The 288,358-nt window shown below is 40.6% G+C and overlaps 1 protein-coding gene and 1 long non-coding RNA gene across 9 annotated transcripts; one reads left to right on the forward strand and one right to left on the reverse strand.

The window, feature by feature from the left end:
* Positions 1 to 30,654: 30,654 nt before the first annotated feature.
* On the forward strand, positions 30,655 to 59,111 carry LOC309978174. Its single transcript, XR_014327115.1, has 3 exons — positions 30,655 to 30,809; positions 31,439 to 31,597; positions 58,940 to 59,111. It is a non-coding gene; the product is annotated as an uncharacterized lncRNA (long non-coding RNA).
* A 401-nt stretch (positions 59,112 to 59,512) lies between these two features.
* On the reverse strand, positions 59,513 to 202,760 carry HUWE1 (HECT, UBA and WWE domain containing E3 ubiquitin protein ligase 1). 8 transcript variants are annotated; one of them, XM_082864981.1, is made up of 85 exons: positions 202,677 to 202,760; positions 202,377 to 202,477; positions 196,429 to 196,565; positions 175,577 to 175,645; positions 171,361 to 171,459; positions 170,452 to 170,658; positions 168,633 to 168,785; positions 155,415 to 155,477; positions 153,261 to 153,338; positions 152,332 to 152,379; positions 152,183 to 152,251; positions 151,638 to 151,737; positions 150,249 to 150,349; positions 149,803 to 149,953; positions 149,536 to 149,663; positions 148,836 to 148,976; positions 148,516 to 148,621; positions 147,134 to 147,259; positions 146,511 to 146,612; positions 145,972 to 146,052; positions 136,415 to 136,521; positions 135,697 to 135,874; positions 134,749 to 134,840; positions 133,917 to 134,128; positions 128,218 to 128,275; positions 127,027 to 127,203; positions 123,268 to 123,513; positions 121,946 to 122,079; positions 121,087 to 121,181; positions 115,205 to 115,396; positions 112,438 to 112,654; positions 111,723 to 111,845; positions 110,714 to 110,951; positions 110,089 to 110,319; positions 108,684 to 108,806; positions 108,127 to 108,222; positions 107,289 to 107,558; positions 105,909 to 106,061; positions 104,282 to 104,409; positions 103,975 to 104,056; positions 103,118 to 103,294; positions 102,489 to 102,648; positions 101,860 to 102,218; positions 98,814 to 99,009; positions 97,222 to 97,389; positions 95,866 to 96,011; positions 95,386 to 95,452; positions 92,887 to 93,101; positions 89,411 to 89,622; positions 88,765 to 88,947; positions 86,229 to 86,401; positions 85,731 to 85,879; positions 84,892 to 84,967; positions 83,913 to 84,011; positions 83,191 to 83,324; positions 82,835 to 83,003; positions 81,271 to 81,499; positions 80,462 to 80,640; positions 80,089 to 80,178; positions 79,774 to 79,928; positions 78,537 to 78,582; positions 76,740 to 77,027; positions 75,488 to 75,743; positions 75,163 to 75,293; positions 74,424 to 74,638; positions 74,058 to 74,346; positions 73,815 to 73,917; positions 72,463 to 73,009; positions 71,138 to 71,741; positions 70,315 to 70,433; positions 70,045 to 70,201; positions 68,686 to 68,818; positions 68,219 to 68,421; positions 67,490 to 67,617; positions 66,098 to 66,194; positions 65,072 to 65,227; positions 64,418 to 64,663; positions 63,978 to 64,095; positions 63,204 to 63,344; positions 62,624 to 62,911; positions 62,395 to 62,500; positions 61,649 to 61,766; positions 61,169 to 61,350; positions 60,691 to 60,881; positions 59,513 to 60,142 (listed from the first exon to the last, which is right to left on the reverse strand). In XM_082864981.1, exons 4-85 carry the CDS (start codon positions 175,619 to 175,621, stop codon positions 60,040 to 60,042), a joined length of 13,251 nt encoding a protein of 4,416 aa, XP_082721107.1. In that variant the 5' UTR covers positions 175,622 to 175,645; positions 196,429 to 196,565; positions 202,377 to 202,477; positions 202,677 to 202,760; the 3' UTR covers positions 59,513 to 60,039. The 8 variants fall into 8 exon arrangements, with proteins under 8 accessions (XP_082721107.1, XP_082721106.1, XP_082721108.1 ...); XM_082864980.1 differs by having other exon boundaries at positions 95,866 to 96,008; positions 150,249 to 150,370; XM_082864982.1 differs by having other exon boundaries at positions 67,535 to 67,617; positions 150,249 to 150,370.
* Between the last annotated feature and the right edge of the window lie 85,598 nt (positions 202,761 to 288,358).

Below are 288,358 nucleotides of genomic sequence, written 5' to 3' on the forward strand. Positions count from 1 at the left end.
GGTTCATGCCTTACGAGAGGGAAGTTGGAAAAAGTTCAATTGGAAAAAGAGATAATTACAGTACAGACACACGAAGGAAGGGACAAAGAACCAGATTCTAGAACCCAGACATGGATATCCAAAGATGGAGATTCTGAGAGCCATGTACAGAGAAACATGTCGAGGAAGAGATTGAGAGGAACAGAGATGACCGACAGATTCTCAGAGATATGGATGTGGGGAGCCATTAAGAGAGAAGCTAGGAGACAGACATTCTGAGACAGCTGCTGAGAAGCACAAACCCAAAGAGGCATAAACAGAGAAGCCAAAAACATCTTTCATCAGGTCAGCCTTTGCTACTGTCTTTTTTGTCTAACCTATTTTAAACCCCAAAGCCCAGATGAGATTGGAAACATTTCAGATTGGACCTCAACGAGAGACTGTCATTTAAGACCCAGAACATCCTAGAACATCTTTTAACCAGTATCCCAATTAGAATCCTGAGCCCACCTAATCTATCTAATCTGATTTCTTTCTATGGAAGTATACTTCTCCCCAAACCAAGGTCTTCAGACCATAACCTTAGTCCACATTTTCAGCCTCATTCGGTTGTATGTTTAATCTATCTGAAATATCTCCCTTTGTGTTTTCCCATCCAGGAAGACTTCCCTCTGGGCCTCCTAAATGTTGACCACCGCCACACTCATGGTCACTACACCATATTCATCAAAGGATTTAATACCAGATTCACAATCTTTCTAACAACATGAAGCCCCCCAGCAGTCTATAGCACTCTTCACTGAGCCCAGTATGCTCCAACCACAGTGCCCTCTTTGTGTTCTTCTTTGTTTTGTTTTTTAATTTTTATTGGAATATAGTTGATTTACAATGTTGCGTTAGTTTCAGGTGTACAGCAAAGTGAATCAGTTACACATATACATATATCCACTGTTTTTTTAGATTCTTTTCTCATATTGGCCATTACAGAGTATTGAGTAGAGTTCCCTGTGCTGTACAGTAGGTTCTTATTATTTATCTATTTTATATATAGTAAGTAGTGTGTATATGTTAATCCCAATCTCCCAATTTATCCCTCCCCGCTGTGTTATCTTTGAATTAGCTATTCCCTCTGTTTGGAATGCTCTCCCCTGATCTTTGCATGACTGTATTTGTTGTTGTTGTTGTTGTTGTTGTTTAGTCATTCAGAGCTAAGCTTAAATGTCACCTCCCCTCCCGGAACTCTCAAGCTGTAAACCACCTAGTTACTATCCCATTGGCTTGGAAGATGTCATCAAGAGGACGTGACCTGGGCTTCCCTGGTGGCGCAGTGGTTGAGAGTCTGCCTGCCGATGCAGTGGATGCGGGTTCGTGCCCTGGTCTGGGAGGATCCCACATGCCGCGGAGCGGCTGGGCCCGTGAGCCATGGCCGCTGAGCCTGTGCGTCCGGAGCCTGTGCTCCTCAACGGGAGGGGCCGCAACGGTGAGAGGCCCGCGTACCGCAAAAAAAAAAAAAAAAAAAAAAAAAAAAAAAAGACTTATTTAATAAAGAGATCTGCATTCCTTAGGACTTATGCTTGGACATATTAAAAAGAGGACGTGACCTCTGGTTGACCACAGAGCTGGACCCAGGCATTGGGAGACTCCTTACCCCCTCCTCTGTCCTTGGAATAGATCCACCATTCCCACAGGTGGAACTGTTTTAAGGACGCAGTCTTGAAAGAGTAAGGTGTTGAGACCATCTGGACTGAATACATGACTGAACCCCCTTAACGCCTCTATATAAACTTTTAAGATTCTGGCAGGTGGGTGTGGAGATCTACTCGCCTTTCGGCCACCCAAAACAAACCTTGGAAGTTCCCTTGCTCATTAAATCTGCCACCTACCAATGCGGAGTGGTCTGCCTCTTTCTTCAGTTTCTCCTTGCCCTCCCTGTTCAGGGGCCAGTTTTTGAATCAACACATTGCATGTTTGAATTCTCTGCATAGCAGTTACAGGCCCATCATCTTTTTTCCAAACTTGGGGCCAGATATGCTTTGGAATTCAGAATTTTTTCAATTTTAGAAAGGAAGACATGTACCCTATATTACATAACTCTATATACCGCATATAGTCTATATTACATAACTACTTAGAAAGGTCTGGAGCATCACTTATAATTGAACATTAATTTCTAGAGTCAAAAGTATGAAAATTCACACTGAGTGACTCAAGACTACAAATAACGTCATGCTACTTCAGATCAGGTTTTGTCACCTAACGAGTTTGGGCTCCAAAATATGAAAAAACAACCTATACTTTTCAGAACTTTTGGCATTGTGGAATTGTGCCTCAGAGGCTTTTGAGTCTTGTCTAACCTGGCCTCGTCTGTGTGTGTATTTGTGTTGTTCTCCCTGTGCTGGAAGGTAAACCCCATGGCAGCAGGGTCTTGTCCTGCTGGTTTACCTCTTGGCTACCTAATGCCAAGAACACTGCCTAGCGTGTACTAGACACTCAATACGAATGAAGGAATGAATCAATCAATCGATCAGCCAATCTTGGAAGAATTTGCTGGCCCAACTTCATGATTCTTTCATCTGCTCAGCTCCAGGGACTTTCACCTCCTCTCTACTTTAACCACCTCTGTCTAAACCGCATTATTAACCTTGTCATGCCCTGGAATGACTCCCCCACATCTACACACCACTGTCTCTCACTCGGACCGTGTTCTCCCTGTCACCTCAGGTCTCCTCCTCTCCACCACTTCTTTTATCTCCTTGAACCCTGTTGATCTGTGGGCCTTTCTATTTTCTCCAGCCCAGCAGCCTCTTCCTACTTTTCTTCTGGACAGTGTAGACCCTCTCTCATTCCTCCTCTCTCTTTACCATTCTCACCAGTGCCCTCAACCCATTTACCCCTTGGCATTCTACCAATTCACCTCCTTGACTTTTCAACAAAGGCTCTGAAGCCAGAGGTCTGGGTTTGAATCTCAGCTTCATCATTTACTAGCTGGATGACCTTGGGCAAGCTACTTTACTGTTGTGCCTCATTATCCTCTTCCATAAAATGAGTGTAATCAAAGCACCTCCCTCGTAGGGTTGTTAGGAATAAATGAGTTAACAACTACATAAGGAAAAGAAAAAGGTACTTAAAACAGTACAGGGTACTGTTAAAAAGGTACTTAAAACAGTACTTAAAACAAAACAGTACAGCTCTTCCTTTAGGAAGAGCTATGTAAATGTTAGCTACTGTTACTCTTCAGAGCAGTGTCTCTTAGCCTTTTTTATGCTAAGAACACTTCTGGCAATCTGGTGAAGTCTAAGGAACCCCTTCCCAGAATAATGCATGCATGAGATAAATAAAGATTACAAAAGAAATACTATTACCAAAATAAGAAAGACATCTGTAATGTAGTTATATAAGTGCTTCTTTATTAACACATTAAATACCAAACTCTATCAACAGGTCTAGTGACTACCATGATTTCAAATAGTGATGTAATTTTGAGAGATCTGCAACAGCCATGATATGCTATGAAAATCTGATTTCTATTGGTTACAAAGCCACGGGTACTGCTAATACTACTGTAGTTCGTTACCCACATGCCCTAGAAGGACATGCTATATATCTGTTGGTGATAGTGAAAATAAAGATGCAATTCCCACTCCCACCTCCAAGTCCATGGGCTCCTTGAATTCTCTCTACAGACACTGAAAGGGCTGTGGACCCTGGGTTAAGAACTACTGCATTTAAAGCAAACAGAGGCTATTGGGTGAACACTTCCTCTCTTTTCACCTCCAACCTTGTCTCTACCCACACTCTTCTTTCCTTGGGTCTCAGAGAAGAGAGGTCCTGTCTGAGGCTTGCCCTTCCCACTGGGCTCTGGATCCCAACCCCTCCCACTTCCTTGGGGATTTGTGCCATTGAGCATCCCCTCTCTTATTGTTCGCGCCTCTGTCTGAAGATAATTAGAAAATAGGGAACAGGACTTCCCTGGTGGTCCAGTGGTTAAGACTCCACGCTTCCACTGCAGGGGCATGGGTTCGATCCCTGGTCGGGGAGCTAAGATCCCACGTGCTGCACCACATGGCGCCGCCAAAAAAAAAAAAAAACGGAAACAGCGCAAACTCAACTTTTGCACACACTCATCAGTTAGGGTGCATGAGGGCCAGAGGTGAGCAAAGAGTCATGTCAGGGACACCAGAACCAGCAACATCCAGCATTACCCAGGGGGTATTAGCTCTACCAGGAGGTGAGCGAAGAACAACAGTGGTCTTCACTCCTGGGAGATAAAAACCACAGGATAACCCATTTAACCCTCGTGGGTGCCTGCAGTTATCCCTGCAAAGGCAGAGCTGCACTAGCTCCGACTCTGAGGTGACATTGGCAAATATAAAGGCCCCCAGCTGATGAGTATGGAGAGCATCTGAAGGTGTGCCTGTAATTTCCGAGTGAGTTGGGGCACAATTCAAATGAATGGCTTAAATTCTGAAGGAGTGTGTGGGATGTGAGAATGACTGTGATGTTTATCTGAGAGCATGCTGAGGACGCATGCTAGCTGAGTGTTTATCATTTGAAGAAATGGGTCTGATGTCTAAATGAGCCTGTTTGATGCCAGCCTAAGGTCATGATGACTTTACCTGTGCCCAAATCAATGGTCATTGTTCAGCCTTTGTGTAATCAGGACTTTCTGGCTGCATCTGACATGGTCGATCACTTCCCTCTCCTAGAAACCACCCCTTGGCTTCCATGACACCTCACTTTCCTGGTTCCTCCTGCTTCTTCTTGGCCTTCTGCCTGAGTTCCTTTTCTGGGGAGCTCATCCATCTCCTGGTTTCAATATCGCCTCTCTGCTGAAGACTTCCTAATCTCCAGGCTTACCTTTTCCACCGAATTTCAGAATGAGATAGCCAATTATTTGCTGGCCCCCTACACCAGATGTCCCTTAGGCACCTCCAACACATGTCCTAAACTAAACTCAGTCCTTGCCTCCAACATTTGTTCTATCTCAGTTGGTAGCAATACCATCTTTCCAGACTCCAAAGCTGGACGCTGGGAATGATGCCCTCTTCACTCCATCTAATCAATTGCCAAATCCTGTTGATCTAACTCCTACATACATCTTAAATCTGGCACTTCCTCTCTCCCATCTTCCTACTATCACTGTCCAAAATCTCTTGCCTGTACTATTATAACTAGTGAGATCCCACTGTTGTCACTCTTAAAAGGATCCTCCAAGAAGCCAGAAGAAACCTCTTCCTAAAACTAAAATTTTATTATGTTACCCCCTCCTTGCTTTAAACCCTTTGAGTGGTTCTCCCCCACTTTTAGGGCTCTCCATAAGTTGCTGCATTCTGACTGTCTGACTTCAGCCTGTATAACACTGTACTTTCCAGCAATGACGAGTGACTTGATAACCCCCACAGTAGTGCTGCCAGATGAGATACAAGATGCTCAGTAATGAAATTTGAATTTCACATAAACAAAAAATAATTTTTAGCATAAGTATCTCCCATGCAATATTTGAGACATACGTATACTAATATTATTTGTTAATAATTAAAATTATTTGTTATTTATCTGAAATTCATATCTGAGTGGGAATCCTCTATTTTTAGTTGCTAAATATGGCACCCCTACCCCACAGATAACCTCCAGGATGGTGAGATATTCCTCTTCAGGCTCCCACGGCTCTCTATGCCCACCTCTGAACCAATACAATACTTACACTCCTGAGAGATCAGGGATGTATTCTTATCTCTTTATCCTTCATTTGCCATACAGGGCCTGGCGCAGAACAGACGGCAGTTTGCTGAGTGAATGAATGCATATGTGTGACATCCCAATAAACCTGCATCATTTGGTGGAATCGATGTGTTGTGATCAGTATACAGCATCAGTTCCACTTGTAGCTACCTTCCCTTCACAGACTTGGAAGAATTACCTCATGGTTTACATATCCACCCAGCAGGCGAGCTAAAAAGCTGGGAGTCATCTGCAGGCTTAGTGAAGCCATCACATGACCAGTTGGGTTTGTTTTTTGTTTGTTTGGAGGGGAGGAGTGGGAGGGAGACAACAGTATTCTGGCAATATGGAGGTCGAGGAAGGCAAAGAGGACGGGAGCAAGGGAGAAAGTGGGGAAGGAAGGGAAAGGGATGTGGACAGCCGGTGGGAAGGCAGGAAAGCGAGCAAGTACGCATGAAGAACCAGGAGAACCAGGAGCCAGCTGGCGCCGGAGCGAGCAGTGACAGCCGCCGCCCGCAGGGGGCGGGAGCCGGGAGGAGGGAGGCTCCGGCAATGCGGGTGGAAGCTTTCTTCTCCCTCCGGGCTCCTCATCATCTCTCCTCCAGGCGGCGCGGAACACCCCCGCCCCACTCCTGGTCAGAGGCGAACACAGGGGCTGGCCCTCACAGGGGCTGGCCCTCTCAGGGCCTCCCAGCTCTCCAGCTAAGGACTTAGACTAGTTTCTCCAACAACTCTGCCGGCCCCCAAATCCCCTCCGCGCCCGCCCGGGTCGTTAGGAAAGACTCGGAACAGAATAAAGGGTGTGAGGGAGATGAGTCAGCCCGGGCGGGGCGGCAGTGCCAGTGAAACCCCCGCCAGTGTGACTGGGCGACACCCAGAAGTGGGGGGCCCGCGGGGGCAGGGGTGCCCATTCTGGGTGCGAGACTTTAGAGGCCCTATCTGTGATAAGTCTTGACCATGCACCCACTGAAGGGGCGGCTGGAGGCTGTGGGATCTGGGTCGAGTCTTCTTCGTCTTCCGGCCTCAGTTTCCTCCGCAATCAAGTGGGAATACGAATACTCGCTTTATCCTAGTGTATCATGTCTGGTATAAAAGGTGTCAGTCAGTAGTAACTGTCGTGCTTAGTGCTTGTGCCCTCCACCCTAGGCCACCTGCGCCATGTGAGACTGTCCCATTGGCGGGGATATGGGACACAATGGGGGAGACCCTGATCCGTCGGCACAGGTAGCCCAAAGGTGGCTCAGGCCCCCAAAGAGACTGGCGAAGGGGCTCGTTAGGAGGGAACCCAAAGAGTCCAGCGAAGGGGATCGGCAGGGGACAAGTTCCCCTTTTATTTCTGCCACTCCCAGGTGGGGAAGAAGAGTCGCCTGCTCTGGAACCAAGTACTGGATGGCGATGTACAGGCTGCACCCACTCTAAGCAAGTGAACAGATTCAATATGCTTGTTACTCATTCTTTTTCTTTATTAGAGGGGCTGCTAGCTAAACGGAAGGATTCACACTAAGATTCCAATACGGGGCTGTCCTATAGTCCTGACTGAGTGTGGGAAGACCGGACCCAGGGAGAGGAAGGAGGGCGGCAGGGGGCTCGGAGATGGACAAGTATAGTTTCGCCACCACCCACTCAGCCCATCTTCCCTTCTGGAGCGGTGCACAGCATCTGCGCATGCGCCATCCCCCCCCCGCCCTCCAGCGGGGTCGAGCTGGCCTCCGTGGAGGTGCTGTCCGCGCATGCGCGGCCCCCTCAGGAGCTCCCAGTGGGGTCGGAGAGTCCCTTGAGGAGCTGGAGGTGCGATTGAGGGGAGGATTGCGGCCCAACTCATAGGGGGTGGCTGTTAGGAGATGTGGACAAAGCGGCGTGTGACAGCGACAGGTCACAGAGAGAGGAGGAGGAGAAGTGCGGCCGCTCGGGGCGGTTTAGGCAGGCGCAGAGCCCTCAGAGGTAGACAGGCACTAGTGGTTGCTCCTTTCTCCCGGATTGCAATTTGCGGGCCCCTGGGGAGGCAGAAAACCAGAAGACGGAAGGGGGTGGGTGTATTAGACCCGGAGGAAAGCCCTCTCGATCCCGTCCTCACATCTCCATGCCCTAGAAGGGACTCAATCTTAGGTCCAGTGGACCCCAGATCATCCCCCCGAAGAAAAGCTAAATTTGGACAGTAACCGCGCCGGACCCCACCCCCAGTCTTTCGGTCAGTTCCAGGCGCTCACACCACCCTCTGGGGGACTTTGAGTCGAAAAGGGGGTCCCTGGGGCAGGGCAGGGTTGAAAATTGCTGTGGAGTCGTCTCTGTGGCCTAGGAAAACCGCTGCTTCCTCACTGGCCACTGAGGTCGAGGAAGATCCCAGACACGACCAGCCAGCGCCTAGAAGAGTGACTTCAGACCACCGATCAGGCAGTGAAGACTGAAGGAGATTCAAATGGCCCAGTGGGAGACTGGGTTAATGACTCTGACCTCTGACCCCCAGACCCCTGTAAGGAAAGGGAAGGAAGCCTTCGGCTGCTCCGGCTGCAGGTGTGAAGTCACCGAGGCTCCAGGGACCTTGAAGCCTGATGCTTCTTATGAATGAGGATCCCTAGGCCCGGTCACACTATTTAACACTTATATATGATGTTATATATGGTGTTGTATGTGTTGTCGTGAGGACTAACAAAGTAAATACACTCAAAGTGAGTGTATTTACTTTGTTAGTCCTCACAACAACGCTATGAGGTAGGGATTACAATCATCCCCAGTTTACAGATGAAGAGAGTGCTGAGAAGTTAAGCCACTTTCCAAAGTCACATAACTAGTAAGGAGCAAAGCAGGACTTGAAACTCAAGGCAGTCTGGCTCCAGAGTCTGCACTCCTAAGAGCACAAGCTATAGGCTCTGGGTAAGAGGCCAGATAATAGAGACCCAGTAAAAGGTCAAGCTTGGAACTCGTTTCCTGAGCATCTTCTCTCACACTATTGTGTTTCTCTCACCCCATTTCAGTCTTCGCAACAATCCTGTGAAGAAGGAATTGCTTGGTAACGGAGAAAAAGAGAGGTTCCATATCCTGCCCCAGATTACACAGATAGTAGTTGGACCAAGTTGATGAAGCAACTTTTTTTTTTAATGAAACACCTTTTCATTTATTTATTTATATATTTTTGGTTGCGTTGGGTCTTTGTTGCTGTGTGTGGGCTTTCTCTAGTTGCGTCAAGAGGGGGCTGCTCTTTGTTGTGGTGCGCGGGCTTCTCATTGCGGTGGCTTCTCTTGTGGAGCGCGGGCTCTAGGCACGCAGGCTTCAGTAGCTGTGGCATGTGGGCTCAGTAGTTGTGGTGCACAGGCTTAGTTGCTCCGTGGCATGTGGGATCTTCCTGGACCAGGGATCAAACCCATGTCCCCTGCAATGGCAGGCAGATTCTTTCTTTCTTTCTTTAATTAATTAATTTATTTATGGCTGCATTGGGTCTTCGTTGCTGCGCGCGGGCTTTCTTCTAGTTGCAGCGAGCGGAGGCTACTCTATGTTGCAGTGCATGGGCTTCTCGTGATGGCTTCTCTTGTTGCGGAGCACGGGCTGCGCGGGCTTCAGTAGTTGTGGCATGTGGGCTCAGTAGTTGTGGCTCGCGGGCTCTAGAGCGCAGGCTCAGTAGTTGTGGCTTGCGGGCGTAGTTGCTCCATGGCACGTGGGATCTTCCCGGACCAGGGCTCAAACGTGTGTCCCCTGCATTGGCAGGCGGATTCTTAACCACTGCGCCACCAGGGAAGTCCTGATGAAGAAACTTGATTCAGGTAACAAGTTAACCAAGACAAATGATGAGACTAAAATCTAGGTCTCCTGTCTCACAATCTTGGGGTCTGTATGGTCAGACCACTGAAGATGGCTGTTCTCTTGCTCTCTGTACATCCCCTGCTCTGCCAGTGCCTGCTTCACCTATCCCCTACTCACATGACTGATCTTCCTACATACTTGCCCCAGGCCCCAGCTACTGACGAATGTTCTTATCAGTGGGGCAATGAGGGGCATGCTCCTCTGCTAGTTTCCCTGGTAACCGATGAGCCAACCTGACGTCAATTTCCCCTATAACTGGCAATCTCCTCTTCCCCCGGAGCAAAGATTGCAGCTATGTCCTGCCCGCCATCCGCAGCACACGGTGGGATGTCACTCCAGGACCTTGCTTCAGACATGTAAGATCCCCCCATCCATTAAACCACTGATGTCCCTGTCTCAGACTCTGGGCTCTTTCTTCAGTCTTGAAGCTGGGCAAGCACAGGGCTTATAGGTCTGCGGGGTGCAGCCCAACAGGGTCTTTTTACTATATGCATTTTAACAAACATTTATTTGTTCATTCAGCAAATGTTTGTTGTGCCTGTCATTCTTGGAGACACTTAGGATTCAGCAGTGAACAAAACAGACGTGGTCTCTGTCCCTGAGTCTCTGAGGGAGGGTGACGGTGGAGAGTGTCAAAGATCAACAAAGTTGGACTTTAGTTAAAGCAGTGAAAACAGATTTTGTTCAGTAACTACTGACAGTAGGGGAAAGAGCTGAGCTCCGTTCCAATTTGTGCAGCGTGTTTTAAAGGGAGAATGAGAGGAGGGAGGAGAAGGAAGCAGGGGCTCAAGTAGAGTGAGGGAAGTGAAAAATTACAAAAAGCAGGTAAGAGGGTTGGTCAGTGTAAGAGCAATTATGTTGCTCAAAAACTAGGTTCGCCTCTTGGTGGGTGTCAAGCCAAAAGATACAACCAAGTCAAAGAGCAGGAGAAGGAAGGATTTATTACTTGCAGCAAATAAGGAGAACACTGGGGATTTTTTCCAAAGCGGTATCTCCCCAAACAGCAAAATTGGGGAAGTTTTAAGCTAAGGGTGCATGCATATTCATGAAGGGGATTGGGTGGTGTATGCATACACATGGAGGGGCTTGAGCAGAGGAGATTTCAGCATAGAATTGGGGCAAAGGTCATCAGAGTCCAAGCTATAGTTGAAGTCATGACATCAGCAAAGGTCAGCATCATCATCCTTTAGGTTCCACTTGATCTGGTGGTTGAGCACCCGAGGGGGTTTGAATTCTGCAAAACAGCTCAAGAAAGTGCTTCTGGCTAATCTTTACCCTTGAAACAGAACTGGGAGTCTTTACAACTGATTTATTATCTTTGCTATTATTACTTCTCTTGCCTTACAACAGTTTGTTCTTTTGTTCCCTTAAGATCATTATTACTGAGACCTGTTCAAGGGCAAGCATTGTGGCCAGGCTTAGATCACAAAATGGTTTAGGCCTAAAATGGCTTCTCTCTCTCTTTTTTTTATTGAAGTATAGTTGATTTACAATGTTGTGTTAGTTTCCGGTGTACAGCAAAGTGATTCAGTTATACATACGTATATATTTTTTCATATTCTTTTCCATTATGGTTTATTACAGAATATTGACTATAGCTCCCTGTGCTATACAGTAGGACCTGTTGTTTATCCATCCTAGATATAATAGTTTGCATCTGCTAATCCCAAACTCCTAGTTCTTCCTTCCCCCACCTCTCCTCCCCCTTGGCAACCACAAGTCTGTTTTTTACATCTGTGAGTCTGTTTCTGTTTCATAGATAAGTTCATTTGTGTCATATTTTAGATTCCACATATAAGTGATATCATATGGTATTTGTCTTTCTCTCTCTCTCTCTCTCTTTTTTTGGCATGCCGCATGGCTCGAGGGATCTTAATTCCCCGACCAGGGATTGAACCTGGGCCCTCGGCAGTGAAAGTGCTGAGTCCTAACCACTGGACTGCCAGGGAATTCCCTGTCTTTCTCTTTCTTGATTTACTTCACTTAGTATGATAAACTCTAGGTCCAACCATGTTGCTGCAAATGGCATTATTTCATTCTTTTTTATGGCTGAGTAATATTCCATTGTATACATATACCACATCTTTTTTGTCCATTCATCTGTAGATTGACATTTACGTTGCTTCCATGTCTTGGCAATAGTAAATAGTGCTGCTATTTCTCTGAATATATGCCCAGGAGTGGGATTACTGGATCATATGGCATCTCTTTTTAGTTTTTTGTTTTTTGAGTGAAAGCAGATTTATTCAGGGAAATACATACTCCATAGACAGAGTAGGCCATCTCAGAAGGTGAGAGCTCTTTTTAGTTTTTTAAGGAACCTCCATATTTTCCATAGTGGCTGCACAAATTTACATTCCCACCAACAGTGTAAGAGGGTTCCCTTTTCTCCACCCTCTTCAGCATTTGTTATTTGTAGACCTTTTAACAATGGCCATTCTGACTGGTGTGATAAAATGGCTTCTTTTTTTAATAGTTTTTTATTTTTATTAATTATTTGTTTATTTATTTATTTTGGCTGCATTCAGTCTTCATTGCTGTGCACGGGCTTTCTCTAGTTGAGAAAATGTATTTTATTTTGCTTTAAAAATGTTTATATCTTTCTGTTGTATAGTTATTTTATTATCTTCTTTTCAAATGTGCAGAAAAGTAAAGAATAGTATAAAACACCCCCAGTTTTTTTTTAACATCTTTATTGCGGTATAATTGCTTTACAATGGTGTGTTAATTTCTGCTGTATAACAAAGTGAATCAGCTATACGTATACATATATCCCCATATCCCCTCCCTCTTGCATCTCCCTCCCACCCTCCCTATCCCACCCCTCTAGGTGGTCACAAAGCACTGAGCTGATCTCCCTGTGCTATGTGGCTGCTTCCCACTAGCTATTTTACATTTGGTAGAAAACACCCCCAGTTTTATCAAACCTTCACATTTTGTCATAGTTACTTCAGATTTGGCTTTTAATTTTTTATCTATTTAATTTTATTATTTTTCCTTTTGGCCACGCCCCTCGGCTTGCGTGATCTCAGTTCCCTGACTAGGGATTGAATGGCACTGAAAGCACCGAATCCTAACCACTGGACCACCAGGGAACTCCCCAGATTTGGTTTTTTAAAGAGAGCATTAACAGTACAGTTGAATCCCCCTCAGCAATTCCCCAGGCGCATCCCGTTCTTCCCCCAGTGACCACTGTCCTGAATTAGGAATTTTTCATGTCCATGCATGTCTCATTATTTTGCAAACATGATATAGTCTTTTTTTTTTTTTTTTTTTGGCTGTACTGCGCAGCTTGCAGGATTTTAGTTCCCTGAACAGGGATCGAACCTGTGCCCCCTGTAGTGGAAGCTCAGAGTCCTAACCACTAGATCACCAGGGAATTCCTGATATAGTCTTGTTTCGCATGAGTGGTATTAACACTGTGTGGCCCCTATGCTGGTCGTGCAGCTCTAGATATTCCCTACATCTCCACAGAGCTCTCTAGCACCCAAAGAACTTTAGGGTCCAATATTTCCTGTGCTCCTCACACAAGCCTCTTAAGAAGGCAGAACAAGTGTTATGATCCCCCATTCGACTCAAGAGGAAACAAAGATCCAGAGTGAAGGGCCAAGACCACAAAGGGGCAGAGGTCCAGGCTCGCTGCAGGCTTTCCCAGCTCAGTGCGGTTTCCACTACTCAGTTGCCATGCGGGTCGTATCAACGCAATAAGTATGAACGACTGGAGAACAAGCCAGTGAGAGGGAGAGGAGAGGAGCGTGGAGACAAGGGTAGGAAGGAGGAAAAAATAAAAGGGCAGAGCCGGTGGTGAGAGCTGTATGGCTTTAAATCTACCAGTGGCTCTCAACCTTGACCACTCTTTGGGATTGCCTGGGGAGCTTCAAGAAACACTGATGCTTGGAACCCTCCCCCAGAGATTCTAATGTAACCGGCCTGCCAGGCGTCCTGAGCAGCAGGATGTTGAAAAGCTCTCCAGCTGATTTTTTAATGTATAGCCTAGGTGAGGACAATTGACTAAGCAAAACAATTTGTCAGGCAGTGAATTGGTTGAGGGGGTGGTACTGAAAGGCTGGCTTGTTAATCTTAATGAGATCTTAGACCTCAAAGCCTGGCTTGATAATACAATGTAAATAAGGTATTGAGATCTTAGCCCTAGAGTCTATGGACAGAAATGGGCTAAAATGAAATAGGTGATATAAACTGGTTTCCTCAGTGATGTTCATACTAGTCTTAGATTATTTTGTTCAGTTATCAGGGCTTTAACTTGAAGGAAGGGAAGACCAGCAATTTTCAGAATGAATACCCCCACAGAGTAATAGAATTCGTCAAACATTCTCTAAGTACTTCCTTTGTTCAGGGTCTGTGCTATAGGGAAGTAAGAGAGATGGAAAAATCACAATCCTTGCCCTCCAGAAGCTCAGACTAACTGGCAACCCAGACAAATAGACGACAATTAACACAATGTGCTGAGTGTTAGAAATAAGTCCAAAGTGTGAGGGAACAGAGGGCAGAGAATACCTAACTCTACCTCAGGGAGACTAGCAGAGGCGCTCAGAGTAGGCTTCACAGGAGTGCTGCATGAGCTGGGTCTTGAAGGATGAGTAGGAGTTGGTTAAGTGTGTGGTTGAGGCTGGGGGTTTGGAAGAGCATTGCAAAGGCTGAGGCATAAGTGCGGCTGCAGGAGGGCAAATAGTTTGGTATGGTACAAGCACAGGGAATAAATATGTGGTGGGGGAGAACTTTATCCTGTAGGCAGCAGGAAATCATCAAATGGAGGAGTGTGCGGAGAAAAGCAAGGTCCTTATGGAGGCGAGGGCATCTAAATTAGGTCTTGGAATATGAGCAGAAATTCAACAGGCAGGGATGTGGGATGGAGAAGAAGGTTTCCCAAGTCGGGGTGGGAGTGGGACGGGGAATAGTGTGAGCAAAGGCGTGGAGGCAGGAATGAGCCTGACGTGTGTCAGGTGCATTGAGGGAATCCATAATCTGGTAGGCATGATCACAATCATCTGGGGTGTCGTTTAAAAATGTCAATGCCTGGGCTCCACTAACCCACTTCCCTAGAGATTCTGATTTGTATGGTCTGGGGTGGGGGTGGGGCCCAGGCCTCAGTATTTTTTAAAAAATCCCTGTGATCCTAATACACAGTTGGGCTTGAAAGCCACAGCTGTAGGGAAGTTGTTGAGGACATGGGTGGGAAGGTAGGCTAGAGCCAGATACTTGTGATGATAAATGAGCTAACGTTTATTGAATGGTAACTATGCGCCAGACACTCCATTAGTCCATTTTATCCTCATAACCCTATGAGGATAGGTACTATTATCCTGTGTTGCAGGTGAAGAAAGAATAATTTGACCAAAGTAAGTGGCAGGCAATCTGGCTTCAAAGCATATCCTTGAAGGATTTGTATTCCAGGCCAAAGAGCTTGGGTTTTCTTCTGTAATCATCTTTATTAGTTTAGTGAGTATCTGTCCAGAATACCTTTATGCATGTACAAACAAGTATGAATACATATTCCCCCTTTCTTACACAAAAGGTAGCATACTAGATACACTGTTTTGCATCTTGCTTTATTAACCATATATCCTGGAAATCTTTACAAATCAATACATAGAGAACTTTCTCATTCTCTTTTTACAGTTCCTGAGCATTTCTTTGTGTGTATGTACCATAATTTACTTATTCTTGAGTTGTCCTGTTTCTAACTATCAAAATGCTGTCATGAATAATCACATATGCATTGTTTTGTACATTTCCAGAAATGAAATTGCTGGGTCAAGGGGTATATGTGCATTTGTAATTTCAATGAATAGTGCCAAATTTTTCTCCATAGGTCCTGTATTATTTTGCATTCCTACCTGCAGTGTATGACAGTATGTAGGCACATTTTTTTTCATGAAATAAGTTTTACTAATCATTTCAAAGGTCAAAAAAATTGAAAATTTTCTAGCAGGACTGATCAAGAGAAAGAAGTGAGAATTCAAATTACTAACACCAGCTATAAAAATTAGGATATCACTACATATCCTACAGATATATGAAGGATAATAAGTAAATACAATAAACAACTTGAACAATTTGATATCTTACATAAAATGGGCAAGTTCCCCGAAAATAAAATGACTAAGATTGACATTAGAAGAAATAGAAACTCTTAATTGTTCTATAACTGTTAAAGAAGTTGGATTCAACAACATTCCCCCACAAAAAACTCTAGGCCCAGATGGCTTTACCAGTGAATGCTATCTAACATTTAAGGAGGAAATATTAATCCTCCATGGTTATTTACAGAAAATGGAGAATAAGGGGATATATCTTACCTCATTTTATTTCAGCTTACTGTGACCAAAACTTGATTGTCTATACCTTCTCATGTTCATTTGGAGAGCTGTGTTTTTCAAGGAATTTACCTATTTTAATCTAAATTGTGAAATTTATTTGCATAAAATTGTTCATAACCATGTTTTAATACTTGCAATGTCTATAAGATCTGTAGTGAGGTCCTTTTTTTAAAAAAAATTTATTTATCTATTATTATTTTTTTGGCCACACTGCGCGGCATGCAGGATCTTAGCTCTCTGACCAGGGATCGAACCTGTGCCCCCTGCACTGGAAGCATGGAGTTTTAACCATTGGACTGCCAGGGCGGTCCCCTGTAGGCATGTCCTTTTTAATCCCGATATTTGTTATTAATATCTTCTCTCTTTATTCTTGATTAGTTTTTCTAGGTCTTTATCAATTTTTTAAATTTTTTAATTTACTTTCTTTTGGGCTGTGTTGGGTCTTTGTTGCTTTGCGTGGGCTTTCTCTAGTTGCGGCGAGCAGGGGCTGCTCTTCGTTGAGGTGCGTGGGCTTCTCATTGCAGTGGCTTCTCTTGTTGCAGAGCATGGGCTCTAGGCACCTGGGCTTCAGTAGTTGTGGCACGTGGGCTCAGTAGTTGTGGCTTGCGGGCTCTAGAGCACAGGCTCAGTAGTTGTGGCACACGGGCTTAGTTGCTCTGTGGCATGTGGGATCTTCCCAGACCAGAGCTTGAACCTGTGTCGCCTGCACTGGTAGGCGGATTCTTAACCACTGCACCACCAGGGAAGTTCTTATCAATTTTTAAAATAAGTTTTCTAACAACCAACTCTTGGTTATTAATATATATTTTTTGTACATTTGTTTTCTATACTTTGTTTGTGTTTGTTTTCTGTACTTCCTTTTTTTTTTTTTGAATGTTAACTATGCGCCAGACACTCCATTAGTCCATTTTGTTTTCTGTACTTCCTTTTTTTTTTTTTTTGCTACTGCCTTGGAATTTCAGGCTTTTCTTTTCCCAACATATGCACTCAAGATTATAAAACTTTCTTTAAGGACCGCTTTGGCTGTACCCCCTAGTTTTCTAATTTCTAATTTGATTTCTACATTGACCCTTCTGTTATTTAGTGATGTACTACTTAATTTCCCAGCAGTTCTGGATTTTCTAGTTATCATATTGTTATTTATGATATCACATATTTCTACTATGATCAGAGAATGTGCTCTGAATTATTTCAATACTTTGAAATTTATTAAGCTTACTCTATAGCTCTGGATATGGCTAATTTTGGTAAATGTTCTATATGCATTTCAAAAAGTTTATTCTGTTTTCATTGGCTCTGGTGTCCTGTATATGTCAAATGTTTCTTTTAAAGGTGGGTGTTTTTCTTCTTTTAATTTTATTTATTTTTTGGCTGTGTTGGGTCTTCATTGCTGTGTGTGGGCTTTCTCTAGTTGAGGCGAGCGGTGGCTTCTCTTGCTGTGGAGCACGGGCCCTAGGCTCACGGGCTTCAGTAGTTGTGGTTTGTGGGCTCAGTAGTTGTGGCATGAGGGCTCTAGGGCACACGGGCTTCAGTAGTTGTGGCATGTGGGCTCAGTAGTTGTGGCTCGCGGGCTCTAGAGCGCAGGCTCAGTAGTTGTGGCACACGGGCCTAGCTGCTCCGTGGCATGTGGGATCTTCCTGGACCAGGGCTTGAACCCATGTCCCCTGCATTGGCAGGCAGATTCTTAACCACTGCGCCATCAGGGAAGTCCCTATGTCAATTATTAATAGTTGTTCAGGTATTTTATATCCTTCCAGATTCATGGAGTGGAACTGGAGATGTTTGGGTCTAAGTTCTTATTTTTTATATTGAAGTATAGTTGACGTACAATGTAAGTTTCAGGTGTACAACATAGTGATTCAAAAATTTTAAAGGTTATACCCCATTTATAGTTACTGTAAAATATTGGCTATATTCCCTGTGCTGTACAATATATCCTTGTAGCTTATTTATTTTATACATAGTAGTTTCTACCTCGTAATCCCCTACCCCTGTCTTGCCGCCCCTTCCCTCTATCCACTGGTAACCACTAGTTTGTTCTCTGTATCTGTGAGTCTGTTTCTTTTTTGTTATATTCACTAGTTGTTTTATTTTTTAGATTCCACAGGTAAGTGATATCATACAGTATTTGTCTTTCTTTGTCTGACATTTCACTTCATAATACCCTCCAAGTCTCTCCATGTTGTTGCAAATGGCAGAATTTCATTCTTTTTTATGGCTGAGTAGTATTCCATTGTGTATATGTACCACATCTTCTTTATCCCTTCATCTGTTGATGGACACTTAGATTGCTTCCATATCTTGGCTATTGCAAATAATGCTGCTATGAACATTGGGGTGCATGTATCTTTTCTAATTAGTGTTTTTGCTTTTTTTTCAGTTAAATACCCAGGAGTAGAATTGCTGAGTCATGTGATAGTTCTATTTTTGTTTTTTTGAGAAAGCTCCATGCTGTTTTCCATAATGGCTGCACCAATTTATATTCCCAACAACAGTGTACAAGGTTTCCCTTTTCTCTACATCCTAACCAACACTTATTTGTGGTCTGTTTTTGATGATAGCCATTCTGACAGGTGTGAGGTGAAATCTCATTGTGGTTTTGATTTGCATGTCTCTAATGATTAACAATTCGAGCACTTTTTCGTGTTTTTGGATGCACTTCTACTTCCAGAGGTACCTGATACTGTTAATTTTGGAGTCTTTTGGTGATTCCACTTTCAATATTATGCTGATTTTTATCCTCCCAACTGCTAGTATATAATTTTGCTTTCTCTGGTCTGCTATATCTATTACCACTCATCCATATGCCTCCCACATACCAAAATACATTCCAGAATTTTCTTCTATAATTCTTTTTGTCCTTATGGGTTGAGGTCTTTTTTTTTTTTTTTGTAGGCACAATTTAAAGAATTACTTAAATTTGGAATAGGTGATATGCATTTACTTCAAAAATGAAGATTAAAAGGTGTGCAGTGGACGGACTTCCCTGGTGGTCCAGTGGTTAAGACTCTGTGCTCCCAATGCAGGGGCACAGGTTTGATCCCTGGTCAGGGAACTAAGATCTTGTATGCCACACGGTGTGGAAAAAAAAAAAAATGGTGTGCAGTGGAAAACTTCCTGCCATCACTGTCCATCTACCTGATGTCCACCTTCCCCAACATTAACATTATTCTTTTTTTTTTTGCCACAAGGCTTGTGGGATCTTAATTCCCTGACCAGGGACTGAACCTGGGCCCTTGGCACTGAGAGTGCGGAGTCCTAACCACTGGACCACCAGGGTATTCCCTAACATTATTCTTTATTAATAATATTCTAGTGTTTTCATTCTCTCACCACACACACCCCACCCCAACTCTCTCTCTCTCTCATAGGGATTTAAAAAAATTTATTAATAGAACTTTCATACGTACACAAAGATAAAGAATAATTCTGAAAAGGAGGAACAGTCTGAGTCCTATGAACTGTCAAAACAACCACACTGGAAACACTGGGAATAGAATCCAATGTGAGTAGGAGGAACATAGTGTTAAAGGAAAAAGAAGGTCCAGATAAAAGTGAGGGAGGAGAACAGAAACCCCAATATCTCAGAGAGCAAGTACCCATAGTTTTGAGCTCTTCACAAAAAATAGAAGAGGGAGCTATAGAGCCATGAAGTTAAAAAAGCCATCCTGAACCATGCTTCCCTTCTAAACATTCAAGAAAATTGATTTCATATAAAAGAGAGGAGGTCAAATCCCATATAACGTTATTATAAGAAAAAAGAGGATAAGGAGCAGAATAACATCCCTATGGATAATGAGAGAATGCCAGAAAGACATGCCTACGAAACCAATGAAAATTCCATACTGGTATTTCCAAATGAGCTAAGAGATTAACAAGTGATACAAGATATGAAAAAGCAGCATAAATCAGAACGTGAAAAATCCAGCAATCGGACTTCCCTGGTGGTGCAGCGGTTAAGAATCCGCCTGCCAATGCAGGGGACATGGGCTTGAGCCCTGGTCCGGGAAGATCCCACATGCCGCGGAGCAACTAAGCCCGTGCGCCACAACTACTGAGCCTCCGTGCCACAGCTACTGAAGCCTGCGCACCTAGAGCCCATGCTCTGCAACAAGAGAAGCCACCGCAATGAAGAGTAGCCCCCGCTCGCCGCAACTAGAGAGAGCCCGTGTGCAGCAATGAAGACCCAACGCAGCCAAAAGTAAATGAATAAATAAATATTAAAAAAAGAGGAAAATTCAGAAATGAAGTGATAGAATTAAAGAATTAGAAACAAAACAAAAACTCGTTTCAGAAACAAAGACTAAACTAGAAGGAATGTAAGAACAAATAAACACAACAGATAATGGCTTAAGAGAAATAGATGAAAAAGAGGAAAGCTGTTAAGATAAAAAATAAATGAAAAAGGGACTTCCCTGGTGGCGCAGTGGGTAAGAATCCGCCTGCCAATGCAGGGGACATGGGTTCAAGCCCTGGTCCGGGAAGATCCCACATGCCACAGAGCAATTAAGCCCGTGTGCCACAACTACTGAACCCCGTGTGCCTGGAGCCCGTGCTCCACCAACAGGAGAGGCCACCGCAGTGAGAAGCCCGCCCACTGCAACGAAGAGTAGCCCCCCTTCGCCACAACTAGAGAAAGCCTGCGCGTAGCAACGAAGACCTAACGCAGCCAAAAGTAAAATAAATAAATAAATAAATGAAAAGACTTCTGGTTTCAACTTGGACATGTAAGGAACTGAAGAAAAGAAGCTCCCATCCTTACAACAAGAAATAAGTTGGACAGAGAGCAAATTAACAACAGTGTGAACTCATCAGAGAACTGAGATCACAGGACAGATGGTCATCCTGAAATCTGGAGAGAAACTAGTGCCTGCAGGGAGACACAGGACCAGAGCATTTGCTCACCTGGGGCAGAAGCCACTGGAAGCTATATGAGCTGAGAGGAACATTAAACCAGAAATTTTGACAGTTTGCCGGAGGCTGAGTGCAGGCTAGGGAGAGAGCGTGAAGCTTCTGGGGGCTGAAGTGCAGGTTTTTACCTCAGGAACCCCACCAAACTCTCATCGGAAGGATAAGGGAGAATCTGGAGAAAGTTCCCTCCCTGGCCCCATGGCGGGAGGAGGGAGACAGCAGCCACAACACCAGACCACCTACACTGTCCCCTTACCTGCAGGGGACAGAGTAAGGCTTCTAGACTGGCTAAGGGGCAGTGTTCCAGGTGTGAGATCTCTTAGTTCTTTGGGGATCTGTGTCCTAGGGCGCAGGGTCCATGAACTGTTTGGGGTTCTGCTTCTCAGTACGTGAAGACTTTGAGTACTTTGGTCTATATGTCCAGGGTATGAGCCCTCTGAAGTATTTGGAGGTTGCTGACCCACAGTCTGAGGTTCTGAGATGTTTGGGAGTCATTGTCACAGGATGTGAGGTCACTGAGATATTTGTGTTTCTTTGTCTCAGGCTGTGAATTCCTTGGGATGCCTGGGGGTCTGTGTCTGAGAGTGTGAGGTCTCTAGGCTGTATCTCAGGCTGTGAGGCCTCTGAACCCTTTGGGGTTCTACTTCTCAACGTGTGACATCTCACACTTCCTAGCTTGTGCAATCTCTGAGCTGATTTGTTTTTGACCATGGCATGAGTTCTCTGAAGTCTTTGTGGGTCCATTTCCATGGTTGTGAGGTGTTTGATATTTTGAGGCTTGGCGTTCCTGACTATAAACATCTCTGTATTTTTGAGGTTCTCTCCTTGAATTTGAGGCCACGTTGCTGTTCCAAGGTGGTGTTTAGCCATGTGTCAGGTTTCTGAGCCGATTTAGCAATTATGTCCAAAATGTGAGGTCAATAAGCTTTTTAGTCTCTTTGCAAGATGTTAAGTGTACAAGTAATTTTGGGAGTCTGTCTTCCAAGTTGTGAAATCTCAAATGCTGATGGGGGCATTTTATTATACGGTGATACTAGGTGTTTAGGGGCTCTGTGTCCCAGGGTGTGAGCTGCTTGAGGGCCTTCGTCTACGTCATGATATCTTTAATCTGTAGTTTATTTTATTTTTTTAATACTTATTTATTTATTTGGCTGTGCTGGGTCTTAGTTTTGGCACGCAGGATCTTCGTTGCCGTGTGCGGGATCTTCAGTCTTGGCATGCGGGATCTTTAGTTGCAGCATGCGAACTCTTAGTGTGGCATGCGAACTCTTAGTTGTGGCATGTGGGATCTAGTTCCCTGACCAGGGATCGAACCCGGACTCCCTGCATTGGGAGCGTGAAGTCTTAGCCACTGGACCACCAGGGAAATCCCTAATCTATAGTTTGATATGTAGAGTCTCAATACCATGGTGTGTGGTATCTGAGTTACTTGCGTCTTTGTTCCACAGAGTGAAATCTCTGAGCTCTTCTGTGTCAGGTGTGAGGTCTCTGGGCTTTTTGGGGATCTGTGTCCTAAGGTACGAGGTCTCTAAGTTGTTTGGTGTCCTGTTTTCTTTTTTTTTTTTTCTCTTTTCTTGGCCACGCTGAGCAGCGTGTGAGATCTTAGTTCCCCGACCAGGGTTAGAACCCTTGCCCCCTGCACTGGAAGCGCGGAGTCTTAACCACTGAACCGCCAGGGAATCCCTGGTGTCCTGTTTTCTAGGTTGTGAATTCTTCAAGCTGATTGTCCATTTTCTACCTGGGTTTGAGGCCTCTGAGCCCTTTGTGCTTTTGCTATCCAGGGTGTGGGGACTCTAAACTTTTGTGAGACTCTCCCTGATGGTGAGGTTTCGATATTCTGTGGGTCTGTGTCCCTGAGTATGGAGGCTCTGATTTTAAGGTTTTCATTCCTGGTTCCTGTTCAGAGGTATGTTTCAGGCCTCTGAGCTGTGCTGATTTAGTACCTATGTCCAGAATGTGAGGTCACTCAGCTGTCTGGGTTTCTGTTCAAGATGATAGTGCCCAAGCAGTTTGTGGGTCTGTATCCTTGGATGTGTGGCCTCTACAGGTGTTTGGGGGATTTTGTCATAGAATGAGATGTCTCTCCTCTGTTTGGGATCTGTTTCCAGGATGTGCTGTCTCTGTACTCTTTCTAGGGCTGTGTCTCTGGGTTTTAAGTTCTCTATGATGCTTTTGTGGAGATGGGCCACGTAATGAGGATCTTTGAACTGATTTAAGTTTTCTGTCTTAGGATCTGATGTTTGTGTTCTTTCAGGGTTTCTGTGTCCCAAGGCGTAAGGTCTCAAATCTGTTTGGGATTCTGTGTCCATGGTATGAGATGTGTAGGCTTGGGGTCTGTGGCCACCATATGTGGCCTATGAGCTTTTGGTGGATCTGTGTTTCAGGGTGTGTAGTTTCTAAGTTGTTTGGGATAGATCAACTGAGAAGATCACTGGTGTGAGATACCTCTGAGCTCTCTGAGGATTTGTGTCTTATGTGTGAGGTGTCAGAGGTGATTGGGGCCTCTGAGGTTTAAACAGGCAGGCTTGTGTCAGGGTTGGAGGTCTCAGAACTCTTGGGGACTATGTGTCTAATGTATGAGGTATCTAAGTTGTTTGCTGGTGTGTTTTGGAGGATGAGGTCTGTGCTATTGGTGGTCTGTACCCCAGGTGGTCTGAAATTCCTTTACTTTTGGGTGGGTCTTTGTCCCAGGGTGTGAGGCACCTGGGGGATTAGGGGGTTATGAATTTTGGGGGTTCAGTCTATGTGGGAGGTTTCTGAGATTTTCATGGATCTTTGTCAGGATTTGAAGTCATAAAGATTTGGGGGAATGTTTTCATGGTGACTTGTCTCTGATATGCCTAGGTGTCTGTATCCATGGGTGCAAAGTCTTTAAGATGTTTTGGCGTCTGTTTTTTAGCGTGATTGGTTGGGGTACTAGAGGGAATGAGCTGAAGCAATGGGAAGAAGTTGTCTGAGAGTGGGATGCATGAACTTAATATTGTACATTTTCCAGTTTGGGTGATGATGTCAAGGTTATTTCTGTGGGAGTGAGTGACTGAGAAGATCACTGGAGGAGAGAAAGTCAAGGAAGAGAGGCCAGGTCTCTGTGTGGAAATGGAAGGGTCATTTAAATGGAAATGAAATCAGTAAGGTTCAAGGGAGGGGTGATATTGGAGAGAGGCATAGCAATCTAGGAGCTAAAATTCCACAGAAATGAGAGTTGGTAGATGACTTTGACCAAATTGGGACTCTTGTAACATGAGCATTGAAACTGAGGAGCTTTGGGGGGAGGGATAATATAGGGGTAGGGGAAAAAAGGGGTATTATGGGATTATATGAAATTATGGCTGTGAAACTTCTTTTTATACAAATTTATTTATTTGTTTTTATTTTTGGCTGCATTGGGTCTTTGTTGCTGCATCCAGGCTTTCTCTAGTTGCGGCGAGCGGGGGCTACTCTTTGTTGCAGTGCGTGGGCTCTAGGTGCGCGGGCTTCAGTAGTTGTGGCTTGCAGGCTCTAGAGTGCAGGCTCAGTAATTGTGGCGCACGGACTTTGTTGCTCCGTGGCATGTGGGATCTTCCCGGACCAGGGATCGAACCCGTGTCCCCTGTATTGGCAGGTGGATTCTTAACCACTGTGCCACCAGGGAAGTCCCTGTGTGAAACTTTTGAAAATTATAAAGCACTATAGAATTTAAAGAATCTTTCATTCAATAAAAAAAATTTTTTTGAACTGAGAGGCTTTAGGACAAAGGGAGGCAGAATTGTTTGAAAGTAATCTCTGTGTAACAAGGATTTTAAAAATAACTCTTATACTGAAGAAGGAATGATGGACTCTCATCACTTTGCACACCACTAATGAAGCAGTGGATCCAGGCAATGACTATCTAGGGCCACAGCATCACAAGAGAGAACCGGACGTACATGCTTCCTGATGGAAGACCTCACAGCACCACCTATGAAGGATTCTTGCCCCAAAACTGAACGTGTAGAAGGTCAATTTCTAGATCCAACTACCAGTTTATAGATCTCCAGGCGTCAGAAGAACATGTTAAACTAGACCATAGGAAGCAGTCAGCCTAATAATCCAGACTTCCTTCAGGTCTCTGCTTGAATGTCACCTCCTCAGTGAGATCTGCCCTGACCATGTCATATAAAATAACAAGGCCTCCCTATCTCAACGACCCGGCACTCCCTCTCCCTTTGCTCTGATTTGCACTCAGTATCATCATCTGAGTTTCTTATTTTTATTGCTCATTTATTATTTGTCTCTGTCTTGTGAGAAAGTGACATTCATGAAGGCAGGGGCTTTGTCTGGTTACTGTGTTGTGTGTCCCCAGCAGCCAGAACATGGCCGGGTACAGAGTTAAGCAATGCATAAGCATTTGTGATGTACATGCATGCATGAATGAATGGATCTGGCAGAGCATCAGAGCAGTAGTTCTAGCCCAGCTCAGCACTCATGATAATTCTCCCACCTGCTTTCTGTTCATCAAAAGGCCCTTCTCCCCACCCCAAGGATGTTAAGGCAGATGTGGGCTCACAGCTCATCTTCAAAGGCTATTGTACCTTTTGTCATAAAACATACTTCCTCAATCCTAACACAATAAATATAACTTCTGCTTCTCTTTTTCTGGAGTGGGGGTAGGTGTGGAATAAAATTCTATCAACAACTTTAAAAGTAGTTAAAGCAGGTGACCCCTGTGATCTTAGAATATCGAGACAAATGTAGCCATTCCTGTTGATATTTGGATGATAAATTCTTATGGTAAATGCAACCTGGTTTGAAGGGGTAGTCTGTAGGAAGATGAATTGTCAAGAAGAATACACCACATTGATATGGGTTGTCATTAGGTCCCATAATTGTGACTTGTCAATGAAGCATCATCCCCAACTGGACCTACAGAACATTGTGCCGGAGGGTCGTGGGCCAAATCACTAAGTTCCTTATTAATTCGTTGCAGCGCCATAGTCTGTGCTTTTCGTCTGACTCCTCACTATCTTGGTGTGTGCTCAAAGGTCCGGCCCAAACTCTTGATTATCTGGGCTGCTGGGAAGGGTTGCCTCTTCATCTCACACCAGCTCTGCCAGACATAGGCACAGAGGGGCTGCGGGGTCCCTCAAGCTGAGGCCTCGTCCTCCTCCCTGCCCACCTGACAGCTGCTGCATCCCTGACCCTATGGTGCTCATGCACACAACACGAGGTGATGGTATTTTTCAATACTATCAAAAGGTTTGATTTTTGTTTGTTTTTTTTTTGGTTGCACCCAGTGGCCTGTGGGATCTTAGTTCCCCAGCCAGGGATTGAACCCGGTCCTAACCACTGGACCGCCAGGGACTTCCCAAGGTTTGATTTTTTTTTAAATATAGAATTAGGCTTTTTATCTTGTGTCATGTAACCATCTGTTTCCTTACCACCAATTTATTTTAATTTTGGATTAAATAAATGATTTGGATTAAATAAAAAAAATTCTATCAACATTCTTTAGGTGAATTCCTAGTACATAGAGTTACTTGAGCCACAACAAGTCCATTGGGGAATTTCCTTTTTCTCTACTCTAGAACAGTTTATATCCAGTTTGAGACAAAGTGATGGAAGAATATTATCTAGAGCTGCACTGTCTAATATGGTAGCCACTAACTACATGTGTCTATTTGCAAATAAATTAATTAAAAGTATTTGACACATGCTACAACATGGATGAATCTTGAGGAAATTATGCTAAGTGCAATAAGTCAGTCACAAAAGGACAAATACTGTATGATTCCACTTATATGAAGTACCTACAATGGTCAAATTCATAGAGACAGAAAGTAGAATGATGGTTGCCAGGTGCTGGGGGAGAGGGTAACGGGGAGTGATTGTTTAATAGGTACAGAGTTTCAGTTTTGCAAGAGGAAAAGAGTTCAGGAGATGGATGGTAGTGACGGTTGCACAGCAATGCGAATGTACTTAATACTACTCAAATGTACACTTAAAAATGGTTAAGATGGTAAATTTTATGTTATTTTGTATATTTTACCACAATAAAAAAATTGAAGTAAGAATTCAGTTCCTCAGTCACACTTGCCACATTTAAGTCCTCAATAGCCATATATGGCTAGTGGCTACTATATTGGACAGTGTAAAAATAGAACACTTCCATCATTCAGAATGTTTTATTGGACAGTGCTGCCTAGAGTTATGGGAGAAAGCACTGGAAGAACTAAAACCAGAAAGACGTTGAAGAGGTATAAATGGTTGTCTCTGGGCCTGAAATATGGGGTGAGTAGGGTCACGCAGAAACCTTGTTTTTCACCAAAAGTCCCTCAGGACTGTGGGACTTATTCCCATGCTCATGAATTACTGTGATGAAAATGTCTGAAGGTCGAAGGGTACAAAATTTCACTTATGAGTAAATTCTGGGGATATAATGTACAGCGAAATGACTATAGTTAACAATACTGTACTGTATACTCGAAAGTTGCTATGAGAGTAGTTTTTATGTTCTCACCATAACAACAACAAAATGGTCATCATGTGAGGTAAAGGATGCATTAACTAACCTTATTGTGATAAGCATTTCACAATATATAAGTGTATCAAACCATCACATTGTACTTCTTAAACTTACACAATATTGTATGTCAGTTACATCTCAGTAAAGCTGGAAAAAATGTCTGAAGGAAAACCCACTCCCCCAGGCCCCACCAGAGAGTTAGATTCCCTCCTCCTTCCCCTTCTTTCCTCCTCCTCCTCCTTCCCTCTTTTTTTGCTTTCTTTTTTAAATTGAGGTGAAGTTCACATAACATAAAATTAACTATTATAAAGTGAGCAATTCAGTGACAACTAGTATATTCACAATATTATGCAGCCACCACCTCTATCTAGTTCCAAAACATTTTCATCACCCTCATAAGTAAACTTTGTACCCATTAAGCAGTTGCTCCCCATTCCATCCCTGCTACCCTCCCAACCCCTGACAACCACCAATCTGTGTTCTATCTCTGTGTATTTACCCATTGTAGAATCATACAATATGTGACATTTTATGTCTGGCTTCTTTCACATAGCATACTGTTTTCAAGATTCATCCACGTTGTAACATATATAGTATGTACTTCATAACTTTTTATGACTGAATAATATTCCTATACCACATTTTGTTTATCCATTCATCTGTTGGTGAATATATGGGCTGTTTCCATACTTTGGGTACTGTGAATAATTATGCTATTAACATGTATGCATATCTATTTGTTGAGTACGAGTTTTCAGTTCTTTTGTGTGTCTACCTAGAAGTGGAATTGCTGGATCAGGTGGTAATTCTATATTTAGCTTTTTTGTTTGTTTGTTTAGCTTTTTGAGGAACCGCCAAACTGTTTCCACCGTGGCTGAACCATTTTACATTTCCACTAGCAGTGTACAGGGGTTCCAATTTCTCCACATCCTCACCAACATTTATTTTCTGTTTTGTTTTTTTTGTTTGTTTTTTTAAAATTATAGCAGTCATATTGGGAATGGTACCTCATTGTGGGTTTGATTTGCATTTTCCTAATGATGAAAGATGTTGAGCATCTTTTCGTGTGCTTTCTAGCCATTTGAATATCTTCTTTGGAGAAATGTCTATTCAAGTCCTTTGCCCATTTTAAAAATCAGATTTTGTTGTTGTTGTTGTTGACTTGTAAGACTTTTAAAAAATATATTCTGGATACTAGACCCTTATCAGACATATGATTTGCAAACACGTTCTCCTATTCCGTAGGTTGTCTTTTCACTTTCTTGATAATGGTCTTTGATCCACAAAAGTTTTTAATGTTTATGAAACCCAATTCATCTATTTTTTCTTTTGTTGTCTGTAATTTTGGTGTTATACCTAAGAATCCATTTTCTTTTTTTAAAAGAATTTTTATTGAAGTATAGTTGATTTACATGTTAATTTCTGCTGTACAGCAAAATGATTCAGATATATATATATACTTTCTGTTTTTTGGGTTTTTTTGGCTGCACCACGCAGCTTGCAGGATCTTCCCCGACCAGGGATTGAACCCGGGCCATGGCAGTGAAAGCCCAGAATCCTAACCACTAGGCAACCAGGAAACTCCCTATACATTCTTTTTCATATTCTTTTCCATTATGGTTTATCACAGGTGGCAGGTGCTTCCCACCCAGTGGATCACCTGACTCTTGCAGTGCATGTCTTGGCCTATAGGAGTGGGAGGGGAGAAGATTCTAGATCACAATCTTCTTGCTATCTCTCTCTTTCAGTCAGAGGTACAGACACAGCCCCCTGAGTGACCCAGACACACCCACGTACAGTGACCATGCGTTGCTCACACACCCACGGCACACAAACCCAGACATAGGCACACACACTCTGGCACATGGCAACAGCAAACACAGACACCTGCAGATACAGTCACCCAGAGACACTCAGTATAGTGACCATTAGTCACTCACAAAGAGACACAAATCCCATAGAGACCCACATGCCATGTGGACACACAGCCCGTGAGCACAGGTATGAGCAGAGCCCATGCAGGCTAACACACAGCAATGCCAAACCAAACCTATACAGACACAGTCACACAGGTACATACACAAGCGAAGGTGCTGAGAAACAAAGGGCATGCAGACTGGGGTCACACACACCCAGAAGTAGCCATAGAAATTTTCCTAAAACACAGTGTCAGACACAGGTACACAGAATGGAATATAGTTTTCACATCTGGTGATATCCAGTATGTCTCTTTTTGGGATGTGGCAATCATTAGTGATCACTGCCTGGATCTATATTTTCATTAGGAGATAGGCTGTAGTGAATCCAATGAAGTAAGAGAGGTACAATCAAACATAATTATGGACCATAGAATTTAAGCTGGGTAAGGAGGAAAGTGAGGACATGAGAGAGGTCTGGAACAGGAAAAAGGTAGTGGCATCAATAAATTCTGGGTCCTAATGGGGTTGAAGGGTATGATGGTTAATTTTATGTGCTCTGCTGGCCCAGAGGCCTTAGCTCAAAAGGGAGGAATGCTTCCACAAGGAGATGCAACAGTAATTCCATTGAAATGAAAGTTAAGACTGCTGCCCCACCTCTTTGGTCCTTTTGTGTCTCTGAATCAACAGTCAAAGAAGTGAATTACTGTGCTGGCTGGCGTGAATCCTCACTACCAAGGGGACATTGGACAACTACTTCACAATGGAGGTAAGAAAGAGTATGTCTGGAATACAGGTGATCCCTTAGTATTACCATGCCCTGCGATTGAGGACAATGGAAAACTACAACAACCCAATTCAGGCAGGGCCACTAATGGCCCAGATCCTTCAAGAATGAAGGTAAAGAACCACAACAAGCTGAGGTTCTTGCTAAAAGCAAAAGGAATATGGGATGGGTTGTGGAAGAAGGTGGTTATGAATACCAGCTACAAGCGCATGACCAGTTACAGAAATGACGACTGTAATTGTGAGTACTTCCTCCTTATTTTGTGCTATACTGAATTTTTGTGCCCCTCAAAATTCATATGTTGCAACCATAATCCCCAATGTGTTGGACTTTTTTTTGAAATTTTGTTTATTTTTAAAATAATTTTTAAATTTTATATTGGAATATAGCTGATTAACAATGTTGTGTTAGTTTCAGGTGTACAGCAAAGTGATTCACTTATACATATACATGTATCTATTCTTTTTCAAATTCTTTTCCCATTTAGGTTATTACAGAGTACTGAGTAGAGTTTCCTGTGCTATATAGTAGGTCCTTGTTGGTTATCTATTTTAAATACAGCAGGGTATACATGTCAGTCCCAAACCCCCAATCTATCCCTCCCCCCCACCCTTCCCCACCGGTAACCATAAGTTCGTTCTCCCCAGTGTGTTGGACTTTGGATGTGGGGCCTTTGGGAGGTAATTAGGTCATGAGGGTGGAGCCCTTATGAAAGGGATGGGATCAGTGGCCTTATAAACGGAACTCCAGAGAGCTCCCTTGCCCCTTCCACCATGTGAGGACACAGTGAGAAGATGAACATCTATAAACCAGGAAGCAGGTCCTCACTGGACACTAAATCTACCAGCACCTTCATCTTGGACCTTCCAGCCTCCAGAACTGTAAGAAGTAAATATTGTTTGTAAACCACCCAGGCTATGGTATTTTTGTTATAGCAGCCCAAACGGAATAAGACATTTTGTTATGAACGTGTGTGTGTGTGTGTGAAATATCCTTTTCTTCCCGCTTGTATTCTCTTATCATGGAACATAAGATGTATTCACTTTATATCATAGTATTTAAGTATCGTTAACTTTACATCATAGTATTTAAGTTATGGGATATCAAGAAGAAGATTAAACATCACCCAAGGACTTTACCTCCTCTTTTGGGGAAGGAGTTAGTGCATTTTTGGTGTACGCAGGATAGCTGAATCATGTTAGGTAGAAGGATGACCTTGTTATTACCTTCATTTGGAGATTAAGTATGACTTAAGGAGATGTGTATGTGTGTCAAGTTGACAAGGGGTGGACTTGTGATGGTTAATTTTATATGTCAAATTGGCTGGGCCATGGGGTACCCAGATATTTAGTGACACATTATTCTAGGTGTTTCTTTGAGGGTGTTTTTGGATGAGATTAACATTTAAATCAGTAGACTGAGTAAAGCAGATTGCCCTCTCTGATGTGAGTGGGCCTCATCTAATCCATTGAAGGCCTGAATAGAACAAAAAGGCTGACTCTCCCCACAGGTAAAAAAGAAATCCTCCTGCCTGACTGCCTTTGAAGTGGGACATCACCTTTCCCTGCCTTTGGCTGTGAACTGAAATATCTACTCTTCCTGGGTCTTGAGCTTGCTGGCCTTTGAACTGAAACTACACCAACAGTTCTCCTGGTTCTCAGGACTTCAGGTTTGTACTGGAACTACACTATTGGCTCCCCTGGCTCTCCAGATGGCTGAGTCACCACCGTGAAGATCTTGGGACTTGTCAGCCTCCATAATTGCATAGGCCAATTCCTTATCATAAATCCCTCTATATAAATCCTATTGGTTCTGTTTCTCTGGAGAACCCTGACTAATACAAAAGGAAAGTGAGTTGGAAGAAGAGGTGGTGGTCAAAGAGTGAGAGCCTTTTTTTTTTTTTTTAAAGATTTATTGTTTGTTTGTTTATTTATTTATTTACTTATGGCTGCGTCAGGTCTTAGTTGCGGCATGCAGGATCTTCGTTGAGGCATGTGGGATCTTTCGTTGCGGCGCACTGGCTCTTCATTGTGGTGCGCGGGCTTCTCTCTAGTTGTGCCGTGCAGGTTTTCTCTTCTCTAGTTGAGGCGTGCAAGCTCAGTAGTTGTGGCGTGCGGGCTTAATTGCCCCGTGGCATGTGGGATCTTAGTTCCCCGGACAGGGATCGAACCCACGTCTCCTGCGCTGTAAGGCGGATTCTTTACCACTGGACCGCCAGGGAAGTCCCAAAGAGTGAGAACCTTGAAATTGATATTGTAGAGAGGCTGCACTTAATGTTATCCATACAGGTTAGGGTATAATGATGGGAGTGGGTGGCTGAAGGAGGGTGGGCACAATATTAATGGAGAAGAAGAGCTCATGGAACAGAGAAGCCAGAGGTTTGGAATGTGTATTTTGAATCCACCATCATGTAGATTTTGAAATCACCAAGGTTCTGAACAAGAGAGGAACTGGAGAGAGTGACAGTGAGCCAGGGGAAAAAACCCTCAAAACCTAAAGAGGAGTGATGAGGGGTGTGGTAGATGACTGTAACAAAGATGCAGAGAAGGCCTTGTAGACTGAAGCTTGTGCCTCAGTCTGGAGGAGGAGCTAGAGGACTTCCTGAGTAGGAAGGGAACATGATCTGGGGGCTGTGTGTGAAGTGCAAGGACATTTATGCCTCCTAGATCTGTGGTCTGAGAGCTGTGGGAGCGAATTCACTGCTCAAGAGGACTGCACTATTGTCCAGGAAGATTCATGTTCCCACTGGAGTGAGAAGGCAAACTCAACCTTCAGAGAAGAGGTCGAGGATGGAGGGATTCTGCTGATGACTAAGTGTGAGTTCCAGAAGGCAACATCTCAGGAGATGGGTCAGAAAAGAGAGTTTGGGGACTTCTGTTTCCAGCCATGATGCAGGAACAGGGACTAGAGTTAGTTTCTTGCCTTAAACAACTAAAAAACCAGATAAAATAATATGGAATGATGGTTTATAGATATGAGACAACAGGAAACATGGGACCATGTTTCCTCAGAGAAGGGAAACATGAATAAACCATATAATTACCTGGAGAGAATTTCCATGTGCAGTGCAAGGATATGGCAGGGAGGACTCAAAAGGAGCCTGGTGGTCTCCCTGAGTTTAGAAGACACAGTTAAGAGTTTGTGGAGGTCACAGCAGCTAGAATTTGCAGGACAGGTCAGAGTGCTATGGAAGAGAGAGCTGCGCACAGAGAGAAAGCTGTGGAGACCTACAGACGGTTCCCTTCAAGTCTTCAACCAAGTACCGATCAGCGCGCCTATGTGATAAAACTGCCTGAGGCCAAGGAAAGGCCACTGAAAAGGATCTGGAGGAACAGTCCTCAGAGGCAGGAATAGTTCATTTCCAAATCAGCCTGAGTGGAAAAACCTCCTCAGAAACGTATTGCCTCAGTACTAAAGTAGCTCTAGACTAACAGTCAAATTAGCCCTGGACCAAAGGCTCTTCAGATCCTGCCTAAAAAAACTTAAAAGCAAGCCTCAAAAGTATTAAATTGATTAACTGTGTCCTAGAACAAAGCCCACCCCCGTCCCCCAATTTTTTAAGTACCAAAAATTTTAAAAAAGCATTCAGCAAGGTAAAATTTACAATGTCTGACATCCAATAAAACAAAGAAGCAGGGCTTCCCTGGTGGCGCAGTGGTTGAGAGTCCACCTGCCGATGCAGGGGACACGGGTTCGTGCCCTGCTCCGGGAAGATCCCACATGCCGCGGAGCGGCTGGGCCCGTGAGCCATGGCCGCTGAGCCTGCGCGTCCGGAGCCTGTGCTCCGCAACGGGAGAGGCCGCAGCAGTGAGAGACCCGCGTACCGAAAGAAAAACAAAGAAGCAGGAAAATACACCCATAATGAGGAGAAAAAGAATTCATAGAAAATAACCCAGATGAGAGAACCAATAGACAAAAGGACACTAAAACAGCTATTACAAATATAGTCCATACGTTCAAGAAGGTAGAGGAGAGCATGAGCAGGGCTGAAATACAGCACCCAAGGAAGACCTTACTCTGCCCTTGCTCCTCCCAAACTGAGATCCAGTCCTTGTTGGAGATAATATGCTCGTGGTTCTCTGAATGGTGGAACTTGCTGGAAATCTGCTTTCTGGAACTTGGCAGAAATCCACCCTCTAGGGTGCCAAAGAAGGTTGTTCATGGGGAGGTGTGTCATCAGAGGCACTCTGATACAAAACTACCTGAGGGAGGGTGCGGGGGTGGGGGGGGTGGAGGGAGTGGCCGGCCACTAGGCACTTCTGGTTGTTATGCATGTGCGTTGCAAGAACTGGAGAATGAAGATGCTGTGTGAGTGCTTCAGAAGCCGGGGGCAAACTGCTGGTGAGCTGGCTGATGGGGGATTCCAGGGAGGAGCTGCTGGCCACTGGGTGCTGGCGGTCACCACGCACTGCAGGAGCCAGGCACTGGAAAATGTGTGGGTGCTTCAGGCCCCCGGTGCTGGAGAAAGCTGTGTGTGCTGCAGGACCCTGCTGAATGGGCACCCCAGAACCAGTAAGCAAAACCATTTTCCACCTTGCAATGCCTCTCTAGCGCCCTCTACTGGCAAAGCTTCAGTGCGGGTTGGCAAAGGAAAAGATATTTAAATGGACCAGATCCATTTGCGCAGAGCAGGCATAAGGAGTGGATTTGAAGCCAAGAGGCAAAAATCAGTAAGTGGCACAGTCTACCCCTTTGACTACTCAGCTTCTGTGTGCACCCTTTTTGAATTCTTGCACAACAAAACAATTTTATTTCTTCCTAACAAGATATAACTATTCTTCTCGTAAGAGAGGAAGTTATCACTCTCTCCCCCAAATGAGGAGACACCACACAGTTCCAAAAGTCATTGTATCCATTACTGGCTGTTAGTTATTCCTCAAATTTAGTCACAGTTCCACTGATATTCTATTATCTAAGGACTAAATTGTAAAATTAACTTCCAACAACTATTTGTACATAAAATAAAAATGATATAAAATAAAAATGGGAAGGAGAGAGAAAAAGAAAATGGCTAGCATATAAAAATAAATACATAAATATAACAAGCAGAAAGAAAATTGGCAAAGCTACAATAGTACTCATTTCTGTATTTGATCATGAGGCTGTAATCACCATCGATGTCTTCTTTCTTCTTTCTTCCACTATCCATTCTGTATTTCCCGCTGCCTTCTTCCAGAACCTCAGATGCTTTTTCACCTGATGGAGTGACTCAAACTTTTATTCCTGAGTTCTCAATCATCCTGCCAGTTTTTAGTTGCTGTAGTTCTCTATTACTTTTTACTATTGGGCATGGAAGTACTAAGAGGCACACTACAGGAAGTACTATGAGGCACACTAATAATCCTCTGGGTTGCAGACATAGTCCTCCTTGCCTGTGTTGTATAGCAGCAAATCAATTTCCCCTTGGTAATGAAGATCAATCATTCCAGCCAGTAAATTAACTCCGCTTCCACCCATTTTTTTTGCCTGTAGTTTCATTGGCATAGAGCCTAAAATGTCTCACCTTCCCATTCAGTGGACCCATTGATGTGCCTCCTGGTAGAGGCCTCTCCCACTGGCAGAGAAGACTCGTCAGAATTTAGGGCACAATGCCCCCAGCTTCATTAGGGTCTTCCCACATGTACCCATTCTATCTTACAGGATCCTATTCCTTCCCCATCAGTGCCCTCAGTTTAATAGTAGACACCCTGAGAGGCTAGGAATTCAATTTGCATTGTAATTCAGCCAGTCACAGGATGAGATTCTGCATTTGATTTTTCAGCAGAAGACTGATCCCAGCTCAAAGATAGTCAGGCAGTGAGGGAGTGAATTCTCCATCACTCAGCCTTCTTGTTCTATTCAAGATTTCAGTTGACTGGATGAGGCCAACTCACATTGGGGAGGGCAATCTGCTTTACTCAGTTTACCAAGTCAAATGTTAATCTCATCCAGAAACAGTCTCAAAGGCATACTCAGAATAATATTTAACCAACTATCTGGGCACTGCATGGGCCTGTCAATTTGACACATAAAAATCAGAGGGACTTGAAAGTGAAATTAAGAAAACACTCCCATTTACCATTGCAACAAAAAGAATAAAATACCTAGGAATAAATCTACCTAAGGAGACAAAAGACCTGTATGCAGAAAATTATAAGACACTGATGAAAGAAATTAAAGATGATACAAATAGATGGAGAGATATACCATGTTCTTGGATTGGAGGAATCAACATTGTGAAAATGACTCTACTACCCAAAGCAATCTACAGATTCAATGCAATCCCTATCAAACTACCACTGGCATTTTTCACAGAACTAGAACAAAAAATTTCACAATTTGTATGGAAACACAAGAGACCCAGAACAGCCAAAGCAATCTTGAGAAAGAAAAATGGAGCTGGAGGAATCAGGCTTCCTGACTTCAGACTATACTACAAAGCTACAGAAATCAAGACAGTATGGTACTGGCACAAAAACAGAAATATAGATCAATGGAACAGGATAGAAAGCCCAGAGATAAACCCACACACATATGGTCACCTTATCTTTGATAAAGGAGACAAGAATATACAATGGAGAAAAGACAGCCTCTTCAATAAGTGGTGCTGGGAAAACTGGACAGCTACATGGAAAAGAATGAAATTAGAACACTCCCTAACACCATACACAAAAATAAACTCAAAATGGATTAAAGACCTAAATGTAAGACCAGACACTATAAAACTCTTAGAGGAAAACATAGGCAGAACACTCTATGACATAAATCACAGCAAGATCCTTTTTGACCCACCTCCTACAGAAATGGAAATAAAAACAAAAATAAACAAATGGGATCTAATGAAACTTAAAAGCTTTTGCACAGCAAAGGAAACCATAAACAAGATGAAAAGACAACCCTCAGAATAGGAGAAAATATTTACAAATGAAGCAACTGACAAAGGATTAATCTCAAAAATTTACAAGCAGCTCATGCAGCTCCATATCAAAAAACAAACAACTAGGGCTTCCCTGGTGGTGCAGTGGTTGAGAGTCCACCTGCTGATGCAGGGGACACGGGTTCGTGCCCCGGTCCGGGAAGATCCCACATGCCGCAGAGCGGCTAGGCCCGTGAACCATGGCCATTGAGCCTGTGCATCCGGAGCCTGTGCTCTGCAACGGGAGAGGCCACAACAGTGAGAGGCCCACATACCGCAAAAAAAAAAAAAAAACCAATCCAAAAATGGGCAGAAGACCTAATAGACATTTCTCCAAAGAAGATATACAGGTTGCCAACAAACACATGAAAGAATGCGCAACATCATTAGAGAAATGCAGATCAAAACTACAATGTGATATCATCTCACACCAGTCAGAATGGCCATCATCCAAAAATCTACAAACAATAAATGCTGGAGAGGGTGTGGAGAAAAGGGAACCCTCCTGCACTGTTGGTGGGAATGTAAATTGATACAGCCACTGTGGAGAACAGTATGGAGGTTCCTTAAAAAACTAAAAATAGAACTACCATACGACCCAGCAATCCCACTACTGGGCATATACCCAGAGAAAACCATAATTCAAAAAGAGTCATGTACCACAATGTTCATTGCAGCTCTATTTACAATAGCCAGGACTTGGAAGCAACCTAAGTGTCCATCGACAGATGAATGGATAAAGAAAATGTGGCACATATATATACAATGGAATATTACTCAGCCATATAAAGAAACGAAATTGAGTTACTTGTAGTGAGGTGGATGGACCTAGAGCCTGTCATACAGAGTGAAGTAAGTCAGAAACAGAAAAACAAATACCGTATGCTAACACATATATATGGAATCTAATATATATATATATATATATATATATATATATATATATATATAGTCATGAAGGACCTAAGGGGAAGACGGGAATAAAGACGCAGACCTACTAGAGAATGGACTTGAGGACACGGGGAGGGGGAAGGGTAAGCTGGGACAAAGTGAGAGAGTGGTAGTGTATATATGGACATATATACACTACCAAATGTAAAATAGATAGCTAGTGGGAAGCAGTCGCATAGCACAGGGAGATCAGCTCGGTGCTTTGTGACCAGCTAGAAGGGTGGGATAGGGAGGGTGGGAGGGAGGGAGACGCAAGAGGGAAGAGATATGAGGATATATGTATATGTATAACTAATTTACTTTGTCATAAAGCAGAAACTAACACACCATTGTAAAGCAATTATACGCCAATAAAAATGTTCTAAAAAAATCAGAGGGACTTAGATATACAAACTAGCAGATCAAAGTTGCCAAGATGGGAAACAAAAATTCTGTGAGTGAGTTATAAGATGTACTACTTAGAGGGACCACTCCTAATTCTACCCCTTGATTTCAGGACCCATTTATACTGGCTATGGGGGGAGACAGCACCATATAATGGTCTCTGATTCAAAGTATATACTGCATCCTATAAAACAGAATCCCATCCTTTTAGGGTGTTGTTTCCCAACTAGCATCATAACTGAGTCTTCAAAGCTAATCCAGAAACTCAGTTCACAGCAAAGGACGTGTAGCAAAGTGTTCATGCCTATGGAATTAACTGGTCTTACCACATACAACATCATCTAGAAGCAGCTAGCCTAACTGAGAGGTGGAATGGCTTTGAAGACTTTGAGATTAGTGTCTTTATAAGAAGAGATATGAGAGAGCCCTTTCTGTCCACTATGTGAAGACGCAGCAAGGAGATGGTTACCTGTAAGTCAGGAAGAGGGATCTCACCACAAACCAAGTTGGCCTGCACCCAGATGGTGGAACTTCCCAGCCTCCAGAAGTATGAGAAATATGTTTCTGATGTTTAAGCCACCCCATCTATGGTACTTCTGTTATGGTCGCCTGAGCAGACTAATACACATGGGCCCATTGTTTCTTTTACCAAACACTGGAGAGGATGGTGAAAAAGGCTAATTGATAGGCAGAGAGCACATCATTTTATCCACCCAATTATTAAGAGTGTCCTCTGCATGTATGCCTTTTGGTGGGCATTCGCATGGGACACAAATATCTCCACTGTCTGTGTCCATTCAGAGGTCTGTTCACCTCTCTCCTCACTAGACTTCCTTGTCACTAATATTCCAGTCCTGTTCCTTCCAAATCCCTGACCACACATCAGCACAGATCTATACTTTTGGCCATCTCTCACTCTAGACACAGTGGACAATGAATATACTGCTCTGTGTTCTGCTCACTGGAGAGGATTTTCCTTCACTATGGTCATTCAGGGTCACCCCTGAGTAGAGCTGTGATGTGCATCTGTCCATTTTCAGATGGTACCAACATATCATGCAGATGCGTATGTAAGTCAGGCTTGAGTCTCTTCATCCTCAGTTAACTGGTCATAAGGAATGCCCCATAACATCATAGACATCAACTGAAGGAGAGGAGGCAATACAACAGGAGTTGGTGTCAAGAGTCTGAGCCACTTGCTCAGGCAACTTACTTGGACCTTCTGGACCTGCCCAACTTGGTCTCTTCTATACCATTTTCATTTGATATTAGATTGCTGCTACACATGGCTTATTTATGGCCCTATGGCTGTGTGGATCACACAAGACACCTACGTGGGGATCTTAGGCTGTATGGTTACCTGCTATCTCATGGTTAGGTGTTCAGTCTCTGCCAAGGTCCAGTACTAAGCCAGCAGCTGTTTCTCAAAAGGAGAATAGTTATCTGCAAAAGAGGGCTCAAATTGCTCTAAAATCCTGGAGGCCAACACTGTGATTCTTTCATTAGTGCTTACCAGAAATGTCATACGGCATTCTACTTTGTCATAGACACTTCGAGTATCATTGGATCTGCTGGATCATAAGGTCCAACGTGAAGAGCAGCTTGTCCTGCAGCCTGAACTGCAGAGCTTTAGCTTGTTCTGGCCCCATTCAAAACTGGAAAGCTTGTGGGCAACTCTGTAGATAGGTTCAAAGTAACACACTCAAATGTTCCTTCCAAAATCCAAAGAAGCCTGCAAAAGTATCTTAGTCCGTTCAGGCTGCTATAACAAAATACCACAGATTGGGTGGCTTATAAAGAACAAACACTTAGGGGCTTCCCTGGTGGCACAGTGGTTAAGAATCCACCTGCCAATGCAGGGGACACGGGTTCAAGCCCTGGTCCAGGAAGATCCCACATGCCGTGGAGCAACTAAGCCCGTGTGCCACAACTACTGAGCCTGCGCTCTAGAGCCCACGAGCCACAACTACTGAGCCCACATGCCACAGCTACTGAAGCCTGCATGCCTAGAGCCTGTGCTCTGCAACAAGAGAAGCCACCACAAAGAAGAGCCCACGCACAGCAACGAAGAGTAGCCCCCGCTCTCTGCAACTAAGAAAGCCCGTGCACAGCAACGAAGACCCAATGCAGCCAAAAGTAAAATAAATAAAATAAATAAATTTATATAAAAAAAGAACAAACACTTATTTCTCACAGTTCTGGAGGCCAGAAGTCCAAGATCACGGCGCTGGCAGATTCAGTGTCTGGTAACAGCCCGCTTCGTCATTGACAGCCATCTTCTCACTGTAACCTCACATGGTAGAAGGAGTGAGGGAGCTCTGTGGGGTTTTTTTCATAAGAGCACTAGTCCCATTCATGAGGGCTCCATCCTCATGACCTAAGTACATTCCAAAGCACCTCCTAATACTGTCACACTGAGAATTAGGATTTCAACATACGAATTTTGGGGGGGACACAAACATTCAGACTATAGCACAAGAATTATACCTCTTTGTGGTAGAAGGTGTGAAGTGTGGCAGCTTGTCTTTCCCCTTGGAGGGAATTTTTCAACATGCTCTAGACCATTTATTCCTAGAGACTTCATTGAGGCAGCAGGCCCCTGAATTTTTGCAGGGTTTATATACAACTGTATTCATCAGGCTTCTCCAGGAAAACAGAACAAAAAGGATGTGTATATATTAGAGACAACTTTATCTTGAGGAATTGACTCATATGATTATGGAGGCTACCAAGTCTAAAATCTACAGGGTGGGCTGTCAGGCTGGAGACCCAGGGAAAAGCCAATGTTGAAGTTCAAGTATGAGGGCCATCTGCTGGCAGAATTCCTTCTAGCTCGGGAAGGTTAGTTCTTCAGCTGATTGGATGAGGCCCACCCACATTGTGGAGGATGATATGCTCTATTAAGAGTCAACCAACTTTTTTTTTTTTTGGCCACGCCACGCAGCATGCGGGATCTTAGCTCCCCCCCCAGGGATAGAACCCGTGCCCCCTGTGGTGGAAGCATGGAGTCCTAACCACTGGACAACCAGGGAACTCCCCACCAATTTAAATGTTAATCTCATCCAAAAAAATCACCTTCACAGAAACATCCACAATAACGTTGGACCAAATATCTGGGCACTGGCCCAGCCATATTGACCCTTAAAGTTAACCAACACTTTCATTCTTACTAAGGCATCTAAAGTATTTGTTACTTCCTGCTCACCAGATCCAATCAACATGTCATTAATGTAGTAGCCCAGTGTGATGTTTTGTTGAGTGTCAATGTTATGGAGATCTCTGCAGACTGTATTATGGCAGAGATCGAGAGATTTGACATAGCCCTGAGGCAACACCTTGAAGTTATACTGTTGTTCTTATCAGGTAAAAGCAAATGGTTTCTGGAAGTCCTTGAAAATTGGTATGGAGGAAGAGTCATTAGCCAGGCCAATACCTGCATACCGAGTTCCAGGGGTTATGTTGATTTGTTTCAGTAAATATACTATAGCTGGAACAGCAGCTACAATTGGAGTCACCATCTGATTAAATTTATCATAGTCTATGGTCATTATGCAAGATTCATCTGACTTCTACACGGGCCAAACTGGTGAGTTAAATGGAGATGTGGGAGGTGTCAGCACATCTACTTCTTTAACTTCCTCTACAGGGCCATTAATCTCTGCATTCCCCTAGGGATGCGTTACCACTTCTGGTTTACTAACTTTGAAGGGAGTGGAAATTCACTTCCATTTAGCTCTTCTTACCATAATGGCTCTCATTATTATCAGCAAGCTGATGTGGGGATTATGCCAGTTTCTAAGTATGTTTACTCCAGGGATAAATTCAGGAATTGGAGAAATAACTACAAGGTGGGTTAATGGACCAACTGGGCTCAATGGGAATCAGATCTGAGCTAAGACTCAATCACCTGACCATCGTAAAGCCCCCCACTTTCACTGTTGGGCCACAGTAGCATTTCAGGTCCCCAGAAATTAGTGTCAAATCAGAGCCACTATTTAGTAATCCTCATAAGGTCTGGGTATTTCCTTTTCCCCAATGCTCACTCACTCTATTAAATGGCCACAGGTCCCTCTGGGGAAGGCTTGGAGGAAGATTTACAGTATGTTCTTACAGCAATGGTACAGGCTCCTTCCTCGAGTGGACCTGGCATCTCCTTCAATCAAGGGGCTCTGGGTCAGTGAACTGACTTCTGAAAACAGTGAGAAGCTGACTCTCCACTGTGGTGACTTGAGTCAGATTTTTAGCCACTAGATCTAGAACTTTTCCTATCATATAGATTGAGTGATAATCTAGTAGGCTATTTATTTTATCTATTTTATTTTATTATTTTATCTATCTATTTTATTCCTAGGGACATCATGATCAATTTGCCTGTACATCCATGCTGCCCTTTACAGATGTGCCCACTTTGTCTTTGGCAGTTAAGTGCTGCTACTTGGCCTCAGCTTCTCTGGGTTTCCATCATCACCATTGAAGCCAGGAAGCCTATCTTAGCCTGTTCTGGCTGCTATAACAGAATATCATAGACTGGTGGCTTATTAACAACAGAAATTAAAAACAGAAATTTACTTCTCACAGTTTTGGAGGCTGGGAAGTCCAAGATCAAAGCACTGGCAGACTCAGTGAGGGCCTGCTTCCTCATTCATAGATGGCTGTCTTCTTCCTGTGTCCTCACATGGTGAAAAGGGCTAGAGATCTCTCTGGAGCCTCTTTTATAAGGGCACTAATCCCATTCATGAGGGCTCCACTCTCATGACCTAATCACCTTCCAAAGGCCCCCATCTCCAAATACTATCACATTGGGGATTAGGTTTCAGCATATGAACTCGGCGGGGGGGGGGGGGAACATATTCAGTATATAGCATTCTGCCCCTGACCCCCCAAAATTAATGTCCTTCTCACATGCAAAATACATTCATTCCATCCCAACAGCCTGAAAAGTCTTAATTCATTCCAGCATCAACTCTAAAGTCTAAATTCCAAAGTCTCATCTAAATATCATCTAAATCAGATATGGGTGAGACTCAAAGTACAATTCATCCTGAGGAAAATTGCCCTCCAGCTGTGAACCCAACAAGTTATGTGCTTCCAAAATACAGTGTTAGGACAGGCATAAGGTAGACATTCCTATTCCAAAATGGAGAAATAGGAGAGAAGAAAGGAGTGACAAGGGCCTGAGCAAGTCTTCTTTGGCCAGGTGCTCTGCTCTCCAGGCCCACTGGGGTGGTGGCCCACCTTCCAGATATACTGGGGTGAAGCACAATGGTGTGGCTTTGCTGGGCAAGGGCTGGGCCCGCAAGGCTTCAGACAGCCAGCTCCCAGGTTGTTCTGTGCCACGGCCCCATGGCTCTTGCATCTGGAGTCCTGAGCCTGCAGCTCTGCCAGGAGGCCCAGTCCTTTGAAATCAAGGTGGAGGCACCATGTCCCCTTGGTTCTTCTGGATGTAGCCCATACCACCCCAGGCCGCCGGAGCTGCACCTGGGGCAGTTGGGGAGCCCAGTGCCGAGTGCAGTAGCAGAACCCACCACCACATGAGGCGGTGCCGGGCAGTGTGCCAGCGGCTCCTCCTTTGAAATTACTCTGCCCCCAGGGCCCTTGCACTCTGGGCCTGTGATCAGAAGGGCAGCCCTGATGATCTCTGGATTGTCTTCAGGGTCATTCTTCCCCTACGTCATTCCTGGCCTACAGAAGAGAGCAACCACAGAGCTTTCCAAGTTTGCATGTGCGCTTCTCACTAATGCTTTCTCAATGTCTCGGTGAAAGTAGTGTCTTCTGAGCCTTGTCATGGAACATAGTTGGGGATTGCATTCAAGTCATACATGATAAGTTCTGTCCAACACTCCCATTACCCAAAGCCTTTGGATTCCCTCCTCCATATCATGCCAGGACACCTCTGGCATCTCAACCTCATTAACTGTAGGCCACAATTGAGTCTCAGTTTCAGTTAGCCAACCAAGTAAACCCTTAGAGCATGTGCTGACACATTAAATCCAGAATCTCTAGTAAGTGTACCTATATCAATGAATTCTGCCTAATCTAGAGTTATATTCTGCCCTCCTTCATCTAACACCCTTAGAGTCCTCTTCTGCATATATTCCCCAGATTTCTGCCAATATATATTAGCAAAGTCTTGTGATTATTTTGGTGTATAAGCACTTTCCAACTTGGTCATAGTGTGCACTTGTTCCCCTGGACCATGCTGAGATTTGACCTCAGTCATGTGTCTATCAGCAGTAGGGGTGGTTGTGGTGGGTCTTGAGGAGAATGAGTATCCCTTTTCAAGGCACCTGGACCAGGTGAGTTTATCACAGCATTTTCAAGGAGAGAAAGGTTAGTTTCGGACACTGAAGGGCAAGCTACTTCCATTAGTAAGGAAGGCTCAGAGTGACTTGGTAGTTCAAGACTGTGAGTTTCATTTGGGACCAAACAGATGTCCCCATTCCAAGTTTCAGGATCCCATTCTTTAACAGTCAATACCATAACTTTCACATGGAAAATTGTCAAGACTGTGAATTCAACTGTCGTTGTAATTCAACAACTTATACAATTAAATGTTGTGTCTGATGTTCAGCAATATTAGCCCTGCTGCTAGGCATCATGAAAGTTCTCTGGTTCTTAGGCTGTGACTTGAGCTGAGAAATTAACAGACCCAAGCTTGTTATTTTTCTCTTTGTAAGCGCTCAAGTGCATTCAAAATAATCTATCCCCCATCACGGTCTTCATAGTCATGATCATGGCCATAATAGTCAAGTGCAGCAGCCATTTCAGCTTCCAGGCAATGTGCTTCAGTTGGCACTTCATCACAATCAACCATAGGTTGATTAATTGTGATGCAACGGCATGCCATGGATTACTAGCATCCATCTCTCATTGGCAAGGAGTTCAGCACCGTGCATAAGCCAGAGGTGTGAACAAACCAATCTCAAAGTCCCATCTTTGCAGATCTCTTTCCTGGCACCACTCCTGGTAACAATTCTGTATCAGTCTGAGTCCTATCTGGAGAGAGGAGTAACACAGTAATTTGAACAGGGAAAGTTAATATAAGGAATTACCTATAACAGGAGATTGGAATAATGAGGGATTGGTTAGTGAGATGTGAAGAGAATTCGAAAGAATATAGAAATAGCAGATATAAGAAGTAGTCACAAGGGAATTCCCTGGTGGTCCAGTGGTTAGGACTCGGCACTTTCACTGCCGAGGGCCGGGTTCGATCGCTGGTCGGGGAACTAAGATCCAATAAGCCATGCAGTGTGGCAAAGGAATTAGTCACTATCCCTAGGCTGGCATAGAATGCCCCTGGGGCTGAGATCCAGATCTTGTTGGAGAGGCATGACTGTAGTTCACTGCAGGGCAGAGAAGTCATTGTGGTGCTGCATTGGTAGAACTTTCCAGAAATCTGCCTGCTGGGAGGCAGGAGAAAGCTGTTCACTGAGTGCTGCTGGCCTCTGTGCACCGCAAGAGCCAGGCCCTGAGGAAGCTGTGAGTGCATCAAGATCCAGAAGCATTCTTCTTGCTACCAAACTGCCTGAGGGTGAGTTCTGGAGGGAGAGGAAAGCCGCTGATCACTGGGTACTACTGACCACCATGCATGGTAGAAATCAGGCACTGGAAGAGTTGTGAGCACTGCAGGAGTCTGATTCTAGAAAAAGCCATGCAGAAGGAGCCTGTCAAGCGAACATGCAGGAGTCAGGAAGAAAACCCCTTTTCCTCTTGCAATATCTCTCTAGCACCCTCTACTGAGAAAGTTTCAGTGCCAGCTGTCAAAGGAAAAATAGTTAAAATTGCTTCATTATCACAGAAGAGGCAGAAAGGGTGAATTTGAAGTTGAGAGGCAATAAATTGATAACCAGCACACCATGGGTCAAACAAGAAATCCTAAGAAAAATTAGAAAGTATTTTGAATGAAATTAAAGTGAAAATATAATGTATCAAAATATATGGAATGCAGCAAAAGCAGTGCTTAGAAAGAAAATTATATGCTTATATTAGAAGAGTAGTCTCAAACCAATGACCTCAGCTTCTACCTTAAGAAATTATGATAAAAAGAGGAAATCAGGGCTTCCCTGGTGGCGCACTGGTTGAGAGTCCGCCTGCCGATGCAGGGGACACGGGTTCGTGCCCCGGTCCGGGAATATCCCGCATGTCGCGGAGTGGCTGGGCCCGTGAGCCATGGCCGCTGGGCCTGCGCGTCCGGAGCCTGTGCTCCGCAACGGGAGAGGCCACAGCAGTGAGAGGCCCACGTACCGCAAAAAAAAAAAAAAAAAAAAAAGAGGAAATCAAACCTAAAGTAAGCAGAAGAAAGAAAATAAGAGCAGAAATCACTGAAGTAGAAAACAAAAAAAAATAGAGAAAAGCAAAGAAACCAATAGTTGGCTTTTTGGGAAGATCAATAAAACTGATAAACCTCTAGCCAGACTGATGAGGAAAAAAAGAGAGAAGACCCAAATGCCTAATATTAGGAGTGAGATTTTGGACAACACTACAGATCCTACAGAAATTAAGATAATAATAAAAGGATATTATTTATTTTTTAAATTTTATTAAAGTAAAGTATAGTTGATTTACAATGTTGTGTTAATTTGTTGTGTACAGCAAAGTGACTCAGTTATATATATATATATATATGTATTCTTTTCCATTATGGTTTGTCACAGAATATTGAATATAGTTACCCTGTGCTATACAGAATGACCTTGTTGTTTATCCATCCTATATATAATAGTTTGCCTCTGCTAATCCCAAACTCCCATTCTTTCCCTCCCCTACCGCCCCCCTGCCCTGGTAACCACAAGTGTGTTCTCTATATCTGTGAGTCTGTTTTTGTTTTAAAGATATGTTGATTTGTGTCGTATTTTAAATTCCACATATAAGTGATATCCTATGGTATTTGTCTTTCTTTTTCTGACTCACTTCGCTTAGTATAATAATCTCTAGGTCCATCCATGTTGATACAAATGGCATTATTTCATTCTTTTTGATGGCTGAGTAATAGTCCATTGTATATATGTACCACATCTTCTTTATCCATTCATCTGTCAGTGGACATTTAAGTTGTTTTCATGTCTTGGCTATTGTAAATAGTGCTGCTGTGAACATAGCGGTGCATGTATCCATTTGAATTATAGTTTTGTCTGGGTATATGCCCAAGAGTGGGATTGCTGGATCATATGGCAACTCTATTTTTAGTTTTAGTTTTTGTTTTTGTTTTTTTTTGCAGTACACGGGCCTCTCACTGCTGTGCCCTCTCCCGTTGTGGAGCACAGGCTCCGGATGCGCAGGCTCAGCGGCCATGGCTCACGGGCCCAGCCACTCCGCGGCATGTGGGATCTTCCTGGACCGGGGCACAAACCCGTGTCCCCTGCATCGGCAGGCGGACTCTCAACCACTGCGCCACAAGGGAAGCCCCTATTTTTAGTTTTTTGAGGAACCTCCATACAATTTTCCGTAGTGGCTGCACCAATTTACATTCCTACCAACAGTGTAAGAGGGCTCTCTTTCCTCCACACCCTCTCCAGCATTTGTTCTTTGTAGACTTTTTAATGATGGCCATTCTGACTGGTGTGAGGTGATACCTCATTGTAGTTTTGATTTACATTTCTCTAATAATTAGCGATGTTGAGCATCTTTTCATGTGCCTATTGGCAATCTGTATGTCTTCTTTGGAGAAATGTCTATTTAGGTCTTCTGCCCATTTTTCGATCGGGTTGTTTGTTTTTTTGTTGTAGAGTTGTATGAACTGTTTGTATAGTTTGCAAATTAAGCCCTTGTTGGTCTCATCATTTGCAAATGTTTTCTCCCATTCTGAAGGTTGTCTTTTTGGTTTGTTTATGGTTTCTTTTGCTGTGCAAAATCTTGTAAGTTTGATTAGGTCCCATTTGTTTATTTTTGTTTTTATTTCTATTGCCTTGGGAGACTGACCTAAGAAAACATTGGTACGATTTATGTTGAAGGAATGTCATGAAGAGCTTTATGCTCATAAATTTGACAATTTAGATAAAATAGAGACATTCCTTAAAAGACACAAGCTACTGAGCTCACTCCAGAAAAAGACAATCTGAATAGCTACATCCTTTTTTTTTTTTTAATTTATTTTTGGCTGCATTGGGTCTTCGTTGTGGTGCGCGGGCTTTCTCTAGTTGTGGCGAGTGGGGGCTTCTCTTCATTGCGGTGCGCAGACTTCTCATTGTGGTGCCTTCTCTTGTGGCGGCGCACAGGCTCTGGGCACATGAGCTTCAGTAGTTGTGGCACATGGGCTCAGTAGTTGTGGCTCGCGGGTTCTAGAGCGCAGGCTCAGTAGTTGTGGCACATGGGCTTAATTGCTCCGTGGCATGTGGGATCTTTCTGAACCAGGGCTCGAACCCGTGTTCCCTGCATTGGCAGGTGGATCCTTAACCACTGTGCCACCAGGGAAGTCCCTAGCCATATGTCTTCAAAGAAATTTATTTCATAGTTTAAAACTTTCCTACAAAGAAAACCCCATGCCCTGATGGCTTCACTGGTGAATTTGACCAAACAGTTAAAGAAGAAATAATAGCAGTTGTACACAAACTCTTCCAGGGGATAGAAGAGTCATGTATTAATTTTCTATTGCTGCATAATAAATGACTACAAACTTAGTGGCTTAAAGCAATATCCATTTATTATCTCAGTTTCTGTAGGTCAGAAGTCCAGTATAACACAACACTGTCCAATATAAAATAAAAATTCTTTAAAAGTCCAGTATAACATGACTCTGCTCAGTATAACAAGGCTGAAATCAAAGTGTTGGCCAAGCCAAGATCTTGTCTGGAGGCTCTGGTGAAAAATATGCTCCCAAGCTCATTCTTCTTGTTGGCAAAATCCAGTTCCTTGCACTTGTAGGACTAAGGATCTCACTTCCTTGCTGACCATCATCTGGGGCTGCTTTTATCTCCTAGAGGCCGCCCACATTCTTTGCCATGTGGCACCCCTCTGTCTTTGGGACATCAACAGTGTGTCAAATACTTTTTGTCCTTCTGATTTTGGACCTTTATTACATCTGCAAAATCCCTTCACAGCAGTAACTAGATTCATGTTTAATTAAATAACCGGGAGAAAGTATGTGTACACCAGGGGCTGGAAATCTTAGGGGCTGTCTTAGAATTCTGCCTACCACAAGGAAGGCATACTTCCCAACATATTCTATGAGTTCAGTATCACCCTGATCTTATATCAAAACCAGACAAAGAAATCCCAGCAAGTTATTTTATGGATATCAACAAACTGATTCTAAAATGTATAATGAAGAGGCAAAAGATCTAGAATAGCCAAGTCAATACTGAAGGTAAAGAACAGAATTGGAGGACTGATGCTACCCGATTTCAAGGCTTACTATAAAGCTACAGTAATTAAGACAGTGTGGTATTGGCAAAAGAATAGACAAACAGATCAATAGAACAGAGGAGAGAGACCAGAAATAGACCCACATAAATGTAGTCAACTGATCTTTGACAAAGGAGCAAAGATAGTCTTTTCAACAGGCTGTTGACACCTGTCAGGATGGTAATTATCAAAAACAACAGCAACAACAATGACAAAAGACAACAAGTGTTGGTGAGAATAGGGAGGAATTAGAACCCTTGCACACTGTTGGTGGAAATGCAAAATGGTGCAACTACTATGGAAAAATGGTATGGCAGATTCTCAAAAATTAAAAATAGAACTATCATAGGATCCAAGAATCCCACTTCTGGTTATTTATCTGAAAGAATTGAAATCAGTATCTCAAAGAGATATAAGCACTCCTATGTTCATTGTAGCACTATTCATAATAGCCAAGATGTGTGAAAAGCCTAAATGTCCACTGACAGGTGAATGGATAAAGAAAACATGGTATATACATACAATGGAGGGACTTCCCTTGTGGTCCAGTGGGTAAGACTCCAAGCTCCCAATGCAGGGGGCCTGGGATTGATCCCTGGTCAGGGAACTAGATCCTGCATGCATGCCGCAACTAAGAGTTCGCATGCCTCAACCAAGATCCCACATGCCGCAGTGAAGATCCTGGCGTGCCGCAACTAAGACCTGGTGCAGCCTAAATAAATAGAAATATTTTACATACAATGGAATACTATTGAGGCTTTAAAAAGAAGAAAACTGCAATATGCAACAACATGGATGAACTCTGAGGACATTATGCTAAATGAAATAAGCCAGTCACAGTAAGACAAATACTGCATGAATCTACTCATATGAGGTATCTTAAGTAGTCAAATTCATAGAATCAAGGAATGGAATGGTGGTTGTCAAGGGCTGGGGTGAGGGGGCAATGGAGAGTTACTAATCAATGGGCGTAAAGTTGCAGTCAAACAAGATGAATAATCTTTAGAGAGCTACTGTGCAACATTGTACCTATATAGTCAGCAATAATAATTTTTACACTTAAAAATTTGTTAATGGGGTAGATCTCATGTTAAAGAGTTCTTATCACAATAAAATAAATTGTGCTGAAACAACTGGACATTCACATGCCAAAAAAGTAATCTAGACACAGAACTTACACCGTTCACAAAAATTAACTCAGACCCAAATGTAAAATGCAAAACTATAGAACTCCTAGAAGATACCATAGGAGAAAAATCTAGACGACTTTGGGTTTGGCAATGACTTTTTAGATAAAACAACAAATGCATGATCCATGTAAGAAAGAATTGACAAGCTGGACTTCATTAAAATTAAAAATTTCTGCTCTGTGAAAGACACTGTCAGGAGAATGAAAAAACCAGTCGCAAACTGGGAGAAAATATTTGAAAAAGAGATATCTGGTAAAGGACTATTATCCTAAATACACAAAGAATTCTTAAAACTCAACAGTAAGAAAATGAACAACCCATTTAAAAAATGAGCCAAAAACCTTAACAGACACCTCACCATAGAAGACATACAAATGGCAAATAAGTATATGAAAAGATGATCCACATCCTATGTCATTAGGGAAATGCAAATGAAAACAGTAATGGGATGCCACTACCATCTATCAGAATGGCCTAAATCCAGAATGCTGACAACACCAAATGCTGGCTAAGATGCGGAGCAACAGGAACTCTCATTCATTGCTGGTGGGAATGGAAAATGGTACAACAACTTTGGAAGACAGTTTGGTAGTTTCTTACAAAGCTAAAGATACTCTTACCACATCATCTGGCAATCACACTCCTTGGTATTTACCCAAAGGGATTGAAAACTTATGTCCATACAAAAAACTGCACGTGGAAATTACCAAAACTTGGAAGCAACCAAGATGTCCTTCAGTGGGTGAATAGATTTATAAACTGTGGTACATCCAGACAACGAAATACTGTTCAGTGCTAAATAGAAATGAGCTATCAAGCCATGAAAAGATATGGAGGAGCTTTAAATGTGTATTACTAAGTTAAAGAAGCTGATCTGAAAAGCTATGATTCCAACTATATGACATTCTGGAAAAGGCAAAACTATGGAGACAGTAAAAAGATCAGTGGTTGCCAGGGGCTAGGGGGAAGGAGTGAGGGATAAAGAGGCAGAGCACAGAGGATTTTTAGAGAAGTGAAAATACTTTGTATGATACTGTAATGGATACATGTCATTACATATTTGTCCAAACCCACAGAGTGTACACAGCACGAAGAGTGAACTCTAATGTAAGCTATGGACTTTGAGTGATTATGATGTGCTAATGTAGGTTCATCAGTGGTAACAAATATACCCCTCTGGTGCAGGATGTTGTTAATGGGGGAGGCTATGCATGTGTGGGGGCAGGGGGTATATGGGAAATCTCTGTACCTTCCTCTCAATTTTGCTATGAATCTAAAATTGCTCTAAAAATAAAAAAATCAAAGAAAACTACAGATCAATACCCCTCATAAACATAGATACACAAATGAATGGATAAAAAAAGATGTGGTATATATATTTACAATGGAATACTACTCAGCCTTAAAAAAGAATGAAATCTTGCCATTTGTGACAACATGGATGAGGGTATTATGCTAAGTGAAATAAGTCAGACAGAGAAAGACATATACTGTATGATTTCACTCATATGTGGAATATTTTAGAAAAACAAAATAAATGAACAAGCAAAACAAGAACAAACTCATAGATACAGAGAACAGATTGGTGGTTAGCAGAGGGGAACAGGTGTGGGGAGAGGGAGAAATGGTTAATGGGGGTCAATTGTATGGTGATGGATAGAACCTAGACTTTTGGTGGTGAGCATGCTCTAGGGTATACAGAAGTCAAATTGTAATGTTGTACACATGAAAATTACATAATGTTATAAACCAATGTTACTTCAAAAAAAGAGAGGAGTAGACAGTTGTGGGGATCCTTTCACAATGTATATAGATATAAAATCATCATATTGTACACTTTAAATACATTACAATTTTGTTTGTCAATTATACCTCAATAAAGCTGAAAAAAACCCCACAGATACATGAGTTTTTAAGAAAATTCGAGCAAATCAAATCCAACACAATATATGAAAAAGATAATACATAATGACGAAGTGGGTTTTAATCCCAGGAATACAAGGTTAGCTTAGCACTTGAAAACCAATCAATGTAATTCACCATATTAATGAACTAATAAAGAAAAACCATATGATCATCTTGATTGATGCCAGTAAAGCATTTGACAAAATCCAACATCCATTTCTGATAAAATAAAATAAAAAAGAAGCAATAAACAATCTCTTAGAAATTTGGGGGCTGCTTTAATCTGATAAAGGGCACCTACATAAAAACTACAGCTAATTTCATTCTTTTTTTTGGCCATGCCGCGTGGCTTGCAGGATCTTAGTTCCCTGACCAGGGATTAAACTTGGGGCCACGGCAGTGAAAGTGCTGAGTCTTAACCACTGGACCATCAGGGAACTCCCTCATTCTTTTTTTTAATTGAATATAGTTGATTTACAATGTGTTAATTTCTGCTGTACAGCAAAGTGATTCAGTTTTATATATATATTCTTTTTTTAATATTCTTTTCCATCATGGTTTATCACAGAATATTGAATATAGTTCTCTAGGCTGTACAGTAGGACCTTGTTTATCCATTCTATATATAATAGTTTACATCTGCTAATCCCAAACTCCCAATCCATCCCCCCACCTTGGCAACCACAAGTCTGTTCTCTATGTCTGTAAGCCTGTTTCTGTTTCATAGATAAGTTCATTTGTGTCATATTTTAGATTCCACATATAAGTAATATCATATGGATGGGATGCTTTAATCCTTCCTTCCTTCCTCTCCTCCTCCCTCCCTCCCTTCTTTCCTTCCTTCCCTCCTTCCCTCCTTCCCTTCCTGATGCCCGCTTACCTGGGGCTGCGGCTCTGGCCGAGTCCACGGGGCCAGGCCCTCAGGCTGCTCTCCCACTAGGTGGTATGCTGTTTAATTTTAATTTTATACTGTATTGGAGTATAGTTGATTAATAGTGTTGTGTTAGTTTCAGGTGTACAGCAAAGTGATTCAGTTATACATATTCATGCATATATATTTTTTTCAAATTTTTCCCATTTAGGTTATTACAGAATATTGAGCAGAGTTCCTTGTGTTATACAGTAGGTCCTTGTAGGTTAGGCTGCGGGATCTTAGTTCCTTGACCAGGGATCGAACCTGGGCCCCTGCAGTGAGAGCATCAAGTCTTAACCACTGGACCGCCAGGGAATTCCCTAGGCTGTTTATTTTTTTTTAAGTTTTATTTTTTATTTACTTTAATTTATTTATTTTTGGCTGCATCGGGTCTTAGTTGCAGCATGTGGGATTTTCTTTGAGGCATGTGGGATCTTTCATTGGGGCACAGGGCTCTTCATTGTGGAGTTCAGGCTTCTCTCTAGTGACATGCAGGTTGTCTCTCTCTAGTTGTGTTGTGCAGGCTCCAGGGTGCGTGGGCTCTGTAGTTTGCGGCACACAACCTCTAGTTGAGGTGTGTGAGCTCAGTAGTTGTGGCCTGCGGGCTTAGTTGCCCCGTGGCATGTGGGATCTTAGTTCCCCGACCAGGGATCGAACCCGCATCCCTTGCATTGCAAGGCAGATTCTTTACCACTGGACCACCAGGGAAGTCCCAAAGCTGTTTATTTATTTATTTATATTTATTTATATATTTTTAACATCTTTATTGGAGTATAATTGCTTTACAATGGTGTGTTCGTTTCTGCTTTATAACAAAGTGAATCAGCTATACATATACATATATTCTCATATCTCTTCCCTCTTGCGTCTCCGTCCCACCTTCCCTATCCCACCCCTCTAGGTGGTCAGAAAGTACCGAGCTGATCTCCCTGTGCTATGTGGCTGCTTCCCACTAGCTATCTATTTTACATTTGGTAGTGTATATAAGTCCATGCCACTCTCTCCCTTCGTCCCACCTTACCCTTCCCTCTCCCCGTATCCTCAAGTCCATTCTCAACGTCTGCATCTTTATTCCTGTCCTGCCCCTAGGTTAGTCAGAACCATTTTTTTTTTTTAGATTCCATATATATGTGTGAGTGTACAGTATTTGTTTTTCTCTTTCTGACTTACTTCACTCTGTATGACAGTCTCTAGGTCCATCCACCTCACTACAGATAACTCAATTTCGTTTCTTTTTACGGCTAATATTCCATTGTATATATGTGCCACATCTTCTTTATCCATTCATCTGTCAATGGACACTTAGGTTGTTTCCATGACCTGGCTATTGTACATAGTGCTGCAATGAGCATTGGGGTGCATGTGTCTTTTTGAATTATGTTTTTTTTCTGAGTATATGCCCAATAGTGGGATTGCTGGGTCATATGGTAGTTCTATTTTTAGTTTTTTAAGGAACCTCCATGCTGTTCTCTATAGTAGCTGTATCAATTTACATTCCCACCAACTGTGCAAGAAAGTTCCCTTTTCTCCACACCCTCTCCAGCATTTATTGTTTGTAGATTTAAACAAAATGTTTTTATTTTTGGCTGCATCAGGTCTTAGTTGCGGCACACAGGATCTTCGTTGAGGTATGTGGGATCTTTTGTTGTGGCGCGCGGGCTTCTCTCTAGTTGCGACGTACAGGTTTTCTCTTCTCTAGTTGTGGCGTGCAGGCTCCAGAGCGCATGGGCTCTGTAGTTTGTGGCACGCAGGCTCTCTAGTCGAGGCTCACGAGCTCAGTAGTTGTGGTGGGTGGGCTTAGTAGCCGCGAGGCATGTGGGATCTTAGTTCCCTGAACAGGGATTGAACCCGCATCCCCTGCATTACAAGGTAGATTCTTTACCACTGGACCACCAGGGAGGTCTCTGTTTGTAGGTTTTTTATTTATTTATTTATTTATTTTAGTAAATTTATTTATTTATTTACTTTTGGCTGCGTTGGGTCTTCGTTGCTGCGTGCAGGCTTTCTCTTATTGCGGTGAGTGGGGGCTACTCTTTGTTGTGGTGTGCAGGCTTCTCATTGTGGTGGCTTCTCTTGTGGAGTATGGGCTCTAGGCACACGGGCTTCAGTAGTTGTGGCACACAGGCTCAGTAGTTGTGGCTCGCGGGCTCTAGAGCACAGGCTCAGTAGTTGTGGCGCACAGGCTTCATTGCTCCACGGCATGTGGGATCTTCCCAGAGCAGGGATCGAACCCGTGTCCCCTGCATTGGCCGGCAGATTCTTAACCAGTGAGCCACCAAGGGAAGTTCCTGTAGATTTTAATGATGGCCATTCTGACTGGTGTTAGGTGATACCTCATTGTAGTTTTGATTTGCATTTCTATAATAGTGAGGTGATACCTCATTGTAGTTTTGATTTGCATTTCTATAATAGTGATGTTGAGCATCTTTTCATTGTGTTTGTTGGCCATCTGTCATTTGTGTTTCTTCTTTTCTGAATTGCCTTTTCATGTCCTTGGATGTTTTTCTGTTGGGGAGTTTGTCTCTTAGTGATTTGTAAATAAAAAAATATATATACAGTAAGGATTAACCCATTGCCTGTTAGAGATGTATTTTTTCCTAGATTGCCGTTGCTTTTTAATTCTTCTCGTGGTGTTGCCAATGTTTTAGTAGTCAAATATATCAGTCTTTTCCATTATAATGTCTTTTGTAGTTTTTAGTGTTAGATTTTCCATATCCCAGATCACTTGTTATTTGCCCCCAAAAATAAGTTCACGTTTTTCACACTTGAATCTTCCATTTGGAATTTATTTAGTGTGAATTGCAGAGCAAACTTTCTATTTCTCCCCCTTCCAATACTTAGGCAAGTTTCCCAAACTTAACATTGACAAAGCTATTCCTTCCCCAACTGGCTCTTGGTGCTTCATTTTCTCTTTACAGTAGACCATAGCACACTGAATAGTCATGGCTTGAAGCCATTCTCTGTCAGGTCTGCTCATTTCAGCTTCCACCTTGCTTAGCATGTCTGTTTTCCAAAGTCTCAAGGCCAGCTATACTTGCAAATGAAGACAGTAAGCCTGTTCATTTATTTGCCTCTTTTTATGCTTCTCACACAAGTTTTGCAGCATCCTTCTTCACATGGATCCCAAACACTGCTTCTTAAGATTATTCCTAGGTATTTTATGTTACTGTTGTGAAGGGAATCTATTTCCTGTTGTTTTCTAACTGGTCATTGCTTGTATTTGAGAAAATGTTTAATCCTGCTACCCCTGCCTATCGAGTCTTTGTGTATCCATTGCTCCCTGAACTTTCCCAACACCTAACCCCTTCCCTTCAGTGAGTTTTTGGAAAGCAGTGACTTCTCAGTGTTGTCAGTACATGGTAAGCGCTCAGTAAAAATGTTTATGTTGGGTAATAATTGTTTCTCCAGCCAAGACATATTATGTTTCATAAGTATAGAGCCATACATCCCAGTTTATCTGGGTTTGTTTGCACTTGTGGCCCAGCATAATTTTTTTTTTTGGTGGCTGTGCCACGTGGCATGTAGGAATCTTAGTTCCCTAACCAGGGATTGAACCCGCGCCCCCAGCAATGGAAGCATGGAGTACTAACCACTGGACCACCAGGGAAGTCCCACAGCATAATTAATAACACCCTTTTTATTTTAAAATTTGCCCAACTTTGGATGATAAGTTATATGGTCACCCTAATTATAAGAAAAGGGGACTATTTTAATAAGGAGATAACCAGTAGTAATTGTAACACACACATCAGTGGAGGGAATTATTAGGGGGCAAAAAGAGACATGTTTAATCATATCATGAAAGCAGCTATTAATTAGCCTTCACGTAGAATTAGGCCTGTTATTGACTTCCCTGATACCTGCCTCAAATTCATTTGGAACTATTAAATTGTCCATCTCAAAAAACTTACTTTGAAATACCTCAGGTGTAGAAAAGTTATAAAGTATTATAGTATTATAAGAAATACTTATGTACCCAGCACCACCCAGCTTAAGAAATAAAACATTTAATTTAAGCCCTCTGGGTAATGTACCTCTTCCCAACTGCATCCCCTTTTGTCCCCCATAGCTCATCCTGAACATCATGCAGTACTGTCATACTTATGCATGGGCTTCCTTACTCTTCATACATGTGGTTTTTCATGTTCTTGGTACACATGTATGTAGTATTGTTTTGCAATTTTTAAACAGGCAGGTCTCATACATTTTTGCTTATCTTTGAGATTGTGTATGTTGATATATGCAATGGATATTTTTACTATTGTATAGGATTTCTTTATATTAATTTATCAGATTATACTTGTTGGACAATAAATGTTTACACGAATGTTTTGTTCATTATAACCAGGCCTCTTGCTGGACTCACTTAAGCTGTAATAACTTTTGATTCTCTTGGTTTAGCAAAATAGTTTCTCTTCAACAGCTATACCTTGTTTCCTGCTTTATGGAAATGGCTAGAACTTGCAGAACAGTGTTAATGGTGATAATTGACCACTTTATGCTTGCAGTGTGATGTTGACTGTTGGTCTGATGCTACCTTATCAAGGTAGTATCTTTACAAGTTACCAGGAATAGTTACTGTTGGCAAATGCCTTTCATCTACTGTCAAAAGGTTTTTCTCTTTTGACATTGAGGTGATGAATATCTCATAGGCAAATCATACTCAGTCACATTAGGTTTTTGTGGTATGCCATTGAGTTAGATTCATTTATTTCCTTCAGGATTATTCCATCTGTACTCCGAACTTCCACACCCGACTCCCAACCCTTGCACCCCTTTCAAATTTAAATGGTCAGAGCTTTATTCTACTTTGATTTCTCAAAGAACCAGTTCTTAAGTGTATTGATCAATTCTACTGTATTTCTGCTTATTTGTTCCTTTTATTTTAAAGCCCTGGTGGACTCCCAGCCTCATCTCAGGCCACTATCCTTTGCTCAAGCCTTGCCCTATCAACTGGACTCTTGCTGCATTGAGCTAGATTACCCTGTTCTTCTTAATCTTCACTCTCACACAGACTTATGATTCAACCCAAATGCCACTGACAATAGAAAGCCTTTCCTGATCTCCCAGGCTAGACCAGGTACTTGTGCTGGGCACCCAGATCCCCTTCAGAACTGATCTGTCTCTATCCCTTGACTAGAAGCTCAATAGGCCGGACAGGGTTGATTCATCTGTCTTCTCAGTGGTCAGGAGGGCCAGGAACAGACAAGTGTGAACATTGGAAGGAAAAAAAAAAAGATTAGCTTCCATTTGCATCAGGACAAAGGGATCAGGTTAAGGACAGACACATCACTGCTTTCCTAGATCCACACTTTGGGACATGGTCAAGGGGAAAAGAGAAGTAGAGCCTTGGAGAATGAGAAAAACCACACAAAGCAAGTACCACTTGAGGTTATTTTTCTAACTGAACTTTTATTACTTTTTTCTTTGAAGGCTGGAACCATCAAAGTCCTTAGATCAACTTTAAGTGCTGGATGGAGTAAAAAAAACCACAAAAGACTGTTGGGCGATCTGTGAACAGACTGGCAAACAAGCAGATGACAAAACAAAACCAAAAAGGATGGAAAGACTGTTCTGGGGAGCTAGTCAAATTATTTGCTTATGAAAATTTGTTAGAAATAAACTAAAACATTAATAAATGAAATCAAAATTTTAAACTGAGCTCCAGGCTTGAAACTGTTATAAAGGCTCAGGAAATAGAACCTTCAGTTGGGTTGAGTGAATTCTCTTACAACCTGCTGGTTTGTTCCCCTAGAGCAAGGCGATGCTTTGTCCTTGGCTGCAATCTCTAACACCATCACCACCCCCAAGTGCAGATCCCATTCTGAAAAAGATCCCCCCAGTTCCTGATGACTCTGAAGGAGGAGGATGCACCCATGTGGTGACAGAGATGGCTTTCTGGAGAGTCCACTGGATTTCTTCTCCAGCCATCTAACATGTGCTCAAGAGGGTTTATTTCTTTTTAAACTTGAAAAAAACTCCATTGTGAAAAGTGAGTTATGAAGAGTGCTCTTTATTTGAAACCTCCACAACACAGACGCCAATCTTGTCTCGCATTGAATCATTAGCTGTGCACATCAACACATTCCAAGCACAAATTAAGAAATGCAAACAGAACAAAAAAATATATATATATATAATTTTTTCCCCTATCCAAAGGTTTCAAGTCTCAATGCAGCAAATCCTTCTGAACACAGAATCTGAGGAGCACACTGTTCAAACAGTTGGGACAAACGGGTCCCTGTAAAGGCTATTGCCTTTTCAATACATGGGTGAGGGATCCTGGACGGCATGGAACGGGGAGAGGAGGTGAGAAAAAGGGAGCGGGGAGAGAGAATGAGCAGGAAAGGGGGAACGGGTATGCGCTGGGGAAGATGGGGCAGCTGGGACACACACATGGTGAGTTGGTGGATTTTCACTTATTGGTTTTTGACATTTTCTTTCTGGTTCTTTTTTGTTTTCATTATTCCATTTCCCCCCATTCCCAGGTCCAACAATGGTAGAAAAACCCCACAGTGGTGGGCGGGGCCTTATTAGGCCAGCCCAAAGCCTTCAGAGCACTCCTGGATGGCCAATAGTAGCATGTGGCGGAGCTTCTCAAAGCTCTCATAGGCAGGCAGGTCCAGCTGATTAAAACTAGGGAAAGAAGAAAGATCAATTCATGACAAAAGATGGTAACCAAATCTGTGTTCCCATGGTGCCCACTTGACTTCTGCTTGTAGACTCCCAATCCTGTCCTAGCCTTGTCTGCCCTCCTCTAATCTGGCCCCAATACTGGCCACCAGGCACCTAAAACATAATCTGACCCTGTCACTCCTCCTTAAACACCACGGCCCTACATGAAAGCTCCAAGGAGGTATTCAGGGTCACTGGTCACCCCTGCCGAGTTCTTTAGCATTCTGCTCCCTGCAACTCCTTGCTCTGGCTACGTTGAGCCCTGGAATACACCTTGTTCTCACATGGCAGTGTTCACCTGCAATGTCACCCCAGCCCCACTGTGAGTCTGGGCCAGCTTCTCATCTCAAATATCATCTTCTCCACAAAACCCACCAAATTGTGAGTTACCCCAGGTCCAGGGTACCCGGGGCCAGATTTGCGCTCCTGACCACGGGTAGGGGCCTAGAAGTAGCAAATATGCAAATTCAATCTAAATGCTGAAAAGGAGAACAAACCCTTCCTCTTACCATGTGTGAGCTGAAGGCAGGCGGTCTGTGGACCTGTCATCTCGATGGATCTGAAACTTCTGAATGCCATTCATGCCTTCAAGGGCAGCAAAACCTTGCAGGGGCACCTTGGAAGTACCCGTGACAAACTGGAGGAACTTGGCACGGTCAGCTTGATCGAAAGAACGCAATGCTCTCCAGAACCACTGGATCTACAGGAATGAACATAAGAAGCCAGTGTTAGGTAGAGAGTTCTTCAAAGAAAGGGGGATGGGATTTGGAATGTTAGGCAAGTCCCTTCTGTGAGACAGGTTTCAGTTCCTCCATTCACAAGATGAGCAAGGAGATCACCTGAAAACTGAAACTCCAGAAGAGTGAAGAGTTAGGTACAGGTAAGCTGTCACTCAAAACTCCCTTCCCCTAAGAGTACTGGTTTATTTGGTGTCATATAAACTAACACTGCTTAAGGATACAGGAAGGGATGCCAGCAGCAGCTCACCTGAATAGAGTTGGACTGGTACTTGTGGTATTCAGTGTTGGATTTCAAATCGTCAATGTCGATTGTGGGCAGTCCTGATATGAGCAGCTCTAACTCCTGCTCAGTGAAGATGGAAATGAGGCGCTTTGGAATGATCTCATAGAAACCTTCTAAGAAAGCCGCCAGCTGTTTGCGGATGGCTCCTGGGGAGAGAACCAACAAGCCACGTGGCATCTGAACTCATACAACTGTTAGAGGTCAGAGATCCCCAATCTGGCAGGATGCTGACTGATCTGCCTACCTCACCTACCACTCTGTTTCTAGGCCCCCATATGAGGGTGGATGAAGGGAAATATTTTTTGGTCAGGTTTTTGGACTCCTTTTATGCAAGGCATTTGTGGCTGGCATAGGGGAAGAGAAGAAACAATGTCTGTGAAATGAGTGAGGCCTGACCTTGCCCCATACTGAGCAACTAGGGGGTCTAACGGACATTTCCCCTACCTGTCATTCTCATCTGGCACACCAGGTGTACATACTCCTTCTTATTCTCCTCTGTTACCAAGATGTTGGCCCCATTGGGTTTGAGGTCACGAACTTCACACACTCCAAACTCTTGGACCTAGAATACCCAAAACCAATAATATGAATCAGGCTTGGTCTAGGATGGAACTTACATAGATACCTGGAAACACACCCTAAACTCTTTGCTGAATCCTGGGCAAGGAGATGAAGCAAGGTCATAAAAAACAGTGACTTTTCTCATGAGCTCATAAATCCCTAATAGGGAAAGGCCAAGGGTTTGGTCCTAAAACATACGGAAACTATCAATAGTAAAAGGGAAAAGGGCATGGATAACATACATAATGTAACACAACAGAATCTTTATGGAAAGCAATTTGGGCGAAGAGTAACCTTGAAATTTGTTTTTCATTTATGTCTATTTGTACAATTTTTCTAGAGTGAACTGACTTTGGGAATGAAGAATAATGTACTAGAGCATTTTTTCAAAATATAGAGGAAACTAGGAAACAGCCTGGATTGTTTTACAAATTCTGGTTTTTCTGTTTGTGCCATCTCATGCAAATACCCACTGTTCTCTGCCAGATGGGGAACGGGGAATGTGACTTAAGACATCAAGATGCTTCCTTAGAAGCATTAGAGGTTATCCAATGCCAGTTCAAGGACAACCCCATAATGGGTTTCCTAGACTAGCTGGGATGTGCTATGGTCAGGATCTCCGGACCTACCTCAGTGCTGAAGGTGAGGTCGTAGCCTAGTGTGGAGACATCATTTTCCAGCAGATAAACCAGGCCCTGGTAGAAGTGGTAATCTTCGCTCTCCATGTCTGTATATCTAGATAAACAAAATTAGGGCCATGGGTTGGGGTGGAGGACAGGCAGCCTAGTGATGGGACACAAGAAAAGGGATCAGATTTCCAGGACTGAAGACGGTCCCAGGTTTGTGCCACATCCTCACCTGACAGACTTGCCCAAGATGTGTTTGTAGAAGGACCGAGTAAAGTAGCACTCCAGGAGGCGGTTGTCATATACAGCTTTGGCCACGATGCGTCCGACAAACTTGAAGTAGCTAAGGTGGTTGGGGTTGCAGTGGGAAGATGGATTGATGGTGTATGTGACCCGATCACCAGGTGAGGTACGGAACAAGGCATACATAGGGTTAAACATCTCCCGAGAGATGATCATATACCACTCCCGCAGGAGCCCTCCAGCATCTTGCCCTTCTTCTCCTTCAAACACTATATACCTGTATAAGAGAGCAGAAACAGGGATGTGCAGAAAGCCCAGGACAAATCCATTCTTTTGCATAGCATGACCTGAGTGAGCGATTGTGAAGGAGTAGCTGGGAGACTGGGTGGAGAAGACGGGTGACAGTTCAGTGAGATTATCTAAGCTGGATTCCTCTTAGGAATTCCTACTGGGGAGGGCAGCACCTCCCTAAGTTCCCCTGCACATTTGGGCCCCAAGTAAGCCTTCGCTACCACGAAGGGAGGGTCCCAACCCTCCCATCCTATTTATTCTCTGCTCTGGGCTCTTACAATCGATTCTTCATTTCTTCAGGGGATTTCCGGTGCAGCTCACGATAGGAGTCTTCAAACACATGGTCACGGCGGACGTGCACAGCCATGTCTTCTTTCCGGAGCCCCTCATCCAAACGCTCCAGCTCTTGGCGGAAATATCTTGGGAGGTAGGAAAGGAAGGAAAATAAGATTAGGAGTGGCAGAGTAAACTTTTGTTTGCCTGATTAGGATGAAGATCCGCAGTGATGTTCCCCTCATCCTCCAGACACTTTGATCCCTCCAGTGTTTGGGAGAGGCAGGTCATTCACTACCAACTCTAAATTTTTCCCATCTCCATCGAATAGGGGCCCACAGACATTATGGCATGGAATTTCTGCAATAAGCAGGTAAGCATGTGTAGGTGCACAGGAAGGAAGAGAAGAGTAAAAAATGACAGGAGTGTTGTGGAGGCTCGCCCCCCCACGAGCCCTGCTGTGGCTACCTACACCTCCTGTATTACCCCAAAGGAAGGACCGGGACTTTAGAAATCATGTGATTAAACAAAGGCTTGCATTTCTCTGATGAAGAATGGAGACTGGGTTGGAGAAGGCCAAGGAGTATTTAGGTACAGTGATTGTCCATGGCACAGATGAGTCTCTCCCCGCCCCCCGACCCCCCAGCACCATTCTAAGGGCTGCCACCAAGGGAAACTTCTTTCCCTGAAAACATCATCCCAGGAGAAATTTTGGCTCCTTTCTGGGAGAGGAGATACCATTTAGAGAGTTCCCATCCCCCCAACACCAGGGCACATACTTGCGCTTGACATCAAAGTCGAGGACACGAATGTAGTCTACCAGGACAGCAAAAGGCCCGTCAGCGAGGTGGGTGGTGGACTGCCGTAGGATCTGGTTTAACACAGTGCGATGAGTCTCTGGGGGGAGAAAGGACAGCAGGAATCAGCACATCATGGGTCTCAGAAGAATGAATGAAAGCCAACCAGCCAGCAACTCTCTCTTCCTTGTTTCAGGGGAAAAAAACGTAGTGTGGCACACAAGGACTTCCAGACCCAGTCCCTACCTCACTAGCCTCACTTTCCAACACACACACACACACACACACACACACACACACTCACTCACACACTCTCTCTCTCTCTCTCTCACCCTGCAAATCAGCTAAGAACAAAATGTATGAATTGCCCCTGTAAAAAAAATGAAGCCTTCTACATTTGGCGGCCTAAGAGTTCTCTGTACCTGCAAAGCGAAGAAACTTCTGTGTGTCAGGGGGCAGGCTTGATGAGATGTGCATAGACGAGGGCTCCCGGGAGAAGAATGGGTCAAGGGAGGAAGGAGTGGCTGGGGTTAAGGGGGCAGGGGAGAGTGGAGGAGGCTCGTCCTTGATGTGTGCCAGCTGGCTCTCACGGGTGTCTCGGACAGGAGGCTTGCTCTCCCGCTCTGTGGCATGGACCAGAAAGAAGGCCTCGACGGCAGGCTGTAGTACTGGGGGTAGGAACGATAGGATAGTGACAATTTACTTTATAAACTTCAACATACAAACCTCTTCCCCCCTCATAATCAAATTTCAAAAGTACTACATGAAAAAGTAATGAAAACTTGCAGGAGAAATATAATGGTGCCACAGAGGAAGTCAGAGCTTCCAGAGAAAAATGGGATAGGCAACCAGTTATAAAGATTCCCCCGGTCTAAAAAGTAAAAGATACCAGCTACCAAAAGAGAAGGCTAGTCTTTTTTCTGACAATGAAGTCAGAGAAAAAAAATCCTCTTCTTTAAACTCCTATTATGGAGATCCGACGGAGAAGAGTAATCTGGAAGGAAGAAAATTAAGCTGGCAGAAAGGGCCCCAGAGCAGATCAGCGGACCTGGGCTCTCCCTCAGGCCACAACTCACCTAGCACCGCATGCTGGTCATGGGATTCTTCCAGTTCCTTTAGGCACTCTCCCAGCATGTCCCACAGCTCATCTAAGCTCAGTTGCTCACTGAGCAGGGGTAACTCAGGTGGCCTCTCCTCCTTCTCCTTCTCCCCCTGTGGAGTTCCATCTGAGCCTAGTGGGCACAGAGAGGAGAGACTGGGAAGCCCCTGAGGCTTTTCCTTCATTCAGACCAAATGCACAGGCCATTAGACAGATCAAGTAAATTGGTCCACTGGCCACTGAGTAATTGAGTGACATCTGAAAGCAAGCTCTAGTCCTATACTGGATGGCATTTAAACTTAAACTGAATAAAATTAATACAAGAAAAAGTTTGTCTAGTTGCACTAGACACTTTTCAAGTGCTCAACAGCTACATGTAGCTAACGGCTACTGAAGGAAAATTCTACCAGACAGCATTGGTCTTCTCATTGCCTTACTAGCTCCCAGAAAACCTATGGATTATTAAATGATTTAATATATTTTAAAAACTGGATGTCCTATGACAACACTATCCCACAGGAATGTGTTAAAAGGGTGCCAAAAAGCATTCTATATGAAATTAACCTTGAGAAATGCTAATAATAGCATCCACTGTGTGCCAGGTACTGCTCTAAATGCTATATATACACGTGTTAACTCAATCCTAACTATGAATATCCCTATTTTAAATGAGGAAACAGAGAGGTTTGCCTCAGGTCCCAGAGATAGTAAATGGGGAGACAAGACTCAAACGTATGCTGTCTCCACACAGTATCATCATAGTTTCTTGTTTCTTTACTACAGAAATTGCAGTGTGTGCTATGATTCTCCAATGAGGACCAGGTGGTGATGGTTAGTGATCTTAGTTGATTGGTATGGGCCTATCAACATACAGAAACCAGGGTTCACTTGAACAAACTGGAAAACACTGAGCTTATGTATGTTGGAAGGAGGGGATCCAGCAGCCATTCCATGAAGACTGGTTCTCCCTTTTGTTGGGCTGGAAATGGGAAGTAGTACTGACCAATGGACTGAGTATCTTGAGCACTGGGAGATGGCTGGTCCACATCCATGGGTGATTCCTCCCTTCGGACAGATGCCTCTGACTGGCTTGACTCCGACTGGATAAAAGGGAGACAAAGTCACATAAAGGGTGCAACTCTGCTTTCCTCAGGGACAGGCGAGAGGCTGTCCTACAATCTCTCACATATCATAAGCTTGGAAAGAAGCCTCCCATGTCTTCCCATATGGAAAGAAGTTTCCTTAGGTAGCTCTCCAGGACAAAAGAATGGCCTTCCCACCTCCTTTGCTGTCCTCCACCCTGAGCTAGCAAGTTTTTGCAAAGAGCTCCCTGGATGCCCCATTTGCCTCCACTCTATTCCAGGCCTGTGTCCAGTCAGGCACCATCCTCCTGGACTTCAAGACTTCTAGGGACAGTTTACACACGTATATATACCTATATATAAAACTCAGATGGGCAGAAGGTAGGTTTACTCTTTGTTCCTTTTTGCTCACAAAAGGGGAAATAACGGCAATGAATTAGTGCAATCTTTGATGGGTGGGATTGGCTTTTTAAAAAAGCCAACATCTGTCCTATCAGGTGTGGGAAAGAGACTGGGCAGAAAAAATACTCCAGAATAATAGTTCTCTATCCCTTTCTACCCTGCCAGAGCTACAGCCCTTAAATTCTAGGCTGTTCCCAGCATGCTCAGTGAAATCACACCGTATAATAGTAATTACAGACAAAGAAAAAATAGGCCTCAAGATATTCTTATTTCCCGGATCTTGGGAAGGCAACTTGCATGTTGTTACAAGCACAGGAAAACAATGAGTGCCACAGCATATATACATGATGCCAGGCTTTCCCTACAGCCACTCTGTGCTGAGATCCCAACAATGAACTGACTACCTAGGAACCTGAAAAGGCTTCCTCCTAAAAGTGCCCAAGTGCCTGGGTGCCAAAGGAGTATGAAGAATAGAGGCAGAGACCAGGGTGGAGGGATCAGCCATAGCCAGAAGAGGCTGTTTGGGATGTGTACCAAGCTTGGGGGACTTTCAAGGGCAGGATTCCTGATGTGTCTCTGAGGTACTTGCATTGTTCCATGAGACTGAAAAATCTTTTATCATGAATCCCCTCAGAACCCAGACACTTAGCATTATGCAGTTTGCAAAAGCGCCACTGTTGACTGGATAGCTGGGAGTGGGGTATGATGGCCAAGCTTTAAATCAAACCAAACCAAACCAATAAACAAACAGTAAAGAAAGCACCAAGAGAAAGTAACCCTGTTGCCCAGAAGCATTCATATAGCAACTTAATGCAAAAGCATACAAGGTAAGGGCAATGAAACCCCACTGATGATGTGGTGGGGGAGGGAGGAGAGGCAAATGAATGAGGGGCCACAGGCATCATGCTAACCGTTGCTGCTTGTTGCTGTCTCCGCGCCCTTTGACCCTCACGTACCATTTGTATAATGGCATCAGCCTCAGCCTCCAGCTGCCGAACAGCTGCCTGGATGCTGCTAGCTGAGCCTAAACCGGAAGAACCTGGGAGAAAGAAAAAAGAAGGTAAGATGTAAACTGTAGAAAGAGAGAATGCTCAATATTCTCTCCCATCTCCTGGGCCACCACAGGGCACCTTGCTGAAGTCTTTGAGCTTTAAGCTCAGGCAGTCTCAGAATGCTCATCGTAAGGCACTAAGAACTACCTTTACAGATAAGGGCAGGTGACATGGGGCTGGGCAGACGGATGGTGGCAGGTGAGAGAGTTCTGCGGGACAGGGGGAAAGACATTGGATTTGGCATGCCATAGCTGAGGCAACATGGCTACAATATTTTAGCCAAGAGTGTTCAAGGAAGCAGAGAGGAGACAAACTCAGTGAGTTAAATCTTGTTCACCAAAAGATCTGTCCCCAATTTCCTTGCCAGATTTCCACTCCCCTTTAATTCCCACTTGCCCTAGTGAAATTTCCTATGTAGACGGCTTGAGTGAGATACAGAATGCAGCCACCAACATTTTAAGATAGGATCATCATTTTCCTTAGAAAAGATCAAACAGGAAGGAGACATGACATTAAGTCCTGCCCTCCAGGGTCTCTTGTTTTTCCACCACCAACCTTGCCCCTCAACTGGACACCCCAGTTCCATACCTAGCCTGCCTGTCTGCTTGGCTTTCTTGTTAGCTCGGCGTGTGTCGTCCCGGAGCTGGATGATGACCTGCAGTACCCTCAAGAAGAACTTCTGGGTAGATGTCTTGGATGTCAACATGGACATAGAAGGCAACTGGAGCTCCCGGCCACCCAGAGGTCGCTTCTGAGATGCCACGATTACCACATTCTCAGCCATGTCAAACCTGGAGAGTGTAGAGGTGGCTTGCATATACTGAGAGCATCAAAGCATCAACACCCAGAGCAGGCACGGCTTTCTTGTGTCAAGCAGGGGGTAAGGAATCTCAGAAGAAAATCACACAAGTAGGAAAAATAGGGCCGGGTGTGTACAGGACAGAAACAAAATCTGTCCAGTGAAGAGGGAAAAAATAACCAGGAAGCCAGGAAGAGCCACTTTTCAGAATGTACCTGATCCCAACCCCACAGCCAAATGGGCAGCTGCCACCTACCTGCTCTGCATTTTGCCTTTCAGCTTGGTGGTCTGTGGCTGCTCCTCAGGCAGGCCATCAGGGGAGAGGGTCTCACACTGGGCTCGCCGCTGCTGTTCCAGATTGTATTCCCGTAGTTCAGCCAGAAGGGTTCCTGGGCAGGCAGAGAAGCCAGCAAGTGTTCAGAGACTTCCCTAATGAAGCAGTGAAAAGCCAAACCTTTCCAAGAAAACTTCCTAGGTGCTTTGCTCAGCTGCACTGAACCTGGAGTAAGCAGAAATTTTGCTCTGTTCATTTTACTATGTGTGCTCACAGATCAACTAACTGCTCAGGGGCCACTGGTTTATCTGGCCTTGAGAATTTGCTGAATCTACAAGAAATAACAGCTCAGTGCAGAGGGGAAAAAGTATCTCTTTTGAAGCCCGTATACCTCTCAAACTTCTTAGGTTTTTGTGGTAATCTCAGGCAAATTGCTTAACCTCTTTCCCAATTTGCTTACCCATCTTAATAATGGGGCTCATACTGCCTAACCTCACAAGGCTGCTTTGAGAATTAGGAGATAACTGTCTAGCAGAGTGCCTAGGATACTGCCTAACCTATGGATGTTGAATAAATGGTGGCAGTCAAGAAAGATCAGAGGCCTCTTTTGGAAGAACTCTGTAATTCTCATGCAACAAAGAAGATCCTAGGTCACACAGTTTAATTGACTCTCTTATCACCTCAGCTCCAGAGATGTTTGTGAGAAGGAGATAACTACACAGGTGGTTGAGATCTAGGGAGACCCATGATTGGGATGGGGGGTGGGAGAGAGCAAAGAGAGTCTCTATGCTGAAAGCAAATCTGGCCCCACTCCTTGATTCAGTCACCCCGTCACCTGGGTTTTAGTTTTCTTCTTGGTAAAACAGGAAGACTGAAACTAGATAATTTGCAAGTATTCTTAGAATTTTTGTACCCTCAAAACTGCACAAAGGCAGAGGGTATTATTCTTTCAATTCCCGAGCCTGAATGTAGCATAGGTGCATCTCTGAGGTGGCGAACTGCCTCAGCAGGCTCATCATAGGGCTCTTATGAGTGCCCAGAATGGAAAAGCAATGTCAGTCCTATGGGTGCTCATTTTCCTTCACTAAGCACCAATTACCAGCTGTGTGCCAGGGATTGGGAATGTAGAGAGAAGACCAGCCCTGCTCTCAGAGAAGTGGGCAGAGGAAAACAGATGACAACCTAGTATTTTCAGTGCTGTGACAGAAGAGCTCATGGGGCTGTGCTACAGATGCATAGAGGAGTTTGATTCAGCCTGGGGGTTCAGGGAAGGCTTCCATAAAGAGGTGACACCTAAGTGGAAGGTTTCAGAAAAACAGGGTGCTTTACTCCTATTATTACCTATCTGTTTACAAAGGGTATAACCCAGATGGCGGGCTCCATTCAGTAGCAGCTTCAAAACAGTGTCCCGCGTCCCAGGGTCCCCCCGAGAGAGCTGCAGTAACACATTGGCTGCATCCTCTAGGCCTTCTTCAGAACAAGAATGGGATGTCAACACCTGGGAAAAAGAAAGGAGATGGGGTGAACCCCAACTTGAGAATTAAAACATTATCTACCCCAGTCAACTCTTTCTCCCCCAACCAGAGGGAGGTCAGAAGAGCTTGGACTCACCTCCACAGAGAGCTGGAGCTGATTTTCAGTGAGGCCAGAGGATACCATCTTAAAGTCTGTGCTGCTGCCGATATCACCCACCTTCGCTGGAGATTTGCTGGCCTTAGTAGTAGTAGAAGCTTTGAGGAAACAGAACACTGTAAGCCTCTGAAACTCACATGCCAGAGACTTAAGTGGCAGAGCCAATCGCTGCACTGCCCAGGGCTTCAAAATGGAAAAGTAGTGAAAATGAAGATCCACCCCACATAGCCAAATCCAAATGACTTGGGATACCAAGGACTCTTATGACTGTACCTTCTAAAGTGACAAAGAATCCCAGATATTTCTCACAACTGTTCCCCTACCATCAGAGGGCCCTCTGAAAGCCCCCCTTCCTTCAAAATCTGTTTCTTCAAATGATTATTAGTGTGCCACAGGGCTCATTCCCTTCACTTCCTGGGGTGGCCTGGCTACTTGATTCTACCCTGATTCCCACTGTATCCTGCCTGCTCTTGAACTGCTTCCTCTGAGCACTGGCTCCCTCAACTAGGCTAGAAAGACTGGGGATTCTTTAAAGACAGGGACTTTCTCCCCATCCTCCTTTTTGAGCTTAGCCTAGGGGAAGCCACATTCAGTGGTCTCCACAGGAGTGGTGGAGGGGGGAGGGAGGGGAAAATGGAGAGAGAGAACTTGGACCAATGAGGGTGAGAATTAACACATTTGGCTCTCACAAACACAAACCGCGCTGATCGCTGTCATTTAGGGAGGAATACCTGGGTGGGGCAGAGTTGGGGGTGAGGTGGGTGTACACACCCCACAGCTCCCAGCCTATATCCACACTTACTTGAAACAGTAGTGGTAGAAGTCGTGGGGGTAGTCACTGTGGTTGAAGCGGCTACAGCAATGGTGGATATAGTCGTGGCAGCAACCAGGGACGGAACAGAAGTGACAGGGGTGGTTGCAGCAGGGGGAGTGGGTGTGCTGGAGGCAGCAGTGGTAGTGGTGGTAGATGTGGTTGAGGTGGCAACAGTGGTGGAGGAAGCACTGTTGCCAGAATTAGCCTGTGCTTCCGACACTTTGTTTTCTGGGAGAGCAATTGAGATGAGAGAAAGGAGTCTGAGGAGTTTCTCAGTTAAGAGAGAGCTCCGGCGGATGACTGGGTGTGACAACATGTTCATGAGCTGCCCCAGTGGAGAGGCCTCGAGGCTGTATGGGGAAGTTTCCCCCTCACCACCAGCGCTCACTGGCACTGACTTCACGGAGTTCTTGCCTTTCCGGCTGACATTCATGTTGTCCAGTTTTACCAGTAAGTCCCAGAAGTCTGTGCAAATGCCACTGCTCGTGGACTGTGAAGAGCATGGGCTGCAGGCCTGCTTACTGCCCCTCTCCCGATCACTCTCACAGTTTGTTTCTTTGGTCCGCTGCTGTGTGAAGTGGCTGGGAAACACCTGCCAGGAAAAGAAGGACAGGCTTGGTCTAGGAGGTCTACACAGAAAATGTCTTGTGACAAGGAAAGACAACTGGCTCCTAGACTCTCCACTCCTTTGGACAGCTTTAGTAACACTGGAGAGATGTAACATAGGAGTTTTATCCAACTGATGTTGTGAAGCAGCCTAGAGAAACTAACAAAAGCTCTGTAGGGAGACAGACGATTAGCAAACTTTTCTGAACATCTATCTCTATACTTACAAAATGGGGAGGATACCTACACGGCTGTGCAAAATTGTTGAGATTACCAGGCATTTTGCATAGTGCCTGGTATAAGGCAGGCCCTCAACAAATGGCAGCAAAGCTTATGAAAAAGAGGACTGAAAAAAAAAAAGATAAAAAAAGGACTGAATTAAGTTCTAGGTCCAGCCAGCTCCATCACTTACTAGCCACATGACAAAGCCACTAAAGATTTCTGTATCCCAGCTTCTTCATCTGTAAAATGGGAACCATGCAGACCACTGAGGGTTGTTTGATGGCTGAATGAGACAATGCATAAAAATTGTGAAGAGTGAACACAAAAACCCCACAAAATTATTTACTGGACAACCTCCCAGAAACAATACAGGCCTCAGCACCAATGATGAGGACCTGGTAGCTCCCTCAGAGTTCAGATTTCACTACACTATGGCTGACAACCATCTTCCATCCCCAGGAGTTGGGTTCCTCCAAGCTCCTCACCTTGGCTAATTGAATGAGTGTATCCAGAACGTGTCTGCAGACAACAGGAGCAGCCTGGGGGTGGATGTGGACAGTGGAGCCACTACTTGCATGCTTCTCAGTATGTTTGCGCCCCCCTGAACGCTGGATCTGGAATATATTAGTCCTGCAGCCTAGGGCTGCATCCATGGATACTGAGAGCCAGGAAAGCTGGTTGGAGCTCTTAGACTCCATCTTGTGTAGCAGGTCCAGGGGCCGGTTCTCATGGCTGCTTGACCCGCAGCTCTTGCTTGACTTTTTGCCCTTTTCCTCACTTGAGGAGAGCCTGGGTGTTTCAATGCAAAGCTCACTCTCACTGCTGCGCTGCAAGATGGAGAGCAGGCTTCGGATGACCCAGTGGCGGGTCTGGGCATGGTAGCAGAGATTTCTCAGTACTCGATGTAGACGGCTAGTATTGAGCTTCGGCTCATCCACAAAAAGTAGGACCAGGAGACAAGAGAGGGCTTCGTGATCCAGGAGGAGCCGTCCTCGGAGGCGTAGGAGAGTGTCCACATTACTGCCAGAAGGCCTGGAACAGAGCATGGTTTCTGGGTAATACTTCGGCTAGAGCTCTGGGATCAGGCATAGGCCTAAGGGAGGGGGATGAGCTGGATACATCCAGGAGGCTCGAGCAGGGAGGGTGTCCAGTCCAAGGACTCTTAAGGATTCTTAATAGTAACAACAGCTGTCTCCTTGAGTGCCTACTATGTTCCAGACACCCTACAATATCTGTAACAGCTTCCTCATGGGGCTCCTGTAAAGACTAGAGAACCACCCAATTTTGAGATGATGAGCAAGAGGCTCAAATAGGTTAAGTGACTTGTCCTACATCACACAACGATTGAGAAGAGAGCAGAGATTGCAGCCCAGGTCTGTATCAACTGCTAAAATTGGACTGCCCATAAAGTCCTAGACACAATGCTTACTTTGGCTTTCTATAGACTACCAGGAGGTTGCCTGCTGAATAGGGACTGATCACTCTACGCTCTGGCCTCGTTAATAATGAACTCTTCTGCAGCCTAGATGTTGTAATCTCAAGGCAAGCGGTTCTCACTGTTTTCCTATTTGTGTGGGAGGCAGGTGGCTTTCCTTGTTGTAACCACAGCTAGAGCCTGCTGCCTGCCTACCTTACTTTGTGATTATGGTCTACAGTAGCTACACTAACCAGAAGTGCGGCTTTCTGAAGGGGGAGTCCAAAGATCTGGCTTCCCCAATTCATTCAAGTAAACATCCTAGAGAGGTCATTCAGCCTCTCCACCTATAAATAAAGGGAGTTGGACTAGTAGTAGACATGGAAGGTGGTATGGCACGGAAAAAAGACAGGCAAAGGGTACCTATTATGGCTGCTGCTACCCCCCATCTGGAAGGTGCCACCTCTCTGCACGGCAAGCCGAGTGTATTGGACCCCACGGTTGCCACTCAGGCGACTGGTGAAGGCTGGAAGGAAAGAAAAAGGAAACTGAAATTGGGGAGGGGGTGTGTGCTGAGCTGGGTCCAAGTAATACAAAGGGGAACAAAGAGTCTCATGTGGCCAAAGCCAGACATTCCAGAGCCCTCCCACTTGCCTCCCTCTGTACCCGGGCTTCGAAGAATGGCAGAGAGTGCAGAGGTGCTGCTGTGCCCAAAAAGCCGCTCATGCATGAGCTGCCTCTGCCGGGCTTCTTGCTCTCGCCTCAGGGCTTGAGCCTCAGCTGCAATGTCAGGTGGCATCACGGCCAACACGCTGTCCTCCATGTCCTCTAGGACACTACGGCGCAGGTCTGAGGGCAGAGTCTGGATGAAGGTCACAGGGTCCATGGGGGTGTCTGAGCTGGCATTCTGTGCCAGTTCCCGTCGCTGTTGCTCAGCTCTCTGCTGTGCCAGTACCTACAGAGCAGGAGGAGTCAATGGGGGCATACCCACAGCCAGGTAGCCTGGCACCACCAGCCCCCCCGCTCACATACTTCCTCCTGGATGGCTGGAGGCAGGGCAGCCAGGAACTCAGGGCTCACTTCGGTCACACCAGGATTCCCCACCACTGCAGGAGCTGAGCTATTTGTCGAGGGGGCAGTCCGCGTTGGTGGACGAATGCCCAGCTGGTTCTGTAGAACTTCTCGGCGAATGTCATCAGGGAGAGCGGCCAGAAAAGAGGGGTCCACGCCTTCGGGAAGACTAATACCTGAGGGGATATGCAAGATGTGAAGGGACTCTCACTTCTACTGAAGCCTAAAGATGTACTTGGATCAAAGAAACCCATGGCCTTGGATGAGGGAGACCAGCTTTCTCTGTCCTCATTTCATGCCAAGGACACAGGGGACAGAGAGAAGGCCCACCCACCCTTCCCTAGGCTCAGAACAGCTGTTATATGCCAAGTTCTGTGTGTGCACTGTCACTTAACCTTCAAGACCCCACCATGTAGCTATCATCACCCTCTCAGTATCAATGAGGATCAGGGAAGTTAATGGCTCCAGGTCCCAAAAGTAGGAGGTGGCAGAGAGGGGATTTGAGCTAAGATCAGTCTGACTCCAAAGGCCTGGGCTCATTCCATTGTGTAGCATCAGCTTCCTCTTACTGCAGGCCCTCCCCCCATATATATGCCACCCGCCATCTGGATGGAATGGTTCGACTGGTGGGCATTTCCATGCCAAGGGTTACTAGAAGCCTAAACAGCCCCAGGATGGCCTGAGCACACATGAAGCTCACCTGCTAGAGGATCTTCTTCTTCACTGCTTGTTGAAGGCAGTGGTTCTTCTAGGATTCCCCGGGAATCTGCTCCAGAAATGGCCACGGCAGAATCTCTGGTGGAAGAACTCTCAGAGGATGCAGGGGTAGAGCTAAAGGAAATCATTTTCAGGTTCTCTGTATTATATTTTCCCACTTATAAAATATTCCTATAGTACCCCCTTTCTCACAGAAGCCAAGTTGATTTCCCCAGTATACAAAGCATGTGTACTGGTTACTAAGTATGAACGTGGCTTGAAATACCCACCAACACACCCTGCCCTCCTCTCACTCACACAGTGCTTACCTGTCCTCAGGGGGCTGGGTAGGTTCCCCTGACCCATCACTCCTGCCTTGCACTTCTGTCACAACTGGTGGGGCATCCCCAGGAGTGGAGCTGCTTGCTGTGGGCTGCTCAGAACTGCCAGGTGCTGAGGTGTCACCCACAGCTTCCTCCAGGGTGCAGGAAGCCAGGCTGCTGGTATCCATGGGAGAGCCTTCCAGTTGACTGCTGACAGCTGTCAGAGCATCAGAATCTTCAGCTCTCTCTGGGGAAAGAGAGGCTAGGAGGAAGTCACATGGAGAGGTTAGATCTCTGCTTCGAAGAGGGGGAGGCTGAATTAAGAAGCAGCCAGATCAGACTTCTCACTTCTTCACCTTCACTTCACGCTGGCCTGATGCTCCCCCCTCAATCTCATTTGCTTTAAAAAACTCATCTCAAGCCCTTTCTATTATCTGTTGAACATTTATAGTGTTCCAAGCATGCCTGTGAAACATCTTCTCTAGGCACCCGAGGTAAGGGATCCTGTCACTTTCAGATTTCCTGCAGGCATCATTTACACAAGCTCTTTGGTTCTGCTCGTCTAAACAAACAAGGTTCCTTTAAGGCAAAACCCCCTACACCCTAAGGTTTTTCCAGAGCACGTCACAGGCAGTATAGTAAAGAGCAGGAACGGCAAACAGGCTTGTTTACCCTGTTGGAACACTGCTGAGAAGAATTTTGAGGCCCCATTTCAAACCAGTGGGAAATAGTGCCATGAGATAAATGGTGTTGCCAGGATGGGAGAGCTGCTAAGTGTGCGGTCACGTGCTTGCCCATTCCTGGAAATGTTGAAGAAAAGCAAGCTTCAGAGTTACACAGATCTGGATTTTAATCACAGCTCAACCACTTACTGAGTGACCTTGGGCTAATTATTTCACTTCTGAGTTTCAGTTTATTCATGGAGATAACACCCTCTACTTTGGATGATTGTTTTTTAAAGAAGTTAAATAATAAAATAAGCATGGCATGATAGCCAGGAACAGAGTGATCACCTCAAACTGTTGGCACCATCACTAGTATCATTAAGACACTCCGATGTATATATAATCACTTGAGGACACAGAGAAGAAACCTCAACTTTAGCTAAAAAGGTAATGTGCAATGTGAGACCCTACTATGAGGGCTTGAGCTTCTACTTTAGAAATTCTCTAAAGTAAGAGAGTAAAGAGAAACTACAAAGATGTCCATTCTTCCCCCCTGTTCTACCCCTACCCGTAAACCTTGAAATTCTACTCACTTATAGTGGGAGCTGGGGATAGCTCCATCTGAGTTGTTTCTGCTTCTCCACTTGGCCTTGTGGGACCCAATTCCTCTGGCTCTACAGGCATCAATAGCTGGGTAGAGCTTCCCGCTTCTCCAGTCGGGGACTGCAGCTCTTGAGGAATCTCTCCCAAGGCTGGTGGGGGTGGGAGTGTTGGTTGCTGTTGTGAGGGCTGCAGAGTGACAAGGGTCTCCTTGGGCTCAGATGTAGCTGCATCAGTTGAAGATGGGGTTGTTGGGTAGCTTTCAGGCATGGGAGTCCCATCTTTCTCGGAAAGAACGACAATGGGGTTGTTAAAAGGCAATCAGCCAAGGACCGGGGGAGCCACTCAATCAGCACATGTGGCATGACAAGTATCCCACTCAGTCAGTGATGCAGGATTCCCCTCAGTCACCAACTGCTCCTAGGAACAGCTCGTGGCTGTTCTGGTATACTCAGGATGAGGGCTAAGGCACAGTGCTATCTTAGTCCCAAGAACCAAAAGATCTGACTCTTTGTAGATCCCTATGAATTAAATCCATTCTGTGCCCTGGGTGGAAGGGGGAGAGTTCAAGTCACTTTATAATACTTGCCTCACCCTAAATACCACCTGTCCCCTTCCACCTCCCTTTTCTTGCAGTCCTGATTATCCAAGGAACATCTACAACTCTGTCTGATGGAGGCAATGGTGTTAAGACTAAATGTGAATATGCAACACACCAGGGAAAGTAGTAAGTTGTATAGTTATCTTCTAATTGGGGCTTAAAATCCCTACCCCACAACAATACAACTTACTACCTCACCCCGGCATGAACAGAACCCTCTAGCAAGGGCAGTAGGCAAAAGGCCATTTTACCTGATGACAGACCCTTTCAAAGACCTTCTACCAGATTCAGGGCACCAGGACACCTACCCTCTTTCACTGCTTTAAAAAATACTGTGTAGGCTTTGGTACAATCATTTCCCAACTCAAGTGCCAAAGGAGACAGAAGGTATAGGGAAGCAGAAGAAAGTTCTGAGGAAATAGGGGTGGGGGAGACATATAATACCATATGGACCAGTTATTAGAATCACAAAATGGCTACTGACGTTAGGAAAATTAGGAGAAATAGAAAGCATATAGTAGTAATACCAGTTAGCCCACCGAGCTACCTTCCCCAAAAGCAGATTGCTCAAGGCAACATTATTAGACTTTTAGATTCCACAGACCCACGAAATTTATAGAAAAAGGAAAAAATAAAGAGACAAGAGACTAACACAGGATCACCAACTTTTAATTTAGCCAAGAAAAAAATCCCATTAATATCATTTAATAAAAATATTTTGATACCAAAAAAGTAGGAAATACATAATCTCTGTAATTTATAATAGTCCTTTAAATTGAACAAACTCGGCTTTTTGAAAAACTCATTAAACCTCCCTTATTCTGTTCATTTCCACTGAGGACTAGCATTTAGGAACCACTGTCATCAGGTGTTCTCATTAAGCACCACACCATGGGGGTCAGTAAAGGGGACAGGACACATGGCCTCACTACACATGCCAGAACGCAGTACAGCATAATCAGAATGAGAACCTAAAAACACAGCACGTCGGAGGGGAAGTGCACCACCGTGGGAAAGACAGTAGACTGTATAGTTATCTCCAAGATGGGGTATGACCCTAAAACTATACAATCTACTACCTCATCCCACAGAGCACCAGTGTTCATCTTCAGCCCACTTGGGCCAGCTATTTGGGTCAGGATAAAAAACCAATCAATTAGCAAGAAGGGGAAAAGGGAGGGAGAGTTACCTGAGAGGTTCTGTTCAGTGGAGTCATTTGTCTTAGATGTAGTACACTGCAAAGAAAAGGGACAGACCAATGTGGGACTTTGCAAGCACATGAGATAGAGGTCAACTTTAAAATAGATGCCATCTCCCACATATGACACATATGACCTGGATGGAAGATGGGCACTTGAGCATGCAAACATACCTCCAATTTCTCTAATACATACTCATGCTCAAGGATTGCTTGGGGACAAGGGAGAAACTGTCAGGGGGCTGACTAAACAATGAGAGGAAAGGATAATAAAAACCACATTGGAGATGGGCTTGGACATAGGACATGGGCTTGGACATAGGACATGACCTGAACACAATCGTTGAGACAAGCAAGAAATTCTTAAAAGTTTCATCTATATATATTTCCCTTCCTTGAGCTCATTTTGTACACTCTGGCTTTTTCAATCATATGCCAGGCTTATTTCCTATCCCTTTACATGTGCTTGAAACAATGTTACTATTTATTAGGCAAAAGTTCTATACAAAGATATATTTGTTAGATCAAGCTTGTTATCATTAATTGAACATTACAATATCCTTTTAAATCTGATGCCCTGTTGAGTGCGGTATAATAAAGTCTTTCACTCAAGTTTTTTAGTTTCCTCGTATTTTTATCAGCATTTACTTCATTTATTTCAAAGCTATACTATTCAAGGTTCCAGAAGTTTCAGAAAAACCAAAATCATGTTAGAGATTTCACAAATTGAGCCCTAGAAAATGACATGTGGTCATGGGGTTCAGGGTAGGAACATTTTCTCTGATCTGAAGCCTAAGCCCAACTTATTCAAATGTTGGAATGGAATCATATTGGTTAAGGTTTCCCTGACACTTAAGAAGGCAATCCACCGAAACGGAATTGAACCATTAAGAGCATGGGCTTAGTCAAGGTCATTGTTCTTGTCTAGCTGTAGTCACTGAAAGTAGAGACTGTATAGTGTAACTGGTGAGTCAGGAGCTGCTCTGGTTCTGGCTCCAGTTTTCCCCAGCAAAACACAGGAGAAACAATTTTCCCTCTGGGTTTGATTTCTTTTCCCCTAAAAACCATTCAAGTGTACAGTGAATTTGAAGTGGATCATTTCTCAGTTTCAGTGTGAACGTCCTAGAATCTTCAATGACTCTTGGGGCCAGCCACATGTATGCTAAAACCGTGGGAAAGTTAAGGCAGACATAGCCAAAGATGAATCCTCCCAGCTCTTGGGAATCACCTGTGCACTCTGATCCCTGTTCTCCTTATCTTCTTTGCCTTTGTCGGTTATCTTTGTTTCTTCCTCAGCTAGCTGTTTCCTGCGTTTCTCCCGCCTTTCTTCCAGCTCCTCATCCCTCAGGAATTCCAGGTGATTGACAATGGGCACTTTAACAACTGGACCAAAGAAGCAAAGATCGGAGGCTGCTCAGGGGAGGTGGGGGAGAAAGCCAAGAGGCAGAGCTTGGGGCCACAGAGAACCAGGGAAACAACTTTCCATGCACTGTCCCAGCCCTGGAAGACTCACTACTGCCCTGATAACCAAACTGCCACACACCTGAAACACAGTCATGCATGCTCTCAGCATCAAGAACTTTGCATTCCTCTGTCCAACGGGTCAGGGCTGTGGGGATGCTGGACAGGGTCCCTGTAGAGAAACAAAGGAGAGTGAGACTCTTGGCATTGTCATGCATCAATTGATCCAAAAATTGCAGTATTTCCTTAACAGGACCCAATGTCTATCACAAGGTTTGGAACATCATAGGTATCCAGATATAATACGGTTTTTATTGCCCTTGGCTAAATCACTGAGTGGTTCTGGCTCCTATAAAATGGGATTTCTCCAGGCAGGGCAGATACTGTTCTGCTTTCCCTCAGCAGGGAAAAAGAACCAGACAAACGTTACCCTCTCTTTCACCACATAAACTTGCCTGCTTGGCTGGTAGCTGTACTCTGATCATGGAAAAAGTCATCCAGTAGTTCATCGTCAGACCGGGCGATGATGTGGACGTCATCGTTGCCCACTAGGAGGCGGGCCCGGCCTCGGCTTTGTAGGGGAAGGCTGCTGCTCAGCTGAAGGATGTCAGCAGCAGCAGAGGGACCAAGCAACCTGTAGGGTGATGGTGGGGTACCATGGTCACTGTACATCCACAGGGACACTGCAAACTGTTATTGTGAGATCCTTTCTGTATCCTCTACGAAATGCATGACATTATTATGGACCTGATCATATTGCACATAAGTCTTAGTTACTTTTCTAACTACTCCATCAGTTTGCAAACTTGTTTTGGGCTAAGGTTGCGTATTACTCCATAGTTCCTGGAACAGAGTGAGCGTCACTGATAATACCAGGCACTGTGTTAGGGTACAGTATCTCTCTTATACACCCACTACCGTCTGTGCATTGACCATTATGATAACTATATTCCTTCCTTTCACTTCTAAAATTGTTTCTCCCTAGTGGGAGAAACTCTAAGCTAAAAGGCAGGGATCCTGTCCTGACCATATCTTAAGTGCTAAGTGTTTGGCGTATGAGATGCTTAGTGACTGCTGACTGTATGTACAGGACACTTAAGCAGAAAAACATGTTATACAATTTGGTATTCTCCCAAAGGCTGCACATATAATCCACAAAGAAACAGGACAAATACATTATCTGTGTGTGTGACAAGAGCATTATCCCCCCAGGTCAAGACAATGCTGAAGCTCACTGAGCCCAACAATCTTCCTTGTAACTCACCTCTGGAGTATAAGAGGAGGATTGGGCTGACGATTCCCAGGGTAGTGAACGTGAATGGTGTGGCCTGTGTTGGCCGTCAGCTGCCTCAGGGTCCTCTGACTGCGCCCAATGCCCTGGGTGAGACGCGTTGTAGAAGAGCCACTGCCCAGCGTCAGGGAACTGTGGTCTGCATGGCGTACCATCAGTGGGTGGGTGGTAGGGATATTTCCTGGGGATGGGGGGATGTCTGCTGCAAGGACAGTATGCGAAGGGGTCAGTGCCAAAAAGAAATTTCTTCTGTGGTTGTTCAAGCAGAACCATGTCTCCTGGGCCTTACTTCCTCACACGGAAACCTGAGCTTTGTCCTTTCTCCCTCATTCCCACGCCTTATCTACGATCACTGACACTACCATGGCTTATGCCACCATCTCTCACCTAGATACTGCGACAGCCTCCTAAATAGTACTTGCTCCCAATCCATTCTCTATACTAAGCCACAGTGATGCTTGTAGGCCCCTCAGAAACATGCTGTTCTCTCCACCTTGACGACTCCTCTCCCCCTTCTTCACCTGCACTTTTGTTTTTGGCCTAGATATCACTTTTTCTGATTCTACAAATGGGCCTAAAAACCCTTTACTCTGTGCTTTCTTATCATACTACAACGTAATGCCTGCTGACTCATATTCCTAATAGACCATAAGCTCCTATGAGGGAAAAGGATTGTTTTCTTTTTTATTGCCGTATCCCTAGCACCTAGGACACACCTCAAATATTTGTTCAATTTGCTGAATGGACAGAGGCTCAACTTAATAAGGAAGATTGATGGAAATCACAAAAATGCAAAGAAAATCACAAAATAGAAAGTATCTTGAAAATTATGTAATCCACCCCATTTTTTTTTCTTTTCACATTTTTCATTTACAGGTGACAAACTGAGGCTCAAAGGTGACAAACTGAGGCTCAAAGAGGTAAGAGACTACTTGGCCAAGACAACAGACCAGAACAGTTCAGTGTTTTCTGCTATATCATGCTTGTGATTTGGGAGTAAAGACCTGCCTTCTCAAGACAGCTTGGTTTTAAGAACTGGATGCTAAAAGGGAACTCTGACGTTGATGGGGGAAGAGAGAAGAGATTCACTCTCTCCTCCGAAAAGATGCATTTTTGATGAACAGAGTGAATGTGTTCAAATCTACTCCCCAATGCCAAGCTCAAAGGTGTCTACCCAAACTCTCAAGATCCAGTGTTACAGACATAAGGATTAGTGATTGCCCTATCACTGTAGTGTACACATGGGTGCCTGATGCAGTCAGCCTTGGTCTCACTTTTTTTTTAATTCAAGCAAATCATCAAGTTGTCCAGGCTCTAAAATGGCTGGCTGCCTGTTTACTGAGGTGGAGAGAACAAAAGGAGCCTCTCACAGTTCCTCCTTCTAGGTATACACTTACTGAGAGAGATGGATTCAGATATCCCTTGCCCCAGGAAGTTGGCATAAGAAAAGAGGTGCTTTCTGTATCAGATTGATAGCTGCTCTAGTTCAGGGTATAAGAAGCAAGAGATAAAACCCAGCTGAGCCCCTGTGTCTTACTAGCACTGGAGAACATGTTGTCAAACTCAATGATGAGATCATCCTCCCGGTCAAAGCGCTCAAATCGGACCAAGGGAGAAGCGTTCATATCAGGGTAATCCTCATCCAATTCCATTTCAGAGCCATCGTCGTCATCGTCTTCATCTCCCTCTTCACCTTCATCATCCTCCTTAAGGGGAAAATAGGAGATGGAGAATTGCTGGAGGTAAGGATTTTCTGAAGTCTGGTGTCATGGCCACATTTGCACATGAGGGAGGGAGGCGTTGAGGCTAGCAACCCAGACTGTTGGTTTTCTCCAGCTGTGTGTTCCCATGGAAGAGGACGTCTGAACCAACCCAAACACAGTCCCCCCTCACCTGATCATCTTCCTCATCTTCCTCCTCCTCCTCCTCTTCATCCTGACTATCATCCTCATCCTCGTTACTGCCACTGCTGTCCTCTTCCTGAGTGTGCTCCTCCTCATCCTCAGGGTCCAGGATATTCATGGAATCTAAAACAAAGGGAGCACATTGGAGGACTATACTGAGTAGCTAGAAAACAGGCTACTGTGCAGGCCAGCAGATTGAGTGGGAAGGCGATGGGGTATTTGACTCTAGGAGAGGAAGAACCAGATCTGGGGTGATGTACAGACTTAGTGAGCCAGCCCCGATTTCCTGAGAGTGCCAACCAATGCATCAATATGCTGAGCCATGCGGCTGAATGTGGAGGCTGGCTATAGGGTGGTGCTTGAGGAGCCATGGTCTAGGACTTGGCCAAGTCTGTTGGTGCCCCCTTGCCTTTCCAGCCCTACTTTGCTACTGACTGCATCCTGTTGGTAAGAAGGAATCTGGAGCGATGATAGCAGGTGGGTGAGAAGAAAGCGAACCAAGTAAGAAGTGACAAACTTTTGGGCAAGCAGTAGTTAACATGTTATTTGAAAAACTGGCTGAGGATAAAGTGGATGGTGTATGTCAGCGCATGCAGACAGATGCTTCCTTATTCTGCACATGTGGGCAGCTGCCTCCAGGAAAACCCTAGTATAGTGTCTGTCAGACGTGCAGGGCAAGAAGGGAGGCCTTTCCGGCCTCGGCACTCTCACCTTCTCGGTTGGCCTGCAAGGTGGAAGCTTGGCTGAGGTTGGAAGGAGCTTCATCCATCAGCACGTCCTCTTGTGATTCATCCTCTCCACTTCTGCTCACTGAAGGTTACAGAGCAGAGCCTTCACTGAACAACAGAGGACTTCCCTTTCCAGATTGGGTGGGCCTAAAGTAGCTATGTACACCCAGCAGATATCCACTATTTTTCTGGATGAGGAAGACCTGGGTTCTCTGCTGTTGACTAGCTAGGTGAGCTTGGCCAGTCACTTTACCTGTCTGAGTCTCAGTTTCCTCATACGTAAAATGGGATGATCACATCTGCCCTGCCAATCCCACTAACTGTGAAACCACAGAGGATAATGGGTGTGAAAAAGCCTTGTCAAGTTTAAGAATACATGTCTACTTCTGTTTATCCTTTGATTTTCTTCATCAATAAAATAAAAACAAGTAACATACCCTTGGAGCCAGGTGACAGTAGAGTACCTTTGCTGTTTTTCCTGAGTTGTAAAAAGCAACTTTTTTACAACTCAGCTGTAAAAGTTGTAAAAGATCCTTAGGGAATGATCACTCTTTTTACACTACTGAGACTTAGAGGCAGAAAGCTCCTGGATTCACTGAAGAACTGAAAGGAAAGTACTTTCTCACCCTACAGCCTCCATAGCCTCCTCTAGGCCTCCATGAATAAACACTCTTGATGTGCCTGTAGCCTCCTCTAGGCCTCTATGATGTGCCTGATGTATTATCTATACTGATGGCCACCCCCTCCACCTCCCCGACACAGGCAACACTTCAGACCAGCCACAGGTCTGTAGATGGCTTGTGAATTTCTCATCTGTAAGACTGTCAACATCAAGACAAGCAGCAATCTAGGCTGGCTATGAGCCCTTAGGCAGAGCTGAGCAAGCAGATGATGAGAAAAAGGGTCCTCCCGAGAGAGACTGAGGCAAAGGAAGAGGCTATACTCAGTTCTGGGGCTCTCACCTATAATTGTACTGTTCCCAGATCCGCCATCCCTCTCAAGCAACTCATCTATCAGGTCCTCCAGCTCATTCTCAACCTGGAGAGAAATAGAACATATATATGGATGCACACAAGTCTATCATTGTGCTGGTGCTCAACCCTAAAAAAAGCCAGCAAGGGGGCATATATTTCTAGGATAATATGTGACAGAGGATGTTACAGAAACACCACACACTTGGTGCTAAGAGCACAGCAACTACCACGTGCTGCCAATCCACACTCAGACTGCCCTTCAAATGGGTCCATCCCAGGTATCTGAGACCAGATTAAGTCTTTATACTCTTCAGGAATTCAGGAATACACGCAGATCTCCTTAGAGCTAGCAGCTCAGGACTGTAGGCCCCATTTCTTACCATTGCTACCAGCTCCAGAAATTACAATGCTTTCTTTAGGGTCTGTAGAAGACTGCCATTTGAATGCCCCAGTGAGAGCTGGTGCTATAGGCACAACAGTGATGTTAAGGAGTGTCCATTAATGACCAGAACCAAGTAAATCAAAGACCCTAGGCCCAAAGGGCTCAGGCCAGCTTTCTATATCAACATTTCACCCATGCCTATGTTTTCTTGTTGGGATCTACTCCATTTTATAGATAGTATATGGCATCCTGGCTCTGCACCCACCCCTCATTTAATACAATTCAAACACATTTACTGAGCATCTACTAAGCATTATCATCTGTGCTCCTCTGCAAAATAGACAAATGAATTTAGGCAAGGATCTAAAGTACTCACCCACCCACACCACTTGGGGGTTTGGTTCAGCACCACAACAGGGGTATGTTGGGTGATCTGCCTCCCTACCTGCATCTCTTGTGAACTGAGCACCTCAGGCTGCCCAGCAATCACCACTGAGTCGGTTTCAGCCTCCCCATCCATGATATCCCCATCTGCCACCTCTGTCTGAGTGACATCATGATCCTCCTCCTGCACTTCTGCTTCCCCAGGCTCGCCTGAAACAATCAACCAACCAGCAAAATAATCAAAGGGTGCCTATGTGCAGGGCACCATGAGACAAGCGTAAGACAGTAAGGTCCCTTCCCTGGGCAAATTTACAAGTTCTCAGAGAATAAATGAATGGGTGACAAAGGAAAAGACAAGGCTACGTGTGAGGATAGCCAAATAAGGCTGCAATTTTAAGGAATTCTTTGTGGGGCAGATTCCCACGCCACTATGACAGATCTGTGGAAGGCCAGCAAGTTCCCAGGGAAACAATACCAAGCTAGAACAGTTGTGATGCCATGCCCATAAAATAACTACACCCACCCGGCCAGCTCTCCAGTCCATTGGCTGATTCCCTACCTGGGTCCTGTTGGTTGCTATTAGAGTCTTGAGCAGCTCCTTGGGCATCCTGCTCAGACTTGCTCTTGCTAGAAGCACTCTTGCTGCCAAAAAGGCTACTGGGCTGGTTCACAATCCGGGAAAGTGTTTCCAAAGGCTTCAGAGCAGCATTGACTGTGTTGGCCATGTTGGGACTGAGATAAAGGAAGATACAGAGATGAACTGAGCACAGAAATCCATACTAAAAGGAACCAAGGCTCATCAGAGTAACAACTGATCCCAGGAATGGGACATGGAAGGTACAAGGTGAGCCTGAGACATCTTGTTGTGCCAGAAGGCCTTCAAAAGCAAGAAGGCTTTAAAGAATTAATGGGGTCATTACCACAGGCCAAACCTTAGCATCAAAAAGAATAATGATGGTAATAGATTATAACACATTAAATATAATCTGCAGCCACAGGGAAACAAATGCAGGCAGAAAAAGGTCTTCATTATATAAGAATGCCAGCTAATAAACAGGAATGAGAGAATCAGAAAACTATCACTGCAACCAGCAATGTTAAGTGATCTAGGTAAAGACCACTAGTGAATGCTAAAACTAGTGAGTTAAAAATCTTCAGGGCATAGGATATTCACGTGATCTTCACGTGAACTTAAAGCATCACCTCACGGATAATTTGTTAATACAAAGTGGAACTCTAACCATTAACTATGTGATCAAACTTAGTATCACCCAATAATGGGACCAAGTGGCATTATGCGTCTCCTGATGTGATGCACTGAAAAAGGCAAACATCACCTATGTAGTATTCTTGCCAAAAAAAGTTTACCCTGAACCTAACCATAAGGAAGCAATTAGACAAATCCAGACTATGGGATGTTCTATAAGACATTCGACCTTCTGGACTCTTCAAAACAGTCAAATGTCAAAAAAATAAGAGACACGTGGCAATCAAATACAATGAATGATGCTCTCTGGATCCTGGATCAACACACTCTCCTCCGGGATATAAAGACATTCTTGGAATAATTGGAGATAGATGAATATGAAGTACATAGTGAGTATTATTATATTAATGGTAAGCTTCTTAGAGGTGATGACGGTATTTTAGCTATGTAATGGAATGTTTGTTCTTAGGAGACACATGCTGAAGTATTCAGAGATTAAGCATCACGTTTATAACAAATCTCAAATGATTTACCTCACGAAAAGAGGAGGGGGGGGGAACTAAGGCAAATAGGACAGAATGCTAACCACTGGTTAATCTAGGTGAGACATACAGTGCTCATTATACTGTGAGCTCAAAATTTTTAAACATTTAAAAAAACTGATGAGGTTGTTATCAAATGAACAAAGAAGTCAGTTTGAAGAGGTCCCACAAGCCCAAAGGTGTAATGAAAAAGAACATGAAGAATGAGCATGAAAAGAAGGATAACTGTAGTGATCCAAGTAATTCAATCAGATTTTAAAAATTAAGGAAAATTCATGAGTCCATAATACTACACAGAAAATAGAAAGCCAGAGCTCGTATTTGAGGTGGAGTTTAATCCATTTTTGACTTTACTCTGAAAATTGGTGACTGAAGGGAAAAAATTAAGTTTTTATCCTGGCTTTTTAGTAGGAACTGTATTATAGGGTAACCAACTTTCCCTCTTGAACTGGAGCTAGAATCACAGAAATATAGCAGCTAATAATGTAGAAGGAATGACAGAAATTACAAAGTTGTCATCGATAACCCTCTAAGAAATTAAAAGACACAGGCAAGGATTATCAACTGGTGTTAAGACCATTAATTAGGTATATGGTTGATAGGGAACTAGACATTTGTACAGTGCTGAAGTAATAACACTGTTATTTTCTGGTAAGAAGGAGGAAAATATAACAGTACAATGATGATTATCACTCTACCCTAGTGGTCAATCTTATCATGATTAATGGTAGTTCAAAGAGATGCATTTCCCCATGATACAATATGAAATGTACATCATCATCTATGATATATCCTAGCCAAATAATGTTTAAATTGCTCCATTAAGCCTCTACCTCTAAGCTTACAGCAAACAGGGAGTAAAAGCAACAAGTTAAACTACACTTCGTGGAACCAAGTGGACCAAATCTAGGAAAACATTCTACAGGTCTGATCACTTCAATAAATTCGTTCATGAACAACAGCAATAAAATGAAGATTAAAAAAATTAAGGACCTGTATTAGAATAACAGAGACTCAGAGGACATAACCAGATGTAATACAAGGTCCATAATAATCTTCTTACAATAATTAAGAGGGGGGAAGCTTGGGAAAAAACTACTGATACAGACCAACTCATGAGTTTGTGGCAAATGAGAGAATTAAGGCCCAAAGAAAGGAAAGTGCCTTGCTTAAAAGCAACAATACTAAGAACTCAGGTTCCCGCCTACATCCAAACTCTTCCTATCATACTGGCTGCTAATTACTTATCTGGCAAGGATACATGAAATACTAGGCAAATGGACAAGTATGAAGCACGATTAAGAAGAGGGCAAAAGCCTGGTGCTGGAGGTCAGGAATAATTTTACCTGGACAGGTCCAGGCTGTGAGGCACTCTGGCCAGGTCATTAACCAGTCCCTTCTTCAGGAAGAGTCGAATGATGTTGTTCATGCCATTGTGTTGAGTCTTGGCTGTTGCACTGCTGTAGAAACTGGAGGTGGAGGGGCAGGACTCCATGATAGTACTGATGATACACATCACTGCCTGAAGCCTAGGAGAGAAGTTTGACATCTCTATCACGTGAATACAGCCCATTCTTAGGCCACGTCTTCACTAACTTGCCTCAGATAACCCTCCTGGTTTCTTCTGTGTTTCCTTCTGGAAGTAACATCTAAACAGGTAAGAAAGAACTCACTCCCTGGGTGGAGGCATTCTTCATTTTCTTTAAACATAATTTGAAAAAGTAAAGTTGAATAACCCCCTCAACTTCTTACTTGAAGACCCTAGAAATATAATGAAAACATCCCTTTGTTTTCTCTAAGCCGTTTACCCACCTCCTCCAAGTGTCATTAGTGCTTTGGGTATTTGGTAGCACTAGAACTATCTGAGAGAACCAGAGAATGTACAGTGCCAGGATGACCAGAACTCTTCTTCAAATGCAAGGAATCTATGGGACAAGAATGAAGTTAGGGGATGCTACTGGTTATTAGCACTAAGTCAGGCACGGATTTTACCTGGCATGTTTCTCTGTACTCTCAGCCATAGCCAGTGCCCTTCCCAGGGCTGCTTTTACTTCATTCACAAGGGCCACCTGGGCATCTGTGCCACTCCCTGCGGCAGCCAGGCTTGCGAGGAATAGGCGGGCCAGGGCAGGTGTATCCTTGTCTTCTGCATTCTGGGTATGTGGGAGGAGGTGGTCCAGGACAAAAGCTAGCACACTGCAGTCCTGAAAAGTCATTAATCGTGACATTTACTCACAAGCACAATTACGCCATACTGTTTGCACATCAACAAGGTACACGCATACAGAACTGATCCTTGGAGTCATCCAGTCACTGATTATCAGGCCCACTTTATAGACGAAAAAACCAAGACTTAAAGGTGCAAGCCAAGTGAGTAACAAATCTTGAGTTTATGCTTCCAAATTCCATTCATTTTTCACAAGCTTACACATCTTCATTAATCTGAGGCCTAAAGAAATGTGGCTTGCCAAAGAACTTAAGTCAATGGCGATGATTCAAACCTTGATCCCTAATTCAGTGCTACAATTACTCCAGTTTCTAATTAAATTGTAGTATTTACTGAAACCTACAATGTGCCCAGGACCCTGGGCTAAAAATTGGCAGGGGTTGAATGAGAAACACACAGCACAGTCACAGATATGGATATGCAGAAATAGTTAATGCAGTGTTACTTAAAATATCAAAAAAGGCCCAATAACAGGGAAGGAAATTAAGTCAGACTTTCCCTCCCCCTCTAAAAATGATTTCTGCCCTGATAATTCTTTATCTTAGAAAGAAACTTAGTTCTGTTGTCATTCAAGTAGATTTTGGATCAAAATGCAGTGGCGATTTTGGAACTAGATAGAGATGATGGTTGCACGACACTGAATGTAAAATGCCACTCAACTGTATACTTTAAGATAGTTTTATGTGCATTTTACCTCAATTTAAAAAATGCATTGAAGGGACCTCCCTGCTGGTCAAGTGGTTAAGACTCCGAGCTCCCAATGCAGGGGGCCTGGGTTCGAGCCCTGGTCAGGGAACTAGATCCTGCATGCTACAACCAAGAGCCCACATACTGCAACTAAAAGAGCCCGGGTGCTGCAACAAAGACCCGGTGCAGCCAAATAAATAAATAAATATTTTTTAAAAATGCACTGAATAATTCTAGGCTCTGGGTAATAAGATAAGGTGACCCTGTTAACTATTAGAAATAAAAATTTCCCAGTAGTGAATAAAATACAAACTTAAAACAGTTTTCTGAAAAAAAGTGTAACATTACCAGTAAAAACTGAAAAAAAAAAAGCCTTGCAATTTGGGCAACTGAGTGGATTCGTGCAACCATGACTGAGTGGAAGGAATCTGGATTTGAAACCAGAGACCTGGGCTCTAATCCTAGTCTTGCTACTCTGAAGTGTGGCCTTGGGCAAGTTACTGACCTCTCTGAGCCTTCTCTTCTCTCTGTTAAGGGGAGCAATACCAACAACCTTGCAGTGCTGAGGTGAGGATTATCAATAGTATCTATAAAGCACCTATGAGTACCCAGTACCAGTAAGTGGGTGACTTGACACATATTAAAGCAGATACTTAATAAATTTGCAATTAAGTGTCTTATTCCATAAGTATGCTATTATAACTACAACTGGCATAAATGAGTATAAGCTTTGAAATAAACGCCTAATGTATACTTAATACACACATTCCATAAAGGGCTTATATCCAGAATATATAAAGAACTCAGTAGAAAATAAGAATAAAAGACTTGGACACTTCACAAAAAAGAATATACAAATGGCCAATAAAGACAGGGAAATTTTAACCACAATGCAATACCAGTATGAACCTACTAGAATGGTTAAAATGAAAAACAGGAATACCAAGTATTGGCAAGGAGGTGAAATAATCCAAACACCCATATGCTGTGCTGGTGATAATATAAATTGACACAACTGCTCTGGAAAATTTGTTATCAGTTGCTAAAGCTGAACAGACCAGCAACTCCACTCCTAGGCACATAGCACCCAACAGAAATATATGAACTCACGTATGAACGTGTGTTGAGTGTGTGTGTATAAATACACACACAGACATGAACTTATGTATGTACCAAGACATTTGTATGAGAGTGACTGTAGCAGCACTACTTTTAATACTTCCAAAAGGAAAACTAGCCAACTGTCAATAAGCACTAGAATGGATAAGACTGTGTTACATTCACACAATGGAATGCTATACAGCAATGAATATAAACTAAAACTACACACAAAGATGTAGTTGCAAACATGTTAAGCAAAAGAAGCCAGACACAGAACATACTGTAAGATTCCACTTATATAAAGCACAAACCCAATTCACGAACACAAGATAATGGTGACCTTATGGAAGTTCAAAGGGGAAGGGGAGATGTGCAAAGGTGTGAGTGGGATTAGTTTTTGTGGAGTTTCTAATGTTGAATTTAGTGGTAGTCATCCAAGAAAAATTAACTGGTGAATCACTTAGGAGTTGTGTATTTTTGTATGCATTTTAAAAGCTTGCATTAAGCTTAAAAAATGGCAGCTGCTGTCATAGATTCTTTGTCTGCAACATTATTGCCCCTGTTCCATTCTCACACCCTTTACTGCTTACTAACCATAAAATAACTATGTGACCTCCAAAACAAGGTCTCCTTTATGAAAAAAACCTCCTTGGGTACCCCTTTTACATATATGGGAACATGATATGGTTTCTTAAAGTGTCCTTTCACTTGAAAAATCCAACCTGAAGATAATTCTGTATCAGGACATATAAAATATGACTTCATTCTTTCCCATGCTCTACTGATGAACATTTAGGCTTTTCTTATATTCTATTTATTACCAATACTATTACCACATCAGGTGTCTTTGCACAGGTGTGAGTACATCTGGAAGATAAGCTCCAATACTGTGTACTTCATTTATTCTCCTGTCTCCTAGATACCTTTACCTAGGTGATCCACAGATACCTCTCAAATTCTATATTTTCTCTTCAAACCATTTCCTCCTCTAACAAAAGGAATAAAAAAAACAAAACAAGAAACATCTCTCGAATCCTTGATTTCACCTTTATCCTCCAAATCCCATCTCGTCCATTTCTACTGTTAAAACATCTCTTCAACTCATTCATTTCCCCCACCAACTTCATCAAGGTCCTGTATTACCTAGACTACTATATCAGCATCCTGACTGGTCTCTCTGACTCCAACCTTGCCTTTTGCAGTCTCTAATAAGGCAGACCAAGTGATTTTCTACAAAACAAATTAACAAACTACATCAACTCACTCCCTGCGAATGAGCCTGATGGCTCCACATCATGGAAAAAAAGGCCTAGCTCTTTAATGTGTCTTAAGAGGCCTCTGCCTCTCTCATCACTGGGTTAGCATGCACGGGCTCCTAGCAAAACATCCAACACATAGCAGGTATCCAAATGATTAACAGTATAAAATATTAAGCAGAAATTAGAAATCTTACCTCTTTGATCAGCTCAGACTGGCCCACAGTATAGCTGTAGTTGGCAATCAGGGTAGCAATACCAACATAGGATCTCACCAACTCTGCCAGAAGCCGAAGAATAGTGGAGGTGGGCATTAACGGTTTGCTGCCCTTGCCTTTCTGCTTGCCTTCCTCAGACGCCCGGTCCCCTTCTTTATCTTTCTTCCCATCCCGAGACTCCTCCGGAGTTGAAGCTGTTGAGAAAGAGCCAAACACTGGTTCAATTCCACACTGGAATATTGGCAAAATCAAGTCTTAGGTGGAAAGGATACTTCAGGCCACTAGTACAAATTGAATGCCCTCCTCCTACTGCAGTGGAAAGACAGATAGCTAATATGACACAGGTCTCAGATGTGCTCTACGGATATAGTTACAACAGACAGGCTTTACCCAACTGTTCGCACATCTTCCGCCATTTCCCTCCTCTTATACATTTTATGTTCCAGAAATACTGTACTAATAGTAGTTCTCCAAACATGCCTTGTATACACTTTTTACCTCTTCTTCCCACATGTCTGTGTGGCACACATTTACTTAATCTAGCTAAGCTCAAAAGATGATCTCCTCTATAAATGCTTTCCTGCTTCATCCAGGCATACTGACATGCTATCATTATCACGTGCCCACTATATCTTATCCCAGCACGCCTCCATTCCAGCAGTTATCTTGTACTAAAAGCACTGCATGTCACCCTCACTAGACAAAATTCTTTAAGTGCAGGGAATGAGTCTGATTCATTTTGGTGTCTACTATAGTCTGCCACATAGTGGGCAATGATGCTTCCCTTGAATGATACTACCATCACCCACACTATACACTACATATGAGCAGTAAGTCCACCAAAATGAGTTAACCAATATTTTACCAATTATTAGCCTTTTAAGCTTATCCTCCAGGGACTAAACTGGCATTAAGTACATCTCAACTTAGATTTCAAAGATCCTTCCTGTCAAGGAGGAGCTCTTGAAAGGTCTCATTAGAATTGCTTCCACATGACATTTCTCTAATTCTTGGCAAGTAGCCAATGGGCTCTGTTGAAACTGCTAGAAAGTAAGAATCCACCATATAAATCTTGTAGCCAGAATAGTGTCACTGGCACCAAAGTTCTATAAGCTAGCATGGACGCTACCAAAAGAAATATACGGAGAGGTTTAAAGAGTAGAACTAAAGGATGTTACCACAGCAACCACTACTGGGTTAGTTAAGTTACAGTTCCATTAACTTTATTTATTCTATATTCCCCATGTTGTACAATATATCCTTGTAGCTTATTTTATAACTAATAGTTTGTACTTCTTAATCCTCTACCCCCTATACCATCCCTCCCCAGTTCCTTCTCCCCACTGGTAACCACTAGTTTGTTCTCTTTATCTGTTGAGTCTGCCTCTTTTGTTATATTTACTAGTTTTTTAAAGATACACACATATATTTAAAAATTTATTTATTTTTTGGCTACGTTGGGTCTTCATTGCTGCACGCGGGTTTTCTCTAGTTACGGCGAGTGGCGTCTTCTCTTTGTTGTGGTGCATAGGCTTCTCATTGCGGTGGCTTCTCTTGTTGTGGAGCACGGGCTCTAGGCACGCAGGCTCAGTAGTTGCGGCGTGCAGGCTTTAGTAGTTGTGATGTGCAAGCTCAGTAGTTGCGGCTCGCGGGCTCTAGAGTGCAAGCTCAGTAGTTGTGGTACATGGGCTTAGTTGCTCTGCGACATGTGGGATCTTCCTGGACCAGGGATCGAACCCATGTCCCCCGCATTGGCAGGAGGATTCTTAACCACTGCCCCACCAGCAAAGTCCTACTAGTTTATTTTTTTAGATTCCATGTATAAGTGATACCATACAGTATTTGTCTTTCTCTGTCTGACTTATTTCACTTAGCATAATGCCCTCGAAGCCCATCCATGTTGCTGCAAATTTCATTCTTTTTAATGGCAAGTTCCATTAACTTTAGCATATAATGAGGAGTGGGTGCAGGGCCAGGATGCCATATACTATGAAATGGAATAGATCCCAATAAGAAAACGTAGGCACACGTGAAATGATGATATAGAAAGCTGGCTTTTGGGCCCAGGGTCTTTGATTTACTTGGCTCTGGGTCATTAATGGACACTCTTTAACATCACTGTTGTGCCTATAGCACCAGCTCTCACTGGGGCAATCAAATGGCAGTCTTCTGAAGACCCTAAAGAAAGCATTGTAATTTCTAGAGCTGGTGGCAATGGGGCCTACAGTCCTGAGCTGCTAGCTCTAAGGAGATCTGCATGTATTCCTGAATTCCTGAAGAATATAAAGACTTAATCTGGTCTCAGATAACTGGGATGGACCTTTTGTTTACAGAACGCTGTGCTCACCCCCGAGAAAGTTCACTTACGCAAGTAAACGTGACAATTATGCCTGTATTCCCCTATTGTCTGCCCAGGACACTCCGTTTCTTCAAGCTGTCTTCTCAAGAAATAAGAACAAGAGAAAAGCAAACCATTACCTTCTCCTTGGGCTGTCCCAGATGTGGAAGTCTCAGTGGAGGCACCATCTGCAGCAAAGACCTGACTCTATGGAGGAAGAAAACTCCTGAGCCATTATTAATTTCAAAGAGAGTTGTCCCCAAATGGCAGGACTCCTTTTCAGGGTACTGGCTGTAAATGTTATAGACTCTCTTTATCTTTTAACCACCTTTTCCTTCTGTATACTATAATCCGTGGGAAGCCATCATTATAAACAGCGACTGGAAGCTTGAGGGGAAAGGGAATGGGGGAAGATGAGAATGAAAAATGAATTAAAGAAACATTTCTAATCCAAGGAGAAAAAAGAAAATCCCAGGGACAACCCGATCTTCATTTTGAGGCAACAGATAATTTATAGATACATCAAAATTAATACCTTTGAAATATCCCTGGCATAACCCTATATCCCGTAGTAGGTACTGAAAAGGGAGAAGGCAGATAGAAGGCTGGAGCTGACTTACATTAATGGAAAATCCTGGCTGTGTGTCAAAGTCACTGCTCTGACGGGTAAGTGACCGGTACTGCTGGTATACATCATCACCCATGTCTTGCAGGAGCTGGCCAACCTCTTGAGTCATACCCCCAGGTTTAGGATCAGATTTGTCTGCTAGAAAAATAAAAACAAAACTCTTTAGACTGTGCAATGTTAATGACCATCTGGTAGCCTGGTCAATTTTGCTCCAAGTTGCTACAAGTGTTTACAAGGTAATATTGCTAGGCTTTGATTTAAGAATGAGAAATGTAGAGAGAGCATGGTTGAAAGCCTCATTCTGTAACTAGTTTTGTGACCACAGGCAATTTACTCTCCTCACTGTCCTTAGCTGTCACTACTAAGCTTAAGTGAACATACCTGACATTTTGCCTAATACAGTGAGAGGTCAATAAATGGTTGCTATATATAGCTAAATTATTATTATTATTATTTTGGGGGGGAGGAGGGTTTAGGAGGTGGGGTAAAGCAAGGAGCTCTATAAGGATTAGAGTAATGTATGGATGAAAAGCACTAAAGTAAAGACTCAGATTTTCTTGACTTGTTAAATGCACTATTCATCAACTTTTGGCAATTCTGTGGGACCTATCAAATAAGTATGTCCTGAATAAAATCCAGAAGGATCTGACTGGAATGGAACTTGAGTTCCAGGCAATTCATTCATGACTTTCCCAATACTTAAAAGCAGCACCTTAACTAAGGACAAAAGATAGGGATGGTGGTCTCAGAGGTCAGGAAGCCTAGCCACACCTTCTAATATTGTTCCCAGATCTTTGGGCAACAACTATGTTTTGTTTCTGAGAGTGAAAACATTGGAGACTTCTTGGTATTTTATTTTCAACCTGCTCAACCTGCTTATTATCTCACCCCCCCCCTTTTTTTTTTTTGCGGTATGCGGGCCTCTCACTGTTGTGGCCTCTCCCGTTGCGGAGCACAGGCTCCGGACGCGCAGGCCCAGCGGCCATGGCCCACGGGCCCAGTCGCTCCGCGGCACGTGGGATCCTCCCGGACCAGGGCACGAACCCGTGTCCCCTGCATCGGCAGGCGGACTCTCAACCACTGCGCCACCAGGGAAGCCCTCTCCTTTTTAATCTTTGTTCATTCTTCCCTCTGTATGGGATGTACTCTCATACAAAAGATTCTGGCAATCTCCTTATCCTTATCATTCATACTGTATGACTATTAACTTCTTCAGAGAAGTGGCTATGTGTCTTATTCATCTTGATTCCCAGAGAGTGGGCAAATACTTGAGTACTCACTAAGCCATGAGTTAGCTGAAGTGACCTAAACAAAGTGCCCAGCCTCCTCAGGTGGGCTAGTTACATACCTTCCTCTGGAGCATGGTATGCAGCCAAGGCATTTAGCATGTCATAGATTACTTCCTTGATAGTATCAGGAATGACAGGCAGAGGTGAGGGCTTCAAAGGGGTTGTCTTCACCAGCTGTACAGCATTAGGGCCTTTAATTCTAAGATTCTCAAATTCATCATCTGAAGCTAAGCCAAAGTGAGACAGGGAAAAATTAGTTAATAATGAACGGGTACCTACATTTAGTTACTGATAAAGACTCAGAAGCGGGGGGGCCACTTCCAAACAATGTTCAAGTAGTCTACTAGAAAATCTGGCTTTTACCTTCCCTAAATCCCACAGGATTTCATACAGCAATATCAAATAGTAAAAAAAAGAGTATAGGCTTTGGAGTTGGGGACACTTGGTTTTGAAATCCAGTTCTGTTATAGGATCATGGCCAAATTATTTCAACAAACCTCAATTTTCTCATTCTTGAAAATTTGAGGATTAAAGGAGACCATACATGAGAAATGCCCAGCACAGAGCCAGGGTGGGGCTGCCAAAATAAGTAGTCCCTTTCCCAACTTTTTTTTTTTTTTTTTTTTTGCGGTACGCGGGCCTCTCACTGTTGTGGCCTCTTCCATTGCAGAGCACAGGCTCCTGACACGCAGGCTCAGCGGCCATGGCTCACGGGCCCAGCCACTCCGCGGCATGTGGGATCTTCCCGGACCGGGGCACGAACCCGTGTCCCCTGCATCGGCAGGAGGACTCTCAACCACTGCGCCACCAGGGAAGCCCCCTTTCCCAACTTTTAATTTAAAAAACAAACAAACCAACAAACAGAAAAAACCCCAAAGCCCCACAACCCCACAGAAAAGTTGAAAGGTTAGTACAAAAAAAATCCATATACTTTTCATCTAGAATCACCATTTGTCCACCCCTAAATATGTCTACCTGCATCTAAGATCAAGGATATTTTTCTACATAGCCAGAATACCATAATACCCAAGAAATTTAACACAGATACAATTATATTATCTAATATATAGTAACTGTTCTAACTTCTCCAAATCTCCTTTATCTAGATTCAGCATCCCATCAAGGTTGGTGGTTTTCTCTCATCTCCTTTTATCTAGGAGATCCTTGCATTTTTCCCTTTCACGACATTAATATTTTGGAAGAGTCTAGGTCAGTTTTTTTATGGAATGTCTCACAATTTGTACTTATCTAATTGTTTCCTCATAATTATAGGTCAAACATTTTTGGCAAGAATACACTGTGATTCTTCCTACTGTATCACATAAGTTACATGTCCATTTGTCCCTCAATTATCACTCTATCTGTAAACCATTCACTGTTTACATTCACTATTGTCACATCAAGCTAAGTTATTTGAAGGCAAGGACTAGACTGAATGAGTCCTTGGAATCTCTGGCAGGAATTACCACAGGGCAAGGACCAGAGAAGCTACTGAACTACCCTTGAATTGACCCACTTGATCAACCAGCCAATGTCCCAATGCTTGCCTAAGGAGGTTTTCCAAGTTATAGGCTTCCTCACAGAAAATTTTTGGAGTTATACTAAGCCACAGACCTCAATGTCTCAAAGGCTAAGAGAAGGGTAAACTTACCAGTTCCTGAGCCTCGAGGGGCTGGAAGGGCAATGCGGATACAGCAGTTGGCCACTTCTGTGAAAATGTCTGGATTGCGGCATGCGGCTGGCCCAAGGACACGAAGGATGTAGTTGATCTCCCGAGAGCCGAGGCTGCCAGATACAACACCAGAGGTAGTGCTACCAGCTCCACTTGTAGCTGCTGAGCGAACAACCTAGTAAAGAAAGGGAGAACACTGCTGATTAAAGACCACTTTCTAAAACACAACTGCATTCAAGGAAGAGCTACCAAGGATTAAAATACCAACCAAGTTCTGCCTCAAGACAGTGGATGACAGCCTTTGATCTTTGGGAGAAAGATACACTTGGTCTTCCAAGTCCTATTCCTTCCCAATTCAAAAAATGTAGCTTACAAGAAAAGTTACAGCATTCAGCATACCCCCAAAATTATCAACTATTAGACTAGATGATACGTGACCTTTATATAAAATGGGTAACGTATATAGATCATTGATCATCCAGATTATGGCTCCCAAATTTAAGTGCCAGCTCCTAGCCTTCCCAAATGCCATCCCGATTTTAAACCAGAATGGTTCAAACTCTAAAAATATGTAATACTGACATCCACTTAGTATATAAGAACAAAATTAAATGCTTTCTTTATGTTTCAAAGTCAATAATCAGTCTTGGATAATGACAGCCAGGAGATATCAAACTACTTATGGACTGTTTGCTTTGATACCACAGGGCTTAGACATTGTCATGCTTTTGTTCTCATAAAATGACTTGTTAAATCATGGAAAGTATAAAGAAAATAGTTCCACTGTATTTTCCACGATCTATTGCTTTGTGAATTATGTTCATAAAGGTAAAAATCTTTTGGACTCACTGCTTTTCTTACTGAATTGGTCATGCTCTTCCGTTTAGCCTAACAACTTCTACATCTTTCCTGCCAGGCTGCAATCGTAAAATAACTCCCATTTTTTAAATACAGAAAAGTGTAATTCCACTATGTGCCATCGTTTATTCAGTCCTCTGCTGGACATTAGATCTCTAGTCTTGATATTACAAGTAATTCTACAGTGAACGTTCTTGTATATGTACTTGGCATACTTGACTTTAGTTATCAGATAAATTCTTAGCCACAGAATTTCTAGGTCAAAGGATATCTTAAACTGACAGTACCAAATTGCCCTCCAATGTGGTTGCACCAATTTCCACTCCTACCAAAAGTAAGAGTATGCCTGGTTCTTCACACCCGTACCTGCAATGGACATTATCAAGCATTTACATTTTGCTACTTGATATGTTAAACCTGCCACTGATCTTCCTTTGTTTCCCACACCCCCAAATAAAATTGCCTTTAAGCTTACAAAGTTTTCTGTCATCCAAAAAGAACCTATATTTTTTCATAGCATTTTAAAAAGTTGTATAAGCTTTAAACATTTTAAGTATGTTTGTTTTTAAGTCAGAATCCTGTCTGTATATAGTTGTTTCTTCTCTGTTGGGCTGTCTCCTGACCCTGGATCAGTGTACATGCTGTCTTTAACAGCCTTCTTTTGGTTTTGCTCATGTCAGGTGAAATCAAACAGGCTGGCTAAAGAAGAACTGTCTGAAGAATGTGAGATATATACTCATATACGCATAGAAGTATGAAGCGGCACCACCTTTCTGGCAAGCAAGCTAAAAAACAATATATACCTTTTGATCCAATTTCTAAGCATTTATAAGAAAAACGACCTTAAATGTGACAAAGCTATGCACAAAAATACAAATAGCAACACTATATATCAACTTGGGAAACGATGTTCCAAGAGAGGAAATTGAAAGTGAAGTCAGTAGCATTCACCTGATGATTGCTGAGAAAGAAGTAGGAAAGAGTTTGTAAAAGTACTGTGGAGAAAAAGCCTTATTGGTGAGATGTTAGCCCCCAATCCCTCTGCTGATGTCTTAAAGTTGATGACATAAAGGTTTTTATTTTTCTAACTGCTTTGTTATTTCTTCTACTGCTTTATATGTTTCCTAAAATAAACAAATAGACCTCAGTTTTCTCATGTGCACAATGCATATTTGTAAAGAGCTTATCACAGTCATAAACATTCCAAAAATTTTACTACGGCTAACCCTTGAACAACATGGGGGTTGGGGCACCAACCCTCCATGCTGTCAAAAATCCACGAATAACTTACAGTGGCCCTCCACATCTGAGGTTCTTTATCTGTGGATTCAACCCACTGTGGATTGTGGTAGTACTGTAGTGTTTACTATTGGAAAAAAAAATCTACATATAAGTGGAACTGTGCAATTCAAACCTGTGTTATTCAAGAGTCAACTGTACTTTTACAACCCCAAAACACAACGTTTGGAAAACAGGCTCTTGGGTGAAGTACTCCTATAAGAGAATGACCTTTAAAACATGAACTTGGTAGAGGGTATCCTAGTTCCTTATTAACAAGTTTTGGAGGACACGGGGAGTGGGAAGGGTAAGCTGGGATGAAGTGAGAGAGTGGCATGGACATATATACACTACCAAATGTAAAATAGGTAGCTAGTGGGAAGCAGCCACATTGCACAGGTAGATCAGCTCAGTGCTTTGTGACCACCTAGAGGGGTGGGATAGGGAGGGTGGGAGGGAGGGAGAGGCAAGAGGGAAGCGATATGGGGATATATGTATAGCTGATTCACTTTGTTATAAAGCAGAAACTAACACACCATTGTAAAGCAATTATACTCCAATAAAGATGTTAAAAAAAAAGTTTTGGTTCAAGAAACCTATATTGCTAGAGAGGACTTTCTAGATAAGAGTTATCACTATAGTAAATTTAAGGGTAAAAAATGTATTTTCTAGTACCTTTTAAATGTCACTCAATGGGATAATGAGTGACCTACCATACCTAAGCAAGCACCTGAGCACACAGTTGGGAAATTTTGCTGGGCAGAGCATATCATCTGTAACACCTAGCTATATATACTTGATGAAGAATCGGAAGTCTATCTGCTCTGAGAGCAAGGAGAACAAGGTATTATGTAAAGCTAAACCAGCATCGGACACCAGAAAAACTCACCTTTTCCATGGTATGGCGGAGGGTGCAGGGGTCCTCAATAATGTGTCTTAAGAGAAGGGTGACCAGGGGAGTAAACCCATTGAAGCCTGAACTCTGGGTCAAATTCAAGATCATGCGGGTACTCTTCAGCTCTGCAAACATCATGGCATATTTGTGGTCTCGGGTGAGCCTCAGGCAGAGGCGAAGGGTGGCATGCAAAGTGTCTGGGTCCACAGGGACCCCTAGCATGCTCACACAGGCCCGGATTAAAACAGTCACCATATCCTCTGTCAGGCCCTGGATCAGGATCTCCCCAATTTTTGTTTCTTCCAGGCTTGTCTCCTTTTCAGTATTTGTACTGTCTAGGGCCAAGGGGGTATCTATAAATGGGAAAGTAAGTGTTCAGACAGTTAACTTGACATTTCCTCCCATCCTCTCCCTCTTAAGGTCCTATTAAGAGAAACAGACCAAATACCAATTCAAAGACCAGATGAAAAGGCACATAAAGAGGACTGTGTATCTTTAAGTCACCAAGCAATCTGATGGATAAGAAATCACTCATGATGAAATCTGGCCAGAATTTAAGCCATAAAGGCACACTAGCTTTGTGTAAGACACTCCTTGAAAGATTCACAACTAAAAGTACATACCATTGGCTTTATTTTCTTTACGTTTGATATCCATTTCTTTGCTTTCTTCCAATGTCTTCTCTAGTTCTTGCCCATTGCTGTTTTTAGAATTTTTATTCAGCCGTGGTACCCTCAGGAGTGTCAGCATCACCGGGCGCCGGTTCCCTGTTTCCTCATTAACCTAGGAATTCAAGCAGAAACATCTCTACTGAAAAAAGAATTGTAAGGGGGGTGGGAGAGCTGGAACTCTGTAGCAAAATGCTGTAACAGGAAGGAACCTTGGCAATTTATCCCACCCCTATCATTTACAGAGAGAAAGCCTGAAGGTCCTCAGAAGAAAAGTGGCATACACAAGACCCTACAGCAAATTATAAACTTTCCAATAGAGCAGACTCCATCCCCAACCACTCCCTAATCCTTGACTGAACACTTAAAATCATTTCCGGGTGGGACAGTATCAAATTGCCACAGACTCATGGCCTAACACATGGCTGTAAGAAGACTCAGTTCTCTGAAAACTATACCCCATTTAGGAGTGGTAATACTGTTCTTATAACAGGACTGCTGGTTCAGGAAGAAGCAAACGGAAAGACATACTCAGCACCTTCCCCTCTTTTCAACCAAGTTTATGGCATTGAGTGAGCATGTACCTGCACCATTGTAGTGAACTGGACAGTGTATCTTCTTCGGCCTGCTGTGAAACGCACACTTGTCTCTCCAGATTTCCAGGCGGAATCAATAGTGCTATTGTTGCTTGCACTGTAACTACACCAACGTCCAGAGCGGTCATCAAACCAGCGCCAGTTGTTGTTGTTGGACTGTAGGTACTAAATACAAGAACACAAAGTTTCATTGTACTTCCTTACAAGGTTGATTGTTAGAAGAAATAGTAATTTCATCAGTGTTCATTGCTAAAGCGAACCCAAGAAAAAGAAATATATTGGACATTTTAAATGTTTTGCAAACCAAGAGAGAAGTTTTTATATACCTTAACCCTCGCATTCCTAAGCCTCTCCACAGGCACAAAACACTCTATAAATACCCTTATCCTGTGATGCTCTGCTTTCCTTTTGTTTCCAACTATTTTCCACAAAAGGTAAACATTTTAGATATACTGGAGCAAAACTTCTGTTTCTGGGAAGGTACTAAGATGATGTGGCGTATATAATTTGCGTATAAGGAGCACTTGCTTTTGGAGGAATCCTTGCACACTCAGTCCTTCACATAAAAGAAGAGCCACTCCTCCTCTGGAGACAGAACACTTCTTTAACATTTACTTCCAGGGTAAGTTCTTAGACCCTTTAGCCAGCAGCTCCATTAAAAAAAAAAAAAATTCTAACTCCCAATTCAAAAGAACTCTAGCTATCAAGATCCCTCAAGAGATTTATGCCTTGATCAGAGAGCTTTACATTTTTTTTTTTTTACCACTATCCCATATTCTCTTCTGGTCTATTCTTGCCTCAAGAAGCTGAGCTGTTCTGCTCACCACATACACCATATTACGTACCTTAGTCATTTGGGCTCTCCTTTTTGAGGAGATGGCTGTCTTTTCATAGAAATCAATCAGAAGCAACACTGGGGTGATCCACCTAAAACAGGAGAAATGATTTACTCTGGGCAAGCCAGAAACCTGCACAACATGGGAAAATTTATCTTGATTTCATCAGGTACCTCACAATTTTCAAACCACAAAAGGTATCCAAGATTTGGCCCGTACATGACCCAGAAAACTCCCTGATTCAAGCCCTAAGCTTGAGGGCCCAAATCCCCAGGGCAATAGAAATGAAAACAAGAGAGATTACAGGGTCACTCACTTTGGGGTCTGGACCTCCTTTTGTTCCTTGGCGGCCTGTAGGCAGGGCTGAACCACTTCCAAGAGTTTGATTAGGACATTAAGGATGCCACTAGATTCAACCACCCAAGCACAAGGTAGCTTCAACTCCTGATTGATTAATCAAAGGAAAAAAAATAAAACAAATACCAGCTTCTACTCAGTATCAAGGATTAGCATGGTATAGAACATAAGAGCGAACGCTAATAGAATTGGTTGAATTCAAATTCCATTTCCACCACTTACCAGCTATGTGGTCCGAGATTAGTTACTTAAATTCTCTAGGCCTTGGTTTCCTCAAGGGTCAAAGGGAATAATTTCTATATCCAAGGTAATTGTGATACACTGTGCCAAAACAGTGGCTGGTACATTAGTATGTGCTTAATATGGAAACTGTTACTAGCATCATTAATATCATTAAGAACTGTTACCTACACTAGTTGAAAAGCTTCTGATTTACAGAGAACCTTTATAACCTTCCAAGGAAGATGGAATAATTAAACACAGCAACATACTTAATGGTTCCCCTTACAAGGGCTACATAAAGTGTTACTGATGTAACAGGAAATCACTGGAAGTAATTTAAATGGCTGACAATAGGTAGTTATTTAAACTAGGGGACATCAAAAAAATGGAATAATATATACATGACGTGGGAGAATATTTGTAACATAATACTGAGAGAAAAGAATACAAAACTTTCTAAATACTCTGATCCCAACTGTTTAAATGTACAGAAAAAAAGACTAGAAGAAAAATATTAGGCTGTCATTTGTGAGTTTTTAAAAAAGGGGGGCTCATGAGTGATTTCTTTATATTGTAATGTTTTGGGGGACCCCCAGCATTCAGTACTTTGCAACATTTCCCACAAGTATCTATTCACAAGTGCTATATAATAAGAATCACCACTTTTATCACAAAGGAAAGCCCTGAGACTGTAGACACACAGACTGACACATATATTGGACTTAACTCCTGAGTTGCTATAAGGGTTTACTCCATTAAATCCAGGTTTTACCATTAAACATGATAAGCTAAGAATGAAGAATCACTTGTTCAAGGTTAGGTGCCTCCTAATTCCTATGATGGCTGGAACAAGAACATGTCCTGGCCAAGCCATGCTTTACCTCAAATAATCTGCTGACTGACCAGGTAGGAAAGAAGAGTCAGATTCTATCTGACACCTATTACCAAATTTCCACATCCTACCCCATTCTTTTTGGCTGCTTGTTTTCCTCAGAGAAGCCAAAAATATTCCACAACTTAACTGCTAATAGTCATTCTAAGTACTGTCTTATAATTACACCCCATCCCCCAATCCTCTAAGACCCAATTCAATTAACATTTGTTCTGAGAAGCCCTTCTCTCATTATCCAGAAGTGATGCATACTGCCCCCCCCAAACTCAGATAAAACTGTTTATGCCATTCATGTGGCATAGAATGCTGTATTTTGTACTTAATTGTGTACATTAAAGTCTATTAGAAGCTGTAGGCTATGAAATGCAGACATGTCCTACATTTCTCTCTACCTTCTTCAATGTCTCAAATGGTAAGTGTTTGATGATTCTTTGATGAATGAATCACAAGGACCAAAAGGTCTAAATCTTACCTCAAAAAGCAGTGTTAAAAGCAAGATTCTAGTAGCCAAATTGGAGGCCTGGGGCAGGGTGGCCATCTGACTGATCCACTCTGACACTGTTTTTGTGTCACTCGTTGTCAGGGGAAGAGCGGCTTTGATCAATACATCAGCAGCTTCCCACACCTAGGAAAGCAGAAAAGTGGCCAAGTCAAGAACTGTAGATTGAGTATGATGAGGTATGTCAAAACATTCTCAACCTTGTAAAATACTCCCTCCACCTCTAATACATTCACTGAAGGAGGGGGGTAAATATGAACATATTTACTATAGGGTGTCTGTATCAAAAGATGTATGCTACTAAAGGAGCGCCTCTAAAAAATTATTTTCTTAGACTAGATTACAAGAAGTCTAAATTAGAAGTTAAAGAAAATGAATATTTTTAAAAATTTTCTGGTGCATATATAGAGTCAATCCCACAAAGGTTCTACCAACTTAAAATCTTTCACTACACCCGCCCCAGAATTATCATTAAAAACAGAAAACAAAAATCCCAGTTAGAAACATTGGTCTTGCTTTAGTATGCATGTTAAAAATTTCTTGTAATGAATTTTATGTAATTGCTCTTGTCTATTAAGGTTTTAGTTTGCTTAAAATCACTTCTATAAGCTCTTTATATAGATTAAAGATAACTAAACATTGGTCATATCTTGTGGGGGGAAGAAAAAAGGTTTATTCAGTTTGCCTTTTACTCTTGTGATGTTTCCATACACTAAAGCTATGTTTACATACAATACTTACTTTGTTCCTCTGTCTCTAAACTTAAAAAAATATATAAAACAAGATTCCAATGATTTAAATGCATAAATCATAAAAAATAGTAAAGGAAATAAAACCAAAATGCTAACTGGCTATGTGGGAATTTAGGGTAATTTATTTCTTATTCTACTTCAACAACTAGCATACATTAATTTCATAATGAGGAAAAACACTGCTTAAAAAAAGACAATAGGTCACAACTACTCATTAGGATGGGGACTCATCTGTCAAAATGGTTGTTGCATAGGAGGAGAGGGAAAAACATTTATTTAGGCCAGGGGGCCTAACTTGGCTCAAGAGTGAGAGACATTTTTGACATTTTAGATGAATCTAAGAAGAGATACCTAGAAAAAGAGAGCTTTGTTTTTTTCTTTCAAAGATATTTTGTGTGTGAAGCAGTTAATTCATGTTTTGCAGGAAAACACTCAAGAAAGAGCTAGATTACTAGATCTACAGAAGTCAAAGAAAGAATACATCCATATCAGATAAAATGCAAAGATACTGATTAAAAAAATAAAAAAAGAAACCAGGTTTTGATAGATGGCAGGAAAACCATTTTACATACTCCCCTCTTCTGGCCCCTGGAGAACTTACCTGATTGACTACTTGCTTCAGAATCATGTCTCGATAGTCTGCTCCATTACGTTTGATTGCAGTCATGATCAGATCACACACCCGGTACACTGTGTCTGGGAGCTCATCAAGAAGGTGAAAGCAGCCTGGCAACATGGTATCTGTGAAAGTGTGGAGTTCATCTTGCTCCAATGGATCAGCATCCTGGAACTTCTCTAGACATTTAGCCTCTTCCTCTTCCTGCTTTTCCCGAGCTTTCCGTTCCTCCTCCTCCTTCCGGCAAGCAACTTCCTGGAGGCAGGGAAGGAAGAAAGTGAGAAGACTCTAAAAATGTATCTGCCCTACCATATGAATATTCTCTACCTTCTCCTCAAGCAGGTGATACATTCGTTAGAGTGTGGCAATGAGTATGAGGGCAGCCACACAGGCTAAGGCAAGACAGGCGAAGGACACCTCCAATCCTCAAAGCACTGGCAACTTATGTGCATCATCCTACATCACCCCCCACAAATAGCATTGGTAGACATTGTGCTGCATTCTCTGCAGGTATGGTAAACTGAAGTAATTATTACCTAGATTCCTAGGTAATAAAGACAGCCAAGTTTGGCCTAATGGGCACTACCAAGGACATTTTGGGCCTCTTATTTGACAACAAATATTAATGCTTCATCTGTTTCACTTAAAGCTTCAGGTCAATGTAATGTAGATTAGTGATGGCAAGGTTGGGATGAATGAGTATTCACACATGTCTTTGTTTACACTTTAATTCGACCAATTACTCTGCAGTAGTAGCAGAATGTTCATAGAAATACTAAGATTAATGTGTCAGACCCTCTTGGAAGCCCCGTTTCCTAGTTACCTCAGGTGACTCTGCCCTTTGATCCATTGGGATATCCTGTCCCAGAGACATGGCAATTGCTCTCATCATCTGGTCCTCTTCAGACATACTCAGATCCTAAAGAGCAACAACAGAAATTCCAGCAACTACACACACTCCAAGGAACTACACACACAACTCATAAGGAACCAGACATCCTGTGTTCAAGCTTTAGAGAGGAAGAGAAGGGGCTCTGAATGCTGCTCTCTAGAGTCAAACTCAATTAGGCTTACCTGGCCACTTATGAGAACGAGAGGGAAAAATCACAACAAAATTAAATATAGGAAAGGAGCTTCAATGTGACCACCTATTTGGCATCTCACAAAAGAGAGCCTTCCTATTACTTTCTGATTATGCATAATTTAAGAGTTCCTCTGCAAAGTCCAGTAATTTGCATGACTAGGAGACAGAAAGCTTCTGCTCCTTATATTCTAGAGCTATTAGAGTTAGCATACAAAGAAAATTTCGGCACGGAGAAGTAAAGCACATCAGCAGCCAAACCAATGCCATGAAAGATTAGAGCCCCTGAGCCAACTCACCCGAACAACTCCTCCCATGATCGGGGGAGGGTGGGTTAGAAGGTATTCTGTGGCCTGCTCCATGGTGCTGGTGTTCAACAGGGCCTCCATGGCATGTTCTCTTGTGAAGCCCATGTCCATGAGCTACAAAAAGAAGGCAGGATCTCAGAACCATGGTAAAAGAGAAATCCAAATGCATTTTAAAAAGAGGAATCCTTTTAAGATGTAAACAAGTTTTCCTAACTTCATATGAACTGAGAACATTTATAAGGTAAGGCAGTTAGATAACGTGAATGATCCTTTCTGCCTGGTGCCTCCATACTATTTACACAGAGCTACACATTGAGGCAAGGAGCCAAGGTGATTCTCAGTTCCATCCTTTAAGAAAATTCACCTAGATGGTTATTATCATTAGGAAGATTATTCTAAATCAAAGACTGAGACTCACACACAGAAGCAAAACTGGGTCCCACTTTTCTTAAAGACAAACTGGCAACAGAACAAGAGCCTGAAAAACTGACCCAGGAAATCTACAACTAGGAAATAATCATGAGATGCATAGAAAAATTTGTAGAAAAAGAAACTATACATCACAGCTTTACAACATCAAATAATAAGAAAATCAACATATCCAGCAGTAAAAGAATGATTAAGAAGTAAAAAAGACCCATTTTCTTAACGACAGCAGTATAAGCCTACATACTGTATGATGTTACTATGTAAAAATTAGGCATAGAACTAAGTGATGAAAAAAAGGACATGACTATTCTGTGTGGTGATATTAAGAATGCCTTTAAAACGTATTTTGCTATATTTCTAACTTTTCTTTAAGTGAGCACTTTTAACTATTATAATAAAAAAAGTTGCATGTACATATAGAAGACATGTTTGAACAGGACTCTAGATATAAAGAGAACACATATACATACACACAAATTGCAAGAAGAGTATGCTAAATGCTGTTTGAGACTGAAATGTGAGGATCTAAGTGCACCCCCCCACACTTCTAGCCTCCAATATTTTAAAATTTAAAAATGAAAACAGAAGTTTTGTAGGTGACTAAGGTTTCCGAAAGCTCTTGATGGAAAATAAATTTGGGCCACAATATCCCTTCTCTTTATAGATTAATGAGAAAGTAGCTGAGGACAGTTTGCCTCCAAAGAACATGGCAACCACAGCCTACTGAGAATATGTAAAAGACTTCCAATACTAAACAATATGCTTGGGAGGACACAAATCTTTTACCTATTAGGAGTACTGAAACTATTCTCCAGCGTTCTCAAGAGAAAAAAATAAAGAGTAAAAGAGGGAACAAATTTAAACCTATCCCCTAACAGGACCAGGCATTAAGAAACTTAGAAACCCCACAAGCAGTATACTCTCCGGGGCAAAGTCTTGATCCTGGAGTGTGAGGCCAGAACCCCACCTGTTGTAGTTGTTGCTGGTTGACTTGAGGTTCCCGGCGGGAGCCACCTTCCTCTTGTCCTGTATCCTCTTCTCCTCGAGACCCCTCCTTCTCTTTGCTCAGTCTCTCTCGAATGACAGGTTCTCCTCGGAGGATGTGGCACAGGATGGCCAGCATGGACTCAGCCATTCGCCCACCATACACCTTCAAGGGTTTCCGGTTCCACAGGTTCTTGATGCAAGTAAAGGCTGCCTGTAAGTCATTTGAAAGGCTGTGTAAAGATCATTTTGTCTCAATTCAAAACCCCAGGAAGAATAAGTCAAAGACTTATGAGACGGTCCTTCCACAGTCAGTGCCAACAACAAAATCCTAGGCAGTACTGAGGTTGAGGGGGCCCAAGGAAGTACAGAGAAGGGGCATTTAACCCAACCTGGAAGTACCAATCTGAAGTTTACAGTTCAAATGTTTACACTACAGAAAATTATCAAGTGGTCTCTATCCCATTCTGCAAGGCAGCCCTATCTGGGAGTAGGAGCCAGTGGTTCTCTACCGAATCGAGTTATTTCACTAAGGAGGACAAAACAGAGTGGGAGCTACCCAGTTGGCATGAGAAATTGCTCTTGGTTTTAGAATGCTAACTACTCACTTTCTGAGTTACCACAAGGAAGCGGAGGGCACTGAATTGTGGAAAGTTCTGAACACCTCCAGGCAATTTGGCAGGCAGTGAATGTGGAGATTCAAGCACCGTGGTGGGATTCACCATCTTTTCCACCAGCATTAGCCAGGCATCTAGGAATTCTCCTGTGCCATCAGGTAAGTCTGAATGTTCTAATCCCTCTGCAACAGGAACTTTGCCTCCCATGGACAGAGCCCAATTGAATGTTCTAAATTCAAATAAGAGAAAGTATAGAGATAGAATATTAGTATTTTAGATTGGGGATGGGGAGAGAAAGGGACACATTCGAAAGCTTCCCAGTCCCTCCTCTTGGAGCTATTGCTTCCAGTCTGTCCAACATTTATTAGCTTTACCCCCCCACCCCCCGCTTTTTTTTACTTTAAGTATAGCTGGTTTACAATGTTGTGTTAGTTTCTGGTATACAGCAATTCAGTTATATATATATATAAAAACTTCTTTTTCCTTATAGGTAATTACAAGATGTTGAATACAGAGCTTTACCTTTTATTTGGGTTTTTATTCCAGCTTTATTGATATATTATTGACATATATTTGTTATACGCATATATGGCAAAATTACTACCACTTCTAGCTTTACTTTTAAAGCCAAAACAAACAAAAACCCCAAAGTGAAACTTAGCTTAGAATCTTCTGATCAAAAGAAGCAGAAAAATGATCATATTCAGAGAAACAGCAGCAAAGGACAAGTCTATTAGAAAAATATGTACCAGACATTACAAGCCAAATGAAGAAAAACAGAGACCCTTACAAACATTCCTAGGACAGGCTGAATCACACCCTCCAGGAAGATGGAGATACATACAGTTAGTTCCTGAAACGTGAAAGGGTATACCCAATGGCTGTCTCTATGTATCTCACTGTCACAGGATAGGTGGCTTAGAAAGTTGTGGGCTGCTAAGGCACACAGAAAAGACCAAACTCCAAACAATGCTTCTCTGTAAAGCAACATGATCCTTACTCAAAAAGAGCATTGTGGCCTCCAGAGCAGAGAAATTTCTGCAGCATGAGGTGGTAGGGATACTTCCTCTCATCAAACAGCATTGGGGATGTAAAACCAACTGAACAGATGAAGAATGTCAGCCTGGAAGAGGGAAAAAGCAAAAAGTTAACCTTCTCTGAGGCAGACACAGAAGCCATGGGAAATTCAAGTAAAAGTCAAAAGTAAAATTTAATATTGCACTGGGTGACTAGTTTGGATATTAAAATTTCTAAGGCAGGGCCTCCCTGGTGGCGCAGTGGTTGAGAGTCCGCCTGCCGATGCAGGGGACACGGGTTCGTGCCCTGGTCCGGGAAGATCCCACATGCCGCGGAGTGGCTGGGCCCGTGAGCCATGGCCGCTGAGCCTGCGCGTCCGCTCCGCAACAGGAGAGGCCACAACAGAGAGAGGCCCGCGTACCACAAAAAAAAAAAAAAAAAAATTTCTAAGGCAAAAAAGGGTGACAGTTCCCACCTACTAGTAAATACGAGGTTATTGGAATGCAGTTTGATTACAAATGCTTTTAAAATTTCTATATCTTAGACTAGGCAGAACCAAAACAAGTAGCTTAAACAGTATTTGGGGTACACATTTAAGAGTAAAACAAGGGACCTCCAAGTCCTCTAATTCAGTGGCTCACTCTACATTCAAGTGGAGAAGGAACCAATTAGATTCTGCATCTCAAGCGGAACCTCACCTGAAGCGTGGAGTAGGTGTATATGGTGGAGGCTGCCAAGATAAGCCCTTTGTGAGGAGCTTAGTGAGAGCTGAGGCCGTTGATCGAGCAGCGGGTGTTGGTGCTGTGGTGGTGCTGGCAGCATGATGGCTCCTTCTCTGGCGGACAGGAGACCCCACACAAAGTTTAACAAGGAGTCCAAATAGTTCAGCCAGTGCTCTGCCTAATCTAGAGGAAGCTGGAACCCAAAAGTCAGAATAAGGCTGTATAGTACTTTCAGAATGGTTTCATTATAACAGACACATTACTGTTAATACATTTTAATGACTGACTACTCCCTCCCACTCAAACATTCTATGGAACACCTGGACTTGTCTCTACATATGATATCTGAAAAGGAAGCTCCACAGGGAATAAATGCCTCTTTTGAAGGCAGGAGACAGAAGTATGTTGGCATTCAATATATAATAAATATGAAAGACAAACAAGATAAGCACTCACACTGTTAGGAGATATAAACTGAAACCACCTTTGTAGAAAGCAATACACAATATGAACTTATTAAGTAAGTGATATATCTATGTATTGAATTATGGAGTCACTTAAAATGCCTACAGAGAACTTTAAAAACGGCAAAAATGCTAACAACTTAGACCAGAAAAGAACATCTGTAATATACTAGTAACGTCTCATCACAACATTAAATGTATGGTCCCCAAAGGAAAAAAGATTGTTAGGAAAAGCATAAAAACTTAAAAAGCGGTCTTCTTATAAAAATCTTGTAAGGTGTTAGGTAGATTACAAGTATTTCAAATTTTCATCTTTGTAGGATGCTTTTTGGTATATACTGCTGAACCAAAAAAGCAGAATCCTGGGGCTTCCCTGGTGGCGCAGTGGTTGAGAGTCCGCCTGCCGATGCAGGGGACGTGGGTTCGTGCCCTGGTCCGGGAAGATCCCACATGCCGCGGAGAGGCTGGGCCCGTGAGCCATGGCCGCTGAGCCTGCGTGTCCGGAGCCTGTGCTCCGCAACGGGAGAGGCCACAACAGTGAGAGGCCCGCGTAACGAAAAAAAGAAAAAAAAAGCAGAATCCAAATATAAACATGTAAAGGAGATGTACAGAAAAAGGGAAAGAAAGTATATCTAAACACATTATATTTGGGTAATTTCCTTGCTTTCCTTAAAACATTTCTCTGTACTTTTTCTATAGTGAATATTTATTACTCTTAAAATCACAAATGAAAACGCTGTCACAGAATGCCTGAAATAAACATTATTTCATCACGATTCAGGTCTGAATCAAAGTACATCTCTTAATTATATACATGTATATATGAACCCACTGTAAACAAATAGGCTCTACTTGAACTGGTGCCACATATCGTACCCCAAAAACTCAGTAAGCTCTGAGATATACAGCATAAGAAGAAAGGAACAGGTCTCTTCTTTTTCCCAATCCACCCAAATTAGGATCTCCCAATCCTAATGAGGGATCAGGCTACAGATACTCGCACTGCCTGGCTGGAGGTTGGGTGGGCCTAGACTCTGAAAGCCTAATGCATGTACACATTAAGTTTGTACTTTTCCACCACCGTTTTCAGGTGAACAGACAGCAAAGTGGCTCAAAGGTAGTCAGCAAGGATAAAAGAGAAAAACAAAAGGCCAGTAACCACAGAGAAACAGACATCAAAAGCATGGGCTGGGTCCACACAGAAACCCCAGAATGTGCCAAGGTCACAGAGGTCTAACAAAGAAAGGGGAGATAAACATTAGCATCTTCTTGGATGGTCAGTTTTCCTTCAATTTGGGGAAAGTGGCAGTAGACTTTCAAATTAAAACAAAGGAGCAGAATTAAACAAGTTAAAACAGAACATAAAATTCAAGGGGGTTTAAAGTAACAAATGGAAACACCAAAGGCCAAGTTTTGCTTGCTTTTGGGCAGAGCCCCCAATTCCCAGGAGTTGTCTACATTTTCCTTCACATTAAGGTGTCAGAAAGTGGCAAATGTACAAAATTGGTAGAGGTACAGAACATAGAAAATAGGCTCCCCACTGATTTTACATTAAGGGGCAAAAGATGGCAAAGACAGATCAGTGCACATCTTTATTCACTGTTTTGGTTGCACCACACAGCACGCGGAATCCTAGTTCCCTGACCAGGGATTGAACCTGCACCCCCCACAGTGGAAGTGCAGAGCCTCAACCACTGGACCGCCAGGGAAGTCCCCAGTGCACATCTTTAATGTGGTCTTGCATCATATTACTGTAGTCTCCACAGAGCTGGCAAAGTAACTACTACAACACAGATCAACTATGTCACTTGCCAGCTACATCTGAGGGACAGAGAAAGGAAAAGGAGACTGAGTGCAGTAGCCAGACAGGTAACAGGAAAGCAGGAGGGCTTAATATTAATACCACAGAAGCCAAGAAAGGAGTATTTTGAGAAGGAGGTGATAGGTCAACCATCATGCTGTGGAAAAGTGAGAAGTGGACTGAAAAGTATCCAATGGACTTAGCAACAAGGAGGTTACAGATACCTTGGTGAGACATTTCAGGGAAACGGTAGGAGCAGAGGTTATTTGCAGTAGTAGAAGAGTGAGCAGGAAGAAAAGGAGGGGTAGACTTGGCTTTCAGAAAGCGATTCTCTCATCTCTGTATCCCTAACAGTTAGTACAGAGCCTGTCACATGGCAGACACCTGAAAATGAGCCACCAAGTTTAAAACTTCCTTAAAGGAAACAATACAGGCATACCAGGCTCTAAAAGGGAGCAGAAGGAAGAGAATCACTCACCTGACAATAACGGCTTGATTTGCTTGATTCTGGCAGCCATGGCAGGTGTAATTTTAGATTTGCCCTTAGAGTCTGAAGCAGTAGGTTCATCTGTCTCCATAGGAGCCAGCGTGTCACCATCAAGCCCAATGCCTTCCAACAAGCCCTGGGTAGAAGCATCCATACTTCCAGTGGTTCCATCCTGTTCCCCATCTGTAGACATAAGAGGGGAGCAATAAGACCATGTTGAGCCAGCACTCACCTGGTTCCTTGTTCTGAAGAGTCCAAAGAAAGAGCTATCTATAGTGCTTGTTACTCTTTAAGTGTCCACAACTTCCTAAATCTGAAAAGAAAAAACCACAAAACTGTACTTCTTTCCCTGGAGTCCTTCTAAGTAGCTAACACTGACATCTTCCAATGAGAGCATGTTAAAAGTCTTAACTTTCAAGGACTACCTTGGAAGACTGTAGGCACACTGCATGACCCAGAAACTTCACATAAACTACAGTGTGTGTGGTGACCCCATGCACTCAAGGCGCACACCCTGCTAGAATTTTAGAGCTCGTTAATAAACTCAATTTGGACATCACAGATTACCACTGGAGAAATATATTTCCTAGAATTTAAGATTTTTGTATATGAATGTGAGATGAGTCTTTTCTGGGGGGGCGTGTGCTCTTGACCTAAGAATCAGCATTAGGCAAACTATAAAACACATCAAATTTTCTGTGTAATATTCTGGAAAAACTATGTGGAAATGAAGACACCTTTGTTAAATGTGTGAAAGAAACTACTGGGAAAAAATGTATCTAAATTGTTATGCAAGGCAATTCTTTGACTGCGAGTCTAACTTCGTTCTTGGTTTTTAGTAAATTATTTTATTCTTTCCTTGACTTAAAGTTGGTATATTTAAGACTCTGACAAAATTTGTGATTCTAACATTTGGTTTCATCCATTTTCGTGTATATTTTATTAATTCTGTCCCCTTCCTCCACAATACAATAATTAGCTGTCATATAAATCCTTATTTGTTGTTTCAAAACTTATGTCTGCTTTTTTTATTAGTTCCTTATCATTTTCTCTATCTTTAGCAATCTCAATACAATTTTTAAGCATACCTTTTTTCTAACATCTTTATTGGAGTATAATTGCTTTACAATGGTGTGTAAGTTTCTGCTTTATAACAAAGTGAATCAGTTATACATATACATATGTTCCCATATCTCTTCCCTCTTGTGTCTCCCTCCCTCCCACCCTCCCTATCCCACGCCTCTAGGTGGTCACAAACCACCAAGCTGATCTCCCTGTGCTATGCGGCTGCTTCCCACTAGCTATCTATTTGGTAGTGCGTATATGTCAATGCCGCTCTCTCAGTTCATCCCAGCTTACCCTTCCCCCTCCCCGTGTCCTCAAGCCCATTCTCTATGTCAGTGTCTTTATTCCTGTCCTGTCCCTAGGTTCTTCAAGACCATTTTTTTTTAGATTCTATATATATGTGTTAGCATACGGTATTTGTTTTGCTCTTTCTGACTTACTTCACTCTGTATGACAGTCTCTAGGTCCATCCACCTCACTACAAATAACTCAGTTTCATTTCTTTTCATGGCTGAGTAATATTCCATTGTATATATGTGCCACATCTTCTTTATCCATTCATCTGTCGATGGACACTTAGGTTGCTTCCATGTCCTGGCTATTGTAAATAGAGCTGCAATGAACACTGTGGTACGTGACTCTTTTTGAATTATGGTTTTCTCAAGGTATATGCCCAGTAGTAGGATTGCTGGGTCATATGGTAGTTCTATTTTTAGTTTTTTAAGGAACCTCCATACTGTTCTCTATAGGGGCTGTATCAGTTTACATTCCCACCAACATTGCAAGAGGGTTCCCTTTTCTCCACACCCTCTCCAGCATTTATTGTTTGTAGTTTTTTTTTTTTTTTTTTGTGGTACGCGGGCCTCTCACTGTTGTGGCCTCTCCCATTGCGGAGCACAGGCTCAAGACGCACAGGCTCAGCGGCCATGGCTCACGGGCCCAGCCACTCCGCGGCATGTGGGATCTTCCCGGACCAGGGCACGAACCCACGTCCCCTGCATCGGCAGGCGGACTCTCAACCACTGCACCACCAGGGAAGCCCTGTTTGTAGATTTTCTGATGATGGCCATTCTGACTGGTATGAGGTGATACCTCATTGTAATTTTGATTTGCATTTCTCTAATGATTAATGAGCATTCTTTCATGTGTTTGTTGGCAATCTGTGTATCTTCTTTGGAGAAATGTCTATTTAGGTCTTCTGCCCATTTTTGGATTGGGTTATTTGTTTTCTGGATATTGAGCTGCATGAGCTGCTTGTATATTTTGGAGATCAATCCTTTGTCAGTTGCTTCGTTTGCAAATATTTTCTCCCATTCTGAGGGTTGTCTTTTCATCTTGTTTATGGTTCTCCTTTGCTATGCAAAAGCTTTTAAGTTTCATTAGGTCCCATTTGTTTATTTTTGTTTTTATTTCTATTTCTCATAGGAGGTGGGGTCAAAAAGGATCTTGCTGTGATTTATGTCATAGAGTGTTCTGCCTATGTTTTCCTCTAAGAGTTTTATAGTGTCTGGCCTTTCATTTAGGTCTTTAATCCATTTTGAGTTTATTTTTGTGTATGGTCTTAGGGAGTGTTCTAATTCCATTCTTCTCCATGTAGCTATCCAGTTTTCCCAGCACCACTTATTGAAGAGACTGTCTTTTCTCCATTGTATATTCTTGCCTCCTTTATCAAAGATAAGGTGACCATATGTGCATGGGTTTATCTCTGTGATAGGTTTTTATACACAGAATTATCTTCACTGTTTTCTTAATAGTTTATCAAATTCATTTTCTCCTTGATGCAGAGTATAGGAGAAAAAAACTTTCTAGAAAAGCTACTTTTATTAATTTTAGGTTTGCTGCATTACGGTCAGAAGATTGTATTGGGTGGGCCAAAAGGTTCGTTCGTTTTTTCCCATAAGATGGCTCCAGTAGCACTTAGTTGTCTTTAACTTCCTTCAAAACAATTTTGTTAGATTTTATGTGACAGCTGTCATATCAGCACACATTTAAAAAAAGACTTATCAAAATTGGTGAATTTCTGTGTAGCCATTTTAATACTGAAGATGGGAGGGGGAAAAAAAGCAACATTTTCAGCATATTATGCTTTATTATTTCAAGAAAGGTAAAAACGCAACTGAAATGCACAAAACGATTTGTGCGGTGTATGGAGAAGGTGCTGTGACTGATTGAACGTGTCAAAAGTGGTTTGCGAAGTTTCATGTTGGAGATTTCTCACTGGATGGTGCTCCACTGTCGGGCAGACCAGTTGAAGTTGACAGCGATCAAACCGAGATATTAGTTGAGAACAATCAACGTTATACCACGCGGGAGATAGCCAACATACTCAAAATATCCAAATCAAGCACTGACATTCATTTTTGCACCAGCCTGGTTATGTGAATCGCTTTGATGTTTGGGTTCCACGTAAGTTAAGCGAAAAAAACAATTCTTGACTGTATTTCTGCATGCGATTCTCTACTTAAACGTAACAAAAATGTTCCATTTTTAAACATTGTGACGGGCGATGAAAGTGGATATTGTACAATAATGTGGGACGGAAGAGATCGTGGGGGCAAGCGAAATGAACCACCACCAACCACACCAAATACCGGTCTTCATCCAAAGAAGGTGATGTGTATATGGTGGGACTGGAAGGGAGTGCTCTATTATGAGCTCCTTCTGGAAAACCAAATGATTGATTCCAACAAGTACTCCTCCCAATTAGACCAACTGAAAGCGGCACTCGACGAAAAGTGTCCAGAATTAGTCAACAGAAAACGCATAATCTTCCATCAATGTAATCCAAGACCATATGTTTCTTTGATGACCAGGTAAAAACTGTTACAGCTTGGCTGGGAAGTTCTGATTCATCTGCCCTATTCACCAGACATTGCACCTTCGGATTTCCATTTATTTCGGTCTTTACAAAATCCTCTTAATGTAAAAAATTTCAATTCCCTGGAAGACTGTAAAAGGCACCTGGAACAAGTTCTTTGCTCAAAGAGATAAAAAGTTTTGGGAAGATGGAATTATGAAGTTGCATGAAAAATGGCAGAAGGTAGTGGAACAAAAGGGTGCATACGTTGTTCAAAAAAGTTCTTGGTGAAAATGAAAAATGTGTCTTGTAGTTTTACTTAAAACAAAAAACGAAGGCACTCTTTGGCCCACCCAATATAATTTCTGCTTACTGCATTTTGCAACTTCTATTGTAATATAACATAAAAGCTATTTTATAAAACGGCACTGTCCAAGAGAAATATAATGTGAACCACATATGTAATTAAAAAATCTCTAGTAACCACTTAAAAAGTAAAAAACAGCTATAATTTTTAATACATTTAACTCAATATAATAAAAATTATTTTAACATGTAATCAAATATAAAAATGACTGAGCATACATTTTTAAATTAAGTATTTAAAAAAACAGGTATCAGTGTTATGCTTACAGAGCATCTCAATACAGACATTAAGTTTTCATTAATCGATCTATATTTGTATTTCATATAATTTACTGGGGAAAAAAAGATTCACATACCCAAGTTTTCCAAACATACTTAAAAGTCCTCCAACAACTGAATAGAGTTAATAGTTGTTATATTTAAATTAATAGGGGCTTCCCTGGTGGCGCAGTGGTTGAGAGTCCGCCTACCGATGCAGGGGACACGGGTTCGTGCCCTGGTCCGGGAAGATCCCACATGCCGTGGAGCGGCTGGGCCCGTGAGCCATGGCCACTGAGCCTGCGCACCCGGAGCCTGTGCTCCACAATGGGAGAGGCCACAACAGTGAGAGGCCCGCGTACCGCAAAAAACAAACAAAAACCCCAAACAACAACAACAAAAATTAATAAAAATTCAGTTTTCTCCATCCAACCTATGACTTCATCTTAACTACATCTTCAACAACCCTATTTCCAAATAAGGTCACATTATGAGGTGCTGGGGGTTAGTACTCCAACATATAATTTTTGGGGGCGGGCACACAATTCAACCCATAACACCCTCCACTTAACAAGAGGGGAGAGAGAGAGAAAGAGAGAGAGACAGACAGACAGGGGTGAGTGGTGGGTGGAGGTGGGGGGGAGTGTGAGGCAGCACGCACAAGGACAAGAGGAAGGAAGGAGGGAGAGCGAGGGAGCAAAGAAGAAAGAAAATTCAGTTTTTTAGTTGTACTAGCCACATTACAAGTAGTAATGTAAAATAGCCACATTACACGTGGCTGGTGGCTACCATATTGGACAGTGTGGGTCTAAAGTGCTCCACAGCCACTTAGAATAGTCATTTACCATTTTAACGTAAGAAATTAAGCTTCTGAAAAATAAGCATACAAAAAATTAAAGACCCACTATAATCTTTGTTACTGTAATTTCTAAGAATCAATCTTACATTCTCAAAAAAACTACATATAAAGATGTTCAGTTTTCAAAATAGTACATTAGAAACTTAACAGGGAATGGTTAATTCATGGTACCTTTACATGGCACTTAATATTAAGTGAAAAGAGACCTGTAAAATATTACGTCTAAGATAATCACAACTATGTTAATAAAACATACCTTCAGGGAAAAAGATTAGCAGATACTTCCAAAATATTTTTTGTGGTATAAATATCGGTGATTCTTCTTTCTACTACATTTTCTAATTTTTATCATTGTGGGTATGTATTTTTTTAATAGAAAAAATAACTGAAAATAGTTTAATTTTAAAATAAATAATTAAAAATTAACGAATGGAAAAAACTGAAGACTACAGATGATAGACCTATAAAGACAGAGACAGACAGAACTTAAGAGAATTAATGGCTAGGATTTTAGTTTCTTGGAGTTACCTGATCTTTTTCCGCCCTGGGTCGTACCTGCCTTCTCATCCTTTGGAACCAGTTTCTGCATGTCCGCCTGACCAAATTCACACCCAGATGGCAGGCTGCAAGAAGAGAAACAGTGAACAAAAAAACCTCTGATAACTCATCTTTTTAATGTTGTGCTTGGTCTCTGACCTGCTTGGCTGACACTATCCCCCTCCTATAGCAGGTAAGTTAACCTAATAAAACATCTGCAATGACGGAATTCCTGAGGTAGTACTCAACAGGTTTCCAATTCAACTCTTTATATCTGGCTAACAACAGGACCAAACTGTAAACACCCACCATGCTGACACAGCATAATTGAGATATCAGGTCAAAGATGACACATTTGTAAGGAAGTCCTTTGGCTTATAAGTGGGAAGGACAATGCTATTGGTTAAATGTGTGTCTCCTCAAAATTCAAATGCTGAAATCCTAATGTCTGATGAGATGTATTAGTAGTAAGGCCTTTGGTAGGTGCTTAAGTCTTAAGAGTAGAACCCTCATGAATGGAACTACTGCCTTATAAAAGAGGCTCCAGAGAGATTCCTAGTCCCTTTTGCCATGTGAGAATACAATGAGAAGTCTGCAATGTGGAAGACAGCCCTCACCCAACCATGCAGACTTCCAGCCTCCAGAACTCTGAGCAATAAATTTCTGTTGTTTGTAAGGACCCAATCTGTGGATTTTGTTATAGCAGCCCGAATGAACTAAGACAGACAAGGAGGCCTCTGAACTCTTTACCTTTCTATCCTTGACCAAAGTAATACCCCAGGCTCACTAAGCTTAGTTTTTCTGTTAGCAAAGACAATAGAGATAGTAAAAGAGATGACCATTTCCTTACCTGTTTGGGGTACACAGGGAGAGAAGGACAGTGCTTTCCCACACCAGGGAACAGTATAACTGGCTCAGCTTGCTCAGAACACTCAGACCCAACTGAGAGCCCCACTGGTTTACGGAGATGGAACGAATTTCACTCTGTAGCCAAAGTAAAAAAGGTGATCTTTGGGATGCCCTCTGAACATTTATATTCAAAATCAACTTTTAGTTATTTACAAGGGATAAGGGATTCTACTTTTCCTTCCTTACTATTCTCAGAGTTGTGTACTTCATCAAAATTTCCACACTTAAGAGATCATAGTTCCAGAGGGTATTCTTGTACAATATTTACAATATGTCTCTAACATCCCTTCTCATTTCTTCTTTGTAAAGTGAAAAACAGGAGTCACAGGCAACTCTGTTCTTCTAAATGGAAGAAACAGTTTTATAGACTCATTGGCAGCTTACTAAATTTTTTAGATGGTGAGGGGGCTTGTTATTTCCTGTTTATTTCTTTATTTCAATCAATCAATCAAATCAGTCCCTAAAGCTTTTCTGTGTAATTTAATTATTTTCTAAATAGTTTATAACTGTGCTTTTCACTTAATTTGATCCAAAGAACACACTCCTAGCTCAACAGCATAAAACAGGGCTGCTAAAAATACGACACCAATAATCTTTAGACTTGATTACTTGACAACTAAGGGTGGCAAAACTGTGAGCACTCAAAAAACAAATAAACAAACCCCCCCGCCCCCAAACTTCAACTTTCTGGAACAAAAATAAACAAACCCCCCCGCCCCCAAACTTCAACTTTCTGGAACCATAAGAGGATCCTCACATGGAGTGTAAACATAAGGTTTGATATTTAGGAAATCTTTAGTAATCTGTTAATCACCATTAACTTAAATGTTCTGTGGTCACATTTCCTTCTTGCCATCTTATTATCAAGCCTACAGGCATTTGTAGAAAGATTACGAAGTAATACGGTCAGATGAGCATCCAATTGAGCCTTGTCTGCTAAAAGGGGTGACTATACATCCCTAAGGCCTATATGGATGCTACAGATCTATTAATACCTGTATTTATCTCAATCTCTTTCACTCTCAAGAAGGTCCAGTTCACAAAACAAGTTATATGGTCACCCAACTTCCAATGAAAAAAATACTAAGGGGAAGTGAAACTAGACAGCAACTTGAAGCATAAATTTAAGTCATCCACCCAAAAGAACTCACCCTAAAACTGTTCTTCCAGCAGCTCGCCTACGTAGAACTGCTTCTAAGTACACTAAGATGCCACGTATATACCCTAGGTATTTTACCGACTTTAAGCCAACATAATTCTTACCTGTCCAACTCTACAAGTATGAACAAACATCATGATGTAGGCGTGGGCAGCAGTGAGCGCATGCAGTAGAGGTGTGGCTTGAGCTGAGAGGGTAGCATCAGCGACATTGCCAGCACAAGCCAGTTCTCGCAACAACACTGAGCCCCCAGGGGATTCTATTGGGCGGTGTAAGGGCTCCAAGGAGGAAAGAATGGAGTCCAACTGAAGGAGACCCTCCTGAAGGACTTTGGGTTCATGTGACAGTGTCTGAAATAAGAAGAATAATTACAGCATTAATGTACAATGAACTTCATATGCATGTCTTAATAGTCACAGTGAAAGAAGTGGAAGACAAGTCTCACAAATCTCAGACCTGGCCATGGTCTTGCACCTGGTAAATGGTGAAGCCAAAACATGAACGAAGGTATGACATACCTAAACGCCTTTTAGAGCAACACATTACTTCTCTTGAATGAGAGGCTTTCAAAGGTGGTAGGCCAATCAAATTTAAAAGATTGTGATGGCCAAACTGGACTACTGTTACAGCAAGGACTCCATGCTGTAAGATTAATTCCAAATTTTGCACAACAGGGAGCAATGTTATTAGGCAAGGTTCCAAAGCATGGAAATGAACCACTATTACAAATGTTTTTTTCTTACCACAATAAGAGAGACAATTCTAGGATAGGCATCAGCTAGGCATTTTATTTTGGAGACAACTCAAGGATTATATGGCCCCTGCAATTTCTTTCTGAGTAAGAAGAAAAATCTTGACAGTGAACACTATCACTTGCCATTCAAAGACAGGAGAACTTATGTGCTTTTCCTATGGCTTTAAATAAATCTATCCACCCTCACACGGTATCTTACAGGTAGGATAAAGATGGAGCAGCCCTTTCCCCCCTCTCTCTCATAAATAGCACTTAATTAAATATTTGCAAAAAGGAAAGCAGAATAAAATATCAAATGCAGATGTCACAATTATGGATCTTTCCAAGTCCGCAAGAAATTGGATTTCTGATTTTTAGCAGAAATTACTTATCATTGCACAACTCAGCTAATAAATAAGCTTCACAGATTTAATCCAATTCCTACAGAAATCCCAATGGCTTTTTTGCACAAACAGAAATATCTCTCTTAAAATTCATACAGAATCTCTAGGGACCCCAAATAGATATAGCTATCTTAAAAGAGAACAAAGTTAGAGGTCTCACATCCCCAGATTTGCAAACTTACCACAAAGCTACAGTAATCAAAAGTGTAGTACTGGCATAAAGACAGACATCAACACCAACAGAACAGAGAGCCCCAAAATAAACCCTTGCATATACGGTCAAATGATTTTTGACAAGGTTGCCAAAACAAGGGTACAATAGGGAAAGGACAATCTTTTCAACAAATAGTGTTGGGAAAACTAGATACCCACATGCAAAAGAATGAAACTGAACCTTACCTTACACCATACAAAAAATTAACTCAAAATAGATCAAAGACCTAAATATAAGAGCTAAAACTATAAAATACCTAGAAAAAGCCATAGGATAAAAGCTGCACGACACCGGATTTGGCAGTGATTTCTTAGTTATGACATGAAAAGCACAGGCAATGAAAAGTAAAAAGCAAAAACTAAACAACAAAAAACCCCCCACAAAAAACAAACTGGACTTCATCAAAATTAAAACCTTTTTTCACATCAAATGACACTATCAACAGAGTGAAAAGCAACTCATGGAATGGGAGAAAATAATCTGCAAATAATTTATCTGATAAGGGATTAATATCCAAAATATATTAAGGATTCTTACAACTCAACAACAAAAACAGACAACCCTATTAAAAAATGGGCTCTCCCTTTTCCTCAGAAGCTCTAGGCTGATGAGAGAAGGAAAGCATCAGGCAACTGAGGGGAAAAAATAGTGCCAGACTATCTAGAGAAGAGTGAAGAGAGGCTCCAGGCCAATGAGAAGAATTAGGCAAGAAACACACAGATGTGCCAGCCTTCTGAGAAGCACCAGCCAGCAACACCTTACCTCTTTAAACTTGGAGGAACGGCTTCATCTCTACCCTTCTACCTCAAAGGGAATCTATGCCAAAATGCTCCAATGAATGGAGGACACACTTGGATTTGTGAACTGAAGTGATACGCAGAATCTCTGAGCCTTGGTTGTTTGGAAGATTGAAAAATCTTGTTCAGCATGGGTGACCACCAAAAAAGCAATCTAAAGCCATCTATATGTCACAACTGAGAAAAACTGGGGAGTTTGTTGTCAAATAAAATGTACTGTTCCGGAAAAAAAAAAAATGGGCAAAGGCCCTGAACAGACATTTTTCTAAAGAAGACATACAGATGGCCAACAGGCACATGAAAAGATGCTCAACATCGCTAATCAACAGAGAAATGCAAACGAAAACCACGAGATCTCATATCACACCCATTAGGTTGGCTAGTATGAAAAAACTAGAAAATAACAAGTATTGGTGAGGACGCATAGAAATCAACCCTTGTGCTTTGCTGGTTGGAATGTGAAATGGTAGAGATGTTGTGAATAATACAGTATAGCAGTTCCTCAAAAAATTAAAAACAGAACTACCAAATGATCTAGCAAATCCTACTTCTGGGTAGATAACCAAAATATCTGAAAGCAGAGTCTTGAGTATGATCTCACTTTCAAGTCAAACTCAGAACCAGAGAGTAGAACGGTGGTTGCCAGGGGCTGGGGGAAGTTGCAGAGATGTTGGTCAAAGGGTATAAACTTTCAGTTATAAGATGAAAAAGTTCTGGGGATCTAATGTATAGCGTGGTGACTATAATTAATAATACTGTATTATATACTAGAAATTTGCTAAGAGAGTAGATCTTAAGTGTTTTCACCATACAAAAAAGCAGGGTCTGGAGAATACACCCATGTTCGTAGCAGCACTATTCATAAGAAGTGGAAGCAACCAAAATGTCTATCAATGAATGAATGGATGGATAAACAAAATGCAGTTTAAACATACACTGGACTATTCAGCCTTAAAACAGGAAGAAAATTCTGACATATGCTACAACATGGATGAATCTTGAGAAAATGCTAAGCAAATTAAGCCAGTCATAGAAAGACAAGTACTTCATGAATTCAACTTACATGACATACCTCGAACAGTCAAAATTCAGACAGAAAGTAGAATGGTGGTTACCAGGGGCTGGTAGGGAGAGGGGAATTGAAAGTTGTTGTTTAATGGGTGCAGAATTTCAGTTTTACAAGAGGAAGAGAGTTCTGGAGATGGGTTTCACAACAATGTGATGTACTAAACACTATTAAACTATACACTCAAAAATGGTTAAAGCGGTAAATATCATGTTATATCTCTTTTACCACTACTTAAATAAAGCAACTTCATTTTTGGGCAAAATTTGAGCAATGAACTACAGGTCAATCATGCTTAAAATACACAACTATCAAGCCTGAGAAAGGAAAAAAAAATACATGGCTAAACAAACCAGACTGTGTTAAAACCCACTTCCAAAGCTTTCTTGCAGATTTATTTTCCCTTCCAAAAAACTCATATGTTAGAACTATATACCAAACTCAGGAACAAAGAACAAACACTTTGACTTTTCAATGAGAAATAACGTAGCACACTATTATTAGTCACAAAATCCACTTACAGTACATAACCGCCAATTTCTTCATTATGTTTTAGTTGACGGGGAGACCACAGTAAAAACACGTATACAGAAGTATTGCAAAATTGATTTCTAAAAGAAATGAAAATATTCGGCCAGATGCTTCTTACCAATATGGATTTGCAGACACCTGCAACAGCCTGACAGGCTGCAGACGTGGGAAAGTCAATGGGCAGATTGGGAAGACCCAAAATGGTAACCAAAGGCAAGAGTCCTTTCTGATTCACAAATTCCTGGCAGTGGTCATCGGTTGTATTGTTGCTCAGAATAGATTCCACAAATTTCATCTAGGTAATAAAAATTAAAAAAAAAAGTTAGAGCCTGACACTTGGAACTAAAATGCCAGCTTGGAATTAGGACAGGGGTAACCTTATAGTCATGAAATCAGTATTTTCTAGAATGTCAAAACCTCAGGTAAGCAGTAATAGGTATATGAAATGACCCCTAAACATCCAGAAAATAAGGAATTACAACTTCTTCCCAATGTATCTTTTCAGCCACACCTAAAGTCACATAATCTGAGAAGCACAGAGAGGTTAAATGACTTGCTCAGGGCCACACCATGAATTAGTGGCAGAATCAGGTCTAATTTCTTAATTTGCTCATTTAGTGATTCTTAAAGATAATGTGTTGCCTCTCCCCTAGAAGCAAACATCACGGATACTTTTCTTCAAATGTGCTCATAATGCAAATGAAACCTAGAACTCTGGAAGTGATTCAGACTAAACAGAGCATTTTGTAAGGGTAAGAAAGTAAAATACGGGAAACAAACACACAGGCAAAAGAGAAACCATCTCTGGAAGTCTGGAAGTGCTTACTGGGCTAGAACAAATGCTAAATGGGCTTCCCCTTATAGGTAAATAACTCTGGGAAAATTCAAACTCTTCCTTTTTTCCTGTGAGACACACAGAAGTTAAAAGAAAACACCACATTATTATTATTATTATTATTATTATTATTGGTAAAAGAGAAGTTAATGGGAAAAAATGGCAAGTAACGGGAAAAAAATATGCTGGGATGCACTCAAAGAACATAATACTGGACTGGTCTAACAAAGCCCATTCTCCTCCTGTTTGGATTCCAAAGGGGAATGAACAGAAAATTGGGAATATTAAAAAAGGGACTGTTAGCTAATTTTTGGCAAATCACACAGAACAAGGTTTATACATCTTTCCCCGCTGCTCTCTGCACTTTAAGGGCCCCAGTGAAAATAAACACAAGTCATCAGACTATTTGGTAACCCCACACATTTTCCAGAAGAGCACACACCTTTACTCAGATTGCCCTACCATTAATCTTACCACATTAAGGATGTAATCCATGAGGGGAATAGGAATACGTTCCTCTGTACCAACAACCCTGTTAAGGGAGAAAAGAGTGAGTTTCACAGAAATTCACAATACCAATGCAAGAGAACAAAGCGAAGAAAAGGAAACCGTGAAATTCTAGTCCTTTCTCTCAGTTAGACTTATAACCTTTAGTATACAGCACAGAAAAAAAAAAAGAAGGAAAAAGAAAAGAGCTGAAATCAATTCTGAAGGTAGCTTTCCTAGCCTGAGTAGGTTGAGAGCACAAAAGGAAAAACCAAGCTTTCACAAACTCAGCACTTATACATATCTCAAAAGAAATTATTCTATTTTAGGCAAACTATTACAGGAGGAATTCATCAATATGAAAATACTAAAAATAAGCATGTTCAATTAAGAGACTATTTAAATATTTGCTTGAAGAAAGGAGCTAGGCAAAGAAACAAATACATAAACATCTTACCGTGTTCTTGCATCAGATTTAATGTTATAGAGAGCAGGAAATGGAATTTAATTTTGGTCAAGATTCCATGCTTAGATTGGTAAACCATTCAGAAAAGTCAAAGTTGGTCAAAGATGAAGGCAACACCCAAGGTCTCCTTCTCTAACAACCTTTTCCTGAACTACCCCAAAATTGTGATCAGGTCCTTCTGCTTCAGATGCTTCAATGATGCATTGAAGATAAGAAGGCTGCAATAATGCCATAGCTGCAGAAAATGCAGCCTTTAGACCAATGGCTACACCTTGGCTTTTGTAAGAAATAAACAGAGGGAAAAACCCCACAAAGTATATTGAAATGAAACAAAATCTACCTAAAAGATAAACCCTAGAAAAGGACAAAACTTGAGTTGAATAAGAACATTTTAGATATAGGCCCTTGGGAGAAATTTGGGAGAAAAGGGCAGAGATAGAAGAAGGGAGAGGTAGGGGGAGAAGGCAGAAAAATTGGCAAAAAATAATTTCGTCTCTGAGCAAGACAAAATGTGAACAAAGATTTGCCAGGCGTGGGGATATGTGGCAGCAAAACGGAGACTAGGCAATAGGCAAAGAGAGTGGAGAGGCATGACGAATGGCTTTAGAGCTAAAATATCTCGAGCTAGGGCTTGGGTAGGATGTTGTGAACATGCTCAATGAAGAATCTGGGGAAGAACTTTGTACAAAGGGAGAACCTATACATAAGCCAGGAGTGAAATGATTCCATGGGAAGATTGCAAACCCTTCCCTGACTGTAAACTTCCTCCGCAGAACCACTGCCACATTCCCTGCTACTTACACCAATTATCCGCCCCAGCTTGACTGCACCTCCTTGGAAAGAACTCAAGAGATCCATCTCTACAGCTAAGAAGTACAGGTATGGCTCTAAGCCCAGGGAGATACCTGCCCCTTTGCAGAAGCCAAATATAATGGTAAAGACTCAAAGCACCATCATGAAATGTACTTTCTTCATTTGCTAGATGGAAGTTGGAGGGAACAAGAGAGAAAACAAACCAACAGTGGTTCTTAAACTCCAGGAATGAACTTGTTCAGTAACCACTTTTCTCCCCACCCTCATCTTTTTGGCTTCTAGGCTCAGGGCATCATATAGGAATAGTAAAAATGATCAACTTTCTTCAGTAGAAATCCCCCTACCACTGGTTTTAAGAAAAGTCATTCTAATCCTAACCTGATATGAAACTTTGACCCATAGCATCTTTGAAACAATGAAAGACTGCATTTCCATGAAGAATGAAACAAATTTATCTTAACTGTCAAATTAAAAACTGCCACCTCGCCGCCTTCTCCAAAACAGACACACATTCCCAAACTTAATTTTAACTCTAGTCACTTTTACATGGGTATTTATGATGTTGGAGCCCTTAATCAGATGTGGAGGAGAAGGATTCCAATTGAGTGTCATTGTACACGGGTACAGGACAACAGATCTCATGTTTTGGGGTTTTTCGGGGGTGGGGTGGAGTGGGGGGAGGAAAATCAGGTCTCTCTTACCACTCCTGAGGAGACACAGCTGCCTTTGGCAAAAGAGCCCTCCCAGTGGGCCACAATTCAGGGAACAACTGCTTCTCTGCATTTGATGCCTTTAAAGCCCAGACAGTTGCTATTCAAGTTCCAAAGACCACATGGATATATATAACCCATTTCTTTCAAGTTGTTCAGGGTAGGTGGTTAAGTTAGGCAAAATAAATGGAATCAATCACAAAAATAAACCATGGTGCCCCAACTGAAAACCTTGGTTACTTACTGGCAAGTATATTCACCCCCAGCAATATCAGTTTTGCTGAGCTCAAACAATTCAGAAGGCAGAAGAAAGAGGCCAAAAGCCAAGTATTTAGAACTACTTGTGGTGAATGCCTTTGAATGTACAACAGAACTCCATGTATTTGGGGTAGACTGTAATGCCTAAGTTTCCTTATTGCAGATTTGTAGCACAAAACCACGTGTCTCAAGATCAAATACAATCAATCATTTTACTCAATGCTAGCTGCTGATTTTGGGGACAAAACCAAGGGAGAAGAACACTGTCTTAGTCTGGAAAAAAAAACAAACTCAAAACTTCGTCAACAGGTGAGTGGATAAATGCTGTAGTATATTCATACAGTGGAATACTATTCAGCAACAAAAACAACATACTGATAGACACAACATGGATGAATCTCAAAAATACGCTATGCAACAAAAGCCAGAAACAAGAAAGTACATACATTAGATATGATATACATATAAGACTCCGTTTATTCTATTTATACGATGTTCCAGAACAGGCAAACTTATTCTATGAATGACAGAAATAAGATAGGTAGCTGCCCCATTTTAGGGTAGGGAAACAGGAAACTTAAAATCTGTACCATTTACTGTATAGGAATTATACCTCAATTAAAATTAATGGAAAAAATTACTCATGCGTGTATTTAAGGCATTGGAAAACAGATGTGGGCATGGGAGACCAGAATTTGTTCGGGAGTCCCATTGAAGAATTTTGCGTTGGGTGGGGGAAGGATACAAACAAGACTTTGGGGGAGAGGGGTGGCACACACTGCAAATTTTTCAAAGCCACTTTCCCATATTGGCAGAAAGTACATAGCAACTCCCACCATAACAACTACCTGGGATAAGGAGATAAAAGAATTTTACCTATAATAGGTAGTGGCTTTCAAAATGTAGGTTGAGTTTAGATAGTCTTTTGTGTTCCCTTCCAGCCCTAATAATCCACGTAATGACCCAATTGAAGCTTGTGAAGGTGGCAGAAGTGGAAAAGTACATGTGTCAATATTTGTGAGATTCTTAGATATGTTATGTGAATGAGGTGCTGATGAACACCCAGACCATGCAGAAGAACATCAATACCATGGAACAGCAACTATTAGAGTCCTTTGCAGCTTAGAAGCTACATATGACTAATACTATGATACAGTATTAATGTTGTGGGTCTAGATTTTAACTATTTCTTCATTCTTGTTCATGTTTCATTAGGCCCAGATCTCTTGGCATTTAAGACTCAGGGACTCCTTAATCTAATACTCTTGATTCATTTTATCAACTCAATAAATAAACAGTTATTAACTGATTACCTACTATAAACAAAGTGATCGGGATACACTGTTGAATGAGACATTGTTCCTGCCTTGGAGAACTATATAGATTAGTGGGGGAAACCATTAGAATATATAAATGATTTTTAACAAAACTGTTGGGAGAACACAAAAGATCAACTTCCTATTTAGAGGTTAAAAAAAGTTCTTTTAAGAATAAGACATTTGGGCTTCCCTGGTGGCGCAGTGGTTGAGACTCTGCCTGCCAATACAGGGGACATGGGTTCGAGCCCTGGTCTGGGAAGATCCCACATGCCGCGGGGCAACTAGGCCCGTGGGCCACAACTACTGAGCCTGCGCATCTGGAGCCTGTGCCCCGCAACAAGAGAGGCTGCGACAGTGAGAGGCCTGTGCACCGCAATGAAGAGTGGCCCCCGCTTGCTGCAACTAGAGAAAGCCCTCGCACAGAAACGAAGACCCAACACACCCAAAAATAATAAATAAATAAACTTAAAAAAAAAACAAGAATAAGGCATTTGAGCTAGACTTGTAGGAATTTGGTAGATGGAAAAGAAGGAGATAGATAATTTGGGGATGGGGGATAAATATGAATAGAATATACAGTGACTCATGATATTCCAAGAAAAGCATGCAGAGTGAAGACATATGAGGGCTTGAGAAAATGTCAATTTACCAAGGCAGCTTAAAATCTGGGCATGTTAGACAAAAGGTATTAAGAAATCCAGGTAGAAAAGTTATATGCAGATGAATGTACACAGCTTGACTCAAAACCACCACCATTACTAACATTCAAGAAATCCATCCCTAGTTTGTAGCCAGGAACAGGAATCCTATACCAGCAGGACGGCTGACAATCAAGGATGTGGCAAAAAAGCACTAAGATTCCGACTCCTTTGCAAATAAAGTCCTGCTTTCTTTTAGGGTATCCTCCTTTTCCAGAAAGAGAACATTTTTTGTGTGTTCGCGTGTAAACATTTTATTGACACACAACATACAAGCAAAAGGTGCACAAACTTAAGTGAACAGCTTGACAGTTTTATACAAATTGAACTCACTATGTTACTACCAGCACTCTAAAACACCTCCTCTCAGAAAGACAACATTTTAATCAAAACAGAAGATGGTGCTAGATGAAGGCAGGGTTGCCTTCTCAGACAATGAAAATATATCTGCCCAAGAAAGCAACATACTTAAAATGTAATGCCTCCCCTCCAAAAAATTCACACCAACAGGCTCATTACTTTCTAGAGTTCCAAGAGGGCATACCTGTTTTGGATTCTAGACCTTCGCTCCTGCTGTCTACTCCACCATAATCTTCTCTTAAGTCCCAAGCCACCCTTTGAGATGAGCTCAAACCCATTCAAATCCACACCTAAATAAAATGCTCATGCTTTTCTCAGAACTACTTCTATATATACACCAAAAGAGCACTTATTAAAGAATGCATGACTGTCCAGAGGGATCATGCCCATTTCGAGCATGAAGGTGATTAAGAGTTACAGCTACAGCATTGCTTTTCATCCCTTGCATGTGAACACTGTAAGCTCGAAGAACCAGGTCTACCAGCAGTCTTTAAGCTCACCCCCCCATCCCCATCTCACCATCCAGGTAATCAATTTTCATGTAGAACAAACCTCAAATAAATAGAAGGAAAATCTACTGTGCCTAGTTACAATCATATAGTACATTCCAAAGCCTTCTGATGTATCTGGAATGAACAGATGAAATAAACAAAAACAGAGACCAACCAACAACAAATCCCTGTAACTCTTAAGAACTTCTTAGGAGATAGGCTTCAAAAGTGCAATGTGTTTAATGTATGCTCACTTATGGAAAACAATCAAGCAGTCAATGACATGGAATACCAAATCAACAAAGGGAAATCCTCTGAAGAAGGCCTTTTAATTTGATATACTGAATTCTGATTGAATTTCATGAACAGCGTTTAAAAAAGAAAGCTTGCTAAAGCAACCAAAACAAACACCAAAGCACAAATGACACACAAGGGTCAAAGAAAGATAAATTACAGACATTTAGGGCCGGAAGAACCTTATAACTGGATCTAATCCAACTCCCTCATTTTTACAGATGAAAACAACATGCTCAAGATCACAAGGCTAGAGAACCTGTCTTGTGAACACTTACTGCTGATTAGGCTCAGTTTCATTCTGCTGGGTAGAATTAAAGCTCTGCATGGCCTGTACTTCCTCTTCCTCCTCATCCTCACTAGAGGCCTCTTCTGCAGCATGATTAGATCTTGGGGGAGGAGCAGTGGCAGTGCCATCTGCCTTCTGGATTGATGGCTTCTGACAGATGTATTTAGGGTCTCTTCCAAGGTTACAGATTTCTTCAAGTAACTGAAAGGCAAAGGAAACAAGATTACTTATTAGTAATTAAGGAATGGGGAGATGACTAACATTTTTGGAGCACTTTCTATGTGCTATATACAGAAGTGCCAAAACACTTTATATACACTATTCCTGGAATATAGTCATTAATTTCATTTTACAAACAAGGAAACTGAAGTTCTATGAAGTTAAATAACTTCTTCAGGGTCACATGGCTGTTAAGTGACTGACTGATGTGACCCCATGTTCTAATTCACCAACCACCAGTAACTCATTTACCAGTTTCAACAATCCTAAGAGGCAACCGGCAGGGCTAGTAAATGTGGAAAAAAAAAAACCCCAAAACAAAAACCAAGCAACAAAGATTAGAAAGGGTAATATGCTTTTACAAACAGAAGCTAAGCCTTGGCAACTTCTTAGTATCCTGTATAAGAAAGCAATACTTAAGTGACTTTTTTGGGGGGTGGGGTAAAGGACCAACCCAAGGACTTGGAGAAAATGAGGCAGAATAATCCTCTTATAGGCACAGTCTAAGAATCCAAATGACCTCCAGTAGGTCTTGCCTTTTCCTAAAAACTCCCACTTCACTGCTCTCTCATGCCCATGGTCACAGCCGTATCACTTCCCACCTTGATGATCGCAGTCGTTGCATCTGTTTTGAGGGTTGGCTGATGTCTCATGAGCTCATCAACAGCACTCCCGAGGTTGGAGGCAGTATCCCCTTAAAGTCAAAAATGGAATTGTTAGAAAGACTGAAGAAAATAGAGCTTGGGCTATTTTTTTTTTTTTTTTTGGTGCCAATATAAGGAGGAAAGAAGAAACTGAACTGGTTGTTGTGATTTTCTAATGCCATGCTTTCTCAAATGAATTCACACCAACCTCTGCAACCAAATCACTGGGGAGGAGGAAAGAAATTTATCAGTCTAGTAAACACATTTTAAAGTAACCATGTATGCTACATTCTACCGTAGTAATCTCTACTGTCAAGTTCTGAACTAGTATTGTAGGGTGAAGAGAGAACGAGAAATAAAAGAACCATAAACCATTAACCCTGACTGCCCCGGTAAAGAATGGTAGTGGCTAAAATGCTACAGTGGTGACAAAGCACATTTTTGAAAACTGGATTCTTTCTGGAACCCCTCCTTCTTGCTACACCTCAATGATCTGGTCTCAAATACACTGAGAAGGAAATCTATTAATTTGTGACTATCTTAGGGACTTGGATATTAGAACAGAAGATTACCAGGATCTCCTGTTGCTGAAGACTAGATGGTGGACCTGAAAATCTACTGCTGGTTTTCTAATACCTATTTCTCACCAGCATTGTAACAGTACATTTAACAGTGAACTGTTGAGAAGCATGGAAATATTATAAGCAGAGGTTAAGGATGAAGTATTCTTTTCTCCCTGCAATAGACTATATGGTGATAATTCCCATTAAGCTTAGCACACCTAGCCAGACACATGATGAAGTGAGGTCAAGGAAGGGTTTCCTTGCCAACTGGTGGCTTGATAATCACCTAACTCTTGGCACAACAGCCAACCAATTATTTATTTAAAGGCAAATCCTTACTTACCTAGAGGATCGGAACTCCTCCTCCTCCGCATGGCTGGGAGGTAATCTGGAGACAGAAGAACTTTGAAGAGACGTTCAAAAGGCTGACACTGTACAAATGACTGAAGACCTCGGGCATTCAAGCAGAGTGCACTGAATACATTTGGGAGGGAGCCAAGGACTTCACGGGTAGCAGGAACCTAGAGAGAAAATAAAGTGAGCTTGAAGACATCTGAAAGAGTCCAGGTACAAAGTTAGGAAACTTTGGCCAGGGGTACTACACAGAGAGATCAAAGGGATCTTGATGACCAGGTCCAAAGGTTTCTTTCTTTTTTAAAAACTTTTAATTTTACATTGGAGTATAGTTGATTAACAGTGTTGTGATAGTTTGCAGGTGTACAGCAAAGTGATTCAGTTATACATATACATGTATCTATTCTTTTTCAAATTCTTTTCCCATTTAGGTTGTTACAGAATATTGAGCAGCGTTCCCTGTGTTATACAGTAGGCCCTTATTGGTTATCCATTTTAAATACAGCAGTGTGTACATGTCAATCCCACACTCCCTAACTATCCCTTCCCCACACCCTCCAATAATTTCAATACTACACGTAGAAAACAAAAGATAGGATTTTCATGCCATAAGACTGCTTTTCAAGTGTGTGTGTGTATATGTCTGTATATTTTATGGAAAGGGGTATGCATGGAACATTCTTTACAGATCAGCAGAAAGGTCTCACGTCTTTGATCAGCAGTGCATGCAGCATGACATCTGTCAATCCATTGTCCTGGAGTGAGGAGAGCAATGATGGTTCTTGAAATACAAACACAGTCACCACTTCAGTAGCTAAAAAAAGGATGAAAGATATAAGAAACTGAGAGATTCTTCACAGGTATTAAAAGCAAAACTTCAAAGGCTCAAACAAAACAAAATAACAAAAAAAAACAAACCCAGAGCTCAATGTACAACAATTTAATCACGTGCATGAGCTTAGTAAAAGTACTAATATTGCCCATCAGAGATTGATCACCATTAGGAATTTAGTGACTACTCTTCAAGATTTTTATGGGGCAATGTATAGGCATGACAGTTATAGTTAGTAATATTGTAATGAGTAGTGGAAATATGCTAAGAGAGTAGATTTCAGGTGCTCTCATCACACAAAAAAGGGAAACTATGTGAGGAGATAATGCTTGACTATAGAAATCATTTCACTATGTATATCAGATTATGTTGTACACCTTAAATATATAAAATTTAAGAAAAAATATATAAATAAAACCTGAAAATTTCAAGATTTTTATGAGCATATTTTGATAAGAATGAGGTTAACTTGTTTTTTCAATTGTAATATGCACCATATAATCTCCTTTATCTTTCCCACGTCACTACAACTCATTCAATTTGAATGGCTGCATACTGTTCTACTAAATACATGTACCACCATGCATATAAACCAGTCCATAATGGTGAGAATTGATAAACCTAAAAATATACCCTTTTTTGTCTGCTTAAGCAGGAAAAAATGTAAGATGGCAGTGTGTGTTTGCTGGGTTAAAGTGAATGTAAACTTACTGATGAAAATGGACAAAATGTCTTCTAAAAAGCCCTTTCAGCAATTTAAAAATACCATCAGCAATGTTAAGAATCCTTGGGTAGGGACTTCCCTGGTGGTGCAGTGGTTTAGAATCCGCCTGCCAATGCAGGGGACACGGGTTCGATCCCTGGTCCGGGAAGATCCCACATGCCGCGGAAAAAAAAGAGTCCTTGCGTATTAATCTGACCAATTTTTGACAGTATATAGAAACGTGCCTTAAGACTACCATTAATGCAAATATGGCAAAAAGAATATGGAAAAAACTCTATGCAAGAGAAAACAGTACAGCATTAATGCATTCATTAAAAAGTAAACAAAAGAGAAACTAGAAAAAACAGAAGAAAGTAGAATTTAGTGAAATTGCAAGCAAAATGCACAAATAATTAAAACCAATAACCAGCCCTCTGAAAAGACTGAAAAAGCTTACAAACTTAAGGGAAACCTAATAAAGAGAGCAATATATATTAGCAATGAAAAAAAGAGATTTAACTGGATTCAGAACAAATAAAATTTTACAAACTGCGTGTTAATAATGAAGTGCAATGCTTTTGTAAGAAAATGTCATAAAAATCGACTATCAAGAAATGATAGCAAAGCAGACTAGACCATTACAAGAATTTTTAAAAAATACTGCCAAGTAACAGAAAGGAACCAAGCCAACAATTTTAGATGTGAGTGTTATTAAACCTTCTAGGAGCAATTAAAACAAGGCTTCCTAACTCATTTAATGAGATTTTTAAAAGTTTCATTTTAAAACCTGACAAGGAAGGCACATGCACATACAATATCCATAAACCATGTATAAAACAAACTCATAATTGCTGATGGCTGAGATCGAAAAGAAACCGGAGGATTTTCAGTTCATGATGGTCAACAGAGCACCTCTCATCAAATGCTATTGAAATGGCAGATATATGACAATTACTGGGACCAACAGTTGTCAATGGCCTTTGGTATTTCTGATGAGCTATAAACTTATGGAAAATTTAAGTCCTTTTTTTTGGGTTTCTATTGGTGTATGACAGACCCTTCAATAGACTTCCATTCGTACAAATGTCTAAATTCTAAGGAGCTATTAAAATTGAATATTCATAAACTAAAATTAGTGTTCTATTAGAGGTTACTAAGACATCAAGTCTGTTATTTTAAGGAGCTCTAACTATTTAATATAATGCTATGTCATAATGCTACTGTGCAACGGGGACAGTTTAAGCCCTCTTTTAAAATTAATAGATGATTAAGAATTCGAATGAACACACTAAAACCAATTAGTTCCAGATGGAACCAAGCAACTAACTCCTAAAAGAAACAACTCTTAAAAAATTTATGATTAAAATCAAATTCTAGGGCTTCCCTGGTGGCGCAGTGGTTGAGAGTCCGCCTGCCAATGCAGGGGACACGGGTTCGTGCCCCGGTCTGGGAGGATCCCACATGCCGCGGAGCGGCTGGGCCCGTTAGCCATGGCCACTGAGCCTGCGCGTCCGGAACCTGTGCTCCGCAACGGGAGAGGCCACAGCAGTGAGAGGCCCGCGTACCGCAAAAAAAAAAAAAAAAAAAAAAAAAATCTAGAAACCACAAAACCCATAAAACAGCAATAATCTAAGACAAAGGGTCTCTTAAAAATAAGGTAATAGTTGGCGATCAAAAACATTTGTAAGGAATTAAAGATTTGACAATGCAATAGGCATCTTGAAAGATTATAAAGAAATTCTCTCAGAAAGTAAGTGACATGAGATCAATATGGTGGTCTAATTAGCTAAACCATAGGGTTTCCAGGAGAGAACATGTAAGTTAAAAGGAACCAAAGGAATTTCCCTGAAGCAGAAAAAAATATTTAGATTTTTAAAAGAGCCTAACTAAGTGCTATGAGAGAACAATGAAAAGAAATAGAACTAAATACATCCTGGTAGGGCTTCCCTATTGGCGCAGTGGTTAATAATGGACAAAAAATGGACAAAATGTCTTCTAAAAAGCCCTTTCAGCAATTTAAAAATACCATCAGCAATGTTAAGAGTCCTTGGGTAGGGACTTCCCTGGTGGTGCAGTGGTTTAGAATCCGCCTGCCAATGCAGGGGACACGGGCTGCATCCCTGGCCTGGGAAGACCCCACATGCCGCGGAGCAACTAAGCCCGTGTGCCACAGCTACTGAAGCCTGCGTACCACAACGAAGAGAAGCTCCCGCTCGCTGCAACTAGAGAAAGCCTGAACACAGCAATGAAGACCCAACACAGCCAACTACCGCCCCCCCCACCAAAAAAACCACAAAAAACAAAAAAATAAGTAAATTTATAAAATAAATGAATACATCTTGGTAAAGTTTGTGAACTTCAAGGGTAAAGAGAAAATGAAGTTACCCACAAAGGAACAAGAACCAGTTTAACAACATGGTTATTTACAATATGTAACATAAGACAGTGGAGAAACGTCCACAAACTTCTTAAAGGAAGTATAACACCCTAAAGATTACCCAAAGAGGTACTCTAACAAAATTAAAAAATGCATCGAAGAGAGGGAAAGCCAAGGGTTACTAAAAAGAAAACAAAGAGAATGCTGAAAAAGAAGTGAAGTTAAGGCAAGCTAATGGTCTTATTTTGTCCATTTTGGCAGAGGATTTTAAAAGTTTAGATGTCGATAAAACAATATAAGGATAGCAATTACAAAAAAGAGGAGTAAGAAAATTAAGATTCAGAATATGAAAAAAGCACCAAGAATTTAGAGCCTCAGGCTTTTGTCCTGCAGATAATTTACCTAACCAAGTGACCTTGGTTTTCAAGACTGTTTAGGGTACTTGGAATAGGACATAAAAGCACAGGGACATACCTTTGTTGAGTAGAAAATCCAGTAAAAAGGGGATTTCATTTATATTATGGATGGCAATCACACGTGATAGAGCCTGCTGGAGAGTTGCTGCTTTCCACCCCTTGACTGCGTCACTCTTGATAAAGGATGGGACTTAAGAGTCAACTCAACTTGAGAGCTGACTGTAGTCATTTTGGCACTGGAGAACACACTTCAATAATGGTTATGTCCATTTTCCATGTTTATAGATTCCTGGGTGGTAGCTAATGGCCTCACTGTTTATTTCTGGTCAATGGGCTCAAAGTAATTATCCCATTCAGGATCATGCCCTATGGGGCCTTCCACATTGGGGATATATTACTGCTCATACTTTGCATATTACAATTGAAGTTTCGTGTCTCAACTCATGCTAAGGCCACCAGAGAAGAAGTTCATTTTAATGCCACAGCTGACTAACTTGCTCACACTTTTTAAATAAGCTCAGATATTACTACCTGTCCTTGGTTCAGTGGGTCCATGAGATGTCCAGTCACCGCAGTCCCCAGACCCTTAAATATGGGCTAAACACCATGGCATCCCCATGACACTGGCCTTAGCCCAAACTATGGCCTCTCATTGTGATCTTTGTGTCCTGTCCTGTCATTGGCATTATGGCCAATGGAAATCCATACCAAGGAATGAACACCCCTTCTCTGACTGGCAAATTCATTTTGTTAAGCCACTGCCTCAATATGCTGGCGCAAATTGCTATGCCCTCAACAAAGATTGGTTGTTAAGACAGGCCTGATCTTGGTTTATCCTTCCTGCCATGCTACTGCTAACAATAGTATTATTATAGGCCTCACAAAATGTTAGTTCCCTTTGGGCTTCCTGGTAACACTGACTCTGATGAGGGTACATATTTTACTGCTCATTCAGTCTGGACATGGGCTGTAAAAACAAGGCATCACTTGAGCTTCCAATCTGTCTTACTGTTGGCAGACAGCAGGCTAACAGAGAAACATAATGGCCTACTCAAGGATGCTCTCTTAAATTTACAAAATGGACAATGGTCTCCTAAATGGGTCTCTCTTTTGCCCACTTTATTCTGAACTCTTAACCTTTTAATTCATAGGGCATCCTAATTAAACGCAATGAGGACCTCTCCATTCCCTTTTCTGGCCACAAAAGGGGACATTCCTCATATATGAATCTATGATCCCAAAGAAAATCCCCCCTCACTTAAAGACCCCTTCCCTTTTTGATCCTGGTGCAATCTATAGACTGGCACTTACACAGAGAGTGGATAATAGACTGGGATTCACTGGAAATTGAGGGCCCTCACACTCCCAAACAGACTATTCTGTATGCCACGAGAAAGGTCTCTGCCAAAGACCTTGCCCAATATATTGGGTTGGCAAAAAAGTTTGTTCGGTTTTTCTTCCGTTAAGATGGCTCTAGTAGCTTAGCTGTCTTTAACTTAATTCGAAACAATTTTGTTAGACTGTATTGTGACAGCTGTCCTATCAGCATGCATTAAAAAAAAACCTTATCAAAATTGGTGAATTTTTGTGTAGCCATTTTAATATTGAAGATGGGAGGGAAAAAAAGCAATGTTTTTGGCATATTATGCTTTATTATTTCAAGAAAGGTAAAAACGCAACTGAAATGCAAAAAAAGATTTGTGCAGTTTACGGAGAAGGTGCCGTGACTGATGAATGTGTCAAAAGTGGTTTGCAAAGTCTCATGCTGGAGATTTCTCACTGAAGAATGCTCCATGGTCGGGTAGACCAGTTGAAGTTGATAGAGATCAAATCGAGACATTAATTGAGAACAATCAATGTTATACCACACGGGAGATAGCCAACACACTCAAAATATCCAAATCAAGCACTGACATTCACTTGCACCAGCTTGGTTATGTGAATCGCTTTGATGTTTGGGTTCCACATAAGTTAAGCAGAAAAACAATTCTTGACTGTATTTCTGCATGCGATTCTCTACTTAAACTAACAAAAATGTTCTGTTTTTAAACGAATTGTGACGGGCAATGAAAGTAGACATTTTACAATAATGTGGAACGGAAGAGATCGTGGGGTAAGCGAAATGAACCACCACCAACCACACCAAAGACCAGTCTTCATCCAAAGAAGGTGATGTTGTGTATATCGTGGGATTGGAAGGGAGTCTTCTATTATGAGCTCCTTCTGGAAAACCAAACGATTGATTCCAACAAGTACTGCTCTTAATTACACCAACTGAAAGCAGCACTCGACGAAAAGCATCCGGAATTAGTCAACAGAAAATGCATAATCTTCCATCAGGATAATGCAATGTTTCTTTGATGATCAGGCAAAAATTGTTACAGCTTGGCTGGTTCTGATTCATCCGCCGTATTCACCAGATACTGCACCTTCGGATTTATTTTGGTCTTTACAAAATTCTGTTAATAGAAAAATTTCAGTTCTCTGGAAGACCGTAAAAGGCACCTGGAACAGTTCTTTGTTCAAAAAGATAAAATGTTTTGGGAAGATGGAATTATGAAGTTGCCTGAAAAATGGCAGAAGGTAGTAGAACAAAAGGGTGAATACGTTGTTCAATAAAGTTCTTGGTGAAAATGAAAAATACGTCTTTTATTTTTACTTAAAAACTGAAGTAACTTTTTGGCTAACCCAATAGTTTTAAAGGTTCACTAACTGGAGATCCCTCTTTGCAGGAAATGGAGGTCTTGGTGCCTGGCTGGCCCCACGTCTACAACTTTATGGTTCTTCCAAAGAGGAAAGGAAGATCTTAAATTAGTTCCCAGTACCAACACTCTTAAATAGGATGCTAGCTCTGAATCCATGCTATTACGGAGATACTGACTGAGAAACCACTACATAATCTGGGATAACAATGCCCGTGGCCCCTATAATATATAGGCACCTCTAGCATGCCAAGGCCCAGAGACCACAGGGTTGAAAATATTATGCAACATTCTAGCATAACATTATGCCAGACTCTGGTTGGCCTGGCAATGCCTCATTTGGCTGGCCTGGGTCTGGGATTCTACCACTCCAGCTCAATGCCAAACTCCTTGGGCCCTTTCTTGTCTATGCTGTGACTTCACTTGTTTGGGGTATTCAATCAGTCCACAGTTTTCCTGTAAGAAATTACATTATAACTCCTGGGGACAAAGGAATACTGATACAGTCACTTCTCTAAGTACTTCTCCAATGTATAAAACTTTCCATCAAAGTTTTGGGGCTAGGCCAGGACTCCCATCAACCCAGCATCCTAGATAATGATTTCAGCATAATTGATAGTCCCAGACTCGATGCTGACACCCTCAAATGTTAACTGGTCCCATATCTGCTGCTATACTCATCACAACTCCATGGCCCCATGAGCTGATTTCCCCTCATCGGACAGTCTCATACTTCACTCTCTATTATTCCCCTATGACGACCCCACATTTCCTTCTTCCTCAACTTGATGGACAACATTTTTTTGTAATAGTAACAGAGAATGTCACTTGAGCACTAAACCTCCAGCAATGTTACCAGGTGCCCCAGGAGACGCAACCACTTATACAAATAACTCTTGCTGCTCTGGAGGTCTTCAATATTCATATTGACTACCTGTCACCCTCTCCAGTTAAGAAGTCCACAATAACCATGTTGGTACTAGTGTCAGCTAGGCTAGGAACAGAGCATATGCAGACTTGAACAGATTAAAATGTGGCAAGGCTAAGACAGGAGGTGAGAGAGAAGAAAAGGCAGTTGAGGAAGTTAAAGGGGACACAACTGGGTATAAAAGTGGGGTAGAAGAGCCAGAGGTAGGATATGAAAGGAGTCAGAATCTTTATTTGGTGGGTTTTAGCATGGAATTGTTGCAGCAGGACACCACAACCTCACCAGGTGCTTCCTCACTGACTTCCCCTTCATGCCCTCCCCCTAGGCTGCAACATCAACTGGCTACAAAAGGGAGCACTGAGACATCTTTTTACCTATTATATTTGGCCTCATCACCAGCTTTGGTGTAATAGACACAAGGTGTTTAGGTCTTTTTAATTCTGTAACAGATTCATCTCATAGAGGCTACCCAGATAATGGCATAACTCCTGGCCGACCACATAAACCAAACAACTCAGGTCTTAGAAGCCCTTAATGAGGGACAAAGCAATCTATTTGCTATGACAATTGATAATACATTACATTAAACTACCTACTGGTATTTCGAAGTGGAGCTTGTGCCTTGAAGGGGACCTCCTGTTGCATGTGGGTTAATAATATAGGAAAAATATCCAGAATAGTTCAACAAATAAAATAACAAACCAAAACAGCCAATTATATTACTAAAATACTCCAAGAGATTCTCAAACCCCCATTAATTTCTTTTCCTGGCCATCTCCTTCTGCCTGGGGTGAAAGGCTCTACACTATTATTTATGGAGCTAAAATAATTGTCGGACTAATTACTTTGGGCTGGCTTTGCAAATCTGGTCCCTTTCAAGTACAAGTTTATTTACAGGGAACCTGGGAGGTTGTTATGCTAATTCAAACGCCAGGGATGAATCAAGACTTTAAAGAAGGAATTTTGACCTACACTGACGTTTGCTTTTATGCTCTAAGTCTCATTTACTGCTTCCTTCATCATCTTGAGAGGGTTCACCTGCTCCCCACCCCAACCCACAAGAACATGTATCCTCTTGCTGCCTTTTAAACTTCCCCGTTATAAATAAAGGCCTGTGCACTTGCTTTTCTCTGTTCTGGGGCTTTCTCCCAAAGAGAGCCATCCTTCCCTGTCCCTTGACCTGGGACTTCTCCAACTGTGTTAACAAATCCTTTTTTGATCATACCAAAGGACTACTGTCAGGAGTTTTTCCACCTGAAACTAACCTTGGGAGGGAGCCTCTCCATGTCAAAATGGAGTTGCTGTAACACAAGGGAACATTTCCTCAACCTGATCAAGAGGAACAAAACAGTCAACACAAAATCTTCTGCTAGCCTCAAACTTTTTTTTTTGGCTAACCTCAAACTTAATGGTGAAATACTGACTGAATGCTTTCCCCTCTGAGTTCAGGAACAAAAAATAAAATAAAATAAAATAAAAAGCATTTAGCAGAGTCACAGGATACAAAGTTAATAAACAAAAAAACTCCTAAATTGCTTCGGCAAGGCAGTTAAGCATCTGAGTCTGTAGTAGCCAAAACTTCCCCCTCTAGACACCCCAAAGTATTAAAATATGTGTGCTACTGGTACAAGGAGGCTTTCTCTATTTCTACACCTCCCACTAAATTCCTTTGCAGTTTTAAGGAGAATTCTAGAAGCATATACATCTCGTGTATTGTCCTGAATATGTATGGCACTCAATAAATGCCAGTTAATAAATATGAGGTTTTAATAACAGCAATACTCAAAGTAGTGGTGATGTCAAAATGCAAGGACATTTTCTATAAGTAACTACAAAGTACCCACAGGTTCCAAAACAATTTTCTACAGTAAGAAACAATTTTCTATACTATAGCTTGCAGGTCTGACATTTAATTCTGAGAATGGAAACCATTCTGATTGGGCTTTTTAGACCAAGGTTAGGGACTAACCATTGAATAAAGACATGTTTCCTATCACACCTGCAATGTAAGTGTAGCACAAAAACCCAAGTGTACAATACTACTACTGATTACAAATGATTCACAACACACTGCAAAAAAGAGTTCTGTAGTGTAGTAGTTATCACATTTGCCCGACACAATACACTGCAAATGGATATTTATTTGAAACTGGACTCTGACCTTTCTCTATTTCATCACCAACTAGAAAGATACATAATCACACAGTGGACAAATGTGGACAGTAAAATTCTACAAGGATATAAAACACACAGAGAACACTGCTAGGTTATTCCAGCTTGGTATGAACAAATTCAACTCCACTTACCTAGGAGAAAAAGTGATGGGCCATAATATTCTGCATTGCTGATGATGTGTTTCAGGGAGGTAGGCAGAGAACCATCCATCACTAAGAGAAAAGCAAACATCAAGAAGAATATGATGAGACCAGTAGTAGTTTGATGGGTGGGGATGATGGATCAATATATTACATATACCACACGGTGGCAAAGTCTATGTTGATTCCAATTTAATGGCCTCCACTTGTCTCCTCCTAATATTCTATTATTTATTCCTTGTCCATGCAATAACCTTTTAACAGTAGGTCAAAGAATAAAAGAATACAGACACTGAGAGACAGAGTGGGGTAGCAGGCTGGAAGTGAACACAGATTCAAAAGCTGGAAAAGGAAAAAAAATAGGTGAATCATTATTAAATAGTTGAACGAACAATCCTTAGGTCTAGGAAAAGTGACACTAAAGGACTAAAAGCTATTCAAAATGGCATGGCTTTTTCCTAAAAAGTATGAAAAGGACCAATTTTTGAGAGAGTCAAACACCCCTCCAGAAAGTATCTAGAATCAAATACCATGTCGTATGCCATCTGAGAAAGCAGGGTCTTGAATGGCCTTCTTGAGGAAATTCAACATGGATTTCAGAAGTGCGGCTCGTTGTGGAATACACTGGACTCCTGGCAAGGGAGAAAGAGGATTATACTGGTTCACCATTATGTACAATGAGCAGGTACATAAAACAAATTTTTAGATCCACATGCACTATAGCAACACTAGCAGACATGCGAAGTGAAATCTCTGGATGTTGGGAAGAACATTTACCTAAGCTTTAAAACTGGAAAAAATAAATCACCAAGGACTACACAAAACCTACACTAAAATTAAAAGTCTAAAGTAAAAAAGAAAAATTACAAAGTAAAAAGATTAACTCTGATCCTCAGTTACTATTTTGAATATTATCTGCCCTCAAACATGGATGTTTTGATAAAATAATCAAAGTATGAATAGTTGGAAAATTATAAAATGCTATGAAATAAATGTTAATACGAGAAAATGAATACCAGAATGGCAAAGTAACAGTCACAGTCATAAGAAGCAAACCTCCAAATGTACTGCTTAAGCTCCCCCAAAGCACCTTGCTTCACTAGTTTAGTAATTCAATCACTGTTATCGGCTGTGTCTCTCTACGTCTACATACCAGGACGAGGGCCAGGGCCAGAGGAGATGCTAGTGCTGCTGGAACTTGATGCCCTTAATTCAACATCCAGCCGGTGCTCCATAGGGATGGATGAGCCGGGACTACTTTCCATAGTCACATCTGCAACTAAAGTAAAAGTTATGATAAAGAAATTAGAATAAAAGGCACCACCAAAGAGAAGGTTATTTGAGAACAATTTTTTTCCGTAAGGTGAGATGAATGATATCAAAATGGAGAAGGATTAGAATATGGAAACCCAAAATGAAAATACAGTTGACCTTTGAACAACACAAACGTTGGGGCCCCAACCCTCCATATAGTCAAAAATCTGCATATAACTTTATAGTCAGCCCTACATATCCGAGGTTCCACATCTGCGGATTCAACCATCTGTGGATTTTTCTTCTAATCTTTTTTATACATACACATACATACATACATGTGCCTATTTATACACAGGAAACACAAACTCATGGTTTTCTAACCTGCTTTTCAGTGAATATACAATTTTCTCTACGAGTATATCACAATCACCAAGATTAGTTTTTAAAAATGTAGATTTCCTGGTCTTACTTACTAAATCAAGCATTGCACTAAATCTTTCTTTTAGCAAGCACTTTAATTTATTCTTATGCTTACTAAAGTTTGACAACCACTGATTTATAGTGAACAGTGAGTCTTTAAATTGTCTTCTACACCACCACATTTAGGAGATGTCACATTTTAATCAGCACTCAGGACCACATGACCACACCCATTACCTCAAATGCCAAGTCACCCACTGTAGACTAGAGATAGAAATTGGGTAAAGGGGCTTCTAGGGGCAGCAATGCACATAGTTAATTGCGTTCGGGAAAAAAAGGAATGAAAACTTAGGTATATTTAGTGTAAAGAATGAAAGCATTATAAAAATTCTAATACCTTTATTATTAGCATGATAACAGATATATGTAATGACATCCTGGGTCAAGATAAGATTAAATTCTAAGAAAGCTGTTTTGTGGAAGTTTTTTATTTTTGGTACTATTAAGAGCTACGAACTGGGGGAAGTTTTAAAAATGGACTTACCTGATGCACCCCAAGATTAAGAATACCTTGTCTTCTATCTTTCAGATTTTATGATTTAAAATTTGTTCCCTACCCAACAACTTTTTCACCTCTCCCTTTCCTTCTCAAAATGGCCAGGTAGTTTCACAGGGTCCCTTTTAGTGTCTACATTCTCCTTATCTTTCCCTAACACATATTTAAACACTTATGATATACGTATCAGGCACTACTGGAGATTACAGCAGTGAACAAAACAGTAACCTGATCTCACGGAGCTCACACTTTATTGGGAAAAAGAAGATAATGAACCAATGCTTATAGTAACTGTTAATTACCATCCATATCAGTTTCCATTTCTTCTCCTTCTTGTGTAGTACTGGGTCTCTGGATCTTTGGCTTGATCACAAAAGGACATTCTTTTCGGCACAAATCCACTTCATGCTACGATCAAGGGGAAAACAGTAAGATAATCCTACATAAATAACGGAGATTAAAAATATTTATAACAAAAGAATATCACAGGCAGATTACAGAACTGGTTTCTAAAAACAAAAGAGGGATAAAATGGCTCTTTAGGGTTATAAGGATAGTTCCTAGGCTCAGCTCTCACTACATACAAGTATATGCAAAGTGCTCCGAAGTGCTCCTTGTATACCTCAAGTCTATAAATGAAGATAGAAAGTCCACTATGGGATTGAAAAGCTGCCATGTCCAGATTGGTGATGAGGTCAACCACTCTGACAGCTCTGGTGACAAATGTTATCTGGTCCTGTTCATCACCAAGAAACTTTATGACCTATTAGGGAGAGAAAAAGGTAAAACCAATCAAATGAAAAGACACAAAGCTGTAAATAATGTGCTCTTCTGGAAACATGCAGTCTAGGGTTTCAGAGAAGCAGCATGGTATAGAAGGAAAAAAATACATGTTTGATTTTTGGTGCTTGCCAAATGATAGCTCTATCACTTCTGAGACTCAACCTCCTGAGGTGATAGGGACATAAATTACCTTTCAGGATTAAATAAAATATTCAGGGAGAAAAGAGCTGGTGCCCAGTGCCCAGGCACATGGCAAAGCCTATCATGCCTAAGGTCACGATAAGATGTGGCAATATCTTAATTAGTACCCAGGGCCTCCTATCACATCATGCTGGACTATGAGCAATTCTTAATAATGGAAATAGCTGCTCTTAAAAGTTGTTAATGAGATAACTAGAAGGCCAAACTTGAGAAATTAAGTATAACATTTTCTGGGTTAAGCTTTCTTATGCTAACTGTTCTCACTGCAAACCATTCACAACTCTGTACCCTCTTAGTTGATTTCCCCACAAATGTATTTTTTAAAACAAGTAGAGCACCTTCAATAAGGCTTCCATCATTCCACAGGAGACCAAGGCTTCGCCACCAGCATCGTAGCTGGCCAGATGATATAAAAAAGAGAAGAGAGCAGTGGCAAACTGGTGAGGGTATGGATCCATGGAAGGATCTACAAGGGAAGTGGAGAGAGAGAGAGAAAGAACAAGCTCAGAATTTGGTGTTAAGTTGGCAGGATGCTAAACAAAGGCAGACAAAGCAAAGGGTAGGGTTCCTCTTGGTGGCTAGGACAATAACCACCAAAACTTTACCAATCATGGCCTGGATACAGTTCCGCACAAGTACAGGCAAAAATCCATGGTAGGAGGCAGTTCCAGTACAGTCAATAATACTGCTGAGCTTGGGAGTTCTCTCCAGGTGGACAATTGATGTTAATGTTCGTAAAGAAGCAGCTTTAATCTCCTTTGAAAACAGAAAGTCAACATGGGATGTGTTAAATAAGAAGTAGATGACTGAACCAAGTTGCTAATACCCACTCTAAAATTTAAGTTATTCTACTGGTAATTGCTTGGAGTAGATGGAGGTCTGTCGAGAATAACATTGAAAATCCTGCGTTTGTTAAATTTGCAGCGAAATATCCAAAGAGGAAAGGGCTAAGCTTCCCTCTTGGGGTTCATTTTAACCTCTGGGAAAAACCAAAAATCAGATAAATACATATGAGCCTGATATACACAGGAAAATATTAATAAATACTTACCATAAGCTGCTTATCTGTTATCTGAAGGACATCTACCAACTCTTCTATCAACCCATTATACAAGATACTGTTTGCGGACTCCTGCAAGGCATTGGAATACACTGCAAAAGGAGAAATAAACACTTTAGGCAAGAAGGCAGTGGTCAAGCCACTGCCCAATGACAAACCTTTTGGCACCTACTGGTTCTGGGGAAGGACTCCCTTCCCACCAGCAATGGAGGGCAGAATCACTGAATTCTAGAGGACTGGATCAAACACAGTGATAAGCTCTAAATACCCACCAAACTGACAGATTCTCCTATTAATGATATTGTCTTGGGCAAAGATTTTCAGGAATCAAAAGAGAATGAAGAATTAATATTTTATAACATCACTACTTGATAACTCTATTACACCCAGGACTTCCATTTTAGTCTCTTCATGTGTTTCTGTTTTACACTGGAAACACTTATACAAACTGTAAAGAACAGAATTTATGGACTACTGCAGACTAAATCAGAAACTTGTATGACACTGTAGTAAAATTTGAGAGAATGCATGTAATCTACTTCCAATAAATCCCACACAAAGGTAATACTGAACACAGTCTCCTGAAGTGCAAACTAATGGGATTTGAGCACATTCAGTTTTCAACAAACATTTCCTGGGTACCCACTAACATACCAGAAGTTATGCTAGGTATGTTATGCTAGGTATGAATACAAATAGAATAGTAGGAATTTCATTTCAAGGAACTCATAGTTTTAAAGAGTAGAAGAACAAGTAATTACATAATGAAGGATGGTAATATTAACAGGAGCTACCATTTTATACCTATGTGCCTGGCCTGTGCTAGGTACTTTACAGGTTTTCATTTAATCCTCAGATCAGCTTATAAAATACTTATTAAATGAGGAAACTGAGGCCAAAAGGATAAACAGGTGCCTAATAAACTGCAGTCAGGGCGAAAGCCCAGGACTGATTTCAAAACCAGTGTGCTTTCCACTGTACCACCCTACAGTTAAAAGTAAAATGCACAGTACTATTTAATGAATTTCAAAATTATACTCCCAAAGAAGAGGAAGATGAAATGGCAAGAGGAAAAATAGGGCCCAGAGCAAGACGACTATCTGAACACTCATTAAGAAAAACAAAACAAAAACCCCCCACCCAAATAAAGACTAAACCTATGTGATATATGTCAATCATATCCTCTTTCTGATCCAACATTAAGGAGCCGAAGGATGATGAATACAGTGAACACTAGGAATGCTGGCAATTTTACAATTTAACTTGCCACCTAGGTAAATACAATAAGCCCCATAGCAACAAAGACAGATGAAGTTCAAAGGAAATCAAGTCTAAACTGCCTAACCAGGGCCTGTTAATTATAGAGTGTTATTCTCTTACCTAATATAGATATTGCATGCAGCCTGGCCTGAACAGCTTGCAATCGCTTCCTGTGATTAGAAAAGCCATGGGCCAGCCGTATGTGTGTAAATAACAGCATCTGTAGAGACATAAGACCTAAATTAGGAAACCAATGGAAAAGGTGACTATACTTTCTGAGGAAGGGCTAAATCTTACTCACGGGGCTACTTGACATTTGGCAAGAGTTCTGATTGTTATTAATCAAATCAAATATTTGATCACCATTACAATGAGCAGAAAAAAATAACACAACTAAACATTTTCTTCTTTGGTATCCAAAGTGTTGAGCTACCACCACTTATTAGATATTCATGGTGAATAAGGCTGCTTCTGTTTTCCTCAAAGTCTCACCAGGACCTAGGAAGTCAGTTTAAGTGTTCGCCTCATAAAAGATGAGGAAACTAAGGCCCACGGAGGCTAATTTGCCCACTGTCTGACTCCATTCTTTCTGCTATGCTATATCCCAGCCCCAGCACATATCACTGATCTCCACACCCTTTAGATATTTTTAAGACATATCATACCTGCTTATCCTTAGGAATGCTGTACATTTTGGTAAGAGATTCCATGATTTCAGAAGGGCTTTCTGAAATCTACATTAGAAAAAAAACTGTTAGGAACAAAAAGTGAACCAAATGTTAAGAACTAACCCATAGTCAAAGATTCCTCTTACCTTGTCAAGTTGCTCTATGTGAATATAATGTAGTGTGTTACTAGATGTCTGAAATTAAAAAGATAGGAGAGTTGTTAGGAGTCACTGTATACCTTAGCTTCCCCCTGCCATAGGACTGCAAGAGCTATCTGAAAAACAAGATGTCACCCCTAGGTTGAAGCCTCAACTGAATGCTCTCAAAAATCAAAATATTCTTTAGAATTCCCCCCAAATGTTCATTTTATATATTTTCAGCAAAGCTTCTTTGAAACCAGTAGATTAAATATATAATGCACATAGCCAGATACATTTCATGTTCTTCCTTATCCCTTTTTAACCTGTATTGACTTAATACCTACAGCCTCTGTATTCACAGTAGAGTGAATCCATGTAAATGGTTTCTTTCTAAATATGCATTAGAGCTGTTCTCAAGGCACCAATAATCTAGAAAGATTATTTATTATTATTATATATTTTAAGTAGAAAGGAAAAAAAAAAGATCTTGTTCACTAGGCCACTTCTAAACCAAAGTGAATTTTGCTATCTCCTCAAAGAATATGCAATGTCCAGATAATTGAAGCAGGACCTTGTAAGCAATACATAGACTTCTTGCAGGCTGGCTTAAGTAGAGAAAGTTCAGCCGATCACTACCTAGACTATTATAACAAACAGTGGAATTCTCAACTGAGACTGAGAAAAATACACCAGTCCTAACAGTGCCACATAAACAGAGTCCTGTCTTTTGGCAGTTCCAACGTAAGTAAGATTCAAACCTATCAGAGCTGGGCAAACAATGAACACTTATTCCTGAGAAGCTGCTGGATATATTTAGCTTGGAAGGGCAGCAACGTAGCTCAACATCATTCCCTCTTTTTACTGAGGAGTCCTAGAAAAGTTGACCCCAGCTACGGATTACTGACTTTATTAGAACAAGTGTGAATGAGACTCACCCTTCTCTCGATTTTGACCTCGGCCCCAGGGTCTGCATAGAATTCAAAGTGTAGTGTAGTTGCACTGGGTGGGTATTTCTGTGTATAAAGCACATGAAAGAATGAGATACCATCTTCTCTTAAATCTTCCCTCGGACTTAGCCACTTGTCCAACCCAGTGTGACAGCAGAATGAGCAGTGTCGTCAGCAGCTACAGTGCCTTCACTCCTTGTTTTAGCAGAGCTCAGATGTCTTGTAACAACACAGAATCAGGAGGGTGGAGCCCAGAGCTCTAAAAGCTTTCATATTCCTTACTTGATAACTCAAGTTATCAGTTGTTCTTTCTTTCAAGAGATCAATTTTGACTGCAGCTATTCTCAAGAGGAAAAAGAGAGGCAAGTCTGCCCCGAATAATTAATAAGAATCCAAGGATGAAGGACAAATACAAGGGTCTAGGTACCAGTTCGAGAATGGAAAAGAACACTCTTATGGAAATCTCAGTGAATATAATCACCTTTTGAAATATTTTATTCAAACTATGCCTCATGGGCCTACCTTCATAATTCTTTAAATAATCCTTTCCATACCATCCTACATCATTTCTCATGATATCCAAGTGCTTTTCTGCACAGGTAGATACCAAGTCAATATAAACCAGACCCTGACAACAAATCCTATTTAACTCTAGAAAAGCAACATGAAAAACAAAGTAAGACTGCAAGAGCATGTCCATTAAAGCGTATCTTTGAAAGAAACCGGTAGCAGTGGTTGCCTCTGGGGATGGAGAATTACTGTATACCCCTTTATACTCTTAGAATTTTTTAACATGTATATGTATTACTTCCTTTCAAAGTACACAAAGTTTTCAAAGTCCTATGACATGCCAAATATCAATAAATAAAAGAATGCATGATTTCTTAATATAGGCTGAGACCAAGATGGGTAACAGACATCACGCAAGCCTAGTAGAGTATGTCATACTGTTTTGCTCAAGTGGCCAAGAACAAGCTTGATATACATAAGGAGTCTCAGAATTAATCAACTAAACTTTAAGATGAAAAATAATTTTCTCAGAATTAGAATTCCAAACTGAATACCCTTTAAGATTTATATAGCTTTGATTATTAAAACAGACAACATTCACCTCTCATATTACCCAATATCCACTCATATAATGTACACTAAAGAAAGTATACCAGCTAAGGTGGGAAAGTAATTTGTTCTATTTGTAGTTTTCTGTGACCAGAAAAAGAACCATTCTCCTAGGGGTAAAAAGGCTTGTTAAGATAAATATACTAAATTTCACTGCAGCCATTTGTCCTATACATGACAAATTGATAAAAGAAGCAGTACATCTGTTGGAAAATACAGCTGCTTCTTGGCATGGAATTGTATCATAATAATCCAGTTGTGCTTTGTGGTTCTACAGCAACGTATCAAAGCAGAGGGGAGGATGGCCTGAGTTCACAGTCTAAACATGGGTTAAAGGTATGAGCAGAACAGGCATGAGGGGTAAACATGGAAAACACACAGAACACTACAAGTTCTCAATAACCAAAATGGCAGAACTGTTCTCCAAGCAGCCATTCTTAAATCATGCCAGACTGCCCAGAGTTCTGATAGTTCCAGTGAAAAAGTACAAGGAAGGGGCTTCCCTGGTGGCTTAGTGGTTGAGAGTCTGCCTGCTGATGCAGGGGACGCGGGTTCGTGCCCCGGTCTGGGAAGATCCCACATGCCACGGAGCGGCTGGGCCCGTGAGCCATGGCCGCTGGGCCTGCGCGTCCGGAGCCTGTGCTCCGTAACGGGAGAGGCCACGGCAGTGAGAGGCCCGCGTACCACAAAAAAAGAAAAAAAGAAAGAAAAAAAAAAAGTACAAGGAAGTGTACTTTCTGGGATTTTTCATCACTTTCAAACTGACTCACCAAACGCAGTTTCTTACTCAAGAGATGGGTATGATCATATACTTTGTTTCTGAGATTCTTCATTTACCACCAGTACATTGAGAGCCCAAGCATTTCTAGAAAAGGTATGCTATATCTCAATTGATCTCAGGTTCCTCAAAAGTCCTGATGTGAAGTGGCAACTTTAAATACCATATATTCATTGTAAAGTAAGGCTCAAAAAGAGATCACGCACAGCTCTGTCAAAAGACACCCATATCCCAGAGTCACTTACCATCATATGCAAGTCTCTGCAACATTCTGCAAGTCCAAAGCCATTCTCCTTTCCACCCCAGCTCTTGGAAAAAGAGAAAAGACAGTGTTAAAACAGTGCCTAAGGTAGCTTTGTGTATAAAATATTTATGAGTATGTGGCTGCCTGGAACACAGTGTTGAGAAGACATCCAATGTTAAAGTCAAACAAAAAGAGGGAGCAAAGAGAAGCAAGAACTTCAGTAAGACTCAAGGCAAGATGGTCTGCCTAAAGGTGATTTCTCCAATGAGATCAATTTCATTATTCTGTGAGGATGCTACTGAGAACATGAACAGCTCCTGCAAGCAAATGTATTTTATATGCCTGCAGTCAGGCTTGCTGAAAGGTCAGTCTTGATCCATTGGGTCTTCAGTACTGTACTGTGCTTTCCATGCTCAGCCTGCTCACCTCTCACATAGGGTGGAATTACATGCTCTCCAGTTTCTTACTTTTTGACATGAGCCAAAGTGCAAAGTAGAAGATTCTGCATTGCTTACTACTACTGTACTCTGCCACCACAAAGTCTAAAAAACTCGTTGATATCAACAAGTACTAGCCCTTAAGGTTATAGGGGAGAATGGCTCAACTGTACACTATTATTGACTTCCAAATCCAAAACCTCAGCCATACAATCTTGCTTAAAAACTAGCCTGCATTTTCAACAGCGTTTGAGATATCCATCATTTTTGCCTAATTCTGAACTCTCCCAGGGGTGGGGCGGGCACTTGTTGAAAACATTCAAGAGTAAGTGCATTAGTCCCCTGGGAGAGGCATACAATTGGGGTAACTAACAGACAAACTGAAAAGCTTGGGAAGAAAGGCTGGGGCGTGCAATGCTTTGGGGAATAAGGGCTTTGAAAAGCCCTTTCCACACACTCCTGGGAATCTAGAAGGCCACATGTATGCCCAAGGTTGGGCACATTCTCAGAAAAGACCTGAGAAAGCACTAAGTTCCCACATCTCTGCCTGACATCAGGCTCTATGCAAGCCAGAAGTGAAGGCTAAGTCAGAGCTGTAAACTTCCTGAGTACTGAAGACAGTGAGTATTCACGTTGAAGATACCAACATACACACAGACCCCACCGGCAAAGACGGAGATATTTCGGTTCCAGGAGTTTAAAGCAAATAAAACTAGCTGACCACTAAGCTAATAGAATAGAGACTTCAATGACCACACAAAACAAAGAATTACAAAGTCAGTTCAGAAAAGTCTAAACAAACAACGACAAATCATAACAACAAACCCTGGGGAGGGGTGAGAATCTGATTTCCAGAGTTGCCACATATAATATCCAAAATGCCCATTATAGCAACATAAGGAGTGATGCCAGCAAGATGGCCAAATAAGATGTCTCTCACTGCACCCCCCACCCCTGCAACAATTTGGCATCCATTCATGGAGAAAAGTGCCTTTATGGGAGCTGTGGAAACCAGCCTCATATGCAAAGGGACCTGGGAGGAGGCATACAGACCTCAGTCCCAGCTGTGGACCCTGCAGTGGCCTGTGAACCAGCTGTAGCCACTCTCAGCAGCTGTTTGAGAGCCCAAGGAGAACACTGTCTTAAACAATCATCCATGGATGATAAAGGTTAAAGGACAAAATTTAAAAAAAAAATAAGAGCTAAAATAATGTTAATGAATACACAATATAAAAAGAGGTAAACTGTGACATCAAAAACATAAAATGGAACGGGAATAAAAGAGTAAAGTTTTTCAGATGCAAAGTTAAGTTGTTATCAGTGTTAAAATAAAACGATTATATCTTTTTCTAAAAAATAAATTTATTTAATTAATTTATTTATTTTTGGCTGCATTGGGTCTTTGCTGCTGCGCTCGGGCTTTCTCTAGTTGCAGTGAGTGGGGGCTACTCTTCATTGCGGTGCGTGGGCTTCTCACTGTGGTGGCTTCTCTTGTTGAGGAGCATGGGCTCTAGGCACGTGGGCTTCAGTAGTTGTGGCACGTGGGCTCAGTAGTTGTGGCTTGCAGGCTCTAGAGTGCAGGCTCAGTAGTTGTGGCACATGGGCTTAGTTGCTCTGCGGCATATGGGATCTTCCTGGACCAGGGATCGAACCCGTGTCCCCTGCATTGGCAGGTGGATTCTTAACCACTGCACTACCAGGGGAAGTCCCAAAACTATTATATCTATGTTTTATGTAAGGTTCATGGTAACCACAAAGCAAAAACCTAGATTAGATACACAAAAGACGAACAGTAGGGGATGAAAGCATACTACTACGAAAAACCATCATTCACAAAGAAAGGCAGCAAGAGAAGAAAGGGACAAGGGAAGTACAAAACAACAAAAGACGAACAGTAGGGGATGAAAGCATACTACTATGAAAAACCATCATTCACAAAGAAAGGCAGCAAGAGAAGAAAGGGACAAGGGAAATACAAAACAACAAAAAAAGAACTAGTAAGATGGCATTACTAAGTCCCTGCCTATCAATAATTACTCCAAATGTAGATGGACTGATTTTCCAATCAAAAGGCATAGAGTAGCTGGATGGAAAAAAAAACAAGATCCAACTATATGCTACCTACAAGACTCACCTCGGCTTTAAGGACACACATAGGCTCAAAGTAAAGGGATGGAAAAAGATATTTTACACAAGTGGAAACCAAAAGAGCAGGGATAGCTACTTATATCAGAAAAAACAGGCTTTAACTCATAACCTGTAATGGGAGACAATTAAGGTCATTATAGAATGATCAAGGGGTCAATTCAAAGAGGATATAACAATTGTAAATTATATGGACATAATGTTGGAGCATCTAAATGTATTAAGCAAATACTAATAGATATGAAGGGAGAAACAGAGAATACAATAATAGTAGGAGATGTCAACATCTCACTTTCAACAATGGCTAGATTGTACTGAGAGAAAAATCAAGAAGGAAACATTGGATTTGAACTATACTTTAGACCAATGGACCTAGTAGGCATATGTATAACATTTTATTTAACAGCAGAATACACACTCTTCTCAAACCCACATGGAACATTCTCCTACATAGATTATATGATAGGTCACAAGACAAGTCTTAGCAAATTTAAGATAGAAATCATCCAAGTATCTTTCTGGACCCCAACAGTATGAAACTGGAAATCAGTAACAGGAAGAAAACTGGAAAAATTCACAAAGATGTGGAAATTAAACAATACACTACTGAACAACCAATGGGTCAAAAGAAATCAAAAGGCAAATTAAAAACATCCTGAGACAAATGAAAATGAAAACAAAACACATGAAAACGAATGAGATGCACCAAAAGCAGTTCTAAGAGGGAAGTTTATAGGAATACATGCCTACATTAAGAAACAAGATCTCAAATAAACCTAATTTTATACCTCAACTTGAAACTTGAAAAAGAAACTAAGCCTAAAGTTAGCAAAAGAAAGGAAATAACAAAGATCAGAACAGAAATAAATGAGACTAGAAAAAACACAGAAAAGATTAATGAAAATAAGAGTTCTTTTTAAAAAAACTACTCAACAAAATAGACAAAACTTTAGCTACACTGAGAAAAAAAGGCTGAAGACTCAAATAAAATGAGAAACAAAAGAAGAGACATTATAACTGATACCACAGATACAAAGGATCATCAAGAGACTACTATGAACAAACTGTCAACAAACTGGATAACCTAGAAGAATTGGATAAATTCCTAGAAATATATAATCTAACAAAACAAAATCATGGAGAAATAGAAAATATGAATATACCAATAATGAGTAAGCAGACTGCATCAGTAATCAAAAAATACCCCAAAAAGAAAATTCCAGGACCAAATGGTTTCCTTGGTGAATTTCTCCAAACATTTAAAGAATAACCAATCCTTCTCAAACTTTTACCAAAAAATTGAAGAGGAAGGAACACTTCCAAACTCATTGCTTGAAAAGTTACCATTGTTTGGCCAAAATTACCCTGATAACAAAGCCAGATAAGGACACTACAAGAACAGAAAACTACAGGCCAGTATCCCTGATGAACAAACCTGCAAAAGTCCTCAGCAAACTACCAGCAAACCAAGTTCAACAGCATATTAAAAGGAACATACACCACGATTTAAGTGGTATTTATCCCTGGGATGCAAAGATGTTTCAACACATGCAAATCAGTAAGTGTGATACCACATTAAGAGAATGAAAGACAAAAATCACATGATCATCTCAAAAGTTGCAGAAAAAGCAATGTCAAAATTCAACATCCTTTCATAATAAAAACTCAAAAATGGGGTATAGAAGGAACATACCTCAACATGATAAAGGCCACATATGACAAGCCCACAGCTAACAGCATACTCAAGGATGAAAGGGTGAACCCTTTCCCTCTAAGATCAGGAACAAGACAAGGGTGCCCACTCTAACCACTCCTATTCAACACAGTATTGGAAATACTAGCCAGAGCCAATTAGGCAAGAAAAAGAAATAAAACGCATACAATTCAGAAAAGAAGAAGTAAAACTATTTCCATTTGCAAATGATATGATCTTATATATAGAAAACCCTCAAGGCTCCACCAAAAAACTGTTAGAATTAAATTCAGTAAAGTTGTAGGATACAAAATCAACATACAGAAATCAGTCACATCTCCATACACTATCTGAAAAAGAAATAAAACATTCCCATTTACAATAGCATAAAAAACAGTAAAATACTTAGAAATAAATTTTACCAAGGAGGTAAAAATCTGTACACTGAAAACTATAAAACACTGATGAAAGGCATTAAAGAAGACACAAACATCCTATGTTCATGGATTGGAAGAATTAATACTGTCAAAATGTCCACAGTACCAAAAGCAATCTACAGATTTTAATTACTATCAAAATTTCAATGACATTTTCCCCAGAAATAGGAAAAACAATCCTTAAATTTATATGGAACCAAGAAGACCCCAAATAACTAAAGCAATCCTGAGAAAGAACAAAGTTACAGGTATCATACTTCCTGATTTCAAACATCATTACAAAGCTATAGTAATCAAAACAGTATGGTATTAGCATATTAAAAACACACACAGACCAACAGAACATAATCAAGAGCCCAGAAGTAAATCTTCACATAGTCAACTAATATTTGAAAGGGAGACAATAATTAATGGGGAAAATATACTCTCTTCAATAAATGGTGCTGGGGAAAACTGGATAACCAGTTTTCTGGATAACACACAGAAAAATGAAATTTGACCCCCTATCTTATACCATCCAAAAAATTAACCTAAATTTGGGGCTTCCCTGGTGGAGCAGTGGTTGAGAGTCCGCCTGCCGATGCAGGGGACATGGGTTCGTGCCCTGGTCCGGGAAGATCCCACATGCCGCAGAGCGGCTAGGCCCGTGAGCCATGGCCGCTGAGCCTGCACGTCTGGAGCCTGTGCTCCTCAACAGGAGAGGCCACAGCAGTGAGAGGACCGCGTACCGCAAAAAAAAAAAAAAAAAAAAAAAAAGAATTAACCTAAATTAAAGACTTAAAACCTGAAATAAATAAAGACATAAATAAAGAAATAAATAAAGACATAAAACCTGAAACCATAAAGCTCCTAAAAGAAAACACAGGGTAAAAGCACCCCAACATTGGTCTTGGTGACAATTCTTTGGACATGACACCAAAAGCAACAAAGGCAAACTGCATCAAACTAAAACACTTCTGCACAGCAAAAGAAACAATCAACAAAATGAAAAGACGACCTGCAAAATAGGAGAAAATATCTGCAAACCTTAGTAATTTCTTATAAGAAATTACTATCCAAAATATAAAGAACTCATGTTGATATAACTGAATAACAATAACAAAAGCCAACCATCTGATTTTAAAATGGGCAGAGGAACTGAATAGACATTTTTCCAAAGACAATATACAAATGGCCAACAGTTACATGAAATGGTTCTCAGCATCACTAGACATCAGGGAAATGCGAATCATAGCCACAATGATATATCACTTCACACCTGATAGAATGGCCATTTTCAAGAAGACAAGAGATAACAAGCATTGGTGAGTATTTGGAGAAAAGGGGACCCTTGTGCGCTGTCGGTGGGAATATAAATTGGTATAGCCACTACAGAAGACAAACAGTATGGAGGTGCCTCAAAAAAGGAACTATTATATGATCCAGCAATCCCAGTTCCGGCTATCTATCCAAAAGAAAGGAAATCAGGACAAAGAGATATCTGCACTCCCATATTTACTATAAAGTTATTCACACTAGCCAAGGTATAGAAACAACTTAAGTGTCTGTCTATGGATGAATGGATAAAGAAGATGTGCTGTACATACACATACATACATACACACACACACACACAATGAAATATTGTTCAGCCACAAGAAAGAAGGAAATCTCCCCTTATGTGACAACATGCATGGACCTTGAGGGCATTCTAATAAGTGAATAAATCAGACAGAGAAAGACAACTACTGAATGGTATCATTTATACATGGAATCTAAAAAAGCTCAACACATAGAAATAGAGGTTAGAATGGTGGTTGCCAGGGACTGGGGATTGGGGGAAATGTGGAGATGTTGGTCAAATCGCACAAACTTCTACTGTGGTAATCACTATGCAATATATTAAGTGTATCAAATCATCATGTTGTACACCTTTAAGTTACACAATGCTTTAATTCAATTATATCCCCATAAAACCAGAAAAAATTAATTAATAGAAACCATTCCTGAGCAAGTCCAGACACTGGATTTAGTAGGCAAAGACTTTAAATCATCTTTTTAAAATATGCTTAAAGAGCTAAATGAAATCATATAAAAAGAACTAAAGGAAACCATGAGAATGATGTCTCATCAAACAAAGAATGTCAATAAAAAGTCAGAGGTTATAAAAAAGGAAGCAAATAGAAATTCTGGAGCTGAAAAAGCACAATAACAGAAATGAAAAATTCACTAGAGTGGTTCAACAGCAGATGTAAGCAGGGAGAAAAATGAATCAATGAACTTAATTAAATATATATAACGTTAGGTGGTAATATGTGCTACAGAAAAAAATGAAGAAAAGTGTAATAGGGAGTACGGTAGGTGTTCTAATTTTAAAACAGGATGGTAGGGAAGACTTCACTGAGATGGTGGCTCTTAAGACTTAGAGAAGATAAGGGAGCAAGCCATAGAGACAACTGGGGATGTAGCTGTGCAGAGGCCCTGCAGCAAGAGTGTGCCTGCCACTGTCCAGGAAAGCAAGGGTGCCAGTTATCTGGAATGGACTGAGCCTGGGGGAAAGAAATGTGAGGTGAGGTCAAAGTTTGATTTTATACACATTACAATTGATATCCAGCAGAGATTTTGAGAAGGCAGTAAATATACAAGTTTGAGGTTCAAGGAAAACATACAATTTTTGGAGTAAATGGTCCTTAAAAACATGAAATTGGATCAGATCACCTAGGCAAAATGTATTGATAGCTGGATAAGACACAGAGCCTGGGGTGGAGCCCTGGGCCACTCTAACACTCAGAGGCAGCAGAAGAGGAGGCACCAGTCAAGCAGACATAGAAGGGCAACAATGGAGGACCAGGAGGGTGGTTCAGAAGCTAAGACTTTAAAAATGGTATTTTCAAAGAATATTTAATGCTGTGGGAAAATACTCACCATAGGTTACATGGGGGGGGGGGGAAGCAGCATATGAAACACAATGTTAGTTATTTTTTCTACATGGTGGTGGTTGAGGCTTATTATTATTTTCTTCTTTATACTTTTTTGTATTTTCTTAATTTTCAACACTGAACATGCATCACTTTTATAAAAATTCTGACAAATTTATTTGAAAATAAATATTGGAAGGTGGGGGAAAAAAGAATCAATGAACCTGAAGACAGGTCAACTGAGATTACCCAGTCTGAAGAGCAGATAGAGGGAAAAAAAAGTAAACAGAGGTTAAGAGATCTGTGGGACTTCACCAAGTATACCAACATATACATAATGGGAGTCCAAGGGGAAGAGACAGAAAAAGGGGCAAAGAGATTATTTAAAGAAATAATGGCCAAAACATCAAATTTGACAAAAGACATGAATCTATAAATCCAAGAAGCTCCATGAAATTCAACAAGATAAAACAACACAGATCCACAGAAAGACACATTATAATCAAATTGTCAAAGGCCAAGACAGAGAGAATAATCTTGAAAGCAGAAGGAGAAATGTGACTTGTTATGTACAAGGGATCCTCACAGCTGATTTTTCATCAGAAATGATGGAGGCCAGAATGCAGTGGGAAGACATATTCAAAGTGCTAAAAGAAAATAACTGCCAATCAGATTCTATATCTGGCACAGTTATCTTTCATAAATGTAGGAGAAATTAACACTTTCTCAGATAAAAGCTGAAAGAGCTTGTTGCTAGCAGACCTGCCTATAAGAAACGCTAAACGGGAGTCCTTCAGGCTGAAATGAAAGGACACACCACAGTAACCTGATTCCATATGAAGAAATTAAGAACACCAGTAAGTTAATTTCATAGGTAAATATAAAAGGCATTATTAATGTATTTTTGGTTTGTAACTCCTTTTTTTCTGAGTGTTTTAAAAGACAATTACATAAAAAAGTAAATTCTACATCTATGTTGAATGGGCACACAATATATAAAAATGTAATTTGTGGCAACAACATACAGTGGGAGGAAAGTGCTATATAGGAGGAAAGTTTTTGTCTACTCTTAAAACTAAGTTGGTATTAATTTGAACTAACTTTTCATTAATGAAGATGTCAGTTGTAATACACAGGGAAAACATTAATAACTAGACAAAAAACAAGAAAACTAAGACTTGAACATTAAATCAACTAGACCTAACAGATATATACATATATATAGAACAATCCACCCCACAACAGAATATACATTCTTCTCAAGTACATACAAAACAGTCTCCCATATAGACCATATGTTAGGCCACAAAACAAACTTTAAGAAACTTCTAAAAAGAATAAAATCATACAAAGTATCATCTCCAACAACAGAAAGAAATTAGAAATCCATAACAGAAGGAAATCTGGAAAATTCACGAACACATGGAAATTAAACAATATACTGTTAACAACCAATGGGTAAAAGAAGAAATCAAAAGGGAAATTAGAAAATTCCTTAAGATGAATGAAAATGAAAACACTTCATATCAAAACTTATGGGATAAAGCAGTGCTTAGAGGGAAATTTACAGCTGTTAATTGCCTACAACATTTAAAAAAGAAAGATCTCAAATCAGTAACCTAACAGTCTACCTTAAGGAACTAGAAAAACAGCAAACTAAACCCAAAGCAAACATAAAGAAGGAAATAGTAAAACTGGAGCAGAGATAAATGAAACAAAATAGAAAAACAGAATCAGCTAAACCAAATTTGTTTCTTTGAAGATATCAACAAAAATAGACAAACCTTTAGCTACACTGACCAAAAAAAAAGTATGTTCTTGCTCTCTCAAGCTTGTTCTTTTAAAATATACATATAGGGCTTCCCTGGTGGTGCAGTGGTTGAGACTCTGCCTGCCAATGCAGGGGACACGGGTTCGAGCCCTGGTCTGGGAAGATCCCACATGCCGCGGAGCAACTAGGCCCGTGAGCCACAACTACTGAGCCTGCGCGTCTGGAGCCTGTGCTCCGCAACAAGAGAGGCCGCGATAGTAAGAGGCCCGCGCACCGCGATGAAGAGTGGCCTCCGCTTGCCGCAACTAGAGAAAGCCCTCACACAGAAACGAGGACCCAACACAGCCAAAAAGTAAATTAATTAATTAAAAAAAACTATTAAAATATACATATAGGAGGAACCAGTGAAAAGGGAAAGATTTAAGACAGCTATTCTGTTCATCTTCAATAACGACCAGAACAAGTTACTTGATTTCTCTGATCTTTACATCAAAATTGAGCCTATGCACAGGGGCATACCTTATTTTACTGTGCTTTGCAGATACTGCTTTTTTAACTGAAGGTTTGTGGCAACCCTGCATTGAGCAAGTCTACTGGTTTTTTCATTTTTCCAACAGCATTTGCTCACTTCATGTCACTGTGTCACATTTTGGTAATTCTTGCAATATTTCAAACCTTTTCATCATTATTATATTTGTTATGATGATCTGTGATCAGTGATCATTGTTATTACTATTGTCATTATTTTGGGGTGCCATGAACCATGCCCATACAAGATGGCAAATTTAATGGAAAAAAAAAATGTGTTCTGACTGCTCCACTGACTGGCTGTTCTACCATCTCTCTCCCTCTCCTCAGGCCTCTCTGTTCCCTGAGACACAATAATACTGAAATTAGGCCAATTAATAAACTTACAAGGGCCTCTAAGTATTCAAGTAAAAGGAACAGTTAGTTGCACATCTCTCACTTTGTATCAAAAGCTAAAAATGATTAAGCTTAGTGATTCTTACACATTGGATCCATTTCTGGAAATTTTCCACTGTTATTACCACACTATTTTAATTACTTTTAGCTTTATAAAAAAAGTTAATACCCAATAGGAAGAGTACTTCCTCATTTCATTTTCAATATTTTCTTGGCTATTCCCAGGACTTCCAGTGAAGAAACATGGAATTTGCTGAAAACTGTGAGGACAAGGGATATATAAATACTTGATGCCACATAGGGGTGACAGGTAAGTCAAACCAAGGATCTGAATTTGCAAGGCAGAATAAGCTCGAAAGGCTATGTATCTCCACAATTATTTTCCTTTTGTTTCTTCTGTTGTCACAACTAACTGTTTTTTAGAATAGTTCAACTATTACTGTCACCACTAAATCTATCTTTTGTAATCTAATAAAAATCAAGTGCCTACGATAAGAAAGTTGTGGTAAGCTGGGATCCTTAAAAGACCATGTCAAGCCAAACTTGATTCATGAAAGTCTGTGATGTTGTGACATTTCTGAGATATTACCATTATTAAATACAAAGAAACATTTCTTACAAAATTATGTAAAGTTAATATGGGAAAACACTGATGCTAGTATGTTAAGTAAATAAAGTAGGATATCAAGTTACATATACTATATGCATTCAGCTATGTAAATATGCATAAAGACTAAGAAAATGTACCAAAATGTGAAGAGTAGACACATAATTATGATAAATTTTCTTCTGTACATTTCCAAAATTTTTAAATACTAAGCACATATTTTTATTATGTTTGTTTTGCAGCCAACAAGATAAACCTATGGGATGTTTAAGATTCAAGGGTACTTATTAGTTAGTACTAAGAATAACTAGTTCTTTGTCCTTTTAATTATGCCCCTATATCACTTTCTCAACTACTATGTGAGTTTTTTAAAGAAAAGAACATGTTTTATACTATATCCAGCACAGGATTAGCCATATACTTCTTGAATGTTATCAAGTGGAAGAGTTGGGTGTGGATTCAAGGAGCTGGGTCTCAGGCTGACACCCAGGTTTGGAACATAAACCATGCTTAATCAACTCTACAAACAGCAGTTATCACATTTTACACTTTATCAGGGGCTAAAAGCCCATGGGCTTTTCCTAAAAATAATATAACTTCTGAATCTCATCGTCCTCACCTACTCCACAGTTACCATATGATCCTGGCAATTAAGTAGACACCCAATAAATAACATTTATATCAACCATGTCATATTTGACACCATCTCACTAGATGGGATTTGCTCAAGAATGGGTATGTATTCAGGTATCAGGGAAAAGGTCTTGATGCCTTTGAGATGGAACTATAAGAATCTGGTAAGATTTTGTAACTTTGCCCAATAGGATAGATTAAACCAATGGTTCTCAAAGTATGATCTCTGGACCAGCAGCCTCAACATCCCCTGGAAACTTATTAGCAATGCACATTACTGGGCTCTGCCCTAGGCCTACTGAATCAGAAATGGGGGTTGCAGGAATTGAGGTAAAGGGGTATGAGCAGACAGGGGAGGGAGACTAATCTATGCTTTAATAAATCGACTCTTTCCATGCATGCTCGAGTTTGAGAACCAGTGTACCCAGACCCTCACAAAAATCAACCAACTGGCTTTTAACTGATTCAAGTCTTCCTGGAGAACTTCTGCTATATTTGCAGTTCACTAATATCTGTGCATAGTCACAACTGGCTCACATCACTGGGTTAACTGAGTCACTAAAAAACTATCGTGAGAAAATGGTTAAAAATAATCTTGGGGCTTCCCTGGTGGGCGCAGTGGTTGAGAGTCCGCCTGCTGATGCAGGGGACACGGGTTCATGCCCCGGTCCGAGAAGATCCCACATGCCGCGGAGAGGCTAGGCCTGTGAGCCATGGCTGCTGAGCCTGCACGTCCGAAGCCTGTGCTCCGCAACGGGAGAGGCCACAACAGTGAGAGGCCCGCGTACCGCAAAAAAAAAAAAAAAAATCTTGTATTTGCAAATCCAAGAAAATATGCTCAAATTCTAAGGGAGGCTCCATCTGGATGAATAACAGGTGATTAACATTCTCTTTATACTTTCCTATACATCCTAGAATTTTTGCAATACATGTTACACTTATAATCACACAAAAATGATTTTAAAGTAACCATGCACCTAACAATAGCCTGAAACTTGAGTTGTATGACTTGTGAGGTAACCATTTATTATTCAGCTTTTAAAAAGTTAGCCCTACCAACTTTCTTCCAAGAAAGCTTTCTAGCAATGGCTACCTCTCTCAAACCTGAGTATGCATTATCAGTTTGCCTCTACAAACACTGGACAATAGTTTGACTAAGCTGAATTTAACATGAGCTTTTTTGCCTTCAATTAACAATCATTACCACCACAGACCAATTACTGAGCACAGCACTAAGAACCCTACATTTTATTTTATTCTGAAAATACTCTTAAGGTAGATATAACTAAATTCTCAGATGAGAAAACTGCTATCAGAGCTAATAAGGTAGGCCAGGACTCAAAATCCAGATCTTTTATTGCAGCTAATATTTCCCTCCAAGTAGAATCGGATTCTAAACTTTCTTTCCAGAAGAGAAGTGGCCATTTTTGAACAAAGAGAGATTCTCTTTGTGAGCAGAGATTCATGAAATCCCTCAAAATTACTTCATAAAATTGAGAATACTTCCTAGGATTTTGGGGCAACTTAGTTAAATGGGCCCCAATAGTTCTACTCAATTAGGCCAGTAAAGTTAACTTACGGATTCCTATTCATTTTGACACTGCAAGAAACACCTGTGAAAAGGAATAACAGGGTCCAACTTCTGTGTCCTTCCAACTCTTCACCCATGACTCACCTCTGCCAAATGCTGCAGCCGGGTTAGCAGTGGGGTTCTCTTGTCAGATCCAAGGCGTGTGATATAATTTGATCTTTTGCTAAATACGTACAGAAGGTTGAGGACTGCCAGCACCACTTGCATATCAGAAGAAGCCAATAAAGTTGTCAAATGCTACAGGAGACAAAAATGGGGGGGGCAAGTTCATGGTATCAGGCATACAAGACCTTGAAAACTTGAAATGCCATGGATTTATAAAGCTATCAAGAAGTTTAACGATACAAAAAAAATTTATAAATATCTGAGCACCTACAACATGTAACCTTATGCCCAAGCAGCTTACAATCTGGCAGCAAGCCAGAAAGTCCAATTTAAGTTAAAAAAATGTGAACAGTTCAAAATTACATAGGTGTCTCCACAGGAAGAAACAGATTACAAAAGAGACAAATGTAATATATTCTAATACATAGCAGAACTCAAGAACATTAAGTTTCCAACTAGACTAAAAGTATAGACTAAGATAATTTTATGCTCCTTCTGTATCCTTTACAACAAATACAAAATTGGAATTAATTAAAACACAGGGCTCTTCATATAGAAACTAAAAATAACAACAGCTGGTGGCACCTATGACTGTTACAATACAGTGTATGTAACAATAACCCAAGAGTAACTATTTTTGCTTTTTAATACAATCAAAATTCACCAATATATTGAAACATTTGGTTAGTGTTAAAATCAGTATGTAATTTAGCTGGAAATGAACCAAAGTATTTCTGGTTGCTGATTATCCACAGAAGGCTATGGATTTCCTTTTGCAGCTTATCTATTTCATCTTCAACAGACTGCTTAGCCATCCCCTACTTAAAACTTTAGGCACTAGGTCTTTAATTCAGTTATTCCACTTCTCTTCTTAAACCATTTACTTTCTGTTTGTTCTGATTCTGTTTCTTTAATGAAGACTTAGGAAAAGTAACACATAACAACAGGGCACTAAATCAAGTGATAAAAACTCTAAAGTTAGGCTAAAGGAAGAGAGTTTCTTCTTATACTGATTTTTGACCAATTCAAAAGTTCACTAATTCCTGTGCCCACTTTACTTTTTAAGAATACATAGCATGAAGCAAGAGAGAGGCATGGACACATATACACTACCAAACGTAAGGTAGATAGCTAGTGGGAAGCAGCCGCATAGCGCAGGGAAATCAGCTCGGTGCTTTGTGACTGCCTGGAGGGGTGGGATAGGGAGGGTGGGAGGGAGGGAGACACAGGAGGGAAGAGATGTGGGAACGTATGTATATGTATAACTGATTCACTTTGTTATAAAGCAGAAACTAACACATCATTGTAGAACAATTATACCCCAATAAAGATGTTAAAAAAAACAGAATACATAGCATGCTATTAATATACATTTTGGGGAGGGGGAGAAGAAATTAAAAAGCAGCACACTAAAACTTAGAAAAGCAGTAAGTGCAGTAATGTGTCAAGGAAATCAAATTATGTCTAATATTTTAAAAGTAATTTGGGGCTGCTCTGATAACCTGGGACCAAGATCAATTCCTGTAAATTCCCAAGAATACATCAATACATGTATTACATTCTCATTAATTCCTTAAATCTTAAAAGGCAAGGTGAAGGTGACAATAAAGAACCTTCCCATCAACCCTGTGAAGGGTATCTTTAGCCAAGAAACATCCTACCATTGTCTTTGACATTGAAAACCCCAGAACTCCATAATGAAAAGGAAAGAATCATCAGAAAGAAAGAACAATTTCCTTATTCTGGACGTGAACAATTCTAGTTAAGAACAGATCACATAGGCTTGAACCTCTCCTACCTCTATGGAACTATACAGATGCCGGGAAAAGCTGTACTCAATGAGCAAGGCTGTGAAGTTCAACACAGCCAAGAGAAGCATCTTCAGTTGTTCTCTTTCTGGCCTATCACACACGAGCATCCATGACATATTCTCCACTGTCTGTCCAGCGTCTGCCAGAATTCCATCAAAGCGGTCCAACAGATCCACCCAGTGATATAACTCGCACTGGAGAGGGGAAGAGAAAGAGGAAGATATAAGAATAAGGTAGGGCTTCCCTGGTGGCGCAGTGGTTGAGAGTCCGCCTGCCGATGCAGGGGACACGGGTTCGTGCCCCAGTCCGGGAGGATTCCACATGCCGCGGAGCGGCTGGGCCCGTGAGCCATGGCCGCTGAGCCTGCGTGTCCGGAGCCTGTGCTCCGCAATGTGAGAGGCCACAACAGTGAGAGGCCTGCGTACCGCAAAAAACAAAAAACAAAAAACATACATGTGCTAACACCGGGAGACACCACAAAACTCCTACAGCTAGGTCTTCAAAAGGAGAATTCTGGCTACCTCTGAGGTCTAAAAACACAAGGACTTTCCCTGCCAGAATCCACTTTATCTGAAGTGCTCATTTTTAGAGTTATCTAAAGAAGAGTCTTTTAAGCTAAGAGTAAAAATCCTGAGACTATCTCAAACTCATATTGTCAGTCAAACTAAAGGAATTTTGTGGTTGAGATTCTTTATCATCACCTGTATAAACATTCTTCATCCTTGGCTAGCAAAATTTTCCTTTTACATTTCTTTCAAAATTTCCTTGGCAACCATTCACAGGCTAAAAATTACTGGTCTAGAGCTGTGCCAGACACACACTAGATGCTTATTAAGTAATTGCTGAATGAGGCTACCTCATTTTGGTTTCTCTTTTGGGAGTATGGGTTTACATACCTTTCCAATGTTCCATGTTTTGATCTGCTGCAGTTCCAAGAGGAGTTGCTCATCATTACAAACTTTGAGTTTGTCTATTAAGGCTCTGCAGTCTGCAGGCTGAGAAAAACAAACAGGTATTCACAAAAGGGTGTTTTGGAGTAGGAGGGAGACACAACAAGGAAGAATAGGAAAAAAAAAACCCTTATGTCAACACACTCAATGATTTAACTTTTGATAGAACGCACTACTTAAGTGGAAATTTGCCAGATGATCACTTGAGATTAATACAGAAATCTTATAATGAAACAATCCATCTGTGTATTTTTTTAAAACCTGGATGAACCTGTAGATGTAGACAAACTACTTGGAAGTGTACAGACAACAGAAATAAAGGAAACAAGCTAAATATCAATAAAAACAAAATGAAGGAATCTGTATCATAGTCTGAAAGTTAACCAGAATGCCTGATAAGAAATGTTCAATTAGAGGAACACTGAGGAGCCCTAGTGAATTCACAAAGGTGAAGATTAGCACTAGCTATATTTTCCTGCAACATTAAACCGTCCAATTATAGGAGGCAAAGAATTTCTGAACTGTGTAAAACTAGGACTCCATTCTTACTTGGGGTTTCCATTTCCATATATTCCTGCTCTGTTTTACTGATGAAAGGGCCTGTTTGTCAGGTAACAAGGTGTGGATTCAGAGTTCATAGTAAGTTTCCAAAAGTGGAGCTGGTGGCAGGGGGGATAGAGACTGGGACAGAGATGCTGCTACTAATGGATGGCAGCTGGAAGTGATTACACTTGCTCTTTGACTCTGTAAAGCAGTATGGTATCCTAGGAATGGGCCTAGATTTGGAACCAACCAAATCTGGGTTCAGTTTTTCGCTTGATGTTTACAAAGTTGTTTGATCATGAGCAAATCCAACCTCTAAGCCAGTTTTCTTACCAGAAAAAAGACCTAAGAACCACCTTGGAAATGTGAAGCTCAAGTGTTTGCATAAAGCACTTATCTCACATAATAGGAGCTTAAATACTGAAAGACAGCTTACTGTTACAAAGAGCATGGACTTTAGAATTAGGTAGTTGGTAAGCTACCTCTTTGAAACTCAGCATCCTCTTCTGCAAAATGAACTTAACGTGACCTATTTACCCAGCAATGTTGTGAGATTTAAACTAGGGGCATTTTCAGCAGCCAAAATGGAACGTGGAACAATAGGGGCTTAAGGGCAAATTTTTTTTAAGCTAAGTCTGAAACCTTTTCTCTCTCTAAAGTAAGCATTATTAAGATCTATCTCAAATTTCTGTGGTAATTAAAGGCATGCAAAATTCTTGGCATAAAACCCTTCAACAAACCAGACCTGCACTTTTTCTTCCTCTCCTTGAAGTCATACAGGTTGAGGGAGAGGTAGTGAAGTAGTAGAAACAGATAACAAAGGAGTGTGAACCACCTGCTCATGCAGTTCACTTGTACCTTCTGGACCTACCTGGGCCTACTATCAAATATACCACTTCAATTTCTAATGGACTGCAACGATGCAGATCCAATTTTATGATTCTGTGGGTTAGATAACACCCAGTTCATGACAAACATTTGGGTCCTGTAATCATTTGGTATCTCATCATCAGGCATTCAGTCTTTATCAAGGTCCAGTAGCAAGCCAGAAGCTGCTTTTCTGCATGTCAGAATAGCTGTTGGCAGAGAATAGCACGGCCAAACTCTACCCCCTAGGTCTTAAGCTGTGATTCTCCTATTGGGGCTTGCCAGAGGCATCCCACAGCATCTTTGGCCGACACTTAAGTCAGACACCTGGATCTACTAGGCCATAATGTCCACGGAGTAGGGCAGCTTACATCATAGCCTGAACCTTCTGCAGTCTTCTCTAGATCCAAACACTACTATCACTTTAGAAGTTATCCAGTAAATGGATCAAAACAGCATGCCTAAATGTAATACATGCTGGCTCCAAAATCCAAAGAGGCACCCCATACACTGTTCCTCTTTCTTCATGGTGTGTGGTACAAGGTGCAAAAACATGTCTCTCACTTTAGAAGGGAAATTTTGACACTTCCCAGAGCTTTGAACCCCTAGAAAATTTCCTGACGTGGCAGGCCCTCAACCTTCAAAGGGCACTCTCTGGCACACATGCCTAAGGCATCTAAAGTGTTTGTGCTTTCTGTTCACAAGCCCCAGTTAGCATAACAGCATCGATTTAACGTACCAGCACCGCGTTGTTTTATCAGGAGTATCAAGATCCCTATGGACCTTGTAGTCTGCAGAAGGCACCAGGGACAAAAGTATATCTTTACCATCTTGTCCCTGCTGCATAAATGCAAACTGAGTGTGATTTTCCTTACTCATGGTAGTGCAAAACAAAGCACTTGCCAGTTCAATGGCTGCATACCAACTGCCATGGTTTATATTGATTTGCTCCAATAAAGATGTCAAATCTAGGGAAAAAATCCTCTGCACAGCTGCCGATACATAAAGTGATCAATAAATATCTTTCTTGTGCAGTCACTATGGAAAACAGTATGAAGGTTCCTCAAAAAATTAAAAACAGAACTACCATATGATCTAGCAATTCCACTTCTGGGTATTCATCTAAAGAAAATGAAAACACTAACTTGAAAGGATATATGAACCCCCATGCTCATTGCAGCATTATTTATAATAGCCAATATATGGAAACACCCAAGTGTCCATCGATGAATGGATAAGAAGATGTGGTACATATATACAATGGAATACTATTCAGCCATAAAAAAAGAATGAAATCTTGTCATTTGTGACAATATGCATGAACCTTGAGGGCATTATGCTAACTGAAATAAGCCAGGAATCTGTACATAAGTGTGACTCCAACAACAAATCTCTAACAATCTACTAGGTAAAAGAAAAAGAAATTGAATTTCTCTGATTATCTACAAGGTTGAATTATCCTGGAAGTTAAATGACTTCAGGCAAGTTTTCTTTTTGCTCTTCAGTTTCCAAAAAATTTGAGTATGTTAACTGTCGAAAATTCTAGATGCCAAAACATATCAAAAACAAAATGAAAAGGAAATGAACAGGTATGTAAAATGAATATACTCAATATGTATGGCATATTCAATAAGAAACTGACGTTACAACGTCAAATACAAAATAAAACAGCATGAGCAGACAACTAATATAAGGCCAATAAATGTGGAAATATATGTATTAATGCATACAAATCAGAACAGTGAAGTATTTTTTCTCCACCTATTAACAAAAATTTAAAAGATAATCTGCAATGCTGGAGAGGATGTACGAAGACAGCACTTCTCATATTCATTAGTATAACACTGAATGAAAAGGGCAGGAGAACTGCCCATGCAATACTGGAATAAATATCAATAGTGATACCCTTGGGTGATACTTGCCAGGTAGTTACAGTTTTTAAAAAACCAAGTGGCCTGTATTTAGAAAATGAACCAACTAATTATGTGCCAGATACTTTGCTGAGCAGCTGCCTCACATCAAGGAGGGAGGAATTTTCAACCCCATTTTACAGCTGTGGAAACCAGGCAAGTTAACTCTCAGACACAAAAATCTAGTAAGATTCAAACCCATGTCTAATTCCAAAGCTTGTGCTCCTTGAACTACAGCACATGGGGTCTATGGGAGTGTCATAACAATACAATACTGTCTTAATTTCAGAATGCAGTTTAAGCAGGCCAATAGAATATTGGACAGAAGCTGGGATTTCTACTGCTGACAGAGGATCAACTGACATGGCCATCCAATACACAGGTTAATATAGGTTAAGCTGAACTGTATGATTAAGAATCAGTAATAAAGAAAGCTAAAACACTGGCCTCACAAGAAATCTAGTGAGAAAGGTGTTACCATTTTAATTTTCTAGATAACAAAATTGAGAAAGATCCCGCAAATACAGACAGAATTTGAATCCATACTTGCTCTTTCCATTATACCATGCTGCCTTTCAATGCACAGAAAAAGCAGCCAGACAGCCTACTTCAGGTACATATAGCTATAAACTGTTTAGTGCTCACTCTCCACTGATCACTAGCTTATTCACCTTTTTAACCAAGGGAAGTTCAAAAGAAAATTTGACTGTTTCAAGACAAGTTGCTGTTTTACTGCACTGTGTGTGTATAAGTGATGATATATTTGGAAGATCAATATGAGTGAACTGACGGCAAAGATTTTTTTCTGAAATGAAAAAACAGGCAAACTTTTGGATACTTACAGCCTCAGTAGGTGTCTTTTTCAGTTTAGTCCTGTCTACTTTCATGTTTTCGATTTTCTGTTTTATGATCTGAAAAGAAATTCCCCAAAAAGTGAGACTTAAAGCTGCAAGCTTGAGCTCTACATGCTTGGACATAGACAATATAGAACAAAGAGCATGCAAAATGTTTAAAGTAAAATTGGAGTTATGATGCAGGCCAACTCAGAGGCACAGATACCAGGTAAGGAGTGGTAAACAATCTCTCCAAATAAAACTGGCCCACATTCAAGTTACACAAGCCTGTAACCAACTTAAGCCAAAATTAAAATGCCCCCCACCCTGACCTCTCAAACTCATACTTGAAAGTAAGAGTAAAATGTTTTAACACACCTCAGGATGGAAAAATTCACCATATCCTGCAGCTTTTTGGAAAACTCAGCAATTCCACTTCCGGGAATTTACCCAAAGAAAATCATAAGAATGTATATAAATATTTAATCACAAGAATCCATACTGCATGACCATGTATAACAGTGAAGAAGTGAAAAGGATCAAATATCCAAAATAGGGTTGGTTTAAAACAGACTATTACACAGCTGTTAAAAACACTGCACACAATTACGTAACAGCAAAGCTGTTCCTGGTGAAATAAAAAGGTTACAAAACACATTAAATAGTATAAACCCATGTTTAAAGAAAACAGCTTAGAAGGGGTATGCATCAAAATGTTAATTTAATCTAACCAAAAGGATTATGTATGAATTGTTTTACCTGTGCTTTTCTGTATCTTTTACTGTTTTAACCCATAAAGATATATTATGTCATAAGAACAAAGGAAACAAAATACTTTTTTTTTTTTCATTAGAAAATGAGGTATAAGATTCCCACTAGAAATATCCTGAGCACAGAACACAATCATTTTACTAAGGTCCATCAAGATGCTCCGGCCAAGGCACAGGAAGAAATAAAGGTTTCCTCCATTAGCAACTAGCACATATGCAAAGGAAGAGGTGAACTGCAGGGCTCTTTACCTATAATAATGTATTTGCTATACAGTAGTCACTGGGGGTCAATGTCCCTCCTCCAAGAAGGCTGGCATAATATAAAGCTGACCAAGCACAAGTATAAATTTTAGGCAGCTTTTGGTCTAGAGTTAGTCCAACATGCTCGGTATTTTGGAAATAACATGTATTTGTCTGTATGGCTGGCATCCATTCAACCAATGGGCATTCAGAAAGAGTTGGTACGAAATCCAGAATATATTCTAAAATGTTGCTGTAGGGATCATTCCTGAAGAAAAAAAGATGTTTCCCCTCTAAAGTTCACATTTAAGGTATGTGATTCCAGATTACTTTTTAAAAGAATTACCTCAGCATCTAAGAGAAAATAAGCAAGATGCCTTCTGCCAACAACTTCCAAATATCTAAAATGAGGCCAACAGGATCCTGGCAACAATTTGATACATGTAGTGGAAACTATAAGTGAGCTACTTGTACACTTACTCTCAGGTTTGCTTTGTCTCACAAAACCTCACACCAATTACTTAGAGCAAGTGACTGTCACATCATTGTGGCTGTAGTCATTTGTGGAAGGCTATTACATTGCCTCAGCTACAGGAAGTAGCAGTTAGCCCCAACACCATACAAACCGAATCACTGAATTCTCTCCCTCCAAAATTAGGAGCAAAGAAGGTCTGCTCTCTCCAGTTTCATTCAACACAGTGTTGGAAGTTCTAGCCACTGAAATAAGGTAAAAAAAGGGAAGTAACAGGTATACAGATCAGAAAGAAAGAAAACTGTCCTTATTTGCAGGTAACAAAGGATTATCTAAGTATAAAATCCCAAGGAGTCTACAAAAAACTCCGCAGAACTAACAAGTGATCTCAGCAAAGTTGTAGGATACAAGGTAAACATACACAGATCAATCATATTTCTGTATACTGGCAATGGACATGTGGACTCAAAACTTTACAACACCGCTCATAATTGCTCAAAAAAAAATTGAAATACTTAGGCGTAAAAATAACAAAGCATGTACAGGCCTTGTATGCTAAAAACCACAATATGTTGATTTAGAAAATCAAGACCTAAAAATATGAAGTGATACACTATGTTCATGGACTAAGAAGACTCATATTAAAGACAATGGAACTACAATAGCTCAAACAATTTTGAAAAAGGAGAGGGAATCATTCTATCCAATTTTAAGACACACACACACACACACACACACACACACACACACACACACACACACAGAGCTACAGTAGTCAAGACTGTATACACAGTAATAGAGGAGGGATAGACACGTATGCCAATGGACCAGAATAGAGAACCAAGAAATAGACCCACACAAATATGCCCAACTGATATTTGACAAAGGTGAAAAAGGAAGACAATCAAAGGATATTTTTATCAACAAATGGTGCCAAACCAAGTAGACATCTATAGGCGAAAAGATGAACTCTGACCTCAGTCTCATATTTTATATAAAAATTAACTCAAAATGGATCATGTGGCAAGGATGTGCAGAAAAGGGAACTCTTGTGCACTGCTGGTGGGAATGTAAATTGGTGCAGTCACTATGGAAAACAGTAAGGAGGGTCCTCAAAAGATTAAATATATGATCCATCAATTCCACTTCTGGATATTTATCCAAAGGTAATGAAAAAAACTAACTTGAAAAGATATATGCACTCCCATGTTTACTGCAGCATTATTTAAAATAGCTAAGACATGGAAGCAACCTAAGTGTCCACTGATGGATGAATAGAGAAAATGTGGCTGTGGACAGATAAAATGTACACCACATTTTATGTTTTTATATATATTAAAGATATATAAAATGTAATATTATTCAGTCTTACAGAAAAGAAGGAAATCTTGTCATCTGCGATAACATGAATGGACCTTGAGGGCATTATGCTAAGCGAAATAAGCCAAACAGAGAAAAGACAAATTCTGTATGATCTCACTTTTATGTGGAATCTCAAACAAACAAAACCCTCAAAAACCAAAAATACAAAACTTATAGATACATGAAACAGATTGGTGTTTGCCAGAGGCAGAGGCTGGGGGGTGGGGTGGGTGAAACAGATGAAGGTAGTCAAAAGGCACAAACTTCCAGTTATAAAACAAAGAAGTCATGAGGATATAACGTGCAGCATGATGACTACAGTTAATACTGTATTATATGTTTGAAAGTTGCTAAGAGCAGACCTTAAGAGTTCTTATCACAAGAAAAAAATTGTTACTATGGTGATGGGTGTTAACTAGACTTATTGTGATCATTTCACAATATATACAAATATGGAATCATTATGTTGTATACCTGAAACTAATATAATGTTAAACGCCAATTACATCTCAAAAAAGAAAAAAAAAGGATGATGGACTTAAATGTAAAACTATAAAATCTACTCGGAGAAAATATTTGCAAACCATACATACTATCTAGAATATATAAAGAACTCTTAAAACCCAACAATAAAAAAAAAATCCTCCAGACCAAGAGCACAGACTAAAACTTGTGCAAATAACCAACTCACAACGATTTTACTGGTTTAAAAAAATGTAGATGAAGTCACTGGCAAATCTTCACACAAATATGTATCTCACTTTAACTAAAGCTATTTTGACTTATTCTGTACCATTCAAGGGTCTGGGTTGAAAACAATAGACTCTGGCTAACTAAAGCAAAAATGTGATTTACTGGAAGGGTAACTGATAGCTCACGCAATCAATAGGAAAGCTTAGAGATCCACATTCAGAAAACAGACAGAACCAAGGAAGCTAGGCATCCTGGAACTACAGCCAAAGACCTCCCACAGACACAGCTTAGTTGGGGGTGCCTATGCTGCCAACACCGGACTCTGGATGCCTAGAAGCTACTGCTGGTAGCAGTATGATTTCTAAATGGTCTCAGGTATTTGCATCAGTGCCTCTAGATGCACTGTCCCAAGTGTGAGCATCTGATTGGTCAAGCTGAGGTCCCATGCCTATGCTCTAGCTGTCAAGGTTCTGGGAGAGCAAGTGCATTTGGCTTTTTCAGTTTCCACATTGTTCAGGTTCCAAATTTTTCATAAACAGATTCAGATGATAGACACCCAAATAAAAAAAACAAGCCAAAACAAATGAATGATCAAGCACACGTTCCCATAACAAGTACAATGTTAACCTGGCCTCTATAATTTTGTTGCAAGAAATACCTGTAGTTTAAAAAAGAAAGATATCACTGCCTGATATCAATTAGGAAGATATGTGAGACATCAATTAAGAAAATTCAAGTCTTTTTTGTTCCTGTTCTATTTCTAAGCTGGTTTCACAGAAGGAAGGGAGAATACTTTTTGATTGCCCACTACAAACCAGATAATACTTAGGCTGGTGTTTCTCAAAGCATTCTAGAGCATCTTGCTCCATGAAGACTAGGTTCCAGTAATTTAGGAAATGTTACAAATTTCTCTTCCTTTAGGACAGTCACATGGCTGACTGACATTACTAACAGCTCCAAGAAATCCCGGGTAAAGGAAACTTAATAGGACACAGAAACATTTTCCCTCCAGGTGGCATCTATTGAGAGTCCAATTTAAGAATCCCAAAGAATACACTTTGAGACATGCTGCTCAGGGGCCTCATATTTGTCTTTCCTATAATCCTCACCATTCAAGCCAAGTTCTTTCCCCATTTACAGATAGAAAACTGAGGCTCAGAGAAATTCAGAACCTTGCCTGGTTAGTGAATGTTGGCTCCAAGATCTAAATCCAGGCCCTTCTGACTCCCAAGTCCATGCTTCAATAACATGCTGTTCACTTTATTTACTAGTTTTACAACAATAAATGCTTGCAGATGAAAATACAAATTTGTGATAAATTCCTCTACACTGTTGGATTCTATTGTTCAAAAAAAATATTGTAAGAGAGGAAGCTGGGACACAAGGTGAAAAGCTGAGATATTATCAATCTCACTAATGATGGAACAGTAACTAGAGAATGAGTTCTACCTAATGCTTAGAAGTTAAACAGATGAAAATCCCATTACATAAACAAGTCTCTAACAAAAAGAAGTTAATTCTAAACAAATCCCTGGAAATAGCCTACTGCCTTTGTTGGGTCGGACCAGAACTCTGTGCACCAAACAATCTCTACACATAATAAATATTTCTTCCTAAACTCAGGTTAGAAAGATCAACTTTCAGAAAACTAATGAATTATTATGAATCACCATCTGTAGCGATTACCATTACACTTAAATACTTCCATTTAATTAACCATTTCTTTTTTCACTCCTTCATTCCCCCCAACTTCACTTATCTTTGAAGTTGGAATCTTGGTTTTATAGGGTTTACATCAAGACAAGAGGGTACAATTAAAATACACTGAGGGAAGTCACTCTTTAAAGGGTAACTCACTCTGTAGTAATCACCTCCGGTTGATTAAATTTAGAATGACTTTCAATATTGAAATTAGCTTAAGGGCAGAGGACATCTATAGTTCCAAATCTGGGTCAACAGCAGTTGAGTACAGTGGTGGACTAGCCTTACTATTCAAAGTATGGTTGAAGGATCAGCGGCAGTGATATCACCTGGGAGTTATTAAAAATGCAAAATCTCAGGCCCCACCCAGACGTGAAGAATCAATCTGTATTTTAATAAGATCATATATTAAAGTTTGAGAAGCACCAGATTATAACACAGGCTCCAAACCAGGAAACCCAGGTTAGAATCCCTGCTATTATCAACTTACTCACTGTATGAGCATGGACAAATCAGCGTATGTGCACTTCTGTTTTCTCAACTGTGAAATATGGATAATGGATCTCCCCACTTCCATACTCACTTTCATCCAATCCATTCTCCAGACAGCAGCAAAAGTAATCTTCTTAAAACATATATCAGCTCACGTTACTTCCTTGCTTAAAACCTTTCAACATTTTCCCTACAATTATTTCCAAATTCTAACCATGACCCAGAGGGCCCTGGCATGATTTGGCTCCTGGAACTCTCTCCAATCTCCTCTCTGCACAACCACATTAGTCTTTCCGTTTAGTTTCTGGAACACTCTAAATTGTTTCTGGCCTCTAGACCGTTACAGGTGCTATTCCTACTGGAATGCTTCTGCTCCACACTCATTCTTCCCACACCTAGTTCTATTTGATAAGTTGACTTTAAACTAAGACCCAAAGCGGCTTCCCAAGGCAACCTGCCTAAAGCTGTCTGTTACTTTTTTTTATGATAGTAACCCTACTTATTTCTCTCATTGCAAATATCAATTAGTGTAACTGGTTTGATTTTCTACAGTGTTAAGCTCTCAGCATCTGGCACAGCATCTTCCATGTGATAGATATGCAAATATTTATAGAATTGAGTTCAGGAAAGAAGTATGCACTGACAAAAAAAATCTGTGATTGTAAGCATACAGACAGTACTTGAAGCCATGGGAGGAGAATCCAGCAAAGGAGAGGCTGGTGAGGTAGAAGCAAAACTAGTTCATCACGGCATCATGAAAGACACAAGATGGCAACGCTGATCAGCTGGGTCAAATGTCAAAATGAGGTATGTCCAGGAAAATGTCCATTGAAATTGGGACTAGAGATAACTTGACAAGCATTAGTTCCAGTGGCATGGTTGGAAAGGAAGTCAAACTGGAATGAGTCAAGGAATCAATAGGAAGTGCGGCAATATAGATGGCATGTGTAGAACACTCTTGAAAAGGCTGATTGTAAATACAAGCAGAAAATTATGGGGTCTCACTGAAAGGCAGAGGGTAAGGGAGAGGAAAAGGAGATAATGGAAAGAAAATCCCTAAGAAAGTTGAGGGTAGGGGACTATTTAGAATCTCACTATTTCACCTTAACATAGTGAACACTTACGTGGGTTTTCAACAGCAGAAATAGTACTAACCAGAATTAGGACAATCCTCTTCTTAATCTCTTAAAACTTGACTGAGTGTCCCTCCTACAAGCTCACACTATACCCTGTACCTATCACTCCCTGACATTAATGAGAAAATGTATGCCACAGGGTGAGGAAGAAAACCAACCAACCAACCAACCAACCAACCTTGGGAAGGGAAGAAATATACAACATTATCAGTGGTTGCCTCTAGGTGGCAGGATAACACAGTTTTATTTATGCTTCATGCTTTTCCGAGCCTTCCAAATTTTCTATAATCATGTATCCATTTATAATGAGAATTTTTCTTTTGTACAATTTTTCTTAAGGTAGAAAACAGTGGCCCCTGAGCCAAAGGGCATGCATCAAATTAAGAAAAATATTCTCTAAACAAATGTCTTGGATTGGCTGCTGTTGGCTCTTGGAGCCTCTTTCCTATACCTCTTGCTGGTTAATCCTGAAGTATGGCACACAGCAAGCATTCAGTATTTATTGATTTGGTTTATTATTGGTAGGATAAGAAATGCTGCACACACGTATGGGAGTGTGGATGAATCAGAGTCAGCCTACCCATGGGAATGTCTGCTCCATGAAGGCATTTTCCCTATTTGTTTTGTTCACAGCTTAGCTGTACACTAAGCTCCTACAGGAAACAATAAATATTGGCTAATTAAATGAAAAACAAAAAGAACAAAACAAAAATCAGCCTAAAATTCCCACTGAAATCATGGAAAAGCATTATGGTGGTTTTAAAGTAATGCTTTAGAGAATACTAAACTCCAACGTCCTACAAAGCAAAATACTTAATTATATTTGCCTTTTGCCTCTCTGCAGTCTCTGAAAGTAAATTCGGGTGAGAAATGCCCAGACCGTCCATCATGTCAGGAAACAGCAAGCTGAATCTTGAAACCCAGCCTGCTATTGACCATTTGATTAGAGACAGAGACATCACACTGACTGATTTGTAAAAGGGGACAAGGGGACACCACCTGATTATCAGGCCTTTCCATCCAGTCTAGTTTCTGATTATTTACATTAATACCCACCAAATATTCTGAGAACCCATTTATCACCATAATAACAACAGATAACATTTACTGACCACCTATTATGTATTATCTCTAATCCTTATAACACCTTGGAGATGAAGATCATTCCTGGTTTACTGAGGCCAAGAGTAGCCACATACCCAGTAAGTGGTAGAACCTAGATTCAAACCAAATTTGCTCCACAACTCTGCAGTACACAAAATGTATGCACAGTCCACCCCGCTACACCCCTCCTACAGACACCGATATCCCTGTCCCTGGCCACATAAAATATGACCCTGAGAACTGCTGACCTAGATTTTATTGGACATTTGATAGTAAGATGTAATAATAAAGCAAATGAGGTATAGCCTTTACTCACCCAAGACAAATCTGGAAATTATCTGCAGAAATACGTCGACAGGGTCTCTCCCTCAAAATCTGAAAACACTATACCTCAGATAAGTTTTCATGCTTGCTCTCGGTGCTTTTCTGCACTGCAGTATACTCAAAATAAGGGCAGGGATACCGAGGAGGAAGAATCTGAAACCTCCAACACTGACTTTGGAGGTGAGAATAGCATCACCTCCAATGACTGAGAAGTCATCCCCTACACGTCCTCTACCCTACAGTCCTGGGAAGCTGCAGATCCACGAGTTATCCTTCTGGTCATTACTCCCAATTACTTAGAGAGAGAAACTGGCATCAAAAGAATTCAGGCAACAAATAGAGCTCACCAAAGTTGTAAATCAGTTTTGCCAGCAGAGAGGAAATGGCAGCATGCCAAGGAGACCTCCCTTCCTAGCATTCCTAAGAAAAAAAAAATAAAAACGGCAATGCCTGTGTGAAAGTTATGCTTATTAAGGAGGAGAGGAAGAGACTCCTTGTCTACACATTTTAAATTGGTGCTCTGGAATAATCTTAGTCTACCCTTTAAGAATGCTCTGTCTCCCATCCCCATCTTTACTTGTGGCTGGATTTGGTGCAAAAGATCAATTGTAACAATGATGGATTATTCCCTATCTCATCACATCCAATTTCAAAGATGGAAGTACTTCTCAGTCTTGCCCACCTCTAACAGAAAATTAAGACATCAGCCTTTAAACTAGTATGCTCTAGTGAATTGTCAACAACTTAACCACACAAAAGCCTGCCACTATCTAATAGATGATCTTCACTCAGAAGAGACACAGGCAGCATTCAGTGAGTTCAGGAAAACACATCCATCAGAAGTCAATGCTAATTTTAAAATATCTTTAAAATAATTTACTTAAAAATTAAATCTGGAGTTCTCAACCCTAGCTTATTTTGAAAATGAAAAATGTCTGGCCATATAAATATCTGACTCAATAGATAAGAGGTGGGAACTTTTTTTTTCAAGCTGTGTAGGTGATTTGGCTGCACAGCCAGACTTGAGAGCCACTTTGTTATATATTGTTAATTATGCTTTGCCAATCTGTGATTCATTTAGGAATATGCTTAAAAATAATGGGGGAGGGAATGGGATATAAATAAGTATAGCCATGTGTTGACAACTGTTGAAGCTGGGTAACAGGTACATGGGGGTTCATTATACTGTTTGCAAACTTTTGTGTATGTTTGAAAATCTCATAAATTAGAAATATTTTAAATTAAGACTTTATCTTGCTAGATCCCCCCATTCCATCCTCCACATTGCTCCCAGAGCAATCTCCCTCAAACTCAAAATCTACCTACAACATCAAGTGTAAACTCCTTACCTAACCAGTATCCAAGACCTCTAGGACCTAGTGCCTGCTTACCTCTCTTACCAGGGCCATGACATTACATAATATTCCTCTTGGCTCCCCACGCTTTAACCATGTCAAGTTTTTACAGTTTCCCTACCATTCAAGACCTTTGATACCTTGACTCAGATTGTTCTCTCTGCTAAAATGGCTGCTCCCTGCATATATTCCCTAGAGCTCAGCTTAAATGTCACTTCCTCTGTCAAGCTTTTTCAGATATCCCCTCCCCCAGAGTAACACTGATCACTCTCTCCTTTGTGTCCCCACTGTATCCTGCACATACCCTCAATCAACACACCTCTCTTTATTTACATGTCAGTCTCCCCACTAGAGTGAGTTCTGCATGAGTGGGATTCTATTTATCTTTGCATTCCTGTTGCCAGCATAGGAACTGTCACTTAGTAGATTAATAAATGAATGAATGACTACCCAGTGAATGTTTAAAAAGCTAAAAATTCCAAATCACTTTAAACGCTTTTTTAAAGTGACATTTTCAACTGAGAAAACCAATTTATACAACTCATTCAATCTTCATCTTTCATTCAACAAATAGTTATTAATATGCTACATGCAGGGCATTGTGATAGGTGCTATGAGATGGTCAGGTGTAAATCAGAGAAAAAGGAAGACTAGAAGCAATGGTAATATAAAAGCAACAAAAAGCCAGTACACAAAACATACAAATTACAGCTTCCTAGTGGTCAAAGCAAAGCTGGAAACACAACCAATTACAAAATCAACACACTACATAGGATAAATCCTTATGTAACACCAACCATAATCTTCTTGCTTTTTAAAAAAATTTGGATTTTTAGAGATTAAAGTTGCATAAAGCAGAGTACACCTTTAGCGAAAGTGAAACAATTTTAGCCCAGCTTTCACCTTTGGGCATAATGCTTTGGTCTAGGAAAAAAAATACACACACACACACACACACTAGGAAATATAAGCCCAAACAACAGCAATTTGGACATCCTCTTAATGACACTTGGAGAAATCTTTAGATTTATTTGTGTCCTATATTGAGGGAGCACCACAAAAATCCTAAATTCTATGGAAAATTTTCACCTATGTGGGTATTTTTCTGAGAAGATAGTTGATAGCTTTCATTGGCTTCTTAAAGAGATCTGTGACCTGAAAAACATTAGGAACTATCACCCCCAGAAATATCTCCAAGACACTGTGTGCTTAGCCACTACAGTGTTTTCACTTTCATTTATGAAACACAGGCGTACGGTATTTCCCTTAAAGCCACATGACAGGCCACTGTCAAATACAATAAAGACAGTACAGGAAACCAAAGAAACAGAATTCCAACCCTTGTGCATTATTCAGCTCCAATTCTCTCATGTCCCTAGGTTTATAAAGAAATATTCAGCATCTCTAAAATTAAACCTCCTCTATGTAAGGGGGAATTCTGTATTCCTGGATAAAATACTCTAGTTCTGTATCCTGAAGACAGGTAGAAAAGGCACAATCCTTTCATAAAAAGGTTAGATTAAGTATATTTCTAAATAAAAGCTAGGTTTTAATGCCTTAAAATATTCTGACAAAAGATATATCTATATGACGGGAAGAGAGAACTTAGTATTTATCTGCTACCATACATGAGGATTATTATTTTTTTTAATTTAAAAGTAGAAACTGAGGAATACTACTTGGAAGCAAGTAAAAGTGAAATAGAGGACAACAACAGAATGGAAAAGCCTGGGAGTCAAGCTGGGCTTAAATTCCACTTACTAGGTGTATAATCTCAGACAAGTTACTCCAAGTCAGTAACCTCTGTAAAATAAACAACACAGTCTATCTCATAGGATTGTGCCTGGCAAAGAGTAAGCCATATTATTATGTCTTATTTCTTTTAGCTCCAGATTAATCTAAGGGCAGCAATCTTATGCTGGGTATCTCTCTCACACACACACACACACACACACACACACACAGGATCAAGAGCCAAAAAAAGCTGTTTTTTTCCCCAGCCTTTCTACATGTTATCTGCATATGAAGAACATAAAGTATTTATTAATCTCCAAACTGTCTGCCTTAATTACGGACATAAACTTAACTTTGATGACAAGATTAGGAAGCTCCAGGTCTCACTCTCAAGTTAGTTATAGTTCTCCAAAGGTTAGTCTACTAAATAATGTTCGGGCCATGCCACTTAAGCATCAAAATTTTTAAGTGTACCTCAACTATTCTGAGCTACTTTTAATGAATTTGGAAGGAACAAAGATTCTTTTACATGGTTAATAAGTTATTTATAGCAATTATCAACATGGCAGCAAACTCCTTTCAGAATTGAGAACAATTCCAACTTCACAGGTTTGTTACAAGGATCAAATTAGTTCACTGATAAGAAAGCTTTAAAACAAAGCCTTTAGAAAAAAAGATTATGTCCCAACATATAGACTAAACTGGCTCTGTTTGAGTAAATTTAAACACCACTACATACAGCCCGGCACACAGTCATTTCCAATGTTCTTTAAATAAACCAGACAATGTGAACAATCTGCTGCTTTAAAACATTTATAACTGAAAGGTGTTTGCTAAAACTGTAAGAATAGTGTGCAAAGGCACTCTAGTTCCCTGACACAAACTGACTTTGTGACTTTAGGACAATCTGGGCCTCAAACATGTGTAAAATGGAAATATAATAAATAAGATCCCTTAAAACACTGTCTATAACACTATGCCTTCAGTTCAAGACAAATGTTAAAGGTATTAAACATGAACAACCTGAATTATTCTCAAAACCTATAGAGCAAAAAGTAACCAACCCAGTTTGCTACTTGGCCAAATTCCAACTTAAAAAAAAACTATTAAAAAATATTAGGGGCTTCCCTGATAGCGCAGTGTGTGAGAATCCGCCTGCCAGTGCAGGGGACACGGGTTCGAGTCCTGGGCCGGGAAGATCCCACGTGCCACGGAGCAACTAAGCCCATGCACCACAACTACTGAGCCTGCGCTCTAGAGCCTACGAGCCACAGCGACTGAGACCACATGCCACAACTACTGAAGCCCGCGTGCCTAGAGTCCAGGGTCCACAACGAGAAGCCACCGCAATGAGAAGCCCGCGCACTGCAACGAAGAGCAGCCCGCGCTCGCTGCAGCTAAAGAAAGCCTGCACGCAGCAACGAAGACCCAACACAGCCAAAAATAAATAAATAAAATTTTTTAAAGAAAGTATTAGAAGGGGCTTCCCTGGTGGCGCAGTGGTTGAGAGTCCACCTGCCGATGCAGGGGACACGGGTTCGTGCCCTGGTCCGGGAGGATCCCACATGCCATGGAGCAGCTGGGCCCGTGAGCCATGGCCGCTGAGCCTGCACGTCCGGAGCCTGTGCTCCGCAACGGGAGAGGCCGTGACAGTGAGAGGCCCGCGTACCGCAAAAATAAAAAAAAGAGTATTAGAAGATAAAACGCAGGGAATTATTCTTGTAATCTTGGCAAAGAAAAGATCTCCCAAGAAAGATGTGCAACCTAGAAACCATAAACAAAAGAATTTGACTACATAAAAATTCCAAACCATAGAAAATATCTGCAACAGGAAAAATAAAGGGTTAATATTTCTAATATACAAAGAACACCCAAAACTCACTAAGACAATCTTATTGAAAACCAAGTAAAAGGGAACTTGTAATTTGCAGAGGATATAAACATTTGCTTATCCTTATTAGTAACTACAAAAATGCTAATCAAAACAAGGAGATGTGATTTCTCGCTCAACAGACTGGTTAAAATTAAAAGGACCAACTGTATCTTGTTTTGGCAAATGTAGGTGGAGAAAAGGACACTCACAAACACTTCGGTGGAAATGGCAATTCTATATAGCCTTTCTGGAGGTCATTTTGGCAGTACCTATCAAAAAATTAAATGGGTACCACCCTTTGATTCAGGATGAATTCTATTTCCAAGGCTCAACAACAGGGAATGATGAAATTATAGCAGATTCATGCTTTTGGGATGCAACGCAACCATTAAAAAGAATGGAGTCCAGCCATGTATTCTAATGTATAAAAATACGTATAGTACATAAATGGATAAGCATAGTATGTAAACGTTAAAGCTATAAAAGAATATGTACACATTGTTAACAGATATAAAAGGAGACCATCATTTGTGGGGGGGTACTAATTTTTAACTGAAATGTTTATTTTGTTTGAATCTTTTTTTTTAATAGCAAACGTCACTTTTATAATTTAAAACAGTTGAAAAGGAAGGGAAAAAAAGATGAGCTTAGAAAACATCACTTTAATTTGAAAGTTTTACAAGCAGGAAATTTAGTCACATCTATAGATTTATAGCATCCATAAATATGCATGAAAACATGCAACCAAATCGAATTGTCCCATGAAAGAGCTCCAAATTGACCTTATGTTGAAAAGTAATAACCATAGTCAAAAGGGCAAAAGAAACTAAGCCTTCTTTGAACTTCTGACTTTCTCATTTACCTTTCTACTCCCTTAAATTTCCTCCATTTTTTGGGTTAACTTTCTTATAGGAAGGGGGCCACTTATTTTGCACTTCTATGGATGACACCTGCTGGCATATTTAGAAATACAGATAATAAATTCAGTTTCAAGGAAAGATACAGCATAGTGGAAACATACCAAACTAGATAACCTGGTTCAATGGCCAACTCCACCCCTAAGCAGCCATGTTACCTTGGGCAAGTCATTTCCCCAAAACCTGTGCCTATAAAATAAGGAGTTTGATGTAGACAATACCAAATATAAGGGTCTTATCCAGCTCTTCTGTTGGACATGGAGAAGACTACCGCCACTGGTAATTTGTTTTGCTAGAGGTAGATATGTGAATTCACCCATGCAGGCAGTCTGCCTTTACTTTTAAAAAGCAAAAATCTAAAATCCTCTATGTAAAAGGTTGTATTCAAGCGACATCTATACCTCTCCAGACTATACTTCCTTTTAAGGCTGGCCTCACCAAGACAGTTAAGGAAATTTGAGAAGCAGGGAACTGGAGCTCCAGATTAGGTCAACAGACTGCAAGGCACTCTAAGCTGGAGTAGTCAAGCTAGTCCCTGTAAAACATGGCAGCAGATATAGATACAAAGAGAGAGGCATCTATAACAATGATACTGGATATATCCAGGTTTATACTCTTCTCTTATACTAATGTATGTCCCTAGCTCCTTGTACTTAGAAACACTCAGAGAATGCTTGTTGAACTGAAGAGAAGTAAGATGTGAGAGGGAAAAAGAAGATATAATATTAACAACAATAACAACAAAACCAACAATGGTTTCCAGTTTATTGAGGCCTTACTATGTGCCATATGCTATATTTTATACAATATATGAAATGTTAAAAGTGCTACTCAAGGGCTTCCCTGGTGGCACAGTGGTTAAGAATGTGCCTGCCAATGCAGGGGACATGGGTTCAAGCCTTGGGTCTGGGAGGATCGCACATGCCACGGAGCAACTAAGCCCATGCGCCACAACTACTGAGCCTGCACTCTAGAGCCTGCGAGCCACAACTACTGAGCCCACGCACCTAGAGCCCGTGCTCCGCAACAAGAGAAGTCACCGCAATGAGAAGCCCATGAACCGCAACGAAGAGTAGCCCCCGCTCGCCACAACCAGAGAAAAGCCCGCACGCAGCAACGAAGACCCAACACAGCCAAAAACAAAAATAAATAAAAATTTTAAAAAGTGCTACTCAAGTATGTTAATAGTGGTGATACTGATAACCATTAGGAAGACTCATGGGTTACTAAGGTTACAGGAGAACCTTGAACAAACTAAAACACTAGGGGGCTGTGTAGCTGGAGGGTGGGAGATCAAGGCAATCAATGTACTGCACACCACCACAGAACTGGGTAGGACCATTCAGGGGGTATGAATGTGACTCCAAAGGCTTGGCAAAGCAAAAAACTACTCTGGTGGAACGTTCAGTTATCACTGGCCAGAGACTTAGCCCCCAAATGATCAAAGAACAAATACCATTCCTCCTTAACCACAGACTTGAAGGATCCAGACAGGCTGTGCTAACTGGCCATCAGTTCACCAGTGTGACTGCCCATCTTTGAGCTGTCAGAGGGGTTAAGTGAAATAGTATGTTAAAGAAATTACCATATACTTAACCACCTACAGTATACTAACACCTTATATTTTCACATTTAACCCCAATAAACCCATAAATAAGGTATTTTTCCCAGATGAAGCAACTGATAGGTTAAGTTAACTTGTCCAAAGGGACAGAACTAGTTAAGTTGCCAGAAAAAAATTTAAAACCCGAGCATTTATTCTGCCTTTCTTATATAAACTATAAATTATTCCAGCCAATACATGAAAAGAAAATGAGAGTTAAAACACCATTTTGCAACTCTCAATGAATTAATAATGGATCTAAGCTTTGGGCAGCAGTGGCTGTTAACATCAAAAAGAAAAAAAATCCAAGACACCACTACAACCTAACAAATGTAAATGAACACACCACCGCCAAAGGGAATGAATCTGAATTTATAAAGCCTCTGGATGTAGCTATCAATTTTTAGGAAATATAGAGGACAGAAGAACATATTGAACTATACTGAGTATGCAATCAGCAAAATTCAGTCTGGGAAATTCTACAGGTCAAATGGCCTGAGTTTGTCAATAGACAAAGTATAAAGAAAAGGAAGAAAGGGAAGCTACAGATACTTAAAAGACAAACTGAGTTTTTAAAAATGGACAAATTACACTGTCCAGGGATGCACACTTGTATGATTAAAACCATAAAAGAATGCAAAGAAGTGACTACTATCAAGTCAGAATAGTAGTCACTTTCCAGAGGGAGGGAGGATACTGTGATGGGGATGGGCACATGGAGGGACTTCTAGGGTGACAGGCAAAATTCTATTTCTTGACTTGGGTGGTAGTAACAAAAGTGCTTTAAGATAATTTATTAAACCATAAATTTGTTTGGGGATAGTTTTCCATATTTGTTTTCTATTTTTTTAACAATAAAAGGAAAACATTTTAATCACATTAAAGTTTCCCACATATAGTAAGATTCCATTTTGTATGAAATGCCCCAAATAAGCAAATCTATAGACATAAAATAGATTAGTGGTTGGTTGTGAGAAAGGAGAAGGGGAGTGATTAATGGCCACTGGGTTTCCTTTAAAGATGATAAAAATGTTCTAAAATTGATGTAGTAATGGTTGTACAACCATGAACATACTAAATAAAAACCACTTGTATACTTTAAATGGATGAATTGTATGGTATGTGAACTATACCTCAATAGAGATGTTAATAAAAGTCTAAGACACCCCAATTAAGTCAAGACACACTTTAAAAATAAAACTGGGGCAGAGCCTGAGAATCTGCATTTCTGACAAGTTCCCAGGTGATGGTGCTGATGCTGATCTGGGGACCACATTTTGAGAACCACTGCAATGAAGGATTTCAAAACTGCTTCTAGCTGAAGGCAGTACTAATCAGCACTGAAGAGTCAAGTGTTTTACTCAGGAACTGGGAAAGTAGTCCTGAATAAAAAGTTAACACTTTGTGCCAAGCACTGTTCTATTCTACTGGTTCCCTGACCATTAACACCAGCATCTCCTTGGGAACTTGTTGGAAATGCAAAATCTAGCCCCACCCCGACCTACAGAATCAGAAACTCTGGGGATGGGGCCCATCAATCTGTGTTTTAGCTAGCCCTCTAGGTGATTCTGATGTTCCCTAAAGTTTCAGAACTACTGTTCTATGAACTTTATATGCATTAACTCAGCTAAACTTCTCAAAAACTCTATGAGGTAGGTAACACTATTATTACCATTTTATAGATTAAAAACTGTGGCACATAGGTTAAGTAATTTTCACAAGATGACACAGCTGATAAGCAATGGAGTTGGAACTTGAACCCAGGGAGTTTGGGTTCTTAATCACTGTGCTGAAAGCTCTTTCCACCTATAAGAATTCAATCAGCAGAATGCAGTAATAGAAAATTAGTAGGGGAAGTTTAAAAACAAACAAACAAAAAAAGCAAAGACGGGAATTCCCTGGTGGTCCAGTGGTTAGGCAGGACTCCACGCTTTCACTGCCAAGGGCCCAAGTTCAATCCCTGGTCAAGGAACTAAGATCCTGCAGGATGCGCGGTGTGGCCAGAAAAACAAACAAAAAACAAAGACCAGGAAAAATACACCTCACTATAAAGACAGGAAAATAAGAAAATAATTGTAGCAAATAAGTAATCATTAAAGCAATCTTCCAAATGTGTTCCAAAATATAAGCAGCCACCAAATACAATATACCCAAGTATTTCCAGAGCAATTATCTTGGTACCTAATTATAAGGACTTAAAATTTGTGTTATGCTAAAGATGGCACATAAATTCATGGCAGTATGTTCACACTTACCAATCTTTAAAGTCTAAATGATTATACTAAGAAGTCATTCCAGAATAATTTGCATCTCCCTACTCCTTGTCCCTTTCAGTCACTACTTAAAGATTACTGAAAAGGAAAAACTGCTTTCTTTCAATATCTAAGATTATACAATCAGAATCTCAGAGTTGAAAAAGAATTTTCACATTCACCTAGTCCAGTCATCAATCCAAACTGAATCAATCTACAATACTAATCTCCATTTAAAGATATATTAATAAGAAGTTGAAAGAAATTCCAATTTTCTGTAAAATCACATTCTGGAACTAATCCATGTCACCACTGTAATTTTTAAAGCCAAATGACTAAAACTTTTAACTAAAAGTTGAAAATGCTCAGGTTAACAGCTCAAACAAAACCTACAGCTGTTTTACTCAGAGAGAACCACTCCTTCACTATCTGAAAGTGTTTCTATACCAAGCTGGTCAACAAGTACATCAAGTTTTAGCAACTCAACCCTTATGACACATCAAATGAGAGGGCTTCCAAAGAATCTGAGCTGAATTATCCCTGACATTAACATATAAACATCTGATAACCGGTCATTGAGGAAACAAGTCAGAGAACAATATAGCAAAACACCCAATTGCTTGTTACTGTCAACTTTACAGATAGTGAGATCACTGTAAAGCAGCCAAATATGATTACAGCTACACATCAGATTTTAACAATTTAATCAAACTGCAAGAGAGGTAACGTAGAATGTGAAAGGCAAATATATTCAAAGCAACCAATTCTGGCATTTCAGTAATACTCTGAATCCACGGTTGAAAACACACAACAAAAGGGAAAAGCAGCAATAGATTTCCATTGTAAACTTGTAATTCTGGAAACAATTCAAATATTGAAATGTCTACTGTGTGCAAAGCTCTCTCCCAAAACTCTAGTTATCCTAGTTTCACAAACTCAGGATTACAAGGTTTAAGCGATATTGTTCAAACTTCCTAACTACAGAAAACTCAGGACAAGGGTAAATGTCTAATCACTATACATAATGTGCTCAAATTCTTTTCTTGAACAAATGGATTTCACTGTAATTCCCAAGAAATCACTTCTTTAATACCTAGTCAATTTACAACTAAGGATCTGATTTCTCCATTAATGAACAAAGAACTGAAAAGCCTGAACTCATGATCCATAGCACTGATGATTCACAATCATATTTCATCTAAATACCTCAGAAACTTTCATTCATGACCTCTAACCTTCTCTGCCCCTTCAACTTGTAATCACTCTCATTTCAAAGGTAGGCACAAGTGGCCTTGCTCTGCCCCCAACGTGTGCTTAAGTCAAAGGCTGACTGGAGCATATGTGCCCAACTTCCATTCTCAGGTTTTGACCATGGAAGGGACATGCAGTAGATCCTACGATGGCCAATGCTGAACAAGGAAAGAAATGAACAGTTTAAAGGACTCTATGTTGGGGGAACAGCATTTCCAGAAGAAATAAAATGAAACAATAAATAACCACAGGAAAACTACAGTTGTGTATAATAGCTGAAAATCAAGATGTCTAAGTGGAAGCTCTCAAAAATTGTTTAGTATTGCCATTTCAAAAACTGTATTACAGCCAGAGGAACTCATCACTAAGTCTTAAAAGCTTAGAAGTTATGGGTCAGAGCAGCTGAGATACCAACATCAAAAGAATAAAAAGCAACATTATAAGATAGTATAAAAATAACTAAACTACCTAAGGAAATTGAAACCATGATGAAAAACCCCAAAGGCACAATCAGGTCATTATCTAGGAAACATTAGCTTCTTCCACAAGGAGGCCTACTTTTCATGTGGAGCAGTAAGCAGGGCCAAGACATGGAACTGAAGTCAGGTATCAATTAAATCAGACTCTGCCACAGAAAAAGGAACCCATGACTAGTTATTTTGGGATAGTGCCTAGGCCAGCAGTATCAACTCCAACTGGGATATAGGAGATTACTGCCATTGTTCCATTATAATGGGGTCCTCCAGGGTCTTTAATTTAGTAAGAATGGGTTAGATACCACTTTGAGAATGTAATCACCAAATGTGGGGGAAACTCTACAGGATAAGTTCTTCAACAAATAAATTGGAAGAAAAAGAATAGGGAGGGAACCTGCAGATTAAAATAGATTTAAGAAAGATATCAATCTTCCTTTGTGATAAATGGACTTTCTTTGGATCCTGATTCAAACTAAAACTTGAACACTAGCTTCATATTTGATATTTTTAAAAATCAGTTAATTTTTTATCATACTGAAAGTCTTAGCCAGTGCAATACAGTGAGAAAAAGAAAAACAATCAGTTAATTTTCTGAGTTGTGGTAATGGTTTTGATGTTTAAAAGAGCCCTTTATCTTTTAGATACAAATATTTTGCAAATAAAAAGAGAACAGCAGGGGTTTATTTCAAAATAATCCAAGGGGTAGGGGTAGGGGCCTCAGTGGGTAGAAGTATAGATGAAAAAGAATGGCTGCAAGTTGGCAACTGTTAAAGCCGGTGATGGGTACACAGGGGGATCATTATATTATCCAATTTTTATATGTTCGAAAAATTCCAAAAAATTGGTTAGACATAGTATCTTGCAATTTTATTTTTTGAATGATTCTTAGAGTGACTTAAAAAATCATGTACAGACAGAATTCATTTAAATTTTAATTTAGTAATGAGCTCCATTTAAACACAAGAAACAGCCAGTACCACATCAGATCCAGACAATGGAAGAAACCAAAGTATCTCAATTACAGAATGGAAATACATACACCCCCACCATCTCCATTCCAGGAAGTATAATACAAATACTACCCACAAAGATCCACAAAAACTAACCTAAAATCACAGCCAATCATACTCATCCTGGTAGGAAATCTCAACACTGCTCCAACAGCTTCCTGAACCTTCCTGACCAAGTTGGTCTGCTGGTTCCTCTGGAGTGCTAACCCACTCAGGTCAGACTACTGGAGGACCTACAAAAAAAAAAAAAGGAGGGGGAGAGATACACAACACATTTATTAGGGTGTGGGGGAGCTAACCATTATATCAACGTTCAAACATAATCACAGTTATTATTTCTTAAGCAATAACCCTCACATAACAATTTTCATTTTTTAGGACCTGCTTTGAGCAGCAACAAGAATTCAGAACCAAAGCTAAAGCAATTCTTCTGACATTTAGACAACATCCCCGAAAACTCAGCTCTCAATTGCAATGAAATTATAGGGAATAGTGATTATTTTATAGACGAAGTTATATCCTTGTTGTGAATTGACACTAAAACAATGTTGAATTTTTTGTGAAAAAAACTGCACACATAAATTATTTTTCACCTTCATACATGCTTTTTTGGCCATACTGGGAAACAAATGATAAACACCCTGGAAACTCAGGTTGAACTCTGCCACTGAACCTTAGACAGTTTTTAACTGGTATTGCCACTCCTTCCTCCCTTCTCAGAGACCACCTAGAATAAATTAAACCTTTTAGAGTTCACACCTAGATTATCATTCCCAGATTTATTCTAGTTCCGAATGACAAAAGTCAAATTAAGGTTTAATTTCTAATCACTACTTGACCCACTGTGAAAAACACCAAGGCAAAATCTCAAAACAGAAAGCGATCTCTTGTCCTCCCATGAAAAAGGGGGAAAATTACATTACCTCCAAAGCACTTCAAACTAAATAAAGCAAACCCTAAAGCGCAAAACCAGTGTCTGCATATAGTTAATTAACAGATGGTTACCCATGGTAAAATTTTAATCCTATGTAAACTTTTCACCATCATATTCCTATTTCAAATCCCATCATCCATCCAAGGTAATTAGAAAAAAGCACTCATTTTAATATTGGTCTAATTAAAATATAAACAGTAAGGAAAACTAACATCCAAATTGAATGCAGTAACTTCTACTTAGTAAAGAGTATTAGAAAATATAAAATGGCAAAAACACAATAGGGGATAGTGTATTAAAGAACTGTCAGTAATTCACTTTGGAAAAGAAGCTTGGTATCCCAAACAACCTTTCTAAATCCTCTCAGATAGGAATTATCCTGCTCAGGTAAGCCCAAATAACAGATCCCCACACTGATCTGAGGGACCAAAGAAAGGAGGTAGGGGAAAAGCAGTAGGAACACTTAAAAACTAGCTAGCAGATGTTCTCTTTCTTACTGTGAAAAGCACAGCACCAAATTTCATTACTTTCATAGGGTGAATGACAGGACAGACCGACTTTGAAGGAGTGGAAGGAGGGAGTAGGCAAGAGACGAAACATCCCTTCCTAAAGGCAGAACACCTGGGTGTGGTTCTTGACAGGAACATTATGGCCAGGGGTCATTCCAGGAAGGTGATTTTGCATTAAAACTCCTAGACCAGAAACATAGGTAGGAATCACATTCAAACATAATAAACCACTGGAGATAAAAAGTTTGGCTTACGAGGGGGGAAAATATACAAAAATGATAGGACTGGCCTAGAAATATACTAAAAATTTACAGTTCTTTAACTGTTTCTTTAAACAAAAATCTCCTTTCCCAGGTCATAAAACTACCATATGACACAGGTGCATCTGCCAACGTATTTTTACACCAAGAAAAAGTAACCACAATTTACTGTATGCCTACCATAAGCCAGGTACTTTATAAATTGTTTAATTCTAACAACTATTAAGAGCTACTATCCCCATTATACAGATGAAAAACTGAGAATACGAAAAGTAATTTCCCCAAGGTTACAAAGTTTGATGTGAACCCAAAGCACACAGTATTTCTACCATACCAGGCTGCCTCCCTTGAGTGGGAAATGTTGGTGTCTCCTCAATATACGCAACTCTGGGGCTAAAAGAAAACAATGTAATCTAAAAAGGAAACAAATGATAGGGAATTGTCTATAGTAATCGTGGAATGGCGGGGGGTGGGGGAGAAAAAAAGTAGAACAGGGCAATGATTGAGGGGCAAGACATAATCTATCAAAGCTATTTTATTTTCCAGCACATGGGGGGGTAAATGTAGTGGAGACTGACAGGAGGCTACCTTTCTCTCTAGGGGATTCAGCTCCCAGAAAAACAGCATGGGGGTGGCGGGGAATAGAAGAAGTAATAAATCCTTAACAATTACATGAGAAACATGTAAGAGGTGGTTAGCAGCAAAAAAAGATGTCCAGACCAAGAGGCCACAGGAACTCAGAGCAAGGCAGGGAAAGGGGCGGTTCCCAAGCCTGCAAAGGGGATGGGCGGGGCGGGGGGGGGGAAGAGCAAAAAGTTAGTTCACTGGAGGGTTATTCTCTACAGCCTTTTTAGAAGTTTTTTTTCCCCCTTTTTTGAGAGGAGTGGGTGTTTATGAGGAAGGAAAGGCTAACGGCCCCGAGAACGAAGAGGTCACAAAGACTGCAATCATCCAACCACCAACCCATTCATTGTTCCACCTAAAAATGGTTGAGCAGCAGAGTTGGAGAAATCAGTGCCCTGTGCTCCGATCAGGGTCATACAGGCTTGAAGGCTACTACGACTCCATCCACGAAGACGGAATAAATGCAGGGAACAGGAAAGGGTCTCTAGTCAATGCCTGTGTCAAGTGGATCAATGGGGGGGGGGCGGGGGCGGGACGGATTAGGAGACTTGGGCTAAGCTCTGCCTTAGCAGGACCGGGGAGGGGATGACAGGAAAAAGCTTTGACTCTCCCTCTTAAATACGAGCCTCAAATATCCATGTAGATGAGGAAGATTCAAAGGGACGGTGGAATTAGGGGAGAATGGGGAAGGAATACGTCAGAGGCACCAAAGCTTGACCCGCTCTATCTTAGTTCAAAGACCATGGGAGTTGGGGAAGTACAGCCCACCTCAAGAAAAACTAGAGGATTCATTTGGGCCCCGAAGGAGCGGAAAACCGAGGCGAGCCCACAAAAAGGTAGGAGGAGGGAATCAGTCATCGTAGGTTGGTCCCATCTCCCCCGCTGCCAAATCTAACCCCCCACCCCACTCCCCAACGAACTTCAGGACTCCCGCCCCCCACCCTTCCCAACCCGCCCACTGCGGCGGCGACAACGGAGGCGTTGACCGATTGGTGGGGTAAAGGCGGGCCCACACGCGGCTGAGGCCCGGGAAATGGTGTCGCCTCAACCAACTAGAGACGGAGTGGTCTTCGCCTCAGGTTCGGCTTATTGGCACCTCGGCTTTTCGCCAATCGTCACCTCCTTAACGTCGGGTACCTGAGAGGTGTCACAAACGCGGAAAGCCAACATCTCAGTCCCGGGTCCTGGCCGGACAGACATCAGCTTCCGCCGCCATCTTAACAGCAGGCGAACCGACCCTAGTCACTGCCACCCCCCACCCGAGGTACCTCCGCCATCGCCAACGGATTCCAAGAGAACGTAACCCCGCTCCCGCGAGAACTCACCGGCTAGGAACAGCATGAGCCGAAGACGCTGCCGCCGCCTCCGCGGCTACTGCAGTCTGTAGCCGAACCGCAGCCGCCTCCGCGCGATCCCGCGAGAACCTCTACCCGACGGGAACAGCCTGAGCCCAGCCCTTCACAGACCCCTCCTCCCACCAAAGCTGAAGTCGCTACGGCTCCGTTCTCACCCTACGCGAAGCAAAAAGCAAATGACGCACAAACTCACGGAGAGCCAAGGGGCGGAGCCACTCTGCCGCCGCCGGCTCTCGCATGCGCGATCAGAACTATCGCGATAATACGTTTTGGTCTCCGCGAGACCTTCGACTTCACCGCAGGATGCCGCCCGCGCCTCGTCTTTAGGAAATGCGAGATCTCGCGAGACCTGGGGCACGCTCCTAAAAAGGAGAGAGGCGGGGCTCCATGAAAATGACTGGGAGTTTTCAGGGGAAGGGAGGAACCTCCCGTCCTGCAGGGATCTCGCCTACCACGAGGTTTCCGACCCACTGCGGAGCTGGCTGCCAAACCTCGCGATGACACAGCTCAGCGCCAAATCTCGGCCATGTCCTGAAAACTGCCTCCGCCCCCGATCTAAGGTGTCTAGAGCCTAGTGCTTGAGGAAAATTTAAAAAGTCAACCTGTTTATTCTCACGCTTCCGGGCAGAGCTGTACCAATTAACCAAACTCCATGCTGGAAGAGGAGCAATAGATCTCCCATTGTTACCTGACTCCAGGAATCACATATTATTTTGGACTAACACATAAAAGACGTTCTATCTCACAATAAGCACGCAAATGCAAATGAAAACAATGACATAACATTTTTGGCCCATTAGATCGGAAAAAAAATTTTTTAAGACCGATAATATCCAGACTCCTTCCCTCGCCGCACTGCAGGCTACTGAATCCATCTTAATCTAACTAAAGGCTCATATCGTTAGTTCTAGCTCCAAAGCCACAAATTTTAACTCCTGAGGCTTTACCTTGGCATAACCAAAAGATCCAATAAAGTGGTTTTCTCCAAACAAAGAGGTCTGCCCTCAGGAAAAATTCAAGCTTCCAAGGCGGGGGTGGGGGTTGGGGGGGAGTGCGTGCTTGAAGCTTTTAATATGGCAGTTTTTCCACGTCTAGCCAACAATGTTTCTCCAATAAATCTTGGGAGCCAATCTGGCTCGATTTGTGGGCTTTCCTATTCTAATGCATTGTTCTGTCTATTCTAATTTATATAATGTTCCTTTAGAGTACATTTTAATAGCTGGTAGTACGAGTACCCCATCTTTACTTATCTTTAAAATATTTTCTCGGTTGTTCTTAGCCATATTTTTTCTGGATGAACTTTAGAATCATATTAAGTTCCAAACACTTGGTATATTTATTGAAATTGCATGAACTGTATAAATCAACACAGAAAAAATGGACATCACTACAAAATTGAGCCTTCTTATACAGAAGCACAGTATCCCCTTCTTCACGTATGCAAACGTTCTTTCATTATATTCCTCAATAAAGTTTTGTAGTTTACTTCTAGGTATTTTTATTCTTTTTTCTTGCTATTGCGAATGGGGTTTTTTTAGTGTTAAATTTTCGAAATGCTTACTGCTTATAGATAGGAAAACTATCGATATTTGCCTATTTAGTTTTGTAATCGTACAAATAAAAAATATGTTCAACTTCACAAGTAATCAGGGAAATGCAAATGAAAACAATGACATACCATTTTTTGCCCTTTAAATTAGCCAAAATTACAAAGGTTGATGATAATTCGTGTTGGCACAACTATGGAAAAATGGGCATTCTCGCACAACATTGAAGAGTGTAAATTAGTATAGCCTTTTGGGAAGGCAGTTTGGATAAATTTATCAAAATTCAAAATGCATAAACATTTTGACCCAGCGATTACTCTTCTAAGAATTTCTCCTACAGAAATACTCATACATGAAATATACACACACACACACACACACACAAGCCCATTCATTATAGCATTGCTTGTAATAGCCCCTTCCCTCCCCCAAAAGGGAAACAAGCCAATGTACATCAATCGGGAAATAGTTAAATAAACTGTAGTACAATCATACAATTCAGCTGTTTATAAATGAGATAAATTTAGATTCCCTGATATAGGAAGATCTACAAGACATATTGTTAAGTTTTTAAAAAGCAATTAGCCGAAATGAATGTGTGTGTGTGTGTGCGCGCGCGCGTGTGTGTGTGTAGTACCATTTAGATACCAAAACCTACATATACGACGCCTAAGTAGTTACCCGCGAAGCCTGCCTGCCAGCCCCTCACCTTCCCCCTCCTCTGAGGCCGCCTTCCTCGAACCCCTGAGAGAAACGCCGAAGGCCCGGCCTTTACTCCCTCTCTAGGGCCACTTGGCCACGACTAATGCCGGTACCTCGCATCCCCACTGTCGGCCGCTCTCTCGCCGCACTGCCGGCCGCTGCCGGGCTGCCCCCGAAGATGCGGCGAGCTCTCTTCACTGGCGCCGGCCGAGGCCTGGGGGAGGGGAGAGAAGGCGGGGTTGAGGGAGGGCTGAGGCAGGCCGCCGGGTTCCTTCACCAGCCTCTCCCGCAGGCTCCCCAAGGCCGCCACCTCCGCGCCTCAGCGCAGGGTCCCGTGGGAACATCCCCCAGCGAGGAGCAGAGGACGGCTGCGAGAGCAGAGCCCGCCCCCCAGCCCGGAGGAAGACGCTCACCTCGGCGGCACTAGCAGGAGCGTGCCGGGTCCGCGGCCCTGCTTCAGACCTGCTCCCCTCGCTCGCCCTCCGTCGAAAACCTCCCCCTCCGGCTCTCCTCATACTCGTTCTGAGGCTCCGCCCCCAGCTCGAGAAGCCCCGCCCCTGCCCCCTGGGAGGGCACTCCCTCCGCGGTGAAGCCGGGTCCCCTACGGGGGACCGCGCCTGAGGTACTCCAGGCCCAGCAAACACAACCGTAGAGGATAGTAGGGTCACTAAGGAATTGGGAGTTGATTCGAGGCACGATGGAAACCGCTGAAGGGTGACGTGATTTGATGTGACTAACGTTTAAAAATTAATCTCTCCAGCTGCCTAGCGAAGAATGGGGGGCGAGAGGGCAAGCGGGGACACTGTGTGGAGGGCGGGAGATGACGGGGGCGCCTACCATAGTGAGTTTACACAGGTAAAACTCTTACTTCAGGGAGGTAGTGAGACCTCAATAAACATTCTCTTTTTCTCCTTGGTATTATTTGGGGTGACAGTGCGATTGGCAAAGAGCTTATAGAGGATCTACATCTGTGAATGCATAGGAATAAAAAGGTAGGAGTTACCACTATTAACCGTGCTTTTCTTCTGGGATGCAGAAGAAGGGAGCTTTTACTCGAAACTCTAGATACTTCGGTAAGGTTTGAATTTTTAACAAAACGCATGTAAAGTATAGAGACAAAAGCACTATCTGAAGTACTCTTGAGACATAGAGGATATAAAAACTGTAATTGTATCCTCCAGTTCTAATTCCAGCCCTCCAAAGCAGTGGATAATGCCCCAAATTGAGAATCTGATGAATGGATCCACTGCCTGCCAAATATATACATATTTACACATAAAATTTTGTGTATAATCTCAGTTTTATGGAGGCCCCTTTGAGGTAGATTGACCCATTAAATATTCTTACAATGCTATTTTTAATGGATGAATGTTACTCCATTGTAATGCTAATTATTTAACCAAGACTCGATGTTTGTCTTTTTTAATTATAAAAAATACAGGTATAAGGGCTTCCCTGGTGGCGCAGTGGTTGGGAGTCCGCCTGCCGATGCAGGGGGCGCGGGTTCGTGCCCCGGTCCGGGAGGGTCCCACGTGCCGCGGAGCGGCTGGGCCCGTGGGCGGTGGCTGATGGGCCTGCGCTTCCGGAGCCTGTGCTCCGCGGCGGGAGGGGCCCCAGCGGTGAGAGGCCCGCGTACCGCAAAAAAAATAATAATAATACAGGTATGAAATTTGATGTAACTAAATATTTGGATATTTCTGAGACTTTTCTCGAGAAATTTGTAGAAATGAAGTAGCTAGGGTCCCACCAGAAATATGAGAATTCCAGTTCATTCAAATATTCCCATACCCTCACCGATATTGCCATTATAGTTTTCAAAAAACCTTTTAATTTAATACGGACTTTGATTTTAATTACAATCTCTCACAGCATCTGAATTAATTCTAATAATCCATGGTCTCTACTCCTAATTCTAACCCTTAAATTTCTATTGTCAATTACTAGGCCCCATAAAGTCTAGTTCCCCAACTCCTAATTCTAAAATCCCACATACTCCACAACTCTAGTTTTAATTTCAGTCTGCAGCACCCTTTAGTTCTCTTGCCAGCCCCACTCCTTTTGCAGTCTTAATTTCAACTAATATCCCCCTACACGCACATGCACACACCTGTTGTTTCTATTTTTTTTAATTGTAGACTATTCAGAAATTATATGAAAGCATAAAGAAGATACCAAAAGATTAAAAACTTATAATCCTACCACATAGAGAGGACCACTCTTAATGTTTTGGTTTTATGTCCTCCCAGCCTTTTTCTATGCATTACATATGTATTTATTGTTCTAAACAAAAACAGTATCATAGCATGTTATTATTTAATAACCTAGTGAATATTTGTCATGCCATTAAATATTAGTCTGTAACAATTTTTTTTTTTTCGGTACGCGGGCCTCTCACTGTTGTGGCCTCTCCCGTTGCAGAGCACAGGCTCCAGACGTGCAGGCTCAGCGGCCATGGCTCACAGGCCCAGCTGCTCCGCGGTATGCGGGATCCTCCCGGACCGGGGCACGAACCCGTGTGCCCTGCATTGGCAGGGGCACTCTCAACCACTGCGCCACCAGGGAAGCCCTGTAACAATTTTAATGGCAACATTAAGCATTCCTTTCTTTAACATGTAATTAGTTTCGTTTTTGTTCTTTTTTCATTTTAAAAATGTTTGCCTAATTACACATGAATGAATACATTATTGCAAAACACTCAAAACAGAAAAATGTAAAGTTCCTCTTGTATACACATATAGAAATACATAGCAGTGTTTTTTACTTTTTAAAAATATAAATGGCATCCTATTTTATGTATCGTTCTAATTGCTTTATTCACTTACTATGTCTTGAAGATCCTTCCATGTCAATATATATAAATCTACCTGATTCATTTTACGTACTGCATAGTATTCCATTGAATGAGTGTACTAGAGTTAACTATTGATAAGTAACCTATTGATAGATACAAAATTGTTTTCAATCTTATACTGTTACAGTGCTTTTTTAATTACTATTAACAGTGCTATGCTAAAATATTTCTGTAAGATAAATATGAAGAAGTAAAATAGGTGGCTCAAACAGCACTTTTTGGAATTTTAATAGGTAATGCCAAATTGCCATGCAGAAAGACCCAGTTTACACCTACATTAGGAGTGAATAAGAATAACCATTTCCCTAAATTTTTATCCATGCCAGTATTAACCAATCATTTCAATGTTGTACCAATGTGATGGTTGAAAAATGTCTCATTATTTGTGTTTCCCTGATTATTATCGAAGTTAAGGAATATGTTCATATGATTTTTTGGCCATTTGCTTTTGTTGTTTGGTGACTTTGCCTGTTCATATCTTTTATTTGTCTTCCAATGGGATTTTTTGACTTCTTATTAAATTATGTAGTCTGGATATAAATCTTTGTTACAGGTATGGGAAATTTTTTTGCAGACTTTTCCTTATTTTTAAACTTTGCTTATGGGATCTTTTTGAGTATAGATGTTTTAAATGTTGATGTATTCAAATTTATCAATGGTTTCTTTTATGGCTTTTGCATTTTGAATCTTGTATAAGAAGACTTTTCTACTCCAAGATTAGAAACGTTGTTCTATATTTCCTTGTAATATTTTAGAATTTTATAGATTTAGCTCTTCAATTTTCTGGAATTTTTTTGGTAAACATTTTTCTTAGTCATTAAATGTTCTAACAATGGTATGTTTCATAGGTGAATATTATTCCATTGTAATACTAATTACTTATTAGTATTTTTCATAGGGCCCTAAGCATTAATTGAACAGATCATTCTTTCTCTATCAAAAACCAAATTCCTGGGACTTCCCTGGTGGCGCAGTGGTTAAGAATCCACCTGCCAATGCAAGGGACACGGGTTTGAGCCCTGGTCCGGGAAGATCCCACATGCCATGGAGCAACTAAGCCCATGCACCACAACTACCGAGCCTGCTCTCTGGAGCCCGTGAGCCACAACTACTGAACCCACATGCCACAACTACTGAAGCCCACGTGCCTAGAGCCCATGCTCCACAAGAGAAGCCACCACAATGAGAAGCCCATGCACCGCAGCAAAGGTAGCTCCCTCGCCACAACTAGAGAAAGCCCACGCGCAGCAACGAAGACCCAACACAGCCAAAACTAAATAAATAAATAAAAACCAAATTCCTAAGTATGTATATGGGTTTGAATGTAAATCATCAGTTCAATAGTCCTAAAATCCATACCAGCATCAATGCCATACTTTTTAAAAACATTTGAGCTTTAAATTATTTCATCTCTGCTAGGGCAAGCTCCTCTGTCTTTTTTCCCCACAAATTTCTTGGCTATTCTGGTGCATTTTCTTTTCCAGATGAATTTTTAAATTAGCTGGTAAAGTTCTATAAGAATTCCTATTGGGCTTTATATTGCATAAACTTATTTCATCAAATGGGTGTAGGATATTATATTTGACAAACTAGTCTTCTATTGCCATATATTCATGTTGTTTCTAATTGTCCACTGTTAATAAGCAATTCTGTAAAGGACATTTAGAAAAATCTTTCCTCACCACTATAATTATTTAACTACAATAAATTTCAATAAGGCACAGCATATCCACATTTTGGGAGAGGTTGATAGGCATAGCTCAGTGTACTTTGAGAAAGATTTTCCCGATTTACATTTCCGTGGGGTGTATGGGATGTTATCTCCCTATCCTGCCTTATGACTGGGTCATTAACAGATTTTGAACTTTTGAAAATTTGATAGAGGACACATCATTGTTTTGCTGATGTAATGTATTTTGTATTTGTTTTCTATAGTTGCATTACAAATTACCACAAATTTAGCCATTTAAAACGACACCTTATTGTCTCACAGTTCTGTAGGTCAGATGTCCTGGTGGGCTTGATTGAGTTGTCTGTTTAGGATCATACAATGCCAATATCAAGGTGTCCCCAGACTTAGCTTTTATCTGGAGTTCTCTGGAGAAGAATCCACTTCAGGTTCATTCAGGCTGTTGTCAGGATTTAATTCCTTACTGTTGTAGGACTGAGAGCCCCATGCTCCCAACTTCTAGAGGCTGCTCACATTTTTCCTTACGTGTCCCCTTTCATCTTCAAGCCAGCACTGGCACACTGAATCGTTCTTTTGCTTGAAATCTCTCAAAGCCCTCTGCTTTTAAAAGGTTTATGTGATTAGATTAAGGCTATTGGGATAAGACAAAATAATCTCCCTATTTTAAGGGGAACCTTAAATACATCTGCAAAATCTCTTTTACCAGGTAATGTAACATAATCATAGGCATGGTTATCTCATCACATTCAAAGTCCAGAAATTAGGGTGGGAAATCTAGGGAGGGGGCATTCTAGGATTCTGCCTACTATAGATTTATTTTCCCCTTTTCAAACAACTACGTGAATCATTCTGGTTGTAAAAGATTCAAACATTATGGAAGTACCGTTCACGGAGCAACACATGAAAGACGTGTTTCACCACCCTTCCCCTTCACTACCACCTCTATTGAGAAGTAGCCCTTTATATTTTTCGTGCATAATGGGATGTCTTTTTGTAACTGGCCATCCTTACTTACCTTCCTTATAAGTTCTAATAGTTTTTCTGTTCATTTTCTTTGGTTTTCCAGGTGGATAATGATTTCCCCTCATCATATTTATAATTCCTATATGCATTTACTTGACATATAATGTTTTATTGAATTTCTAGGAAAAAAAGGTTAAATAGAGGCAACAGTGGACATCTTTGTCTTTCTCCTGGTTTAGTGAAACTTCTAGTGCAGTGTTTCACAAACTCATGTTCTGGATGATAATAGGTTTTTAATCTATTTAATTATGAACATTTCAAATATGGAGCAAAGTTGAAGGAGTTTTACAGTGAACACCTGCATACCCACAACATAGATTTTATCATTAATGTTTTGCTATACTTTATCACATAGCTATCATCTATCCATCAATCAAACCATATTTCTCGGATTTATTTTCCTATTCTACCACTTTCTCCCATCTTATTCTCTACTTAATAAATTATTTTCAGCTTTTATATTTATTAATATCTTCCTCTAGTTCTCTCTAAGTTTGTTTTGCTGTTTCCTTTGAAATGACTTACATTAAATATGTGGCTTATTCATTTTCAGTCTTCCTTACTTATTTCTAAAATCATTTAAGGTTATAAATTTTTTCTGTTTGACCTTAATATGTAGTACTTTCATTCTCATTAATTTCTAGTCTATAATTTTGGTTTTGATTTCTTCTTTGACCATGAGTTATTTAGAAGTGTTGTTTGATTTTTGAAGTGACAACTTTTTTTTTTGGCTGTTTTTGTAGTTAGAAGTTAGTTGTATTGCACTGTGGTCCAATAGCGTGACTTATGATTCCTACTATTAGAAATGTATTATGCTTTCTTTTGTGACTTAGTACATGATCAACTTTTGCAAGGGTTGCATAGGCATTTTTTTAAAAGTTACCTTATAAAATATAACTTACCTGTTTTTCTGATTTCTTTATATATTTTAATGGAATATCATTTGGTATATATGTTCATGACGGAAGATATTCTTGGTAGATAGTATCTTTTATCAGTATCTCTTTTACCCTATTTACAATTTTTTGCCTTGAATACTAACATTTCTAATGTTAATGCTGTTGCTCCTATGTATATACATCTTTATTGGTTTTTTTCTGATTACAGAATGTCAGACAAACAAATTATTCAAATAGAGTTAACAACTGTTAGTATGATATATATTCTTCCAGATCTTTTTCTATCTATACATTGATAGATATATGTATTATACTATAGATATTTTAATCATAAAAAGGGAGAGAATCATGCTATATCTGTTTTACAACTTGCTTTATTGACAATGTATTCTTGACATGCTTTCTATGTCAGTGTATATACATCTACCTTATTCTTTTTAACTAATCTCTGGAGTGAGCATTTGTACAAAGTGCCTGGTCCATCACTATCTTTTTCTAATTCAAATATCACTTCAGGGAAGCCTTCCCTCACTCCCCCAAAAAACTAGACCAAGGAAGCCTGTAATACACTTTCATGATACTCTGCTATTTTACTCCATAGGCACCCAAGACAGTTGTACAGCTGTGTGATTAATGCCTGTTCCCCCCACCACATACAGACATACATATACCCTACACATACACCTTATAGTGGACAGTGAGCTCCTCGAGAGCAGGGACTATGTCTGTTTTGTTTATATTTGTACCCCAGCATCTAGCACAGTACCTAACATTTGTATCTATTCAATAAATATTTTTTGAAAGAAAGAATGAATAAACAACCCTATGAGGCAATTATTACAATTATGCCCATTCTACAGGTTACAAAGCTGTGCTAATTTAAGTAATAGTCACCCTATAAGAATCCCCTGAGGATCCTCAGAAATAAGTGGATAAGGTAACAGTAGATTATGGGTTTCTTAATATATCAATACTTAAAACTTTACCTTTTCTAAAAAATTAGTTGCATGGGGTGGGTGCTCCTTTGGATTGTTACTGATTTTTTATTATTATAGAGTGCTAAAATGAACATCCTTGTAAATAGCTTTGCACATGTGTATAATTCTTTTTTTTAATTATTTTATTTTATTTTTGGCTGCGTTGGGTCTTCGTTGCTGTGTGCAGGCTTTTCTCTGGTTGCAGCGAGCAGGGGCTACTCTTCGTTGTGATGCGTGGGCTTCTCATTGCAGTGGCTTCTCTTGTTGCAGAGCATGGGATCTAGGCGCGTGGGCTTCAGTAGTTGTGGCGCATGGGCTCAGTAGTTGTGGCTTGCGGGCTCTAGAGTGCAGGCTCAGTAGTTGTGGCACACGGGCTTAGTTGCTCCGCAGCATGTGGGATCTTCCCGGACCAGGGCTCGAACTCACGTCCCCTGCATTGGCAGGCAGATTCTTAACCACTGCACTGCCAGGGAAGCCCCACATGTATGTACTTCTGTAAGACAAATGCTGGAAATGGAATTGCTCCAATGGGTATGCACATTTTACAATTGGATAGCTATTGCCAACTTGCCCTCTAAAAGAAATTATACAAATTTATATTTGTAGTACCAGAGTATGAGAGTGATTTTCCCCCATACCCTTGCCAAAGCTGTGCATTTTCATTCATTTTTTCTTTGTTAGTCTGGTATGTCAAAGTGATATGTCATTGCTTTCATTGTTTTTGATTTTTGGTAAAGTTGAGCACCTTTTCATTTGTTTCTTAGCCATTTGTATTCTTCTCCCTTTTTCAAATGTGTAGCCTGTTTGTGTTGTTTGCCCATGTTTTATTGAATTTAGTATTTTATTACTGATTATGAATAGTTCTCTTTTTTAAATTTTTATTTAAAAATTTTTTATTGCAGTGACATTGATCTATAACATTATATGTTTAATCCATACTACATTATATTTCTACTTCTGAATACATGCCAGCATGCTCACCACCAAAAATTTATTTCCCATTTACCACCCTGCAGTTGATCCCCTTTACCCAGTTTGCACTCGCCCCTGCCACTTCTCCTCTTGTAACTACTACTCTGTTCCGTATATACATGTTTGTTTCTGTTTTGTTTGGTTTATTCATTTATTTTGTTTTGTTTGTTTGTTTTTTGTATTCCACATATGAATGAAACCATGTAGTATTTGTCTGACTTATTTCACTTAGCATAATACCCTTAGGACTGATCCATGTTGTTGTAAATGGCAAATGTTGTGATTACTAGATATTTTCCTCAGTTTGTTATTTAACCTTGTAAACTTTTTTCATTTTTTTTATGGCTGAGTAGTATTCTGGTGTGTGTGTGTGTATGTATGTATGTATGTATATATATATATATATATATATATATATATATATATGTAAAACATCCTCTTTATCCATTCATCTGTTGACGGGCACTTAGGTTGTTTCTATATGTTGGCTACTGTAAATAATGCTGTGATGAACATAGGGGTGCGTATATCTTTTCAAATTAGTGTTTTTATATTCTCTGGATAAATACCCAGAAGTGGAATAGCTGGATCATATGGTAGTTCTATTCTTAATTTTTTGAGGAATCTCCATACTGTTTTCCAAAGTGGCACAAATAAATGGAAGGATATTTTGTGCTCATGGATTGAAAGAATCAACATTGTTAAAATGTCCATATTACCTAAAACAATCTACAGATTCAATGAAATCCTTATCAAAACCCCAAGGAAAATTTTCACAGAAACAGAACAAAAAAATTCTAAAAGTTATATGGAACCACAAAGGCCTCAAATAGCCAAATCAATCCTGAGAAGAAAGAGCAAAGCTGGAGGTATCACACTCCCTGATTTCAAACTATGTTACAAAACTATAATAATCAAAACAGCATGGTATTGGCAGAAAAACAGATACATAGATCAATGGAACAGAATTGAGAGTCCAGAAATAAACCCACACATATATGGACAATTAATTTACAACAAAATAGCAAAGAATATACAATGGAGAAAGGATAGTCTCTTCACTAAATGGTGTTGTTAAAACTGGACAGCCACATGCAAAAAAAAAAAAAGAAAAAGAAAAAGAAAAAGAAACTACACTATTATTTTATACCATACACAAAAATCAACTAAAAATGGATTAAAGGCTCGACTGTAAGACCTGAAACCATAAAACTCCTCGAAGAAAACAGAGTCAGTGCACTCTTTGACATAGATTTTAGCAATATCTTTCTGAATATATTTCCTCAGGCAAGGGAAACAAAAGCAAAAATAAACAAATGGGACTACATCAAACTAGAAAGCTTTGCCTAGCAAAGGAAACCATCAACACAACAAAAAGGCAACCTACTGAATGGGAGAAGATATTTGCAAATCACATAGCCAATAAGGGACTAATATCCAAAATATATAAAGAATTCATACAACAACAACAAAACCTCAAACAACCAGATTTTAAAATGGAATAGCTCTTTTTTATATTATGGATAATAACCTTTTGTCTTCCTGTCTCAAATATTTTCCTCAGTTTGTTATTTAACCTTGTAAACTTTTTTCTTAGAATATACAAATTTAAAATATTTTATATAATCAAATTATTGTTCATTTCATTTATAATAGCTGGCATATGTGTTGTACTTTGAAAAGCTTTCCCTACATCAAGATTATAAAACTTTTTCTCCATGTTTTCTTCTAGCACCTTTATGCTTTTAATTTTTACCTTTGAATACTTGTCCCATATAGGTTTATTTGATGTACAGAACAAATGTAGATTTCCAACTTTAATTTTTCCCGATGGCTATCCAATTGTTCCTACATAATTATTGAATAGTTGACATTTTACTCATTCATTTGAAATGCCCCCTTTATTAAATGCTAATCTCCCAGATATCTTAGAGTCCGCTTCTAGAATCTTATGTTGCATTGTGTAATAGTAAAGCATGCAAGTGCTGAAGCCAGACTACCTGGGTTTGTACCCAGCTCTGCCATTTACAGTTTCTGCATCTGTAAAATGGGTAAAATAGTACCCATATGATAGCGTTGTGATTACTAGATAAGTTCATTTATGTACAATTATTAGAGCAATCCCTGGCACATAGGAGTACTGGTATTTTTATAATATTTATTATTAAAATTTTAATTATTTTATCATTTTTCATAGTATATGATATCATCTGCATATGTATTTCTATTATCTTGTTGTAGAATGACTTCTCTTTTTTTTTAAACATCTTTATTGGAGTATAATTGCTTTACAATGGTGTGTTAGTTTCTGCTGTATAACAAAGTGAGTCAGCTATACATATACATGTATCCCCATATCCCCTCCCTCTTGCATGTAGAATGACTTCTAAGCAACTTGAATAATTTGAAGATGACCTATAACAACTCTACTTATCCTCCACTCTTATATTTCATCCAAATTAGGCATCTTAATCCTAGGCAGTTAGGGAGGGGGAGGAGAGAAAAGAAGGGAGAGGAGTAAAACTGTCCCTATTCAGAGATGACATGATTGTCTACACAGACAGTCACAAATAACACACACACACACACACACACACACTCACCCCCCTGGAACTAATAAATGAATTTAGCAAGGTTCAGGAATACAAGATCAACACACAGAAATCAATCACATTTCTATATACTAGCAATAAACAATACTACTTATAATAGCTCCAAAAAATGAAATAGATAAAAATCAAACAAAACATGTGCAGGATCTATATGCTGAAAACTGCAAAACGCTGATGAAAGAAATCTCCAAAGGCCTAAATAACTGGAGAAATATACCATGTTTGTGGACTAGAACTCTCAACATATTAAAGATGTCAGTTTTCCCTAGATTGATCTGTAGATGTAATGCAGTTGCTATCAAAATCCCAGTAAGATTTGTTGCATATACAGATAAGCTGACTCTAAAATTTATGTGGACAGGCAAAGGAAGTAGAATAGCCAAAATGATAGTGAAAATATTGATAAAGTTGGAGGAATCACACCATCTGATTTTGAGACTTACTATACAGCTACAGTATTCAAGACAGTGTGGTATTAGAGAAAGGATAGACATATGGACCAATGTAGCCGAAGAGAGAATACAGAAATAGACCCATACAAATATGGTCAATTGATTTTTGACAAAGGTGCAAAGAATTCAATGGAGAAATGACAGTCTTTTCAACAAATGATATCGGAAAGATTGGACATCCATGTATAAGAAATGAACCTTGAACAAAACCTCACACCTTGTATGAAAATTAACTCAAAGTGGCTAATAGATCTGAATATCAATCATAAAACTATAAAATTTTCAGAAAAAAGCATACAGAAACATCTGGAACTCTCTTATGTTGCTGGAAGGCATGAAAAATGGTACAGCCACCCTGGAAAAGAATTAGGCAGTTTCATATAAAGTTAAATATACACTTAACATATGACCAAGTAATCCTAGTCCTAGGTATTTACCCTGGAGAAATAAAAACTTATGTTCACAAAGAACCTGTACATAAAAGCTTAAAGTGTTCTATTCATAATCACCAAAATCTGGAAACAACAAATATCCTTTGTGGAATGAATGGATAAACAAACTGTGGTACATCCATCCAATGGAATACTACTCAACAATAAAAAGAAACGAACATGCAACAACTTGAATCAATCTCAAAGGCATTGTGCTGAATGAAGGAATATGATCTCGAAACATTACATATTGTGTACTTCCATTTATATGACATTTTTCAAAGGATAAAAATATAGTGATGGAGAAAAGATCAGTGGTTAGGAGTGGGGGGAGGGTGTGACTTCAAAGCAAAAGCATGATAGAGTTTTATGGGGCAATGGAACTGTTCTGTATCATGATTACAGTGGCGGTTACACAAATCTATGCATGTGTTAAAATGGAACTATATACACAAAAATTTTAATTTATTGTATGTTAATTAAAAAATAAAATACAAAAAAATGATGCTAGAATTAGAATGACACCTGCTATGTCTGGTGAGTCCATACACAACTGCAGCTTTGTTTAACCATTTTTTATTTGAACAATTTCTTCTGAGAATTCTAAGCTCACAATAAAATATCCTAAGTACAGCTAGGCCTCTGTACTCTGTAACAGACTAGTTAACCCTGTCGTGTCCTGCAAGGTGCATCAATTAGAATTCTTTTGGTTGCAAGTAACAGCAAAGCCAACACAAAGTGGATCAACAAGTAAGCCCATTTTATTATCTCCCATATATACATAGAGGAAGGGATTCAAAAGTAGGTGATTCAGCAGCTCAACAACATCATTAAGTACCCACTTTACCTCCATCCTGTACCACTATCCTCAGCCTATTGGTCCTTCACCTTATGATCCCGAGATGGCCGCAGCTACTCAGTCATCACGTGGTCATATACCAACATCAAGAGGCTGGAAGAAAGAACATAACTGTCATGTGTCCCTTATTAAGACTAAGAGAAACTTTTTCCAGGAGCCCCCAGTAGACATCCTCTCTTAGCTCAATGGCCAGAAATCATGTCTCATGCCCATGCTGAAACCAACTATTTGGCAAGGTAAATAGAATTACCATGATTAGTTGCCTCAGACGAGTGCCCCTCTCAGTATGGTCCCTAGCCTGGTACTAGTCTGCAAACTGTTGGTTACCAGCTAGGTGCAGAAATTGAGATTATACATTTAGAAACTTTTTTTAAAAAAAATTGAAGTATAGTTGATTTACAATGTTGTGTTAGTTTCACTTGTAGAGCAAAGTGATTCCGTTATATACATTTCAGTTATTTATATTTTTAGATTCTTTTCCATTATAGGTTATGACAAGATGTTGAATATAGTTCCCTGTGCTATACAGTAGGTTCTTGTTGGTTATCTATTTTATATATAGTAGTGTGTATCTGTTAATCCCAAACTCTTGATTTATCCCTCCCTCCTTTCCCCCTTTGTCTTCTATGTCTATCATTTGGAAACTTTTATAACAAGTTGACTGAGTAGTTGTTATGCCTTTTGAATGTAATAAAAATTGGGGGCTGGCATTTTGTAGGTAGGTCTTCATTTGAGAATCCCAGCTCCCATGATGCACAGGGTTGCCCTAAATGTTCACAAAAATGGGGACTGTAAAGTGAAGTATGGCCATTGGGTAGGGTACCAACAGTGCGGGCCATGCAAAAAATGATGAGAACGATGTTGCTCCTAGAACCCTGGAAAATTCCAGACAAAAACAGATTTGGGGTCCAGCACTGCAGAGCAGTCTCTCCTTTTGGCTTCACTTGCATACTCACCTGCGGTGCTACCACTCCCAGGAGGGAGAGTCTTGAGCAGCCAGGTGGAGTTGTGCCTCTCCTGAGAAGCCACACCCCAAAACCTGTTTCCCAGCTGGCCCAACATTACCTGTGTTTTTTCTGATACTGGAGAGTCCTCTTTAGAAGGGTATAATTGGCCTACATCTGCCATTCTTGCTCACAACAGCAAAAACAAAAACAAAAGAGAAAAAAAATCCACTAGACTTGCCAAATTAGGCACATACAGTCAGCTGGCCACAGTGACTCACTCTAGCCTGTGGCAGGGGCTCTCAAACTTTTCTGAGCTCAATTCACAGAGTAAGAAACATATCCGACATCACAACCCAGTATACACGCACCTGCGCACACATGCACACACACATACCTGAAACCAGCGTTTCACAAAACAGTATTTACTGTGTGTAATACAACTCTGTTTTTTAAAAACTTGTATTTATTTCTTTTCATTAAAAAATTATGATCTCGTCCCACTAAATCAACTTCACAGCCCACCAATGTGTTACAACCTATAGTTTGGAAAAAGGTGCCCTTAAGGGGGGAGATGTAATGGTTTTCAATTACAGAGGCCTTTAGAGTGGCCACCATTGGCTCTGTGTGGGACGTTGTGGCTCCCTCTGTATCTACTACCAACACTTGAGCCCTAACCTCAGGACAATGCTTCTGCAACCTTATCTTTTTCCTCATAAGCTTCCCTGACCTCAGAGCTCTAGCCTCCTAAATCAGCTGCCTTAGCAGTGAGAAGGCCAGAGGCCCCCAGGCTGTTCATGAAGCCTGAGTTGCCCTAGCAACACTTGGCTGTAATTGACTCCCGCTGTCACCTGCTCCAACCTAGCCTGCTTCTCCACACTGCGGACTGTGGCTCCCTTTTCTCCTGCCTTTCATAACAATCTCTCCATCCTCATTACATAGACAGATGTCTTCTCATTCTTCCCCCTCCTGATGGATGGTCAGATTCTTGCCACACACCTCCCTGGCACTCTCCACATTGCCAAATACTCACTCTGACATGATTAAAAACTTATGGAGATGGATGATTTGCATGTCTTTCAGATCACAAACAATATCTGATGCTGGTCAGTTTAAATCGGCGATCACAAGCTCAAATGTAGGCAAGGGCTAGGCAGGTCACACAAAAGCCTACATGGAGACTGTGCCTCTTCCTAAAAGAAGCATGGCTTCTTTGTACAGCTGATTTTGGCATACAGAAATGCACATCCACGTAGGTAGAATCTCCCGACTTTTCCAGAGAAGCCATAAAACCTGAGTTTTTATATGAACTCTACCAATTTTTATATGCTGGCAAGTTCTTTAAAATATATTTTTTAATTCTTATAGGCCAAATCAAACACATCTGTAGACTGGGTCTGTTCAGCAGGCTACCAGTTTGCAAGCTCTGTTTTAAGCTCTCTTTTATCCTCTGTCTTGCATTTGGACTTGATGTCTTCTGCCATCTGGGGCAAAAGAAAAAAACCACCACGAATAACTGGGCTTAAATTGACTTTAAAGTTCTCTCTCTCCCAGATGGCCACAGTAATCAGGCACGACTCTTAAGAGATGTTCATGGGATGAAAGCAGTATGTTACACTGTTTCTCCTGAGCACTGGGGCACCCATTTCTACATATCACTGTGTTCTAGTTTGTTCCAGTCATGCAGTGAGGATGTAAGCCACTGGAGAAAGCCCTGCCCTCTTGGGGAGGGAGCCCTTCTCTTGGTGCTTCTCCTTTGACCATATTTATTAATGATGTAATATTTCCCTTTCTAGTATTCCCATCTGCACCTGAACTAGAAACTTTTGCCCTGTCAGAAGTATTAGGAAGAGAGCTCCTCAGCACCCCCTGCACTACACCCGCCTTCACCTCTTCCCCACAATGACTGCTGGGTGAGATTCCAAAATGTCATCGAGGGTTGTTGAGCATCCTGCTCTCTATTTTTCAGAGGTCCCTTGTTCATAGCATGTTTGTGTCCTCCTCTCTGCCCCTATGTGTAGTCAGCCCCACTAGGGTGAGCTCAGCAGGGTGAGGGTCTGCTATACAGACCCACCTATTCCCTCAGAAAGGTGCAAAAGTCTAGGCTTAGGATGAAAAAGTTGAAAACCTGATTCAGACTGCAGGCCATAGACTTATTCTCCAAACCAGTCTTGTCAACAGTAAATCTCAATATTCCTATCCTTCTTTGACTCCTATATATATCTCTCAATTACTTTGGAATTGAAAGGGAGAGATTGGACTGATTATAGGACCTTTAGAGAGATCCCATGGGTCGGGTCAAGAAACTTTGGAAATGGATACAGTGTCTGGCCTTTGAGATCTAGAGTAACATTTGAGGGAGACAGTTCTCCTTGCGGGAGTGTGGTGGCTGGCATGCACATGTGTTGCAGCTGCTTTTTTTTTTTTTTTCATAAGGGTAGGCCTTAGAAAGCACTGGCCATGCACATCATTGACTTTGGGAGCTTGCAGAAGTTTATATTATGATTGGTGTCTGCAGGCATACAACTGCTTCTAATAGACAGCAGCTTTAGAAAGCACAGGCCTCATATGTTTTTGACCTTACAACTGTGGCTGGTATCTAAAAGCAGGTGGGCCCAAGTGAACCCTAGCAAGAACAGACTGTGCATGCTTTTGTGGCAGAGACAGGGATTAGGGTATCAGGAAAATAATATTTTGGTACCTCTTGAGGTTCACCTCAAAGCAGCTTCAAAACAGCATCAGAGGGCTGAAAAATTTTTGCTCCCCTTTTCCTATTTCTGAGCCAGGACCATAGGCTGGGGCTTTTAATTGCAAAAGTAACTAAGTTCCAGGTGAGTACTAAGGAGTGAGATTATATCTTTACATTCAGTAGGTGGCATTCCATCAGTGCTGTTTCTCTATCTTGATTTGAATTGCATCCTGTCCCAGAGGCAAGGAAAAACTCTGGAGGAGCTGCCTTCTTGAATTTTTGTGGCACATCCACAGACTTCTAGACTTACCCCACCAAACATACACCACCTCCACATGGTCTCAGGTTGGCTCTGAATTTACTAATGACATGAGCCACGACCATGACTTTGGATTTTAAACACCCAGACTATGGGCTTAACCTAGGAAAGCAGGTGATTTTTTATCAAGGTACAGATAGAGAAATGGGAGCCCTTACCATATATAGGATATAGCATCTTCTTGTATTGAGGTGGAGAAACATGTCTTAAAATTATTAAAATTCCAGAGGCTAAGCAAAAAACTTTAAAGACCTCCTTCTCTAGGAATACAGTTTGCTCACAAAATCAAGGAGGTACTGAATTTCTTTCAAAATAATGCTTCATACTAATTTATTTGTGAGTGATATGACATGATGTTTGAGATTAGCTTAATATTCCAGAAAAAATGTATGAATAGATGAATTTAAATTGGCAAAGGGTTCTCCTGAGATATCTGTGGCCAGCATGGAAGGTGCGTGAGAAGGGCAAGTTTCCCCAGGCAGGGAGGGTGCCATTGTTATAGTTTGATCTTCGGGCTGGACTGAGGCCGGAGGCCTCCCGGGTTGAATGGCGGTCCATCCCTTGCCCCAGCCCAGCCCGCTGGCCCTGATCAGGCTCTGCGGTCGGCCCGGGAGTCAGTTTTGCCGAGCCTCGATTTTTTCCTGTGTAGAACGAGATGACGCAAAGGAGTGTCAGCAGATCCTGACACTCAAATTGTAATTGTCATTATAAATTAGCACCAGCGGAGCACTTTCCCTGAACTCCCCTCAGAATTCCCGGCCACAGAGCTTTCTGCTTGTAATAAAAGCTATCATTCAGCGAGTGCTCACTGTGCGCCAAGTCGTGTTCTAAGTACTTTCAGTGGATCAGCTCGTTTGAGGTGCACAGCGATCCCATGAAGTAACGTCAACAGGTGGGGAGTCGAGGCTCGGAGGGGATAAGTAACGTAGCCACTATGCTACTGCCCTGCCCTATGATTGATAACTAATCTCTTTCCCAGCTAGACTGTGAGTTTCTTGAAGTCAGAACATTGTTTTTGGTTCCTAAATATGTGCTGGGTATGGGTCAGACACGATGAATCACATGTGGTCCTCACCCACAAGGAGCCCCTACTGGCGGAGGGAAACCCTCAGAAGATTATAGTACAGGTGGTAAGAGCTTTTCCTCCGTTTAACACATTGTAGTCAGCACCTACTACATGCTGAGATTATGAGAGGGACCAAGACAGTCTTAGTCCCTACTCTCGTGGAATTTAACAGTCTATCAAGGAATGTACTAGACATTAAACAAGCAAATACAAAAAAAAAAAGAAAGAAATTGGCAAAGTGTTGATAATTGTTGAAGCTGAGCGATTCATTATTGTTCATAGGGGCTTGTTACAGTATTCTAATTTTGTGTATGTTTGAAATTTCCCATAATAAAACATTAAAAAATAAAAATAAGCTTTGATCTTACTATCAGAACAAGATCAGTGACAGAGTGAAAGAAAAAGATCTAAGAAGATATACTATTTAAGCTGGAGAAAGAGAGATTTTCTTAGGAAAATGTGATCTTGGAGAACAAACTACACAAATATGAAAGGGAACAAGGAGGTACACTCAGATCTAAAGGTTCTTAAAGATGTAACTAGAAAACAGAGATATTTTAATTGTTAGTAAGTCAGAGAGGTTGTCTGGGTCCCAAAGAAACTAAGGAGAGATAGAGAAGAAAAAATGCACTGGAATTACTCTACCAACAAGAGTCCTGATCTATAATGCTATGAGGAGGTATTCCCACAGAAAACCGTTCTCCAAAAGCTGACCCTAGACAGTATATTTAGAACAGCTGGGAAAAAACCCCCACATAGTATAGGCAAAATATACCCCCGCAAGATGTTCACACTCTAATCCCTAGAACCTGTGAATATGATACATTATATGACAAAAGGGACTTTGCAGATGTAAATAAGGGTACAGACTTTAAGATAGGAAGATTATCCTGGATTTTTTGGGTAGGCCCCATCTAATAACGTGAGCCTTTTAAGAGCAGTGAACCTACCCTGGCTGTCAGCAAGAGAGATATGGCAGAAATGGATTCCAAGGGTAGGATGTAGGCGCCCATGTGCGAGGACTGGAAAGGGGCCTTTAGGAGCTAAGGGCTACCCTCAGATGATAGCCAACAAGGAAACACGGTTCTCAAGTCTACCAGAGTACAGAACTAGATTTTAACAACAATCTGAATGAACTTGGAAACAGATTCCAGAGCCTCTGATAAGAGCCCAGCTGGCCAATATCTTGATTATGGCCTTGTGAAACCCAGAGCAGAGAAACCAGTTGAGCCAATCCAGACTGCTGACTTACAGAACAGTGAGATAACAAATTCGTATTGCTAAGCCTTGAAGTTTGTGGTAATTTGTTGCAACAGCAATAGAAAAATACTATATACCATATTACGTGGATATAAAACATCTGAACTGATTTATGAAAGGGAGATAAGAATATCATCATAAAATACTTCAAGCATTTTATTTTATTTTTCTTAGAAGCAATATAAAATATTTATTCAAATTTTATACATTTATAGAGACCTTTACTTCAAGCATTTTAGACGAGTTTCAAGGCAAAAAATTTATGGGTGGATAAGCAGGTACGACATGTCCTTGTGAGCAGAAGTTCAGAACAAGTATGGGGTTAGGACTCCAAGAGAAAGAAACAAGGAAGATGAAACACATAACAAGAGAGTGAGGCAAGACAGTAATAGATTGAGTTAAGCCTGGAATAGACATTGATTTTAATGGGAGAATACTTCCTTGTGGAATTATCCAATTCTGGGAGGTGAAAGTAGATAAGAATTGTTGAACTGTGGATGCTTTTCCAGATCCAGAATTTCTTTCTTCCCCCTGCCCAGTTTTATTGAGGTGTAATTGACATATAACACCTTTATCACACCTAAGGAAATGAACAATAATATTCTCACAATAAAATTTTAATATCATCTAATAATATCATCCAAGCCATATTAAGATTTCCCTAGTTGTCCCCCAAATGTCTTTTCATAGCATTTTTAAAAACCAGGATCCAGTCAAGTTTCATGCATTGCATTTTGTTATATCTTTTAGTTTGCTTGAATTTGAAACATTTGTTCCACATTTCTTTGTTCCACATTTTTATAAAATATTTTTGAAGTTAAAAAAAATGGACAGCTGAACTTGAAAACTAACAAAAAAAGGAGCTCTCCAGGGGTCAACAACAGAGAGAGTCCAGTCTAATCACAATCACATAAGTCTTTAAAAGTGGAAGAAGAGTGGGATAGAGAGATGTGACATGAGAAGGACTTGACCCATGTTGCTGACTTTGAAGGTGGAGGAGGGGCCACAAGAGGAGGAATGTAGTTAACCTCACTTTATAGCCAGCAAGAAAATGGGGACCTCAGTCCAACAACTGCAAGGAACTGAATTGTGTCAACAGCTCAAATGAGCAACGAACAGATTCTGCCCTGGAGCCTCTAGATAGGAACAAGCCTGGTGACACTTGATTATCAGCCAGTGAGACCTGTGTGGGACATCTGACCTCCAGAATTGTAAGATCCCACACGTGTATTTTAAGCTGCTAATTTTGTGGTAATTTGTTTCGGCAGCAATAGGAAACTCCTATAGCAAGATTCTGAACCAGGCTCAGAGCTATGCTTACTTTACTTTAGAGGGAGGAAGCTGCTCACAAGAGTGTGGAGGCTGGGTCAGCACACCAAGCCCATCCTCAGGGCAATGTTGGGATGCCAGGAGCTTGGGGTTCTAAACAGGGATGTCAGTGGTTTCAAACAGAAACAATGATGACCTGAGGATTAGGGGTGCCACCCCAGAATATCTCTTAACTTTTCAAGAAGACAGGTTGTCCCAAATGCCACTTTCCAAGAGAGGAAACAGTAAGCATACATGGAATTCCACTCTCCCTCGTATGGTAAACTGAGTGCCATTGTTAATCTCTTGATAAATCCCAGTAGAGTTTAAATTGAGAGGTTATGAACCCTATCCTAGACAACTAACACACTCTAAGTTGCCTCCTATTGAGGCTGAAAGCAAGATGATCCCCTCTTTCTCTCACATTTTCTATGGTTACCCTTCTTTCCTCCAGATATCACTGTCTCGGATATACACTTGCTTTCTGACAACAGTGTGGGTCTGGACACTATTATGTACTAGTTTCTAGCAACATAATTCTGCTTGGGATAACTGCTTCAAGGCCTGAGTTTTGTTTGTGACTAAGAATTTTTTCTTTTAAATAACATTTTATTAATACAGAAGCAGTGCAGATGGATTGTAGAAAATTAGACAATATAGACAAGCAGAAATATAATAAATGATAAAAAAGTAAGATTTCCACTACCTAGAAATCACCACTGTAAGACCCTAGTGCGTAACCTGCAGTTTCTCCCCACACACCGTGTGTGTGTGTGTGTTTGTGTATACGTGCTTTTATTTTATTACCAAACTGAGATCTTACTACACACACTGTTCTATAGCCTGCTTTTTTTCAGTCATCAACCTGTTTTCCTATTTTAGTAAATTTTCAACTTATCTAACACCCAGATCATATTCATATTTCCCCAAATGACCTAAAAATGTCCCTTATAGCTGCTTCATCCAAAACAGTAGCCAATCCAGACCATGCATTGCATCTGATCCTTATGCCCCTTAAGTCTCTTTTAATCTAGCACAGACACCATTTTTAATAATACTGATTGACCAAAGATACCAGGCCAATGGTTCTGCAGAGTGTTCCACTTACTGGGTTTGTCTGATTGCTTCCTTGCATTATTTTCATCTAAAGTTTGTACATGTGGCATTGGTGTGGGGAAAATCTTATGTATCCTTTTTTTTTTTTTTTTTTTTTTTTTTTTTTGCTGTACGCGGGCCTCTCACTGTTGTGGCCTCTCCCGTTGTGGAGCACAGGCTCCGGACGCGCAGGCTCAGCAGCCATGGCTCACGGGCCCAGCCGCTCCGTGGCATATGGGATCTTCCCGAACCGGGGCACGAACCCGTGTTCCCTGCGTCGGCAGGCAGACTCTCAACCACTGCGCCACCAGGGAAGCCCTATGTGTCCTTTTTGAACTCTTAGACATGTGAATCTTGGAGTTGGATTAATTCTTTTTTTGAAGGTCCTGTATGAACTTCACCTATTCCAAACTGGGATGACAGCCCAGTTTGCAGTTGCCAAAGGAACTTACACTCTCCTCATACCTCAGAGTGAGCTCCTTCTAGCTGAAAGTGAGCAGAGACAGAAATTGGGGAGGAAATGATTTTGGACTTAAATTTCTTTGTAATTTTGGAATTTATTTTCTTCCCAAGGATTTCAGAAGAGGAGAGATCTCACATTGTTCAAATCTAGGACATTTATATATTATTTGGGACATTTTAATGCTATCATTTTGGCTGAATGTGTAACTTCTGGTGAACTGTATTAGACAATGTGGCTGGGCTTAATTTAGGATGGGAAAATACAACAGGGATAGACCTTATGGCCTAGGATGTGGCAGGAAACTTGGAGTTAATTTGATTAATGTCCTATTCTGATCCACTTCGGAGCCTTCTGGAGACAAAGCAGAGGTGCCCAACATTGGTCCTAGGAGGAGCAGGGGTTAGTACTGGGAGAATGGTCTCGTGAAGGTGAAACCTGGACTGCCCTGTTGAACTCTAGTTCCTCCCCCTGATGCAGGCAGCCATACTCCCAAAGAATCATCGGTTTGGCTATTAAACCCAAGAGGTTAAGATAACAAAAAGGTTGAGAAGTCTTAGAGGAACCTCTCCTTTGTAATGGGCTGAATTATAACCCCCTCCATTCATATGTTGAAGCCCTACAGTAACTCAGAATGTGACCATATTTGGAAATAGGGCCTTTAAAAAGGAAATTCACTTAAAATGAGGCTGTTAGGGTGGGCCCTAATCCAATCTGACAGTGTCCTTATAAGTAGAGGAGATTAGAACACACAAAGATACCAGAGGCAAGTGAGCACAGAGGGATGACCTTGTGAAGAGGCAGCAAGCCAAAGAGACAGGTCTCAGGAGAAACCAACCCTGCTGATACCTTGATCTTGGACTTCCAGCCTTCAGAACTGTAGGAAATAAATTTCTGTTGTTTAAGTCACTTAGTCTGTGGTATTCTTTTTCCTTTGTTCCTGTCAGTCCATGATATAGAAACTCACCCCCTTTCAGAAGTATAGACATCACGTGAAGTGCTTTTAAAAACTACTGCTATTTGGGCTCCACACCCCAAAGATTCTTATCCAATTAGTCTGGGTGGTGTCCTTGGTGTCAGGTAATTCTAAACTGTTGAGAGTTCGGGAACTGTTAGGATAGGAGGTCAACCAAGAGTTGTGTGGGACAGCAACTGGAGATGAATGAAACCAGGGCTTCACCAACAAAGCAAGAGAATGGTAGGAATCCAGCCACTCCATACAACGTTTAGGGAAAGTTGGTCCTATTACTGGGAATTTGGATCCTGTGGACTGTTGTTCAGTGCAAACTGCTTCCTGGCATTCAGTGATTCTATCAGGCCTGATATTATGCACATAGATGTCAGTTTTTAGGGTCTAGGAGTAAATAGTACTATAGCAATACAAAAGGGGAACAGATTCAGCCTTCCGCAGGAGCCTGAAAAAAAGCCATGCTCATTACCCTCCTTACAAATTTGAACTCTTGGCCCTAAAAAGGGCAGTCACTCACAGGTCTTAGAATTTCATGTTTGAGGTGGCTATTGAGCATGAACTGATAGCCACATAGTACTTTCAGATTAGCTGGAGACACTGTCTTCCACTGTGGTCTTGTGCCTGCATGCTGTGCTACTGCACAGCCATAATTCACAAAAATGGATATTATAGCACTCATATTCTTTAAAAATTTTCAATTCATTTTTAATTTACATGTAATAAAATTTACTCTTATTAGTATACAGTTCTATGAATTTAGACAGAGCCTAGAGTCATATAACCACCACCACAATCAAGGTATAGAACAGTTCCTTTACCCCCCCAAATTCTTTTACCAGCACATATATACTTGGTATGCATCCCCCCAAGCCCCAGATGCTTAGAGCCTTTGTAGACAGTTTTGGCACAAACCCCAGTGCAGCCCACTTTTGACCGTCCTGAAGTGGGCACAGCAGGTGGAGATAAATACGAAAGGTGAGTCCTGGTAGTCATGCAAGGTGGGGGGGACCCCAGAGCCTTCCCAGATAGACCCACATGGCTGGAATTCAAAGTTTTAGCAAGGGGTGGCCCTATTTTGGTCAGGTTTTAGGGAAATGTTAGTACCTTATCATTTAGGGCTAGATTCTGTACCAGAGCTTAGAGAGAGAACCAATCGCTTACCAGATTTCAAATGTATCAAGCTAAATTTTGAAAGCCTTCCTGCCAGCCCACTCTGGAGCAGCAGACTCAATGCCAGGCAGTTATTGCATCATCTCGAAAGAAACACTCATAATCAATTAAACTCATTATATTTGAATATTTAGTTCCTGCCAAAGCACATTTTAAATACCCATTTCAAAATAATGTATTCACAGAGATCAGGTCTACTATAAAAAGGATGTCATGAAACTAATTATTTCAAGAAGCGTTGTAAAGTTTTTTGCTGGGGCAAAATATCTTTAAAAGGGGCTTTCCAACATTGCTCAGAACATATATGCTCACTGATACTAAAAGAGATACTGTGGGACAATGGTGGGTAGACTTACTGTTTCTAATTTTAGCATTCATAACAGAATGGACATCTACAAAGAATCCCCTTCAACTCTCCCTAGGGACAAAAAAAGCCCTTAGGGGCTTCTCAGAAGTAGAACAAATTCTTGAAGGAGATATGACTGTAAGCAACAGAATTTGACTCTGGATGATTTAAGCAGGAAAAGAATTCATTAAAAGGATATTGGGCAGCTCCCAGAATCTGCAGGTGGTCTGGAGAAGCAGGTTTCAGACAGGAACAAGCACTCAAACCACGCCGCAGAACTGGTCTGGTAAGGAGCCCACTGCAGCACCTCTGAGCACTCGTCTGCAGCTTTCACCACTGTAGCCCTGCAAAGAGCTCTATCTTTCTGTGAATGCTAGTGCTGCCCACGAGGGAGACTCTGCCTGTGTCCCTGATTCTTTGTCTCTAACTCTGACAAAATCTAGGGTGACTGGTCTAGGTTATGTGCCAACACCCTAGCTGCAAAGGAGAGTAAATGTGGCATTTTCAAGTATGTAGTGGGAGGCAGGCTCTGCCTCCTTCCAAGAATCGTAAGATGGGGAAGTCCCTAACCAGAGGAAGTGGGTTCAAATGCACACCCAGAAAGAGTAGCAAAAGATCCAGCACAGGCTGACGGTTGGGGGGCTGCTTGTTGTCACGTGGCACCAAGTCAGTAGTCATTGCTACCTCATTTGGGTGCAGAATACAGGAAGACAGAGTGGGCTGACCCTGAGCTGAGGAAAGTGATCAAAGAAAGAAACAAGGGCTCTATTTCCCTTGGGGCCTTAATATTTTCTTGCAAGGTTGGAGGGAATGAGAAGTGCCTAATCGTTGGAGGTGGAGGATGTATCCCGAGCTTCAGTGCCCTGTACAAGGCAGAGGAAGCAATCAGTGTCACCCTCAGAATATATAACTTCCTTGTCTAGAGACCATGGCATGATGACTTGGGTGATCTGGGAGCAAGTGGATGGTGGTGGTGGGTGGAGGGAGAGAATTTAGAGTACTTTTCTCAGCAAGCCATTGCCGTTGATCCTTTGATGAGATGCACCTGAACGTACCTAGGGACAAAATCAGGCACCACAGTATATGTTCTGATTATAGCCATTTGGTTCCAAAACTAAGAGGTTTATGCATAACAACTTTAGGAAGTTCCTGCCCTAAAATTCTCAGTGAACGAACTCTCCCCTAGATTGACATTTGCTGACAACAGTACTTCAATTAACTAGGGTGCAGAGGTTCAGGACTAAGCCCCACTGTGCCTGGGGAGACCCACAACCAGAGGGGTTTAACTAATTTTTTTTTTTTTTTTTTGCAGTATGCGGGCCGCTCACTGTTGTGGCCTCTCCCGTTGCGGAGCACAGGCTCTGGACGCGCAGGCTCAGCGGCCATGGCTCACGGGCCCAGCCGCTCCGCGGCACGTGGGATCTTCCCGGACTGGGGCACAAACCCGCATCCCCTGCATCGGCAGGCGGACTCTCAACCACTGCGCCACCAGGAAAGCCCTTAACTAACTTTTATTAAATATATTTGGGATGCTCAGGCCTGATCAGAAAATGCAGTGAAACCAATATGAGGCATTCTTGGCACACATCTGAAATGCCACCAGGAGGAATTAATGCCATAAGTTTTGCTGCTGCTTTTTGGTGTTTGGAAAATACACTTGGCTGTTCACTGATCTCTGATTTGGAATGGGTGAGGGAGACAAGGCTACAGGGAACTTCACTCATTGTTCATCTACCGTTAGTATCCTCAGTAGTGGCTGGTAAGCTAGCCACTACTGCCTCTTACCGTGAACAAGAGGAAAAAGCAAGGGGAACTACAGGATAAGGGGCCTGGGTGCTGCTGTGAAATTTGGGGCTGCCCTGTGAGCAGCAACTTCCTAGCATGTGGTAAGGAAACTTGGGTCCCTCTGCTGTGTACAAAGTGTAGTCAGAAAGTGGGGCAAGTCCAGATAAAGTGATCTACCAAAATAACTTATTGCTCATAAAGGAACTACCCCCACATACCCCAGTGTAGACAGGAAACAATCTTTCCACACCCAGAACAGAAGGCAAGAACAAATCCTTTGAGGGATTCAGCTTTATACTAAATTGAAGGAAACAGCACCTTAACCATCAGAGAGTGAGGAAGTTGGGTGGTGAATTCAAGTGGGAATATGGAGACAGCCACCTATCAAGCTGCCCACCCACCTACAGCCTTGGAGAATCCTGTGCAGCACTCTTTGAACCAAACAGTCCATATGTGGGGAATCTGGATGTAGGTGGGTAAAGCTGATAAGGCCAGTTGTTTGTTTGCCTACATCCATTTCTCCCTCTTCTTCCTTGCTGGTATGGTCCTGAAGTGGTCATGTGCTTAGGGATGGGTCGTACCCCAGCCCCATGTTGAGGTGGTGGTGGAATCTTGAATAGTCAATGCCAATCACTGATGGCCTGATTCTCCTTGCCAGTGATTGGTTTAGGTATGGGAATGTGACCCAGTCCTAGGACCTGAGGGGAAATCTACTGGGGGAATTTTGGAATGGTTTTCCTCAGTAATAAAAGGAGATGTATAGGAGGAAACTCCCCCCTTTTTTAACAGGATGTTGCTATGTCTGCATGCAGTGCTGGAACTGCTACAGCCATCTTACAACCAGGAGGAAATATCTGCTGTCAGTAGAGGAAGGCAGAGAAAAAAGAATGGAAGCCCTTGTGCCTTTGATGATGTCGTTTGATTACTGAATCAATCAACCCTGAAACTACCATGGAGGAATTTTTGAACCAGTTTTAGAAATGATGTTTTCCATTTTCTCATGGAGATGGATGTGGGATGTAGAGTGAGTTTTCTTTGTGGAGGCATAAAGATTTTCACTGGGAGCATAGGGTAGTAGGTTATGAGAGCTCAAATCGTGGCACACATATTGTGTCAAGAAGTCCTTCTTGGGGGTAGGCTGAGATCATGAAAAAATAAAAACATTTACCTGTCTTTTAAGGTAATGGAGACCAGCCACTGGGTGTAGTTACAAAGCTGATCAGTGGCCTGAGAAAGGCGAGGTCAGTAGATGAGGGATATTGCCATGAGAAACACTGATTTGGACCAGAGAACCAAACCCAGAACCATGTCCAGGAGCTAAGTCTCAAGAGTATCCATCCCATGAATGGAAACATCACCTTATTTGTGCTTTGACATTTTGCCACCTGAGCATATGCATAAGTGAACTGTTGCCCCGCCTGTACCTCCAAACCTCACCTTCTCACTGCCTTCTTATTACATGAGTGGAAACAAGATCCTGTCTGTGCCTCACGACCTTGTACCACAATCATCTAGCCAATGTGTGAGGACCCTTAGCCATGGCACTTGAAGGGGTGCTTTCTGGTCACCCTGGACATCTACAGGTGTCAGAGAGGAGCTCTTTGAGACAAGAACTGGGGCATATTAATATATCACTAGCTAGGGACAGAGGGGTATAGACACTATTATACACCTGACAACTGAAATAATATGTTTTAGTATCAACCTTAGTACCAAAAGCAGTGGTAACATGGGTATTAAAATTATTTGGCTGGACTCGACTATAAGATAATCATCCAAATCTAGAATCATAATTGTTGTAATTAGATTATCATCAAAAGAAAAATACAAAATTAAAATATTTTATGAAGAATATGTGGACAACTGAGAATATGCTTTTGGACCCCTCACAGGCCATGGAACTTAGTTTGAGAAACATTAGGTTAGGACAGCCTCAGAAGGGATTATCAATATGAGATGAAATAATATTGAAACCTAAATTGGACTTTTATTTGTATGAAATGAGAGTGACAATTCAAGGCTTAATCCAATGTTTCTTAACTACAATATACCTAAGAATCACCTAGAATGCTTAGTGAAATGTAAATTCCTAGGCCCCTAGCTATTCTGATTCAGTAGTTCAGGAGTGAGGCCCAGAAGCCTGCATTTTAAACAGGTGATTCTGATTCAGACACATCAGGGATCATACTTTCAGAAACACTGAATCTGCCAACAACAAGTGGGCCACTAAAGTGATACAGCCCCAAGAAGAGGAATTCTCCCCAATAATCCTCTTCTATGGGGCCGAGGGGGACAACAGGCTGGAGAAATTTTCCCAAGACAGACCCAGAGGTGGGAACAGACAGATTGGTTGATCAAGGGATGCATTCTACTGGCAGAGGAAGGGAACCTTTGCTACCCCAGTAGAGTCTGGATTTTGGACTGGTAGCCGACTGCTATGTGCTGTTTCCTTTCCTCTTTTCCAAATGCTAGTTTTAATTTCAATTATCTGGTTTTCCTTCCACCATTGTGCAACTGGGTATATTAGAGGTTGGTTAAATGTATCATTTAGACATAGTTTGCCTAACTATGACAATTGTATCAGTTAAAAATTTTAGTTAAAAATGATAGAAAACCCATATGAACTTGTGTAAGCAAACAAAGATTTATTATTTTAATACTTTTATTGAGATTTAATTGATATGTAATAAATTGCACATATTTAGAGTGCACAATTGTGATAAGTTTTGACATATATATGTATATATATACATACATATATGAAATCATCACCACAATCAATATAATGAATATATCCATCACCACCCCAAATTTCCCTATGCCCCTTTGTAATTCCTCTCACCTACCCTTGCCCCCCTGCCCCCACAGGCGACCACTGCTCTGCTTTCTGTCACTATAGATTAGCTGTAATTTCTAGACCTTTATATAAACAGAGTCATGCAGTATGCACTCATTTTTGTCTGGCTTCTTTTACTCAGCACACTTTAGTTTGAGATTCATCTGTGTTGTGGTATTGTAATTCACTCATTTTTATTGCTGAGTAGTATTCCATTGTATGAATGTACCACAATTTTTTTAAATCCAATTCACCTGTTGATGGACCTTTGGCTTGTTTCCAGTTGGAGACTTAAAAATAAAGTGGCTATAAACATTCTTGTACAAGTCTTTATGTGTGAAAATATACTTTCATTTCCCTTGGATAAATTCCTAGGAGAAGAATGATTGAAGCATATGGCAGATGTATAGCTAACTTTTACGAAACTGCTAAACGGTTTTCCAAAGTGGCTGGACCGTTTTATATTCCACTAGCAGTGTGTAAGAGTTCCAGTTCCTCCACATACTCCAACAGTTGGGTTGGTTAGTTTTTAAATTTTAGCCATTCTATATGGTAGTAGTAGTATCTCACTGTGGCTTTAATTTTCATTTCCCTAATGACTAAAGGTGTTGAGTACCTTTTTTACGTGATTATTGCCATCCATATATCTTCTGTGGTAGAGTGGTCAAATATTTTGCCTGTTTTTAATTTAAATTTTTCTTTTTAAATTTTTTAAGTTTTTTGGCTTCGTTGGGTCTTCATTGCAGCATGTGGGCTTTCTCTAGTTGTGGTGAGCGGTGCTACTCTTCGTTGCGGTGCACGGGCTTGTCATTGCGGTGGCTTCTCTTATTACGGAGCACAGGCTCTAGGCGCGCGGGTTTCAGTAGTTGCAGCACGCAGCCTCTGTAGTTGCCGCACATGGACCCTAGGGTGCGTGGGCTTCAGTAGTTGTGGCTCAGGGGCTCTAGAGTGCAGGCTCAGTAGTGTGGTGCATGGGGTTAGTTGCTCCACTGCATGTGGGATCTTCCGGGACCAGGGCTTGAACCCGTGTCCCCTGCATTGGCAGGTGGATTCTTAACCACTGCACTACCAGGGAAGTCTCTTAATTTTTTTTTTTATTATTGAGTTTTTGTTTTGTTTTGTTTTTATAGATTAAAGTAGTCATATTTGACTTACAGATGCTTCACACTGATCAATTAACAGAAAAATAAATATAACCTAATCATGAGGAACAAATATGCTGCAACTTTAATGACACAGAGGGCACTCCTACTGTGAAAAAAATTAGAGAATTGTGCTCCTCCTTGATGGGAGTTTTTTGTTTTTAACATCTTTATTAGAGTATAATTGCTTTACAGTGGTGTGTCAGTTTCTGCTTTATAACAAAGTGAATCACTTATACATATACATCTCCCCATACTCTTCCCTCTTGCATCTCCCTCCCTCCCACCCTCCCTATCCCACCCCTCTAGGTGGTCACGAAGCACCGAGCTGATCTCCCTGTGCTACGTGGCTGCTTCCTACTAGCTATCTATTTTAGATTTGGTAGTGTATATATGTCCATGCCACTCTCTCACTTTGGCCCAGCTTACCTTTCCCCCTCCCCATATCCTCAAGTCCATTCTCTAGTAGGTCTGCATCCTTATTCCCGTCTTGCCCCTAGGCTCTTCTGACCTTTTTTTTTTTTTTTAGATTCCATATATATGTGCTAGGATACGGTATTTGTTTTTCACTTTCTGACTTATTTCACTCTGTATGACAGTCTCTAGGTCCAACCATCTCACTACAAATAACTCAGTTTCATTCCTTTTTATGTCTGAGTAATAGTCCATTGTATATATGTGCCACATCTTTTTTTTTTGACATCTTTATTGGAGTATAATTGCTTTACAACGGTGTGCTGGTTTCTGCTTTATAACAAAGTGAATCAGTTATACATATACATATGTTCCCATATCTCTTCCCTCTTGCGTCTCCCTCCCTCCCATCCTCCCTATCCCATCTCTCTAGGTGCTCACAATCCACCGAGCTGATCTCCCTGTGCTATGCGGCTGCTTCTCACTAGCTATCTATTTTATGTTTGGTAGTGTATATATGTCCATGCCACTCTCATTTTGTCACAGCATACCCTTCCCTCTCCCCATATCCTCAAGTCCATTCTCTAGTAGGTCTATGTCTTTATTTCCGTCTTGCCCCTAGGCTCTTCATGACATTTTTTTTTCTTAGATTCCAAATATATGTGTTAGCATATGGTATTTGTCTTTCTCTTTCTGACTTACTTCACTCTGTATGACAGACTCTAGGTCCATCCACCTCACTACAGATAACTCAATTTCATTTCTTTTTATGGATGAGTAATATTCCATTGTGTATATGTGCCACATCTTCCTTATCCATTCATCTGATTATGGACACTTAGGTTGCTTCCATCTCCTGGCTATCGTAAATAGAGCTGCAATGAACATTTTGGTACATGACTCTTTTTGAATTATGGTTTTCTCAGGGTATATGCCCAGTAGTGGGATTGCTGGGTCATATGGTAGTTCTATGTGTAGTTTTTTAAGGAACCTCCATATTGTTCTCCATAGTGGCTCTACCAATTCACATTTCCACCAGCAGTGCAAGAGTGTTCCCTGTTCTCCACACCCTCTCCAGCATTTATTGTTTCTAGATTTTTTGGTGATGGCCATTCCGACCGGTGTGAGATGATATCTCATTGAAGTTTTTACTTGCATTTCTCTAATGATTAATGATGTTGAGCATTTTTTCATGTCTTTGTTGGCAATCTGTATATCTTCTTTGGAAAAATGTCTATTTAGGTGTTCTGCCCATTTTTGGATTGGGTTGTTTGTTTTTTTGATATTGAGCTGCATGAGTTGCTTGTATGTTTTGGAGATTAATCCTTTGTCAGTTGCTTCATTTGTAAATATTTTCTCCCATTCTGAGAGTTCTCTTTTGGTCTTGTTTATGTTTTCTTTTGCTCTGCAAAAGCTTTTAAGTTTCATTAGGTCCCATTTGTTGTATGTTTTTTTTTAACATCTTTATTGGGGTATAATTGCTTTACAATGGTGTGTTAGTTTCTGCTCTATAACAAAGTGAATCAGTTATACCTATACATATGTTCCCATATCTCTTCCCTCTTGTGTCTCCCTCCCTCCCACCCTCCCTATCCCACCCCTCCAGGCGGTCACAGATCACCGAGCTGATCTCCCTGTGCTATGCTGCTGCTTCCCACTAGCTATCAACCTTACGTATGGTAGTGTATATATGTCCATGCCTCTCTCTTGCTTTGTCACAGCTCACCCTTCCCCCTCCCCATATCCTCAAGTCCATTCTCTAGTAGGTCTGTGTCTTTATTCCTGTCTTAGCCCTAGGTTCTTCATGACATTTTTTTTTTAAATTCCATATATATGTGTTAGCATATGGTATTTGTCTTTCTCTTTCTGATTTACTTCACTCTGTATGACAGACACTAGGTCTATCCACCTAATTACAAAGAGCTCAATTTCGTTTCTTTTTTTTTTAATTTAAAAAATGAAGGCATTTAATATTAGCAGTTCTTCAAAGAGTTGGGATTTTTTTTTAACATCTTTATTGGGGTATAATTGCTTTACAATGGTGCATTAGTTTCTGCTTTATAGCAAAGTGAATCAGTTATACATATACATATTTTCCCATATCTGTTACCTCTTCCATCTCCCTCCCTCCCACCCTCCCTATCCCACCCTTCCAGGCAGTCACAAAGCACCGAGCTGATATCCCTGTGCTATGCGGCTGCTTCCCACTAGCTATCTACCTTACATTTGGTAGTGTATATATGTCCATGACTCTCTCGCACTTTGTCACAACTCACCCATCCCCCTCCCCATATCCTCAAGTCAGTTCTCTAGTAGGTCTGTGTCTTTATTCCTGTCTTACCCCTAGGTTCTTCATGACATTTTTTTCTTAAATTCCATATATATGTGTTAGCATACGGTATTTGTCTTTCTCTTTCTGACTTACTTCACTCTGCATGACAGACTCTAGGTCTATCCACCTCGTTACAAATAGCTCAATTTCATTTCTTTTTATGGCTGAGTAATATTCCATTGTATATATGTGCCACATCTTCTTTATCCATTAATCCGATGATGGGCACTTAGGTTGTCTCCATCTCCGGACTATTGTAAATAGAGCTGCAATGAACATTTTGGTACATGACTCTTTTTGAATTATGGTTTTCTCAGGGTATATGCCCAGTAGTGGGATTGCTGGGTCATATGGTAGTTCTATGTGTAGTTTTTTAAGGAACCTCCATACTATGCTCCATAGTGGCTGTATCAATTCACATTCCCACCAGCAGTGCAGGAGTGTTCCCTTTTCTCCACACCATCTCCAGCATTTATTGTTTCTAGATTTTTTGATGATGGCCATTCTGACTGGTGTGAGATTACATCTCATTGTAGTTTTGATTTGCATTTCCCTAATGATTAATGATGTTGAGCATTTTTTCATGTGTTTGTTGGCAGTCTGTATATCTTCTTTGGAGAAATGTCTATTTAGGTCTTCCACCCATTTTTTGATTGGGTTCATTGCTTTTTTGTTATTGAGCTGCATGAGCTGCTTGTAAATTTTGGAGATTAATCCTTTTTCAGTTGCTTCATTTGCAAAGATTTTCTCACATTCTGAGGGTGGTCTTTTGGTCTTGTTTATGGTTTCCTATGCTTTGCAAAAGCTTTGAAGTTTCATTAGGTCCCATTTGTTTATTTTTGTTTTTATTTCCATTTCTCTAGGAGGTGGGTCAGAAAGGATCTTGCTGTGATTGATGTCATAGAGTGTTCTGCCTATGTTTTCCTCTAAGGGTTTGATAGTTTCTGGCCTTTCATTTAGGTCTTTAATGCATTTTGAGCTTATTTTTGTGTATGGTGTTAGGGAGTGATCTAATCTTATACTCTTACATGTACCTCTCCAGTTTTCCAGCACCACTTATTGAAGAGGCTGTCCTTTCTCCACTGTACATTCCTGCCTCCTTTATCAAAGACAAGGTGACCATATGTGTGTGGGTTTATCTCTGGGCTTTCTATCCTGTTCCATTGACCTATCTTTCTGTTTTTGTGCCAGTACCATACTGTCTTGATTACTGTAGCTTAGTAGTATAGTCTGAAGTCAGGGAGCCTGATTCCTCCGGCTCCGTTTTTCGCTCTCAAGATTGCTTTGGCTATTTGGGGTCTTTTGTGTTTCCATACTAATTGGGAAATTTTTTGTTCTAGTTCTGTGAAAAAGACCAGTGGTAGTTTGATAGGGATTGCACTGAATCTGTAGACTGCTTGGGTAGTAGAGTTATTTTCACAATGTTGATTCTTCCAATCCAAGAACATGGTATATCTCTCCATCTATTTGTATCATCTTTGATTTCTTTCATCAGTGTCTTATAATTCCCTGCATACAGGTCTTTTGTCTCCTAAGGTAGGTTTATTCCTAGATATTTTATTTTTTTTGTTGCAATGCTAAATGGGAGTGTTTTCTTGATTTCATTTTCAGATTTTTCATCATTAGTGTATAGGAATGCAAGAGATTTCTGTGCATTAATTTTGTATCCTGCAACTTTACCAAATTCGTTGTATTAGCTCTAGTAGTTTTCTGGTAGCATCTTTAGGATTCTCTATGTATAGTATCGTATCATTTGCAAACAGTGACAGCTTTACTTCTTCTTTTCCGATTTAGATTCCTTTTATTTCCTTTTCTTCTCTGATTGCAGTGGCTAAAACTTCCAAAACTATATTGAATAAGAGTGGTGAGAGTGGGCAACCTTGTCTTATTCCTGATGTTAGTGGAAATGCTTTCAGTTTTTCACCATTGAGGATGATGTTGGCTGTGGGTTTTTCATATATGGCCTTTATTATGTTGAGGAAAGTTCCCTCTATTGGCCTTTATTACGTTGAGGAAAGTTTCCTCTATGCCTACTTTCTGCAGGGTTTTTATCATAAATGGGGGTTGAATTTTGTGAAAAGCTTTCTCTGCATCTATTGAGATGATCATATGGGTTTTCTCCTTCAATTTGTTAATATGGTGTATCACATTGATTGATTTGTGTATATTGAAGAATCCTTGCATTCCTGGAATAAACCCCACTTGATCATGGTTTATGATCCTTTTAATGTGCTGTTGGATTCTGTTTGCTAGTATTTTGTTGAGGATTTTTGCATATATGTTCACCAGTGATACTGGCCTGTAGTTTTGTTTCTTCGTGACATCCTTGTTTGGTTTTGGTATCATGGTGATGGTGGCCTCGTAGAATGAATTTGGGAGTGTTCCTCCCTCTGCTATACCTTAGAAGAGTTTGAGTAGGATCGGTGTTAGCTCTTCTCTAAATGTGTGAGAGAATTCTCCTGTGAAGCCATCTGGTCCTGGGCTTTTGTTTGTTGGAAGATTTTTAATCACAGTGTCCATTTCAGTGCTTGTGATTGGTCTGTTCATATTTTCTATTTCTTCCTGATTCAGTCTTGGCAGGTTGTGCATTTCTAAGGATTTGTCCATTTCTTCCAGGTGGTCCATTTTATTGGGATAGAGTTGCTTGTAGTAACCTCTCATGTTCTTTTGTATTTCTGCAGTGTCAGTTGTTACTTCTCCTTTTTCATTTCTAATTCTATTGATTTGAGTCTTCTCCCTTTTTTTCTTGGTGAGTCTGGCTCCTGGTTTATCTATTTTGTTTATCTCTGCAAAGAACCAGCTTTTAGTTTTATTGATCTTTGCTAACGCTTCCTTCATTTCTTTTCATTTATTTCTGATCTGATGTTTATGATTTCTTTCCTTCTGCTAACTTTGGTGATTTTTTGTTCTTCTTTCTCTAATTGCTTTAGGTGCAAGGTTAGGTTTTTTTTCAGTATGTTTCCTGTTTCTTAAGGTGGGCTTATATTGCTATAAACTTCCCTCTTAGAACTGCTTTTGCTGCATCCCATAGGTTTTGGGTTGTCGTGTCTCCACTGTCATTTGTTTCTAGGTATTTTTTTATTTCCTCTCTGATTTCTTCAGTGATCACTTCGTTATTAAGTAGTGTATTGTTTAGCCTCCATTTGTTTGTGTTTTTTACAGATCTTTCCCTGTAATTGATATTTAGTCTCATAGCGTTGTGGTCGGAAAAGATACTTGATACAATTTCAATTTTCTTAAATTTACCAAGGCTTGACTTGTGACCCAAGATATGATGTATCCTGGAGAATGTTCCATGAGCACTTGAGAAAAATGTGTAATCTGTTGTTTTTAGATGGAGTGTCCTATAAGTATCAATTAAATCCATCTTGTTTAATGTTTCATTTAAAGCTTGTGTTTCCTTATTTATTTTCATTTTGATATCTGTCTATTGGTGAAAGTGGGGTGTTAAAGTCCCCTACTATGAATGTGTTACTGTCGATTTCCCCTTTCATGGCTGTTAGTATTTGCCTTATGTATTGAGGTGCTCCTATGTTGGGTGCATAAATATTTACATTTGTTATATCTTCTTCTTGTATCGATCCCTTGATCATTATGTAGTGTCCTTCTTTGTCTCTTCTAATAGTCTTTTTTTTAAGTCTATTTTGTCTGATATGAGAATAGCTACTCCAGCTTTCTTTTGGTTTCCATTTGCATGGAATACCTTTTTCCATCCCCTTACTTTGAGTCTGTATGTGTCTCTAGGTCTGAAGTGTGTCTCTTGTAGACAGCCTATATATGGGTCTTGTTTTTGTATCCATTCAGCCAATCTGTGTCTTTTGGTGGGAGCATTTATTCTGTTTACATTTAAGGTAATTATCGATATGTATGTTCCTATTCCCATTTTCTATATTGTTTTGGGTTCGTTATTGTAGGTCTTCTCCTTCTCTTGTGTTTCTTGCCTAGATAAGTTCCTTTAGCATTTGTTGTAAAGCTGGTTTGGTGGTGCTGAACTCTCAGCTTTTGCTTGTCTGTAAAGGTTTTAATTTCGCCATCAAATCTGAATGAGATCCTTGCTGGGTAGAGTAATCTTAGTTGCAGGTTTTTCTCCTTCATCACTTTAAGTATGTCCTGCCACTCCCTTCTGGCTTGCAGAGTTTCTGCTGAAAGATCAGCTGTCAACCTTATGGGGATTCCCTTGTGTGTTACTAGTTGTTTTTCCCTTGCTGCTTTTAATATGTTTTCTTTGTATTTAAATTTTGACAGCTTGATTAATATGTGCCTTGGCGTATTTCTCCTTAGATTTTTCCTGTGTGGGACTCTCTTTTTTTCCTGGACTTGATTAACTATTTCCTTTCCCATATTAAGGAAGTTTTCAACTATAATCTCTTCAAATATTTTCTCAGTCCCTTTCTTTTTCTCTTCTTCTTCTGGAACCCCTATAATTCGAATGTTGGTGCGTTTAATGTTGTCCCAGATGTCTCTGAGACTGTGCTCAGTTCTTTTCATTCTTTTTTCTTTATTCTGCTGTGCAGTCGTTATTTCCACTATTTTATCTTCCAGGTCACTTATCCATTCTTCTGCCTCAGTTATTCTGTTATTGATCCCATCTAGAGTTTTTGTTTTTTATTGTGTGTGTGGTACGCAGGCCTCTCACTGTTGTGGCCTCTCCTGTTGCGGAGCACAGGCTCCGGATGCGCAGCCTCAACGGCCATGGCCCACAGGCTTAGCCACTCCGCGGCATGTGGGATCCTCCCAGACCGGGGCACGAACCCGTGTCCCCTGCATCGGCAGGTGGACTCTCAACCACTGCGCCACCAGGGAAGCCCCCATCTAGAGTGTTTTTAATTTCATTTATTGTGTTGTTCATCATTTTTTGTTTCATCTTTAGTTCTTCTAGGTCCTTGTTAAATGTTTCTTGCTTTTTTGTCTATTCTATTTTCAAGATTTTGGATCATCTTTACTATCATTATTCTGAATTCTTTTTCAGGTAGACTGCCTATTTCCTCTTCATGTATTAGGTCTGGTGGGTTTTTATCTTGCTCCTTCATCTGCTGTGTGTTTTTCTGTCTTCTCATTTTGCTTATCTTACTGTGTTTGGGGTCTCCTTTTTGCAGCTGCAGGTTTGTAGTTCCCGTTGTTTTTGTTGTCTGTCCCCAGTGGCTAAGGTTGGTTCAGTGGGTTGTGTAGGCTTCCTGGTGGAGGAGACTAGTGCCTGTGTTCTGGTGGATGAGGCTGGATCTTGTCTTTCTGGTGGGCAGGTCCATGTCTGGTGGTGTGTTTTGGGGTGTCTGTGGACTTATTATGATTTTAGGCAGCCTCTCTGCTAGTGGGTGGGGTTCTGTTCCTGTCTTGCTAGTTTGTGGCATAGGTGTCCAGCACTGTAGCTTTCTGGTCGTTGAGTGAAGTTGGGTGCTGGCATTGAGATGGAGATCTCTGTGAGATTTTCGCCATTTGATAGTATGTGGAGCTGGGAGGTCTCTTGTGGACCAGTGTCCTGAAGTTGGCTCTCCCACCTCAGAGGCACAGCACTGACTCCTGGCTGCAGCACGAAGAGCCTTTTTTCCACACGGCTCAGAATAAAAGGGAGAAAAATTAGATAGAAAGAATTAGTAGAAGTAGGAAGAAAGAAAGAAAGAAAGAAGAAAAGAAGGAAAGAAAGAAGGGAGGGAGGGAGGGAGAGATTGAGGGAGGGAGGAAGGAAGGAAGGAGGCAAGGAAGGAAAAAAGAAATAAAGAGAGAAGATAAAGTAAAATAAAATAAAATATAATAAAGTTATTAAATTAAAAAAATAATTAGTAAGAAAAAAATTTAAAAAGCAAAAACAAAAAACGGATGGATAGAACCCTAGGACTAATGGTGGAAGCAAAGCTATACAGACAAAATCTCATAAAGAAGCATACACATACACACTCACAGAAAGAGGAAAAGGGGAAAAAATCATAAATCTTGCTCTCAAAGTCCACCTCCTCAATTTCGGATGATTCGTTGTCTAAAGGAGGGAAGGAAGGAAGGAAGGAAGGAAGGAAAGAAAGAAAGAAAGAAAGAAAGAAAGAAAGAAAGAAAGAAAGAAAGAAAGAAAGAAAGAAAGAAAGAAAGAAGATAAAGTAAAATAAAATAAAGTTATTAAAATAAAAAATAATTATTAAGAAAAAAATTGAAAACAAACAAGCAAAAACGGACGGATAGAACCGTAGGACAAATGGTGGAAGCAAAGCTATACAGACAAAATCTCACACAGAAGAGTACACATACACACTCACAAAAAGAGGAAAAGGGGAAAAAATCATAAATCTTGCTCTCAGAGTCCACCTCCTCAATTTGGGATGATTCGTTGTCTATTCATGTATTCCACAGATGCAGGGTACATCAAGTTGATTGTGGAGCTTTAATCCGCTGCTTCTGAGGCTGCTGGGAGAGATTTCCCTTTCTCTTCTTTGTTCTCACAGCTCCCAGGGGCTCAGCTTTGGATTTGGCCCCGCCTTGGCGTGTAGGTCGCCGGAGGGCGTCTGTTTTTTGCTCAGACAGGATGGGGTTAAAGGAGTCGCTGATTCAGGGGCTCTGGCTCACTGAGGCCGGGGGGAGCGAGGGGCACGGAGTGCTGCGGCAGAGGCCGGCGTGACGTTGCACCAGCCTGAGGCTCACCGTGCGTTCTCCCGGTGAAGTTGTCCCTGGATCCCAGGAACCTGGCAGTGGCAGGCTGCACAGGCTCCCCGGAAGGGAGGTGTGGATAGTTACCTGTGTTCACACACAGGCTTCTTGGGGGCGGCGGTAGCAGCCTTAGCGTCTCCTGCCCGTCTCTGGCGTCCCCGCTTTTATCCGCGGCTCGCGCCCGTCTCTGGAGCTCCTTTAAGCAGCGCTCTTAATCCCCTCTCCTTGTGCACCAGGAAACAAAGAGGGAAGAAAAAGTCTCTTGCCTCTTCGGCAGCTCCAGACCTTTTCCCGGACTCCTTCCCGGCTAGCCGTGGTGCACTAACACCCTGTAGGCTGTGTTCACTCCGCCAACCCCAGTCCTCTCTATATATGTTTTTTAATTAGTTTTCTTTCACTCTCATCCATTGCTATATATAGACGTGATGGATGTGATGGTGAACTTCATCATTTATTCCGAAGGTTACAGACTATAAGATCAGGATGGAACTGGAAAAGGAAAGACATCACGTAGAGATCCTTGACTTGGGGCTGGATATAGTAACTGGTGAGACTTTTGTTGATTGTCTATGAAGAAGGAGTAAATGTACTTTCAGTTGTACATGGAATAGTTGCATTATATAAGGGGTTGCATTATGCAATTTTTAAAATTACAAGTATAGGAAGGTGGCTATTGGGCAGACAAGGAGTGGCCTGTGGTGGACAGCAATTGTTTGTGCCTGTGCAGCATCCTTCTTTTAGTACTAACTCCTCCTTTTTCCTATGGGGAACTATCCCACCCCAATAATTACACACACTCTTGTCTTCTTTTTCTGACTTACTTCACTTAGTATGATAACTTTTAGGTCCATCCATGTTGCTGCAAATCGCATTATTTCATTCTTTTTTTATGGCTGAGTAACATTCTATTGTATATATGTACCTACACACACTCTTTATGAAACTGCCATTTAAGTCCTCTTATTTCCCATGGTGAAAGGGTGAGCATGTGATCTAGTTTAGGTCAGTAAGACTCTCTCAGGAACTTGAACTTTTGTGTAATAACACAAAGATAGGAAAAATATCGTTGGAGCAGATCCATCTTGACAATGGCATATGGTCAATTAGAACTGACTAGCTAGATCCTAGGAGTTGTCCTGGTTCTTGTTCTTTCTGAGATTCAGTTGTTGGGTTTTTTTTTCATTAATTTTGTGAGTTATCTCATTCTTCTTCCAGTAAATTCCTTTGGTTCTTTTGTTAGAATAAATCAGGTTTGGTTGCTTGCAATCAAGGGACCCTAACTAATACCCCAGTATGTATTGTTGAGTGAAAACGGCAAGTCATAAAGCAGTATGAAGGAGAGTAGATCAAGATGGAGGACTAAGCACATGCTCCAGCATCCTGCTCCTACTCTAAGTATTTGGAAAGGACAAAAATGATATATTTTAAAAAGAAATAAATATTGTGCTTAAAAACTGGAAAAGGCACTCCCAGTAGACCCAGAATTATGAGGTATCTGTGGAAGATGGAAGGCAAATATAATTGGAAAGACAAAGGAAACCAAACCCTTGAATCGCAAAAACAGGCAAAAATTGTTGCAAAAGGTGGAGGCATCTTAGAGGAGGAGATGTTCCAAGCTTAGAGATAATAGAAACTTGTAGCAAAAGAGAGCCAAAGGTGTTTGCTTGAAGGATGAAACAAGGGCAGCTGTGTGAGGAGAAGCACTTGGGCTGCAGAGGCAAGGTAGTATCCAGGCAGCTGATGCCCCCAGAAGGCAAGGAATTCTCCTATCCTCAGAAGACTACCTAGGAGTGTACTCTGTCCAGCAGTACCCTGACCCCATACCCTAACACTGAATGCAGGCTCTGGTTAACACAATGTAGCACTCATGCAAGGTTCAGAGAAAATTCAAAATCAGCATACAGTATGATTCCATCTATTTGATCTTTGTGAAAAAGGAAAAAAACTCACCAAACCTATTTATGGAGAGTATATATACATTTTATATGCATAACAAAGGGTCTAGAAGAATATACAGTAACCAGTTGACGGTGGTTACTCGTTAGAGGTGATAAGGAAACTACTTCTACTTTTTACTTTGTGGAGTTCTTTATTGTTTAGATTTTTTAAAAACATGATTTTTTAAAAACATCTTTATTGGAGTATAATTGCTTTACATTGTTGTGTTAGTTGCTGCTGTATAACAAGGTGAATCAGCTATATGTATACATATATCCCCATATCCCCTCCCTCTTGCGTCTCCCTCCCACCCTCCCTATCCCAGGAGATATGGGGATATATGTATATGTATAGCTGATTCATTTTGTTATAAAGCAGAAACTAACACACCACTGTAAAGCAATTATACTCCAATGAAGATGTTAAAAAAGGTCTCTTTTATTTTATTTTTTTTTAAAAAAATATATATTTATTTATTTTTGGCTGCGTTGGGTCTTCATTGCTGCGCGTGGGCTTTCTCTAGTTGTGGCGAGCGAGGACTACTCTTCATTGCTGTGTGTGGGCTTCTCATTGTGGTGGCTTCTCTTGTTGCGGAGCACGGGCTCCAGGCGCGCAGGCTTCAGAAGTTGCAGCATGCGGGTTCAGTAGTTGTGGCTCACGGACTCTAGAGCGCAAGCTCAGTAGTTGTGGCACACGGGCTCAGTTGCTCCGCAGCATGTGGGATCTTCCCGGACCAGGGATCGAACCCCCGTCCCCTGCATTGGCAGGCAGATTCTTAACCACTGTGCCACCAAGGAAGTCCTAAAAGGTCTCTTTCATTATGTTTTCTCATACAATGATTTTATTGAATTATTATTCACATACCAAAAATTCATCCCTTTAAAGTGTACAATTCAATGATTTTTGGTGTGTCCACAAGGTTGTGTAAATCATCACTAATATCTAATTCTAGGTATTGAATGTTCTAGAATATTTTCTTCATTTCATGAAGAAACACTATGCCCCTTAGCAGTCACTCCCCATTTCTCCTTCCCCCAGCCTCTGGCAACCACTTCTAGTCTCTATAGATTTGCCTCTTCTGAACATCTCATATAAATGAAATCATACAATATGTGGCCTTTTATGTTGCTTTCTTTTACTTAGCATGTTTTCAAGAGTTTTCCATGTTGTAACATGCATTAACACTTCATTTTTATGCTTGAATAGTATTAAATTGTGTGAATATACCACATTTTGTTTGTCTATTCATCAACCAATAGACATTTGAGTCATTTCCACTTTGAGGCTATTATGAATAATGCTGCTATGAACATTTGTGTACAAGCATTCATGTGGACATGTGTTCTCAATTCATTTGAGTATATACACAGAAGTGGAATTTCTGGGTGATATGGTAACTCTATGTTTTATTATTTGAGGAACTGCCAAACAATTTTCCAAAGCAGTGGCACCATTTACATTCCCACCAGCGATATATGAGGATTCTGATTTCTCCACATCCTCACCAACATTTGTCATTGTCCAATGTATTCGTTTTTGTTATTAAAATAATCTACAGTAGACACCTCTAAGGAGGACTTTTGGAACCACCCTAGATGCACAGGTGTGGGCTTCCAGACACCAAGTTTGTAAACATGACCCTGTTCTCTGGCCACAGATGATTGGACTGGGAGTGGGCATCTGATCCAAACAGAAACAATAAGCCCTTTCCGTGGGGCCCTTGGAACTGAGACTAAGAGAGTCCAGTCTCAGTTTGATAACTCTCTTAAATGATGGAGGAGATGGAAACTCTCGAGCTGTTGATAATCATTTCCCACCCTGTAGACCAGGAAGCAGCGAGAATCAATTGGCAGTAAGAGAGAAGAATGAAGCAAATATGTGTTGAGTAGCAGAGACTAGAGATGGAAAGAGAGGACTTCCTGGGTGTTTGAGAATTTGATTCCTTCCTGAGGCCCAGTTTCTGTCTTTGGATTTCTTTAGCTACTCTTGTATCTTTATAAAGTATTCTCTTTCTTGCATAAGTTAGAATTTGTTTTTGTTACTTGCGTCTATAAGAACATTAACTACTACAGAAATAAAACATGAAAATGACAAAAATGGATTTTATAAAACAAAAACAACAGGTGGCCTCTTTAGATAATCAAGGACAGGAAAATAAATCATTGTTTCTATTTCCTTTCTCTCTCTGGATCCACTCCATCCTCCTTTTCCTTCTGCAAATCAGGTTCTTCCTCCCTCTCAAAGCCCCACTGCTCCACCATAATTTCAGCTTGAGGGTCTACAATGCTGGTGACTCCCACGCTGACTCTAAATGACCTTTCAATTCAAATGCCCAGAGTTATCTCTTTGACCAATACCTCAGGGTCTCATTTCTAGCTCTCAGAATAACCTGATTGATTCAGTTTGGGACATGTGTCCAGCACTGGTCCAAAGAACTGTGGCGAGTTGTCTGGGGCCACCTTGCATGGTCTGTGCACAGGGAAGTTTCTCTACAGAACAGGATTAGACATAGAGGAAATGAATGTGTATACTTTCCGAGTCCCTGCATATCTGGGAATGTCTCTTCTTCTGCCTTTATACGTGAGTGATAGCTTGGTGGGATATAGAATTCTGGCATCACAACCTTGGCTCTATAGATAATGCTCAATTGTCCTCTCACATTCTGTGGTGTGAAAGAAAATCTGAGGGTGACCTGATTTTTTTGCCCCTTTGCTGTTTTTCTTTCTGGATTCTTATAGGATTTCTTTCCTTACTCATGAAATTCTTTCATGTTGCTTTTCTTTTTACTCATTATCATCATCTTTTTATTTTTTAGGTTATAGAAGAATTTCTTTCAAGAATAACAGATCTGGTTTGCAGCGGGATCCAATGTACTGTTCACTATCTCCACTGTGTTTTCAAATTTGATAATTAAATTTTTCATCTGAAAGTAAGCTTGACTTGTTTTTGAAATGTCCTCTCAAATCTCATTGAGAATACCTATTTGCAATTTTCTAAAGTTGTCACCTATTATCAAAGGTAAACAGTTCCTCAGAATGGTCTCCTGTCTTAAGTTATTGAATCTTTTTGTGAGCTCATTACTTGTCTCTCTCTGACTGCTTATTCTGAAGAGGGGGCCTATATTTGTCTATTACTGACGTTAGAGATCGGTTCCCTCTGTCTAGGATAGATGCTATCCAAGACCAAGGGGAAGAAAGAACGTTTATATTTCCTTTAGTTTTATTTTTCTATATTGGGGGAATTCAACTGGGACACGAAGAGGATGGAATGAGCTACCAAAAGATGATCATATGCTGGGGAAGTTAACTGTTTTATAAAATGATCAATGTTCCCCCCAACCATTCCATGTGCCAGCACCATGTCCCAATGTCTCTCATGACTCGAATTTTCTCCCTAGAGTGACCTTTCATTCCCTTCACCTCAGGCTCCTACTGTCTGAGATTTGGAACTCCTGTGACTGGTCATAAGTCTAAATGCCCATGGAAAATAGGGAGCCTACAGTACAACAAGGAATGTTCCTGATGTGCCGGTGCTTATTGTGATAGCCTGAAGCTAGTTGGGGCACAACAGCCCTTCTCTAACTGGTTCAACTACCTATTTTAGAATCTTGCTATGGTGATGCCTCCAACTTTGCTTGCCATCTGCAGCAAATGAAGGCTAGAGTCAGACTTCAGCCAGTTCATTCACATGTGGCATGCTGGAACAGTTACCCCAGTCCTTTGGTTTTCTCCCTGGCATCTGTCCTATGGCCTGCCTCTGTTCCCAGGCCCTGATGCCGACTTTGGACATTTCCAAAGCTCTTCTGGGGAATAGCTCTCTTACTTCTTACTACTTTGCCTGAATTGAATTGTAGTTACTCACTGCTTTTATCAAACTGTCTTATAGCTGTTTTAAAAAGTTTATGATCTATTCATTGTTAACTCATAAAGACTTTGTCCTATTTTTATAGTTCTTGGGTTGTTTCAGTGGGATTATGAAGGAAAAAGACAAACACATGTGCTGAAATCATTATCTTTTATGCATACTGAAATACTTAGTGAAAAAGTATATTGATGTCTCTAACTTACTTTGAAATGCATCAAAAAGTAATATGGGTTGATGGATAGATATATGATAAAACAAATATAGCTAAATATTAATTATAGAATCTAGGTGGTGGGTATGTTAGTGTTCACTGTATAATTCTTATGATTTTTCTATATGTTTGAAAAAATCGTAATAAAATGTTAAAAAATAATTATTTTCAAACTGGAAGCCAATTCTTAAACTTTGCTTCATCATTTGTTTGGAGATCATATTCAAGTAATTTTCACAAGCAGGTAATGAGGATGTATATTTTTGAACCCATCATTATCTTTTGCCTTCTAAAGGACTTCTCTCCTTGGGTCATCCCCTCTGCTGCATAAGAATATTTCCTTTTCCACTAGATTACTGACATACTCTAGTTTATCCAACCTTAAAAACCCTCTTTGGAGTCCTTATCCAGATACTTTTCCACATTAGGACATGTGTCGCCCTGTCTTGTTCACAGATATATCCCCAGAACCTAGAATAATGCCTAACCTATATTAGTCATTCAGTAATGACTTGCAGAGTGAATGAATGAATATCTCTGTTCTCCTTCACAGCCACACTTCTCAAAATGGTTCTCTATACTCTTATTTATTGCTGCCACCTCTTGATTTCCCTTTACTCATCAGCCCATTCAAATTGGGCTTCCACCCTCATAATCTAACAGAAACTGCTCTTGTCAATATGACAAATGGACCCCACGTTGCCAAATCCAATGGCCACCTTGCTGACTTCTAATTCCTGCTTTCATCAGAATTTGGTAGTTTATCATTCTTTCCTTCTTGAAGCATTTTCCTTTCTCATCTTCTGTGACAACACAGTCACAGAAGACTTGTAGGTTTGCCCCTATTATCACTGGCTTTCTTTTCCCATATTTCTTTTATGACTTCTCTTCTTCTACATATTCGAGCTCCTCAGGACTTTGTCCTGGCCCCTTTCTTTCTCTACATGTCCTCCCTAAGTGGTTTTGTCTACTCTCATGGCTTTAACCTGAAGATTCCCAATTTAAACTCTCTAGCCCAGACCATTCCTCCAGGCTCTAAATTTATACATCCAATTGCCTACATGACATCTCTGCTAGGATATCATACAGACATTTCAAATTCAACATGTCCAAAATGAAAATGCTGCTTTCCTCACTCCTCCCCTTGAAACCCATCTCTGCCTCTGTCTCCTCTATCTCAGAAAATGCCGAAGATATTGAACAGTTTCTGTTTGATTCCTTTCTTTTCCTCATTCCTCATACCCAGTCCAATAGCAAGTCCATCTAATTCTATTTCCAACATGTATCTCAGATCCATCTGTGTCTGTTTGATTCCACTGCCATCACTCTAGTCCAAGCTACCATCTCTGCCCTGGAACAACTCAATGGTCTCCTAACAAGTATACATGTTATACTATCTTTGCCTCTATATAAGTCAAACTCTTACAGAGCAGCCAGAAGAAACATTTAAAACTAATTTTTGGACTTCCACTTCTTTCCAAGATGGAATAATCCCATTCCTCCCAAGTCTTCCCTCCTACAACTAACAAGCCCTGAACATAACACAGCAAATAAGCAAAGGAAGACTCTGAAAGGTGGAAAGAAGATAGACTGCCTAGGGGCCTTGGGACTTGAGGAACAACACAGCAGTGAGTTCCCTGGGTTTCCTTAGTGCCTCCCATATATCCCAATTGGACACGGCACTGCAGAAAGCTCCACCTCTGAATTGCCAATAGGCACACACACAAAAACTCCAAGAATGGCCTGGTCCCCTAGCCAAAGGACTAGGAAAATAGTGGCCTAAAGCAGAAAAACTTTTGGCTTTTGTTTTCAACCCAGTCTCCTCAGGGGGCTGCCACAGCTTCGGACCTCAAACTCCCATACAACCACATCAAAAAATAGAAAAGAAAAAGTTCTCTTTTGCATTTTATCAGGGAGAGAAACCTTTCCAAGAAGCCTCACAGCTGACTTCTCAGGTCCCATTGGCCAGGATTGGTTCACATGTCCACCCCTTAGTTGCAAGGGAGGTTGGGAAAGTGGGTGTTTAGCTCTCTCAGCGTCTGTGATGAGAACGTGTCTCTGTCAACAAATAAAGGGGCTGGGAATGATTTGGAACAGGAAACCAATAGTAAGTACTAGTTCTTGTGTAAGTGCAAGTTCACATCTTCTAAATTAGGTTTTCCCATGTTATTCTGAATCATGGCACTCTATTTGTTTCCTTTATGGAATCTATCTCAGTTTTGAAGTATTTCTTCATTTGTTTCTTTGCTTATTTATTCTAAACCTACTTCACAGTACTTTTGGGGGGTTTCATGAGGGCAGAAAATATATCTTTATTTTCACTCTTTTATCTGCAACACATAGCACAATCCCTGTTATGGAATAGGAGCTCAAAATATCTTGTAGAACAAATGAATGAAGTTGAACACATATTTATATTTCCTTCACATATGAGAGACAACTTGGCTAAGTATAAAATTCTTGGGTCACAAGCATTTCCATTCAAAAATAGAGACAAAAGTCTCTTGTCTTTTGGCATTTAGTGTTTAAGAGAAGGTCAGCTTAATTTGTAAGCAACCTGATTTGTTTGTTAAAGAAACTATTTTGAACTAACTATAGATTCACAGAAAGTTAAAAAGATAGTACAAAGAGGTGAAGTGTACTCTTCACCCAGTTTCCCTAATAGGTATTAGTATAAAGTACCTAGATATGTGTAACCATCACTGCAATCAACATACAGTACTATTCCATAACCACAATGATCCCCTGATGCCTTTAAGTTACATCCATCCCTTCTATACCCCCTACCATCTCTAACCCTTGGTAGCCACTAATCTGTTCTCCATGTCTATAATTTTGTCTTTTGAAGAATGTAATATAAAAGGAATTGTACAGTGTGTGATATTTAGGGATTGGCTTTTTTTTCATTTGGTATAATGTCCTTGAGGTCCATCCAAGTTTTTGTATGTATCAATATTTCATTCCTTTTTCATTGTTGAGTATTAGCCCATTACATGGATGTATCAGAGTTTGCTCAGCCATTCACTAATTGAAAGATATTTTGGTTGTTGCCAACATTTTTTCTGTTAGGAATAAAGCTCTTATGAACATTTGTGTACAGGTTTTTGTGTAAACATAAGTTTTCATTTTTCTCAGATAAATGTCCAAGAGCGCAATTCCTGGGTCATTGTAGGTTAGTTTTATTAGAAACTGTCAAACTATTTTTGAGAGTTGCTGTACCATTTTACATTCCCACCAGCAATGCATAAGAGATCCAGTTTCTCCACATCCTTCCCAGCATTGAGTTTGTCACTATTTTTTATTTTAGCTGTTTTAATAGTTGTGTAGTGGCATCCCTTTATGATCTTAATTTGCATTTCTCTAATGGCTAATGGTGTTGAACAACTTTTCATAAATTTATGTGCCATCCTCTTGTCCTGTTTGGTGAAATGTCTCTTCATATCTTTTGCCTATTTTCTAATTGGATTGTCTATTTTTTACCATTGAGTTTTGAGATTTCTTTATAAATTTTAGATAGAGGTCCTTTATCAGGTATGTGGTTTGCAAATGTATTCTCCTAGTATATAGCTTATCTTTTCATCATTTTAACAAAGTCTTTTGCAGAGCAAAGGCTTAAATTACTGATGAAGTCCAATTTGTTGATATTTTTCTTTTTTGGATCATTTTTTTGGTGTCAAGCTTAAGAACACTTCAACAAGTCCTAGGTTCTGGAGATTTTTCTCCTATGTTTTCTTCTAATATAATTTTACATTTTATATTTAAATATATGATCCATTTTTAGTTAATTTTTGTGTAAGGTTTGAGGTTTAGGTTGAGGCTCCTCTATTTGCTCCAGCACCATTTGTTGAAAAGGCTCTTTCCTCCTTTGAATTTATTTTGCATCTTTGTCAAAAATCAGTTGGCTGGACTTATGTGGATCTATTTCTGGGTTCTCTACCTGTTCCATTGATCTATGTGTCTATCCTTCCACCAATAACACACAGTGTTGATTATTGTAGCTATACACTATGTTTTGAAATCAAGTGGAGTGGGTCCTCTTTATTATTCTTTCCCAAAATTGTTTTACCTATTATAGTTCCTTTGCTTTTCCATACAAATTTTAGAATAATCTTGCCTATATGTACAAAACATCTTGCTGGGATTTTGATAAGAATTTCACTAAATATGTACACCAATTTTAGGAGAATTGATTTCTTTATTAAAATTTTCACAGAATTCTCTCCACTTATTTAAGTTTTAAAATTTCTTTCAATGATGCTCTGTAGTTTTCAGTGCACAAGTGTTGCACTTCTTTTGTTAAATTTATTTCTAAGTATTTTATTCTTTTGATGCTTTCATAACTGGAATTGTTTTCTTGATTTCATTTTTGAATTATTTATTACCAGTGAAAAACAATTGATTTTTATATATGGGTCTTGTATATTGTGACCTTGATGTACTCACTTATAAGTTCTAATAAATTTTTTGTAGTTTATTTAGAATTTTCTAAATACAAGATCATGTCATCTGGGAATACATGTAGTTTAACTTCTTCCTTTACAATCTAGATACTTTTTATTTCCTTGCTTGCCTAATTACACTGGTTAGAACTTCAGTATAATGTTGAATAGAAGGGGCAAGGGTGGACATCATTGTTTTCTCCCTGATCCTAGGGGGAAACATTCAGTCTTTCACCATTAAGCATGGTATTAGATGTAGGTTTTTCATAAATGGCCTTCTTTTATCAGGTTCAAGAAGTTCCACTTCATTCCTAGTTTGCTGAGTTTTATTGTGAAAGGGCGTTGTATTTTGTCAAATGCTTTTTTTCTGTGTCCATTGAGGTGACCATACGGTTTTTGTCCTTTATTATTGTGCTATGTTACATTACTTGATTTTTGTATATATTTTATTCTTTATAAATTTATTTATTTACTTTTGGTTGCATTTGGTCTTTGTTGCTGCACACAGGTTTCCTCTAATTGCAATGAGCAGGGGCTACTCTTCATTGCGGTGCGTGGGCTTCTCATTGCAGTGGCTTCTCTTGTTGCAGAGCATGGCTCTAGGTGTGTGAGCTTCAGTAGTTGTAGCACGTGGGCTCAGTAGTTGTGGCTTGTGGACTCTAGAGCACAGGTTCAGTAGTTGTGGCACACAGGCTTAGTTGCTCCATGGCATGTGGGATCTTCCCAGACAGGGCTCAAACCCGTGTCCCCTGCATTGTCAGGTGGATTCTTAACCACTGCACCACCAGGGAAGTCCCTAAAAGCCTATATTTTAAAAGGTAGAGAGATCTCAATTCAATAACCTAACCTTCCACCTTAAGAAACTAACCAGAGAAGAGCAAACTAAACCCAAAGCAAGCAGAGGGATAATATAATAAAGACTGGAGAGGAAATGAAAGAAAGAGAGACCAGGAAAACACTAGAGAATATCAACAAAATCAATAATTGGTTCTTTGAAAAGTTCCACAATATTGACAGATCTTTAGCTAGACTGACATAAAAAGAGAAAATACTCAAATTACTAAAATCAGGAACGAAAAGAGACATCACTCACAACCTTAAAGAAATAAAAAGGATTATAGATTAATGCTATGGAAATATGTCAACAAATTTAATAATCTATATAAAATGGTCAAATTTGTAGAAAAACACAAACTACTGAAACTGACTCAAGGAGAGAATATATGAATATACCTATAACAAGTAAAGAGATTGAATTAATGATCAAACAACTTCCCACAAAGAAATTCTCAGGACCAGATGCCTTCACTGGTAAATTCTATCAAACATTTAAAGAAGAATTAACACCAATCCTTACAAACTCTTCCAAAACATAGAAGACGAGGTAACACTTCTTATATGAGGCCTGATACCAAAACCAAAGACATCACCAGTAATGAAAACTCAAGATTAACATCCCCTATATATATAGATGCAAAAGTCATCAACAAAATATTAGCAAATCAAATTTAGCAGGACACAAAAAAGATTATACACCCTGACCAAGTGGCATTTAATCCAGGAATGCAAGGTTGGTTTAATATACAAAAATCGGACTTCCCTGGTGGTGCAGTGGTTAAGACTCAACACAGGCAAAAATAAATTAATTAATTAAAAAAATTTAAATATAGGCATTTAGCAGGTGGGGTCAAGATGGCGGAATAGGAGGATATGGAGTATACCTCTCCTCACAAGTACATCAAGAATACATCTACAGGGCTTCCCTGGTGGCACAGTGGGTGAGAGTCCGCCTGCTGATGCAGGGGATGCGGGTTCATGCCCCGGTCGAGGAAGATCCCACGTGCCGTGGAGTGGCTGGGCCCTGTGAGCCATGGCCGCTGAGCCTGCACGTCCGGAGCCCATGCTCCGCAACGGGAGAGGCCACAACAGTGAGAGGCCCGCGTACTGTAAAAAAAAAAAAATACATCTACAAAGGGAACAATTCTCACAGAGCACTTATTGAACAATAGTGGAGGACCTTGGACACCTAAAAGGACAAGAAAAATCCCTGTGCAGCCAGGTAGGATGAAAGAAAAAAAAAAAAGAAAAGAGGAAACAGGATGGGGCCAGCACTCCTTGTGGGGAGCTGAAGGAAAGGAGAAGTTCCTACAATCAGAAATGCCCCTTCACAGTGGGGAGATCAGCTGGAACAGAAAGGGGGCTTCGGGGGATCAGAGGGCAATGCAGCAACCAGTCTGTGAAAGGCAGGACAGAGTAAGACATATGTGCATGGTCCATGCCGACACCCTGGCACCCCAGCCTGAATTGTGTGTCTCCTGGTGTAGAGGGGGGCTGGGTGCTGGAAAGTGATGTTTGGAGAGTGGACCCAGGGAGGGGACAGCTGTTGGCTGTGAAGAGACAGACTGAAGGGATGGGACTAAGGAGCTCCACAACCAGGAAAGTTTGCAGAAGAAGCCCGAACCAACGTAGAAACAAGGCGCCATTGTTGAGTGGTGTGCAAAGGGAAGGCTGCCATTGCAACCCACTTTTCCACCTGCCGGCCCCTGCCTCTGCAGGCAGTAGCAGGGACATCCACGTGAGCAGACTCGCCCACACCTCAAGCCAAAGACTCCTCTGCCTGTGCAGGCCCCAGTGGACCTGAGCACCACCCCTGCCAAAACTTCCTCTGTGCAGGCTCCAGTGGGCCTGAGCACCATCCCCAACAAAGCCTCCTCTGACCATGCTGGCCCCAGCAGCCATGCCCATCATCAACACCTGTGCCCCTGCCAGCCTGCATGGACACGTGTGCTCTGGAGCAGCCTTGGGAGCAGACTCTGGTGGGAGGAACACATGCAGAGGTGGGGCTGAAACCACAGCTGAGCCCCAGGGACTGTGCAACTAAGGAAGAAGAGCTGAAATCTCTCCTCACGGTTACACGAGCTACAGAGTTACACCTCTGCTGATAGCTTCCTAAATTTAATGCCCGCAGAATATCCAAACAGACAAGTGCTCCTGCAGCTGAGACAGGTCTGGCTTTAGCAGCTGTGGACTTTGTGGGCACGTACACACAGGGTTCTGTGCTGCTTTGATAGCTCCCACAGTGGGTCCAGGTGCACAACTACTGCAGTCCTGGGACCTGACCTCAGTGGATCTGTGCTGGTGACCTGGTGAAAACAACACCTGAGAGTCACCAGGGCCAATTGCCAGTATACCCATGGTTAAGATGGGACTGAGAGCTGTGCCAACAACAGTGTACTTTGTGAGCCCACACAATAGGTGAAAGGGGACACAACATAGCACACTCACAGGTGAACAGCCCAAGAGAAAGAATACTCAGAGGCTTCTCACACAGTGAGAGTGCTCCAATCCCACCTACCTCACACTGCAGATCAGAAACACAGCTAAGAAACAGACCTTGGGGCCTCTACTTCAACAACTAGGGAGCACACCATGTTCCTGACAGGACAGTGACAACCACAGAACAAATGGGAGGGCCTGCTCAATATCCACCTCACCCACCGGGGGCAGACACCAGAAGCAAGAGGAGCTATAATCCTGCAGCCTGCAGAAAGGAGACCACAAACACAATAAGTTAGACAAAATGAGATGACAGAGAAATCTGCTGCAGAAGAAGGAGCAAGATAAAAACCTACAAGAACGACTAAATGAAGAGGAGATAGGCAATCTACCTGAAAAGAAATTCAGAATAAAGATAGTAAAGATGATCCAAGATCTTAAAAAAAAAAGAGAATGGAGGCACGGATTGAGAAGATGCAAGAGATGTTTAACAGAGACCTAGAAGACCTAAAGAACAAACAAACAGAGATGAACAATACAATAACTGAAATGAAAAACACTCTATAAGGAATCAAAAGCAGAATAACAGGCAGAAGAATGGATAAGTGAGCTGGAAGACAGAATGGTGGAAATCAATGCTGCAGAACAGAATAAAGAGAAAAGAATGAAAAGAAATGAGGACAGTCTCAGAAAGCTCTGGGACAACATTAAATGCACCAACATTTGAATTATAGAGATCCCAGAACAAGAAGAGAGAGAGAAAGGGCCTGAGAAAATATTTGAAGAGATTATAGTTGAAAACTTCCCTACCATGGGAAAAGAAACAGTCACCCAAGTCCAGGAAGTCCTTTCCAGGATAAACCCAAGGAGGAACACGCTGAGACACACAGTAATCAAACTGATAAAAATTAAAGACAGAGAAAAAATATTAAAAGCAACAGAGGAAAAACAACAAATAACATACAAGGGAGTCTCCATAAGGTTACCAGCTGATTCTTCAGCAGAAACTCTGCAGGTCAGAAGGAAGTGGCATGGTATATTTAAAGTAATAAAAAGGAAAAACCTACAACCAAGATTACTCTACTGAGCAAGAATCTCATTCAGATTTGATGGAAAAATCAGAAGCTTTATAGATAAGCAAAAGCTAAGAGAATTCAGCACCCCCAAACCAGCTTTACAACAAATGCTAAAGGAACTTTTCTAGGAGGGAAACACAAGAGAAGAGAACAAAAGAGGAAGGGAAGAAAAAAGACCTACAAAAACAAACCAAAAAAAATTAAGAAAATGGCAATAGGAACATACATATTGATAATTACCTTAAATGTAAATGGATTAAACGCTCCAACCAAAAGACAGACTGGCTGAATGGATACAAAAACAAGACCCATACATATGCTGTGTACAAGAGACCCACTTCAGACCTGGGGACACATACAGACTGAAAGTGAGGGGATGGAAAAAGATATTGCATGCAAATGGAAATCAAAAGAAAGCTGTAGTAGCAATACTCATATCAGACAAAATAGACTTTAAAATAAAGACTGTTAGGGCTTCCCTAGTGGCGCAGTGGTTGAGAGTTTGCCTGTCGATGCAGGGGACACGGGTTCGTGCCTCAGTCCGGGAAGATCCCACATGCCGTGGAGCGGATGGGCCCGTGAGCCATGGACGCTGAGCCTGTGCATCTGGAGCCTGTGCTCCGCAACGGGAGAGGCCACAACAGTGAGAGGCCAGCGTACCACACACAAAAAAAGGAGTGTTATAAGAGACAAGGAAGGTCACTACATAATGATCAAGTGATCAATACAAGGAGAAGATATAATAATTGTAAATATATATGCACCCAATGTAGGAACACGTCAATATATAAGGCAAACGCTAACAGCCATAAAAGGGGAAATCGACAGCAACACAAAAATAGTGGGGGACTTTAACACCCTAGTTACACCAGTGGACAGATCATCCAGGCAGAAAGTTAATAAGGAAACATAAGCCTTAAAGGACACATTAGACCAAATAGACTTAATATTTAGAGGGCATTCCATACAAAATCAGCAGAATACACTTTCTTCTCAAGTGCACACAGACATTCTCCAGGATAGATCACACCTTGGGTCAAAAATAGAGCCTCAATAAATTTAACAAAATCGAAATCATATCAAGCATCTTTTCTGACAACAACGCTATGAGATTAGAAATCAATTACAGAAAAAAATGTAAAAAACACAAACACATGGAGGTCAAACAATATGTTATTAAATAACCAAAGAGTCACTGAAGAAATCAAAGAGGAAATCAAAAAATACCTAGAGATAAATGACAATGAAAACACGTCAATCCGAAATCTATGGGACACAGTAAAAGCAGTTCTAAGAGGGAATTTTATAGCAATACAATCTTACCTTAAGAAACAAGGAAAATCACAAATAAACAACCTAACCTTACATCTGAAACAAGTAGAGAAAGAACAACAAATAAAACCCAGACTTAGTAAAAGGAAAGAAATCATAAAGATCAGAGCAGAAATAAATGAAATAGAGATGAAGAAAACAATAGCAAAGATCAATGAAACTAAAAGCTGGTTCTTTGAGAAGATAAAAAAATTGATAAACCTTTAGCCAGACTCAAGAAGAAAAAAAGGGAGAGGACTCAAATCAATAAAATTAGAAATGAAAAATGAGAAGTTACAATGGACACCACAGAAAAACAAAGGATCATAAGATATTACTACAAGTAACTATACACCAATAAAATGGACAACCTAGAAGAAACAAGTTCCTAGAAAGGTACAAACTTTCAAGACGGAACCAGGAAGAAATAGAAAATATGAGCAGACCAATCACAAGTCCTGAAATTGAAACTGTGATTTAAAAACTCCCAACAAAGAAAAGTCCAGGACCAGATGGCTTCATAGGCAAATTCTATCAAACATTTAGAGAAGAGTTAACAACTACACTTCTGAAGCTCTTCCAAAATATTGCAGAGGAAGGAACACTCCCACCATCATCCTGATACTAGAACCAGACAAAGATACACACACACACACACACACACACACACACACACACACACACACACACACAAGAAAATTACAGGCTGATATAGAACATAGACGCAAAAATCCTCAACAAAATACTAGCAAACTGAATCCAACAGCACATTAAAAGGATCATACACCCTGATCAAGTGGGATTTATTCCAGGGATGCAAGGATTCTTTAATATACACAAATCAATCATTGTGATACACCACATTAACAAATTGAAGAATAAGAACCATACGATCATCTCAATAGATGCAAAAAAAGCTTTTGACAAAGTTCAATACCCATTTATGATAAAAACTCTCCAAAAAAGTGGGCTTAGAGGGAACACACCTCAACACAATAAAGGCCATATACAACAAACCTACAGCTAACATCATACTCAGTGGTGAAAAGCTGATAGCACTTCCTCTAAGATCAGGAACAACATAAGCATGTCCACTCTTTCCACTTCTATTCAACATAATTTTGGAAGTCTTAGCCATGGCTATCAGAGAAGAAAAAGAAATAAAAGGAATCCAAATTGGAAAATAAGATGCAAAACTGTCACTGTTTGCAGATGACATGATACTATACATAGAAAATCTTAAAGATGCCACCAGAAAACTATTAGAGCTAATCAATGAATTTAGTAAAGTTGCAGGATACGAAAAAAATACACAGAAATCTCTTGCATTCCTACACACTAGCAACGAAAGATGAGAAAGTGAGATTAAGGAAACAATCCCATTTACCATGGCATCAAAAAGAATAAAATACCTGGGAATAAACCTATCTAAGGAGGCAAAAGACCTGCACCAGAAAACTGTAAGATGCTGAAGGAAGAAATCAAAGACAACACAAACAGATGGAGAGATATACCATGTTTTTGGATTGGAAGAATCAATATTGTGAAAATGACTATACTACCCAAAACAATCTATAGATTCAATGGAATCCCTACCAAATTACCAATGACATTTTTCACAGTACTAGAATAAAAAATTTCATAATTTGTATGGAAACACAAAAGACCCCGAATAGCCAAAGCAATCTCGAGAAAGAAGAATGGAGCTGGAGGAATCATGCTCCCTGAATTCAGACTATGCTACAAAGCTACAGTAATCAAGGCAGTATGATACTGGCACAAAACAGAAATATATATGAAAGGAACAGGATAGAAAGAGTCCAGAGACAAACTTACGCACCTATGGCCACCTAATGTATGACAAAGGAGGCAAGAATATACAATGGAGAAAAGACAGTCTCTTCAATAAGTGGTGCTGGGAAAACTGGACAGCTACATGGAAAAGAATGAAATTAGAACACTCCCTAACACCATACACAAAAATAAACTCAAAATGGATTAAATACCTAAATGTAAGGCCAGATACTATAAAACTCTTAGAGAAAAACATAGGCAGAACACTCCATGACATAAATCACAGCAAGATTCTTTTTGACCCACCTCTTAGAGAAATGGAAATAAAAACAAAAATAAACAAATGGGACCTAATGAAACTTCAAAGCTTTTGCATAGCAAAGGAGACCATAAACAAGATGAAAATACAACCCTCAGAACATGAGAAAATACTTGCAAATGAAGCAACTGAAAAAGGATTAATCTCCAAAATATACAAACAGCTCATACAGCTCAATAGCAAAAAATCAAACAACCCAATCAAAAAATGGGTGGAAGACCTAAATAGACATTTCTCCAAAGGAGACATACAGATGACCAAGAAACACATGAAAAGATGCTCAACATCACTAATTATTAGAGAAATTTAAATCAAAACTAGGAGGTATCATCTCACATCAGTCAGAATGGCCATCATCAAAAAATCTACAAACATGGCTGAGTCATTGGCAGTGCACCTGAACCTATCATAATATTTTTAATCAGGTATACTCCAATATAAAATAAAAAGTTAAAAAACTTCTATGTTTGAAGACTATAGGATTGTGAAGGAAAATTTATGATGAAATGTTAAGTGATGTGCAAAATATAAAATAGATTACAATAAAAAATATCTACAAACCATAAATGCTGGAGAGGGTGCGGAGAAAAGGGAACACTCCTACACTGTTGGTGGGAATGTAAATTGGTACAACCACTATGGAGAACAGTATGGAGGTTCATTAAAAAACTAAAAGTAGAACTACTATATGACCCAGCAATCCCACTCTTGGGCATATATTGGGAGAAGACCATTACTCGAAAAGAGGCATGCATCTAGATGTTCATTGCAGCACTATTGGCAGTAGCCAGGACATGGAAGTAACCAAAATGTCCATCAACACAGGAATGGATAAAGAAGATGTGGTACATATATACAATGGAATATTACTCAGCCATAAAAAGGAATGAAATTATGCCATTTGCAGTGACATGGATGACCTAGAGATTGTCATACAGAGTGAAGTAAGTCAGAAAGAGAGAGACATAATATAATATCGTATATCATATAATATCACTTACATGTGGTATCTAGAAATAATGGTACAGATCAACTTATTTGCAAAACATTAATAGAGTCACAGATGTAGAAAACAAACTTATGGTTACCAAAGGGGAATGGGAGGGTGGGATGAATTAGGAGATTGGGACTGACATATATACACTACTATACATAAAATAGATAACTAATGAGAACTTAGTGTATAGCATGGGGAACCCTACTAAATGCTCTGTGATGACCTAAATGGGAAGGAAATCTATAAAAGAGTGGATATATGTATATGTATAACTGATTCACTTTGCTGTACAGCAGAAACTAATACAACATTGTAAAGCAACTATACTCCAATAAAAATTAATTAAAAAACAAAACAAATAAAATATAGGCATTTATAACCGTATTATAAGTTATAATAAGCAATACTCTAGCTGAATTCTATAAGTTTTTGAATGTTGTGTTTTCATTCTCATTCATCCCAAAGTATTTTCTAATTTACCTTATGGCTACTTCTCTGAACCATTAGTTATGTAAGAGTATAGTGTTTAATGAAAGGATGCTCAACATCACTAATCATTAGAGAAATGCAAATCAAAACTACCATGAGGTATCACCTCTCACCAGTCAGAATGGCCATCATCAAAAAAATCTACAAACAGTAAATGCTGGAGAGGGTGTGGAGAAAAGGGAACCCTCTTGCACTGTTGGTGGGAATGTAAATTGATACAGCAACTATGGAGAACAGTATGGAGGTTCCTTAAAAAACTAAAAATAGAACTACCATACAAGCCAGCACTCCCTCTATGGGGCACATACCCAGAGAGAAGCATAATTCCAAAAGAGTCATGTACCACAATGTTCATTGCAGCTCTATTTACAATAGTCAGGACATGGAAGCAACCTAAGTGTCCATTGACAGATGAATGGATAAATAAGATGTGGCATATATATACAATGGAATATTACTCAGCCATAAAAACAAATGAAATTGAGTCATTTGTAGTGAGGTGGATGGACCTAGAGACTGTCATACGGAGTGAAGTAAGTCAGAAAGAGAAAAATAAATACTGTATGGTAACAAATATATATGGAATCTAAAAAAAAAAAGGTTCTGAAGAACCTAGGGGCAAGACAGGAATAAAGACGCAAGTGTAGAGAATGGACTTGAGGACACAGGGAGGGGGAAGGGTAAGCTGGGACAAAGTGAGAGGGTGGCATGGACTTATACATACTACCAAGTGTAAAATAGATAGCTAGTGGGAAGTAGCTGCATAGCACAGGGAGATCAGCTTGGTGCTTTGTGACCACCTATAGGGGTTGGGATAGGGAGGGTGGGAGCGAGATGCAAGAGGGAGAAGATATGGGGATATATGTATATGTATAGCTGATTCACTTTGTTATAAAGCAGAAACTAACACACCATTGTAAAGCAATTATACTCCAATAAAGATGTTAAAAAAAGAACATAGCGTTTAATTTCCACACATATGTGAATTTCTCAAACTTCCTTCTGTTACCGATTTCTGATTCCATTCCATTATATTCAGAGAACATACTTTGTATGATTTCAACATTTTCAATTTATTGAGGCCAGTTTTATAGCCTAGAATGTGCTCCATCCTGGAGAATGTTCCATGCATACCTGAGATGAATGTATATTTTCCTGTTGTTAGTGGAGTGTTCTCCAGATGTCTCTTATGTGGTGTTTGTATGTAGTTGTTCAAGTCTTTTATTTCCTTGTTGATCTTCTGCTTAGTTGTTTTATCTTAGTTGTTTTATTTATATTTGAAAGTGGGCGATTGAAGTCTCCAATTAGTATAATTAAATTGTTTGTTTCTCCCTTCAATCTTGGCAGTTTATGCTTCATACATTTTTGGGCACTGTTGTTTGGTGTACCTATATTTGAAATTGTTATATACTCTTGACAGATGGACCCTTTTATCATTATAAAATGTCCTTTCTTGTTTCTAGTAACGATTTTGTCTTTGAGTCTATTTTGCCTGCTGTTAGTATAGTCACTATAGCTCTCTTTTGGGTACAGTTTCCATGGTATATATTTTTCTATCCTTATGCTTTTAATCTATGTGTGTCTTAGAATTAATGTTTGTCTCTTGTAAACAGCATGTAGGAGTCATATTTTTTTTCTTCCACTTTGCCAATCTCTGCTTCTTTATAGGGGTGCTCAATCTATTTACATTTAATTTAATTATTCACAAGGTAGGATTTTATTATTTGTTTTCTGTATGTCTTTTGTGTTCCTCCATTCCTCTATTACTGCCTGATTTTGTGTTAAATTGATATTTTCTCGTATACCATTTTTATTGTCTTATTGTTTCTTTTACTATATTTTGAGGTGTTTTCTTATTGAATGTGCTGAGGTTTACAATTAACATCTTTACTTTAAACACTTGAGTTGGGATTAATTCCAGCCTAATTTCAATGATATAAAAAATATGCTCCAATATATTCCTGTTTCCCCCTCCCATTTGTACCATTATTTTTGTAGAAATTACATTTTTATGAGATGTAAAACCAAGAATTGTAGACTCCACCTGAATTTACTTTTATGAAGTGATATATGTTTTAATATATTTTAAGTAATCTCCCTTTTCTTTCTTTTCCTTTTTCCCCCCATTACTTCATGTGGGAGATGTTGGTAGTGAGAGTGAACTTTACAATTTACACCATAGTTGCCTAATATTGAGTTAGTATTGCATCAGAACTAGAAGAGGGATGAATATTACCCAGAGATCCTGGAACTGGAGTCAGATGCAGTAACTAATGAGACTTTGAAATGTCCTTCATTTTAAGGAAAGGATGAGTCTGTTTTCAGCTGTAGGAATTTTAGCTGCATGAGTTTAGGTTGGAGCAGTTTGGGGCACAAAGAGTGAAATGGAAAGAAGGGTGTATGTAGACTTTGAGCAAATTGGCAAACTTCAGTGGGAATTTATAATCATGGGTACCATATCAGAGCACACTTTCTATGCAAGTATCATCTCCTATTGTGAGTCTTAGTAAGAGATAGGACCTTGGGCTTTTCCCATAAGATGCTTCCATAACAATATTGAATCTTTAAAAAAATATCTTTATTGGAGTATAATTGTTTTACAATGCTGTGTTAGTTTCTGCTGTACAACAAAGTGATGCAGAGGTACAGAGACTGTTGAGAAATTATTCACAGAAGTTACAGCAGCATCAAGAGTCCATTGACAGGGACTTCCCTGGTGGTGCAGTGGTTAAGAATCTGCCTGCCAATGCAGGGCACACGGGTTCAAGCCCTGGTCTGGGAAGATCCCACATGCCGTGGAGCAACTAAGCCTGTGCGCCACAACACTTGAGCCTGCACTCTAATGCCCACGAGCCACAACTACTGAGCCCATGTGCTGCAACTACTGAAGCCCGCATGCCTAGAGCCCGTGCCCTGCCACTGCAATGAGAAGCCCATGCACTGCAATGAAGACCCAACACAGCCAAATATAAATAAATAAATTTATTTTAAAAAAGGAGTCCATTCACAGTGGTGGCATGCCAGGAGTAGCATCCTTACCAAACTTATGATGGAGTGATTTTAGATATACCAGTCAATTCTCATTCTTGGATCTAGTATTTGTGAATTCACTTACTATTTAAAATCTATCTGTAACCCTAAATCAATGCTCACAGTACTCTCACAGTCATTTGCAGATATGAACATGAACAGAGTGAAAAAATTTGAGTTGTCTAATGTGCATGTTCCCAGTTGAGGTCAAATAAGGTGACATTATGTCTTCTTGTTTCAATGATCATACTGTAAGCAAGTATACTTTCTGTGGTGTATTTAGTGCCATGCCTTTCACATTTTGTGAATTTTGTTGGTGATTTCACTGTTAAAAATGCCCTCCAAGAATAGTGCTGAAGTGCTATCTAGTATTTCTAAGCACAAGAAGGCTGTGATGTGCCTTATAGAGAAATTATACATGTTAGGTAAGCTTTATTTAGGCATGAATTATATCGCTGTTGGCTGTGAGTTCAGTTTTAATGAATAAATAATATATATTAAATAAGGTGTCATTAAACACACTTGGGAGATCAGGGAAGATGGCAGAAGAGTAAAACGTGGAGATCACCTTCCTCCCCAGAGATACACCAGAAATACATCTACACGTGGAACAACTCCTACAGAACACCAATTGAACGTTGGCAGAAGACCTCAGACCTCCCAAAAGGCAAGAAACTCCCCACGTGCCTGGGTAGGGCAAAAAAAAAAAAAAGAATAAACAGAGACAAAAGGATAGGGACGGGACCTGCACCAGTGGGAGGGAGCTGTGAAGGAGGAAAGGTTTCCACACACTAGGAAGCCCCTTCGCAGGCGGAGACTGCGGGTGGCGGAGGGGAAAAGCTTTGGAGCTGCAGAGGAGAGCACAGCAGCAGGGGTGTGGAGGGCAAAGCGGGGAGATTCCTGCACAGAGGACCGGTGCTGACCGGCACTCACCAGCTTGAGAGACTAGTCTGCTCACCCGCCGGGGCGGGTGGGGCTGGGAGCTGAGGCTCGGCTTTGGTCGGAGCATAGGGAGAGAAATGGAGTTGGCGTTGTGAACACAGCCTGCAGGGGGTTAGTGCACCATGGCTAGCCAGGAGGGAGTCCGGGGAAAAGTCTGGAGATGCCGAAGAGGCAAGAGACCTTTTCTTCCCTCTTTGTTTCCTGGTGTGTGAGGAGAGGGGATTAAGAGCGCTGCTTAAAGGAGCTCTAGAGATGGGCGGGAGCCGCGGCTAAAAGCGCGGACCCTAGAGACGGGCATGAGACGCTAAGGCTGCTGCTGCCACAACCAAAACGCCTGTGTGCAAGCACAGGTCACTATCCATACTCCCTTCCGGGGAGACTGTGCAGCCTGCCATTGCCAGGGTCCCGGGATCCAGGGACAACTTCCCCGGGAGAATGCACGGCACGCCTCAAGCTGGTGCAACGTCCCACTGGCCTCTGCCGCTGCAGGCTCGCCCAGCTCTCTGTACCCCTCCCTCCCCGCGGCCTGAGTGAGCCAGAGACCCCGAATCAGTGGCTCCTTTAACCCCGTCCTCTCTGAGCGAAGAACAGAAGCCCTCCGGCGACCTAAACGCAGAGGCGAGGTCAAATCCAAAGCTGAGCCCCTGGGAGCTGTGAGAACAAAGAAGAGAAAGGGAAATCTCTCCCAGCAGCCTCAGAAGCAACGGACTAAAGCTCCACAATCAACTTGATGTACCCTTTATCTGTGGAATACATGAATAGACAACGAATCATCCCAAATTGAGGAGGTGGACTTTGAGAGCAAGATTTATTATTTTTTCCCCTTCTCCTCTTTTTTGTGAGTGGGTATGCGTATGCTTCTGTGTGCGATTTTGTCTGTATATCGTTGCTTTCACCATTTGTCCTAGGGTTCTATCCGTCCATTTTTTATTTTTTCTTTTTTAAAAAATTTTTATCTTAATAATTATTTTTTATTTTAATAACTTTATTTTATCTTACTTTATTTCATTTTATCCTCTGTCTTTCTTTCATTCTTTCCTTGTTTCTTTTCTTCCTTCCTTCCTTCCTTTCTTTCTTTCTTTACTTCTTTCTTTCCTTCTAATTTTTCTCCCTTTTATTCTGAGCTGTGTGGATGAAAGGCTCTTGGTGTTGCAACCAGGAGTCAGTGCTGTGTCTCTGAGGTGGGAGAGTCAACTTCAGGACACTGGTCCACAAGAGACTTCCCAGCTCCACATAACACCAAAAACAATGGGAACTACGAACTGCAGCCTGCAAAAAGGAGACCCCAAACACAATAAGATAAGCAAAATGAGAAGACAGAAAAACACAAAGCAGATGAAGGAGCAAGATAAAAACCCACCAGACTTAACAAATGAAGAGGAAATAGGCAGTCTACCTGAAAAAGAATTCAGAATAATGACAGTAAAGATGATCCAAAATCTTGGATATAGAATAGACAAAATGCAAGAAACATTTAACAAGGGCCTAGAAAAACTAAAGATGAAAAAAGCAACGATGAACAACACAATAAATGAAATGAAAAAGACTCTAGATGGGATCAATAGCAGGATAACTGAGGCAGAAGAATGGATAAGTGACCTGGAAGATAAAATAGTGTAAATAACTACTGCAGAGCAGAATAAAGAAAAAAGAATGAAAAGAACTGAGGACAGTCTCAGAGACCTCTGGGACAACCTTAAACGCAACAACATTCGAATTATAGGGGTTCCAGAATAGGAAAAGAAAAAGAAAGATACTGAGAAAACAGTTGAACAGATTACAGGTGAAAACTTACCTAATATGGGAAAGGAAATAGTTAATCAGGTTCAGGAAGCACAGAAAGTCCCATACAGGATAAATCCAAGGAGAAACACGACAAGACACATATTAATCAAACTATCAAAAATTAAATACAAAGAAAACATATTAAGAGCAGCAAGGGAAAAACAACAAATAACACACAAGGGAATCCCCATAAGGTTAACAGCTGATCTTTCAGCAGAAACTCTGCAAGCCAGAAGGGACTGGCAGGACATATTTAAAGTGATGAAAGGGAAAAACCTACAACCAAGATTACTCTAACCAGCAAGGATCTCATTCAGATTTGATGGAGAAATTAAAACCTTTACAGACAAGCAAAAGCTGAGAGAGTTCAGCACCACCAAACCAGCTTTACAACAAATGCTAAAGGAACTACTCTAGGCAAGAAACACAAAAGAAAGAAAAGACCTACAATAACAAAACCAAAAGAATTAAGAAAATGGGAATAAGAACATACATATCAATAATTACCTTAAATGTAAATGCATTAAATGCTCCCACCAAAAGACACAGACTGGCTGAATGGATACAAAAACAAGACCCATATATATGCTGTCTACAAAAGACCCACTTCAGACCTAGACACACATACAGACTGAAAGTAAGGGGATGGAAAAAGATATTCCATGCAAATGGAAACCAAAAGAAAACTGGAGTAGCAATTCTCATATCAGATAAAATAGACTTTAAAATAAAGACTATTACAAGAGACAAAGAAGGACACTACATAATGATCAAGGGAACAATACAAGAAGAAGATATAACAATTATAAATATTTACGCACCCAAAATAGGAGCACTTCACTACCTAAGGCAAATACTAACAGCCATCAAAGGGGAAATTGACAGTAACACATTCATAGTAGGGGACTTTAACACCCCACTTTCACCAATGGACAGATCATCCAAAAAGAAAATAAATAAGGAACACAAACTTCAAATGATACATTAAACAAGATGGACTTAATTGATATTTATAGGGCATTCCATCCAAAAACAACAGAATGCACATTTTTCTCAAGTGCTCATGGAACATTCTCCATGATAGATCATACCTTGGGTCACAAACCAAGCCTTGGTAAATTTAAGAAAATTGAAATTGTATCAAGTATGTTCTCCAATCACAATGCCATGAGACTAGATAACAATTACAGGAAAAGATGTATAAAAAATACAAACACATGGAGACTAAACAATACACTACTGAATACGAAGTGACCACTGAAGAAATCAAACAGGAAATCAAAAAATACCTAGAAACAAATGACTATGTAGACATGACGACCCAAAACCTATGGGATGCAGCAAAAGCAGTTCTAAGATGGAAGTTTATAGCAATACAATCCTACCTTAATAAACAGGAAACATCTCGAATAAACAACCTAACCTTGCACCTAAAGCAATTAGAGAAAGAAGAACAAAAAACCCCAAAAGTTAGCAGAAGGAAATAAAACATAAAACTCAGATCAGAAATAAATCAGAAAGAAATGAAGGAAACGATAGCAAATATCAATAAAACTAAAAGCTGGTTCTTTGAGAAGATAAACCAGATTGATAAACCATTAGCCAAACTCATCAAGAAAAAGAGGGAGAAGACTCAAATCAGTAGAATTTGAAATGAAAAAGGAGAAGTAACAACTGACATTGCAGAAATACAAAAGATCATGAGAGATTACTACAAGCAACTGTATGCCAATAAAATGGACAATCTGGAAGAAATGGACAAATCCTTAGAAATGCACAACCTGCCAAGACTGAATCAGGAAGAAATAGAAAATATGGAGAGACCAATCACAAGCACTGAAATGGAAACTGTGATTAAAAATCTTCCAACAAACAAAAGCCCAGGACCAGATGGCTTCACAGGCGAATTCTATCAAACATTTAGAGAAGAGCTAAAACCTATCCTTCTCAAACTCTTCCAAAATATAGCAGAGGGGGGAACACTCCCAAATTCCTTCTACGAGGCCACCATCACCTTGATACCAAAACCAGACAAAGATGTCACAAAAAAAGAAAACTACAGGCCAATATCACTGATGAACATAGAAGCAAAAATCCTTAACAAAATACTAGCAAACAGAATCCAACAGCACATTAAAAGGATCATACATCATGATCAAGTGAGGTTTATTCCAGGAATGCAAGGATTCTTCAATATACGCAAATCAATCAACGTGAGACACCATATTAACAAACTGAAGGAGAAAAACCATATGATCCCCTCAATAGATGCAGAGAAACCTTTCGACAAAACTCAACACCAATTTATTATAAAAACCCTGCAGAAAACCTAGGCATAGAGGGAATTTTTCTCAACATAATAAATACCATAAATGACAAACGCACAGCCAACATCATCCTCAATGGTGAAAAACTGAAAGCATTTCCACTAAGATCAGGAACAAGACAAGGTTGCCCACTCTCACCACTCTTATTCAACATAGTTTTGGAAGTTATAGCCACAGCAATCAGAGAAAAAAAGGAAATAAAAGGAATCCAAATCGGAAAAGAAGTGGTAAAGCTGTCACTGTTTGCAGATGACATGATATTATATAGAGAGAATCCTAAAGATGCTACCAGAAAACTACAGAGCTAATCAATGAATTTGGAAAAGCAGCAGGATACAAACTTAATGCACAGAAATCTCTGGCATTCCTACACACTAAGGATGAAAAATCCGAAAGTGAAATCAAGAAAACACTCCCATTTACGACTGCAACAAAAAGAATAAAATATCTAGGAATAAACCTACCTAAGGAGACAAAAGACCTGTATGCAGAAAATTATAAGACACTGATGAAAGAAATTAAAGATGATACAAATAGATGGAGAGATATACCATGTTCTTGGATTGGAAGAATCAACATTGTGAAAATGACTCTACTACCCAAAGCAATGTATAGATTCAATGCAATCCCTATCAAACTACCACTGGCATTTTTCAGAGAACTAGAGCAAAAAATTTCATAATTTGTATGGAAACAAAAAAGACCCCAAATCGCCAAAGCAATCTTGAGAACGAAAAACGGAGCTGGAGGAATCAGGCTCCCTGACTTCAGACTATACTACAAAGCTACAGTAATCAAAAGAGTATTGTACTGGCACAAGAACAGAAATATAGATCAAAGGAATAGGATAGAAAGCCCAGAGATAAACCCACGCACATATGGACACCTTATCTTTGTTAAAGGAGGCAGGAATATACAGTGGAGAAAGCACAGCCTCTTCAATAAATGGTGCTGGGAAAACTGGACCGGTACATGTAAAAGTATGAGATTAGATCACTCCCTAGCACCATACACAAAAATCAGCTCAAAATGGATTAAAGACCTAAATTTAAGGCCAGAAACTATCAAACTCTTAGAGGAAAACATAGGCAGAGCACTCTATGACATCAATCACAGCAAGATCTTTTTTGACCCACCTCGTAGAGAAATAGAAAAAAAAACAGAAATAAACAAATGGGACCTAATGAAATTTCAAAGCTTTTGAAAAGCATAGGAAACCATAAAGAAGACTAAAAGACTACTCTCAGAATGTGAGAAAATCTTTGCCAATGAAGCAACTGACCAAGAATTAATCTCCAAAATTTACAAGCAGCTCATGCTGCTCAATAACAAAAAAACAAACAACCCAATCCCAAAATGGCCAGAAGACCTAAATAGACATTTCTCCAAAGAACATATACAGACTGCCAACAAACACATGAAAGAATGCTCAACATCATTAATCATTAGAGAAATGCAAATCAAAACTACAGTGAGATGTCATCTCACACCAGTCAGAATGGCCATCATCAAAAAAATCTAGAATCAATAAATGCTGGAGAGGGTGTGGAGAAAAGGGAACACTCTTGCACTGCTGGTGGGAATGTGAATTGGTACAGCCACTATGGAGAACAGTATGGAGGTTCCTTAAAAAACTACAAAGAGAACTACCATACGACCCAGCAATCCCACTACTGGTCATATATCCTGAGAAAATTCAAAAAGAGTCATGTACCAAAATGTTCATTGCAGCTCTATTTACGATAGCCAGGAGATGGAAGCAACCTAAGTGCCCGTCATCGGATGAATGGATAAAGAAGATGTGGCACATATATACAATGGAATATTACTCAGCCATATAAAGAAATGAAATTGAGCTATTTGTAATGAGGTGGATGGACATAGAGTCTGTCATACAGAGTGAAGTAAGTCAGAAAGAGAAAGACAAATACCATATGCTAACACATATATATGGAATTTAAGAAAAAAGTGTCATGAAGAACCTAGGGGTAAGACAGGAATAAAGACACAGACCTACTAGAGAATGGACTTGAGGATATGGGGAAGGGGAAGGGGAAGGGTATGCTGTGACAAAGTTAGAGAGTGGCATGCACATTTATACACTACCAAACATAAAGTAGATAGCTAGTGGGAAGCAGCCGCATAGCACAGGGAGATCAGCTCGGTGCTTTGTGACCACCTAGAGGGGTGGGATAGGTAGGGTGGGAGGGAGGGACTCGCAAGAGGGAAGAGATATGGGAACATATGTATATGTATAACTGATTCACTTTGTTATAAAGCAGAAACTAACACACCATTGTAAAGCAATTATACTTCAATAAAGATGTAAAAAAAAGATGAACAGAGGGATGAAGGTTTAAGAAAAACATGCAGGCGAGTTACTTTCCTGGTGGCGCAGTGCTTAAGAATCCGCCTGCCAATGCAGGGGACATAGGTTTGATCCCTGGTCTGGGAAGATCCCACATGCCGCACAACAACTAAGCCCGTGTACCACAACTACTGAGCCTGCGCTCTGGAGCCAGTGAGCCACAACTACTGAAGCCCATGAGCCTAGAGCCCATGCTCCGCAACAAGTGTAGCCACTGCAATAATAAGTCTGTACGCTGCAACGAAGAGTAGCCCCCGCTCACCACAACTAGAGAAACCCTGCACACAACAACGAAGACCTAACACAGCCAATAAATAAATAAATAAATAAAAGAAAATTTAAAAAAATAAAAAAATAAACACACTTGAAGAGGTTTCACTGAGGAGGAATGGGACAGGAGAATTTCAAAAAACATTCAATATCATTAGCTGCTCTTAAAACTCTGAAAGGATTGTCTCTCAGATTGCTTCGGAATCCTCTTTAAGTTCTTGCTCCACTTTGAAGAAACCAAAACTGTAACTCATAGATAATACCCTGTGAGTACGGTTTATGTAGGGAAAATGAGACAGAAGGTCAATTGGTAGGAGCATACACAAAGAAAAGGCCTTGATCTTAAATAAAGATTGGTGAATGAATGTATATTTATGTTTTTTTTAAACAAATTTATTTATTTATATATTTATTTTTGGCTGCGTTGGTTCTTCGTTGCTGTGCGCAGGCTTTCTCTAGTTGTGGCGAGCAGGGGCTACCCTTTGTTGCGGTGCATGGGCTTCTCATTGTGGTGGCTTCTCTTGTTGCAGAGCATGGGCTCTAGGTGCACAGGCTTCAGTAGTTGTGGAGCACGGGCTTAGCTGCTCCGCAGCATGTGGGATCTTCCCAGATCAGAGCTCGAAACCGTGTGCCCTGCACTGGCAGGTGGATTCTTAACCACTGCACCACCAGGGACGCCCCCATTTATATGTTTTAACTTAAAAGTTTTACTATATTAATGTGTCATGCCTATGATTCCCTGCTTTACTAACTTTTTCCATTCACTGGCTGATGACAGTTTTAATAGCACCTGGTAAGGGGGCTTCTATTCTACCAAATCTCCTCTTTAGAAGTCTTGTTTTAATATGCAAGGTTTTCAATAATTTTGTACCTATAAATTTTATCTTCCTAGAAATTTGAAATTTTATACAGTTGCTGCTCAGAGTCTAAGAGTTTTGTACCTGTAGAACAGATGAGAACATTAATGGTGTATTAGTCATCTCATTGTATCGTTTTGAGCTTTGGGAGGACTGATATGATTTACAAATAGACAAGAATACTTGAGTAGCGTGTCCATGGGAACAGTGTGGTGATTATGCATATCATCTCCTTTTCCTTTTGTTCTCCTTACACTTTTCGTTGTTGCTCAGCCCAAACATCCTGGAATTGGCTCCAAAATGTTACCCTGTCAGCATCATTTGGGAAGAGCCTCCAATTTTGCCTTCTATGGCATATTTTATTTTATAATTTTAAAAATACAGAAAAGTACAAAGAATAATATAACAAACACCCATATACCCAGGATTCTTCATTGTTAGCATTTTATTACATCTACTTCAAATCTGTGTTTTTAAAAGTGATAATGGCAATTAAGGAGTTAAGTCGAAGTACCCTTTTTCCACCCATCCTCAATCCTGTTCCCTTCTTTCCACCCAGATGCAAACACTATTGTGAATTTGGTATTTATGTTTTAATACTATTTACAAGCATTTATATCTCTATAAGCAATAAAGTATTGCATTGCTCACTTTAAAAAAATTAATTAATTTATTTATTTTTGGCTACGCTGGGTATTCACTGCTGTGCACGGGCTTTCTCTAGCTGTGGGGAGTGGGGGCTACTACTCTTCTTTGCATTGCACAAGCTTCTCATTGCGGTGGCTTCTCTTGTTGCGGAGCACAGGCTCTAGGTTCACCACCTCCAGTAGTTGCAGTATGTGGGCTAATTAGCTGTGGCTCACGGCTCTAGAGCACAGGCTCAGTAGTTGCGGCACACGGAGTTAGTTGCTCTGTGGCATGTGGGATCTTCCCGGACCAGGGATTGAATCCGTGTCCCCTGCACTGGCAGGCGAATTCTTAACCACTGCACCACCAGGGAAGTTCCGCATTGTGAGCTTTTTAATTTTACAGAAATAGTTTCAGACTATGCATACATATATAATATATATTATTGCATAATATATATTTATAATATATCTTATTTTACAACTTGTTTTTTTACTCAAATGTTGATAATACATAAATCCAGTTCATTTCTTTTAGCTGCTGTGTAGTATTTGATTATAGGACTATACCACGTTTTATTTATTCATTCATTTACTGAAGGACGTTCACCCATTGTCCAATTTTACAGTATTACAATGCTGCAATGAACATCTTAGTACAGTCTCCTTGTGCACACGTTGAGGAATTTCTCTAGGGAAAATAATTGGAAGTGAAATTACTGGGTAATATGGTAAATACACCTTTTATACTACTAAACAGAGTCAAAATTCTCTCCAAAGTGGTTGTCTCAATTTACACTTCCACCAGCAGTACACGAGGGTTTCTGTTGTTCCACATATCCTGTATCAGAAGACTTAAAAATTTTGCCAATATGATGGATGTGAAATAGTTTTTCATTGTTTTAACTTATATTTTCTTGATATTTAGTGAGGTTAAATATCTTTTCATTTGGCTTTCCTTTTCTGTAATAACCTTTTCATATACTTTGCTTCTTCCTCTGTTGAGTTTTGTTTGTCTTTTTCTTATTGTGCTGTGGGAATTCTTTGCAACAGTGTTTTGGTGGGCAGTCTGTTATGTGTGTTGCAAATACCTTTTTCCAGGTTATCACCTGTCTTATAAATTTGTTAATGGAGCTTTTATTTTATAGAGGTTTTAATTTTAATGAAGTCAAGCTAATTCTTTTTTAAAAATTTTTGTTGGAGCATAGTTGATTTACAATATTGTATTAGTTTCAGGTGTACCGTGAAATGAATCAGTTATACATTCAAATTAATTATTTTTCTTTATGGTTGGAGCTTTTTGTAACTTGGTTAAGAACACCTTTCCTACTCCAAGGTCATATTATATTTTCTTCTAATAGGTTTAAAAATTTACTTTTCACATTTAGAGCTTTAGTCCATCTAGCTTTGTTTTCTGTGTTAGATACAAGGTAGTGATCTAATTAATTTTTTTCCATGTAAAAATGTGTTGTTCTAACACCATTTATTGGTGTTGAATATTTATTGAATATTCATTCTTTTCCCCAGTGTTTGAACTGCCACTTATATAACATTCTAAGTTCCACGGACCTGTTTCTGGGTTTTTTATTCTCTTTCAGTAATCCATTTGTCTATTCCTGAGCCAGACTCACACTGTTCTCATTACTATAGCTTTAAAATAAATCTTGATATCTGGTAAAACAAGTCACCTTCTCCCCCCATTCTTTTTCAGATTTGCATTAATTATTCTTGAACAAATCTATTTCATATGAATTTTAGAATCAGTTTGACAAATTTCATGAAAAATCCTGTTGAGCTTGGGAATTTAATTTAATTTAGAAATTAACTGGGGAGAGTTAATAGCTTTGTTATAGTGAGTCTTACCATACAATAACTTGTTATAGATCTCCTTTTATTCAGGTACATTCCCTTTGATAGCCAATAATGTTTCATATTTTTTCTCAAAGGTATGTTGCACATTTTTTGTTATATTTACTCTTAAGTGAATAGGTAGAATTCTAAGATGGTGCCCAAGATTTCAGCTGTCTGGTATGCATGCCCTGTATAATCACCTTCTCTTGAGTGTGGATATGAATATGATGGGATAGTTGCTCCCTTGATTAGATTAGGCAAAGGTGATGGGATAATCACTCCCATGATTATGTTACATTATGCAAGACTCCACCATAGCAGACTGGGATGTGATTCTCCTGCTGGCTTTGAAGAAGTCACCTGCTATGCTGTGAGAGGGCCTCGTAGCTGGGACCCGAGGATGGCTTTTAGGAACTAAGAGCGAGCCCCTGGCTGACATTCAGCAAGAAAATAAGTCCCTCGGTACTAAAACGACAATTCTGCCAACAATGATGTAAGGTTAGAAGAGAAGCCTGAGCTGAAGATGAGAGGACAGGCCCTGCCAACACCTTGATATCAGCTTGACACCCTGAACGGAGGATCCAGCTAAGCTGTGCCCAGATTCGTGAGCCAAAGAAACTGTGAGGTAATAAATGTGTGTTGGTTTTAGCCTCTAAGTTTATGATAAATTGCAATGAAGCAATACAAAATTAATCCACCAGATATCTCATTTTATCCCCCCTTTATACTGTGAATGGGTTTGTTTCCTTTTTTCTGTGAATGGGTTCTCTTAAAAATTTCATTTAAAAATGGTTATTACTGGTTATAGGAGTGCTATTTTTATATGTTGATCCAGCAAACCTGGATCCAGCAACGCTGGTGACTCTCTTAATCTCTTGTTAGATCTAATAATTTGCAGATATCCTTGGATTTTTCTATGTGGACCATCATACTGAATAATAATGATGACAATCTTGTCTTTTATGTTCAAATTCTTATACCTCTTAATTCTCTTTTTTTTGAATTTTTGCATAAAGTGCTTTAGCACAACATTGTGACAGAAGATATAAGAACTTTTTTTTAAACATATTTACTGGAGTATAGTTGCTTTACAACGGTGTGTTAGTTTCCATTTTATAACAAAGTGAATCAGCTATACATATACATATATCCACATATCTCCTCCCTCTTGCATCTCCATTCCACCCTCCCTATCCCACCACAATAGGTGGTCACAAAGCATAGAGCTGATCTCTCCATGTGATGCAGCTGCTTCCCACCAGCTATCTATTTTACATTTGGAACTGTATATATGTCCATACCACTCTCTCACTGCGTCCCAGCTTACCCTGCCCCTTCCCATGTCCTCAAGTCCATTCTCTATGCCAGCGGCTTTATTCCTGTCCTGCCCCTAGGTTCTTCAGAACCATTTTTTTTTAGATTCTATATATATGTGTTAGCATACAGTATTTGTCTTTCTCTTTCTGACTTACTTCACTCTGTGTGAGACTCTAGGTCCATCCACCTCATTACGAATAGTTCAATTTCGCTTCTTTTTATGGCTGAGTAATATTCCATTGTATATATGTGCCACTACTTCTTTATCCATTCATCTGTCAATGGACACTGAGGTTGCTTCCATGTCCTGACTATTGTAAACAGAGCTGCAATGAACTTTGTGGTACATAACTCTTTTTGAATTATGGTTTTCTCAGGGTATATGCCCAGTAGTGGGATTGCTGGGTCGTATGGTAGTTCTATTTTTAGTTTTTTAAGGAACCTCCATACTGTTCTCCACAATGGCTGTATCAATTTACATTCCCACTAACAGTGTATGAGGGTTCCCTTTTCTCCACACCCTCTCCAGCATTTATTGTTTGTAGATTATTTGGTGATGGCCATTCTGACTGGCATGAGGTGATACCTCATTGTGGTTTTGATTTGTATTTCTCTAATGATTAGTGATGTTGAGCATCCTTTCATGTGTTAGTTGGCAATCTGTATATCTTCTATGGAGAAATGTCTATTTAGGTCATCTGCCCGTTTTTGGATTGGGTTGTTTGTTTTTTGGATATTGAGTGGCATGAGCTGCTTGTAAATTTGGGAGATTAATCCTTTGTCAGTTGCTTCATTTGCAAATATTTTCTCCCATTCTGAAGGTTGTCTTTTCATACTTTTATGGTTTCCTTTGCTGTGCAGAAGTTTTAAGTTTCATTAGGTCCCATTTGTTTACTTTTGTTTTTACTTCCATTTCCCTAGGAGGTGGGTCAAAAAGGATTTTGCTGTCGTTTATGTCGTAGAGTGTTCTGCCTACGTTTTCCTCTAAGAGTATTAGAGTGTCTGGCCTTACATTTAGGTCTTTAATCCATTTTGTGTTTATTTTTGTGTATGGTGTTAGGGCATGCTCTAATTTCATTCTTTTCCATGTAGCTGTCCAGTATTCCCAGCACAACTTATTGAAGAGACTGTCTTTTATCCATTGTATATTCTTGCCTCCTTTATCAAAAATAAGGTGACCATATGTGCGTGGGTTTACCTCTGGGCTTTCTATCCTGTAGAAACGATGGTACCAGGATAGTACCGACTGTGCCAGTACCATATTGTGTTGATTACTGTAGCTTTGTAGTATAGTCTGACGTCCAGGAGACTGATTCCTCCAGCTCCGTTTTTCTTTCTCAAGATTGTTTTGGCAATTTTGGGTCTTTTGTGTTTCCATACAAATTGTGAAATTTTTTATTCTAGTTCTGTTAAAAATGCCATTGGTACTTTGATAGGGATTGCATTGACAATGAGAATTCTTTGGGTAATATAGTCATTTTCACAATGTTAATTTTTCCAATCCAAGAACATGGTATATCTCTCCATCTGTTTGTATGATGTTTAATTTCTTTCATCAGTGTCTTATTGTTTTCCGCATCCAGGTCTTTTGTCTCCTTAGGTTGGTTTATTCCTAGGTATTTTATACTTTTTGTTGCAGTGGTAAATGGGAGTGTTTCCTTAATTTCACTTTCAGATTTTTCATCATTAGTGTATAGGAATGCAAGAGGCTCCTGTGCATTAATTTTGTATCCTGCTGCTTTACCAAATTCATTGATTAGCTTTAGTAGTTTTCTGGTAGCATCTTTAGGATTCTCTATATTTAGTATCATGTCATCTGCCAACAGTGACAGCTTTGCTTCTCCTTTTCCGATTTGGATTCCTTTTATTTCTTTTCCTTCCCTTATTGCTGTGGCTAAAACTTCCAAAACTATGTTGAATAATAGTGGTGAGCATGCACAACCTTGTCTTGTTCCTGATCTTAGTGGAAATGCTTTCAGTTTTTCCCATTGAGAATGATGTTGGCTGTGGGTTTGTCATATATGGCCTTTATTATGTTGAGGTAAGTTCCCTCTATGCCTACTTTCTGCAGGGTTTTTATTATAAATGGGGGTTGAATTTTATCAAAAGCTTTTTCTGCGTCTATTGAGATGATCATATGGTTTTTCTCCCTCAATTTGTTAATATGGTGTATCACATTGATTGATTTGTGTATATTGAAGAATTCTTGCATTCCTGGGATAAACTCCACTTGATCATGGTGTATTATCCTTTTAATGAGCTGTTGGATTCTGTTTGCTAGTGTTTTGTTGAGGATTTGTGCATCCATGTTCATCAGTGATATTGGTCTGTAGTTTTCTTTCTTTGTGACATCATTGTCTGGTTTTGGTATCAGCATGATGGTGGCCTTGCAGAATGAGTTTGGGAGTGTTCCACCCTCTGCTATATGTTGGAAGAGTTTGAGAAGGATAGGTGTTAGCTCTTCTCTAAATGTTTGATAGAATTCTTCTGTGAAGCCATCTGGTCCTGGGCTTTTGTTTGCTGAAAGATTTTAAATCACAGTCTCAATTTCAGTGCCTGTGTTTGGTCTGTTTATATTTCCTGTTTCTTCCTGGTTCAGTCTCAGAAGGTTGTGCTTTTCTAAGAATTTGTCCATTTCTTCCAGGTTGTCCATTTTATTGGCATAGAGTTGCTTGTAGTAATCTCTCATGATCTTTTGTATTTCTGCAGTTTCAGTTGTTACTTCTCCTTTTTCATTTCTAATTCTATTGATTTGAGTCTTCTCCTTTATTTTCTTAATGAGTCTGGCTAATGGTTTGCCAATGTTGTTTATCTTCTCAAAGAACCAGCTTTTAGTCCTCTTCATCTTTTCTATTGTTTCCTTCATTTGTTTTTCATTTATTTCTGATCTGATGTTTATGATTTCTTTCCTTCTGCTAAGTTTGGGGCTTTTTTGTTCTTTCTCTAATTGCTTTAGGTGTAAGGTTAAGTTGTTTATTTGAGATGTTTCTTGTTTCTTGAGGTAGGATTGTATTGCTATAAACTTCCCTCTTAGAACTGCTTTTGTTGCATCCCATAGGTTTTGCATTGTCAAGTTTCCATTGTCATTTTTTTCTAGGTTATTTTTTTTTAGTGTTTTTAAACATCTTTATTGGAGTATAATTGCTTTACAATGGTGTGTTTGTTTCTGCTTTATAACAAAGTGAATCAGCAATACATATACATATATCCCTATATCTCCTACCTCTTGCATCTCCCTCTCATCCTCCCTATCCCACCCCTCCAGGTGGTCGCAAAACACCAAGCTGATTTTCCTGTGCTATGTGGCTCCTTCCCACTGGATATCTATTTTACATTTGGTAGTGTATATATGCCCATGCCACTCTCTCACTTCAGTCCAGCTTCCCCTTCCCCCTCCCCATGTCCTCAAGTCCATTCTCTACGTCTGCATCTTTATTCCTTTCCTGCCCCTGGTTCTTCAGAACCACTTTTTTTCTTTTTTTAGATTCCATATATGTGTGTAATTATATGGTATTTGTTTTTCTCTTTCTGACTTACTTCACTCTGTATGACAGACTACATCCACCTCACTACAAATAACTCAATTTTGTTTCTTTTTATGGCTGAGAACCATCAGATTGTATATATGTGCCACATCTTCTTTATCCATTCATCTGTCGATGGACACTTAGGTTGCTTCCATGTCCTGGGTATTGTAAACAGAGCTGCAATGAACATTGTGGTACATGACTCTTTTTGAATTATGGTTTTCTTAGGGTATATGCACAGTAGTGGGATTGCTGGTCTAGGTATTTTTTGATTCAGTGATCTCTTGGTTATTTTGTAGTGTATTGTTTAGCCCTCATGTGTCTGTATTTTTTACAGATTTTTTTCTTCTAATATCTAGTCTCATAGCATTGTTGTTGGAAAAGATACTTGATACGATTTCAATTTTCTTAAATTTACCAAGGCTTGACTTGTGACCCAAGATATAATCTATCCTGGAAAATGTTCCATGAGCACTTGAAATGAAACTGTATTCTGTTGTTTTTGGATGGAATGTCTGATAAATATCAAGGAAGTCCAACTTGTTTAATGTGTCATTTAAAGCTTGTGTTTCCTTATTTATTTTCATTTTGGACGATCTGTCCATTGGTGAAAGTGGGGTGTTAAAGTCCCCTACTAGTATTGTGTTACTGTCGATTTCCCTTTTTATGGCTGTTAGCGTTTGCTTTATATATTGAGGTGCTCCTTTGTTGGGTGCATAAATATTAACAATTGTTATTATATACATTCTACAATTGTTACATCGTCTTGGATTGATCCCTTGATCATAATGTAGTGTCCTTCTTTGTCTCTTCTAACAGTCTTTATTTTAAAGTCTATTTTGATAGAAATTGTGAAATTTTTTGTTCTAATTCTGTGCAAAATGCCCATGATAGTTTGACAGGGATTGCATTGTATCTGAAGATTGCTTTGGTAGTATAGTCATTTTCACAATATTGATTCTTCCAATCCAAGAACATGGTATATCTCTCCATCTATTTGTATCATCTTTAATTTCTTTCATCAGTACCTTATAATTTTCTGCATACAGATCTTTTGTCTCCTTAGGTAGGTTTATTCCTAGGTATTTTATTCTTTTTGTTGCAGTGGTAAATGAGAGTGTTTCCTTAAGTTCACTTTTAGATTTTTCATCATTAGTATATAGGAATGCAAGAGATTTCTGTGCATTAATTTTGTATCCTGCTACTTTACCAAATTCATTGATTAGCTCTAGTAGTTTTCTGGAAGTATCTTTAGGATTCTCTATGTATAGTATCATGTCATCTGCAAACAGTGACAGCTTTACTTCTTCTTTTCCGATTTGGATTCCCTTGAATAGCCAAAGCAATATTGAGACAGAAAAACAGAGCTGGAGGAATCAGGCTCCCTGACTTCAGACTATACTACAAAGCTACAGTAATCAAGACAGTATGGTACTGGCACAAAAACAGAAATATAGATCAATGGAACAAGATAGAAAGCCCAGAGATAAACCCATGCACATCTGGTCACCTTATATTTGATAAAGGAGGCAAGAATATACAATGGAGAAAAGACAGTCTCTTCAATAAGTGGTGCTGGGAAAACTAGACAGCTACACATAAAAGGATGAAATTAAAGCACTCCCTAACACCATACACAAAAATAAAGTCAAAATGGATTAAAGACCTAAATATAAGGCCAGACACTATCAAACTCTTAGAGGAAAACATAGGCAGAACACTCTATTATATAAATCACAGCAAGATCCTTTTTGATCCAGCTCCCAGGGAAATGGAAATGAAAACAAAAATAAACAAATGGGACCTAATGAAACTTAAAAGCTTTTGCACAGCAAAGGAAACCATAAACAAGATGAAAAGACCCTCAGAATGGGAGAAAATATTTGCCAATGAAGCAACTGACAAAGGATTAAGCTCCAAAATTTACAAGCAGCACATGCAGCTCAATATCAAAAAAAGAAACAACCTAATCCAAAAATGGACAGAAGGCCAAAATAGACATTTCTCCAAAGAAGATATACAGATTGCCAACACATATGAAAGAATGCTCAACATCATTAATCATTAGAGAAATGCAAATCAAAACTACAATGTGATATCATCTCACACCAGTTAGAATGGCCATCATCAAAAAATCTACAAACAATAAATGCTGGAGAGGGTGTGGAGAAAAGGGAACTCTCATACACTGTTGGTGGGAATGTAAATTGATACAACCACTATGGAGAATAGTATGGAGCTTCCTTAAAAAACTAAAAATAGAACTACCATAAGACCCAGCAATCCCACCACTGGGCATATACCCTGAGAAAACCACAATTCCGAAAGTGTCATGTAGCACAATGTTCATTGCAACACTATTTACAATAGCCAGGACATGGAAACAACCTTAGTGTCCATCGACAGATGAATGGATAAAGAAGTAGTGGCACATATATACAATGGAATATTCCTCAGCCAGAAAAGGAAACGAAATTGAGTTATTTGTAGTGAGGTGGATAGACCTAGAGTCTGTCATACAGAGTGAAGTAAGTCAGAAAGAGAAAAACAAGTACCGTATGCTAACACGTATATATGGAATCTAAAAAAAAAAAAAGGTCATGAGGAGCCCAGGGGTAAGATGGGAATAAAGAGATAGGCCTACTAGAGAATGGACTGGAGGACACGAGGAGGGGGAAGGGTAATCTGGGATAAAGTGAGAGAGTGGTAGTGTATATATGGACATATATACACTACCAAATGTAAAATTGATAGGTAGTGGGAAGCAGCCACATAGCACAGGGAGATCAGCTCGGTGCTTTGTGACCACCTAGATGGGTGGGATAGGGAGGGTGGGAGGCAGGGAGATGCAAGAGATATGGGAACATGTGTATATGTATAACTGATTCACTTTGTTATTAAGCAGAAACTAACACACGATTGTAAAGCAATTATACACCAATAAAGATGTTAAAAAAAAGATGAATGGATAAAGAAGATGTGGAATATATACACAGTGGAATATTACTCAGCCATAAAAAGAAATGAAACTGAGTTATTTGTAGTGAGGTGGATGTACCTAGAATCTTTCATACAGAGTGAAGTATGTCAGAAAGAGAAAAACAAATACCTTATTCTAACACATATATATGGAATCTAAAAAAAAAAAGAAAGAAAATGGTCAGAAGAACCAGGGACAAGATGCAGACCTACTAGAGAACGGACTTGAGGACATGGGGAGGGGAAAGGTAAGCTGGGACAAAGTTAGAGAGTGGCATGGACTTATATACACTACCAAATGTAAAATGGATAGCTAGTGGGAAGCAGCCACATAACACAGGGAGATCAGCTCGGTGCTTTGAGACCAGTTAGAAGGGTGTGATAGGGAGGGTGGGAGGGAGGGAGACGCAAGAGGGAAGAGATATGGGGATATATGTATATGTATAACTAATTCACTTTGTTATTAATGCAGAAACTAACACACTATTGTAAAGTAATTATACTCCAATTAAAATGTTTTTAGAAAAATAAAGTCTATTTTGTCTGATATGAGAATTGCTACTCCAGCTTTCTTTTGATTCTGTTTGCATGGAATATCTTTCCATCCCCTCACTTTCAGTATGTATGTGTCCATAGGTCTGAAGTGGGTCTATTGTAGACAGCATATATATGCATCGTGTTTTTGTATCCATTCAGCCAGTCTGTGTCTTTTGGTGGGAGCATTTAGTCCATTTACATTTAACGTAGTTATCGATATGTGTGTTCCTATTACCATTTTCTTAATGTTTTGGTTTTGCTATTGTAGTTCTTTGCCTTCTCTTGTGTTTCCTGCCTAGAGAAGTTCCTTTAGCATTTGTTGTAAAGCTGGTTTGGTGGTGCTGAATTCTCTTAGCTTTTGCTTCTCTGTAAACGTTCTGATTTCTCCGTCAAATCTGAATGAGATCCTTGCTGGGTAGAGTAATCTTGGTTGTAGGTTTTTCCCTTTCATCACTTTAAATATGTCCTGCCACCCCCTTCTGGCTTGCAGCGTTTTTGATGAAAGATCAGCTGTTAACCCTATGTGGATTCCATTGTATGTTATTTGTTGTTTTTCCCTTGCTGCTTTTAATATTTTTTCTTTGTTTATAATTTTTGATAATAATATGTGTCTTTGCATGTTTCTCCTTAGATTTATACTGTATGAGATGGGACTCTCTGTGCTTCCTGGACTTGATTGACTATTTCCTTTCCCATATTAGGGAAGTTTTCAACTATAATCTCTTCAAATATTTTCTCAGTCCCTTTCTTTGTCTCTTCTTCTTCTGGGACCCCTATAATTCGAATGTTGGTGCATTTAATATTGCCCCAGATGTCTCTGAGTCTGTCCTCAATTCTTTTCATTTTATTTTCTTTTTTCTGCTCTGCAGTCGTTATTTCCACTATTTTATCTTCCAGGTCACTTATCTGTTCTTCTGCCTCAGTTATTCTGCTATTGATCCCTTCTAAAGAATTTTTAATTTCATTTATTGTGTTATTCATCACTGTTTGTTCGCTGTTTAATCCTTCTAGGTCCTTGTTAACCATTTCTTGTATTTTCTCCAGTCTATTTCCAAGATTTTGGGTCATCTTTACTATCATTACTCTGAATTCTTTTTCAGGTAGACCGCCTCTTTCCTCTTCCTTTGTTTGGTCTGATGGGTTTTTACCTTGCTCCTTCATCTGCTGTGTGTCTCTCTGTCTTCTCATTTTGCTTAACTTACTGTGTTTGGGGTCTCCTTTTTAAAGGCTGCAGGTTAATAGTCCCATTGTTTTTCATGTCTGCCCCCAGTTGGTAAGGTTGGTTCAGTGGGTTGTGTAGGCTTCCTGGTGGAGGGGACTAATGCCTGTGTTCTGGTGGATGAGGCTGGATCTTGTCTTTCTGTGTGCAGGATCACATCCGGTGGTATGTTTTGGGGTGTCTGTTACCTTATTCTGATTTTAGGCAACCTCTCTGCTAATGGTGGGGTTGTGTTCCTGTTTTGCTAGTTGTTTGGTGTAGGGTGTCCAGCACTGTAACTTGCTGGTCGTTGAGTGGAGCTGGGTCTTAACATTGAGATAGAGATGTCTGGGAGAGCTTTAGCCATTTGATATTATGTGGAGCTGGGAGGTCTCAGGTGGACCAATGTCCTGAACTCAGCTCTCCCTCCTGATATAGGAACTCTTGTCCTGTTCTTGACTTAAATGAAATGGTGCCATTAATTCTCTAAGTATGATGCTTGCTGTAAGTTTTTGAAGATACTGTTTATCAAGGTAAGGACTTTGGTGTTTTTGTGGTTTGTTTTGCTTGTTTGTTTTATCCAGTGTGATAATCTCTATCTCTTATCTGGACCATTTAAGTCTGTTTACCTATGAAATGGTTACTGATATTTGGAGTTTAAATCTTCCATCTTATTTTGTGCATTCTCTTCAGACTCCCATTGTGTTTCTTTTTCTCTCCCTTCTTGCTTTTCATTTTATTTATTTATTTATTTATTTATCTTATTTTTTTTGAACCCACCGATGCAGAGCCTGTGAATACACAGGGCTGGCCATACCAGCACACTAAAGATAGAGGGAAGGAAGGCAGGGGGATCCTAATGGGGGAGAGTCACCTGAGAATAAGAGTCTAACTTTTCTCCAGGAGCAAGCAAATTTCTAATATGTTCTTTTTTCCCCTTCTAGCTGCTCCCCTTCATAGAGTAAAAGAAGTGCTTATGGTTACAAGATAATACTGATCCAGAAAGGCTAGACTTGAGGAGAATAGAGCAGCCTGGATTAGTATTATTGGGGCAAACAAAAGTAGGCTAGGGACTTCCCTGGTGGTCCAGCAGTTAAGACTCCATGCTCCCAATGCAGGGGTCCCGAGTTTGATCCCTGGCCAGGGAACTAGATCCCACGTGCAACAACTAAGACCTGGTGCAGCCAAATAAATAAATAGATATTTTTAAGAAAGAAAAAGAAGTAGGTTAAATTTTACCTATGAATTCATTAGAGAAAAAATGGAGGATACTTGAAGCTAGCAAGGACAATCAAACTGTCCCAGGCCAACAATCCATTTTGATTCTTAATTCCAAAAATGTTCTCAATTCTTCATCAATCCCTTTGCAATATGACTTTGCAGCTACTACCATCAAGAGATGTGTCAGTCATGCCAATTTCCCTATTCTGGAATATGGGCCAGTCTTGGGACTTGCTTCAGTCAAGGGAATACTGTAGCTGTGTGTCAGTTCCAAGCTCAGGTCTCAAAAGACCTTCATTTATTTTAGATTGAATATTTTTATTTCTGCACTTTTTTCTCTCTACTAGTTTGGAAGTTATATCCTTGGTTTCTATTTCACTGGTTACCCTGCATCTGATCAAAGTCTAAGGTTCATCAAACCTCATCCCAGACATTTCCCTTTGTTCCCTCCCAACCCACATGGTATTGTCTGGTACTTTAATTATTCAATCCTTCTAGATATTATTATTACTTTTTAATATGGCTAATATTTACTTACATATTCCCACATATTTACCACTCTTTTTGCTCTTTGTTCCTTCTTGCACCTCAGATTTTCCATTTGGGATCACTTCCTTTCTTCCAGAAGTACATCCTATAGGATCTTCTTTAGTGGGAACCTAATGATGGTGAACTCTCTAAGTCTGTTGTTTCTGAGAAGATGTCTTCATTTCCTCTTGTTCTTGAATGAGAAAGAGCTGGGTGTATAATTATAGGTTGGCAGACTAAAATGGCTTCCTCAATAAACCCTGGAGTTGAATAAAAGGAGTTTAGTTTTGGTTTGCCCTTATCCTGACAATGCAGACCTTTGGAGTCCCCAGTAAATGTGGGGAGAGGTTCCTCTATCTCTCCCACCCAGAAGGAGGAGCCAAGCCTTCACTTCCATCACCTTCACCATTGAACAGAAGCTAGATGTGATTGTGGACAAATACCCTCAAGGCAAAAGTCTCTCTGATGCTCTAATATTCTCCTTACCTTTATGGATTTGAGCTTGGCTTCAACCTCACCCACTCCCCCCAAATATAACATGGCAGTTTACCAACTATTTTTTCAGCTCTTCAGTATTCTAACATTTTTATATGCATACGCATTTACATACATGCTATATATATATATATATATATATATATATATATATATATATATATATATATATATATAACGTGTGTGTGTGTGATATATACCTTAAACCTTTTTAGTTTTCTGTAAGATAGTTGATCCAAGTAGCCTAGCCTGGCATTACTGCAACCAGGAAATCCCTGCCATTATTTTTTTAAAATATTGTCTCTCTTTCACTGTCTCTCCATTTTCTCCTGAGACTCCAAACATTTGTTAGAACATCTCATTCTATTCTCCATGTCTCTTAACCCCTCTTTAATATTTTCATTCTCTATATCTCTCTATGTTGTTTTTGGAATAAATTCTTCCCATGTATCTTTCAATTCAATAATTATCTTTTCACCTGTTTCTAATCTGATGTTTAACCTATGCATTTAGTTTTAAAATTTTAACAATTACATTTTTCATTGCTCAAAATTCAACTCATTTTCTTCACGTCTATTCTTTTCTTAGATTTTTATTGCATGCTTATCTTTGTAATTGTATCCTTTATTTCTTTAAACATCTGATACATAACTATTACGTACTAGATTGTTCCAACGTCTATTGTCTTGAGGATTTACATGTGTTTTTCTTTTGTCTTATTTCTACTGATTCTTACTAATGGATGAGATCTGGTGTTTGGTAATCTTTGTGAGATCATCCTCCATTTAATCTGTGTAAGGCCTAACTTGGGGAAAACTTTCTTCCCAAAAGAAAGGATCACATCAGCCTCTCTCTTCAAGGTTTGGCTCTGAGTTGGGGTCTCAGACTCAGCTTCCCATTTCCTTGCTATTCCAATAATCATTATCCATACAAATGGTTGCTAGAGGACTCAGCTTTCATGGAAATTCAACCCCTCCCTGGTCCCTGTCAC

Source organism: Leucopleurus acutus, assembly GCF_964270905.1.
Source record: "Leucopleurus acutus genome assembly, chromosome: X".
In the NCBI taxonomy this organism is placed as follows: domain Eukaryota; kingdom Metazoa; phylum Chordata; class Mammalia; order Artiodactyla; family Delphinidae; genus Leucopleurus; species Leucopleurus acutus.

What these genes read in the sequence shown, in the direction of transcription:
- HUWE1 (XM_082864978.1), bottom strand. Translation starts at nt 175,621, where the DNA reads ATGAAAGTAGACAGGACTAAACTGAAAAAGACACCTACTGAGGCT. An exon ending in CCAGGGCGGAAAAAGATCAG is followed by an intron (nt 115,397 to 121,086) that starts GTAACTCCAAGA and finishes TTATGTCTACAG; the next exon opens with ATGGGGAACAGGATGGAACC. An exon ending in AGCCAGGATTTTCCATTAAT is followed by an intron (nt 95,453 to 95,865) that starts GTAAGTCAGCTC and finishes CTTCCTCCATAG; the next exon opens with AGTCAGGTCTTTGCTGCAGA.